The sequence below is a fragment of the Argopecten irradians genome, chromosome 4, assembly GCF_041381155.1.
Source record: "Argopecten irradians isolate NY chromosome 4, Ai_NY, whole genome shotgun sequence".
Classification (NCBI taxonomy): domain Eukaryota; kingdom Metazoa; phylum Mollusca; class Bivalvia; order Pectinida; family Pectinidae; genus Argopecten; species Argopecten irradians.
In genome coordinates, this window is record NC_091137.1 from 2,452,225 (window position 1) to 2,740,582 (window position 288,358).

At 37.1% G+C, this 288,358-nt stretch overlaps 9 protein-coding genes and 4 long non-coding RNA genes across 16 annotated transcripts in view; 6 read left to right on the top strand and 7 right to left on the bottom strand.

The window, feature by feature from the left end:
- Positions 1–3,467: 3,467 nt before the first annotated feature.
- Positions 3,468–11,769, top strand: LOC138320357 (uricase-like). 2 transcript variants are annotated; one of them, XM_069263279.1, is made up of 3 exons: positions 3,468–3,713; positions 9,293–9,541; positions 11,605–11,769. In XM_069263279.1, exons 2-3 carry the CDS (start codon positions 9,311–9,313, stop codon positions 11,752–11,754), a joined length of 381 nt encoding a protein of 126 aa, XP_069119380.1. In that variant the 5' UTR covers positions 3,468–3,713; positions 9,293–9,310; the 3' UTR covers positions 11,755–11,769. The 2 variants fall into 2 exon arrangements, with proteins under 2 accessions (XP_069119380.1, XP_069119381.1); XM_069263280.1 differs by lacking the exon at positions 3,468–3,713 and adding an exon at positions 7,022–7,132.
- A 5,682-nt stretch (positions 11,770–17,451) lies between these two features.
- On the bottom strand, positions 17,452–18,976 carry LOC138320359 (uncharacterized). The gene is made up of 3 exons (XR_011208173.1): positions 18,691–18,976; positions 17,793–17,896; positions 17,452–17,503 (listed from the first exon to the last, which is right to left on the bottom strand). It is a non-coding gene; the product is annotated as an uncharacterized lncRNA (long non-coding RNA).
- Positions 18,977–31,965: 12,989 nt separating this feature from the next.
- On the top strand, positions 31,966–37,798 carry LOC138320356 (uricase-like). The gene is made up of 4 exons (XM_069263278.1): positions 31,966–32,794; positions 33,394–33,517; positions 35,511–35,606; positions 36,036–37,798. Exons 1-4 carry the CDS (start codon positions 32,580–32,582, stop codon positions 36,108–36,110), a joined length of 510 nt encoding a protein of 169 aa, XP_069119379.1. The 5' UTR covers positions 31,966–32,579; the 3' UTR covers positions 36,111–37,798.
- Positions 37,799–54,530: 16,732 nt separating this feature from the next.
- On the bottom strand, positions 54,531–57,600 carry LOC138320360 (SNARE-associated protein Snapin-like). Its single transcript, XM_069263281.1, has 4 exons — positions 57,400–57,600; positions 56,737–56,783; positions 56,092–56,210; positions 54,531–55,150 (listed from the first exon to the last, which is right to left on the bottom strand). Exons 1-4 carry the CDS (start codon positions 57,549–57,551, stop codon positions 55,058–55,060), a joined length of 411 nt encoding a protein of 136 aa, XP_069119382.1. The 5' UTR covers positions 57,552–57,600; the 3' UTR covers positions 54,531–55,057.
- An 11,684-nt stretch (positions 57,601–69,284) lies between these two features.
- On the bottom strand, positions 69,285–85,246 carry LOC138320361 (phosphatidylinositol N-acetylglucosaminyltransferase subunit C-like). Its single transcript, XM_069263282.1, has 7 exons — positions 85,135–85,246; positions 82,603–82,672; positions 76,326–76,480; positions 75,043–75,211; positions 72,367–72,514; positions 71,765–71,931; positions 69,285–71,032 (listed from the first exon to the last, which is right to left on the bottom strand). The coding sequence occupies exons 1-7, from the start codon at positions 85,232–85,234 to the stop codon at positions 70,987–70,989; spliced, it is 855 nt and encodes a 284-aa protein (XP_069119383.1). The 5' UTR covers positions 85,235–85,246; the 3' UTR covers positions 69,285–70,986.
- Positions 85,247–85,420: 174 nt separating this feature from the next.
- On the top strand, positions 85,421–104,424 carry LOC138320362 (cilia- and flagella-associated protein 157-like). Its single transcript, XM_069263284.1, has 10 exons — positions 85,421–85,751; positions 87,124–87,245; positions 87,810–87,959; positions 88,514–88,667; positions 89,067–89,334; positions 89,615–89,745; positions 99,482–99,632; positions 100,871–101,082; positions 101,303–101,510; positions 102,646–104,424. Exons 1-10 carry the CDS (start codon positions 85,594–85,596, stop codon positions 102,799–102,801), a joined length of 1,710 nt encoding a protein of 569 aa, XP_069119385.1. The 5' UTR covers positions 85,421–85,593; the 3' UTR covers positions 102,802–104,424.
- LOC138322372 (uncharacterized) lies at positions 91,555–95,340 on the top strand. Its single transcript, XR_011208375.1, has 4 exons — positions 91,555–92,018; positions 94,529–94,589; positions 94,645–94,866; positions 95,184–95,340. It is a non-coding gene; the product is annotated as an uncharacterized lncRNA (long non-coding RNA).
- A 2,891-nt stretch (positions 104,425–107,315) lies between the features above and the next one.
- LOC138320363 (uncharacterized) lies at positions 107,316–125,311 on the bottom strand. Of its 2 annotated transcripts, none has more exons than XM_069263286.1 (10): positions 125,153–125,311; positions 124,112–124,384; positions 123,355–123,522; positions 122,567–123,009; positions 122,236–122,412; positions 121,610–121,716; positions 120,883–120,940; positions 110,741–110,977; positions 110,216–110,348; positions 107,316–109,795 (listed from the first exon to the last, which is right to left on the bottom strand). In XM_069263286.1, the coding sequence occupies exons 2-10, from the start codon at positions 124,381–124,383 to the stop codon at positions 109,702–109,704; spliced, it is 1,689 nt and encodes a 562-aa protein (XP_069119387.1). In that variant the 5' UTR covers position 124,384; positions 125,153–125,311; the 3' UTR covers positions 107,316–109,701. The 2 variants fall into 2 exon arrangements, with proteins under 2 accessions (XP_069119387.1, XP_069119386.1); XM_069263285.1 differs by having other exon boundaries at positions 125,110–125,199.
- A 639-nt stretch (positions 125,312–125,950) lies between these two features.
- Positions 125,951–189,583, top strand: LOC138320364 (F-box/WD repeat-containing protein 5-like). Its single transcript, XM_069263287.1, has 7 exons — positions 125,951–126,444; positions 146,423–146,603; positions 153,148–153,397; positions 157,910–158,084; positions 166,291–167,662; positions 185,503–185,715; positions 188,972–189,583. The coding sequence occupies exons 2-7, from the start codon at positions 146,467–146,469 to the stop codon at positions 189,192–189,194; spliced, it is 2,370 nt and encodes a 789-aa protein (XP_069119388.1). The 5' UTR covers positions 125,951–126,444; positions 146,423–146,466; the 3' UTR covers positions 189,195–189,583.
- An 11,673-nt stretch (positions 189,584–201,256) lies between these two features.
- Positions 201,257–223,503, bottom strand: LOC138320365 (E3 ubiquitin-protein ligase PPP1R11-like). The gene is made up of 4 exons (XM_069263288.1): positions 223,321–223,503; positions 222,733–222,850; positions 220,823–220,942; positions 201,257–202,462 (listed from the first exon to the last, which is right to left on the bottom strand). The coding sequence occupies exons 1-4, from the start codon at positions 223,378–223,380 to the stop codon at positions 202,419–202,421; spliced, it is 342 nt and encodes a 113-aa protein (XP_069119389.1). The 5' UTR covers positions 223,381–223,503; the 3' UTR covers positions 201,257–202,418.
- Positions 223,504–224,242: 739 nt separating this feature from the next.
- LOC138320367 (uncharacterized) lies at positions 224,243–225,938 on the top strand. Its single transcript, XR_011208176.1, has 3 exons — positions 224,243–224,284; positions 224,612–224,679; positions 225,153–225,938. It is a non-coding gene; the product is annotated as an uncharacterized lncRNA (long non-coding RNA).
- Positions 225,939–228,078: 2,140 nt separating this feature from the next.
- Positions 228,079–239,969, bottom strand: LOC138320366 (uncharacterized). 2 transcript variants are annotated; one of them, XR_011208175.1, is made up of 3 exons: positions 229,874–239,902; positions 229,550–229,807; positions 228,079–229,073 (listed from the first exon to the last, which is right to left on the bottom strand). It is a non-coding gene; the product is annotated as an uncharacterized lncRNA (long non-coding RNA). The 2 variants fall into 2 exon arrangements; XR_011208174.1 differs by having other exon boundaries at positions 229,550–239,969.
- Positions 239,970–259,741: 19,772 nt separating this feature from the next.
- The window catches only part of LOC138322034 (influenza virus NS1A-binding protein homolog), a 46,497-nt gene continuing 17,880 nt past the window's right edge, over positions 259,742–288,358 (bottom strand). The window contains exons 2-8 of the mRNA XM_069266090.1: positions 272,337–272,761; positions 265,686–265,810; positions 263,932–264,060; positions 262,886–263,004; positions 262,605–262,721; positions 260,392–260,548; positions 259,742–259,818 (exon numbers count right to left, since the gene is read on the bottom strand). Of these exons, the coding sequence (XP_069122191.1) occupies positions 259,742–259,818; positions 260,392–260,548; positions 262,605–262,721; positions 262,886–263,004; positions 263,932–264,060; positions 265,686–265,810; positions 272,337–272,671 (1,059 nt within the window). The 5' untranslated portion in view covers positions 272,672–272,761. The remainder of the gene's footprint in view (positions 259,819–260,391; positions 260,549–262,604; positions 262,722–262,885; positions 263,005–263,931; positions 264,061–265,685; positions 265,811–272,336; positions 272,762–288,358) is intronic.

Consider the following 288,358-nt stretch of genomic DNA (forward strand, 5'->3'; position numbering starts at 1 on the left):
TTAATTATATGAACTTTATAGGATGTATTGATAATATAGTTATAGGAGTTATCTCCCTTATCTAATAACTACAATTGTATGTATTTAGTGTCATACATAACAATACTTAGTCAAAGTTGTATTTTTTATTTACCAATTAGAGGCCACTGCACATGGCGGCTATTCTGTTAAACACATAGTACCGGAGGCATGTCAAATATATCATTTTTAAAATAAAGATCATAAATTACTTTTAGATTCATCAAAAATGTGAAAACGGAGACAACTGTACGTATAATCTCCATCAGAATGAAATGCAATATACAAGGCAGGCATAAGCATATCATTTTGTCTGCTATAAGTATTAATGCCGTTACTTTTAAGTTACGACGGTAGATAATCAATCATAGAATACAACTTAAAACATTAGCTTTCTAGGGATGTTCCCTACAGTATATATAAAATACAATTGTATACCATATATACCAATCTGAACCATGTCCAGAAACTCCAATTCAACAGCGACCAGAAAGTCATAGAATGTGATGATTGGACTCATTGAGATGTATTTTGTTTTAAATGTTCTAATATACTTCATATACCTGCGATCATTTTCTAGTTATCTGTGATAGGTTAAATTTCCTTAGATTAAACAATGCATACGCGTACATTTATGTGATTATATGAAATTATGTTGATCTGCATGGTACATGTTTGTAAAAAAAAGAATTTTTTTTCGAAGATAGGACCAAATATTTATTTTATTTTTGATATGTTCAATTAACATGAAAACAAGAAAATAACTGAAGTCACAAAAAAAAAAAAAAAAAAAAAAAAAAAATTTATGCGGTATAATTTTCATATAAGTACAGTGTTATTTATGTTAAGTTCTCTGAGATAAACTATAATCCTTGTCACATCATAGTCTGCAAATTATCCGATTATAAAAAGTGGGCAAATGGAGATATAGGCATTCGGATATATAACGAGTGAAGCCTAAGAGCTTAGAATTGATATTCATATGAAAAATACTAGTAGCTAGTGATGCTAATACGGAATACGAATTTCATAAAAAACATAAACAAACATAAATCGTTATAATTTCTTTTCAATTGTTCATGCATCCAACGATACCCGTACGTGCAGATTGCCAAAAGATTTCAATTGATGAAGAAATCGGTACTATCAACACTAATTGAATATGTTCTTCTCCGACGATCATTTAAGCGAAGAAAGCGTCTTAAAGTGCTTTTCAGATAAGATAACACAAAGAAAACAATATCCCTTTGTGATAATCCTAGCTCAAAGAAATCACGAATAAGACCGTCCATGTCCATCTTTCTTGAGACCTCCATAACATATATACATATATAGCTAATATGGATTTTCGCGTAAAGCGATTTTTCTGATGCTTAATTAATATGTTTTCTAACATAGGTAACAAAAATTAGAGATACCAAAGTTTCAAATGTCGCTATTCGAATTCTAATAGAGATGAGTGTGTGTGAAAATTCAGAGTTTTTTCTTGACATGTTACAGATCTTCTTCGCAAAAATCTATAGCATTGATGTTTTGAACGACTTTATTTTGTCATCGTTTTTTATATTAAAGTGGGACCATTTTTTGGAATGGCTGTCCCAACAGTTAGCAGCTCTTAAAGGGATTGGACATTTTCTCCCAAAAGCAACTAAAATATCTAATTTAGATTATTGTCCCCTTGTACCTCTTTTTACTTTTTGCTGTTCATTAGCATACATTACACACAAGTGTGTTTTGTATCTATTAAGTAGCTTTTGTATCTATACTAATGCAAGAACTCATTTCTTAAATCTTGATTTATAAAAACGAAATATTAAGTGTTTGCAATGCGCAATAATTAATATGATCGGATGTAATTATACAACACAGTGCTAATCGTATTTACGATACACAATGTACATGTGTACATGTATTTGCTGTGATACCTTTGTTGGCATTTTTTTGCTGTTTTGTGTTTATCATGACCACTTTACTTATGTTATGTCCACAGGGACCTGGCACGAAATTTTTTAACCAATAGTATACATATACATATTATAGTATCAAGGGTATGAACTCGGCGGTCGAGAAAAACGGACCTATTTTTTTAAAACCGTAATTGTTTTAATAAATGGGTTCTATACAACATTTACGGATATCTTACCTTAAAGAGAAATAATTTATCTTTCCAATGAGTGCTTGATGAACAAAATTGGCCAAGTATTGACGAAGTTATGGCTTGATGAATCGGGAAATTTGCTAAAAATATGCTAGGTAGACATTTCCCTGTCCGGTCGAAATGTCGTCTCGGCTCTAATGGGCACCTCAAAAACCAAGCCAAAATCACAAAATCTACGCTTGTGGTGGTAAACAGTACCCATAACTGTGTTCATCCACAATCTCCTTTGGAGGTGTCATGACTCGTACTTTGTAGAAACTCCATTTAAACATCGTGTAGCTTACTTACTTTAACCGTCACCGCCATGTTCATTTTTCTCTCGGAACGCTTCTCGAGTTTAGACACAAGCACAACATTACATAATTTGCATAATGTAGTCACGATATGTAAAGTCAAGAAGAGTTCCGAGAGAAAAAATGAACATGGCGGTGACGGTTAGAGTAAGTGAGCTACACTACATTGTATGTTTAAATGGAGTTTCTACAAAGTACGGGTCATGACACCTCCAAAGGAGATTGTGGATGAACACAGTTATGGGTACTGTTTACCACCACAAGCGTAGATTTTGTGATTTTGGCTTGGTTTTTGAGGTGCCCATTAGAGCCGAGACGACATTTCGACCGGACAGGGAAATGTCTACCTAGCATATTTTTAGCAAATTTCCCGATTCATCAAGCCATAACTTCGTCAATACTTGGCCAATTTTGTTCATCAAGCACTCAATGGAAAGATAAATTATTTCTCTTTAAGGTAAGATATACGTCAATGTTGTATAGAACCCATTTATTAAAATAATCACGGTTTAAAGAAAATAGGTCCGTATTTCTCGACCGCGGAGTTCATACCCTTGATACTATAATATATATATATGTATACTGCTAGTTTAAAAAAAATCGTGTCAGGTCCCTGTGGTTATGTCGAAACATACAAACTCATCGGGGCTTACACATCCGATGATCAATATTTAAAGTGAATAGCTGGGCAAAGAAAATCAGTCTAAAAAGCGTTCATTGGCCTTCCAAAAGTCCTCATATATCCAAACGACGGTCAAGTTCTGCTTACGTTGCCCAGTTCTGACCATTGAAATAATGGAAAAGTTCTAAAATTAAATTCGCCCAACTCTTTGAAAGCGAGGCTCCGTGGCCGGGAGGACTTTTTATGATTCCTACAATTTAGATTAACTTCTTCGCATGCAGAGAGATGTTAATGGGAGATTTTGTTTTTTTATATCATAAGAAATTATACTGGATACGTTCACACCGTGTTTACCAACTTTAGCATTCCTTTCACTTTAAAGACCCTTAACTGCAGTACCATCAGTACTTTGATTTTGCCGTATTATACGTAGTCAAAGTGAAAGTAAAACAGACTCTAGATGCGATGACGTAGATCTGAACGACGAACTGAAGATTTCTGACAGAAACAGTGGAGGCAGGGTATGATTATTAGACCTGACTAGGAGGTCTTCCAGATAGCTTCATTTGAAGGTCCAGTGGATATGAAGCAAACCTACTGAAGTGAATTTGTGTAACTAAAGGTAAACTATTAGCAGAGACATTTCTACCGTGTTCTTGCCTACTTCAACAGAATGAAGATTGTGCAAGTTGGGTTTGGCAAGGCTTGTGTGTGACAGATTAATCATATTTGTATTTTGATAGTCCAGTCTTGAAGGAGGAGAGGGTAGCACTTGTTGCTAATTCGGGAGGGAGAGAATTCCAGTTGGATATGGTACGTGGAAAAAAAATTCTTTACGTGTGGAGGTTTTACAGGAGAGGGTTTAGAAAGAGAATGGATGAGAGTGTCTGGACAGTCAATTGAGTGGTTTTAGCTCTATAATATCTAGGTCTCATTAGTACACATATATAGATGTGTACATTGTAGAACGAACACTAATATTATAATTACATGCACAGGGACTTGGCACGAAAAATTTTAATTAATAGTATACATATATATATTATAGTATCAAGGGTATGAACTTGGCGGTCGAGAAAAACGGACCTACTTTTTTTAAAACCGTGATTATTTTAATAAATGGGTTCAATATAACATTAACGGATATCTTACCTTAAAGAGAAATAATTTATCTTTCCATTGAGTGCTTGATGAGCAAAATTGGCCAAGTATTGACGAAGTTATGACTTGATGAATCGGGAAATTTACGAAAAATATGCTAGGTAGACATTTCCCTGTCCGGTCGAAATGTTCTCTCGGCTCTAACGGGTACCTCAAAAACCAAGCCAAAATCGCAAAATCTAAGCTTGTGGTGGTAAACAGTACCCATAACTGAGTAGTGATATTAATTATCTTGATGATATCAAGCTAGCAACACAAGCTGTCATAATCCCTATTGTCCGGCGAAGGGCCGTCGCGAGACAGCTAGCTATAGGTGTGACAGCATGCCGCGGGGTATCGGCGAACACCTGATCTGTACAGGTAAATTTTTATTCGAATCATCGAGTGTCAGTTACCTATGATTCTATAACAAATGGTCCATGAAAAAAGTTCGATACATCGAGAACTTCGATTCATAAAACTTCGATTCATACATGGGTTAGTTAGTAATGTTATATAGTGAAGAAATTCGGGACCAGACAAAAAGTTCGATACAGCGAGAAATTCGATTCATCGAAGTTCGAATCATCGAGGTTTGACTGTAGTTAAACGCTCGGCAAGCCTCGATCGGGATCACAAAATATAGTTAAACGCTCGGGAAGCCTCAGGTTTTACACAAAATATATGTTAAAATGCTTGGCAAGCCTGGGGTTTTACACAAAATATAGTTAAAAGCTCAGCAAGCCTCGGGTTTTACAACATTTTGTGACCCTCGGGTAGAATAATATCCCTATCCTTCATATTTACATGTGGAAGAGTCAGATACCTGCTACTTAATGTGCTACAATATGTAGCTAGTGTTGAAGCAGAAAAAATATCACCTTCTGAAAGTCAGTTAAAAGCCGTTATAGCTTTTCCTTTACAACACTAGCTAGGTGCTACATGTATATATCTAGTGTATAGAAGTTTGTGATCTTGACCTTTACTCAGAGTCAAAAAAGTTCAAATCATTCAATAACCATACTTTTTTTCAATTGTCTCCAAAGACCTGATAATCAAACTGCGACATTCTGGTTATACCTTGATTACGAAGGGTTAATCACTAAAGGTCAAAAGAATTTATTCCCAAAGGTCAAAAGAATTTATTCCCAGGTCACATACATACTGGTGATTAGCCCGAGATACTCTGGCCCTGACACCAGACTTGGACATTATGTCTTGTTTAGGGCCAGAGGGCACTACTATATGAAAAGGTGGAATTCGCCGATATCGTTTGGTATCGAGCCAGGTCATCTCCTAACTGATGATCTTATGGAACAACTCTAGTAGTTTTGTTGCTTTGTAAATTACTTTTTGAATTTCTGAAGTCCCAGGAGGCTTGAAGGGTAATTAATTGTTAGGAGATTGCTGGTCTAACATATGTAACATATATTGCTCTCATTAAAGGGGCCGCGGTGGCCAAGTTGTTAAGATGTCTTGACATAATATCACAAGCCCTCCACCTCTGGGATTCAGGTTTGAATCCCATGTGGGAAAGTTGCCAGGCACTGACCACTGGTCAGTGGTTAGCGGTCAGCGGTTTTCTCTGGGTTTTCCGGCTTTCCTTTACCAACAAACCTGGCACGTCCTCATTACACTAATGGAAATCAAACAATATGATATTCATTCAAGGTCCAATAAGCCAAACTAAGACTGAAATGTTTTAAATACATGTACATGAATGTACGTTTCCATAAAATATTTAATTCATTTTAATCAAGATTCATAGATACCTGATACTACAAATGACCTTGATCTGGATTTTCATCTCCATAATACCAATAGGTCCCAATTCAAGTGAGTCTGTATACATAGGTATTTAATTTGATTTATCTTTAGGTTTTCATACATTATAATTACATGTGTATTTCTAATAATAATATTAAACAAATATTTGATGGTCACACCAGATTGGAGTTTATGAAAATATAAAAATGGTTGTCAAACTTTTAATTTTAAGTATAAAAATACGAAAATGGTTGTCAAACTTTTAATTTTAAGTATGAAAATACAAAAATGATTGTCAAACTTTTAATTTTAAGTATAAAAATACAAAAATGATTGTCAAACTGTTAATTTGAACTATAAAAATTTACTCTCTCTATAGTAAGGCTGTAAGCTATCTCCAGTAAGAATTACAGTACTAGTACACCGTATAGTGTTATATAGCCATGCTTTCACCTGTCCTATTGAACTCTCTGTAATACACTCACTGGCCTCAGCTGTCTTTTCCTACAGGTATCCATGGTTAGGGACAGAAATATCTAAAGGTTATCTACTCAGACCAAAGCGTTTAATCAAATACCAACACATTCTCATGGTCACCAGGACAGATTCTTTCTAAAATGATATGTTGATATTAGTTTGTAAGTTATAATGATTTATACTCATGGTAGTTAGTTACTAGTAGGATAAGGGTCTCAAATGATACATGTATCTTCATCCAAAAATATAATTAATGTATCTATTGTAACTAAACAAAACTCTCATTGATAGCATCACTAACCCAAATATAACTACCCTGTAGTCAAACTATTTATGTAATGTTATTTTTATGACAAATTTTTTTTGCATAGCAGGAGGGCTTACCTAATGCATAGTCTTGCATGCTATACATTTTTCAACCGTTTAGAGACTTTGCATTGCTGTGTATGCGACCTTAATTGTGTATTCCTATTTGAAATCAAGATGGCTATCATCCTAAAGCGTACATGACCTTGAAATATGAGCCTTCAGTGTGTGTATGGTAAAATTTTACCTGTGTTTATACCTGAATCTACGTGACAGACTACAGGTGATAGCTACCATAGTGTACCTGGGTATACATCCTATACATACGGGTTGATAGTGGTCATCGTGTAGGTGAGTCTATACAAATAGTCATTCTTCATCATCTAGATACAACTAACCTATTCATGAATGCATCTATAGATTTTATAGGGGAACAATAAGCTGCAAAGCACCAACATATTGCTAAGTTGTTGATAAGATATGTGCCAGTTATATAAAACCAGATGTAACTGTTATATAAAGCCTGGTTATTTAGGTCAGTTTGAATAGCTGTAATATCTTAAGTGGCTAATGAAGGATTTTAACACCTTATGCTGCATGTTGTGCCCATTTTGTGTAAAGAATGCATTATTATACAAGCTAGTCCGTTTTTAGGAGGGATAATATTCCCTCATACAGTATTCAAGTGTCACTGAATTAAGTATATTTACCTAAATTAATTTGGTGACCCTATGGGAGGAATATATATCCCTATCCTTCAATATTATGCAAATGAATTTAGCCCCATTATGAAAGAGTATACTTTTCTCTCAATCACATTTTGCTGATGATATGTAGTATACTACATATGCTTTACACCATTTTAATGACATCACATGGCACTATTAATATATATGAACGTCCTGTAACCATTATAAATGTCACAACAATCTGACACAGGAAGTTATCATACACATGTAAACATAGCTGTTTAAACATATGTATGTATACTTCCATGTCGTGGAGAAATACATGTTGTGAAATGAGAGTTAAGTGTCATGTATTAAAGGTGTACCTGGCGCCCGGTCTGTAGCAACCCACTTTCATATGATAAATTTAGATGGTAGTATAATTTTTAGCAGGAGAGCACAAAATGTATAGCTGTCTAATACAGACTGCCAAATTTGAACATGAGAATTTAGAACAATTACAATGGCTGGATTTTCTTATTTTCCAATTCTGCTGCAACTACATATGTCCAGTCTTTCACAAGTGATACGTTTTAAATGCCATAAATGGTGATAGATTACCACTATATGTATTGAGGTGACCACTGCACACATGCATGTCCATTCAAAACTCTTATGTTAGTATGGCAACAACAAGCAGATAATCAAATCACTAAGATACATGCAAAAAATAAAAAGCCAGACCAACATGTATATCTGAGATTTTGGTCAAAAATACCTTTAAAAAATAAAAAATAACTAATAACGAAGATTTGTTTTAGTTCTCGACAAATTTTATATTCAAATTATTTTAAGCAGAGGTCATGTGAAAATTGATGCAAATACAGAGTTGAAATACAGAGATAGGGAAGGGAAAAACTGAAGCATGAAGAGATATAGAAGGGAAAAACTGAAGCATGAAGAGATATAGAAGGGAAAAACTGAAGCATGAAGAGATAGAGAAGGGGAAAACTGAAGCATGAAGAGATAGAGAAGGGAAAAACTGAAGCATGAAGAGATATAGAAGGGAAAAACTGAAGCATGAAGAGATAGAGAAGGGGAAAACTGAAGCATGAAGAGATAGAGAAGGGGAAAACTGAAGCATGAAGAGATAGAGAAGGGGAAAACTGAAGCATGAAGACTTGATGAAAATAAGTGGATGCAAATAGCTGAAGCCCTCTGTTATTATATATTATATAAGCAAATTTACACTTAAAAAGCTGAAATTTGCATTGAAAAGCTTTGAAATAAATATTGGAAATATAATGATTTCTATTTCAAACCATTTTATTGTCAATGTCAAAAGGATAATAGACATCAGACATTGCCTTATATAGGTCATCTGCCTTGGAACTATAATAAATGCTATCACAGTTTAGAAACTGCTTGTATATGTTCACTCATTCATCTCTGCAAAGACACATTATACTCTACTAAATCAAAAACTAGACCGGTCCATTATGAAATTTCGGGAGTGAAAGAGTAAAATTTACTGCCATGAGATTCAACTCATCCAGAAAATGTTTTATTTTAACCTATGAAATTTTACGGAAAAAATGTATGTTTAAGACAAACAAATTCTTCAGTACTTGTAAATAAAAACTTCATTTGAAATTTATCTTATGGCAATTAGTGTTCTAAGAGAGAGATTCAATAATTTGTTGGTCAGAAAAATTCAATAAAAAATGTAAATCTGATCAGAGTTATAGGAATGAAAAGTTTAAAATGTAAAAAGAATAATAATCTTAGCTGGTAAATAATAGTACTATTGGTAGCACATTGACTCTCATTTATTGGTATACAGGAAGCAAAGGGAAACAGAATGAAGGACCAAGTGGTACATACTGAATTTACCGACACAGGATATGGTAAGAACTACGTGAAGCTGCTCCAACTGAGGCGAGAAGGGGACGCCCATCACATACAGGAGCTGGAAGTGAGTGTAGAGCTGGGCCTTAACAACCAGCGTGAATACCTGTATGGTGATAACACGGACATCATCGCCACCGACTCACAGAAAAACACTGTCTACATACTGGCCAGACAACATGGGGTAGGTATACTTCTGATGATGGTAGGGGCTTTGTATCTGTTTATACCATATGTCTACATACTGGCCAGACAACATGGGGTAGGTATACTTCTGATGATGGTAGGGGCTTTGTATCTGTCTAGTGTCTATACCATATGTCTACATACTGGCCAGACAACATGGGGTAGGTATTCTTCTGATGATGGTAGGGACTTTGTATCTGTCTAGTGTCTATACCATATGTCTACATACTGGCCAGACAACATGGGGTAGGTATACTTCTGAAGATGGTAGGGGCTTTGTATCTGTCTATACCATATGTCTACATACTGGCTAGACAACATGGGGTAGGTATACTTCTGAAGATGGTAGGGGCTTTGTATCTGTCTATACCATATGTCTACATACTGGCTAGACAACATGGGGTAGGTATACTTCTGAAGATGGTAGGGGCTTTGTATCTGTCTATACCATATGTCTACATACTGGCCAGACAACATTGGGTAGGTATACTTCTGATGATGGTAGGGGCTTTGTATCTGTCTATACCATATGTCTACATACTGGCCAGACAACATGGGGTAGGTATACTTCTGATGATGGTAGGGGCTTTGTATCTGTCTATACCATATGTCTACATACTGGCCAGACAACATGGGGTAGGTATACTTCTGATGATGGTAGGGGCTTTGTGTCTGTCTATACCATATGTTTACATACTGGCCAGACAATATGGGGTAGGTATACTTCTGATGATGGTAGGGACTTTGTATCTGTCTATACCATATGTCTACATACTGGCCAGACAACATGGGGTTGGTATACTTCTGAAGATGGTAGGGGCTTTGTATCTGTCTATACCATATGTCTACATACTGGCTAGACAACATGGGGTAGGTATACTTCTGATGATGGTAGGGGCTTTGTATCTGTCTAGTGTCTATACCATATGTCTACATACTGGGCAGACAACATGGGGTAGGTATTCTTCTGATGATGGTAGGGACTTTGTATTTGTCTATACCATATGTCTACATACTGGCCAGACAACATGGGGTAGGTATACTTCTGATGATGGTAGGGACTTTGTATCTGTCTATACCATATGTCTACATACTGGCCAGACAACATGGGGTAGGTATACTTCTGATGATGGTAGGGACTTTGTATCTGTCTGTACCATATGTCTACATACTGGCCAGACAACATGGGGTAGGTATACTTCTGATGATGGTAGGGGCTTTGTATCTGTCTATACCATATGTCTACATACTGGCCAGACAACATGGGGTAGGTATACTTCTGATGATGGTAGGGGCTTTGTATCTGTCTATACCATATGTCTACATACTGGCCAGAAAACATGGGGTAGGTATACTTCTGATGATGGTAGGGGCTTTGTATCTGTCTATACCATATGTCTACATACTGGCCAGACAACATGGGGTAGGTATACTTCTGATGATGGTAGGGGCTTTGTATCTGTCTAGTGTCTATACCATATGTCTACATACTGGCCAGACAACATGGGGTAGGTATACTTCTGATGATGGTAAGGACTTTGTATCTGCATACCATAATGTTACATACTGGCCAGACAACATTGGGTAGGTATACTTCTGATGATGGTAGAGACTTTGTATCTGTCTATACCATATGTCTACATACTGGCCAGACAACATGGGGTAGGTATACTTCTGATGATGGTAGGGTTAAGACAAGCTACACAAGATCGTTGCACATGCTCACCTAGGGTAAGAGAAAAATTATGATGTACGTTCTCCTTCTTTGGGGTGAGACAGGAGATCTCAGGATAAGATTATTGAGCTGTCAATCTCTGGGCAGTGCTTCCCCTTACCCTTGGACTGAGATTCTCCTGTATGTCTCATCCCAAATGGGTGAAAGATTCTATTAGTCTTATTCCAAAGGGGATGTCTACACTCATTAGCCAGCCTTTCAGTTACTACAGTATGTAAATGATGCAATATTGGGTCACAATTTTGTTAGGCACATAAAAAACCTGTTAGGATTATACATGCCAAATTAACATGTCGTATTGTTACTATTAGTCTTCTTTAACACAGGTGAAGACACCAGAGGAATTCGCATTACTGCTGTGTAACCACTTCCTCACCAAATATAGTCATGTGGACAAGGCAACCGTATACATCCAGCAGGCACCATGGAAACGAATGAAAATTGTAAGAATTATCAAATATAGTATAGTGCTTTAAATGCACAGGGTCAATATTTTGCAGTTTCCTACAAGGGATGTAATCATTTTGGTCTTTGGTAAGTTCATGATTTTCTGAATATTTCACTGGCGTTTAGATTTGGAAAATTTCCATGAAAACATGATAATATAGTGAAATTGAAACACCCACAAAATTTAACTGTTATAAATAACATCTCACATTTGTGCAGTAAATGTGTATTAAGTTATTTTATCATAAGTACTCATATATTAATTGTATTTAATATATCACCAGTCTTTTGATGAAGAAAGCTATTCTGTAATGTCATCAAATATCCCAACACTCTTGTTATGAATTAACAATAAGTTTCAATCTCTTCCCAGAATAGCTACATCACCTACAGCTCATTGACAATTTGTGATCTTTAGAGCACCAATAACTTACCAGGAATTTTTGTTCATAATCCTTGATCACATATTCACTTTTTAGCAGTATTTATAACATACATGTATTATAGAGAAGAGGATATTGTTGTATACTGCATCACAATGACAAGGTTTGATATGGTATGATTAGCTTACAATGACTTTAACTTAAACATCATAAGTTAGGCTATTTCTTAATATCCAAAGATGTACAGTTTACCCAAAAATCCAAAGAGTACGTAACCCAATATGTATCAAAGATGTAAGTATCCAAAATAGTACCAAAGGTATCCAAAGATGTACAGTTTACCCAAATAGATATCCAAAGATGTACAGTATACCCAAATAGGTATCCAAAGATGTACAGTTTACCCAAATAGATATCCAAAGATGTACAGTTTACCCAAATAGATATCCAAAGATGTACAGTTTACCCAAATAGATATCCAAAGATGTACAGTTTACCCAAATAGATATCCAAAGATGTACAGTTTACCCAAATAGATATCCAAAGATGTACAGTTTACCCAAATAGATATCCAAAGATGTACAGTTTACCCAAAAGATATACCCAAATAGATATCCAAAGATGTACAGTTTACCCAAATAGATATCCAAAGATGTACAGTTTACCCAAATAGATATCCAAAGATGTACAGTTTACCCAAATAGATATCCAAAAATGTACAGTATACCCAAATAGATATCCAAAGATGTACAGTTTACCCAAATAGATATCCAAAGATGTACAGTATACCCAAATAGATATCCAAAGATGTACAGTATACCCAAATAGATATCCAAAGATGTACAGTTTACCCAAATAGATATCCAAAGATGTACAGTTTACCCAAATAGATATCCAAAGATGTACAGTTTACCCAAATAGATATCCAAAGATGTACAGTTTACCCAAATAGATATCCAAAGATGTACAGTTTACCCAAATAGATATCCAAAGATGTACATTTTACCCAAATAGATATCCAAAGATGTACAGTTTACCCCAAATAGATATCCAAAGATGTACAGTTTACCCAAATAGATATCCAAAGATGTACAGTTATACCCAAATAGATATCCAAAGATGTACAGTTTACCCAAATAGATATCCAAAGATGTACAGTATACCCAAATAGATATCCAAAGATGTACAGTATACCCAAATAGATATCCAAAGATGTACAGTTTACCCAAATAGATATCCAAAGATGTACAGTTTACCCAAATAGATATCCAAAGATGTACAGTTTACCCAAATAGATATCCAAAGATGTACAGTATACCCAAATAGATATCCAAAGATGTACAGTTTACCCAAATAGATATCCAAAGATGTACAGTATACCCAAATAGATATCCAAAGATGTACAGTATACCCAAATAGATATCCAAAGATGTACAGTTTACCCAAATAGATATCCAAAGATGTACAGTTACCCAAATAGATATCCAAAGATGTACAGTTTACCCAAATAGATATCCAAAGATGTACAGTTTACCCAAATAGATATCCAAAGATGTACAGTTTACCCAAATAGATATCCAAAGATGTACAGTTTACCCAAATAAATAGATATCCAAAGATGTACAGTAAACTCAAATAGGTATCCAAAGATGTACAGTAAACTCAAATAGCTAACATTTACAGTAAACTCAAATAGCTAACATTTGTCTTATAAAAGAGAAATGGAAGACATTAAATTCAATCTTGATTAGAATCAGCTGTTACCTGACTGGGTACATGGCTTTGTGTTGTTATGATGTAACAGTTTGAAGAGGTATTGTACATAGTACATGAAGTCATTACAATTGTAACAGCTGGTACGATCGGAGTAATTTGCATCATCATGTGCATTGTTGGTCAAGACATCTTTTTGCATCTGTGTATATCAATAAGTAGTGACAGTTAAAAGGATAATTCAGTGAAGGGGAAAGGAGGTATTGTTCTACATTTATAGTCAAAAATATTGTTCATTTTGAGTATATTTAATTGAAACTGTTGAAATCCAAATTGGAGGAGGGTCAGTATAATATATAGTCAATGTCATGTAAGTTAAACAAATGTTAAATAACCACCAAGAGAAGATGAAATTGTTTTTTTAGACAGGAACATGAATAATACGGAAACACACCTGAATTATCCCTTAAAAAGAGTTGGTTTTTTGTCAGGGGAGATAAACATGGAGTAATGATTTACTCGTTCTGTAGCTGTGTTCAGTGAAGGGGAAAAGGTAGTGATATTATAGTCTGGTTCGGAAGGGAAAGGACAGGGTAGTATATTATAGTCTGGTTCAGTGAAGGGGAAAGGAGGTAGTATATTATAGTCTGGTTCAGTGAAGGGGAAAGGAGGTAGTATATTATAGTCTGGTTCAGTGAAGGGGAAAGGAGGTAGTATATATATAGTGAAGGGGTTCAGTGAAGGGGAAAGGAGGTAGTATATTATAGTCTGGTTCAGTGAAGGGGAAAGGAGGTAGTATATTATAGTCTGGTTCAGTGAAGGGGAAAGGAGGTAGTATATTATAGTCTGGTTCAGTGAAGGGGAAAAGGAGGTAGTATATTATAGTCTGGTTCAGTGAAGGGGAAAGGAGGTAGTATATTATAGTTGGTTCAGTGAAGGGGAAAGGAGGTATAATTATAGTCTGGTTCAGTGAAGGGGAAGAGGTAGGTATATTATCATAGTCTGGTTCTGTGAAGGGAAAGGAGGTAGTATATTATAGTCTGGTTCAGTGAAGGGGAAAGGAGGTAATATATCATAGTCTGGTTCAGTGAAGGGGGAAAGGAGGATAGATGATTATAGTCTGTGTTCATGTGAAGGGGAAAGGAGGTAGTATATCATAGTCTGGTTCAGTGAAGGGGAAAGGAGGTAGTATATTATAGTCTGGTTCAGTGAAGGGGAAAGGAGGTAGTATATTATAGTCTGGTTCAGTGAAGGGAAAGGAGGTAGTATATTATAGTCTGGTTCAGTGAAGGGGAAAAGGAGGTAGTATATTATAGTCTGGTTCAGTGAAGGGGAAAGGTAGGTAGTATATTATAGTCTGGTTCAGTGAAGAGGGATAGGAGGTAGTATATATATAGTCTGGTTCAGTGAAGGGGAAAGGAGGTAGTATATTATAGTCTGGGTTCAGTGAAGGGAAAGGAGGTAGTATATTATAGTCTGGTTCAGTGAAGGGGAAAGGAGGTAGTATATTATAGTCTGGTTCAGTGAAGGGGAAAAGGAGGTAGTATATTATAGTCTGGTTCAGTGAAGGGGAAAGGAAGGTATATATCTAGTCTGTTAGTGAAGGGAAAGGAGGTAGTATATTATAGTCTGGTTCAGTGAAGGGGAAAGGAGGTAGTATATTATAGTCTGGTTCAGTGAAGGGGAAAGGAGGTAGTATATTATAGTCTGGTTCAGTGAAGGGGAAAGGAGGTAGTATATTATAGTCTGGTTCAGTGAAGGGGAAAGGAGGTAAGTAGTATATTATAGTCTGGTTCAGTGAAGGGGAAAGGAGGTAGTATATTATAGTCTGGTTCAGAGTGAAGGGGAAAGGAGGTATATATTATAGTCTGGTTCAGTGAAGGGGAAAGGAGGTAGTATATTATAGTCTGGTTCAGTGAAGGGGAAAGGAGGTATATATATCATAGTCTGGTTCAGTGAAGGGGAAAGGAGGTAGTATATTATAGTCTGGTTCTGTGAAGGGGAAAGGAGGTAGTATATTATAGTCTGGTTCAGTGAAGGGGAAAGGAGGTAGTATATTATAGTCTGGTTCAGTGAAGAGTATTTTAAGTCTGGTTCTGGTAATGGTAGTATATATTATAAGTCTGTTCAAGTCCAAGGGGAAAGGAGGAAATAAGTGCATTTTAAGTGGGTCTGTCTTTTAAAACACAATTATGAAATGTAGCTGTAAGCGTATTTCTGGTAGTCAAAGTGGATTGTAAAGTGGATCACATAAGGGGATTTTAAGCGTCTAAAATATGTAGTAATGAGCTATCCAGTGGATTTGAAGTGGTCCCACTAAGGGATTTGAAGTGGTTCCCACTAAGGGGATTTGAAGTGGTCCCACTAAGGGGATTTGAAGTAAGGTCCCACTAAGGGGATTAGAAGTGGTCCCGCTAAGGGGATTTGAAGTGGTCCTAATAAGGGGGATTTGAAGTGTTATGCTAAGGGGATTTGAATTTTAGTGGTCCCACTAAGGGGATTTTAAGCGTCTAAAATATGTAAATGAGCTTACCAGTGGGATTTGAAGTGGTCCGCCAAGGGGATTTGAAGTGGTCCCGCTAAGGGGATTTGAAGTGGTTATGCTAATGGGGATTTGAAGTGGTCTCACTAAGGGGATTAAAAGTGGTCTGGTAAGGGGATTTTAAGCGTCTAGTAAATATGTTAAATTGAGGAAACCAGTGCATTTGAAAGTAGTCCCTCTAAGGGGATTTGAAAGTGTCGTCTAAAACATCAAGAAGTAATATTCCATCAAAAGTATCTTAAGTAACTTCTGGATTCAGTTTCTTAAATCAAAATTAAATTAAATTGCTGTAACAACTATTGTTTGAGAATCTCTAAGCAAAAACTGGAGTCCAGAGGTTTGTGAAAGATCTTTTACTGGAATGCTCTTACTTCTGAAAAATAACAAACTTGACAAATTAAATTTCAATGTATTTGTATTTCATATAAACTAATTTCTTTTTTTAAAATACATTCTTAAATAAAGTAAATATGGAATGGTACACATAATAATTAGAAATAAATAAAATCATCTACTTACATCATTATCTTAAATAACGGTATTATTGAAACAGGATGTATCTGATCAAAACTACACATGACAGTAGTAGAAATACCAGTATATTGTAGACATCCCAATTATTTGTATGAATACATATGTGTTGAAATATTCTATTATCAGAAATAACATTACCTTCCCAAGCTCATTTCTTTGGCATAAATGAAATAGTAAAAGTCTAAATTAAAAGAAAAATCAGCATATTTTGTGATATCAATGAACAACTTAAAGTTGTATGGTCTATGTCTAACCCATAAAATTTTTCTCCGCCTAGTCTCCAAGTTTTGAAACTTTCGATATTTAACGACTAGTTATTGTTTAAGTTCGTAATCACAAAGTTACTAAACTAAAATATTGATTTTTAAAACCTGTACACGTTTAAAATAGCTCGAAGGTGTCCGAACTGTTCCAATCTATTCCGATCTGTACTGGTATTGCTGATTTTGACTAAGTGATACGGCTCTGGAGGTTCCAATCTATATATGGGTATCGCGGATTATGTACACCACATCTAATGATAATCTCATCTTTTGTGTACTGTATATGTCTGCCATGGGGAAGTGTCTTCTCCATTTTTAACTCCAATCTGCACATGTATAGAACCTGGTTAAAGTAAAAAAAAAATTGAATGAAAGATAGTGCAACCAATATAATAATTCATTTATTATGAATTTGTTTAAAAATCAAAACCAGGAAGGGTTAACATATTAGAATGATGTAATAGGGTTGTGGATTTCAATTAGAATTATTGTGATCACCATTTCAATTTACGCTATGGGTATTATTTAATTCATTTAGATTTATGAATTACACTGTATATTGATTAGTTGCTGTTTGCACACAAACATTTATTCACAATGCATTTTCCATATTGATGAGTATATTTAATTACCAATGATAAAGATGAAAGTGTCGGGACTGGTGCAAATTAATCTCCAAAAATCAGTCAAACATACTTGTGGTTGTTTTTCTTCTTTCCTCGCCATTCTGTTATTCCTGGAAAAAAATTATATGAATGATAATCATTCACAAGCTAATTGCATGGAAGCCAACAATAGGAAATTTCATTAAGAAAAATACTAGATCTTTAGAACCATAAATAATAATTATATACTGTATTTAAAATTCCAAAATGTAAACAAATAAATTAAAATTTCAATATTTAAGTTTAAATGGTAGGTAATTTATAAATATATATATATCTTATATTTTCTAAAAACTTTTCATCAATATAAGGGACTATCCAATTTGAAAATAAATTTTCACATATTCATATTTGAATTATAATTTTTAATACAAGTATATCATAAATATCCAGACAATTACATGCAAATATAGACCAATAAAATGCTTTGTATTTCAAAATATTCAATGTATTTTGTTACAGCAATCAATGATCAATTGTTAGCAGCTTTGTTTAACAGAATTATACCGTAGAATTACCAGGGTAATTTTCTCGAGCTCTTATTCATAATATTTCCCAACCTGAACTTTTTGATAAAAAAGAACAAAATAGACCCTCAGTAGTATTTTCTTCTGAAAACAGTGAATTAAAATGTCAAAAAAATAAGATCGTTCATTGTAGTATCCAAATTATGTCCTAAATTCATAGAAATACTTGGTATACATTAGTTATTTAAACCATGTTTTCAGTAATGATGTGATTTAGTTATTGACCAAAGCTAGTAAATTTTGGTGTCTGTGGTGGTATATTTTAAAATTTACGACCTGCTTCGTGTAATTGTAGTAAGTTTAGGCTAATTCTATATGGTGAAAAATTGAAAACGTACCTTAATTCTGAAATGTAAAACTGGCAGTGATTGATGAATCAGCTAACAGACATGAAATAAACCCCCATCAAGTTGATTTAACATCGTCTGTACGCTTGGCAAGGCAGAGTCCGAGTTGTTTACATTTTCAAATTCTTCCGTAAACACCTTCCTCTTTTCCCGCGAAAAGTCACGTGATCAACAAAGGGGATTCCCCGGTCGGGATTCCCCAGCAAAGTGCATGCTGTGCATCTTAATTAAACAAATCTTTGCCTCAGTGAGGCCTTCGGCAAATATTTCAACTAGTGTAGTTATTGTGAAATGATTTAGTGTATTAATAAGTGATAGTGTTATTCTTGTAGAAAGATAATTTATTCATCGACAGTGTATTTACGACAACAGTGTTTACTCTTGGTTTCCGACATGCAGACTTGCCTCAGTGAAGCTTTCAATCCAAATATTTCGACCAGTTTTAATGTTGATAACTAGTGAAAGTGAAGTAAAATCAAGTATTCCTGGTGTTATATATGATGATGAAAGATCTAGTTTTACTCACAAGTGTCAGTCTGACTGCCTATTTACGACAAAATTGTTTACTGTACTATACATATCGGTTTACGGCATGCAGTTTGGAGAACATGTAGTCACTACACGTGTGTTTATCACTAATTTTTAACGATAATTTTCATACCTATAACCTAGCGTGTTTGTTTAATCCAAGTCTGGATAATAATTTAAGCCCTAAACCCCATTTAGTATGGAATGTATGGATAGTGTGTGTGCACCTATACACAAACATATTGATAGCCACCTGTGAGTGACTGGTTAGCCGAGGTGTGAATTAATGGCTAGTTAGCTTAACCGATCTATATACATCATCAATAATGCGTCTGTATATCTACTTAAAAACAAAGATTTTATTCTTCAAATTGCATCAACTACACTCACTTGAGTAAATTACTATTATGTCTTTATTTAGATGTTTTAATGAATCTTCATATATTTTCTAGTAAAATTGCGCATGAAAATCCTAAAGCATATCTAGCAATGCTCCTTACGTAGGGAACCGTCCCGGCTGTGGGCCGTGTGCAAAAAGTCAAGTGTGCAAAAAGTCAAAACACACGTGGGATTTATAAGATGTCGAAAATGACCTATATTTAAGATTTTCGATGAGTGGTTTGCAATTTTATTACTGCAGAACTAACAAGCTACAAGGTTAGTGACATTTTTAGCCGTACTGTTATATATAATTAGCCATCAGCTTGGATCTGGTACCGTAGTGAGTTCACTTACAATGTGATTATCGCAAGCCAATGCAACGTTATTCGATTGCTCTTTAAAGTTTGTTAATTATCTTCAACACACTAATATTACTTATTGTCACAATTTTAAGTAAGTAACTAGATTTATAATCTTTTAAATATTTCTGATAACTATTCATGGAGTGCACGGTGTACGGTACGGTGTGGACCGCCGTATATGATAGGACATCTGCAAGATATATTTCACAGACAGTTTCAGGTTACGGTGGCCAATAAAAGAAAAAAACACAATGCAATTTTAGTATTATTTCTTCTAAATAAACACTTGATTGTACAAGTTGTCAAGCATTGATTGGGAATGTTTGCATTGAAATTGCCACTTTTATACATATCGATTTTGTGGCTCCATGGAAGTGTCTTGTATTTTTTCCCAAAAAATTTTGATGCACAAAATATTATAGTAGAGTATATTTTTTTTTCAGCATTTTCAGCCCAAAAAAGTACCTGCGCTAAGTACATTGGTGCTAGTTACACAAATTTTTACGGTACAGGTCTTTTGACATAAAGCTGTTCTGAAAATCATCAAAATTATTTCACAATGTTCTAAACATAATTTTATTTTTACAGTGTCCTGATGTAAAACAATTTAAAAATTGGCCATGTTTGGGGATGATTTATGATCATGCCAAATAATTTTTTTTCCAAATAATGATTAAGTATTATAAGTGGAAAATAAGTTGTCTAACAGTCTGCAAAATATGACTTAACTTTTCCAAGTGGAAATTAAGTTGGCAAAATTAGATTGCAAATAATGATTAAGTATTATAAGTGGAAAATAAGTTGTCTAACAATCTGCAAAATATGACTTAACTTTTCCAAGTGGAAATTAAGTAGGCAAAATTAGTTTGCAAATAATGATGAAGTATTATAAGTGGAAAATAAGTATTATTTAAACAGAACAAATAGTCGACATAGTGATGGATTGTAAAGTTGTTTCTAAGCCCTACTTTAAAACCACTTGCTTTTACAAAGGCAAATTGTAGTAAGTGTCTATATATTGAAGTAAGTGTCTAGTATATAGTTGTAAGTGTCCTAGTATATTGTATAGTAAGTGTCTAGTATATTGTAGTAAGTGTCTAGTATATTTTTTATGTCTAGTATAAGTGTCTAGTATATTGGTAAGTAAGTGTCTAGTATATTATAGTAAGTGTCCTAGTATATTGTAGTAAGTGTCTAGTATATTGTAGTAAGTGTCTAGTATATTGTAGTAAGTGTCTAGTATATTGTAGTAAGTGTCTAGTATATTGTAGTAAGTGTCTAGTATATTGTAGTAAGTGTCTAGTTATATTGTAGTAAGTGTCTAGTATATAGTAAAGTGTCTAGTATATAGTAGTAGTGTCTAGTATATTGTAGTAAGTGTCTAGTATATGTATAGTAAGTGTCTAGTATATTATAGTAAGTGTCTAGTATATTGTAGTAAGTGTCTAGTATATTATAGTAAGTGTCTAGTATATTATAGTAAGTGTCTAGTATATTGTAGTAAGTGTCTAGTATATTGTAGTAAGTGTCTAGTATATTGAAGTAAGTGTCCTAGTATATTATAGTAAAGTGTCTAGGTATATTGTAGTAAAGTGTCTAGTATATTGTAGTAATGTCTAGTATATTGTAGTAGTGTCTAGTATATTTGTAGTAAGTGTCTAGTATATTATAGTAAGTGTCTAGTATATTGTAGTAAGTGTCTAGTATATTGGTAGTAAGTGTCTAGTATATTGTAGTAAGTGTCCTAGTAATATTTTAGTAAGTGTCTAGTAATAATTATAGTAAGTGTCTAGTATATTATAGTAAGTGTCCTAGTATATTGAAGTAAGTGTCTAGTATATTTTAGTAAGTAGGTCTAGTATGTTGGTAGAAAGTGTCTAGTATAATAATAGTAAGTGTAGTATATATTGTAGTAAGTGTCTAGTATATTTATTGTCTATTAACTTAATTTCTTTGTATATAGTAAGTGTCTAGTATATTGTAAGTAAGTGTCTAGTATATTATAGTAAGTGTCTAGTAATATTGAAGTAAGTGTCTCCTATATAATATAGTAAGTGTCTTAGTATATTGTAGTAAGTGTCCCTAGTATATTATAGTAAGATGTCTAAAAATATTGTAGTAAAGTGTCTAGTATATTATAGTAAGTGTCTAGTATATAATATAGATAAGTGTCTAGTATATTATAGTAAGTGTCTAGTAATATTGTATATAGGTATAGTAAAGTGTAGTCCTAGTATATTGTAGTAAGTGTCTAGTATATTGTAGTAAGTGTCTAGTATATTATAGTAAGATGTCTATATATTATAGTAAGTGTCTAGTATATTATAGTAAGTGATCTAGTATATTGTAGTAAGTGTCTATGGTATATTGTAGTAAGTGTCTAGTATACTTGATAGTAAGTGTCCAGTATAGTAAAATGTCTATATTGTAGTCTAATATATAGTGTAGTAAGTGTCTAGTATATTATAGTAAGTCCTAGTATATTGTAGTAAATAGACTAGTATATAATAGTAAGTGTCTAGTATATTAAGTAGGTCCCTAAGTATAATTGAAGTAAGTGTCTAGTATATTATAGTAAGTGTCTAGTATATTATAGTAAGTGTCTAGTATATTGTAGTAAGTGTCAGGTTGTAGTAAGTGTCTATTATATTGTAAGTAAGTGTCTATTGTATAAGTATATTATAGTAAGTGTCTAGTAATATTAGTAGTAAGTGTCTAGTATATTGTAGTAAGTGTCTAGGTAGTAAGTAAATGTCTAGTATAGTATAGTAATTGTCTAGTATATTGTAGTAAAATGTGTGGTATTATAGTAAGGTAGTAAGTGGTCTAGTAGATTGTAGTAAGTGTCTAGTATAGTAGTGGTGTTAAGTGGTCTAGTATATTGTAGTAAGTGTCTAGTATATTGTATATGTCTAGTAGTATTAGTAGTAAGTGTCTAGTATAGTAAGTGAGTGTCTAGTATATTATAGTAAGTGTCTAGTATATTGTAGTAAGTGTCTAGTATATTGTAGTAAGTGTCTAGTATTTATAGTTGTCTAGTAAGTAAGTGTCTAGTATATTGATAGTAAAGTGTCTAGTATATTGTAGTAAGTGACTTGTATATAGTAGTAGTATGTCTAGTATAGTGCTAGTAAGTGTCTGAGTATATTGTATGTAAGTGTCTAGGTATATTGTAGTAAGTGTCAGAGATATAAGTAAGTAATTTCTGTATATTGTAGTAAGTGTCTAGTATATTATAGTAAGTGTCTAGTATTACATGTAGTAAGTGTCTAGGAATATTTATAGTAAGTTGTCTAGATATATTGTAGTAAAGTGTCTAGTATATTATAGTAAGTGTCAAGTTTATAGTATAGTAAGTGTCCTATATATTATTAGTAGTGTCATAGTATATTGTAGTAAGTGTCTAGTATAATTATAGTAAGTATTAGTATATTGTGTAAGTGTGACTATTATATAGTGGTAGTAAGGGGTCTGAGTATACTATATAGTATAAGTGTCTAGTATATTTTGATAAGTGTCTAGAATATTAAAGTAATGTGTCTGGTATATTGTAGTAAGTGTCTAGTATATTGTTAGTAAGTGGTCTAGTATATTATAGTAATTGTCTAGTATATTTGTAGTAAGTGTTTCGTAGTATAATTGTAGTAAAGTGGTCTAGTATATTGTAGTAAGTGTCTAGTATATTGTAGTGGGAAAGTGTCTAGTATATTTGTAGTAAGTGTCTAGTATATTTATAGTAAGATGGACTAGTATTTTATAGTAAGTGGGGTCTGGGGGGTATATTTGTAGTAAGGGGGTAGTATATTGTAGTAAGTGTCTAGTGGGGGTGGGATAGTGTAGAAAGGGTCCTAAATTGTAGTAAGTGGGGTCTGGTATATTGTAGTAAAGTGTCTAGTATATTATAGTAAGTGTCTAGTATATTGTAGTAAGTGTCTAGTAAATTGTAGTGGGGGTGTCCTAGTATATTGTATAGTAAGTGTCCTAGTATATGGGGGGGGTAATAGTTGTCTAGTGTCTAGTAGATATGTCCTAGTGGGGGGGGGGGTATTGTGGGGGGGGGTAAAGTGTCTAGTTTATTATAGTAAGTGTCTAGTGGGGGGGTGGGTGAAGTAAGTGTGGGGAAGTAAATGTGTAGTAAGTGTCTAGTATATTATAGTAAGTGTCTAGTAAAATGGTAGTAAGTGTGTAGTGTATAGTTGTCTAGTTGATAGTAGTAAGTGTCTAGTATATTATAGTAAGTGTCTAGTATATTGTAGTAATGTATCTGTATATTTGTAGTAAGTGTCTAGTATATTATAGTAAGTGTCTAGTATATTGTAGTAAGTGTCCTAGTAATATTGTAGTAAGTGTCTAGTATATATTGTTAGTAAGTGTCTAGTTATATTGAAGTAAGTGTCCTAGTAATATCTAGTATTATAGTGTCTAGTATATTGTAGTAAGTGTCTAGTATATTGAGTAGTAAGAGTCTAGTATATTATAGTAAGTGTCTAGTATATTGTAGTAAGTGTCTAGTTAGTATATAAGTGTCTAGTATATTGAAAGTAAGTGTCTAGTATAGTTATAGTAAGTGTCTAGTATACTTGTAGTAAGTGTCTAGTATATTGAAATTAAGTTGGTCTAGTATATTATAGTAAGTGTCTAGTATATTGTAGTAAGTGTCTAGTATATTGTAGTAAGTCTAGTCTATTATATTGTAGTAAGTGTCTAGTATATTTGTAGTAAGTTCTAGTAAGTAAGTGTCTAGTATATTATAGTAAGTGTCTAGTTGTAGTAATGTAGTAAGTGTCTAGTAATATTGTTAGTAAGTGTCTAGTATATTATAGTAAGTGTCTAGTATATTGTAGTAAGTGTCAAGTATATTGTAGTAAGTGTCTAGTATGTTATAGTAATTGTCTAGTATAGTAGAAATTGTCTAGTGTAAGGTCTAGTATATTATAGTAAGTGTCTAGTATATTGTTAGTAAGTGTCTATTATATTGTAGTCAAGTGTCTAGTATATTAGTAGTAAGTGTGTCTAGTATATTGTAGTAAGTGTCTAAGTATATTGTAGTAAGTGTCTAGTATATTGTAGTAAGTGTCTAGTATGTTTAGTAAATGTAGTAAGTAGTCTAGTATATTGTAGTAAAGGGTCTAGTATATTGTAGTAAGTGATCTAGTATATTGTAGTAAATGTCTAGTATATTGTAAGTAAGTGTCTAGTAAATTGTAGTAAGTGTCTATTATATTGTAGTAAGTGTCTAGTATATTATAGTAATGTCTAGTCATAGTGTAATAAGTGTTCTGGTATATTGTAGTAAGTGTCTAGTAAATTATAGTAAGTGTCTAGTATATTATAGTAAGTGTCTAGTATAATTGTATAAATATGGTCTTAGTATATTATAGTAAATGTGCTCTAGTATATTGTAGTAAGTGTCTAGTATATTGTAAGTAAGTGTCTATATATTGTAGTAAAGTTGTCCTAGTATATTATAGTAAGTGTCTAGTATATTGAAGTAAGTGTCTAGTATATTGTAGTAAGTGTCTAGTATATTATAGTAAGTGTCCCTAGTATATTTGTAGTAAGTGTCTAGTATATTGTAGTAAGTGTCTAGCTAGTAGTAAGTGTATAGTATAGTAGTAAGATGTCTAGTATATTGTAGTAAGTGTCTAGTATATTGGTAGTAAGTGTCTAGTATATTTAGTAAGTGTCTATTAGTAGTAAAGGTCTAGTATAGTAGTAAAGTGTCTAGTATATTGTAGTAAGTGTCTAGTATATTGTAGTAAGTGTCTAGTATATTGTAGTAAGTGTCTAGTATATTGTAGTAAGTGTCTAGTATATTGTAGTAAGTGTCTAGTATATTGTAGTAAGTGTCTAGTATATTATAGTAAGAGTCTAGTATATTGTAGTAAGTGTCTAGTATATTGTAGTAAGTGTCTAGTATATTGTAGTAAGTGTCTAGTATATTGTAGTAAGTGTCTAGTATATTGTAGTAAGTGTCTAGTATATTGTAGTAAGTGTCTAGTATATTGTAGTAAGTGTCTAGTATATTGTAGTAAGTGTCTAGTATATTGTAGTAAGTGTCTAGTATATTGTAGTAAGTGTCTAGTATATTGTAGTAAGTGTCTAGTATATTGTAGTAAGTGTCTAGTATATTATAGTAAGTGTCTAGTATATTGTAGTAAGTGTCTAGTATATTGAAGTAAGTGTCTAGTATATTGTAGTAAGTGTCTAGTATATTGTAGTAGTGTCCTAGGTATATTGTAGTATAGTTTCTATATATATAAGTAGTGTCTAGATATATTTGTAAGTAAGGTGTCTAGTATAATATAGTAAGTGTCTAGTATATATTATAGTAAGTGTGTCTAGTATATTGTAGTAAGTGTCATAGTCTAGTAGTATGTGTCTAGTATAAGTATTCAGTGTCTAGTATATTTATAGTAAAGTGGTCTAGTATATTGTAGTAAGTGTCTAGTATATTGATAGTAAGTGTCTAGTAGTATATATTGTAGTAAGTGTCTAGTATCATTATAGTAAATGGTCTAGTATATATTGTAGTAAGTGTCTAGTATATTGTAGTAGTAAGTGTATAGTATCAATTGTAGTAAGTGTCTAGTATATTGTAGTAAGTGTCTAGTATATTGATAGTAAGTGTTCTAGTATATTGTTAGTGTGTTAGTATATTATAGTAAGTGTCTAGTATATTGTAGTAAGTGTCTAGTATAGTGTAGTACGTGTATAGTACTTAGTAGTCCTATGTCTAGTATATTGTAGTAAAGTGTCTAGTATAATTATAGTAAGTAAGTGTCTAGTATATTGTAGTAAATGTCTAGTATATTGTAGTAAGATGTCTAGTTTATTATATTAATAGTGTAGTAAGTGTCTAGTATATTGTAGTAAGTGTCTAGTATATTATAGTAAGTGTCTAGTATATTGAAGTAAGAGTAAAGTATATGTATAACTTGTAGTAAAGTAGTATTAGTATAAGTGTCTGAGTATATTGTAGTAAAGTGTCTAGTATATTGTAGTAAGTGTCTAGTATTCTAGTAAGTGTCTAGTATATATGAAGTAAGTGTCTAGTATATTGTAGTAAGTGTCTAGTATATTTAGTAGTAGTGTGTCTAGTATATTGATAGTAAGTGTCTAGTATATTGTAGTAAAGTGTCTAGTATAGTTGTAGTAAGTGTCTAGTACATTATAGTAATCTATAGTAAGTGTCCTAGTATATTGAAGTAAGAGTCTAGTATATTATAGTAAGTGTCTAGTATATTGTAGTAAGTGTCTAGTATATTGTAGTAAGTGTCTAGTATATTGTAGTAAGTGTCTAGTATATTGTAGTAAGTGTCTAGTATATTGTAGTAAGTGTCTAGTATATTGTAGTAAGTGTCTAGTATATTGTAGTAAGTGTCTAGTATATTGTAGTAAGTAAGTGTCTAGTATATTATAGTAAGTGGTCTAGTATATGTAGTAAGTGTCTAGTATAAGTGTCTAATATAATTGTAGTAAGTGTCTAGTATATTATAGTAAGTTGTCTAGTATATTGTAGTATTCTATAGTAAGTAGAAGTGTCTAGTAATATTATAGTAAGTGTCTAGTATATTGTAGTAAGTGTCTAGTATATTGTAGTAAGTGTCTAGTATATTGTAGTAAGTGTCTAGTATATTGTAGTAAGTGTCTAGTATATTGTAGTAAGTGTCTAGTATATTGTAGTAAGTGTCTAGTATATTGTAGTAAGTGTCTAGTATATATAGTAAGTAGTAGTGTAATGTCTAGTATATTGTAGTAAAGTGTCTAGTATATTGTAGTAAGTGTCTAGTATATTATAGTAAGTGTCTAGTAGTATAATGTCTAGTATAGTGTAGTTGGTCCTAGTATATTGTAGTAAGTGTCTAGTATATTATATTAAGTAAGTGTCTAGTATATTGTAGTAAGTGTCTAGTATATTGTAGTAAGTGTCTAGTATATTGTAGTAAGTGTCTAGTATATTGTAGTAAATGTCTAGTATATTGTAGTAAGTGTCTAGTATATTGTAGTAAGTGTCTAGTATATTGTAGTAAGTGTCTAGTATATTGTAGTAAGTGTCTAGTATATTGTAGTAAGTGTCTAGTATATTGTAGTAAGTGTCTAGTATATTGTAGTAAGTGTCTAGTATATTGTAGTAAGTGTCTAGTATATTGTAGTAAGTGTCTAGTATATTGTAGTAAGTGTCTAGTATATTTTAGTAAGTGTCTAGTATATTGTAGTAAGTGTCTAGTATATTGTAGTAAGTGTCTAGTATATTGTAGTAAGTGTCTAGTATATTGTAGTAAGTGTCTAGTATATTGTAGTAAGTGTCTAGTATATTGTAGTAAGTGTCTAGTATATAGTAGTAAGTGTCTAGTATGAATTATAGTAAGTGTCTAGTATATTGTAGTAAAGTGTCTAGTAGTATTGTATAGTAATGTGTCTAGTATATTGTAGTAAGTGTCTAGTATATTGTAGTAAGTGTCTAGTATATTGAAGTAGTAAGTGTCTAGTATATTATTCAGTAAGTGTCTAGTATATTGTAGTAAATGTCCCCTAGTATATTGTAGTAAGTGTCTAGTATATTGTAGTAAGTGTCCTAGTATAATCTTTATTTGTAGTAAAGTATGTCTAGTATATTGTAGTAAGTGTCTAGTTATATTATAGTAAGTGTCCTAGTATATTGTAGTTAAGTGTCTAGTATATTGTAGTAAGTGTCTAGTATAAATGTAGTAAGTGTCTAGTATATTGTAGTAAGTGTCCCTAGTATATTGTAGTAAGTGTCTAGTATATTGTAGTAATGTGTCCCTAGTATATTGTAGTGAAAGTGTCCTAGTATATTGATAGTAAGGTGTCTAGTATATTGTAGTAAGGTAGGTAGTATATTATAGTCTGGTTCAGTGAAGGGGAAAGGAGGTAGTATATATTATAGTCTGGTTCAGTGAAGGGGAAAGGAGGTAGTATATATTATAGTCTGGTTCAGTGAAGGGGAAAGGAGGTAGTATATTATTAGTCTGGTTCAGTGAAGGGGAAAGGAGGTAGTATATTATAGTCTGGTTCAGTGAAGGGGAAAGGAGGTAGTATATTATAGTCTGGTTCAGTGAAGGGGAAAGGAGGTAGTATATTATAGTCTGGTTCAGTGAAGGGGAAAGGAGGTAGTATATTATAGTCTGGTTCAGTGAAGGAGGAAAGGAAAGGAGGTAGTATATTATAGTCTGGTTCAGTGAAGGGGAAAGGAGGTAGTATATTATAGTCTGGTTCAGTGAAGGGGAAAGGAGGTAGTATATTATAGTCTGGTTCAGTGAAGGGGAAAGGAGGTAGTATATTATAGTCTGGTTCAGTGAAGGGGAAAGGAGGTAGTATATTATAGTCTGGTTCAGTGAAGGGGAAAGGAGGTAGTATATTATAGTCTGGTTCAGTGAAGGGGAAAGGAGGTAGTATATTATAGTCTGGTTCAGTGAAGGGGAAAGGAGGTAGTATATTATAGTCTGGTTCAGTGAAGGGGAAAGGAGGTAGTATATTATAGTCTGGTTCAGTGAAGGGAAAGGAGGTAGTATATTATAGTCTGGTTCAGTGAAGGGGAAAGGAGGTAGTATATTATAGTTGGTTCAGTGAAGGGGAAAGGAGGTAGTATATTATAGTCTGGTTCAGTGAAGGGAAAGGGTAGTATATTATAGTCTGGTTCAGTGAAGGGGAAAGGAGGTAGTATATTATAGTCTGGTTCAGTGAAGGGGAAAGGAGGTAGTATATTATAGTCTGGTTCAGTGAAGGGGAAAGGAGGTAGTATATTATAGTCTGGTTCAGTGAAGGGGAAAGGAGGAGTATATATTATTATAGTCTGGTTCAGTGAAGGGGAAAGGAGGTAGTATATTATAGTCTGGTTCAGTGAAGAGGAAAGGAGGTAGTATATTATAGTCTGGTTCAGTGAAGGGGAAAGGAGGTAGTAGTATATTATAGTCTAGGTCTGTCAGTGAAGGGAAAGGAGGTAGTATATTATAGTCTGGTTCAGTGAAGGGAAAGGAGGTAGTATATTATAGCTGGTTCGTGAAGGAAAGGAGTCATAGTCTGGTTCAGTGAAGGGGAAAGGAGGTAGTATATTATAGTCTGGTTCAGTGAAGGGAAAGGGGTAAAGTGAGGGAAAGGTATATTATAGTCTGGTTCAGTGAAGGGGAAAGGAGGTAGTATATTATAGTCTGGTTCAGTGAAGGGGAAAGGAGGTAGTATATTATAGTCTGGTTCAGTGAAGGGGAAAGGAGGTAGTATATTATAGTCTGGTTCAGTGAAGGGGAAAGGAGGTAGTATATTATAGTCTGGTTCAGTGAAGGGGAAAGGAGGTAGTATATTATAGTCTGGTTCAGTGAAGGGGAAAGGAGGTATATATTATAGTCTGGTTCAGTGAAGGGAAAGGAGGTAGTATATTATAGTCTGGTTCAGTGAAGGGAAAAGGAGGTAGTATATTATAGTCTGGTTCAGTGAAGGGGAAAGGAGGTAATATATTATAGTCTGGTTCAGTGAAGGGGAAAGGAGGTAGTATATTATAGTCTGGTTCAGTGAAGGGGAAAGGAGGTAGTATATATTATAGTCTGGTTCAGTGAAGGGGAAAGGAGGTAATATATTATAGTCTGGTTCAGTGAAGGGGAAAGGAGGTAGTATATTATAGTCTGGTTCAGTGAAGGGGAAAGGAGGAGGTCTGGTTAGTGAGGGAAAGGAGTATATATTATAGTCTGGTTCAGTGAAGGGGAAAGGAGGTAGTATATTATAGTCTGGTTCAGTGAAGGGGAAAGGAGGTAGTATATTATAGTCTGGTTCAGTGAAGGGGAAAGGAGGTAGTATATTATAGTCTGGTTCAGTGAAGGGGAAAGGAGGTATATATAGTTGGTTCAGTGAAGGGGAAAGGAGGTAGTATATTATAGTCTGGTTCAGTGAAGGGGAAAGGAGGTAGTATATTATAGTCTGGTTCAGTGAAGGGGAAAGGAGGTAGTATATTATAGTCTGGTTCTGTGAAGGGGAAAGGAGGTAGTATATTATAGTCTGGTTCAGTGAAGGGGAAAGGAGGTAGTATATTATAGTCTGGTTCAGTGAAGGGGAAAGGAGGTAATATATTATAGTCTGGTTCAGTGAAGGGGAAAGGAGGTAGTATATTATAGTCTGGTTCAGTGAAGGGGAAAGGAGGTAGTATATTATAGTCTGGTTCAGTGAAGGGGAAAGGAGATTATATTGATAGCATTATAGTGTGGTTCAGTGAAGGGGAAAGGAGATTATATTGATAGCATTATAGTGTGGTTCAGTGAAGGGGAAAGGAGGTAGTATATTATAGACTGGTTCATTGAAGGGGAAAGGAGATTATATTGATAGCATTATAGTGTGGTTCAGTGAAGGTGAAAGGAGGTAATATTGATAGCATTATAGTGTGGTTCAGTGAAGGGGAAAGGAGGTTATAGTGATAGCATTATAGTGTGGTTCAGTGAAGGGAAAGGAGGTAGTGTTGATATCATTGTTGTCTGGTTCAGAGAAGGGGAAAGGAGGTAATATTGATAGCATTATAGCCTGGTTCAGTGAAGGGAAAGGAGGTAATGTTGATATCATTATTGTCTGGTTCAGAGAAGGGGAAATGTCGTAATATTTATATCATTATTGTTTGGTATAGTGAAGGGGAAAACACAATATGATAATCATCATTCATATCCTACAAATGAATTAATTCAATGATTACAATAACTGATGACATGATAAAACCTCATTAGAGTTATAAATGTTAATAAAATCAAATAAATCAGAAATACTAAATAAATTCTAAAATAAGAAATTAATTACAAAAATTTGTATAGATCTTATTTGTAAGTTGTCTTATTTGAGAATTCATATCATTACACTTTTTATATGATATTGGTATTTTTAGGTCATCTGACCCGAAGGGTCAGGATGACCTATTGTCATCATGCACTGTCTGTCGTCGTGCACCGTCCGCTGTCCGCCGTCTGCCTTCCGCAATTTTTTCATTCAAACGACTTCTTCTCAATAACCGGAAGGCCCAGGGTACTCATATTTGGCCGGTAGGTTGCTGGGATGGAGGGCTACCAAGTTTGTTCAAATGAATGACCTTGACCTTCATTCAAGGTCACAGGGGTCAAAAAGGCTAAAATCTTTAAACGACTTCTTTTCAAGAACCAGAAGGCCCATGGTACTGATATTGGGCCTTTAGCATGCTGGGATGAAGGGCTACCAAGTTTGTTCAAATGAATGACCTTGACCTTCATTCAAGGTCACGGGGGTCAAATAGGTGAAAATCTTTTAATGATTTCTTTTCAAGAACCAGAAGACCAAGGGTACTGATATTGGGCATGTAGCATGCTTGGATGAAGGGCTATCAAGTTTATTCAAATGAATGACCTTGATCTTCATTTAAGGTCATGGTCGGCAAATAGGCTAAAATCTTTAAATGACTTCTTCTCAAGAACTAGAAGGCCCAGGGTACTGATATTGGGCATGTAGCTTGCTGGGATGAAGGGCTACCAAGTTTGTTCAAATGAATTACCTTGACCTTCAATCAAGGTCATAGGGGTCAAATAGGCTAAAATCTTTAAACGACTATGTTGTATTGTACTAATAGTCAGATGACCGTTAAGGCCCATGGGCCTCTTGTTGTGTTTAACATCAGGTAAACCTTTAGTATCAGCTGGGCTGAAAAAAATGAAGATTTTGAAAACAACACAGTCAGCATTTACTGGTTTTGTGAAAGATGAGTATCGAACTCTGCCTGACGCTAATGACCGACTGTTTTGTACCATTGTGGACTGCCACTGGTGGTACAACACACACGACCATGTCAATTTTGATAAAATATGGTAAGTTGCTAGATGATGTATTAAACAATGCAACTGCATCATTCTATTCTGTATGTGCATATTACAGAGTTTATCTGCCCTTGGGTTTAGGTATTGATTGTGATGTCATGTTTTTGTTGAGAAACGACATGATTTGTGCCTTCAAAATAATGACCTAACAACCGATACTATACCAACAAGGGAGCTAACCCTGTAAAATGCAAAGACAGAATAATTAAACTGGGCACCAGGTATCTTTTTCAACTTCTCAACAGAATTTTTTGTCTAGATTATCTCCCCTTAGTTGAAACTTCAGTTACTTATACGATATGTCATAGGCAGCTAAATTACAACTGCATATAAAAACCCAATAATGTCAGTAATAGTCTAAGAGATTTGTGACCACCAGTCTATAAACTTAGGATTTTTGTGTCAGTCTACAAATTTGTAATGGATATGTCCAATATAATTGCACACAAATTTTAATGTAATATTTATAAAATAACATTTGAAGCTATTTTTGTGTAGGTGTCACGATATGTGGGTGTCATTGTGCGGTTTGAATTTTGTTATCTGTTGATACTGTGTTGTACTCTAAAACACTGTATATGTGTTGTTAGGGACACAGTAAAGAAGGTGATACTGGAGACGTTTGCTGGGCCTGCACACGAGGGCGTGTTTTCAGCGTCGGTACAGAATACACTCTACCTTAGTGAGAAGCATGTCTTAGCTAAAATTCCACAGGTATGTAAACATTCATAAGATGGAACAGACATTATGACTATGATTTATTTGATATTTTCCTGTAACCACTAAGAGTAATATCATAATAATTTGGCCTTTAAATCGAAATAGACTTCACTTTGGCTTGGTGAGTTAATATAAAAGAGGTCACAAGTGAATACACAATCTCACGTAAGTTTAATATCCTATCATGCCATAAGCAAGAATCTTGTATTTCAATTGGTTAAAATAATATCATGTGTATCCTAACACAATTTCTCACCCTACATTACCCTAATACAATATCTCACCCTACATTACCCTAATACAATATCTCACCCTACATTACCCTAATATAATGTCTCATCCAACATTACCCTAATACAATATCTCACCCTACATTACCCTAATACAATATCTCACCCTACATTATCCTAATACAATATCTCACCCTACATTACCCTAATACAATGTCTCACCCCTACATTACCCTAATACAATGTCTCACCCTACATAACCCTAACACAATATCTCACCCTACATTACCCTAATACAATATCTCACCCTACATAACCCTAATACAATATCTCACCCTACATTACCCTAATACAATATCTCACCCTACATTACCCTAATACAATATCTCACCCTACATAACCCTAATACAATGTCTCACCCTACATTACCCTAACACAATATCTCACCCTACATTACCCTGATACAATATCTCACCCTACATTACCCTAATACAATGTCTCACCCCTACATTACCCTAATACAATATCTCACCCTACATTACCCTTATACAATATCTCACCCTACATTACCCTAATACAATGTCTCACCCTACATAACCCTAACACAATATCTCACCCTACATTACCCTAATACAATATCTCACCCTACATAACCCTAATACAATATCTCATCCAACATTACCCTAATACAATGTCTCACCCTACATAACCCTAACACAATATCTCACCCTACATTACCCTAATACAATGTCTCACCCTACATAACCCTAACACAATATCTCACCCTACATTACCCTAATACAATATCTCACCCTACATAACCCTAATACAATATCTCATCCTACATTACCCTAATACAATATCTCACCCTACATTACCCTAATACAATATCTCACCCTACATAACCCTAATACAATATCTCATCCTACATTACCCTAATACAATATCTCACCCTACATTACCCTAATACAATATCTCACCCTACATAACCCTAATACAATATCTCGCCCTACATTACCCAAACACAATTTCTCATCCTACATTACCCTAATACAATATCTCACCCTACATTACCCTAATACAATATCTCACCCTACATTACCCTAATACAATGTCTCACCCTACATTACCCTAATACAATATCTCACCCTACATAACCCTAATACAATATCTCACCCTACATTACCCAAACACAATTTCTCATCCTACATTACCCTAATATAATATCTCACCCTACATAACCCTAATACAATATCTCACCCTACATTACCCAAACACAATTTCTCATCCTACATTACCCTAATACAATATCTCACCCTACATTACCCTAATACAATATCACATCCTACATTACCCTAATACAATATCTCACCCTACATTACCCTAATACAATATCACACCCTACATTACCCTAATACAATATCACATCCTACATTACCCTAATACAATATCTCACCCTACATTACCCTAATACAATATCTCACCCTACATTACCCTAATACAATATCTCACCCTACATTACCCTAATACAATATCTCACCCTACATTACCCTAATACAATATAACATCCTACATTACCCTAATACAATATCCCACCCTACATTACCCTAATACCATGTCTCACCCTACATTACCCTGATATAATATCTTATCCTACATTGCCCCAATACAATGCCCCATTCTACATTACCTTATTACAATGTCTTACAATGTATCTCTATTTTAATTGAGATAAATTCTATTTTTTACATCCACAGATAGAGAAGATAGAGATGCAGTTACCAAATGTGCATTATTTTGGTGTTGACTTCACTCGCTTCCCTAAGATTAACTTTGACCACCAAACAAATGAAGTAAGATTCATTAATTCTTAGACTTTTAAATGTAAAATTGTTTGTTATGCATGCACATGTCTAACTAGACTGGTCTCCAGACCCTAAGTTGTTTATAAATATTTTTGAGCTGAATTCTTATGCTAGATTATCTCCCCCTTTCTTTTCTAGAATTAGACACATGCATGTCATAGCGACAAAAGTTATCAAGCCAAATTTTAGTGATTATTTAATATTCAAAAGACAAATGTCCAGTCTAGTGTCTGACAATTTAAAGCCTGAATTAGTATAAATATCAGTACATTTCCATTTTACAAATGTTCAAAGAATTTTACAACATTATGACAATCAAAAACATCACATTGACTTATGTATTGTTTAGTTAAGACTTAATTAAAGGGTGTTATGGTATATGGCAGGCAGTGATTATTGAATCCATTTATATTTCAGATCTACATGCCAACAGACAAACCATCAGGGAATATCCGGGCTGCTATTCAGAGAAAACCGACATCAAAGCTATAGAGTCCGTAAATGGCCAGTAGACTATGACAATCACAATTATATAGCATTTTCTTCTAACAAAATTAACATAATGTTATAAGTGTAAAAAAATGACTCTGTAAGGCAACATATCTTAACTATTTTTAGAGAGTTATTTATAAAGAGATTGTGAAAGTTTATTATTGATAAACCAGTTCTGTTCGTTTCTCTAGAGTACCCCAAATATTAGCTGGTTATTCTCATTTTATAAGCAGTAAATTGAACTTTTCTTGCTTTGGTTGAATGTAACCTTGCTGATATCTACAACTATAATATTATTAAATACAATTGCCTTTCTATTGAAAATTTTATGTTTAAAAGATATCAAAAACATTAGTGGACACCATACATACTTGGAGTGTTCAATTGTATTCATCAAGTGGTATGTGATATTCTGCCTTTGCATATTACAGAGTTATCTGCCCTTGTGGGTAGGTATCGATTGTGATGTCATGTGTTTGCGTGCGTAACGTCATAATTTTTTGAGGAAACAACGTAAATTGCGCTCACAAAATAATGACGTAGCAAACGATACCTACCCACAAGGGAGCTAACTCTGTAATATGCAGATCATCGTAATCATGGGCAAGCTTTAGTCATCAAAAACATATCAACTAATAACTATAAACAATGTATTGAAGAATTATAGCTATTAGTTGATATGTTTATGATTTGTTTGATATAAACCTATGTACCTTTTAGACTGGTACACATGTATTAGATGACAATTCTTTTGGGATATGAATGCAAATTTTAATGTATTAATGATTAACAAAGACGTATTGTAAGACAAATTTATTGTTAAATTAATCAAACTATATTCAATATAGCTATGGTGTCTATTAATAATTTAAAGGATGTATTTTTTTGAACAATCATTATTTATAACTGATATATTGAGGAGAAAAAAACTCACCTTTTTGAGGTGTAGATCAAAACAACTTAATGGACTAATTGATTACAGGGGGACTTGATGGACTAATTGATTACAGGGGACTTAATGGACTAATTGATTACAGGGGGACTTAATGGACTAATTGATTACAGGGGGACTTGATGGACTAATTGATTACAGGGGGACTTAATGGACTAATTGATTACAGGGGGACTTGATGGACTAATTGATTACAAGGGGACTTAATGTCCTAATTGATTACAGGGGGACTTGATGGACTAATTGATTACAGGGGGACTTAATGTCCTAATTGATTACAGGGGGACTTGATGGACTAATTGATTACAGGGGGACTTAATGGACTAATTGATTACAGGGGGACTTAATGGACTAATTGATTACAGGGGGACTTAATGGACTAATTGATTACAGGGGGACTTAATGGACTAATTGATTACAGGGGGACTTAATGGACTAATTGATTACAGGGGGACTTAATGTCCTAATTGATTACAGGGGGACTTGATGGACTAATTGATTACAGGGGGACTTAATGGACTAATTGATTACAGGGGGACTTAATGGACTAATTGATTACAGGGGGACTTAATGGACTAATTGATTACAGGGGGACTTAATGGACTAATTGATTACAGGGGGACTTAATGGACTAATTGATTACAGGGGGACTTAATGTCCTAATTGATTACAGGGGGACTTAATGGACTAATTGATTACAGGGGGACTTAATGGACTAATTGATTACAGGGGGACTTAATGGCTAATTGATTACAGGGGGACTAATGGACTAATTGATTACAGGGGGACTTAATGGACTAATTGATTACAGGGGGACTTAATGGACTAATTGATTACAGGGGGACTTAATGGACTAATTGATTACAGGGGGACTTAATGGACTAATTGATTACAGGGGGACTTAATGGACTAATTGATTACAGGGGGACTTAATGGACTAATTGATTACAGGGGGACTTGATGGACTAATTGATTACAGGGGGACTTAATGGACTAATTGATTACAGGGGGGATGGACTAATTGATTACAGGGGACTTAATGTCCTAATTGATTACAGGGGGACTTGATGGACTAATTGATTACAGGGGGACTTAATGGACTAATTGATTACAGGGGGACTTAATGGACTAATTGATTACAGGGGGACTTAATGGACTAATTGATTACAGGGGGACTTGATGGACTAATTGATTACAGGGGGACTTAATGGACTAATTGATTACAGGGGGACTTGATGGACTAATTGATTACAGGGGGACTTAATGGACTAATTGATTACAGGGGGACTTGATGGACTAATTGATTACAGGGGGACTTAATGGACTAATTGATTACAGGGGGACTTAATGGACTAATTGATTACAGGGGGACTTAATGGACTAATTGATTACAGGGGGACTTATGGACTAATTGATTACAGGGGGACTTAATGGACTAATTGATTACAGGGGGACTTGATGGACTAATTGATTACAGGGGGACTTAATGGACTAATTGATTACAGGGGGACTTAATGGACTAATTGATTACAGGGGGACTTAATGGACTAATTGATTACAGGGGGACTTAATGGACTAATTGATTACAGGGGGACTTAATGGACTAATTGATTACAGGGGGACTTAATGGACTAATTGATTACAGGGGGACTTATGGACTAATTGATTACAGGGGGACTTAATGGACTAATTGATTACAGGGGGACTTAATGGACTAATTGATTACAGGGGGACTTAATGGACTAATTGATTACAGGGGGACTTAATGGACTAATTGATTACAGGGGGACTTAATGGACTAATTGATTACAGGGGGACTTAATGGACTAATTGATTACAGGGGGACTTAATGGACTAATTGATTACAGGGGGACTTGATGGACTTAATTGATTACAGGGGGACTTACTGGACTAATTGATTACAGGGGGACTTAATGGACTAATTGATTACAGGGGGACTTAATGGACTAATTGATTACAGGGGGACTTAATGGACTAATTGATTACAGGGGGACTTAATGGACTAATTGATTACAGGGGGACTTAATGGACTAATTGATTACAGGGGGACTTACTGGATTAATTGATTACAGGGGGACTTAATGGACTAATTGATTACAGGGGGACTTAATGGACTAATTGATTACAGGGGACTTAATGGACTAATTGATTACAGGGGGACTTAATGGACTAATTGATTACAGGGGGACTTGATGGACTAATTGATTACAGGGGACTTAATGGACTAATTGATTACAGGGGGACTTAATGGACTAATTGATTACAGGGGGACTTAATGGACTAATTGATTACAGGGGGACTTAATGGACTAATTGATTACAGGGGGACTTGATGGACTAATTGATTACAGGGGGACTTAATGGACTAATTGATTACAGGGGGACTATTGATTACGGGATGGACTAATTGATTACAGGGGACTTAATGGACTAATTGATTACAGGGGGACTTAATGGACTAATTGATTACAGGGGGACTTAATGGACTAATTGATTACAGGGGGACTTGATGGACTAATTGATTACAGGTGGACTTAATGGACGAATTGATTACAGGGGGACTTAATGGACTAATTGATTACAGGGGGACTTAATGGACTAATTGATTACAGGGGGACTTAATGGACTAATTGATTACAGGGGGACTTGATGGACTAATTGATTACAGGGGGACTTAATGGACTAATTGATTACAGGGGACTTGATGGACTAATTGATTACAGGGGGACTTAATGGACTAATTGATTACAGGGGGACTTAATGGACTAATTGATTACAGGGGGACTTAATGGACTAATTGATTACAGGGGGACTTGATGGACTAATTGATTACAGGGGACTTACTGGACTAATTGATTACAGGGGGACTTGATGGACTAATTGATTACAGGGGGACTTAATGGACTAATTGATTACAGGGGGACTTGATGGACTAATTGATTACAGGGGGGGACTTAATGGACTAATTGATTACAGGGGGACTTAATGGACTAATTGATTACAGGGGGACTTAATGGACTAATTGATTACAGGGGGACTTATGGACTAATTGATTACAGGGGGACTTACTGGACTAATTGATTACAGGGGGACTTAATGGACTAATTGATTACAGGGGGACTTAATGGACTAATTGATTACAGGGGGACTTAATGGACTAATTGATTACAGGGGGACTTGATGGACTAATTGATTACAGGGGGACTTGATGGACTAATTGATTACAGGGGGACTTAATGGACTAATTGATTACAGGGGGACTTATGGACTAACTACAGGGGGACTTAATGACTAATTGATTACAGGGGGACTTGATGGACTAATTGATTACAGGGGGACTTAATGGACTAATTGATTACAGGGGGACTTAATGGACTAATTGATTACATGGGGACTTAATGGACTAATTGATTACAGGGGGACTTACTGGACTAATTGATTACAGGGGGACTTAATGGACTAATTGATTACAGGGGGACTTAATGGACTAATTGATTACAGGGGGACTTAATGGACTAATTGATTACAGGGGGACTAATTGATTACATGGACTTATAATTGATTACAGGGGGACTTAATGGACTAATTGATTACAGGGGGACTTAATGGACTAATTGATTACAGGGGGACTTAATGGACTAATTGATTACAGGGGGACTTAATGGACTAATTTGATTACAGGGGACTTAATGGACTAATTGATTACAGGGGGACTTAATGGACTAATTGATTACAGGGGGACTTAATGGACTAATTGATTACAGGGGGACTTAATGGACTAATTGATTACAGGGGGACTTAATGGACTAATTGATTACAGGGGGACTTAATGGACTAATTGATTACAGGGGGACTTAATGGACTAATTGATTACAGGGGGACTTAATGGACTAATTGATTACAGGGGGACTTAATGGACTAATTGAATTACAGGGGGGGACTTAATGGACTAATTGATTACAGGGGGACTTAATGGACTAATTGATTACTTTTTTTGTGATTTATTGATTATCAGGGGCGTTATGTTGTGTGATGTTGTGTTGCTTGTGGATTGTTGTGTACCTGTTGTTGTTAGGTTGCTGGTGTGTTATTTTTGTTGTGTGTTGTGGTTTGTTGTGTTGTTGTGTGATGTTGTGTTGTGTAGTGGTTTGTTGTCGTTGTTGTTGTTGGATGTTGTTGCGTTGGTTGTGTGTTGTGGTTGTAGTTATGTTGTGTGAGGTTTTGTTGGGAGTGCTGACTAATTGATTACAGTGTTGTTGAATGGTATTAATTGTCTTGTGTTGTGGGTTGTGTGACTGTTTAGTGTGATGTTGTTACAGGTGTGATGTTATGATATGCTGCATGTTGTGTTACAGTGTTGTTGTTATGTTGTGTTGACTGATGTGTTTTTACATGGGGGACCTTGATGGACTATATTGATGTACCAGTTGTTGGGGTGTTGCTGTGCTGTGATTTTTGTGTGGTGTTAATTCGTTGTGTATTGTTGTACTGGGGACTGTGTTGCTGTGCTGTGTGATGCTAATATGTGATTTACGTGGGTGAGTGGGTGTTGTGTTGTTGGGAGTGTGTAAAAACGAGTTCTTATGGACTCACATTGATTTCTGGGGGTCTTATGGACTTTATTTCATTACAGGGGTCGTGTAAAAAGTGCACTTAAAGATTACAGTTTTTCAACAGTTAATTCGGGGTCTTTTGATAATTGATTACGTGGGAACTATGATGGAGGTCAGTTTTGTTCAGGGGGGACTTAATGGATTTTCAACGTTATTACGGCCGGGGAGGACTTAATGGATTCACCATATTACATGGGGTTTAATGGCACTAATTGATGGTTACAGCGATTTTGACGGAACGTTTTTATTTTTTCTAATTGATTACAGGGGGACTTACCGGATTATTGATTTACATTATTTACGATTTGGACAGTGCACTTGTAATTACAGGGGACTTTTAATGGACTAATTGATTACAGGGGGACTTAATGGACTAATTGATTACAGGGGGGGACTTGATGGACTAATTGATTACATGGGGGGGACTTATGGACTAATTGATTGATTACAGGGGGACTTAATGGACTAATTGATTACAGGGGGACTTTGGACTAATTGATTACAGGGGGACTTAATGGACTAATTGATTACAGGGGGACATTAATGGACTAATTGATTACAGGGGGACTTGATGGACTAATTGATTACAGGGGGACTTAATGGACTAATTGATTACAGGGGGACTTAATGGACTAATTGATTACAGGGGGACTTGAATGGACTAATTGATTACAGGGGGACTTAATGGACTAATTGATTACAGGGGGACGGGACTTGAATGGACTAATTGATTACAGGGGGACTTAATGGACTAATTGATTACAGGGGGACTTAATGGACGAATTGATTACAGGGGGACTTAATGGACTAATTGATTACAGGGGGACTTAATGGACTAATTGATTACAGGGGGACTTAATGGACAATAATTGATTACAGGGGGACTTAATGGACTAATTGATTACAGGGGGACTTAATGGACTAATTGATTACAGGGGGACTTGATGGACTAATTGATTACAGGGGGACTTACTGGACTAATTGATTACAGGGGGACTTAATGGACTAATTGATTACAGGGGGGGGACTTGATGGACTAATTGATTACAGGGGGACTTAATGGACTAATTGATTACAGGGGGACTTAATGGACTAATTGATTACAGGGGGACTTAATGGACTAATTGATTACAGGGGGGACTTACATGGGACTAATGGACTAATTGATTACAGGGGGACTTACTGGACTAATTGATTACAGGGGGACTTAATGGACTAATTGATTACAGGGGGACTTACTGGACTAATTGATTACAGGGGGACTTGATGGACTAATTGATTACAGGGGGACTTAATGGACTAATTGATTACAGGGGGACTTAATGGACTAATTGATTACAAGGGGACTTAATGGACTAATTGATTACAGGGGGACTTACTGGACTAATTGATTACAGGGGGACTTAATGGACTAATTGATTACAGGGGGACTTACTGGACTAATTGATTACAGGGGGACTTAATGGACTAATTGATTACAGGGGGACTTAATGGACTAATTGATTACAGGGGGACTTACTGGACTAATTGATTACAGGGGGACTTACTGGACTAATTGATTACAGGGGGACTTACTGGACTAATTGATTACAGGGGGACTTAATGGACTAATTGATTACAGGGGGACTTGATGGACTAATTGATTACAGGGGGACTTATGGACTAATTGATTACAGGGGGACTTAATGGACTAATTGATTACAGGGGGACTTAATGGACTAATTGATTACAGGGGGACTTATGGGACTACAATGGACTAATTGATTACAGGGGGACTTAATGGACTAATTGATTACAGGGGGACTTACTGGACTAATTGATTACAGGGGGACTTACTGGACTAATTGATTACAGGGGGACTTAATGGACTAATTGATTACAGGGGGACTTAATGGACTAATTGATTACAGGGGGACTTAATGGACTAATTGATTACAGGGGGACTTGATGGACTAATTGATTACAGGGGGACTTAATGGACTAATTGATTACAGGGGGACTTAATGGACTAATTGATTACAGGGGGACTTGATGGACTAATTGATTACAGGGGGACTTAATGGACTAATTGATTACAGGGGGACTTAATGGACTAATTGATTACAGGGGGACTTAATGGACTAATTGATTACAGGGGGACTTAATGGACTAATTGATTACAGGGGGACTTAATGGACTAATTGATTACAGGGGGACTTAATGGACTAATTGATTACAGGGGGACTTACTGGACTAATTGATTACAGGGGGACTTAATGGACTAATTGATTACAGGGGGACTTAATGGACTAATTGATTACAGGGGGACTTAATGGACTAATTGATTACAGGGGGACTTAATGGACTAATTGATTACAGGGGGACTTACTGGACTAATTGATTACAGGGGGACTTACTGGACTAATTGATTACAGGGGGACTTACTGGACTAATTGATTACAGGGGGACTTGATGGACTAATTGATTACAGGGGGACTTAATGGACTAATTGATTACAGGGGGACTTAATGGACTAATTGATTACAGGGGGACTTAATGGACAATAATTGATTACAGGGGGACTTGATGGACTAATTGATTACAGGGGGACTTGATGGACTAATTGATTACAGGGGGACTTAATGGACTAATTGATTACAGGGGGACTTAATGGACTAATTGATTACAGGGGGACTTAATGGACTAATTGATTACAGGGGGACTTGATGGACTAATTGATTACAGGGGGACTTACTGGACTAATTGATTACAGGGGGACTTAATGGACTAATTGATTACAGGGGGACTTAATGGACTAATTGATTACAGGGGGACTTATGGACTAATTGATTACAGGGGGACTTACTGGACTAATTGATTACAGGGGGACTTAATGGACTAATTGATTACAGGGGGACTTAATGGACTAATTGATTACAGGGGGACTTAATGGACTAATTGATTACAGGGGGACTTAATGGACTAATTGATTACAGGGGGACTTTGGTAATTGATTACAGGGGGACTTATGGACTAATTGATTACAGGGGGACTTGATGGACTAATTGATTACAGGGGGACTTACTGGACTAATTGATTACAGGGGGACTTAATGGACTAATTGATTACAGGGGGACTTAATGGACTAATTGATTACAGGGGGACTTAATGGACTAATTGATTACAGGGGGACTTGATGGACTAATTGATTACAGGGGGACTTACTGGACTAATTGATTACAGGGGGACTTAATGGACTAATTGATTACAGGGGGACTTAATGGACTAATTGATTACAGGGGGACTTATGGACTAATTGATTACAGGGGGACTTATGGACTAATTGATTACAGGGGGACTTACTGGACTAATTGATTACAGGGGGACTTACTGGATTAATTGATTACAGGGGGACTTATGGACTAATTGATTACAGGGGGACTTGATGGACTAATTGATTACAGGGGGACTTATGGACTAATTGATTACAGGGGGACTTAATGGACTAATTGATTACAGGGGGACTTGATGGACTAATTGATTACAGGGGGACTTACTGGACTAATTGATTACAGGGGGACTTACTGGACTAATTGATTACAGGGGGACTTGATGGACTAATTGATTACAGGGGGACTTAATGGACTAATTGATTACAGGGGGACTTAATGGATAATTGATTACAGGGGGACTTATGGATTGATTACAGGGGGACTTAATGGACTAATTGATTACAGGGGGACTTACTGGACTAATTGATTACAGGGGGACTTAATGGACTAATTGATTACAGGGGGACTTAATGGACTAATTGATTACAGGGGGACTTAATGGACTAATTGATTACAGGGGGACTTACTGGACTAATTGATTACAGGGGGACTTACTGGATTAATTGATTACAGGGGGACTTGATGGACTAATTGATTACAGGGGGACTTAATGGACTAATTGATTACAGGGGGACTTAATGGACTAATTGATTACAGGGGGACTTAATGGACTAATTGATTACAGGGGGACTTAATGGACTAATTGATTACAGGGGGACTTGATGGACTAATTGATTACAGGGGGACTTAATGGACTAATTGATTACAGGGGGACTTAATGGACTAATTGATTACAGGGGGACTTGATGGACTAATTGATTACAGGGGGACTTAATGGACTAATTGATTACAGGGGGACTTAATGGACTAATTGATTACAGGGGGACTTAATGGACTAATTGATTACAGGGGGACTTAATGGACTAATTGATTACAGGGGGACTTAATGGACTAATTGATTACAGGGGGACTTAATGGACTAATTGATTACAGGGGGACTTAATGGACTAATTGATTACAGGGGGACTTAATGGACTAATTGATTACAGGGGGACTTGATGGACTAATTGATTACAGGGGGACTTGATGGACTAATTGATTACAGGGGGACTTGATGGACTAATTGATTACAGGGGGACTTACTGGACTAATTGATTACAGGGGGACTTAATGGACTAATTGATTACAGGGGGACTTAATGGACTAATTGATTACAGGGGGACTTAATGGACTAATTGATTACAGGGGGACTTAATGGACTAATTGATTACAGGGGGACTTAATGGACTAATTGATTACAGGGGGACTTAATGGACTAATTGATTACAGGGGGACTTAATGGACTAATTGATTACAGGGGGACTTAATGGACTAATTGATTACAGGGGGACTTAATGGACTAATTGATTACAGGGGGACTTACTGGACTAATTGATTACAGGGGGACTTAATGGACTAATTGATTACAGGGGGACTTGATGGACTAATTGATTACAGGGGGACTTAATGGACTAATTGATTACAGGGGGACTTAATGGACTAATTGATTACAGGGGGACTTAATGGACTAATTGATTACAGGGGGACTTGATGGACTAATTGATTACAGGGGGACTTAATGGACTAATTGATTACAGGGGGACTTAATGGACAATAATTGATTACAGGGGGACTTAATGGACTAATTGATTACAGGGGGACTTAATGGACTAATTGATTACAGGGGGACTTAATGGACTAATTGATTACAGGGGGACTTGATGGACTAATTGATTACAGGGGGACTTAATGGACTAATTGATTACAGGGGGACTTAATGGACTAATTGATTACAGGGGGACTTATGGACTAATTGATTACAGGGGGACTTAATGGACTAATTGATTACAGGGGGACTTGATGGACTAATTGATTACAGGGGGACTTAATGGACTAATTGATTACAGGGGGACTTAATGGACTAATTGATTACAGGGGGACTTAATGGACTAATTGATTACAGGGGGACTTAATGGACTAATTGATTACAGGGGGACTTAATGGACTAATTGATTACAGGGGGACTTAATGGACTAATTGATTACATGGGGACTTAATGGACTAATTGATTACAGGGGGACTTACTGGACTAATTGATTACAGGGGGACTTAATGGACTAATTGATTACAGGGGGACTTAATGGACTAATTGATTACAGGGGGACTTAATGGACTAATTGATTACAGGGGGACTTAATGGACTAATTGATTACAGGGGGACTTAATGGACTAATTGATTACAGGGGGACTTAATGGACTAATTGATTACAGGGGGACTTAATGGACTAATTGATTACAGGGGGTCTTAATGGACTAATTGATTACAGGGGGACTTGATGGACTAATTGATTACAGGGGGACTTGATGGACTAATTGATTACAGGGGGACTTAATGGACTAATTGATTACAGGGGGACTTAATGGACTAATTGATTACAGGGGGACTTAATGGACTAATTGATTACAGGGGGACTTAATGGACTAATTGATTACAGGGGGACTTGATGGACTAATTGATTACAGGGGGACTTAATGGACTAATTGATTACAGGGGGACTTAATGGACTAATTGATTACAGGGGGACTTAATGGACTAATTGATTACAGGGGGACTTAATGGATTAATTGATTACAGGGGGACTTAATGGACTAATTGATTACAGGGGGACTTAATGGACTAATTGATTACAGGGGGACTTAATGGACTAATTGATTACAGGGGGACTTAATGGACTAATTGATTACAGGGGGGGACTTATGGATTAATTGATTACAGGGGGACTTATGGACTAATTGATTACAGGGGGACTTAATGGATTAATTGATTGATTACAGGGGGACTTTATGGACTAATTGATTACAGGGGGACTTAATGGACTAATTGATTACAGGGGGACTTAATGGACTAATTGATTACAGGGGGACTTAATGGACTAATTGATTATACAGGGGGACTTGATGGACTAATTGATTACAGGGGGACTTGATGGACTAATTGATTACAGGGGGACTTGATGGACTAATTGATTACAGGGGGACTTAATGGACTAATTGATTACAGGGGGACTTGATGGACTAATTGATTACAGGGGGACTTGATGGACTTAATTGATTACAGGGGACTTATGGACTAATTGATTACAGGGGGACTTATGGACTAATTGATTACAGGGCTGAGGAAATTAAGGGACTTATGATTACAGGGGGACTTGATGGACTAATTGATTACAGGGGACTTAATGGACTAATTGATTACAGGGGACTTAATGAACTAATTGATTACAGGGGGTATATTGTTTTCCTTGGTTAATGTTTGTCTATTTTAGTGCTATGTAGTCCATGATAGTGTTATTTGTTATGATGTTTTAGCATGACAGTTGTTCAACAAATATAAACCAGTTTGGGCTGAAAGACACTTTCCATAAGTAATATGGGCTTTGTTAGTTGACATATGAAATAGCTGGCATCTTTTCAATGTTGTTTTCATATTTGACATTTCAAGTCTTATGTTAATTGTAAATATATTTCGAAGTGAAGCAAGCTATTTAATATACAGTTCTATAGAATTGTACTAGTATGCCGTTTTTGCACATCAAGAGTTATCTGCCTTTACACCTAAGTATCCTTTGTGACGTCATTAGTATGTTTAGTCAAATATACATCATTTTACTTGAAATATATGGCTTTAAGCTCACAAGAAAATAATGATATTGTAATAATAGTCAATACTTATACCCACAGGAGCAAATAACTGCATAAGGACATTTGAGATATTCATACATGACCTTGAAATTGAAACTGATGATAGCAGCCATTACTCAGAGCACTGTTTAATATTCTTGTATATGATATACTGTATCATGCTATGAATTCTAACACAATCACGATTTTCTAAAACAAAAATTGATATAATTGGATTTTCAATTTTTCATTACTTCCAACTTATTCAACACCAATAGCCATTTTATGTCTAGATACAGTGCAATTGTCTGTAGACTGGATGTCACCGTACTAGACAAGGACCGTTTTCAACAAGTTATGAATACTAGGATGCAAAATGCATTGATAATTTAGCTACATTTACTTAATATATGTACTCATTGTCAAGTATTTGATTAACAGTTCACAATATATATTTATATAGCCAGATGGGAAAGGATATATGCCCTTAATTTAATATTTTCATGCATTGATACAAGGTGCTATGTATAGAAAATCTATATAACTTACATACATGTATTCTATTTTATATCACATATCGTTTTCTACAGACAAGAGTTTTGTTAATGTTTAATCAAGTAAAATATTACATTGTTAATTTTGAAGGAAATTATGCAATAAAAGTTAACTAATATGCAATTGTTGTATTATATATATTTAAATTAGTTTAGATATAAGATATTTCACGCCTCTCTGATCCCCTTAAGTGTGGTGACCATCCTGTATACGGTTATGCTTCAATTCTTAATTTAACCACAACAAAAACACAAAATGCCATCAATGAATTTGGTGAATTAACTTCAGAGAAGAAGTCAAAAATATGAATTGTTTACTGATGGAGGCAGACAGACAAGTTAATAGCAATGGCCAGTTGAAATATTTCAGACAAAATATCTGAAACAGGAATCAATGGTGTCTATCCCAGACTCAGATCATCGATAACGTGATGATTGAACAGTCCTAGCTACCTAAAAAGTTCGCTATAGAGAAGAAAGTGACCATTGCATTACTGATTATATGTTCTACACTGGTCAATTGAAATTACAGCATGCTGGCCACCTGTGCCGCACTACAGGCTCAGCATCAGGTCTCAACGCATCTTAGTTAATTTTATTCAAAATTAGTTGTTTAAAGATCTAGCACATTTGACTCATATTGTCAAACTTGGTAGTCTTTTATCCAGGCATGCTACTGGGCTTTAGGCCTCTTAGTTATTGACAATTATTTGTGTTAAAGATTTTAGACATTATGATCATGTGACCTTGAATGATAGTCAAGGTCAATCATTTGAACAAACTTGAATTGGTAGTCCTTCAACCCAGCATAAAGTACAATATCTAAGCCTATTATTATTGACAAAAATTGGTTTTAAAGATTTTTGCCTATTTGGCATCTGAGACCTTCAATAATAGTCAAGGTCATTCATTTGAACAAACTTGGTAGCCCTTCATCCCAGCATGTTACAGGCCCAATATGATGTCACTAGGCCTTTTAGACAAAGTGAACACCTATAGTTGTGGTTACAGCATGTCCCCATCAGGCCCCACCATTGTGTATGCAACGCTTCACTGACAGACAGGCAAACTTGTAATTGAGCATCACAAGATACCACAAATAGAAAACCGTGACAGTCAATATAATGTTTATTTTGTTTAAATCCAAGTATTTGTATACATATACAGGTAATTTTTCCTATAATAACTTAAGTCAATAATTATATATACCGAGATCAAAATATGGAATGTACATTAGACATGATAGTATCAACAGACCACAAGGATCCATTGATCTAAACTGCTCACCTGTTACACATGTGATTACAGACCACAAGGATCCATTGATCTAAACTGCTCACCTGTTACACATGTGATTACAGACCACAAGGATCCATTGATCTAAACTGCTCACCTGTTACACATGTGATTACAGACCACAAGGATCCATTGATCTAAAAACTGCTCACCTGTTACACATGTGATTACAGACCACAAGGATCCATTGATCTAAACTGCTCACCTGTTACACATGTGATTACAGACCACAAGGATCCATTGATCTAAACTGCTCACCTGTTACACATGTGATTACAGACCACAAGGATCCATTGATCTAAACTGCTCACCTGTTACACATGTGATTACAGACCACAAGGATTCATTGATCTAAACTACTCACCTGTTACACATGTGATTACAGACCACAAGGATCCATTGATCTAAACTGCTCATCTGTTACAAATGTGATTACAGACCACAAGGATCCATTGATCTAAACTGCTCATCTGTTACACATGTGATTACAGACCACAAGGATCCATTGATCTAAACTGCTCACCTGTTACACATGTGATTACAGACCACAAGGATCCATTGATCTAAACTGCTCACCTGTTACACATGTGATTACAGACCACAAGGATCCATTGATCTAAACTGCTCACCTGTTACACATGTGATTACAGACCACAAGGATCCATTGATCTAAACTGCTCACCTGTTACACATGTGATTACAGACCACAAGGATTCATTGATCTAAACTACTCACCTGTTACACATGTGATTACAGACCACAAGGATCCATTGATCTAAACTGCTCATCTGTTACAAATGTGGTTACATTTATACATGTACAGTTAACTGGTACATAATTTACAAAAAAGAACATACTACTGATAGCAGGGATAAAGAAGTCTCTTAGTTACTAATACCAACAGATTAAGTTGTTTTAATACTTTACATTTAATTACCTTGTTAGAATTATAAGAAACACATTATATATTGGATAACCTTGCTGACCCTACATCCCAGTAACACCAATTAGAGCTGTTGCCAGAGTGGACTAATACCGCCTGCTGCACAATTTAGTAATACCTCCATTATGAAAAATCCCTAAACTTGCCTTTGCACCAAAAGGCAACTTGGAACCATAGAAATACTTGAAATCCCCATTAAAGGTCCATTTGAGACCTGTAACCATTTGGCTGTGTTTACTGATAGCTACAGATCTTTAGACAGGCTTAAGGTCAACTTTGGCCATAAAACAACCTGGGCTCATCATTTCAACTGCACTGTCTATGGACTGAAATTTTGTTTGTCCAGCTGTGTACAGTAGTCATTAATTGCCTGGCCTGGTGGCCGGCTACAGTCATGGATAAGTCTGACTCCCCCCAGATGTTTTAGGGATGACCCTGTATGAAGTAAAGGTTAATGTCGATGAGGTGTAGACGTTGTAGAGTAAAGTTGAGTATAAGTCAAATGCTGAGTTGTGGTTTCAGTACTTTATTCCGCATGGCAAAGTATGGCCCAGCACCCATGGTCGAATACTGGGGGAAGTTGACACTCTATGCATGGTTTGCTTGCCTTTAAATAGCCCTACATGTTTGTGTTGAGTAATATCTATAAATCAATGTTAATCACAGAGTCATTCTAAGTTACATCATTAGCAGACATGATAAATCATAGTCATGTGTAACTGTTTGGTTAAATAGCTTTCATCAATGTCTCGACAACATGTTATGCGACACGACGACAGGTCCCTAAGGCTAGGCCACATTTACAGACATGGACTGTGACTACATACATGTACTGTTAAAACATATATGTATTTCAATGGTACAACTAATATATTTAAATTTAACTTTTCCATTATTATATCCCCATAGGTCTAATGATAAGGTTTTTGTAGAAATAGGGATGTAATTACCATTGTCTATTTCTGTCTGAACTTGCTTTGAGGCTAATGTGTAAAAGGGGCTGTGTATAGAGGCAGAGGGATAATTGGGAGCCTCACATGCATGGGGGATGAGTCTGGAGCAATTATATGAACACCTTGTTTAATACCATTTAGAATAAAGCCTCTATCAAAATCATTAGGAGGGAGGTGTTCATCCCAGGCCTCATATAACAGGCCATAAGCGGCACCCTTACCTCATGTTGCTGCGGCTCGTAAATATATTTGTGGGTCCCTCCAGGATGCTGATTCCTGCACATTGAAGGATCGAGGAGGATCCTGGTGGCTACTCATTTGGTCCCACAAACTGGCCACACTGTCCAAATATGTCTCCGATGTCTTGTCCCCAGAAGTTGATTGTTGCCTATCTAGGTGATCTGGACCCGATTACTGCCTTGACTGCATGGCTGCATCTGCAGGTGTGCTTGATGGTGTCACATGTACTGGTCTCGTTTTGCTCTCATAGACTGCAGCTCCTGGTGACTTCATAAAAGTCTGTGCCACGGTTCTCAACAGCAGCTTTGTTTGGCCGATCGGCATATCACTGTCTACCAGATCTTCTGGTCCCAAAAAAGCTATAGCATCCATACATTCAAACCCTAGATCTAACAGGCATTGAATAGATCTCTTGTTTAGGTGTTTGAACTCGGCCCATTTTCTTACTTTGTCTGCTGGTGAGTCCAGTCAGTTCACAGTCTCCTCATCTGAGCTTGACAAACTGGTTGATCAAGATGATGCTTATCAGTCGTAGTTAATAAAAAAAGTGACTGTTTGCTTTCACTATTTATCTGTAACTCATTCCATTTTGTTCCATGAGGAAACATCAACTGTAGAAGTTGAACAGGTGTTGGAACCTGGCGATGACTGGACACCATCACAATGCTCAGGAGACTGTACTGTACAAGTCCGAGCACAGTAACCTATAGCTCGATCTTCAACCTATGTCATTGGCTAGAATGTGCCAGACCTAAAATGTGATTGGCTCATCACCAAACCTCCCCAGCATAGGGGTCCCTTAAGGGTCTCAGACCCTAACCCCACACGCTGTACTAAGTCATGTAGCCAGCAGCTGTCAGAGGATGCAAGGTGACACTTTGGCTAGCAAAGGGGGCCCAAAGGACCCATCGCCCCTAGTCTGGCATACCAAGCATGAGTGCACAAAGCCAATAGCTGACAGAGGATGAAAGTGACCCCTGGTCAATCGTAACATGTAAGATAGTGGGACCGCCAGAACTAATAAGGTTTCCACATCTCATCTTATTAATAATGTATTAATGATTTAATACCTACAATAGAGGACATTGCAGAACCCTATTAAGTTTACTCAACTCCTCTATATGTCAGGGTTCTGTGTAACAAATTTTATAAAAATCTGTCAAGTAGTTTAGGAGGAGTTCACCAGAAAAAGTTGTGTCTACAGACAGAGAGACGGAAAACCCAATTCTAGTATACACCTCCGCCCCCCCTCCTTTCATTTTGATGTGGGGGTGTAAATATAAGGTACTGTACATATACTTTCTTAGGCGCAATCAAGTTTAAAGCAAAAGTGATCATGAAGAGGTTATTTGTGCATTTAAGTATGCATGCACTGAACACAATATCAGCTCAATCAAATATTAACATAGCACTTCCAGTACAAAGTGATATAATTAGAATATTAGAATACTGCTATAATATGCACATTAATTGTATTTGGTCCTCAGTTATTATCGAGTTGTCCAAAAACTTAAGCTATTGTAACCAAAAAGCCTTGAATGAAAAGCCAAGTAATTGGTGTCAACAGCATCTCAACCACCATGCTACAAGCCCAAAAATTATAATTATATCTCTATTGACTTTTCTAAAGAAGAGATTTAAAAGGAAATTATTGTTTGAGATGAGAAATGGAAGACTGAAGGACACACTGTGTCATTAACTCAAAAGTCATTTGAGCAGTAAAAATCACATTCTCTCACACATTCATGCATAGCACATTTTTTGTGGTGAAATATCAACTTCACCCAAGACTCCAAAATAAATCCCTTCTATCTGCTGTTGGATTTCTGCGCTGACAATTTAATCAAAGATTTCAAATCACATAAGGATACTGACACTGATGATCTACATGACAAATGCCCAATAACACTTGAGTCCATGGAAGAATCCTGATCTGACCATTTTTACACAGGAATCTCACACCACTAACTTAGAAGTAGATACAGGCTGTAAATATATATATAGACAATACTTATAATCAAATTAAAAAGCCAAGCGTTATAAATCTCATTTATGTTTTCTTTCAGGATCTCCTTGAAGACTTACTTCAACAAGATACAATCTATATTGTCAAATGTAGACATGTCCTGCAGATTAAAGCAAATCTTTTGATAGTTGTTGTTTAATTATTCTGATACTTATATACCTGTAGCTTTAAAAGTTTACAATGTCAAAGAGCTTAGTTGCCCACACAAAGTCATATTGCACATCAACATGTACCATAATGTACACAAATAGAAATCCCTCTGTATTATTGTCCTAACACAGCTTAGTCCTGTCTATGTTAAACTCCTTCCTACGTCCGACTAGTGGGGTGGACCGGGAGATGGAGAGTCCAGTAAGGTTTTCCTCCGGGCCGTTTCCTTGGAGACATTGTTGTATAATTTGGTCAGTCTTTCCTGAAATAAGACATAAAATGTTCATCTGACTTATCACGGTAATCAGACATAAAATGTTCATCTGACTTATCACGGTAATCAGACATAAAATGTTCATCTGACTTATTACAGTAATCAGACATAAAATGTTCATCGGACTTATTACAGTAATCAGACATAAAATGTTCATCTGACTTATCACAGTAATCAGACATAAAATGTTCATCTGACTTATTACAGTAATCAGACATAAAATGTTCATCGGACTTATAACAGTAATCAGACATAAAATGTTCATCTGGCTTATTACAGTAATCAGACATAAAATGTTCATCTGACTTATTACAGTAATCAGACATAAAATGTTCATCTGGCTTATAAAAGTAATCGGACATAAAATGTTCATCTGACTTATAACAGTTATCAGACATAAAATGTTCATCTGACTTATTACAGTAATCAGACATAAAATGTTCATCTGACTTATAACGGTAATCAGACATAAAATGTCCATCTGACTTGTTACAGTAATCAGACATAAAATGTTCATCTTATTACGGTAATCAGACATAAAATGTTCATCTTATTACGGTAATCAGACATAAAATGTTCATCAGACTTATAACAGTAATCAGACATAAAATGTTCATCAGACTTTCATCTGGCTTATTACAGTAATCAGACATAAAATGTTTATCTGACTTATTACAGTAATCAGACATAAAATGTTCATCTGACTTTTAACAGTTATCAGACATAAAGTGTTCATCTAACTTATTACGGTAATCAGACATAAAATGTTCATCAGATTTATAACAGTTATCAGACATAAAATGTTCATATGGCTTATTACAGTAATCAGACATATAATCTGGGCAATCGAAAGTGATTTGCATATTAAAGTTGTATAACTTGTTTTGCAATCGTTGTAAAATACATAAAGTTTATGCCTGTTTTTATACCTGTACATTTTGTAGAATGTTGTTGACAAGCATTACACGTCGACGGGAGTTGTTTAATTTTTTGACATAGGGTTCTAGATCTACTGGCACTGCCTGTTGTTCTGCTATCTTCTTCAAGTCTAAAATTAAATAAAGAGTATGATAAAAATCCATCCTTACAGCTGAAATCACAGTATATTCATAAAACTGTAAAAGTCATACACTTTTAATGAAATTATTTAAATAAGCCTGTCAAAAAAATTAAATATATGCTGTAATCATATAATCTTAAAGTTAGGCCTTATGTCTTCAACTGAAAATATGACGTTACAAAATTGCAACTGCCAGAAGGTAGAAGCTCGATGCTTTTGCTCTTTATTTGCAAGCGTTCAAGTGATACACTACCTTCCAATATAATCAGCTGGCCAAAAACGGAATATCTGTTACGGAAATAAAAAAATTTCCTTCTCTAATGGGGGTTTCATTCTCAAATGAGGGTTTGGAGACAAGGATAGTTTGAATATATGAATAAAAAATAAACTGAAAATTCGGCCCCGTTATTTCTATAAATTGCATTTTTAACATTGAATAATAAATGATTACTGAAACATCTTGCTGCCCCCTTTAAGGCCTTGCCTTCAGTCATATTAATTGTAAAAATCTCACCATCTGCTAGACAATCGATCTGTTGACGCAATTCCACTTGGCTGTCCCTGAAGAAAGCCAAAAAATATAATTAAACTATAGCTATATGATCATTTGATAAATGGCTGCCTTCCAGTGATTTGTTTTTATTTCATTTCAAATAATTAGACAACAATTTAATGAACATTACAAGGAAGTAAAATTAAAATATATCATTGACAATATCAGTGACACTTCAAAAGATTCATACAAAATTAATGTTGCACAAATATCAACATACAGTAAAATTACCTTAGATGAAATTTTCCACATAACATTTAATAAGATATTTTCTTATATAAATGTTATGTGGACAATTTCATCTTAAGTAATTTTACTGTATGTTGATATAACATACAGTGTACAATTATAATGTACATACCCCGGTAAAGTGTATAACAATCATCAGAAAAGGGATTTTAAAAACTACACAGGAAAACATTTTTTTTTAATTCTCAAATGGAAAAAAGGGAATGCGACTTTCAACGTTGTCTTTGTTTTGATCAAGAAACAATAGTTCATTGATCGCTAGACACTGGACATAATCGGTTTCCTCTCACTAGAGTGATGATACACAGCGACATGAGTTTGTTAAAACATCCTGACCCGCCCACCTTAGTATTACCGAGTCATATCGTACAATACCTGACTGTTTTGACCCTGTCGTCTATTTCCTCCACAGCTGGCTTCAACAGATCCACCAGTCCATCAGTGACAGCGTCACGTGTTCGACTGTCCAAAGAGTCCGTACTTTCTTCTACACTGGAGGGAGACTGAGAAGGATTGGTGTCAGCCATTTTTCAACCTTCTGTGTCATTTAAACGCTTTGGCAAGTCGCAAGTACATTCCAAACATTCTGTTGACACAGAGCTGTAAGGCACACATTACCAGATTTCACCTAATAAACAACTTTGCTTAAAGTCCATCAACCTTATTATTTTTTACAGTTATAAATAACGATGTCATTAATATTCACCAATATTCGCCAGGAGAGAATAACCCACGATACTAATACTGCAAACAGAATTCTCAACAAATGTGGCATTGAGGATAAGGATAATGTCAAATGTATTAGACTAGGGAAATTCACCAAGGAGAATGACGAAATAAAAGCAAGGCCCTTGTTGGTATCACTTTCCTCACCAGAAGTGAAGAAATCAGTGTTCAGTAAAATCAGAACACTTGGAGATCACAAGGAATTAAAAAAATACAGAATCGCCAATGATCTTACAAGAACAGAAAGGGAAGAAGAAAAAAGGCTTTGGTCAGAGGCCAAAGCTAATCCCTATTGAGATTCCTCCTCTAGAGTCTAGAGGAGGAATCTCAATAGGGATTAAGGCCAAAGCCAAACAGAATAGTAACCCATCGGGGGAACATATATACAAAGTAATTAAGAGGCCCACCATGGGCAAGAAAAATAATCAAAGTAAAAAGAAACCAAATTTAAATCAGAAGTTTCAACAACAAGATCGCCTCAAATTTATCTATACAAATGCAGACCAACTCAAAAATAAATTAACAGAACTAAATCAAAGAATCATGGACACAAATCCAGACATTATTGGTATAACAGAGGTAAAAGCCAAAAACAGACTCCAGGACATGTCAGCAGCTGAGTTCAATGTTGAGAGCACCAGCGATTACCAGATGTTAACAGAAACGTGGGCAACAACCTAGGGAGAGGCATGATACTACTAGACAAGAATCTGGTACCTGCTACAGAAATTGTCATGGAAACCAACTTCCAGGAAAACCTCTTTGTAGAAATTATGCTGAATAACAGCAGGAAATTACTAATTGGTCTTGTTTATAGATCAGACTCCAGCACAATAGAGAATAACAACAATCTACAATTACTCTTAGATGAAGTTTCAAGTAAAGGATACACGGACATATTGATAATGGGAGACTTTAATTACCCTAATATCATCTGGAACCTGTGGAACACAAGAGGCAATATAGCACAGAATCTCAGGAATACAAATTTCTACAAAAACTTCAAGATAACTTCTTCTCACAGCACGTGGATCAGCCAACAAGATGGCGGGGTAATGATAATCCCCATATATTAGATCTTGTATTAACTAAAGAAGATAATAGCATCTCAAGCATCGAATATCTCAGTCCGCTAGGGAAAAGTGATCACTGCGTTCTTTCTTTCTTTGTAGAGTGTAAAGTTAACACAGTCACCCAGACAAAAATTAAGAAATGCTACAATAAAGCAAACTATCCGGAAATAAACAGAGAAATAAGAGAGCTACAATGGGAAGATATTTTGAATGAAGGAAACAGTGTTAATGAGAACTGGATAATATTTAAAAGCATCTTAAAGGAAATTGAGGACAAATTTGTTCCAACAAAATCCTTCAGTATAGGTTGCAGTAATATCAACAGCTTTCCAGCAGACAAGCATACTTTAGAACTAATCAGGAAAAAAAACTCACTCTCTAGGAAGGCTTTCACAAGTAAAGACCCTGAAATAAGGAAGGACTACAACAAGATAAGAAACAAAGTAAGAAATGCCACCCGGAAACTTAGGAAAGAATTTGAGTACAACCTGGCAAATAAAGCAAAATCAAATCCCAAGGCCATATGGAGATACATTAATTCTAAATCAAAAGTGAAAGCTGGTGTGGGAGATTTATACAGCATACCAGATGACAAGAGCTCTCTTAAGGTTTCACAGGATAAACAAAAGGCGGATGTGCTAGCAACATTTTTCAGTGAAGTATATACGTATTTGTAACTGAGCAAAGCGAAGATATACCTAGAATTAGAAACATAACAGTAACTGAGGACATGATACCTCTCCAAGTCAACAGACAGCAAGTACACAACTATCTTTCAAAACTTAAAACAGAGAAATCACCCGGACTGGATGAACTTTACCCTCACTACTTAAGAAACACAGCAAATTCTATAAGAATACCGCTAACAATCCTGTTCAATCAGTCACTGACCACCGGAGATCTACCACTTGTTTGGAAAAATGCTAGAGTCTGCGCCATATACAAAAAAGGTGACAGATGTGAAGCTGGAAATTACCGCCCAGTCAGTCTAACCTCAGTTGTATGTAAAATACTGGAAACCATAATAAGGGAGCACATAACGAAACACATGAGGACCAACAAGTATTTTTCTACAAAACAGTACGGCTTCATATCAGGAAAGTCTACTTCTCTACAACTACTTGAAGTTTTAGATAAATGGACACATGCACTGGACAATGGTCACACTATTGATTGCATATACATGGATTACAAGAAGGCCTTCGACACGGTCCCTCACCAACGTCTCCTCAATAAACTAGGCGCATATAACTTCTCAAGTCAACTTATCACTTGGATTTCAAACTTTCTTATAGGAAGGCATCAAAAAGTCACAGTTAACGGGGAAGATTCAGAGTGGACAAAAGTCACTTCTGGAATACCACAAGGTTCAGTGCTCGGACCACTTCTCTTTGTCATCTTCATTAATGAGCTCCCTAATCTAGTAAACCCCGAGATATATCTTTTTGCAGACGACACAAAAATTTTCAAAGTAATTTCCAACGAAGAAGATAGGAAAATCCTGCAAAACGATTTGGATACCATGAGCAAATGGAGTGAAGATTGGTTATTAAAAATGCACCCGGACAAATGTAAACATATGCATATTGGAAAGTCCACAAATACAAACCACCATTACAACTTAATGAATAAACAACTGCTGACTACAACAAGTGAGAAAGATATTGGAGTAACTATAGCATCAGATTTAAGCTTTGAAAACCATATCAGCAACAAAGTAAAGAAAGCCAATTCAATGTTTGGTATGCTACGTAGAACATTTCATTTTATGGACACAAAGTTATTTATACCATTATACAAAACACTTGTCAGGTCCCAGCTAGATTACGCAAGTTCAATCTGGTATCCATACAAAAACAAGGAAATCGACCTGATAGAAAGTGTTCAACGATGGGCCACCTGATGCCTGCCCGGACTACAAAAATTGCCATACGAGGAAAGGCTGAAAAAACTGAAATTGCCCAGCCTATCATACCGGCGTATGCGTGGGGACATGATTGAGGTGTTCAAAATGATTTCTGGATTATATGATAAAGACTGCTGTAACTGTATAAGGTTATGGTCAGATGTGGCCCCCAAACATAGTGCTAGAGGAAATTAAAAAAAACTCTACCCCCTACATTCAACATCAACATTGAGGAAAAACTATTTTACTGTGCGAACTGTCAGAATTTGGAACTCTCTTCCAGAATCTGTTATATCATCACCTAATATAAACTGTTTTAAAAATAATTTAGACAAATTCTGGGAAAACCAAGACCTACTCTATAATTATAGAGCAGAGTTGTCATTATGAACTGTGTTAACAATATAAACATGAACACCTTGAAATTATCAACATGGAAATCGAACATTTCTTAAAAACTTAACTAACGAAACTTTATAGATTATTACCTGCAATGCTTCATGTACATTATATATCATGTATGTATTTATTGTATGATTATGAGTCCAGTGTAGAGGACCTCAATCCTTTACTGGAAAATAAACTTAACTTAAACTTAACTTATTAAAACAGATACATATCTAATATGGTATTCTAAAACTGTCATATAAAGATGCTCCACCGCTGACAAATGGTAAAAAAGGAGCAGACGTTTGGTATTTTTCTTCAGTTACAAAAATTACTTACTGAACACTAGTACCACTGTTGAAAAGCTTTTAATTTTGCTTCAAGTTTAAAATATCAAAAATAATTAATTCTTCTCGAAAAACTTCTGTGGCACTATATCCTTTATATGGAATGATGCTCATGCACCAAAAGCAAAATAAATCATTTTATATTATTTTTTTTGTGTTAATTAGACATACATGTATATATGTATAATTAAAGACCAATTATAATATTTAAATGATAAATATCATTTTGCTCTGTTGGCGGTGGAGCATCTTTAATATAGAGGAAGATATACTAATGTGGATGTACATTGTATTTTAAAATTATTCTGACAGTGATGAATGCACCAATGGCTCCAGGAAATTAACATTTGCCTTAGTTAGTAATGCTAATCAAATCACTAATCAAACTTTGGACTCAGGCAGGACATTAAATCTTTCACATGTATAACTTTATCCTCGATACTCCAGGGGTAACTGGTATTGACATAGTGTATGTGAGAAGGGAGATTACTTGGAGAAATACAGAAGCGAGAGTTGAGGCATGTATGGGGAGAGTAGTTGTAACAGTTGATACCGAATAAAGCAGACCTGCAAATCCACACCTAGGTCATTGACCGAAATATAACATTTACTACACTATCACTTACATTATATCCACCTCTGGGCCATCCTCAATACTCCAGGGGTTCTGATCACTACAGATCTCTATATATACATCCCTGGACTATCTCATAGTAAAACTGAAGGCAGCTCAGACAAACAAGAGGCCCAGAGGGCCTGTATCGCTCACCTGGTTTGTAATGCCAAGTAATGTTCTGAATATAGGTTCATTGTTTCTTTTCTGAAGGAATTTTAATATTAACCTCTAAATCCCCTATTGGGCCCCACCCCTCCCGCCCCCAGGGGGCCAGAGTCAAAATTTATACAAGTTCTGTTCCCCTTCCCCCAAGGATGTTTGTGGCCAAATTTGGTTACAATCCATGCAGAACTCTATGACTAGTAGCGATTTAAAGGATTTACCTCTATTTCCCCTATTGGGCCCCGCCCCTCCTGTCCCCGGGGGACCAGAGCCAAAATTTATACAAGTTCTGTTCCCCTTCCCCTAAGGATGTTTGTGGCCAAATTTGGTTACATTCCATTCAGAACTCTATGACTAGTAGCAATTTAAAGGATTTACCTCTATTACCCCTATTGGCCCCCCCCTCCTGCCCCCGGGAGACCAGAGCCAAAATTTATACAAGTTCTGTTCCCCTTCCCCAAAGGATGTTTGTGGCCAAATTTGGTTACATTCCATTCAGAACTCTATGACAAGTAGTGATTTAAATGATTTACCTCTATTTCCCCTATTGGGCCCCGCCCCTCCTGCCCCTGGGGGATCAGAGCCAAAATTTATACAAGTTCTGTTCCCCTTCCCCTAAGGATGTTTGTGGCCAAATTTGGTTACAATTCATGTAGAGCTCTTGGACAAGTAGAGATTTAAAGGATTTACCTCTATTTCCCCTATTGGGCCCCGCCCCTCCTGCCCCCGGGGGGTCAGAGCCAAAATTTATACAAGGTCTGTTCCCCCTCCCCCAAGGATGTTTGTGGCCATATTTGGTTACATTCCATTCAGAACTCTATGACTAGTAGCGATTTAAAGGATTTACCTCTATTACCCCTATTGGGCTCCGCCCCTCCTGCCCCCGGGGGACCAGAGCCAAAATTTATACAAGTTCTGTTCCCCTTCCCCCAAGGATGTTTGTGGCCAAATTTGGTTACAATTCATGTAGAACTCTATGACAAGTAGCGATTTAAAGGATTTACCTCTATTTCCCCTATTGGGCCCCGCCCCTCCTGCCCCCAGGGGACCAGAGCCAAAATTTATACAAGTTCTGTTCCCCTTCCCCAAAGGATGTTTGTGGCCAAATTTGGTTACATTCCATTCAGAGCTCTATGACAAGTAGCGATTTAAAGGATTTACCTCTATTACCCCTATTGGGCCCCGCCCCTCCTGCCCCCGGGGGGTCAGAGCCAAAATTTATGCAAGTTCTGTTCCCCTTCCCCCAAGGATGTTTGTGGCCAAATTTAGTTACATTCCATTCAGAACTCTATGACTAGTAGCGATTTAAAGGATTTACCTCTATTTCCCCTATTGGGCCCCGCCCCTCCTGCCCCCGGGGGACCAGAGCCAAAATTTATACAAGTTCTGTTCCCCTTCCCCAAAGGATGTTTGTGGCCAAATTTTGTTACATTCCATTCAGAGCTCTATGACAAGTAGCGATTTAAAGGATTTACCTCTATTACCCCTATTGGGCCCCGCCCCTCCTGCCCCCGGGGGGTCAGAGCCAAAATTTATACAAGTTCTGTTTCCCCTCCCCCAAGGATGTTTGTGGCCAAATTTGGTTACAATCCATGCAGAACTCTATGACTAGTAGCGATTTAAAGGAAATGTTGACGGACGGACGGACGGACGGACGGACGGACGGACGGACGGACGGACGGACGGACGGACGGACGACGGACGCCGCGCCATGACATAAGCTCACCGGCCCTTCGGGCCAGGTGAGCTAAAAAAATCTAAACCAATCACAGGCCAGCAAAAAATGCTTTTGAAGACTACAGAGAGAGTGACGCCCACAGAGTCAACCAGTGTATGTTATACGGCCCTTTTGATATGCATCAAAGAACTAAATTACTTGTTCTGTTCTGTTGCCTCCAGTTTTATTATGAGATAGTCCAGGGGTGTAGCGATCGTAAGTGATCAAAACCCCTGGAGTATCGAGGATGCCATGGACTATCTCATGGTAAAACTGAAGGCAGTTCAGGAGAAAACAACTGACCTATCATAGGCCTGCAGAGAATTTTTGTGATGTACATCAAATAATTGAATAACAGTACACTGTGGTTGACTTTGTTGCTTTGAAGTTTGGTATCACTCTCCCTATAATTTGATTGGTCAGTTGTTTTCTCCTGAACTGCCTTCATTTTACTATGACAAAATCCAGAGTGATGTATCGAGGATGATATAACTTTAAATGACTTTTATCTTATAAATATACCGTATTTGACCTATAATGTAAAGATCGAAGGACACCATTCTACCATAGATTAAAATGTATCAGATAAAATTATCTAAATCTCCAATTCTACAGTTTTCGATATCAAATTAAAAATTTGAGAAACAGTGACATCATATTTGATCAAATAAGCTCCCAGGACACTAAAACTAGAATGGCCATCCTGGGGGCCAATTTATATCCCGGGCCCCCAGTGTTTGGTATTAAAGGGGCATAACTCTGTGGAGGGATCTTGTTATGACATAGATTGCCGATATCTATACTGTATAAAGATTATTGCCACCAAGTTTCAATGAAATCCCTGTGGTAGTTTAGGAGGAGTATAACTGTTTTATCTTTGGTAACAAAGAAACATAATCTTAAAAATATATAGATATTAATTACGTCAGTTGTAGGGAATTTCAATATCAATGAATTCAACATTACACGGTGCATCTTTTACTCTGTAATAAAGATTAACATATTACAGTTGCTTCTTTGCCTAGCAATGTGTAGTGTAAAATAAATTCATAAAATTTGCAGAATCATCAGTTTAAATCTCACAAACATGTATTTTATAACTTCATTACAACTACAGTTGTAATTGTGATTATCCTAATGTGAGATACATACATGTATTATTAGTTAAAATACATGACTTACAAAAATATTTAATTTGCATTATGAATGATTCAAACTTTTTGTTAAATATCCCACTGGTACACTCCTATAGCTAGTGTACAGACCCCAAGACTTTTCGTGACTACATTGAAGACTACAGTCTTGCTAGTGTACAGAACCATAGACTTTTCTTGACTACATTGAAGACTACAGTCTTGCTAGTGTACAGAACCATAGACTTTTCTTGACTACATTGAAGACTACCGTCTTGCTAGTGTACAGAACCATAGACTTTTCGTGACTACATTGAAGACTACCGTCTTGCTAGTGTACAGAACCATAGAATTTTCATGACTAGATTGAAGACTAAAGTCTTGCTTGTGTACAGAACCATAGACTTTTCGTGACTACATTGAAGACTACCGTCTTGCTAGTGTACAGAACCATAGAATTTTCATGACTAGATTGAAGACTACCGTCTTGCTAGTGTACAGAAACATAGAATTTTCATGACTACATTGAAGACTACCGTCTTGCTAGTGTACAGAACCATAGAATTTTCTTGACTACATTGAAGACTACCGTCTTGCTAGTGTACAGAACCATAGAATTTTCATGACTAGATTGAAGACTACAGTCTTGCTAGTGTACAGAACCATAGACTTTTCTTGACTACATTGAAGACTAAAGTCTTGCTTGTGTACAGAACCATAGACTTTTCTTGACTACATTGAAGACTAAAGTCTTGCTTGTGTACAGAACCATAGAATTTTTGTGACTACATTGAAGACTAAAGTCTTGCTTGTGTACAGAACCATAGACTTTTCGTGACTTCATTGAAGAATACAGTCTTGTTAGTGTATAGAACCATAGACTTTTCTTGACTACAGTGAAGACTACAGCTACAACAAGTGAAACCTCCAGACCTAACAGTGTGCATTGTTCTGAAGATATAAAATATGTTATAAATGTACATATATATACTATTCAACAGAAATGCCATCCATCCTTTGCCTTTCAGAAATAATAATATGATTGATTCTCAAACTGCATTGATTAAAATAACATGTATGCAACATCTAAAGCCAAAATTACATTGCATGCAAATGCATCAAACTTTGGTTGTTGTTTATATTCATTGTTCCATAGTAACCATAGAAATAAAGAAGGTTTCTATACAATGAACTATTTTATGTTATAATCCAATGATGCAATGCAAAACAGATGTGCAACCAACACACACAATTTTCAAAACTTTTAATCAATTTTAACAAAAAACATTTGATTATTCAAAGAGTTCCACATAAAATGCAAACAATTATATATATGTCAATTAAGGAATCGTGCTGTTCAAATTACACAATTTGGAAAGATATTCATGTATTTATAGTAAAATGATCTTGAAGAGTCAATACAGTACATATATCAACAAATATAGAGACATCTGTATTTCAGGTGTTCACTGTCCAACAGATGTATACAATGGCATCTTATATAATAAATTAAGTGTTCACTGTCCAACAGATGTAGAGAAATCTTAGGCATTCACTGTCCAATAGATGTATACAGGGGTGTTCTGTCCAACAGATGTAGAGACATCACTGTCACTGTTCAACAGATGTAGAGAAATCTTAGGTATTCACTGTCCAATAGATGTATACAGGGGCATCTTATATAATAAATTAGGTGTTCACTGTCCAACAGATGTAGAGACATCTTAGGCGTTCACTGTCCAACAGATGTAGAGACATCTTAGGCGTTCACTGTCCAACAGATGTAGAGACATCTTAGGTGTTCACTGTCCAACAGATGTAGAGACATCTTAGGCGTTCACTGTCCAACAGATGTATACAGAGGCATCTTATATAATAAATTAGATGTTCACTGTCCAAAAGATGTAGAGACATCTTAGGTGTTCACTGTCCAAAAGATGTAGAGACATCTTAGGTGTTCACTGTCCAACAGATGTAGAGACATCTTAGATGTTCACTGTCCAACAGATGTAGAGACATCTTAGGTGTTCACTGTCCAAAAGATGTAGAGACATCTTAGGTGTTCACTGTCCAACAGATGTAGAGACATCTTAGGCGTTCACTGTCCAACAGATGTAGAGACATCTTAGGCGTTCACTGTCCAACAGATGTATACAGAGGCATCTTATATAATAAATTAGGCGTTCACTGTCCAACAGATGTAGAGACATCTTAGGCGTTCACTGTCCAACAGATGTAGAGACATCTTAGGCGTTCACTGTCCAACAGATGTAGAGACATCTTAGGCATTCACTGTCCAACAGATGTATACAGGGGCATCTTATATAATAAATTAGGCGTTCACTGTCCAACAGATGTAGAGACATCTTAGGCGCTCACTGTCCAACAGATGTAGAGAAATCTTAGGCATTCACTGTCCAACAGATGTAGAGAAATCTTAGGCATTCACTGTCCAATAGATGTAATAAATTAGGCGTTCACTGTCCAACAGATGTAGATAAATTAGGCGTTCACTGTCCAACAGATGTAGAGACATCTTAGGCGTTCACTGTCCAACAGATGTAGAGACATCTTAGGTGTTCACTGTCCAACAGATGTAGAGACATCTTAGGCATTCACTGTCCAACAGATGTAGAGACATCTTAGGCATTCACTGTCCAACAGATGTAGAGAAATCTTAGGCATTCACTGTCCAACAGATGTAGAGACATCTTAGGCGTTCACTGTCCAACAGATGTATACAATGGCATCTTATATAATAAATTAAGTGTTCACTGTCCAACAGATGTAGAGAAATCTTAGGCATTCACTGTCCAATAGATGTATACAGGGGCATCTTATATAATAAATTAGGTGTTCACTGTCCAACAGATGTAGAGACATCTTAGGCGTTCACTGTCCAACAGATGTAGAGAAATCTTAGGCATTCACTGTCCAATAGATGTATACAGGGGCATCTTATATAATAAATTAAGTGTTCACTGTCCAACAGATGTATACAAAGGCATCTGATATAATAAATTCAACGGATGTAGAGACATCTTAGGCGTTCACTGTCCAACAGATGTAGAGACATTTTAGGCGTTCACTGTTCAACAGATGTAGAGACATCTTAGGCGCTCACTGTCCTACAGATGTAGAGACATCTTAGGCGTTCACTGTCCAACAGATGTAGAGACATCTAATTAGGTGTTAAGGTGTTCACTGTTCAACAGATGTAGAGACATCTTAGGTGTTCACTGTTCAACTGATGTAGAGACATCTTAAATGTTTACTGTCCAACAGATGTAGAGACATCTTAGATGTTTACTGTCCAACAGATGTAGAGACATCTTAGGCGTTCACTGTCCAACAGATGTAGAGACATCTAAGGTGTTCACTGTTCAACTGATGTAGAGACATCTTAGGTGTTCACTGTCCAACAGATGTAGAGACATCTTAGGTGTTCACTGTCCAACAGATGTAGAGACATCTTAGGTGTTCACTGTCCAACAGATGTAGAGACATCTTAGATGTTCACTGTCCAACAGGTGTAGAGACATCTTAGATGTTCACTGTCCAACAGATGTAGAGACATCTTAGGCGTTCACTGTCCAACGGATGTAGAGACATCTTAGGCGTTCAGTGTCCAACAGATGTAGAGACATCTTAGGTGTTCACTGTCCAACAGGTGTAGAGACATCTTAGATGTTCACTGTCCAACAGATGTAAACAGAGGCATCTTATATAATAAATTAGGCGTTCACTCTCCAACAGATGTAGAGACATCTTAGGCGTTCACTGTCCAACAGATGTATACAGAGGCATCTCATATAATAAATTAGGTGTTCACTGTCCAAAAGATGTAGAGACATCTTAGGTGTTCACTGTCCAACAGACGTAGAGACATCTTAGGCGTTCACTGTCCAACAGATGTAGAGACATCTTAGGTGTTCACTGTCCAACAGATGTAGAGACATCTTAGGCGTTCACTGTCCAACAGATGTAGAGACATCTTAGGTGTTCACTGTCCAACAGATGTATACAGTGGCATCTTATATAATAAATTAGGCGTTCACTGTCCAACAGATGTAGAGACATCTTAGGTGTTCACTGTCCAACAGATGTAGAGACATCTTAGGTGTTCACTGTCCAACAGATGTAGAGACATCTTAGGCGTTCACTGTCCAACAGATAATAAATTAGGCGTTCACTGTCCAACAGATGTAGAGACATCTTAGGCGTTCACTGTCCAACAGATGTAGAGACATCTTAGGCGTTCACTGTCCAACAGATGTAGAGACATCTTAGATGTTCACTGTCCAACAGATGTATACAGAGGCATCTTATATAATAAATTAGGCGTTCACTGTCCAACAGATGTAGAGACATCTTAGGTGTTCACTGTCCAACAGATGTAGAGACATCTTAGGCGTTCACTGTCCAACAGATGTAGAGACATCTTAGATGTTCACTGTCCAACAGATGTATACAGAGGCATCTTATATAATAAATTAGATGTTCACTGTCCAAAAGATGTAGAGACATCTTAGGTGTTCACTGTCCAAAAGACATAGAGACATCTTAGGTGTTCACTGTCCAAAAGATGTAGAGACATCTTAGGTGTTCACTGTCCAACAGATGTATAACAGAGGCATCTTATATAATAAATTAGGCGTTCACTGTCCAAAAGATGTAGAGACATCTTAGGTGTTCACTGTCCAACAGATGTAGAGACATCTTAGATGTTCACTGTCCAACAGATGTAGAGACATCTTAGGCGTTCACTGTCCAACAGATGTAGAGACATCTTAGGTGTTCACTGTCCAACAGATGTAGAGACATCTTAGGTGTTCACTGTCCAACAGATGTAGAGACATCTTAGGCGTTCACTGTCCAACAGATGTAGAGACATCTTAGGCGTTCACTGTCCAACAGATGTAGAGACATCTTAGGTGTTCACTGTCCAACAGATGTAGAGACATCTTAGGTGTTCACTGTCCAACAGATGTAGAGACATCTTAGGTGTTCACTGTCCAACAGATGTATACAATGGCATCTCATATAATAAATTAGATGTTCACTGTCCAAAAGATGTAGAGACATCTTAGGTGTTCACTGTCAAACAGACGTAGAGACATCTTAGGCGTTCACTGTCCAACAGATGTAGCGACATCTTGGGCTTTCACTGTCCAACAGATGCAGAGACATCTTAGGCGTTCACTGTTCAACAGATGTAGAGACACCTTAGGCATTCACTATTCAATAGATGTAGAGACATTTTAGGCGTTCACTGTTCAACAGATGTAGAGACATCTTAGGCATTCACTGTCCAACAGATGTATACAGAGGCATCTTATATAATAAATTAGGCGTTCACTGTCCAACAGATGTAGAGACATCTTAGGCGTTCACTGTCCAACAGATGTAGAGACATCTTAGGCGTTCACTGTCCAACAGATGTAGAGACATCTTAGGCATTCACTGTCCAACAGATGTAGAGACATCTTAGGCGTTCACTGTCCAACAGATGTAGAGACATCTTAGAAGTTCACTGTCCAACAGATGTAGAGACATCTTAGGCGTTCACTGTCCAAAAGATGTAGAGACATCTTAGGCGTTCACTGTCCAACAGATGTAGAGACATCTTAGGCGTTCACTGTCCAACAGATGTAGAGACACCTTAGGCATTCACTATTCAATAGATGTAGAGACATCTTAGGCGTTCACTGTCCAACAGATGTAGAGACATCTTAGGCGTTCACTGTCCAACAGATGTAGAGAAATCTTAGGCATTCACTGTCCAATAGATGTAGAGACATTTTAGGTGTTCACTGTCCAACAGATGTAGAGACATCTTAGGCGTTCACTATTCAACAGATGTAGAGACATCTTGGAGCGATATCAAATGGCTTTTCACTTGGTTTGAATAACCGCTTCATCCCAGGGACCATATATATTGCTGAAATATAAGAATAAAACATTTTTAAACTGGGATGAAACCAGATATCAGAAATCTAGATAATGAAAAAGGTTGATACATAGTTATCTCAAAAACCTTAAAATATGTAATGCCAAAGGTTTAATGGTTTTAAGTTGATGTGCCCTTGCAATACGTCAGTTTCAAGATTCCAAAATGATACATGTGGGTAAAGTACAATTTACCATCAGTAAGTCCCACCATGCAGTGATTATGATATCACAAAAATCACACCAAATGATGACGTCATAATCACCGACTAATAAACTAATATTTAAAAAATTTTTATACTTGGTCCTATTCTCGTGATAATCTTGGTTATTATGAAGACACTTAATAGTGTTAGTCACTTTGACCCAAAGTTAAGGTCAAGATATATATAGGCCAAAATAATTTGTGAATTTGGAACCCTTTTACCCAAGATGCTAAATTCCAAGTATCAGTTTTCTGTGCTTTTTATTACAGAAATTTACTGATTTGAAATTTAAAATATTTGTATAAAACGTTAAAACCCTGAATGTGGATGAAAGACCTGTCAGGATAATTTTTTGATGTGAAAAACATACTTCATTGTATTTATCATTTCTAATCATTGGAAAATTCCTTGAAAATACCAACTTTCTATACCTCTATCTTTCAGACTACCTATATATAGCTAGTACATGCAACAATATATTGCTGGACATGATCTCTAACCATAGCAAGGAAACTTACTCTTTGTATGGTTGAAGACTTATAAGCCAAGCTGGGCAGACAAAAGTGATGAACAACAGGAGCAAGGTCCCCAGGACAGCTGCTACAGCTGACACTGTTACCAAGGCAACGGCAGACACACTACATAAGGTCAAGGTCATTCCAATCTGACTTCCTGGGATAGCCTTCTGTAGAAAGATAAAACATTTAAATTTCTTTCAAAAACTTCCAGCAATGATTAGATTATATTATCATGTATTATGTAAGCAAGCTTAAAAGTTGCACAGATCAAAGCATGAGAAAGATAGTTTCTTAGAGACTTAAGAAGTATATTGCTGAAATATATCAAAACTTTGAGCTAGTTAGGGTCCCACATCAAAGATGCATGAGCCTTATAATAATAACTAAAACAGCTAAGTATTTTACATTTCTCCGCAGATTTCAATATAACTGAGTTTGATTGTGTTTCATCTCACCTCTTTGAAACAAAAGATCTAGCAATTTTTTACATGAGTGGAAAGATGAGTGCAAATCTAGTCTAATTTGACCAACACCACGAGAACTAATTAAACAGCTTTAATAAGAAGATTTTATTAAGAAACATTATTTTATTGACAACTCACCTTCATTTGTTTCCTTAACATCGGCCAGAGCCCAAACACAAGCAGTGAAAGTGTAACTGTAGCGAAGGCGTGCCATGTTGTGTGGAGTCGTGATGCCAGGCACACCGAGGCAAATATCCCAGCATTGAGTGATAAAGCCTCTGATACCCTGTAGACATACAGAGACACTTACTCACTGACCACAAATATACAATAAGGAAAGTGTTATATATGGCTGGACATCCATTACACATTATAATCAAAGTGCCAAGGCCACTCACAGATGCTGTGAATGAAGGACTCAAACAAAGGAATAAAGAAATTGGTTTCTCTTTTAAATAATGAATTGATTTAGTATACTAAGTGTGCAGTGTTGAATTTTGGAGTTAAATATATATATATATATATATATATATATTACCGTATCTATTTTATGAAGTTTATGAAGTATTTTAAAGTTGTTTCAAGAACAATAAGTTGAATAACTTATTTTTCTAAAATAACTGAAATAAATTTTATATTTGAATAATTTCTGAAATAACGATTTCAACACCAAAAAATCCGGTCAGAATCTGAGAGTCATTTTTTTATTATTGTTTATTCATTACTAAAATTACCATTTTCGTCAATGTCTCTTAAAAGACAAAAATAATAAGTTAACATATCCGTATCTTAATATCCACTTAACATTTAAGAATATTTTCAGAAAAATATAACATCATAGCCAGATACTTTTGCCAAATAAAAGGTACATTATTTTGTTACGTATAACACTCAGATTTCTTTCAAATTCATAAGAACGCTAGTCGTAACTTAACATCAAGAAAACTTCATGTAATGCATCGGACTTAAGCAAGTCTTCGTAAGCCTAACAGTTAGAACATATTATCGTGATTTTTGCTTTGTCGACTTTAGACTAATTATAAATCATGGCCAGATGCTTTTACCAAATAAAAGGTACATTAGTTGGTTACTTATAACAAATTTCTTTTGAATTCATAAGAATGCTAACATCAAGAAAATTTCATACAACGCATCAGACTTTAGCAAGTCTTTGTAAGATTACACGCGATATAAGGTCATTTGTCACTTAAAGTTGCTCGTACATATATATATATAAATATCTATATAATCATTATATTTTGTAAGTTTATGTTGATAAGTTTTGCTATTTTTCCCTTTCAATATAACGCAGTTGTCGATAAACAAAAGACACAACTCGCAGTGACAGAACAAGGGAGGAAACGCGTACTCATAACTAATAGCTTTTACTGCACAATAATATCATCAGATATAGTTCGTCAATGCAACCAAAACAAAAAGCTTTATAAACGTAATAAGAACTTTCTTTTGCAATTATCTTTCTAACGTTTGATTACATTAATCGATCAGCAGCATGGATTACGTAAAATTGGAAAAAAATATAGACAATCCAAAAACCAACCAAAGTCTGCCGAGGAGGGAGGCATCGAAGAAGGCATTGTTCGTGATTTTCGGGGGTCAAGATGACGCGTAGTGAGACCAAAATCATATAGTCCTGAACACTACTGAACATACTGTCTATGGTCATATGTATGTGCAAATTCAATGTTTGTATTTTTGAATACTAAGGTTTGATTTATTCATACTATCAAGTAATATGTAAAATAAACAATACAACATTTAATTTTCATCGTGGATTGGTTTTATTGTTTAGATGTGCACAGGTTCCCCAAGCGTACCTAAGAAGGCTGTTGTACAGCATCAAAAATACAATATGAAATAAAAGCATAGTTGGTGTAAATAAAAATACAATATGAAATAAAAGCATAGTTGGTGTAAATAAAAATACAATGTGAAATGAAAGCATAGTTGGTGTGTAAATAAAAATACAATATGAAATAAAAGCATAGTTGGTGTAAAGGAATACAAACTCAGATAGCCTGTAGATAGATACCTTTATCCCGCCTCAGACAAGAATCTTGTATTCCTATTGGTTAAAATGATATCACGTGATATCCAAGATATAGTCGTATCAGGTTAGTAGAAATTGTATCAGGTGTGGACAATAGAGTTATCGTTCTTTGCCCCTAACGTCATTAGCAACAAGATGGCGGTTGCGACGACGGCACTCAAAGAGATAGAGACAAAATGTTTGAATGATGACCATTTTCAAAGCAAACCGAATCGGCAACACTTATTTAGGATTATTTAACAGAAATGGACCATGACAACGCATTCGAGTCTTCAATGAGGTGAAAATTGTTTTAAGTCGTTTTTGTTTCCATCCTCAGAACACAGTTTGTTAGTGACCTAATACGGAAAAATGTTGGGTCTAAAATAAACATGTATCAGGCTCGGTGAACAAGTTTATTTTAGACCCAATATTTTTCCGTATTAGGTCACTAACAAACTATGTAACTAATAATATGTAGATAGAGAATATATAGGCTGTGTAGTTGAGTGGTTATATACAGTTGATGTAATCAATGATAGGGGAGTATCTGACACTCACAAACAATGTATTTTATAGTTACAGTCAAACCTGTCATAGTGACCACCCCTCTATAGAGACAAACTGCTTAATTAAGACAACTTTTTCAGGGTCCCGAATGGTCAATTTAATCTGACCTGTGTATAAAGACCACTTGGCTTTATCCTTGATGAATGGTTTTTATAGACAGGTTTGACTGTATATGTAGATACAGTGTTCCTTACATTGCAGCACTAGCCCCGTAGTCGTGGAAGACAAGGTTAGCCATCAGCATCACAGTGGTCATGGCATAGATGGTATCAGTGGAGATTGTCTCTGTCAAAGAAACCAGGACAGGAGACAAGCCGAAACTGAATCCTGTAAATATTACAGCCGTCTTCAGATCATCAAGTACTGTAACACAAAGAAAGAGTTCAGATGTCAACAAAACAAGGGAACAGTCTACCTAACTATTTATATGCAGCAAAAAATATGGTACAAATTTTTTAATGCATTAAAAGGACACTTCAATAAAGTCACAATAATTTCCTTATTTGTTTAATGCTCATCAAAATTTATCCATTCAAGATAAAGATAACATCTATCTAGAGATTTTTGGGTTTCAGTAAGTATATAAACCAGGTCCTGTATATTGTCCTGATCTGTAATATCAATTAACCTGATGATATAGAGCAAGCAACACAAACTGTCATAATCCCTATTATCTGACAAAGAGCCATCACAAGACAGGTGTGACAGCATCACGTGGGGCATTTGATTAACACCTGTTAGTGGTCTGGACAGGTAAGTTTTTTATGCTACAACAATTGCAAATAGTCCATGAAAAACGTTTGATACCTTGAAAACTTTGATTCATAAAACTTGGTCTCATGTATGGCTTTGTTAGTAATGTTATATATAATGGTGAAATTCAGGATCAGGCAACAAGTTTGATACAGTGAGAAATTTGATTCATCAGAGTTCAAATCATCTAGAGATTTTACATAGTTATTGAACATAAATGTATTACACAATATTTTAAAAAGCTTGAAGAAACACAAGTCTAGAGTTATCTCCCATGCATGTCATGATCAGCTAGCATGGAAATTACTGCCATGGATAGGCAGTCATGTGATACTGCAGCTGGAACCTTTAGTAACTGTCTAATTAATACAAATAGTATTCAGATCACATATGGTCGGACCTATAGTTATTAAATATGGATCTGGTGTTTTAATATTGTTTTGAGACGAGCCTTGACAAAGCTCTTATAAGTCTGTATATGCAGGTCAATCAGGATTTATACTTGAAGTAATGACTTTAACAAATGGTCGAATTGGTTGTTCAAATAAACGAAAATGGCTGAAGTCTTTTCCAAGGGAGATAATCTACCTCTAAAATCAATGGAAGTTTGGAACCAATCAACACACCAATCACTCATTACCCTTCCTATGTATAAAGCTGACATCATTCTATATTTTTGTATTTGAAAATCATATTCAACATTTATGAGGTTTTCAGTACTGACCTGTTCTCTGTGGATGTTTAATTCCAATCAAACGGTCTGTGTAAAGTTTGATGAGGTAGCCAGCCATGGTAACTGCTACCATGACTACCACCAGCAACTGTGGTGACAGCTTCTGGTTGTTCATGTAAATATAGATTACCACAAAGAGACACAAGCTGCAACAAAAATTAACTGAATGAAATGATTACCGTACAAATAAAATCTTGATCTATATACCATATCATAATTATGTTCAATTCATGTCTATTTCTATTCAAAGTCTGACTTCCATCTGGATCAAAAATGCAACAATAGATACACATATATATATATATATATATAAATCAACCATAAGATAAAAGGGATGTGTGAAGGCTGTTCGGGACATATATATATATATATGTAAAATCAAAAATGATGTGTGAAGGCTGTTCGGGACATGTAAAATCAACCATAAGATAAAAGGGATGTGTGAAGGCTGTTCGGGACATGTAAAATCAACCATAAGATAAAAGGGATGTGTGAAGGCTGTTCGGGACATATATATATATATATGTAAAATCAACCATAAGATAAAAGGGATGTGTGAAGGCTGTTCGGGACATGTAAAATCAACCATAAGATCAAAGGGATGTGTGAAGGCTGTTCGGGACATGTAAAATCAACCATAAGATAAAAGGGATGTGTGAAGGCTGTTCGGGACATGTAAAATCAACCATAAGATAAAAGGGATGTGTGAAGGCTGTTCGGGACATGTAAAATCAACCATAAGATAAAAGGGATGTGTGAAGGCTGTTCGGGACATATATATATATGTAAAATCAACCATAAGATAAAAGGGATGTGTGAAGGCTGTTCGGGACATATATATATATGTAAAATCAACCATAAGATAAAAGGGATGTGTGAAGGCTGTTCGGGACATGTAAAATCAACCATAAGATAAAAGGGATGTGTGAAGGCTGTTCGGGACATGTAAAATCAACCATAAGATAAAAGGGATGTGTGAAGGCTGTTCGGGACATGTAAAATCAACCATAAGATAAAAGGAATGTGTGAAGGCTGTTCGGGACATGTAAAATCAACCATAAGATAAAAGGAATGTGTGAAGGCTGTTCGGGACATGTAAAATCAACCATAAGATAAAAGGGATGTGTGAAGGCTGTTCGGGACATATATATATATGTAAAATCAACCATAAGATAAAAGGGATGTGTGAAGGCTGTTCGGGACATGTAAAATCAACCATAAGATAAAAGGGATGTGTGAAGGCTGTTCGGGACATGTAAAATCAACCATAAGATAAAAGGGATGTGTGAAGGCTGTTCGGGACATGTAAAATCAACCATAAGATAAAAGGGATGTGTGAAGGCTGTTCGGGACATGTAAAATCAACCATAAGATAAAAGGGATGTGTGAAGGCTGTTCGGGACATGTAAAATCAACCATAAGATAAAAGGGATGTGTGAAGGCTGTTCGGGACATATATATATATGTAAAATCAACCATAAGATAAAAGGGATGTGTGAAGGCTGTTCGGGACATGTAAAATCAACCATAAGATAAAAGGGATGTGTGAAGGCTGTTCGGGACATGTAAAATCAACCATAAGATAAAAGGGATGTGTGAAGGCTGTTCGGGACATATATATATATGTAAAATCAACCATAAGATAAAAGGGATGTGTGAAGGCTGTTCGGGACATGTAAAATCAACCATAAGATAAAAGGGATGTGTGAAGGCTGTTCGGACATGTAAAATCAACCTAAGATAAAAGGGATGTGTGAAGGCTGTTCGGGACATGTAAAATCAACCATAAGATAAAAGGGATGTGTGAAGGCTGTTCGGGACATATATATATATGTAAAATCAACCATAAGATAAAAGGGATGTGTGAAGGCTGTTCGGGACTTATAATGTAAAATCAACCATAAGATAAAAGGGATGTGTGAAGGCTGTTCGGGACATATATATATATATGTAAAATCAACCATAAGATAAAAGGGATGTGTGAAGGCTGTTCGGGACATGTAAAATCAACCATAAGATAAAAGGGATGTGTGAAGGCTGTTCGGGACATATATATATATGTATGTAAAATCAACCATAAGATAAAAGGGATGTGTGAAGGCTGTTCGGGACATATATATATATGTAAAATCAACCATAAGATAAAAGGGATGTGTGAAGGCTGTTCGGGACATATATATATATGTAAAATCAACCATAAGATAAAAGGGATGTGTGAAGGCTGTTCGGGACATATATATATATATGTAAAATCAACCATAAGATAAAAGGGATGTGTGAAGGCTGTTCGGGACATGTAAAATCAACCATAAGATAAAAGGAATGTGTGAAGGCTGTTCGGGACATGTAAAATCAACCATAAGATAAAAGGGATGTGTGAAGGCTGTTCGGGACATGTAAAATCAACCATAAGATAAAAGGGATGTGTGAAGGCTGTTCGGGACATATATATATATGTAAAATCAACCATAAGATAAAAGGGATGTGTGAAGGCTGTTCGGGACATATATATATGTAAAATCAACCATAAGATAAAAGGGATGTGTGAAGGCTGTTCGGGACATGTAAAATCAACCATAAGATAAAAGGGATGTGTGAAGGCTGTTCGGGACATGTAAAATCAACCATAAGATAAAAGGGATGTGTGAAGGCTGTTCGGGACATGTAAAATCAACCATAAGATAAAAGGGATGTGTGAAGGCTGTTCGGGACATGTAAAATCAACCATAAGATAAAAGGAATGTGTGAAGGCTGTTCGGGACATATATATATATGTAAAATCAACCATAAGATAAAAGGGATGTGTGAAGGCTGTTCGGGACATGTAAAATCAACCATAAGATAAAAGGGATGTGTGAAGGCTGTTCGGGACATGTAAAATCAACCATAAGATAAAGGATGTGTGAAGGCTGTTCGGACATGTAAAATCAACCATAAGATAAAAGGAATGTGTGAAGGCTGTTCGGGACATGTAAAATCAACCATAAGATAAAAGGGATGTGTGAAGGCTGTTCGGGACATGTAAAATCAACCATAAGATAAAAGGGATGTGTGAAGGCTGTTCGGGACATATAAATAATATGTAAAATCAACCATAAGATAAAAGGGATGTGTGAAGGCTGTTCGGGACATGTAAAATCAACCATAAGATAAAAGGGATGTGTGAAGGCTGTTCGGGACATGTAAAATCAACCTTAAGATAAAAGGGATGTGTGAAGGCTGTTCGGGACATATATATATGTAAAATCAACCATAAGATAAAAGGGATGTGTGAAGGCTGTTCGGGACATGTAAAATCAACCATAAGATAAAAGGGATGTGTGAAGGCTGTTCGGGACATGTAAAATCAACCATAAGATAAAAGGGATGTGTGAAGGCTGTTCGGGACATGTAAAATCAACCATAAGATAAAAGGGATGTGTGAAGGCTGTTCGGGACATGTAAAATCAACCATAAGATAAAAGGAATGTGTGAAGGCTGTTCGGGACATGTAAAATCAACCATAAGATAAAAGGAATGTGTGAAGGCTGTTCGGGACATGTAAAATCAACCATAAGATAAAAGGGATGTGTGAAGGCTGTTCGGGACATGTAAAATCAACCATAAGATAAAAGGGATGTGTGAAGGCTGTTCGGGACATGTAAAATCAACCATAAGATAAAAGGGATGTGTGAAGGCTGTTCGGGACATGTAAAATCAACCATAAGATAAAAGGGATGTGTGAAGGCTGTTCGGGACATGTAAAATCAACCATAAGATAAAAGGGATGTGTGAAGGCTGTTCGGGACATGTAAAATCAACCATAAGATAAAAGGGATGTGTGAAGGCTGTTCGGGACATGTAAAATCAACCATAAGATAAAAGGGATGTGTGAAGGCTGTTCGGGACATGTAAAATCAACCATAAGATAAAAGGAATGTGTGAAGGCTGTTCGGGACATGTAAAATCAACCATAAGATAAAAGGGATGTGTGAAGGCTGTTCGGGACATATATATATATATGTAAAATCAACCATAAGATAAAAGGGATGTGTGAAGGCTGTTCGGGACATGTAAAATCAACCATAAGATAAAAGGGATGTGTGAAGGCTGTTCGGGACATGTAAAATCAACCATAAGATAAAAGGGATGTGTGAAGGCTGTTCGGGACATGTAAAATCAACCATAAGATAAAAGGGATGTGTGAAGGCTGTTCGGGACATGTAAAATCAACCATAAGATAAAAGGGATGTGTGAAGGCTGTTCGGGACATGTAAAATCAACCATAAGATAAAAGGGATGTGTGAAGGCTGTTCGGGACATGTAAAATCAACCATAAGATAAAAGGGATGTGTGAAGGCTGTTCGGGACATGTAAAATCAACCATAAGATAAAAGGGATGTGTGAAGGCTGTTCGGGACATGTAAAATCAACCATAAGATCAAAAAGGAATGTGTGAAGGCTGTTCGGGACATGTAAAATCAACCATAAGATAAAAGGGATGTGTGAAGGCTGTTCGGACATGTAAAATCAACCATAAGATAAAAGGGATGTGTGAAGGCTGTTCGGGACATGTAAAATCAACCATAAGATAAAAGGGATGTGTGAAGGCTGTTCGGGACATATAAAATCAACCATAAGATAAAAGGGATGTGTGAAGGCTGTTCGGGACATGTAAAATCAACCATAAGATAAAAGGGATGTGTGAAGGCTGTTCGGGACATGTAAAATCAACCATAAGATAAAAGGGATGTGTGAAGGCTGTTCGGGACATGTAAAATCAACCATAAGATAAAAGGGATGTGTGAAGGCTGTTCGGGACATGTAAAATCAACCATAAGATAAAAGGGATGTGTGAAGGCTGTTCGGGACATGTAAAATCAACCATAAGATAAAAGGGATGTGTGAAGGCTGTTCGGGACATGTAAAATCAACCATAAGATAAAAGGGATGTGTGAAGGCTGTTCGGGACATATATAAATAATGTAAATCAACCATAAGATAAAAGGGATGTGTGAAGGCTGTTCGGGACATGTAAAATCAACCATAAGATAAAAGGGATGTGTGTGAAGGCTGTTCGGGACATGTAAAATCAACCATAAGATAAAAGGGATGTGTGAAGGCTGTTCGGGACATATATAATGTAAAATCAACCATAAGATAAAAGGGATGTTTGAAGGCTGTTCGGGTATAATGTAAAATCAACCATAAGATAAAAGGGATGTGTGAAGGCTGTTCGGGACATGTAAAATCAACCATAAGATAAAAGGGATGTGTGAAGGCTGTTCGGGACATATATATATATGTAAAATCAACCATAAGATAAAAGGGATGTGTGAAGGCTGTTCGGGACATATATATATATATGTAAAATCAACCATAAGATAAAAGGAATGTGTGAAGGCTGTTCGGGACATGTAAAATCAACCATAAGATAAAAGGGATGTGTGAAGGCTGTTCGGGACATGTAAAATCAACCATAAGATAAAAGGGATGTGTGAAGGCTGTTCGGGACATATATATATATGTAAAATCAACCATAAGATAAAAGGGATGTGTGAAGGCTGTTCGGGACATGTAAAATCAACCATAAGATAAAAGGGATGTGTGAAGGCTGTTCGGGACATATAAAATCAACCATAAGATAAAAGGGATGTGTGAAGGCTGTTCGGGACATGTAAAATCAACCATAAGATAAAAGGGATGTGTGAAGGCTGTTCGGGATAAGATAAAAGGGATGTGTGAAGGCTGTTCGGGACAATATATATATGTAAAATCAACCATAAGATAAAAGGGATGTGTGAAGGCTGTTCGGGACATGTAAAATCAACCATAAGATAAAAGGGATGTGTGAAGGCTGTTCGGGACATGTAAAATCAACCATAAGATAAAAGGAATGTGTGATGGCTGTTCGGGACATGTAAAATCAACCATAAGATAAAAGGAAATGTGTGTGTGCTGATGGCTGTTCGGGACATGTAAAATCAACCATAAGATAAAAGGGATGTGTGAAGGCTGTTCGGGACATGTAGTTAATTTATCAGATTTGACAAAATATAATAAGCTCAATTACTATATATAAAGCTATGTGTGAACACACATGCATTTGAACTACATTTATTTCACTTTTAAAAAGAGATTTAATAACAAAGATATTTTTATCATACTACCATGTACAAGAAACATGATTTCTATACATGAGATGACATTAGTGATGTGATACATTTTTTCTATTACATGTATACTGTATTATTTCATTATACATCTTCATTATAATTATGACCGTTACCTGCTAATTTGCTGTGTCACTTCACCAGAGTTCTTCACAACTGACCAATATGAATATGTCCTAGTATACACTGCAATGACAAATTAGTAACATTATTATATTACATTGTATTTACTGAGAGTAATTTAAATGTTTTCAGGATACTATATTTTTGCAATTTTGAATCTAGCAATAGATTCTTCAAATTTTCAGGATACTATGTTTTTGCAATTTTGAATCTAGCGATAAATTTTTCAAATTCATAATGAAAACATCAGTCAAAGTTAAACTTTCAAAATGAATTGTTAAATATGCTCCACAGCTGACAAACAGTAATTTTCACTATCAAAAACATGAGCAGACGATTAAGTTTTTGTCTTTATCAGTTATATACATGTAGATGCAGGACTATTTAGTAACTGTCTTTGGAACAATAAGAAAAATGTAGGCCTATTTTTTCCTAGGTCTTTTCTTAATTTTCACTGCGAATATAGGTTTCTCAAAAAAATAATAATTTCAGGTTTATGTTAAGATCGTCAGTTATCTCTGATATCATACAATAATTTAGTTTACGGCAAATTTGGTATAGGCCTACTTGTAGAAAATTACCTACACTTTCAGCTCATAATATGCCGATATTTCGTTTTCAAAATATCATTATTTTCTTTTTCAAAAAAAGTATAAAAGGAAAATTATGTGTATATTATGGGCTGAAAGTGTAGACAATTTTCTATAAGTACATCAAGGACGTCTTAAAAATTCTTGAAGTACACCAAACCTGGTTGAAATGTGATAGATGAGATCAGGAAAAATCAAAGAAAAAGTACATATACATAGAATATACCAAGGATACATCCTTGCCAATACTTTTGGTGCCTAGCTGTTTTAATGGTAAAAGATGCATGGAATGTATTATGTTGTCAGCAGACTTTAAACATGTATTTCTTTTCCTTTTCAAACTTTATTAGTAGTCCCTTTACAAAATACATTGTGTAGAGAAACATATTAACATTCAATAAATCCAACATAGATAGGGGATAAATGATATAACTTTTTAAACAAAACTTATAATTTACATAAATCTCTTAAAGAGTCGAGTTCATAAGCTGTGAAAATTTTAATTATATTTGATCTGTTGTAGTAGTACTATTTAACATATAATTTTCTAAGGTCATTAACGGACACTTTCATAAATACATATGCAGTACGTGACATTGGTATCGCAATAAGTACAAATAATGCCTATTAATCCATCTAATTGTTTCCAAAATGAAGTATTAGTACTATTTTCCTACATTTTCTATAGTATTATTCTGTAGTACTTGTCTATACATCTATTTTTCTATAGTGCATCTATCTGTTGACAGCTGGTAATTAGATGGGGACATGCTGGGCCCTTAATCCGTGAAGTAATGAATTATCTACGGCCATGGCACTTATCCTCTGCGTGGCTCTCTCAATTTCATTACCCCCTATTTGAGAGGTATTACTCGCCTCCCATCCCCATTATTTATAACAAATGGCTACATCGGTCTGGAAAATCTGCCAGTGTCCACATCTATATTACACACGGTCAACATTTACTTGTGACTAATCATTTTTCTTAGTGTTATGTTTTAGTGTTATTGTCAATTTTGGTAACCAGAGCCTACCGCTCCTGCAAAGTAGCGGGGTGCTCCTGCAGGGCTCCTGCATGTTTGGTATAAAAGGGGCACAAAACTGGAGCTCGAGGAGTTCAGGTGTTTGCTGGTTTGAATGACGGAGTTCAGGTGTTAGCTGGGTTGAATGATGGAGTTCAATTGTTTGCTGGTTTGAATGATGAAGTTCAGAAGTTAGCTGGTTTGGACTATTGTTTAAGTGCATGTTTCCATGCTAGAGAGAGCGGAGTGGTTATCCTGTGAACTGTAACTGTATTCTGTAAATGCTATTGTTGCCGAATACACATGGAACTTTATTACGGCGTTGAATTGTGTTTTACTCAACGGCCCACTCTACTTCAATCAAAACTTGGGTATTGTGGCGGGTGCCTGACGCTACCCTAGAAGGCAACTACCGAGGACTGCGGGCTTGGAATACGTAATTATATAACTCCCGCAGTTTTTCGCTACAATTGGTGGCAGCGGTGGGATCATCTCGCAGTTTTTCGCTACATATTAATTGTTACTAGTGCTTAATTTACACATCAAAGTTCTTTCGCTGCAAAGTTTTGACACGTTGCCGTGGACGTCCAGTGTCATAAGATGATGCGTTGTAAAATTATCTAGATTGTTTTTTAGCCCAAATAGTGTGTCACGAATATGCAATAACATAAATAAGACATGTTCAGTAAAACAACTAAAAAGTTCTATCGATTTTTTTTATATCTTAATCTATGTACCGAAAAATCTCGCGTATGTACCGAAACGACCGCAAGACATTTCGGTACTCCCGAAACGACTTGTTACCGAAACGTCAAGAATTCGTGTCCCCAACCTGTTTTAGTGGATTTTGAGAATCTTGAAAGCTCTTTTAAAAATGATTCTTATCAAGATGAAAAGTAGGCTAATAAATTACAATTTTTCTTCATTTCATCCAAAAAAGAGGAGTCCACATAGTTATCTGGAACTCCTTGGTCTTCGTATAAAATTTTCTTCCATTTCTTCTTAACCGCCATTTTAAGGTCATGTGACACGATCAAAATAATGTGAGAGGGGTAAATATTTCGATATAGCTCTTGTTTTTCACATATCTTAATCCCATTTACATAATTTTTAATTTAAATGATTTTTCCTATAACGTGGTAAAGTAAATACTAATTTCTATCTTATGAAATATTCATGTATCCAAGTGATGACGTCATTGTCTTTGTTGACAACAATATGGCGGCCATCATCATCGGTATTTAATAATGTAGTTGTTTTCAAGATTTTCGGGCCCGAGTGACTTGTTATGTAGGTCCATGAAATCGCAATTATATTTACGCGTGGTGATTTATTTTTGAGGCAACTGTAGAACAGGAATTAATAGACAAAAATGCCACCCAAAAAGAAAAAGAGTGGGAAGAAGGGAAAGAAAAGTGCCAAGAAATCTGGAAGAGGATCTCCATCAAAAACATCTAGTGAACAACTAAATGAATTGTCCAAGGAATATTACCTTATCCAGATTAGGGATCTGGAAAACAGGCTTGCAAGGTATTTTATGTTATCATATAACCTTTAAAAGAATACGTGGACTAATGTCCGCTACATGTTTGCCCTAGCTAAGTAATCAACATAAGGTGGTTTAAGAATCTCGGATTGACATTTAGGAATTATCACGAAAAAACATGGGATGAACACTGTAGGGTAAAAGCCTAGGAGCGGGTCGATGTGGCTGAACAATGTAGGGTAAAAGCCTAGGAGTGGGTCGATGTGGCTTGACAATTATTTATAATTGTTAAATATACTGTCCGGTCTCTCTTTGGTTTACATGTACTCCAACAATGTTAGAGGTATAGCACGACGAGACACTTTTGGAACATTACGTCGTGTCTAACCTCTAACTTCCGATAGGCCATTTACCCGATGCTGAGGGTAACATTTTCAAAGTTTGGATTGTGACAATATAAAACGTTTAAATCATATATAAATCGTCATCAATGTCAAATACCTACCTCTTTTTCATAAATCAACAAGTATTTTGACAAAATCAGCAGTAAAATCCATCTAAAACAAATATTTACATCTCCTAACGTAAACTTTCATGACCCAGACAAAACTTCATGATGAAAGCAATCCGGCCGGTAAATAGAAAAAACGAATTGCAAAGTCCCCAAAACGCTTGATCTGCCTTTACTTTTACTTGCATGCTGCCCGCTTGAATTCACGTTCCGTTTTTTGTACTCTGAATTTGTAGTAACCAGCCGCCATATTTAAAACTAGGTCAAAATGTTACGGAAGGGATTCATCATATCTAATCTGTTAAAATACTATCTTATGAGGCCCCAAGTTATGGTTTTCCTAGATAAATGGGATAATTAATACATAAACTGTAAGTACACGTCAATGTTATCACTGTTAGAGCAAGAAATAATGATATTATTGCATTTTTCATTCCGCCTTCATCTGACATCGGAAGCTGCATCAAAGAAATAGGCCTTCGGAAATGAGAGTCGACAGTCAGCAAAGTAACGTCCGATAAAAAAACCGACTGACCAGTCGACTCTCATGTTATGGGAGTAGTTTACATGATGCTTTTATTTCTGGTAATTGGGGCACTTGGCAGAAATAATTGAAAAAAACCCAATCGGCTAGGTTTGGAGATATCGGGTTAGAATCCTGGTTAGGCTACTTTATTTTCTCCTATCCTGTTAAAATGTATATTAACACATATGGCAAGTATTCATGTTATTATATGTCCAAACATTTGGCAGAGTTAAATGCTCTTTAATTAGCTTAACAGGTCAAGGGTTCAAAATTCTAGGTATCCAATGTATATCTGTATGTATAGGTCTTCATTAAATTTGTGATATAACTTCCTTAGTCTAACTACCTGCGTACAAAAGTATTGTTTCTCACTTTTCAGGTACCAGAAAAAATGTGATGAGCTGGAAGTTAGCCAAGGGGCATTCAAAGATCAGTTTGATCAGATGGCCAGAGACAAAAATGACATTGTCTCATTTTGGAAAAGACAGGTTGATCTGAAAAGTAAGATAATGAGGACTCACATTCCTAAATCAATTTGAAATTTCATATCAGACATCATTCAATTTTTGCAATTAATTTATATATTCTTTTCATTGTGACAGTTAGATACCATGTTGTCGTGAAGTTTAACTTTAGGCTGTCTAGCTACCACTACTTTACATACTAGAATATTACCATAGTAGACAATAAATTAAGTTTCATGTTCTCAGTTAATAATAACTTCTTGCAGCCTTTTGGTAACATGATGTATAAAGAAACCTATTTTTATAACAGTATTAACTGTAAAATAAATTTTGTCATCCTTTAAGTACCAGTACATTCCTCGATACTGATCCAGAGGTTACTATAACTATCGTTATATTCACCCCTGGATTATGTCATGACAAAATATTAACTGAAGAATCTCTGTGAGGCAATAGATAAGACAGGTAGTTAGGTCCTTTGATGTATATCAAAAGAATCAAGTAATGGTAAACTGTATGGCTTTGAAGTTGAGCGTCACTCTCCGTTAACTGTCAAATGAAGTTTCTATATCTGACAACTATGTATTATTGGTGATTTTAGCTGATGAGAATGCTGACCTCCAGGAACAACTGATTGGTCTCCAACAGACCAGAGAACAGGAGAAGGAACAGGCCAATGCTACAATCCAGCAGCTCCGTCAGGAGTTCCAGGAAACCAAGGACCAACTCACCTCTGACAACATGATCCTAGGTAGGTCTACCTGTCAATTAATATTCCAGCTTCATTTACTATAGCAGCCAAATAAAAACTTGTATTTATTTGTAATTTGCATAAATGCATTTAGGAGTTAGTTTATGGTGGTTTTTTTTTTTAAATCCAAACATATTTATGATTACTTGCCTCTCCTATATCTCTTACACAAGAATGATATGTTAGGCTATATTGATATAATACATAGTTGTGCTAGAGAGCATTTTATACCAAGGAGAACATGACGGTGATACCTTTACTGCATACCAGCCATGTCGATCATTTTAATAATAACATCCCTAGCACAAATCAAACAAAATGTAATGATAAAAAAATAAGAATACTGAAATTTAAGCCAGGACATTTCTTCATTATATAGTCCAAAAAATTACTAAAATCAATAATGAAAATAAATATATCTGTAATATATACATGTATAATGTGTATATCTTATTCTTATTTGTGAGAGAATAATGATACATTATATATATAACAAATGTTCTGAACCATGCCTGTATTCTGTCTGTGATTAACTGTGATATGTTGTACTGTAGGTGGTAAACTGGCCTCTCTGGAGGAGTTTAAGGTACAGAAGGAGGACCTGATGGCCAAGTTTGCTGCTATGGAGGAGGACCTGAAGCAGAAGGATGAGGACCACAAAAAGATGATCTATGACCTAGAAAAGAAGGCAGTCATAGATAAGGACAGGTAGGTGACACAGATGATGACACCTCAAGTTAGTTATTGTGAACAATATAACAGGTACCCATTATCAGTTAAAAAGGAAATTTTTATCGAATATTGTAAGGTTCTATTCAAAATATTAGAGTATTATATATAAATAAAAAGGATTTTGTAAAAAAATATTGAACACATAAAGCTTTATCTTAAATTTCTAAAAAAAAATCTATTTCTTGCAAACCCCGTTTAAAGTCCCAACCAAGATGTTCACTATGTATTTTCAAATAACCAAATTTCAAATATTTAGACATGTATCTCATAGTCTTACCATGGTCCTGTTGACTTCAAGTGAATGAGATTTCACTGCATTAAGTTAAAGCCTGTCTGGTCATTCCACATGTATTGTGTACTTTCTTTACATTTAAGGCTAAAGAAAGAAATGGTGTCACGCGTGAACACAGTGGCAGCTGAATTTCGGAAAGTTTCCAACAAACAGATGGCAGAGACCACCAAACGTACAATCAGGGAAAATGTGTCTATCATGGCACAACTTGTTCAGAAATCTGACAAAACTATGGAGCTGATCCAGGAAAATGATGATCTGCGGGCGAAGGAGAAAAAACAGAAACAACACATAGAGATGCTGGAAACAACAGAAAAAGAACTGGCAAAGAAAAACCACAGCAATCAAAAGGTAAGTGGGCATCTTTAATGGATGTAGGTATAAAGTATGAAATAAGAATGGAAAAACATTCTAGGTTTCAAATATATATCTCACTTTAATTGCTGAAATTATTCCCCAAAACTTGTAAATCTATTGCAATGCATTATTTCGATAGTAATAATTCTTTGGTTAACTTATCACATTTATTTGATAATTTGCAGAAGTATGTTCACAAAATATGAAATAAAATATGTGACATACATTGGGTGAATGCATCATATATATCATTGATGAATGTGTGTGTCTGTAGGTGATACGGATGCTGACAGAGAAATGTCGTGCCCAGGAGGCGATGGTAGGAGAGTTAGAGATGAGGGAACAGGAGTATCAGGAAGTGGAGGCTGAACATGAACTGTTACAGCAACAGCTCGAGTCACAGAGGTAAGGTCTAACAGTCACAGAGGTAAGGTCTAACAGTAACAGCTCCAGTCACAGAGGTAAGGTCTAACAGTAACAGAGGTAAGGTCTGACAGTAACAGCTTCAGTCACAGAGGTAAGGTCTAACAGTAACAGAGGTAAGGTCTAACAGTCACAGAGGTAAGGTCTAACAGTAACAGAGGTAAGGTCTAACAGTAACAGCTCCAGTCACAGAGGTAAGGTCTAACAGTAACAGAGGTAAGGTCTAACAGTAACAGAAGTAAGGTCTAACAGTAACAGCTCCAGTCACAGAGGTAAGGTCTAACAGTAACAGAGGTAAGGTCTAACAGTAACAGCTCCAGTCACAGAGGTAAGGTCTAACAGTAACAGAAGTAAGGTCTAACAGTAACAGCTCCAGTCACAGAGGTAAGGTCTAACAGTAACAGAGGTAAGGTCTAACAGTAACAGCTCCAGTCACAGAGGTAAGGTCTAACAGTAACAGCTCCAGTCACAGAGGTAAGGTCTAACAGTAACAGAGGTAAGGTCTAACAGTAACAGAGGTAAGGTCTAACAGTAACAGAGGTAAGGTCTAACAGTAACAGCTCCAGTCACAGAGGTAAGGTCTAACAGTAACAGCTCCAGTCACAGAGGTAAGGTCTAACAGTAACAGAGGTAAGGTCTAACAGTAACAGAGGTAAGGTCTAACAGTAACAGCTCCAGTCACAGAGGTAAGGTCTAACAGTAACAGAGGTAAGGTCTAACAGTAACAGAGGTAAGGTCTAACAGTAACAGAGGTAAGGTCTAACAGTAACAGCTCCAGTCACAGAGGTAAGGTCTAACAGTAACAGAGGTAAGGTCTAACAGTAACAGAGAGTAAGGTCTAACAGTAACAGCTACAGTCACAGAGGTAAGGTCTAAACAGTAACAGGCTACACAGTCACAGAGGTAAGGTCTAACAGTAACAGAGGTAAGGTCTAACAGTAACAGAGGTAAGGTCTAACAGTAACAGCTCCAGTCACAGAGGTAAGGTCTAACAGTCACAGAGGTAAGGTCTAACAGTAACAGAGGTAAGGTCTAACAGTAACAGCTCCAGTCACAGAGGTAAGGTCTAACAGTAACAGAGGTAAGGTCTAACAGTAACAGCTCCAGTCACAGAGGTAAGGTCTAACAGTAACAGAGGTAAGGTCTAACAGTAACAGCTCCAGTCACAGAGGTAAGGTCTAACAGTAACAGAGGTAAGGTCTAACAGTAACAGCTCCAGTCACAGAGGTAAGGTCTAACAGTAACAGCTCCAGTCACAGAGGTAAGGTCTAACAGTAACAGAGGTAAGGTCTGACAGTAACAGCTCCAGTCACAGAGGTAAGGTCTAACAGTAACAGAGGTAAGGTCTAACTAACAGTCACAGAGGTAAGGTCTAACAGTAACAGCTCCAGTCACAGAGGTAAGGTCTAACAGTAACAGAGGTAAGGTCTAACAGTAACAGCTCCAGTCACAGAGGTAAGGTCTAACAGTAACAGCTCCAGTCACAGAGGTAAGGTCTAACAGTAACAGCTCCAGTCACAGAGGTAAGGTCTAACAGTAACAGAGGTAAGGTCTAACAGTAACAGAGGTAAGGTCTAACAGTAACAGAGGTAAGGTCTAACAGTAACAGCTCCAGTCACAGAGGTAAGGTCTAACAGTAACAGAGGTAAGGTCTAACAGTAACAGAGTAAGGTCTAACAGTAACAGAGGTAAGGTCTAACAGTAACAGAGGTAAGGTCTAACAGTAACACTCCAGTAACAGAGGTAAGGTCTAACAGTAACAGAGGTAAGGTCTAACAGAACAGAGTAAGGTCTGACAGTAACAGCTCCAGTCACAGAGATAAGGTCTAACAGTCACAGAGGTAAGGTCTAACAGTAACAGAGGTAAGGTCTAACAGTAACAGAGGTAAGGTCCTGACATTAACAGCTCCAGTCACAGAGGTAAGGTCTAACAGTAACAGCTCCAGTCACAGAGGTAAAGTCTAACAGTAACAGAAGTAAGGTCTGACAGTAACAGCTCCAGTCACAGAGATAAGGTCTAACAGTAACGGAGGTAAGGTCTAACAGTAACAGCTCCAGTCACAGAGGTAAGGTCTAACAGTAACAGAGGTAAGGTCTGACAGTAACAGCTCCAGTCACAGAGGTAAGGTCTAACAGTAACAGAGGTAAGGTCTAACAGTAACAGCTCCAGTCACAGAGGTAAGGTCTAACAATAACAGAGTAATGTCTAACAGTAACAGAGGTAAGGTCTGACATTAACAGCTCCAGTCATTGAGGTAAGGTAACAGTAACAGTAACAGCTCCAATCACAGAGGTAAGGTCTAACAGTAACAGAGGTAAGGTCTAACAGTAACAGAGTAAGGTCAACAGTAACAGAAGTCAACAGTAACAGAAGTAAGGTCTAACAGTAACAGCTCCAGTAACAGAGGTAAGGTCTAACAGTAACAGTAGTAAGGTCTAACAGTAACACAGAGTAAGGTCTAACAGTAACAGCTCCAGTCACAGAGGTAAGGTCTAACAGTAACAGAGGTAAGGTCTAACAGTAACAGAGGTAAGGTCTAACAGTAACAGAGGTAAGGTCTAACAGTAACAGAGGTAAGGTCTAACAGTAACAGCTCCAGTCACAGAGGTAAGGTCTAACAGTAACAGCTCCAGTCACAGAGGTAAGGTCTAACAGTAACAGAGGTAAGGTCTAACAGTAACAGAGGTAAGGTCTAACAGTAACAGTAACAGAGGTAAGGTCTAACAGTAACAGAGGTAAGGTCTAACAGTAACAGCTCCAGTCACAGAGGTAAGGTCTAACAGTAACAGCTCCAGTCACAGAGGTAAGGTCTAACAGTAACAGCTCCAGTAACAGAGGTAAGGTCTAACAGTAACAGAGGTAAGGTCTAACAGTAACAGCTCCAGCAGAGGTAAGGTCTAACAGTAACAGAGGTAAGGTCTAACAGTAACAAGGTAAGTCTAACAGTCACAGAGGTAAGGTCTAACAGTAAACAGGTAAGGTCTAACAGTAACAGAGGTAAGGTCTAACAGTAACAGAGGTAAGGTCTAACAGTAACAGAGGTAAGGTCTAACAGTAACAGAGGTAAGGTCTAACAGTAACAGCTCCAGTCACAGAGGTAAGGTCTAACAGTAACAGAGGTAAGGTCTAACAGTAACAGCTCCAGTCACAGAGGTAAGGTCTAACAGTAACAGCTCCAGTCACAGAGGTAAGGTCTAACAAGTAACTAGAGTAAGGTCTAACAGTCACAGAGTAAGGTCTAACAGTAACAGTCTAACAGTAACAGAGGTAAGGTCTAACAGGTCTAGCTCAGTAACAGAGGTAAGGTCTGACAGTAACAGCTCCAGTCACAGAGGTAAGGTCTAACAGTAACAGCTCCAGTCACAGAGGTAAGGTCTAACAGTAACAGAGGTAAGGTCTAACAGTAACAGAGGTAAGGTCTAACAGTAACAGAGGTAAGGTCTAACAGTAACAGAGGTAAGGTCTAACAGTAACAGCTCCAGTCACAGAGGTAAGGTCTAACAGTAACAGTCACAGGTAAGGTCTAACAGTAACAGCTCCAGTCACAGAGGTAAGGTCTAACATAACAGAGGTAATGTCTAACAGTAACAGAGGTAAGGTCTAACAGTAACAGAGGTAAGGTCTAACAGTAACAGCTCCAGTCACAGAGGTAAGGTCTAACAGTAACAGAGGTAAGGTCTAACAGTAACAGCTCCAGTCACAGAGGTAAGGTCTAACAGTAACAGAGGTAAGGTCTAACAGTAACAGAGGTAAGGTCTAACAGTAACAGCTCCAGTCACAGAGGTAAGGTCTAACAGTAACAGAGGTAAGGTCTAACAGTAACAGAGGTAAGGTCTAACAGTAACAGAGGTAAGGTCTAACAGTAACAGAGGTAAGGTCTAACAGTAACAGCTCCAGTCACAGAGGTAAGGTCTAACAGTAACAGAAGTAAGGTCTAACAGTAACAGAAGTAAGGTCTAACAGTAACAGAGGTAAGGTCTAACAGTAACAGAGGTAAGGTCTAACAGTAACAGAGGTAAGGTCTAACAGTAACAGGTCTAACAGTCACAGAGGTAAGGTCTAACAGTAACAGAGGTAAGGTCTAACAGTAACAGAGGTAAGGTCTAACAGTAACAGCTCCAGTCACAGAGGTAAGGTCTAACAGTAACAGAGGTAAGGTCTAACAGTAACAGATACAGAGGTAAGGTCTAACAGTAACAGAGGTAAGGTCTAACAGTAACAGAGGTAAGGTCTAACAGTAACAGAGGTAAGGTCTAACAGTAACAGCTCCAGTCACAGAGGTAAGGTCTAACAGTAACAGAGGTAAGGTCTAACAGTAACAGAGGTAAGGTCTAACAGTAACAGCTCCAGTCACAGAGGTAAGGTCTAACAGTAACAGAGGTAAGGTCTAACAGTAACAGAGGTAAAGGTCTAACAGTAACAGAGGTAAGGTCTAACAGTAACAGAGGTAAGGTCTAACAGTAACAGCTCCAGTCACAGAGGTAAGGTCTAACAGTAACAGAGGTAAGGTCTAACAGTAACAGCTCCAGTCACAGAGGTAAGGTCTAACAGTAACAGCTCCAGTCACAGAGGTAAGGTCTAACAGTAACAGAGGTAAGGTCTAACAGTAACAGCTCCAGTCACAGAGGTAAGGTCTAACAGTAACAGAGGTAAGGTCTAACAGTAACAGCTCCAGTCACAGAGGTAAGGTCTAACAGTAACAGAGGTAAGGTCTAACTAACAGTAACAGAGGTAAGGTCTACATTAACAGCTCCAGTCATTGAGGTAAGGTCTAACAGTAACAGCTCCAATCACAGAGGTAAGGTCTAACAGTAACAGAAGTAAGGTCTAACAGTAACAGCTCCAGTCACAGAGGTAAGGTCTAACAGTAACAGAGTAAGGTCTAACAGTAACAGAGGTAAGGTCTAACAGTAACAGAGGTAAGGTCTAACAGTAACAGAGGTAAGGTCTTACAGTAACGGAGGTAAGGTCTAACAGTAACAGCTCCAGTCACAGAGGTAAGGTCTAACAGTAACAGAGGTAAGGTCTAACAGTAACAGCTCCAGTCACAGAGGTAAGGTCTAACAGTCACAGAGGTAAGGTCTAACAGTAACAGAGGTAAGGTCTAACAGTAACAGCTCCAGTCACAGAGGTAAGGTCTAACAGTAACAGAGGTAAGGTCTAACAGTAACAGCTCCAGTCACAGAGGTAAGGTCTAACAGTAACAGAGGTAAGGTCTAACAGTAACAGAGGTAAGGTCTAACAGTAACAGAGGTAAGGTCTAACAGTAACAGCTCCAGTCACAGAGGTAAGGTCTAACAGTAACAGAGGTAAGGTCTAACAGTAACAGAGTAAGGTCTAACAGTAACAGCTCACAGAGGTAAGGTCTAACAGTAACAGAGGTAAGGTCTAACAGTAACAGCTCCAGTCACAGAGTAAGGTCTAACAGTAACAGAGGTAAGGTCTAACAGTAACAGCTCCAGTCACAGAGGTAAGGTCTAACAGTAACAGAGGTAAGGTCTAACAGTAACAGCTCCAGTCACAGAGGTAAGGTCTAACAGTAACAGAGGTAAGGTCTAACAGTAACAGAGGTAAGGTCTAACAGTAACAGTAACAGAGGTAAGGTCTAACAGTAACAGCTCCAGTCACAGAGGTAAGGTCTAACAGTAACAGAGGTAAGGTCTAACAGTAACAGCTCCAGTCACAGAGGTAAGGTCTAACAGTAACAGAGGTAAGGTCTAACAGTAACAGAGGTAAGGTCTAACAGTAACAGAGGTAAGGTCTAACAGTAACAGCTCCAGTCACAGAGGTAAGGTCTAACAGTAACAGAGGTAAGGTCTAACAGTAACAGAGGTAAGGTCTAACAGTAACAGAGGTAAGGTCTAACAGTAACAGCTCCAGTCACAGAGGTAAGGTCTAACAGTAACAGAGGTAAGGTCTAACAGTAACAGCTCCAGTCACAGAGGTAAGGTCTAACAGTAACAGCTCCAGTCACAGAGGTAAGGTCTAACAGTAACAGAGGTAAGGTCTAACAGTAACAGAGGTAAGGTCTAACAGTAACAGAGGTAAGGTCTAACAGTAACAGCTCCAGTCACAGAGGTAAGGTCTAACAGTAACAGAGGTAAGGTCTAACAGTAACAGAGGTAAGGTCTAACAGTAACAGAGGTAAGGTCTAACAGTAACAGAGGTAAGGTCTAACAGTAACAGCTCCAGTCACAGAGGTAAGGTCTAACAGTAACAGAGGTAAGGTCTAACAGTAACAGAGGTAAGGTCTAACAGTAACAGAGGTAAGGTCTAACAGTAACAGCTCCAGTCACAGAGGTAAGGTCTAACAGTAACAGCTCCAGTCACAGAGGTAAGGTCTAACAGTAACAGAGGTAAGGTCTAACAGTAACAGAGGTAAGGTCTAACAGTAACAGAGGTAAGGTCTAACAGTAACAGCTCCAGTCACAGAGGTAAGGTCTAACAGTAACAGAGGTAAGGTCTAACAGTAACAGAGGTAAGGTCTAACAGTAACAGAGGTAAGGTCTAACAGTAACAGAGGTAAGGTCTAACAGTAACAGCTCCAGTCACAGAGGTAAGGTCTAACAGTAACAGAGGTAAGGTCTAACAGTAACAGAGGTAAGGTCTAACAGTAACAGCTCCAGTCACAGAGGTAAGGTCTAACAGTAACAGAGGTAAGGTCTAACAGTAACAGAGGTAAGGTCTAACAGTAACAGAGGTAAGGTCTAACAGTAACAGAGGTAAGGTCTAACAGTAACAGAGGTAAGGTCTAACAGTAACAGCTCCAGTCACAGAGGTAAGGTCTAACAGTAACAGAGGTAAGGTCTAACAGTAACAGAGAGCTAAGGTCTAACAGTAACAGAGGTAAGGTCTAACAGTAACAGAGGTAAGGTCTAACAGTAACAGAGGTAAGGTCTAACAGTAACAGCTCCAGTCACAGAGGTAAGGTCTAACAGTAACAGAAGTAAGGTCTAACAGTAACAGCTCCAGTCACAGAGGTAAGGTCTAACAGTAACAGAGGTAAGGTCTAACAGTAACAGAGGTAAGGTCTAACAGTAACATAGGTAAGGTCTAACAGTAACAGAGGTAAGGTCTAACAGTAACAGAGGTAAGGTCTAACAGTAACAGCTCCAGTCACAGAGGTAAGGTCTAACAGTAACAGAGGTAAGGTCTAACAGTAACAGAGGTAAGGTCTAACAGAGCTCAGTAAGAGGTCTAACAGTACAGAGGTAAGGTCTAGCCATACAGAGGTAAGGTCTAACAGTAACAGAGGTAAGGTCTAACAGTAACAGCTCCAGTCACAGAGGTAAGGTCTAACAGTAACAGAGGTAAGGTCTAACAGTAACAGCTCCAGTCACAGAGGTAAGGTCTAACAGTAACAGCTCCAGTCACAGAGGTAAGGTCTAACAGTAACAGAGGTAAGGTCTAACAGTAACAGCTCCAGTCACAGAGGTAAGGTCTAACAGTAACAGAGGTAAGGTCTAACAGTAACAGCTCCAGTCACAGAGGTAAGGTCTAACAGTAACAGAGGTAAGGTCTAACAGTAACAGCTCCAGTCACAGAGGTAAGGTCTAACAGTAACAGAGGTAAGGTCTAACAGTAACAGCTCCAGTCACAGAGGTAAGGTCTAACAGTAACAGAGTAAGGTCTAACAGTAACAGAGGTAAGGTCTAACAGTAACAGCTCCAGTCCAGAGGTAAGGTCTAACAGAACAAGGTAAGGTCTAACAGTAACAGCTCCAGTCACAGAGGTAAGGTCTAACAGTAACAGTAACAGAGGTAAGGTCTAACAGTAGCTCCACAGAGGTAAGGTCTAACAGTAACAGAGGTAAGGTCTAACAGTAACAGAGGTAAGGTCTAACAGTAACAGTCTAACAGTAACAGAGGTAAGGTCTAACAGTAACAAGTAAGGTCTAACAGTAACAGAGGTAAGGTCTAACAGTAACAGCTCTCACAGGTAAGGTCTACTAACAGTAACAGCTACAGTCACAGAGGTAAGGTCTAACAGTAACAGAGGTAAGGTCTGACATTAACAGCTCCAGTCACAGAGGTAAGGTCTAACAGTAACAGCTAATCACAGAGGTAAGGTCTAACAGTAACAGAGGTAAGGTCTAACAGTAACAGAGGTAAGGTCTAACAGTAACAGAGGTAAGGTCTGACAGTAACAGCTCCAGTCACAGAGGTAAGGTCTAACAGTAACAACTCCAGTCACAGAGGTAAGGTCTAACAGTAACAGAGGTAAGGTCTAACAGTAACAGCTCCAGTCACAGAGGTAAGGTCTAACAGTAACACCATCCAGTCACAGAGGTAAGGTCTAACAGTAACAGCTCCAGTCACAGAGGTAAGGTCTAACAGTAACAGAGGTAAGGTCTAACAGTAACAGCTCCAGTCACAGAGGTAAGGTCTAACAGTAACAGCTCCAGTCACAGAGGTAAGGTCTAACAGTAACAGAGGTAAGGTCTAACAGTAACAGAGGTAAGGTCTAACAGTAACAGAGGTAAGGTCTAACAGTAACAGAGGTAAGGTCTGACAGTAACAGCTCCAGTCACAGAGGTAAGGTCTAACAGTAACAGCTCCAGTCACAGAGGTAAGGTCTAACAGTAACAGAGGTAAGGTCTAACAGTAACAGCTCCAGTCACAGAGGTAAGGTCTAACAGTAACAGCTAAGGTCTAACAGTAACAGAGGTAAGGTCTAACAGTAACAGAGGTAAGGTCTAACAGTAACAGCTCCAGTCACAGAGGTAAGGTCTAACAGTAACAGAGGTAAGGTCTAACAGTAACAGAGGTAAGGTCTAACAGTAACAGCTCCAGTCACAGAGGTAAGGTCTAACAGTAACAGCTCCAGTCACAGAGGTAAGGTCTAACAGTAACAGAGGTAAGGTCTAACAGTAACAGCTCCAGTCACAGAGGTAAGGTCTAACAGTAACAGAGGTAAGGTCTAACAGTAACAGAAGTAAGGTCTAACAGTAACAGCTCCAGTCACAGAGGTAAGGTCTAACAGTAACAGAAGTAAGGTCTAACATCTTCATCACAGAGATAAGGTCTAACAGTAACAGAAGTAAGGTCTAACAGTAACAGCTTCAGTCACAGAGGTAAGGTCTAACAGTAACAGAGGTAAGGTCTAACAGTAACAGCTCCAGTCACAGAGGTAAGGTCTAACAGTAACAGAAGTAAGGTCTAACAGTAACAGCTTCAGTCACAGAGGTAAGGTCTAACAGTAACAGAGGTAAGGTCTAACAGTAACAGCTCCAGTCACAGAGGTAAGGTCTAACAGTAACAGAAGTAAGGTCTAACAGTAACAGCTCCAGTCACAGAGGTAAGGTCTAACAGTAACAGAGGTAAGGTCTAACAGTCACAGAGGTAAGGTCTAACAGTAATAGCTCCAGTTACAAGGTATGTAAAATTTATGTTTAAGGTTAATATATGACTGTCAGAAAATAATAGGATGGTTTGGTAAGGATTTTTCTTGTATAAACCTTCAATAACAACTGGTTTGAATACTTTTATTTTTATTTACTTTAACAGGTATTAATTTATTTATCTATCTATTTGCAAAAGTGTGATAGGGCCAAAGGTAAAAAGTAGGGTAGTTAGGGTTACCTAAGATATACATGATTAAATGAAAAAATTAATTACCTGATACATAATTAACTAGAAATACAGTAAATGAATATAAAGTAGAAATTATCAACCTTATATACCACAATAGTTGAGCAATGATGACCATTTTTTGTAGAGAAGACATACAGAAGTTGGCAAGGGAAAATGAGACCTATGAAGAGAGCCTGAAGGATGTGAAGGACAAACATAGGATAGAGAAACGAAACAGAGAAAAACTAGACAAAGTGTTGTGTGACGCCGCCAGTGCTCTGCGACTAGCTCTCGGGGTGTGTACCTTGTAAACATAGACTGTTTTATGTGGAATTTGTGACTGTCCCTAATGTGTTATTTTGTTTGTTGTTTTCATGTCCTGATAAAGAGGCAGATCCTCAAAAATTTGACAACATTTTTTATCTACACTGTTTGAAATTACATCTTTGCCTCATATATATCTTAGCTGTAATTACTTCTCTTGGAGACTGATACTAAAATAATATACATTTATTATTATAATCAATGTTATATGGTATACGCCTTAGAATCTATTTTTGCTTAACTACATGCAGATATATCTACATTTACTTGTCATTGTCACTATACAAACTAACCAGGGTTAGGCAAAGAGAAAAATGTCAGCTAGGCTACAAAGAACATTTGGTTGAACCTCATAGTACTGCCTTAAAGACGTCCAATAGGAGTAAAGTCAATCTATAAATATAACTTAAAGTGTTAAAATATCTCTATGTGATAGATAAGATCAATATATAGATACATTCTAGCTGTGATATCTTAAACATCAAACATAGATGTCACAAAATATATTCTAATGCCGAAATACTCATTAAAATGATAAGGAAAGGAGTCATCTTTATGTAAGTCCTTAATAAGTTGTCAAAGAAGCCATTTAAAGGGACAATTCACTCAGGCTAATTCTTTTACATAACCAAGAAGAAAAATATGGCATAAATGTATTGTTCTATATTTCTTATGAAACATTTAACTCAATATATTGACCAATTCCACGTTATTTTTAAGTATTTTAATTGATACCATTGTAACTACAAATCGTTGATCAATACGATTAAGCAGGTACAGTATGTACTCTGTACCCATTCCCGAGCCAAAGTCACGCACGTTAAACAAATGAACTACATAACCACTGAGGAGGTAATAAAATGATTCTTAGGCAAGACAATTCATCTAATAAGGTAAACCACTACTGTCAGAGCGATTTGAGCAGTTCTAGACAAAAGTTGCATTACTCTACGAGCAAGGGACAGGGTTCGGCATACAAGATGTTCGACCACAATGTGTAATGGCGGACAGCGAGCGAGTTTGAAAGTTTCACACACATTTCACTTCCATGGGCTTTTCAAGCATATCACAGTAAAACCGACTGATCTAATTTCCATTAGAACCAGGGTTTTTCCTGATATAAGTACAAATTTTAATGTTGTCTTAGATTGTATTGTCCCTTTAATTACAATATCTAGTAGTGTATAACAATTGCTTCCTTGTGATGCAGAAATATGATGATGAAGAGGAACTTCCTGAGTATGGAGCAGGACTAAACGACATAGAGCGACGAGACAACATGTTGGAGAATCTCCTCGTCCTGCTCAACAGTGCTGCAGCAGTAGGTGTCGGCCCTGAGCCAAGCTCCCTGGGAAAACACCAGAAAGTACGACAACGCAGCGCTAGTGAGATGCCTGGCAGCAAACAAGGCATCAAACGCGGGTAAGAATTAACCCGTTTTTCTAGAGATTATATACTTAAAGTATTGTAAACTGAGTTTTAGGAAAAGCTACACTGATATGATATCTGCTTTATGGCCGTACTATATGTATGTTGTGATATTATATTTTACAGGTTTATTAATATGCTGTATTATTTACAAACCATTTTAAAATATTCATAGCAAAGAAGTTATAGATATGCTTTATGTCGTCTTTTTCAGGACGTTGCCAATGTCCCCTATCGCTAAGAACTCCCAGGGCACACTTCCCCACTACCAGCTGGGTGATTTAGGACTGATACCCAGACCTAAGAATGCCATCCCCACCAGCCTCGATAAGATGCGAGTCCTTTCTGCGACGACACGCTTAGGTGGGCTCCGGAAGGTGCTTACCCGATCAGTGGGCATACAAACAGTTAGTGCTCCTAAGGTAAGTTAGTTTATATCTCTGAATACTTAACCAATCAGTGGGCATACAAACAGTTAGTGCTCCTAAGGTAAGTTAGTTTATATCTCTGTATACTTAACCGATCAGTGGGCATACAAACAGTTAGTGCTCCTAAGGTAAGTTAGTTTATATCTCTGTATACTTAACCGATCAGTGGGCATACAAACAGTTAGTGCTCCTAAGGTAAGTTAGTTTATATCTCTGTATACTTAACCGATCAGTGGGGATACAAACAGTTAGTGCTCCTAAGGTAAGTTAGTTTATATCTCTGTATACTTAACCGATCAGTGGGAATACAAACAGTCATAGGCCGGGATCTAGGGGTGGTCCTCATGCACCCCCTCCCCCCCCCCCCCTCAACTTAACGAACTAATGTTTTTACGAAAATCGTTAAAATTCATTAGTACATACTTGAGATATTGGCGAGAGCAATACCTCCATTTTGATACATCATATATACATGTACATGCATATCGGACCCCCCCCCCCCCCCCCCTAGATCCCGCCCTATCAGTGCTCCTAAGGTAAGTTAGTTTATATCTCTGTATACTTCCTAGCTAGCTGTTTGTTTGTCAGAATAATCACTTGAAAGGATGAAAAAAAAATTGTTTTACAATACAGGTGTTCCAAGATAGTGAAATGACATCGTTTGAGTACATGTACTACCCAGTGAAATGACATAGTTTGAGTACATGTACTCCCCAGTGAAATGACATAGTTTGAGTACATGTACTCCCCAGTGAAATGACATAGTTTGAGTACATGTACTCCCCAGTGAAATGACATAGTTTGAATACATGTACTCCCCACCTTCCACAGTTTAGGACATCATATTTTTTACGGTACTGTACGAGGTCATATACACCAAAAGGCTATATTTCATTAGAAGTTGTACTCGAACAATCTCATTTGACTATCAGGAAACTGTTCAGATTTCATAACTGTCGTTTGCAACATCATGCTTCATGAGACAGAAATGTTTGTGGAAAAAACAAGATAAATTGCCCCAAAAAAGATCTGCTTAATGTTTAAATTTCTGTCCTCCTTTATATTATAATATTTCATTTTGTTTCAAGCTCTTTTCTATGCTGATTTATAATATTCCGTGTTTTTGCAGGCTCTATTCTATGCTGATCAACTCCTTAGCAAAGCTCCTGTCCATACCCAGAATGCAGTACTACATAAAGAGTCGCGACCAGACATCAGATCGCCCGGGATTCCTCTCGCCCCCATTAGTCCTGCTAAAAACATGATGGTGGGCAAGGCTTACTGAGCACACTCACAACTTCCTCCTGTCACAAGCATGCATGGTCAAAGCTTGGCTTTATACCTATTCAAATCTTATAAAACAGGCGGAAAGAACTTAGTTTGAAACATCAGGCTATCAGAATTAGAAAGCGCCTACTTTCCCATTTCTGTATCTAGCTTCATGGTTCTGAAACAGAATAAGCGGGTATTAAGATTCCATTTTTATAATTGCATATGCCCAGGTTCAATAAAACTTAAAAACCTGTAAAAAGAAAATATTTAGTAGTTGTTGGATGTCTTTATTATTTGCAACAACCAAAACTATTTTTGGTATGTCATTCTAGTCTTAATGTGGACATAATAGATTGACAGGACCGTCAAACAGGTATAACCCAGCAAACGTATTTATATACATATGAACATGTTGTTATATCTGTCTCTGTAAGAATCTATGATAACTAAAAGTAAATGGTTTATTGAGACCTTAATCCAAGTGAAGAGGAGTGAATCATAGCATTCTCATACTATAAGTAGTGGTGGTATCCGATTCACCTGTAACTTGAGGGAAGGAAATGTGGCACATGGGTTTAATGTATTCTAACAGTCTAGTGACAACTTGGTAGGCCATAGGACCAATGCTACCAGACTTTGACCTCTCACAAATTTTTACTGTTATGCTGAAATTGCCACATGGCTATTTCTATTTTTTATATTTTATTATTTTCTATGTAGTTGCCACTTAAACTTAATAAAGCTGTCACTATATTACTGTGATATATTTTACCCAAAGATAGTGGTGTTCAACTATCTGTGTCTGGACTTCTACAAGTAGGTGGTCTACGTAGAATGTGGCATAGGTTGATTTAATTAGATTGCTGGAAATAATGACATTCCTTTAGATGTAACTTTGCATATCTATATAACATTGTCTTTCAATTATTTTAGATATCAAACCATTTCAGCTACAAATTCAAATTCTAGGACAAGATTTCAAGTGTTTAAAAAATACATTATGTACATGTATACATGTAGCATCTTTTTATAATTAGTTTTTTTATGAAAATGGTTTTTAAAAGAGACTGTTTGCACAGTGATGTAATGTGCACAATTCTAATTTGGTCTAATTTATTATTAGAAATTTTTAACTTTAGTACATGTATTAGGATAAATACTGGTAAGCATTGTTGAGTCTGTGTTCACATCAGATCAAATATGTTTGATTTCTTTCTGTACTGTTTCATCTGTTCAGTTTGCTGTTGTGATATACAGTGTATGTACCCAGATAATATTATTATTTCCGTCCTAGTTACCATAGTGACAAACATTGTATCATCATAGCAACAGAACTCCTAATATGTCCTTGATATAATGCGGTAGTGACATGCCACTTTGGTAACACGTACCACAGTTTTTCTGTCCATGTTTCCATGGTACCATGTCACCATGGTAACAGTGATTGTCTGTAAACATATAAAGGAATGACTTAATTATAAATCAACTGCCTGCTATTGTCCCTGTTTGTTACCAAGTATTACACCTATTTTAAGTCATTGTTTCTGTACATCAAATTTACATAATATACACCATTGTTTACTTTACATGTACTTCTTGTTTTCAACGAATAAAGCATCACTCATTATTTTGCAAATTTACATTTTTTGTTTTATTTTCATATCACTGATTTTAATTGCTGCTGTATTAGTGCAAGAAGATCAACTGATTTGCATGTGATGATTTCGACACTCTTAAAACTATTTAAACACCCACTACGTTTTCAAAAACAGCTTTTAATATTTAAAATTTTGTAGAGTTGCATAAATTGTTAACTGTTAATACACTAAACGTCACCTTCTGGACCATTTAACATACATGTATTTATATAAATCAAATGTTAATTTTCATTACGCAGGTTGTCTTATGTTTTCTGCTGCTGTCCTAATTATGGCAAGTTAGTTGGATTAATATACCAGACAGCAAAACAGGAAACTGTTAACATAGATTACCAGGAAATCTTACATTTGTTTGGTGTTGTAACTACATCTTAGGCCAACAATATATTTTTTCTTGTTTTTTATTGTTTTTAAGAAAACTCTCTTTTTTTTTTTTTTTTTGGAAAGGTAGTTGGCCTTTATAATCTCAATATCTTTTGAGTTTATGAATTAAGTTATAGACAAAAAATGGAAGGACAGTCTTCATAGACATGATATTTAGCTAGATATGTTGGAACTATGGTAAGTGATGAGCGGTTATTATCATCTTTGTTCACAAAAAGAAACTGGATGTCAAACAGTTTAAGATCTTTAAGGATGTACCGAGCAGTGATCCAATATTTAAAGCCAGAAACTGGATCATATATTTTACAATTCTATGTAAACTGTTTAAACTGTATTACAAGTTCTCCAATGACTGAAGGACATATAGAGACATAATGCTGTGATGAAGGACCATTGCTCAAATGAATGACCTTGAAAATCGGTCAATGCGCGGTCACTCACTTTCGAAAATAATATGGATGCAATCAAACAAAGAACCATTCAAGTTAAAAATGATATAACTGTGCATAGCATGCTTGATAGATTCACATTCAGACCCATTAATAGGCCTTCAGATTCTCTAAACACTTAGCAGTGATGTTTGTCATCAAGTTTATAACTTTAAGAACATAAATGTCAACCTTGACTTTCATTCCAGTGTCATGTGGATCAAATGTGTTTTAAAAGCATAATGAATAATTATGTAAATGATATCAGTATATAATATAGAGGTTGAAAAAGGTCTACACTGTATAATCATTTAAATAGCTTTTACGTTTGTTTCCTTCATAAAATGTAAAACACTTCACATGCATGTAATGAAAGATAATTGTAACACTCCCATACAAACGTTTGTATAAATGTGCTTTTATTTCAAAATGCCTTGGTTGATAGCAACAGAACACGTATGAACAATCATTTCAGCAACTGATGATTTTATAGGATACTGGTACTTTCTAAACTGGAAGAGACATGAAGCCCGGCCATGGCAGTGATCACATACTGCAAGCTTACCAAAATTGTTTGATGGAAATAAAGCACAGGATTTGTCAAAAATTAACAGATGACAAAGTAGTGCACGCTTCTCTGTTTACATGCACTATGTTTTGACTTATCTCATTTTCAATATGGTACAGTAATGGACAGTTCCCTTTCTTCTCATCAATACATTGGTACTAAACTCTAAACTATACATGGAAGGGAGCAACACACATATAGGCACTCTTATTCAAAAGTTTGAGATAATAAACATGTCGTATGATTTTCTACTGTATAATTAAACCTCTAGCTTCCTCAGTATGATATAATTCTGCTGCTATTTTCCAGGAACAGGCTGTTTACCAGAGGATGCTGCTCTACGCCTGAGATGAAGATTCCTGGTAAATCACCTCGACAACCATAACATATAACTATAGCTTAGGTCATACTCTTTTGGTCATCATGGACCCTAGTCTTAGTTAATTAACATGCAGTTCTATCTATAGCAATAATGATGACTGCACAGACCAAAACTACACAACCATACAACAAGATGTTGAATGTTCTAGATGAATTTTTATATGCTTTATCTATAATCACTTGCTTGATGTTGGTCCCTTCATCTTGAGAAAAGAAATACAATAAAAAAAAAATTTTTTATTTGGTTTTGGAATTTATTGAAAGTATTACACAATTCATTATAGACATACGACCATTAATTCACAGGGATGTGAGAATATAGATACAGGTTATATCAATATTGACCCACCAGAGTGCCTTTTGACCATTTTTTGACGTTTTAGGGGTCTAGATCAAAATCAATAAAAACTATATATACATGTATTCTACATTGTACTATACTTTATGTGTATAATACAATGTAGAATATGATTTTTATCAATTTTTTTTTATCCAGACTCCTAAAGTCTTAAAATGGTCAATAGGCACTGGTGGATCTGTGTATCAATTGGGCCATTATTATAGTTATAAGTCATTAATGACATATGTTTGGTCTTAGCTTTCATCTAATTTTTGTTAACTTTCCAAGGGTTTTACAACATTTTGTGATCTCAAGGTTAGAGAATTTTTCAATCATACCTCAACATTTTTTTACATTTTCACAACTACAAAAAATGTTTTATGATATTCCGCCATTTTTAATAAAATTTGGAGAAAACTGCGACTGCAAGACTCTATGTATGAAAAATTGCATGACATTTTAAACACAAATCCTGTTGTTTGTATTCTTTAAAGTAAATCCAGCCTAGTTTTTAAAAACAACATTTAAATTTTACTGTGAAAATACTGGAACAAATTAACCAGGTAACTCAGAGGTAGAGCATTCAGCTAGTGTTTGGAGGTTCCAGGTTTGAATCCTGGTCTAGCCGCTACATTTACTCCTGTTGCATATTAATCAGATAAGCACTCCCAAAAATATTACAGTAATCATTGTAGGTATATTTGTGTTCACCAAACATATTTTGCACAAGCGTCTGATGTCACACAAATAAAAACTAGAAAATATCACTGATGTACTGTAGTTTTTATTGTGTTTTATTATGCAATTTTTACATTAATATCATTGGTGGTGGTGAGAATTGAACAATAACACATTCTTATCCACAGTGTACTTATGGACGGAAGAGATCAGGCCCCGATTCTATGAAACAAAAGTGCAGACTTAAGTCAAAACTTAAGTTTTTTCCTTATATAACTTTTATGAAAATTTATGACTTAAGTTTGTTTTGAGAAATCGGGGCCTGTATTCATCTAAGATAACTTGGGTGGCAATGGACGGCATTGAAGGAATCAATCTCCTGGTTCATAATGTTAGTACACATAAATACATTTACAGCAAGCTGGTATGGACAAATCTTGTCTGGATGTTATTTTCACAAGATGTACCTGGTATATCATACAGCAGATTAACGTAGGACTTTATGACTTACATAAGAAATATAAGAAATAGTCCAATTCATTATCATCAGCAGTTCAAATCAATTGCTAATCAATCAAAAACTGAACAAGAACTTTTTACTTAGATGTTGGAACATTTGTTTGTCAAGTAAGATAGTGTGTATTGCTACATGCATATGAATTTCAATGTGGATAACCCTCGATGAAAAAAATAATCGTGAATTTAAAGGATGTAAATTATAAATGCACAAGCACGATGATGAAAAATATTGCAATTTACAAATAACAAGAACTCTTAACCCATACACCCATAATAGGGACATTGCACTTAATCTTGAAGTACATTAATAATGGATTCATGCATTCAGATATACCCATGGGTTTCTCCATAATTAACAATGCTTAAATCAGCAAAAAAATTCTGACAGTTGATGAATAGTTTAAGTTGAGAAAAAAAGCGGGATATAACTCTGTCAAAATTCCAAAGAAAAATTTCTACTTGAATGAAACATCATTCAGTCCAGTGTTCCGCATGATGTCACATTCAACGGGATGATGTCATTTTTACAATTTCGAAAATCTTGTATGGCAGTGTCGTCTTTTTCTTCGCTCCTGGGAAAGGTATGTATTGTAAAGTAATTTTTTGATGAATAATTATATTTTTTGAGTATTTTCATATCGTTTCAGTGATACATTTGTATTACACACTGAATAGATTTACTGGTACTGTTCGCGAATGCACTTATATATTTCCAACGACAGTGAAAAGGAGTACATTCTGATTCTGTTTAGTGAATGAATCTTCCTTCGCATCAAAGAATTGCGTCTCGCTTCTGGCGAAATCAAGTAAATAATTGGCAATTTGCTTTGCTTTGAATGTCATAATAATTGCAGGATAAACAGAATACACTGTTAGTATCTTACAACACAAGTTTTATTTTGGTGTTAGTCTTCTTGGCTTTCCTAAGTCTTGCACCAAAATAAACCTTCTTATTGCAAGATACTAACAATGTATTCTCTATATATATTTATAAATAAAAAAAAACAGCAACATGAATTTCAATATTTGAGCAAAATACACATGATCAATGCAATACAAGCTTACATTTCAAGTACTCAAATTCCCTTTCTCAACATTCAAACATCCGATATGTGATATCAACATGAAATAAATATACAACAATATTATATATCACAAAACAACAAAATGTGCATTATAAAGATAACTATCAAAAACAGAGATCTCAAGCAGATAAATAGAACACAAATTGACAGTACCCTGGTAAATAAATATGAATATTTTAATATATATAAATATCATCATGAAGGCATTATATTAGGTAGAAAATGATGCAGCAAACTATAGTGAATAATTGAATATCTATGGTCAGAACACACAAAAGATCATTAAAGAGTGCATAGAGAGAATAATATGTATACAACGATATAACACTGATAATTGGGACATAAATATCATGTATAATGGTTTGATAGGGTCACAGAGTTATTATTCAGTCAAATCTATTCTTCTATTATATGCAGATTTAACATTTAATTTTTCATCTGATTTAAGGGTAAAACATTCTAAAAGGAACCTCCCTTTACAGTCCTTCAATTCACCTCTTTTAAATCTCCATATATTCATAATGCTTCTATAAATATAGAATTTTTCTAAAGTTAAGAAACATATAACTGATGATACATGTTTGCATGTTATAAAGTATAGAATATACATATAAGAAAATTGAAAGATATATATATACATGTATATGTATGGATAAAGTCATGGAAGGAATTCAGTTCACATGAAAAATATGTAAATAGAAGAATAACAAGTAACAAAAACAACTATTTGATGTGTACACAATGGAGAGTATAAATATATCCCCTGAACTTTGTCTTGTGCAATATCATTAACACGAAGTTTATAAGGTTATAAAGACTGTATTGACAGCAACTTGTTTGATTGGTGGTTACGATGACGTCTGCAGACTTGATCACGAGATAACACAGCCCCAGCCTTGGTCTACAGTGGCTACGTCTGGAGCTATTTCTGGTGGTGGCTCAATAAATTCTGATGGCATGTACAATCTGAAAGGCAGCAATCAGGTACATGTATCATGTTTTGAAGTTGTACTACAAAACGTTTTGGTGTAAAAAACTGATATGTTGATCAAAATCTTATTAAAATGAGCAATGAAAACAAGATTTATATGTTAAATTGGAGAAAGTTATACATTTTTGTGCATAATACATTTTTGTGCATATTGAATTAAATAAAACACAATTACCCCCTCATTAATTTCTGCATTCATGTGTAAGGTAAGAGTTATCTGCCCATGTGGTTAGGTATTTTAACATAATATTTTTCAGAGAAAATAATACAAGTATCTTTCACATATTTTGAGATCAGAATTGATGGTGATCAATAAGGGCAGACAACTCTGTAATATGAAATGACTGGATACATGTAATATTACACTTGTTTGTCGAGTATGTGTTGTTACCTACCTGATGGTGTTGAGTATGTGGCGGCCGGAGTTCCTGTTAACGCTGCTGTCCACTCTGTCAGGTAGGACAGCTTGACCTATACCCTGGGTAAAAATCTGGTAGGCAACCGTCTCCACAAAGAATGGTGGCATTCCTACAAACACATCCAAACAAAATAATCATAACTTTGTCATAAAAACATGGAATTCATCATTGATACTTAAAAATAAGTCAACTTGACACTGGTATTCATCTTCATGAGCCAAGCTGGCTTAATGTAGGCTTGTTGCAGGGGGCCATATAAAGAACTGAAGCAATTGTGATTATTACTGAACAAGTATAGAATGGATTGCAAGGTGATCGAAGGAGGTGGAGGAAAGTTCTCGCAGAAAAAACTCCTACCCAGTGATTAGGTGACTTTCCCAGAGGTGAAGGTCTATAACTCTTAGTACCTGTGGTAATTGTTGGGACATTGTAACGGCTGGTCAGATTTCTAATATCTTTACACAACAAATACTTGTCTTCATGACAAATGAAAATACTTACGTAGATAGTCCAACCACTTGATGACACGCTCCATAGTCTTTGGAAAGGACTCAAATGACTTTTCTGCTCGCCTCACGGGGACGAACAGTCGTGTCTTCAGTTGGATAGTGTTATAAGGCGGAAGGGCTGTCTTGGTTGATGTGGTCACGTAAAACAGACGCAGTATCTTGGCATACCTAGTACTAAGGTGAGCGGTCTCCATAAAGCCAGATACATCTGTTTTTACCTGGTATACGTCTGTAATTGATCAATAATCTCATTTTAATAAAGGCTTCATTTCTAATGGTAATCATATTATTTTTATGATTGTTTCTCTTTAATGTCAAAACTACAGCAAAAATTACGTGTGAGATCATATTTCAGTTCAACATCAATATTGATACCCTCAGAAATTACAATTCATGGTGTCAAGATCTGAAACATTTTCAAAGCAAATCCTCATTACCCTGATAAAATTCATTTTGAAATGGATTTTGATCAAACAAGATGCATATTATTCATATAGGGATACCATGAGAATGAAAGAATTACAGTAAAATCTGTACATACAAGATTTCATGGAGGTGGATGTGTCACCTGCACAGCAGTTTAAAACATCACATAAAAACATTTATTTACCATTGAAAATATCATTAATAACTAAGTGAAGTTATCAAGTCCAGTAACTCTTGCAAATATTGGCCGATTTTGACCAGTATCAAACCAATTTTAGATCTCATTGATATAAAGCAATATACATAATTTGGTCGAAATTGGACAATAAATACAAAAGTTATTGAGCAGAAACCCAAGAAATTATCTGTTTTGATGATTTTAAAGTCCTGTAACCCTTGCAAATATTGACAGATTTTTATCAATATCAAACCCATCCTAGATCTCATTAATATGAAGCAATATTCCAAAATTAGTTGAAATCAGAAAATAAATACTAAAGTAATCGAGCGGAAACCATGAATTTATCTGTTTTAACAATTTCAAAGTACTGTAATCTTTGCAAATATTGACAGATTTTGACCAGTATCAAACCACTCCGAGATCTCATTGATATAAAGCAATATACCAAGCTTGGTTGAAATCAGACAATAAATACTAAAGTTATCACACAAAATTGTTTTTGGACGTTGACCCAGAAAACAAGATAGTGATACCTATGTGTCGCCCTTGTGTTGCAGTCAACACAATAAAGGAGACGAGAGGAACATATCATTAATATTCTTTATACAGAGGTTAATTATTGAGTAAATTACACCAAATAGGGCTATTAAGTTTTTTTGTGTCTAATATATAGACTACATATGCAAAAAAAAAAGCCTAATGATAAAGGCAGGTTTAGTGGAATTGGGCTGATGGCGATGTCCTCTATAGACAAGTAGGTTTAGTGGACTAGAGCTGATGGAGATGTCCTTTATAGACAAGTAGGTTTAGTGGACTAGGGCTGATGGCGATGTCCTCTATAGACAAGTAGGTTTAGTGGACTAGGGCTGATGGAGATGTCCTCTATAGACAAGTAGGTTTAGTGGACTAGAGCTGATGGAGATGTCCTTTATAGAGAAGTAGGTTTAGTGGACTAGGGCTGATGGGGATGTCCTCTATAGACAAGTAGGTTTAGTGGACTAGGGCTGATGGAGATGTCCTCTATAGACAAGTAGGTTTAGTGGACTAGGGCTGATGGCGATGTCCTTTATAGACAAGTAGGTTTAGTGGACTAGGGCTGATGGGGATGTCCTCTATAGACAAGTAGGTTTAGTGGACTAGGGCTGATGGAGATGTCCTCTATAGACAAGTAGGTTTAGTGGACTAGGGCTGATGGCGATGTCCTCTATAGACAAGTAGGTTTAGTGGACTAGGGCTGATGGAGATGTCCTCTATAGACAAGTAGGTTTAGTGGACTAGGGCTGATGGGGATGTCCTCTATAGACAAGTAGGTTTAGTGGACTAGGGCTGATGGAGATGTCCTCTATAGACAAGTAGGTTTAGTGGACTAGGGCTGATGGAGATGTCCTCTATAGACAAGTAGGTTTAGACTAGGGCTGATGGGGATGTCCTCTATAGACAAGTAGGTTTAGTGGACTAGGGCTGATGGAGATGTCCTTTATAGACAAGTAGGTTTAGTGGACTAGGGCTGATGGCGATGTCCTCTATAGACAAGTAGGTTTAGTGGACTAGGGCTGATGGCGATGTCCTCTATAGACAAGTAGGTTTAGTGGACTAGGGCTGATGGAGATGTCCTCTATAGACAAGTAGGTTTAGTGGACTAGGGCTGATGGCGATGTCCTCTATAGACAAGTAGGTTTAGTGGACTAGGGCTGATGGCGATGTCCTCTATAGACAAGTAGGTTTAGTGGACTAGGGCTGATGGAGATGTCCTTTATAGACAAGTAGGTTTAGTGGACTAGGGCTGATGGAGATGTCCTCTATAGACAAGTAGGTTTAGTGGACTAGGGCTGATGGAGATGTCCTTTATAGACAAGTAGGTTTAGTGGACTAGGGCTGATGGAGATGTCCTTTATAGACAAGTAGGTTTAGTGGACTAGGGCTGATGGAGATGTCCTCTATAGACAAGTAGGTTTAGTAGGGCTGATGGAGATGTCCTTTATAGACAAGTAGGTTTAGTGGACTAGGGCTGATGGAGATGTCCTCTATAGACAAGTAGGTTTAGTGGACTAGAGCTGATGGAGATGTCCTTTATAGACAAGTAGGTTTAGTGGACTAGGGCTGATGGCGATGTCCTCTATAGACAAGTAGGTTTAGTGGACTAGGGCTGATGGAGATGTCCTTTATAGACAAGTAGGTTTAGTGGACTAGGGCTGATGGAGATGTCCTCTATAGACAAGTAGGTTTAGTGGACTAGGGCTGATGGAGATGTCCTTTATAGACAAGTAGGTTTAGTGGACTAGGGCTGATGGAGAGATGTCCTTTATAGACAAGTAGGTTTAGTGGACTAGGGCTGATGGAGATGTCCTTTATAGACAAGTAGGTTTAGTGGACTAGGGCTGATGGAGATGTCCTCTATAGACAAGTAGGTTTAGTGGACTAGGGCTGATGGGGATGTCCTCTATAGACAAGTAGGTTTAGTGGACTAGGGCTGATGGGGATGTCCTTATAGACAAGTAGGTTTAGTGGACTAGGGCTGATGGGATGTCCTCTATAGACAAGTAAGTTTAGTGGACTAGGGCTGATGGGGATGTCCTCTATAGACAAGTAGGTTTAGTGGACTAGGGCTGATGGGGATGTCCTCTATAGACAAGTAGGTTTAGTGGACTAGGGCTGATGGCGATGTCCTCTATAGACAAGTAGGTTTAGTGGACTAGGGCTGATGGAGATGTCCTTTATAGACAAGTAGGTTTAGTGGACTAGGGCTGATGGAGATGTCCTCTATAGACAAGTAGGTTTAGTGGACTAGGGCTGATGGAGATGTCCTTTATAGACAAGTAGGTTTAGTGGACTAGGGCTGATGGAGATGTCCTTTATAGACAAGTAGGTTTAGTGGACTAGGGCTGATGGCGATGTCCTCTATAGACAAGTAGGTTTAGTGGACTAGGGCTGATGGCGATGTCCTCTATAGACAAGTAGGTTTAGTGGACTAGGGCTGATGGAGATGTCCTCTATAGACAAGTAGGTTTAGTGGACTAGGGCTGATGGAGATGGATGTCCTCTATAGACAAGTAGGTTTAGTGGACTAGGGCTGATGGGGATGTCCTCTATAGACAAGTAGGTTTAGTGGACTAGGGCTGATGGAGATGTCCTCTATAGACAAGTAGGTTTAGTGGACTAGGGCTGATGGAGATGTCCTCTATAGACAAGTAGGTTTAGTGGACTAGGGCTGATGGGGATGTCCTCTATAGACAAGTAGGTTTAGTGGACTAGGGCTGATGGCGATGTCCTTTATAGACAAGTAGGTTTAGTGGACTAGGGCTGATGGCGATGTCCTCTATAGACAAGTAGGTTTAGTGGACTAGGGCTGATGGCGATGTCCTCTATAGACAAGTAGGTTTAGTGGACTAGGGCTGATGGAGATGTCCTCTATAGACAAGTAGGTTTAGTGGACTAGGGCTGATGGAGATGTCCTTTATAGACAAGTAGGTTTAGTGGACTAGGGCTGATGGCGATGTCCTCTATAGACAAGTAGGTTTAGTGGACTAGGGCTGATGGAGATGTCCTCTATAGACAAGTAGGTTTAGTGGACTAGGGCTGATGGAGATGTCCTTTATAGACAAGTAGGTTTAGTGGACTAGGGCTGATGGAGATGTCCTTTATAGACAAGTAGGTTTAGTGGACTAGGGCTGATGGAGATGTCCTTATAGACAAGTAGGTTTAGTGGACTAGGGCTGATGGAGATGTCCTCTATAGACAAGTAGGTTTAGTGGACTAGGGCTGATGGAGATGTCCTCTATAGACAAGTAGGTTTAGTGGACTAGGGCTGATGGAGATGTCCTTATAGACAAGTATAGTAGTAGAGTTTTAGTGGACTAGGGCTGATGGGGATGTCCTCTATAGACAAGTAGGTTTAGTGGACTAGAGCTGATGGAGATGTCCTTTATAGACAAGTAGGTTTAGTGGACTAGGGCTGATGGCGATGTCCTCTATAGACAAGTAGGTTTAGTGGACTAGAGCTGATGGAGATGTCCTTTATAGACAAGTAGGTTTAGTGGACTAGGGCTGATGGAGATGTCCTTTATAGACAAGTAGGTTTAGTGGACTAGGGCGATGGAGATGTCCTCTATAGACAAGTAGGTTTATTTATGGACTAGGGCTGATGGAGATGTCCTTTATAGACAAGTAGGTTTAGTGGACTAGGGCTGATGGAGATGTCCTCTATAGACAAGTAGGTTTAGTGGACTAGAGCTGATGGAGATGTCCTTTATAGACAAGTAGGTTTAGTGGACTAGGGCTGATGGCGATGTCCTCTATAGACAAGTAGGTTTAGTGGACTAGGGCTGATGGAGATGTCCTTTATAGACAAGTAGGTTTAGTGGACTAGGGCTGATGGAGATGTCCTTTATAGACAAGTAGGTTTAGTGGACTAGGGCTGATGGCGATGTCCTTTATAGACAAGTAGGTTTAGTGGACTAGGGCTGATGGAGATGTCCTCTATAGACAAGTAGGTTTAGTGGACTAGGGCTGATGGAGATGTCCTCTATAGACAAGTAGGTTTAGTGGACTAGGGCTGATGGAGATGTCCTTTATAGACAAGTAGGTTTAGTGAAATAGGGCTGATGGCGATGTCCTCTATAGACAAGTAGGTTTAGTGGACTAGGGCTGATGGGGATGTCCTCTATAGACAAGTAGGTTTAGTGGACTAGAGCTGATGGCGATGTCCTTTATAGACAAGTAGGTTTAGTGGACTAGGGCTGATGGCGATGTCCTCTATAGACAAGTAGGTTTAGTGGACTAGAGCTGATGGCGATGTCCTCTATAGACAAGTAGGTTTAGTGGACTAGGGCTGATGGCGATGTCCTCTATAGACAAGTAGGTTTAGTGGACTAGGGCTGATGGAGATATCCTTTATAGACAAGTAGGTATAGTGGACTAGGGCTGATGGAGATGTCCTTTATAGACAAGTAGGTTTAGTGGACTAGGGCTGATGGAGATGTCCTTTATAGACAAGTAGGTTTAGTGGACTAGGGCTGATGGGATGTCCTTATAGACAAGTAGGTTTAGTGGACTAGGGCTGATGGCGATGTCCTCTATAGACAAGTAGGTTTAGTGGACTAGGGCTGATGGCGATGTCCTCTATAGACAAGTAGGTTTAGTGGACTAGGGCTGATGGCGATGTCCTCTATAGACAAGTAGGTTTAGTGGACTAGGGCTGATGGCGATGTCCTCTATAGACAAGTAGGTTTAGTGGACTAGGGCTGATGGCGATGTCCTCTATAGACAAGTAGGTTTAGTGGACTAGGGCTGATGGCGATGTCCTCTATAGACAAGTAGGTTTAGTGGACTAGGGCTGATGGCGATGTCCTCTATAGACAAGTAGGTTTAGTGGACTAGGGCTGATGGCGATGTCCTCTATAGACAAGTAGGTTTAGTGGACTAGGGCTGATGGCGATGTCCTTTATAGACAAGTAGGTTTAGTGGACTAGGGCTGATGGAGATGTCCTTTATAGACAAGTAGGTTTAGTGGACTAGGGCTGATGGAGATGTCCTCTATAGACAAGTAGGTTTAGTGGACTAGGGCTGATGGAGATGTCCTCTATAGACAAGTAGGTTTAGTGGACTAGGGCTGATGGCGATGTCCTCTATAGACAAGTAGGTTTAGTGGACTAGGGCTGATGGCGATGTCCTCTATAGACAAGTAGGTTTAGTGGACTAGGGCTGATGGAGATATCCTTTATAGACAAGTAGGTATAGTGGACTAGGGCTGATGGAGATGTCCTTTATAGACAAGTAGGTTTAGTGGACTAGGGCTGATGGAGATGTCCTTTATAGACAAGTAGGTTTAGTGGACTAGGGCTGATGGGGATGTTCTCTATAGACAAGTAGGTTTAGTGGACTAGGGCTGATGGAGATGTCCTTTATAGACAAGTAGGTTTAGTGGACTAGGGCTGATGGAGATGTCCTTTATAGACAAGTAGGTTTAGTGGACTAGGGCTGATGGAAGTCTTAGACATAGGATGATGTCCTTTATAGACAAGTAGGTTTAGTGGACTAGGGCTGATGGAGATGTCCTTTATAGACAAGTAGGTTTAGTGGACTAGGGCTGATGGAGATGTTCTTTATAGACAAGTAGGTTTAGTGGACTAGGGCTGATGGAGATGTCCTTTATAGACAAGTAGGTTTAGTGGACTAGGGCTGATGGAGATGTCCTTTATAGACAAGTAGGTTTAGTGGACTAGGGCTGATGGAGATGTCCTTTATAGACAAGTAGGTTTAGTGGACTAGGGCTGATGGAGATGTCCTTTATAGACAAGTAGGTTTAGTGGACTAGGGCTGATGGGGATGTTCTCTATAGACAAGTAGGTTTAGTGGACTAGGGCTGATGGAGATGTCCTCTATAGACAAGTAGGTTTAGTGGACTAGGGCTGATGGAGATGTCCTCTATAGACAAGTAGGTTTAGTGGACTAGGGCTGATGGCGATGTCCTTTATAGACAAGTAGGTTTAGTGGACTAGGGCTGATGGAGATGTCCTTTATAGACAAGTAGGTTTAGTGGACTAGGGCTGATGGCGATGTCCTTTATAGACAAGTAGGTTTAGTGGACTAGGGCTGATGGCGATGTCCTTATAGACAAGTAGGTTTAGTGGACTAGGGCTGATGGCGATGTCCTCTATAGACAAGTAGGTTTAGTGGACTAGGGCTGATGGCGATGTCCTCTATAGACAAGTAGGTTTAGTGGACTAGGGCTGATGGCGATGTCCTTTATAGACAAGTAGGTTTAGTGGACTAGGGCTGATGGAGATGTCCTCTATAGACAAGTAGGTTTAGTGGACTAGGGCTGATGGCGATGTCCTCTATAGACAAGTAGGTTTAGTGGACTAGGGCTGATGGAGATGTCCTTTATAGACAAGTAGGTTTAGTGGACTAGGGCTGATGGCGATGTCCTCTATAGACAAGTAGGTTTAGTGGACTAGGGCTGATGGAGATGTCCTCTATAGACAAGTAGGTTTAGTGGACTAGGGCTGATGGGATGTCCTTTATAGACAAGTAGGTTTAGTGGACTAGGGCTGATGGAGATGTCCTTTATAGACAAGTAGGTTTAGTGGACTAGGGCTGATGGAGATGTCCTTATAGACAAGTAGGTTTAGTGGACTAGGGCTGATGGGATGTCCTTATAGACAAGTAGGTTTAGTGGACTAGGGCTGATGGAGATGTCCTCTATAGACAAGTAGGTTTAGTGGACTAGGGCTGATGGAGATGTCCTTTATAGACAAGTAGGTTTAGTGGACTAGGGCTGATGGAGATGTCCTTTATAGACAAGTAGGTTTAGTGGACTAGGGCTGATGGAGATGTCCTTTATAGACAAGTAGGTTTAGTGGACTAGGGCTGATGGAGATGTCCTTTATAGACAAGTAGGTTTAGTGGACTAGGGCTGATGGAGATGTCCTCTATAGACAAGTAGGTTTAGTGGACTAGGGCTGATGGAGATGTCCTTTATAGACAAGTAGGTTTAGTGGACTAGGGCTGATGGAGATGTCCTTTATAGACAAGTAGGTTTAGTGGACTAGGGCTGATGGAGATGTCCTTTATAGACAAGTAGGTTTAGTGGACTAGGGCTGATGGAGATGTCCTTTATAGACAAGTAGGTTTAGTGGACTAGGGCTGATGGAGATGTCCTTCTATAGACAAGTAGGTTTAGTGGACTAGGGCTGATGGCGATGTCCTCTATAGACAAGTAGGTTTAGTGGACTAGGGCTGATGGAGATGTCCTTTATAGACAAGTAGGTTTAGTGGACTAGGGCTGATGGAGATGTCCTTTATAGACAAGTAGGTTTAGTGGACTAGGGCTGATGGAGATGTCCTTTATAGACAAGTAGGTTTAGTGGACTAGGGCTGATGGAGATGTCCTTTATAGACAAGTAGGTTTAGTGGACTAGGGCTGATGGAGATGTCCTTTATAGACAAGTAGGTTTAGTGGACTAGTGGGCTGATGGAGATGTCCTTTATAGACAAGTAGGTTTAGTGGACTAGGGCTGATGGAGATGTCCTTTATAGACAAGTAGGTTTAGTGGACTAGGGCTGATGGAGATGTCCTTTATAGACAAGTAGGTTTAGTGGACTAGGGCTGATGGAGATGTCCTTTATAGACAAGTAGGTTTAGTGGACTAGGGCTGATGGAGATGTCCTTTATAGACAAGTAGGTTTAGTGGACTAGGCTGATGGAGATGTCCTTTATAGACAAGTAGGTTTAGTGGACTAGGGCTGATGGAGATGTCCTTTATAGACAAGTAGGTTTAGTGGACTAGGGCTGATGGAGATGTCCTTTATAGACAAGTAGGTTTAGTGGACTAGGGCTGATGGAGATGTCCTTTATAGACAAGTAGGTTTAGTGGACTAGGGCTGATGGAGATGTCCTTTATAGACAAGTAGGTTTAGTGGACTAGGGCTGATGGAGATGTCCTTTATAGACAAGTAGGTTTAGTGGACTAGGGCTGATGGAGATGTCCTTTATAGACAAGTAGGTTTAGTGGACTAGGGCTGATGGAGATGTCCTTTATAGACAAGTAGGTTTAGTGGACTAGGGCTGATGGAGATGTCCTTTATAGACAAGTAGGTTTAGTGGACTAGTGCTGATGGAGATGTCCTTTATAGACAAGTAGGTTTAGTGGACTAGGGCTGATGGAGATGTCCTTTATAGACAAGTAGGTTTAGTGGACTAGGGCTGATGGAGATGTCCTTTATAGACAAGTAGGTTTAGTGGACTAGGGCTGATGGAGATGTCCTTTATAGACAAGTAGGTTTAGTGGACTAGGGCTGATGGAGATGTCCTTTATAGACAAGTAGGTTTAGTGGACTAGGGCTGATGGAGATGTCCTTTATAGACAAGTAGGTTTAGTGGACTAGGGCTGATGGAGATGTCCTTTATAGACAAGTAGGTTTAGTGGACTAGGGCTGATGGAGATGTCCTTTATAGACAAGTAGGTTTAGTGGACTAGGGCTGATGGAGATGTCCTTTATAGACAAGTAGGTTTAGTGGACTAGGGCTGATGGAGATGTCTTATAGACAAGTAGGTTTAGTGGACTAGGGCTGATGGAGATGTCCTTTATAGACAAGTAAGTAGGTTTAGTGGACTAGGGCTGATGTAGATGTCCTTTATAGACAAGTAGGTTTAGTGGACTAGGGCTGATGGAGATGTCCTTTATAGACAAGTAGGTTTAGTGGACTAGGGCTGATGGAGATGTCCTTTATAGACAAGTAGGTTTAGTGGACTAGGGCTGATGGAGATGTCCTTTATAGACAAGTAGGTTTAGTGGACTAGGGCTGATGGAGATGTCCTTTATAGACAAGTAGGTTTAGTGGACTAGAGCTGATGGAGATGTCCTTTATAGACAAGTAGGTTTAGTGGGTGATGGAGATGTCCTCTATAGACAAGTGTCTTTATTTAGAAGTTTATAGCAGGTTTGACTACAGTGCTATTTACAGAACAGCTCGACAATACAGTAATAATAGATTCACTATTGTATATGTACAACTGTATACATACTTGATTGGTCAAGGTTACATTGCATGTCAACACTCTGCATGTTCACCACACGGATATTCTGAAATACACAAACATATTCTGACTAAGTATAGGAAAGAAAGTGATACCGTCTAACCCACTTATATTGAACTCCGATATATTGAAATCCCTCTTAGTGTGAACAAATGTACAATCCCCTTCCACAACCCTATATAATCTATGTATTTTTGAATCGGCAACTATTAAAACCTGTTTTGTATGAAGTCTTTTTTTTGTCCTTGTCGTCACTTTTTCAACTAATCTTACCCGGATATTATGTAAACATATGACTGTTACATCTGTATACATCAATGTTTAGTAGAGACATAGTGTGCATTGTACACGAAGGCCAGAATGGGTCGTGCCCTGTATGAATGGAAAGTTACTTGACCGTGAAGTTAGTGTTCACAGGTGAGTTTTGTTATCGTGAGTAAATTTCACAACAAAAATATAAACCTTTCTTTGTTGTTTATTTGTTTCGCCGTTTTGGAAAAGAAAAACATTTACTGTACTGCACAGTAGACAAGAAATTTGAAATCATCAAAGCCGTTGAACAAGGAATTAAACTAAAACACAAATAGCGATGGAATTTCACATTGAACCCAGCACATTACTGTGTATGTTAATTTGAGACCATGACAATATACACGTAATTTAAAACACTATAAAACATACATCTATGAACAAATAAACACTGAAATGTAAATACCTTCTGATGTTTGAGCCAATTTCCCATTTTGAATACAACATTGCTGAATGGACCAAACTTAACTGAAGCCCCTGCCCTTCTCATGTCGGGAAGTTCATCATGAAAACCTGGAAAAACAACAATATTTTATAAACAGTTAAAGACGCATGGAAGAATCAGAAAACAATAAAGCCTGGTAAATACAAATCTGTTCAATTTAGTGTATGATAATTAATAGCAAAAAAGATCTGCACTGTCCATAGATTATGAAGCCTATCTTGATCTGCCCTCTTCTAATTCAAGAATATAACTTCTGAACAGATGACTTGCAGCTCTTCTGTCTCTGGAAGCTTAATTCTTTTCTTCTTGAATTTTCTTTTAAGAAAAGCTCAATTGGGTTGGTCTTTGGAAAGGCTCTGTAAACCTAAGGACTACATGATTCCAGTATTTATTGGTGCTTTAAATGTTAATTGTACACCCAGGCCATCAGTCTCCAGAAATCTAAAAGCATTCTGAGACAATTAAAGTTTTATAAATTAGGTCTGTAAGATATGTCAATCTGACTCTGGTTTCAAGTTAAGGGGAGATAATCCAACATCGGAATATAATTCAATTAATGTGATCAAGCAGTAACTAACTATCCTTACCAATTGTACAGAACTCTTCTCTTCCCTTCAGATAGAAGATCCTGATAGCGAACACAAACACAGTGTTCCTGCGCCCCACCTCAGCCCAGCTTGTGCACTCGGGATCCATCACAATCTGTGGTCTCGACTGCTCAGAGGAAGCCCTCAAGGTCAGGTTCTCAACATTAAGTATCACACCTGGGAATTGAGACAACTTATATATATGAATCTGTCACATTTCTCATTTGCATATATTCAAATGTATCGCTGAACTACACTAATTAAACTAAATTTAAATATTTGTTGTCTTTAAAATTCCTGTATTGAACATGACAATGTAGATGGCTCTCACCTGGTAGGGGTTTGCGTGCCAGCTGTTTGTTCAGTCCTTTGATGGTGTTTGTCATTGTACTATGGTAGGAAGCTGATACTCTGTGAGTTGGTTCTGAGAGATGTGCGGCTATATCTTTCCTCTCTGGCTCAGGCGGACTAGCTTGTGTAGTTGGTTCTGCAGTTTGCTCCTGTTTTGTGAGGTCGGTCACAGGTGTTTTTTCCTGGTCCGCAGTCCCTCCTTCCTTTTCCTTGCTGGTGGTGCCAGCGGGTATTAGAGAGTTAACTACTGACGATATCATGTCATGTGCTAAGTTACCTCCCCCTGGGCTGATAGCCTGAGTCTTTTCCCATTTTATATGTGTACCCTGGTCTTCATCTGTATATGGCTCCCCTGGAATGGCGGTTGTGTACCCAATCTGGGCTACTGGCAAGGAATTGGACATTCTTGGAACCAACCATAATCTACAACATCATATGTCACACTTACACCACAGGAAATCAGAAACCCTAGTGACATCAATCTATAGCATCATATATGGCAATCACTCTTAAAGACTTTTTCTACACTCACCATGATTTACAACAACACATTGTGGCTAACACATTTTTGCTTCAAGACATCTAATTCCATTGGTATATTCAATAAAAGAAATTGATAAGGAGATAGTCTAGAACAATTTATTATAATATTCCTCAGATTGGTGACCTAAAATTTATTAAACATCATATCTTTATACTGTATATCTGAATATATAGATACAAATATTAGAAACTCATTAACTGGCTTTTGCGTACAGCTGTTCTCACCTCAGTCCCATTACAAATCGGTTTATTCCGTAGGAGGACTCAGCATGTAGCACTCCCTTTGTATCATACTGATCTTCCTCTATCAGTTTGAAGCTGATGGTTTCACATTTCCACACCGTAAAATCTGGATTCATTTTCAACCAGTCATTAGCCTGGTCTACAACAAAGCTGAAACAGGACAAACACAAATTTATACTTTTTCTTAATAACAATTTAAAAGTGCAACATGAAAACCATCAAATGGTACTTATTATATGACTTGATCAAGTTTTTTGGACTATTTAACAAGCTTTTAATTACTAAATTATGTGCAATCAGTGATTTTTTTATTAATTTTTTTTTTTTTTTTTTTTTTGAGGGGCGCACGGAGTAGGGTCATATTTCGGCCAAATAATAACCCAATCTCCTGGGAAAATTTTGCTGTATTTTCCATTATCCCAATCAAATTTACATTTTTACAGAAAGAAAAAATGCTCTTTTTTCCAGTATGAAAATGACATTGAATTAACCAAGTATATACTTATAGTATTGCAAGGAAACCATCCCATCAACTAATGTAATTGTAAAATTGATGATTAACTTGTGTCAAGCAGCTTTTACCACAATTGGCACATCAATTCAATAATATTAGATGAATGACAATGAGAAAATTCTGTATGGCAATGTAGGCCATGACAAAATGATTCAAAAGTGTCTGGCTGTGCTCTAATTCCTCTCATGTCGTTGGACTACATGTATTACCCATCAATATACTTACCTAAACCTTGCATAGACAGGTGCATCATCAGGATTGACAGGTGATGAGATAAAATTGGGCATGAAGTCCATGTAGGTGAGCATTGGTCGAGTTTCCTCAGCTGGAACTGGAGTTGCCTCCTCCTGAAAGGCCTGATTATCTGCCCCTGAAGGCTCTACATCTTTAGGTGCACTCTGTTCCACTGTTATCAGTGCTGGCTCCAACTCTTTCTTCGGAGCTGGTGGTGCCACTTGTCCAGGGATATCTGACATCTCCACTGTTCCAGACGACATTCTGTAAGGTGTATATATATGGTAAATTGGTTACATATATGTCCTTAAAAACCGTAAACTAGCAGATTTAGAGAAAACTATTAATCTTTTATCCTTAGTATATTAAAAATCAACTTACACAAAACAAAAGAATGCATATATAGTGATTCCATTTTATCAGTTGACAATTACTGAAAACAATTATGATAAAGATCAATCCAAGCAAAAGTCAGACTTTAGGTCTGCTTAAAAAGATCATTGGTTGAAAGGTTTAATTAATTGGTTCCACTTATGCTAATTCAACCATAGGTATTTAGCACGCTGGTAAGTCAAAGCCCCACTATAGACTATTAATCTCTATATATTAGTCTATAGTGGGTCTTTGACTTACCGCGTGCTAAATACCTATGATTCAATTTAATTTTGTATTGCTTATAAGGATCAGAAATTTAGTTTCGAAGAGCTCTGTATTACACATACAATTTCTACATAGATATCTCATACCAAGTTGAATTAAAATGATTTCATGAAAATAGCCTACACGATAGTACACTTCGTAATATAAACTGAATATAACTTTGTAAAACTTTTATAAGCTTATTTTAAACATGGCAACGTAAATTTAGACACGTGGTTAGTCGACAAATATTAATTTATGTTGTAAAACAATTATGGTTTCAACTGTTTATGTAGATATCTAAATTGGCATTTCACGATATAGATGAATATTATATATTATAAGCTTACGCCATTCCAAGGTGGTCCAACGTAAAATAATAGCTCTACTTACTTCTCACTGATTTCTGTTGTGTCCTGTTGGACAATGACTAACTACAATGACGCCGAACGAAATCGAAAACCTGCATGTAATAGCACGTAGTCACAGGTAAATTATAAACAGGTGAGATTGTTTACGTTAACATCACGGTCGAGCTCACTGAAACGCTTGAATTTTAAATAACCTAAGGCAGATTATCTCCCCTGTGACGAGCACGTGGGCCGATTATACGGTTTGACTGGGCCGTTTTCGTTTATTCGGAACAACCGGTTCGACCGTTTGTAAAAGTATTTTTTTCAGGTATAAGTCCTGACGGACCTGCAGTTTCTGATACAGGCCTGTGAGGGTTTTGTCAAAGCTCGTCTGAAAACGATATGATATCACCAGGTCCGTCTTTAATTCATAAACGAACAACTAGGTCCGACCAGCAAACCGCATAATCGAAAACGGCCCTAGTTGGACCTAGTAGTTCGTTTACAGACGGACTTGGTGATTTTATATTATTTTCAGACGAGCCTTGGCAAAGCCCTCACAGGCCTGTATCAAAAACTGCAGGTCCGTCAGTAATTAGTAGGCTTAATGTAAAGAGACAGTCAAGAATCCTTCTCACTTATAAATCCTTGGTGTAGTGTATGAAGTATGTGGGGCGTGTTTTGGTAAACTGCGGTATGTACGTTTTGTGTCTTCTTGTATAGTTAAAGAGACAGACACGAATCCTTCTCACTAGTAAATTCTTGTTCGGAACAACCGGTTCGACCGTTGACTAAAGTCATTATTTCAAGTATAAATCCTGACGGACCTGCAGTTTTTGATATAGGCGGCTTTGTCAAGGCTCGTCTGAAAACAATATAAAATCACCAGGTCCGTCTTTAATTAATAATAAACGAACAACTAGGTCCAACCAGTCTAACCGTAAAATCGAAAACGGCCTTGGTCATTGGTCACCTCAGGCCAAGCACAGGGACACGCAAGTTCGTCAGTCCACATAATCGAAAAATGAATATAACGTTATATTACGTAAATATCGGTTGGCTTGTAATAATAATAATCAGAAAAATAAAAATAAACAAAATAATAATAATAAAAAAAAAAAAAACAGAACAAAAACAATAGGTCATTTCACCGATAGTTGAAACGCCCTAATAAAAACGAAAAAGTTGCTTTTCCTGAATCCGGTATTTTCCTGTTTGCCCACTCCTGATAGTAGTGAGTCCCACTGATAAAACCAAAACAAACATGGCGGACACACTGTCAATGACTGGAAATGTCGAAAAAACCGTTTCCTTTTGATTCGCACACACATGGTGAGTATACTATTGGCAATTCGTCAAAGCTGTTATATTTTTCAGTGAATTATGTTGGGTTTTTATGTCTTATCCTCAACTTGCGACATCATGCGCAATAATCGTGACGTTTTGTGGGCCTACCTAGATCAGTGACCAAAGACATGATAATATATATGCTTGATCTGGATCACCTCACTGTTATACATCAGAGGAAAATTGTTAGGTAGTAGGTTTATAATTTTAATAAACCTTGTTATTGATACTGTACCCAAATTGATACCCTAATTGAAAAAATACCTAAAACATTTGTGTTGTTAAAGTTTACCTCATTTCTCAGTGGTGATACCAAAGATGCATCATTTATTGATAATTACGCTTTGTTTTATGTAACTATTTCTGTTATTTTCTCTGAAAGATAACTTTGAAATTGAAAACTCTGTCTGAAACGTGTTAATCCCTAGAAATGTGGCCGTGCGACAATTACTATTTGTACTATAATCGTGTTTTTTTTTCAAAAGCGTAAGGCCTCCTCAAAGAAAATATTCTTAAATTATGAAATTTAAGATATAAACACTAAACAGAAATAGAAAAAATATAGTTGCCACACATTATTTTTTTATTTAGTCACGTTCAAATTGCTCTTTATATAGCGTTTATTTCTCCTTCTTAATTTTTACTAAAACTGTTACTAGATTCAATTATTTTGTAACTTGATTGATTCAGAATTATGTTTGTAGTTTTTTTACATTGAATTTTTTTACAATCATTAAAAATAATTGATAGTGGTCCTTTGACATATACACCACATTGGAACTATATAAGCTTAGGTGAATGCCACAGAAAACTGATTTTAAATCATTGAAATATCACACAAGTCATTATGTGGTGTTACGGGGAACCAAATTAGCACAGGTACCGTTGTGAAAACACTTGTACAATTTTTAAAGTAAAATGTATAACTGTATTCAGTATAACTTGTTATAATAAACGCAAATACGTCCCCTTTATAAAGTAAAATAACAAAAATCTATATAAATTGATTTTTCTTAATTGTATACATTTTTTCTTGCTGGGTATCAATTTGGGTACACATCATTTGACAAAACTAGAAATTTCGAGACATGATATAAATCATTCTAACAATAAAAATAAGCACTGTAATAAGAAAAAACGAAGCATCAAAATAAAGTTAGTATGCTCTTTTTGAAAACAAAACAAAAAAAAAGTGAAGCATACCAAACAACAAATGTCATATAAGAGAAATATACGTGTATTGGTATCAATTTGGGTACAGTTAGGTAGTAGGTTTATAATTTTAATAAACCTTGTTATTTGTGGTTTATTCCAATGTTTGATAGAATCTACCTATTAAACAATTGATAAAACCATTAAAACGGTTAACCAAAAGGACAAACGCGTCGTGATATATACCGCTAAATTTTGTGCGGCGAGTAAAAAGCGCAATAAATCCAGTTTGGAGGCTTTGTTCGTGTCATCGTATACGTCATTGGAAAGATGACGTCATGCGTAATGTTGTGACGGTAAAAATAAATTACGTTGTCTGCTGACGGAATCGAAGGAATTCACGTAAATAACTTGGGTTGTCGTGGTAAAGAAGTGACATAAGGCTTAAGAAAAGCGGTCGTAGCAATGATAAATTGGTGGATAAAACAAACAATTGTTGCAGATAGGTTAGGCATGCCAAAATCTACAGTTTCTGATATTTGGAAGCGATATGTGAGACGTACAAGGAAACATTGAAAATACACATCAATGTGGAAGGACGCCATATTTGACAGATGGTGACCAGAGAAGGCTCTTAAAAGTTGTGTGTGGAAGTAGGAGAAAAACGTTGGATGAAGTAACTGCCGAATTAAATGACTACAGGAACACTGTAAATGATGTACAGGTTAGTAGTAAAATGATTGACCGGAATTTAAAAAATCAGGGATACCATAGAAGGGTAGTAAAGAAAACCATAGTTGTTCGTGAAGTCAATTTGAGGAAGACATTTTGCTTTGATGAAAGAAATCTGACTGTAAACTATTGGAAAGATGTTATTTTTTCTGATGAAAGTGAAATCGTGATCGGTAATGACTAGTGCTAGAACGGGTAACCGGATAACCGGTTCACGGTTCTGTTTCAGCTTGTATCCTGTTAGCATTTTAGCTATTCGATAACCGCCATATACATTTCGTACAGCAAAAATACTCCTCAAAGTAACGAAATACCTGTACTAATGACCATCTTCACCTATAGTATAAAGTATATATGCTTTCAGAAGCGCAATTTTGTAATGAAATTAAGTGTTACAACAGTGTTTTTATCGGAAACTGGGTTGTCACTAAAACGCTTATAGGTGTCACTTGGCTTCTATACAAACGTTCCCGGAGTGTACATGATGTACGTAAGTGCCGTGTGCAAAAGAAACCATGTGCAAGAAGTAGGCCTACTTTGACATTGTAAGTGTTTACACCAAATTCAATTCACTGTCATGGTTTTATTAAAATCAAACAAAATAAATCTAATTCAAAGCAATAATTCTTTGTGTTAAATAAGCGTTTCCTGAAAGATATGAACAATTGTTATGGAATCCAGACGAAGTATGACAAATTCAATAAATCTAATTCAAAGCAATAATTCTTTGTGTTAAATAAGCGTTTCCTGAAAGATATGAACAATTGTTATGGAATCCAGACGAAGTATGACAAATTCAATAAATCTAATTCAAAGCAATAATTCTTTGTGTTAAATGAGCGTTTCCTGAAAGATATGAACAATTGTTATGGAATCCAGACGAAGTATGACAAATTCATGGCATCGATGTACGACTGTAACATTACTTAAACAACTACAAAAGTGTACGGTTATCCAGTTACGGTTTGGTTAATCCGATCCCGTTAAACGGTTGGCATTTTTACTAACCGTTCCAGCACTAGTAATGACAACAAAATTTTTATACGGAGACGAAAAGATGAGGCATACCACCCAGCCTGCATCTGTCCGCGGTCACACCGGAAACTTTCCATGATGATTTGGGGGTGTATTAGTGTGCAGTCAAAAACGACAATGTTCTTCTTGACAAAGTGTTTTTATTGCCTCCTCCAGCGAGGGTAAGAAACTGTAATGTAATAATACAAAATCAATACATATTGAGTACAATGATCGCCTAGTCATTGTTTTACATAATGCCAATACAAAAATATCAACAAAACAGGATTTCACGATTACAACCAACTGCAGTCAACTACAACTAAGTCTAAGTTTGCACCATTACGAAGTCTAGCAATAGTTATTCTCCATACAGAAACAAGTATTACATATAGTAAATTCGGTAAATGTCATACAAAAAATATCATTCCGGTAGAATGTAAACATAAACACGAGCCAGACCGGATTGTACACTACGCCTCGTAAAATTCGGTAGCTAAAAACCAAAATACAGCTCGAAATGAAACTGACAGTGAATTTATCGGCTAAACATCGATTAAATAAATGTTTATGTATAAAACATTCATAATAAAAATAACGACTTACTCTGTGGTTATCCTAATCGAAAGAATACGACTGTGAATATGACTCTCGACCTCATGGTCTGATATCTTGGGCGGAAGTGACGTAAAACTAAAAAAAGGACCGGATTCCGGTAAAGAATTCCGGATACATAACACTCCCCTTCCGATTTTTACCTAAAATCGCCACTGACAAACAAAAACTGACACCAAAGGTTAGTTACAAATATAAGAATATCAGTTAAACTAAATGACATATTGCTTATGTTACGCTACAAATTACAAATGTAAAGTTCAACTATGATGGGTCTCCTTAAGACAATTCACAGTTTGATTTATGAGTACTGAGAAGTTCTGTCACATATCTCACTCACAATGAAGTAAATGTACCAACTCCGATATTGGACGCACATATAATACACGAGTATTGTCGCGATTTATGGCAACCTTCACTTTGCGCACTATGCCGTCCTTGCTAGGGTAGGTTTCTTCCACAATTCCAACTGGCCAATATGTGCGAGGAGCACAATCGTCTTTAACAAGCACCAGATCCCCTTCGTTGAACGTTACTCCTGGAACCATCCATTTCCTGCGAGTTTGCAAGTGCGAACTGACGTACTCCTGTCTCCAGACGCGCCAAAACTCATCAGCAAGATGCTGCACGAGTTTCCACTGACTACGCATGCCGTCCTTCGGACCGAATCCACTGATGTCCAGGTTTGCGTCAAAGTTGGCTGGTTTCTGTGTAAGAATCATCGACGGCGATAGTATAGATGCAGCCTCTGGATCGCTAGAGACAGGTAGGAGAGGACGGGAGTTCATGATGGCGCAATATTTCAGCCATAAAATGTAAACAGAACCTCACGCGTCAGATCCTTAGGTCTATTTTCTAGTAGAAGAGCATCCAGAATTCGCCGACAGGAACCGATGAGTCTTTCCCAAGCTCCTCCGAAATGATGTGCGTAGGGTGGATTGAAAATCCATGTTGTACCGTTCTTGGCCAAATGGGAGTGCACTGGTCCACTTTCGTCGAATGCCGTATCTATACCAAGTTCCTTCATTGCTCCGATAAAGTTGGTCCCTCTATCTGAACGGAAACTGAGCCGTACTGGTCCACGAATTGCAGTAAAGCGTCTTAAGGCGTTGATGAAACATTCGCTACTCATGTTTTCGACCAACTCGATGTGTACTGCTATGGAGACGAGGCACGTAAAAGAGGATGGCCCAATATTTGGATGTAGTCTTGACGCCTCTGACCGTTTTTCTATACGACAACTGGTCCACGGACCGAAGGTGTCTACCCCGACAAAATGTGAACGGTGGTCCGGGCCTCGATGCGATCTGGTGGTAGGTCAGCCATCTGCGACCAGTCCAAAACTTCCACGCAGGCTTCTTGCATGTGAGGCAAGATCGGATAGCTGTATTAACGAGACGGGCGAAACGCCAACAGATCCAGAAGCCAGCGTCTCTGATAGCTCCTTCGGTTCATATGTCTCCCCTGATGGTGAACTTTGGCATGGAAAATGTGCGCACTAACAGGGTGGCGATGTGGTGAGTCTTTGGGATAATAATCGGGTGTGAAGGTCAGCGATCGGAGCTTTCATGTGTCCAGCTCGTCCACCACTACACAACTAGAATACACATCTAGATCCCAAGATAGTGCGTTGGAGGGGGATGCAAGCTGCTGGCTGGATGGTGGGTGATTTCCCTGCCTGTAATTGCTAGTGATTTCTGCAGAAATGTCTGGTCGCGTTGTGCTTCCATGATGATGAAGCGCTAAACGTACTCTGTCAAAGAATACAAGAACATTTTGGGGGTTCTATGCACACGAACCTTACTCAGACATACTAGATAGCTATGACTAGATTTGTCCATGTGTGAGGAACCTCTCGAAAACGTTCACACCAGGTCAGAATTGTCTGCTTGATGTTTTTGATGGTATTAGGACCCAATTTCCACGGGTGACAGAATGCTAGTCCTTTGATACAAATTACTTGTTTTACGTGCAACCTCTGACATCTGGTTTTCTGGCTCTTACCAAATCATAAGATCGATGTTCATGCGCTGACAGGTTCTTTGCACTATCTCGCAAGAAGGGAGGGGTCCGTGAAGCGACAACTGCACAGTGGAAAGCTCTCGTGCACTGCATCCACGTGTAGCAACATCGATCTGGGTTTTCTTCGGATCTGACGTATCTCCAAGAAAGCTGATCACAAAAACGAACGAATCCTGCTGACTCGGTTTGCAACATACACATGGAATCTCTTCGAGTCATTTGTAAATGTATCCCAAGAACGACTTGGCTGTCCGTATAGAAATGTGAATTTTTCCTTCGGAAGATGCAGCTGTTCTCTGATGATCTCCGCAATATCTATGGCCAAAACTGAGGCAAAAAGCTCAAGTCTCGGAATAGTGTGCCCGTGTGATGGGGTCGACCTTGGCCTTGCCGATCAAGAATCCAACTTCCTCTTGTTCGTTATGGAAACCTTTGATGAATGCCACAGCAGCGACTGCCTCTTTAGACGCATCGGAGAATATGTGAACTTCAGTGCTAGATGCTTTCTCGACGGGAAAAGTGGGGCAGTTACATACGAAGGTATTTGAAGTCTTTCCAAAGCTAAGAATCCGACTCCATCTCCATTGTCTTATCCACTCAGCCATATGTGTCCGCTCAAGTTTTCTGGAAGTGGTTTCAGTGCCCAGTCACAATGCGATAGACATAAGCCTCTCCTCTCAGAATTACCATTGCCCTCGATATGTTATCTGGTGCTGTGAAAACCAATGGGGTCTTAACAGGCTGTTGAATAACCGAACATAGACCCCTCTACGCTGTAAAGGGTATTAGGTTCGAATGATTGATCCTTGAATGAAAGTTAAACGTGTCTGTCTCTTTGCTCCAAAGATAGGCACAAATGCTGCGTTGGTCGGGTAAGGCCTCATTCGCCTATTGTCAAGGTTTTAAGCAAGTCCCTTTGCTAGATTCTTCCTTAGGGAACTGGTGATGTATTTCAACTAGACACTTGGATGGCGATCTGTGTATGAGAAAATTAATAGTCAAGGCGTCCTACTTCAATCATGTGCTTGTTGAGTTCGACTTTAATCAAATCCTACTCCTTGAGAGGATTTCACTAAAACTAGTGAGGCCGTCATCCACAAACTAGAGAGTTCTGGGACCACGAATTCACTTACGTCTTGTGTCCTGCGAGACGACGACTGCTTTCCGTAAGCCGTAGGGGAGCAACAGAAGGAATTTTTTTTTTCCGACTGTTCCCGATCAACTTGTACAGTCAATCTGTTATTCTTCAAGTGGGTGTATGAGGTCGTTGGTCTGGAGCCACTACAAGGAAACGAAGAGGTAGACTTCGAGTGGTCTTCTCTCACACGAAGACTTGTGAAACAACTGTTCTAGATAACGTGCCTCATCAACAGCAATACTGTTTCCTTTCGGAACCCGATCATGTGGACTCACATTGTTAGGCTGGTTGGACGAAATTCTGGGCCTTTCAACAACGAGTCTCATTAAGAGAAATCCCTTCATGTCGGGCAGATGAAGTCAAATACCACTCTGATGGTTTCCGGTTTCTATCGATTTGATTGCAGACGCCGAACATGTCGGCAAGTACCACCTCTCTTGAGAGACACATCAAGTTCCCGAAGCTTTCTCTCCGCTTGTCCTCTGTCGAACATAGCTTACCAGCATGAACATCATTTACAGGCTCAAGTTTGGTGAAGATTATACCGTAAAGAAGCTAAAGACTTTGCACGTCGCAATGCTGAGACTTGGTGTTGGCGAAGTGGTAACCGTTTAGGCTTTGAATGGCAGGGTGCGACCCAGTACGCCTCCTGGTCTCTCTTGAAGGACGATGTCCTATGTCCAGAAATTCCCGATCCTCGATAGTTAGGCAAACCTTTAGTCGTGTTCGGTTTTATGGAAGAGATCAGCACGGATTGCGATTTACATTGGGACAAAGTTCAGCACTGACGATGGTCGACGTTGCTGCCAAGCACAAATGTCTTAAATGTCCTGGACTTCTGGGACCATGGGCTTCCCACCAAACGGCTCAAACTTGGCCCTACGATCGACCCATCCTAGGGGTACACCTCTGAGTCGAGAGGGTTGGTTCCTAGCTTCGCCGACGATCTGCTCGTGCACCACATGAAGCGCTGCATATAGATCTCTGCCAATCAGTAGGTTTTATGTCAGCAAACTGTATTAAGGGTGACAATTTCCTGTGGCAATGGATTGCTAGATTGTGGAGATCGCGTTTGCTATGTTACTCGAGAAGGGATTACGTCCCTGTCTATTGGGCAGTTTCATTACCATTCAATCAGTGTCCGGGCAAAGGCTGAGGCCAGACACTGTACCTGTCTAGCGACATCCACAGGATAAAACCCAGTGGCTGTCCTTCCAGTGGCAGTCAGTTATCAACACCAAGACCAATAAAGTGGAAGGAACGACTCCACTGTTCAAGCCGAACGTTGATTAGAAGTGACTGAACGATGTTAGCTTAGGGAGCGAATGAGCCGTGGTCATCGATGGTCGCGGAAAAACCCCGAATGTTTATGCTTTGTTAACGCTAGGGGGTAATACTATGGACAGTTATCCTGAACAGTCTATTGCTCCATGAAAACAAACACGTATCGACAAACCATATCTCACATTTTGTAAAAGCTGTAATGACACTTCAGTCAAACCTGGTTCTCTCCCCTATCATAAGTTTTCCACGACCAGTATGTAATGTAATGCATTCGAGACTCGTGCCCTGACACTGACTATGAGACCTTCATGAAGGGCCGTACCTATGTGTCATATCATGAAGGGCAGTAGGATGGATACTGTATCATGACGACACCACTGCAACTAAGTGACATCTGCAATTACAGTTCTTCAGGCCCTGTGCTTGGCACCCACTCCAACAAATGAAAAAAAAAGGCAGATACCGTTGCTTCAAAAACAGAGACTTTTTTGTTCGTTCACCTGTATTGAAAAACTTCTGGCGGAAAACTATGCAGTCTATATCAAGCAGATGTAGCACTGTTCCTTATGACTAAGGTCAAGTAGACTCATGGCGAGAGGTTATGGCCTACCGGCATTCCAAGCGGTTAACCCGTAGTTGAAAGTGGAATGGACCTTGGCGCAGACATTGATTTTGGTGATTTCCGCATGCGATTGGTGACCTATGCTGTCTCTGGTCGCGTCGTTCTTAATGTCGAATTTGAAAAGGCGGGGTCGTTCTTCATAGTTCTTCCATAGTCCACCAGGATCCCAACAAAGATTACGGGAATGAGGGGGGATACACTACACTTCGAAGTTCCGTTGTTACCTCTATGTAGCCTCTGTTGTCCATTTGTCCTTCAGATTCCAGGGTAATTTTTCGACGAGTTCATTAACTCCCTTCTTTGAATCAAAATAACTGAATAGGACTTCGAACTGAGGCTGTGATTTCAAGGATGAAATCTCTGAAGCAAGGTCGACCAATATCATAGAAAAGAGCAGATGATACTTGTCGGTTGATATCACTGGAAGTTCCTTAAATCTTTTTATTGTTATAACTTCTCCACTTGTTCTGCTGCTCCAAAATCTGCGCTCTAATCTATCCCAGATCTTTTCGATTGCCGTGGCAGGAGATCTGGCATTACATGCTCTGATCGTTCTTGCTTGCCTGCTAGAGTCGGGCCCTAGCTTCTCACATAGAAGTTCTAACATTTCCGTGTCTGATGCTTCTAGTTCGTCCATGTTACCTAAGAGCCAAGTTTCCATGGAAACATACACATCTTATGGGTCGTCGATCGTATTTGGTCAGGTTGAGACATAACCATGACTCTCCTCTTACCAGATGTTTGGTATTTTAGGTCAACTTTCTGTACGTCATGGTTGGAGTGTTGCTCTGTGTGATAGCGGTCCCTACGGTATTGTGAGGAACGCTACACTCGCCTTGGCTAACCCTATCTGGGTATATCGTCTCTGAGGGCCTATAGCCAGGGAGTGTACGAACATACTCTAGAGTTCTGTACCTACTAGATTCGCTGGGCGCAATTTCTTTTCGGCACGTCTCCTCTCTGAGGTCGGTAAGCTCTCTCTCAGCCATTTTCATGTCTTGACAAGCTCTCGAACACTCCTCTTCCAGGTGTTCCATCATGATACGTTTTGCTTCAATTTTTGCCTCCTTTTGTTGAAGAATAGATTCTAGAGAGCTTGACGTATGCTGACTGAGGGATTTGTATGACCCTTTGATTTCGGACTTGGCGAACGGAGTTCGATATGTTCCGTCGCTGTTCGCACCTGAATCCCGAGTGCCTCTCTGGCCAATAGCTGCGACTCTATCTCATTCATGCTGTCAATTGTACGGATCAGTCTTAGGTATTCTAAGAATTTATCTGATTCTCTTTCGTATGCATACATACTTTTCGTGATGAAATCTCTAAGGCCTGGCAGCAATCTAACGTCAGCGTGCTCTATCTCACCAATGCATTGGCGCATGTCGGCTTTGATCTCGGTCAATATTCTACAGAATCTTTCAACTTTGGTGTCGTACTCTGCTTTCGCCTGAGGTGTGAGCGTTCTTAGTCGTTCTGACCTCCTCATGTTCACAGACTCTGCATATAAACTCATGATGAGGATGGGGACGGAGATTTCTTACTGTGCAGTCAAAAACGACAATGTTCTTCTTGACAAAGTGTTTTTATTGCCTCCTCCAGCGAGGGTAAGAAACTGTAATACAAAATCAATACATATTGAGTACAATGATCGCCTAGTCATTGTTTTACATAATGCCAATACAAAAATATCAACAAAACAGGATTTCACGATTACAACCAACTGCAGTCAACTACAACTAAGTCTAAGTTTGCACCATTACGAAGTCTAGCAATAGTTATTCTCCATACAGAAACAAGTATTACATATAGTAAATTCGGTAAATGTCATACAAAAAATATCATTCCGGTAGAATGTAAACATAAACACGAGAATTTGTGGCCAGTTTTAGCGAGACACTTCGCAAACCAAAACTACATTTTTCAACACGACAATGCTCCAGTTCACAAGGCTCGTGTTGTGTCTTAATGTTTTACAAACCATGGTATTCCCGTTTTAGAATTGCCCCCACAAAGTCCTGATTTAAATGTCATCGAAAATGTGTGGTTAAAACTTATAATACGACTTAAAACAGTGGTCAACAACATCACTAATCAAACAGAGCTTTTTGACGCAATACAAAGCATCTGGCAAGACATTGATGTAGAATACATTCAAGGCATATACCAATTGATTCCCGATCATCTGAAGGAAGTACGAAAGTCCAAGGGTCAGATCACCAAATATTAGGTCAGTATCACAACACATATATTTTTAGGTCATATGACCCGAAGGGTCAGGATGACCTATAGTCATCATGCACCGTCCGTCGGCGTCCGGCGTCCGCCGTCTGCCGTGCGTAAACTTTTCATAAAAATGACTTCTTCTCAATAACCATAAGGCCCAGAGTACTCATATTTGGCCTGTAGCATGCTGGGATAAAGAGCTACCAAAGTTGTGAAAATTAATGACCTTGACCTACTTTCAAGGTCACAGGGGTCAAAAAGGCTGAAATCTTTGAAGACTTCTTCTCAATAACCATAAGGCCCAGAGTAGTCATATTTGGCCTGTAGCATGCTGGGATAAAGGGCTACCAAAATTGTGAAAATGAATGACCTTGACCTACTTTCAAGGTCACATGGGTCAAATAGGCTGAAATCTTTGAACAACTTCTTCTCAATAACCATGAAGCCCAGAGTACTCATATTTAGCCTGTAGCATGCTGGGATGAAGAGTTACCAAAGTTGTGAAAATTATTGACCTTGACTTACTTTCAAGGTCACAGGGGTCAAATAGACTGAAAGCTTTGAACATCTTCCTCTCAATAACCGTAAGGCCCAGAGTACTCATATTTGGCCTGTAGCATGCGGGGATGGAGGGTTATCAAAGTTGTGAAAATAAACGACCTTGACCTACTTTCAATGTCACAGGGGACAAATATGCTAAAATCTTTCAATGACTTCTCCTCAATAACCATAAGGCCCAGAGTACTGATATTAGGCCTGTACCATGCGGTGAAAAAGGGCTACCAAAGTTGTGAAAATGAATGACCTTGACCTACTTTCAAGGTCACAGGGGTCAAATAGGCTGAAATTTTTGAACAATTTCTTGTCAATAACCATAAGGCCCAGAGTACTTATATTTGGCCTGTAGCATGCGCGGATAAGGAGCTACCAAAGTTATGAAAATTAATGACCTTGACCTGCTGTCAAGGTCACAAGGGTCAAATAGGCTAAAATCTTTGAACGACTTCTTCTCAATAACCATATGGCCCAGAGTACTCATATTTGGCCTGTAGTATGCGCAGACAAATGGCTACAAAAGGTGTGAAAATTAATTACCTTGACTTACTTTCAAGGTCCTTTCAAGGTCACAGGGGTCAAATAGGCTAAAATCTTTGAATAACTTCTTCTAACTAACCAAAAGGTCCAGGGTACTCATATTTGGCATGTGGCATGCTGGGATGATGGGTTACTAAAGGTGTGAAAATTAATGACCTTTACCTACTTTCAAGGTCACAGGGGTCAAATAGGCTGAAATCTTTGAACGACTTCTTCTCAATAACCAAAAGGTCCAGGGTATTCACATTTGGCCTGTGGCATGCTGGGATGATGGGTTACCAATTGCAAAGTTATTGAAATGAATGACCTTGGACAACTATCAAGGTCAGGGGGGTCAAATATTTTAAAATCTTGAATTTTGAACTTCTTCTCAAATTCTGCCATTGTGATTTAGCTGATACTTGCATGAAATGATCCTTGTCATGGTCGTGACCAAGTGTTTTTATATTTTATGTTGATTTGAAATCCAAGATGAACACCACTCCCGCCATCTTAAAAATATAGTTTGAACTTATTCTCAAGTTCCACCAGTGCGATTTTGCTCTGAATAATTTTAAGGATACTGACATTGTCCCAACAAAGTGTTGTTATTTGTCGGGTTGACCCGAAAACCAAGATGGCCACCAAAGCCGCCATCTTGAAAACACATTTTTAACTTCTTGAAGTTCTTCCCATGCAATTTGACTGAAACTTGCATTAAATGATCCTTACATGGTCATGACCAAGTGTTTTTATTTTTTAACCATTACACCATATCTAATTAATTTCTTATACAGCTATTGCCAAGGTAGTCAGATGACCGTTAAGGCCCTTGGGCCTCTTGTTTATAAAGAGTTTTATTTTCCTAGCGAAATGTTCACATGACGCCATTTTGTCCAAATACTTCTGTCCAGTCTCTGTAGCTGCAATATTGTAGCTCAAAAGACTTTCAGACAGATAATGGTGTCGTCTTTAGAGCTACAATTGGCGCCTACTACTGCTAATGGAGCAAAGTAATGGTTATGCAAACCATTATTAAAACGTTTGCATGTATTTTTCTTGATTTATAGACTACCTATTAGGCTACTATGCAATAAAACTGTACCGTATAAAGTATCAAATTCTCAGCAGGACATTATTTTTTTCAAATAAGCTTACATATGAAGGCCCTTCTGAAGAGAATTTATACGACAAGGCTGAAAATTATGAATTTGACATGTTGTGAGTTGTACAGTAGATATTTAGAATGGTAGTTATGTTTGTTTTGGACAAAAATATTATGTAAATGGTTGTATACACATAAAATAATTGAAAACTAAAAATAAGTGTAGGAAATTGTGCCCAAGTGATTTTAGAAACCAATGCTCTAATAGGATACATAGGGACCAATTCGTACCCGTTCGATAGATATAGCGGGTGTATGTATATTTGTTCTAGGTGAGACCATCATGTTAATGTCTTTGTCCCATTACTGTACTGGAACAGTGGAACAAGAGTGCTCATTCGTGCTACTGTATTGCAATATTAAATTAACATTACATTTATAATGATGTAATAATATGTTGTTGGAAGTCATGCTCATATGACAACTAATTAGCCAGGTTAGGATGACCATATACATGTAGCTATTATATAGTTGTGCTTTGTTCATCATTGTCCACTATACATACAATGCATGTCTCCTTAATCTCTTCACATTTTAAACTCTGCAAGTTCTACTTGTGGGGTTGAGCTGAAATTTGTCTGAAATAATCCAGACATGGTCCTGACCAAGTGTTGTTATATTTTGGATTGTCGAAGATGTTATGTACAAGAGGAATTTGAACAAACAACAAACTCTTTTGGATGCCATTGATTCAACTGTATTGTAATGTGTCGAGACTGGGGCCCAAACCAATGGAGCGGTCACCCATCCATGAGTGGGCATGCAGTGGTCACCGATAGTGATACGATTGCCTTCTAGCTGTGCATTAGAGGAAATTTTCCTTTAGCTCAGTCCATAGAGCGGCGGACCAGTAAGTCTAGGGTCATGGTTTCGAGCCCGGCTACATTTGGTGCAGTAGACCATTCCAAGTAGAAGTATTGGAAGCTTCCTCATGTTGGCCAGTAATGCAGAAGTAAGAACAGGGAAAATATACATTATTATGATTCCTGTTGAGTGCCCCAAACAGGAATCGAACCCGGGTCTCCAGCTTGAAAAACTAAACTCTACCAACTGAGCCAAAGAAGCATGCTCCGCCAGCTGTGTGACAGAGACCATATTTAACATTATTTACAAGCCACAAGGACCCACTCCTTTTACACTATGATATATAGTACCAGCACTCATCCACACAGCCACAAAAGCTAGCTGATAAACTATGTGTCTGAAATGCCCATATTCATGTATCATCACAGTATTCCTAAAGGTGACTTCAAGATAAATATGACATTATGATGCTAATGTTTGGCTCCATTTACATAATACAGAAGACAATATGGCTCAATCCGAAATTCAAGATGGCTGCAAAGGTTTCACGGCTATCTTGAAAACACATTTTGAATTTTTTTCAAGTCAATTCTACCAGTGCATGTGATTTAATTAGCTTAAATTGCCTGAAAATGGGAAATGATCCTTGGTTAATTGAAATTTAAGATGGCTACCATGACCACCATCTTGAAAATACTTTTGAGTTTCTTCTCTATTGGTCTAACAATGACTGCAGACAGTAATAAATGGACAATCACAGTCAAACATGCCTATCTGCGTCACATCCAAAGTCCTCCCGCAATATTTCCTATTTGTTTCAAATATTTAATGCCTCAACCTAACACATCTGCGTCACACATTTTTTGCACATTTTCTTACAAATGACCTGTACATGTATAATACATGACTTACAGGATTTGTGCAGCCAAAATTTTTTTTTTTTAAATACGTCAGGATATTGCTTTGGATGAATGAAAAATTAAGTCCCACCCAACGAATCGCCTAGCTTTTAGCGCTATCGGTTGGTTTTGGTCGTGATTTACGGGTAGTGTCGACTACGGTTCAGAGATAATGAGCTAGGCGGTCACGTGGTCTTGTGATGTCACAGTAGTCTGCGGCTACATAAGGTAAGCCTAGTACTATACATCTATACAGCACATACACGTATACGTTTAGATCTACAATTTGAGTTTTTCGAATAATGGTTATTCTAGCTTTATGATGAAGATATTTTCAGTTTCAAAACATTCCATTTACACCATTTCAAACAAGAATATATCTAACTTTTGATTAGATAATCAGTCCAATTCGATAGCGATATCAATATGATGTTCGGATCAGTCTGGACTGAGATTTAGATAGCATATTATGTAAATTTCTGTGTAATAAAAAACAGTATAATGTAACGCTATGTTTTTACGAGCAAAATCCCAAAATTTAGCATGAATATAGCTAGAATCCATGTTTTTATTTCAAACTTCTGCCACAACGATGCAAACACGGCACAGTTTTTGAGTAAAAATAAAATTTGGACGGTTAGCAGTTATGTGATATTGGAGTAACAGTACCGAACTTATACCGAAAATAATATGTATATTGTTGCCTTTGAAACTTAAACGTTTACTAAAAAGCAGTAATACATCATAGATATTTCTGATATATGTTTCTTAATTACAGTATAAGTGTAGATTTAAATTCATTTTTTCAAAATCATACTAAATTGTTAAAATAGTATATTCATTGTCGATCCTTTTGTATATCATACCGAAATTTAATAGTATGATATATGAGCATTTATCGTATAATCCAAAAAGTAACCACATATAGTGTTCAAATGAAAAATGAAATTACTTGTATACAGACATTATAAATAGATATAATATCTTGTACCTTTTCAAAAATATACTAAGTGATATTAAAATAAGTATATTTATATATAATTAGTGTGGTAATGCTGTAACCCTTCTTGTATGACTATACATGTAGATTCGAAACGGTGAAAATACATGCTTAGAAGTTTTACTAATACCTTAGAAATTATATACGGTAGATTGCTATATAGATATGCCACGATTCCGTAATTACAGTATTAGACTGGAATAATGTTTAAAGTTTAATCTTTAGTTGAAATAGTTCTTAGAACCATTTTTGTTTCTGAATAAGTCAACTTCCATTATTGTTTTACCTGTGTACGACATATATATCCTAGGTATGATCAGGGATATTTTATTTCCATTTGCTTTCACATCTTCATTTTAAAAATGGAGGTGACAATAAAAAACCTAGAGCATAGATGTACGGGGTTTCCATAATTCAAATCACAATCCAATTAACGGATGTCCTAACCTGATTGACAGTAAGACAATAGCAAATACCCGATATAGTCCACCGAATAGCAAATTGCCCGCGGCCAGGTAATTACAGGTGAGTTCGATGAATGGCGTTGTGTACAGGTAAACAACATCCTGGTCCAGGTATTACATAACCATCAAACTAAAGGCATGGCTAATTATATATCTATATCTGAGTATCTACTCGTATATCGATTAAAAATTGAAAGCGACCGCACGTTCTGAAAAAATAGTTGTTTTGATTAATATCTCAATATTTAGATCTTTTATAATTATAATATCAAAAATAAACTCTTTTTACCATATGTTGAAACGTTTTACGGTATTGTAATAAATGTATCTCAATTTCTTCGGTTAACAACACACAACACAATGTTTGTAATGATCAATCATCGGTGTGTACGTACGTCAATACTTTAATCAATGATTTCTTAAATTGCTACATGTACGTAAAATTTCATTTTACAGTCACAATCTTTGTAATTCACAATGTATCAAAGATACAGACTATAGGAAAATATTATCTATTAGTAATTAAAGCTTATTCGTTGCTGAACTCCTCGACAAAAAATCCGAAACTTTTATTTCTGTGTGGATTTTCTTTCATAATTACATGAAGATACCTGCTATTAGAGCATAAATTAGAGTATTTGAAACATCGAATTTCACTCTTTTAGTTATTTACATAGTTATTGTACGATTAACTTCACTCAAAAGTAATCATAAAAAAATCGTTGATCGGCTTTTCCTGTGACCGTCGATGTAAGTGATAGCACACCAGTTATAGTACAGCTATAAACCACGGACTATTGTGACGTCACACGGTTTAGAGCTAGAAAATATGCATAATCGGGCGGCCAGAATTTGGGCCTCAATACTGACTTCTTACGGGTTATTCCGGTCGCGCGCGGCACAGAGAGGTTTCTACACGTGCCAATAAAGCCATTTCCAGCATAAACTGAAATTATCATTTTTGACTGCACAAATCCTTTAAATTGCTGATCCTAGACATATCGACAAACCAGGCAGTGAGACACTGACTTGATTATTAAACAAACAAAAGAGGTGTCAACATGTACTCCTTGACCAACACCCCACTGGTCGTAATTAATTAATTAGCAGCCCTTGGCTGTATTTTCTAACTAGGGTTGGCAGTGTGAATTTCACATGTGTAGACCTATGCGTATCACGGCTGATTAGGAAACAATATTCTGGCGTTTCAATAAATGTAACAGTTGTGATTACGGGTAAAGCTAATGAGCATTACACCAAAGACAAATACTGCTTACAAGTGTTAAAGATTTACTCACGTTTTTTAATGTTTAATAGGCCTAACACATAGGTGTAGGTCACAAGCTTTGCAATCGTAATGGCTGCCATTTTGGATAATTGTAATACTGGTTGGGCTATTGTCCGTTGTCACTGGGTAGCTGTAGCTCTTCCAGTCTTGACACTATCGTGCCAACATATGACTCACGGGACGTGATCATGTATGCCTTCGATTCACTGTCAGGTCATTGATTCTGTTTTATTTGATCCTGAACCTTCCTTCTCCACATGTATTATAAAAGGTAGGGAATACAACTGGATGCACCGGTTGCATACACCAGATCGTGTTGGGATCAATGCTTTCGGATAAAACTGGGATTCCCATTCATTTTACATATTCTATACCTACTTTTATCCCAGGTTTGTCCGAGACATTGTAGATCCTATGCAAAAGCTGCAACATCGAGTTACTGGTCCATATGGATTATTCCCTTCAAATAACTGGGAATACTTAACAAAATACAATTATCAGCCCTTTATGAGGTCAACACTATCATGACGTCTCACTGAAGTTAGTCTCTCGTGCCTAACTACCATCCCTTGAACGGACATCGTGGACACACAATGTATCCATGACAATTCCTGGATCTCACTGATAGTCATATTAAAAAAAATGGAAGGGGATTACTTTTCCAAAGTTTGGTGTAAATTTAAAATAAAAAAAGTAAATAAAAAATTCTAGTAATTAATGATTAGACTGTGGATAACTTTTTTATATTTTTTTTTAACAATAAGATAATTTCAAATGAAATCAATCATGGATGGTTAAAATCTTAATTTCTTTGTTAAGGATGTACACCTCTGAGAAGTCAAAATTTCCTTGTATTAAACTATTTTTCTCATATAGATTTTTGGAAATAGTTCATACCATACAAGAAAATGGAAGAAAAAAACATATTTCGGTGTGCTTGTTTTTGAGCTATTGTCACTCAAAGATACCAAGTTGACAAAATATTGGATTTTTTTGGATTTTTGCTGTTTTGACCATATACAATGTACACAAGAGTTTAAAGCCATAATTTCCTAATGAGATGTTTAATACGGTATGTATGTAAGTTTGAAGAATTTATTTTCCTGTAGTCTTCTTTAAAAATATACAATGTACAAGTTTTGATTAATAAGACTCATATTTTTTCTCAGAATAACAACATCAGCTACCCCTAGCCCTTAATTTTGAGCTACAAAATACACCATTTTCAGCCATTTTTGCCAAATCTAACCCTTTATAGAAACAGTTGTGGTATTAAACTTTTGTTCAATATTTTGCATATCAATATGGAATGGGTTGTTCTTTCTAAATTAGGCAGAAAAATGGGGGGTCAGTGTGCTTACTTTTTTGCCCCATTTGAATATGCGTTATTTTTCAGTATTTTAAAGTAAAAAATAAAAGTGCTCAAATTACTATTAAATGTAAAGATAAAGTGACAAAAGCGCAATAATGCTCAATATTTTAATAGCCACGAACCTAGTAAAGATTAACAGCAAAAAAGAGCTCGATACAGCTAAAAATGCTGGTGCGGTGATGATTTAAGTAAAAACAATTTCAGTGAAAAGTGGTTAAACTATGGCTCTACTCAAAGAGGAAAACACACAATTTCAAAATGGCCACCAAATGGGCCATTTCTTAAAATCCCCGTATAAAAAAAATCTACTGAAAATAGAAATGTAATTTTTTGACAAAATTTTCATCTAGCAACTTGCTACAGATATTGATAAAATGTATTTGAAAATCTCATAACTTCTTTGATCTTTGTCAAAACGAGACTTCAACCAGACTGAAACCTCAGAAGAATACATCCTTAAGTAATTAAACCATTGTTTCCTTTGTCTTGTCTTGTATCATATGTCAAACTTGCGAAATTGAATTGTTTAGCATGAAAATGCAAAATTGATTTAAAGAAGTCACTGTGAAAATAATTTGGTTTATAGTGCTTGGGATGGCTAAAAAGCTTTACCAGTGCTTCATCAAGAATTAAAGTAAACTACCGTATTTGCCGTAAATAGCACCCAGGGCGCTTGAATATTTGTAACAAAGAGGGTACTTATGAATGAACAAAAATGTAAGTTGTGGACGAAAAGAGTCTAACATATTTTTAATCTTTGTGTACTCATGTTAGGTTGAGCACCTGCATAATACTTCAGAGACGCATTTTCTACCAACTTTAGGTACTCAATAATTGCCGGACGGTTGGTCCAGACTGGATTTCAAAATAGGCGGTCTGAGTAAAATTTTGTCGGACATGTCCGTCGGACCGGCAAATTTCGCAATGCCTGAGTTAGAGACATCACATGTTGTAAAACATTGTTAAATCCATGGGATGTGGGCATTTATGCAACATCAACTCTTCTCCTGAAAAGGAGAGGGGTGCTAATTATGGCAAATACTGTATATAGTTTTTTCAAATGATCATGTTGACAATTTACTTGTTTGTTACTAGCGTGACCCCTACAAGCAGAAGATGGAAATCTTACAGTGATAGCCATGGATACTATAGTCCCATCACACAGCGACTATTCCTCAGAGTTGTCTGATTGGCAATGTTTACCTGACAACATCTTGCTTCACATCTTTTCATACCTACCAGCATCTTCAGTACTCAAGGCTTCTGTTACATGCAGGTATGTATGGAGTTGTCACCAATTCTGTAATGCAGGTTTGAATGGAGTTGTCACCAATTATGTAATACAGGTATGTATGGAGTTGTCACCAATTATGTAATACAGGTATGTATGGAGTTGTCACCAATTAAATAATACTGGTATTATGGAGTTGTCACCAATTATGTAATACAGGTATGTATGGAGTTGTCACCAATTATGTAATACAGGTATGTATGGAGTTGTCACCAATTATATAATACTGGTATTATGGAGTTGTCACCAAGTATGTAATACTGGTATTATGGAGTTGTCACCAATTATATAATACAGGTATGTATGGAGTTGTCACCAATTATGTAATACAGGTATGTATGGAGTTGTCACCAATTAAATAATACTGGTATTATGGAGTTGTCACCAATTATGTAATACAGGTATGTATGGAGTTGTCACCAATTATGTAATTGTTCCTGTTTCATTACAGATTTCTGTTTGCAAAACACATTTTCTACTGGATTAAAATTTAGGTGACATTGTATATGTAGACAGAAAGAAGTAAGAAACAAATCAGCAAACCATTTTTTCCCCCTGTTGTGTAATTATCTGTATCTTTGGTAAAAACTGTAAAATTAAACAAAAAAGCAACATACAGTGGCCCCGCCTACTTCCCAATCTACAAGTCCATCAAAGTGTTACATTCACACTGATACTGGTCCCTGATTGGTCAGCCAATCAGAAACGTTTTGCAAACTGAACGTCGTTGAGCTGTGCAGGAGATCAAAGGGATCCAAACTATTTACTGTTACTAGTTTTGCTAAATAATAAGCGGTATCGCTCAGTACTCTCCCTGAAGCACTTTATTGAAGTTTAAATTTGCAGAGTAAATAGTTTTCTGTTTCCTATATGGGGTATATTGTCTGTGTTAATAGTTTGCTGTTTCCTATATGGGGTATATTGTCTGTGTTAATAGTTTGTTGTTTCCTATATGGGGTATATAGTCTGACTTAGTAGTTTGCTGTTTCCTATATGGGGTATATTGTCTGTGTTAATAGTTTGTTGTTTCCTATATGGGGTATATTGTCTGTGTTAATAGTTTGTTGTTTCCTATATGGGGTATATTGTCTGTGTTAATAGTTTGTTGTTTCCTATATGGGGTATATTGTCTGTGTTAATAGTTTGTTGTTTCCTTTATGGGGTATATTAGCTAAGTTAATAGTTTGCTGTTTCCTATATGGGGTATATTGTCGGTGTTAATAGTTTGCTGTTTCCTATATATGGGGTATATTGTCTGTGTTAATAGTTTGTTGTTTCCTATATGGGGTATATTGTCTGTGTTAATAGTTTTCTGTTTCCTATATGGGGTATATTGTCTGAGTTAATAGTTTGCTGTTTCCTATATGGGTATATTTGTCTGTGTTAATAGTTTTGTTGTTTCCTATATGGGGTATATTGTCTGTGTTAATGTTTGTGTTCTATATGGGTATATTTGTTGTGTTTAGTTTGTTGTTCCTATATGGGGTATATTGTCTGTGTTAATAGTTTGTTGTTTCCTATATGGGGTATATTGTCTGTGTTAATAGTTTGTTGTTTCCTATATGGGGTATATTGTCTGTGTTAATAGTTTGTTGTTTCCTATATGGGGTATATTGTCTGTGTTAATGTTTGTGTTCCTAATGGGTATATTGTCTGTTTAGTTTGTTTCCTATATGGGGTATATTGTCTGTGTTAATAGTTTGTTGTTTCCTATATGGGGTATATTGTCTGTGTTAATAGTTTGTTGTTTCCTATATGGGGTATATTGTCTGTGTTAATAGTTTGTTGTTTCCTATATGGGGTATATTGTCTGTGTTAATAGTTTGTTGTTTCCTATATGGGGTATATTGTCTGTGTTAATTGTTTGTTGTTTCCTATATGGGGTATATTTGTCTGTGTTAATAGTTTGTTGTTTCCTATATGGGGTATATTGTCTGTGTTAATAGTTTGTTGTTCCTATATGGGGTATATTGTCTGTGTTAATGTTTGTTGTTACCTATATGGGGTATATTGTCTGTGTTAATAGTTTGTTGTTTCCTATATGGGGTATATTGTCTGTGTTAATAGTTTGTTGTTTCCTATATGGGGTATATTGTCTGTGTTAATAGTTTGTTGTTTCCTATATGGGGTATATTGTCTGTGTTAATAGTTTTTGTTTCCTATATGGGGTATATTGTCTGTGTTAATAGTTTGTTGTTTCCTATATGGGGTATATTGTCTGTTGTTAATAGTTTGTTGTTTCCTATATGGGGTATATTGTCTGTGTTAATAGTTTGTTGTTTCCTATATGGGGTATATTGTCTGTGTTAATAGTTTGTTGTTACCTATATGGGGTATATTGTCTGTGTTAATAGTTTGCTGTTTCCTATATGGGGTATATTGTCTGTGTTAATAGTTTGTTGTTTCCTATATGGGGTATATTGTCTGTGTTAATAGTTTGTTGTTACCTATATGGGGTATATTGTCTGTGTTAATGTTTGTTGTTCTATATGGGTATATTGTCTGTGTTAATAGTTTGTTGTTCCTATATGGGGTATATTGTCTGTGTTAATAGTTTGTTGTTTCCTATATGGGGTATATTGTCTGTGTTAATAGTTTGTTGTTTCCTATATGGGTATATTGTCTGTGTTAATAGTTTGTTGTGTTTCCTATATGGGGTATATTGTCTGTGTTAATAGTTTGTTGTTTCCTATATGGGGTATATTGTCTGTGTTAATAGTTTGTTGTTTCCTATATGGGGTATATTGTCTGTGTTAATAGTTTGTTGTTTCCTATATGGGGTATATTGTCTGTGTTAATAGTTTGTTGTTTCCTATATGGGGTATATTGTCTGTGTTAATAGTTTGTTGTTACCTATATGGGGTATATTGTCTGTGTTAATAGTTTGCTGTTTCCTATATGGGGTATATTGTCTGTGTTAATAGTTTTCTGTTACCTATATGGGGTATATTGTCTGTGTTAATAGTTTGTTGTTACCTATATGGGGTATATTGTCTGTGTTAATAGTTTGTTGTTACCTATATGGGGTATATTGTCTGTGTTAATAGTTTGTTGTTACCTATATGGGGTATATTGTCTGTGTTAATAGTTTGTTGTTACCTATATGGGGTATATTGTCTGTGTTAATAGTTTGTTGTTACCTATATGGGGTATATTGTCTGTGTTAATAGTTTTCTGTTTCCTATATGGGGTATATTGTCTGTGTTAATAGTTTGCTGTTTCCTATATGGGTATATTGTCTGTGTTAATAGTTTGTTGTTACCTATATGGGGTATATTGTCTGTGTTAATAGTTTGTTGTTACCTATATGGGGTATATTGTCTGTGTTAATAGTTTGTTGTTCCTATATGGGGTATATTGTCTGTGTTAATAGTTTGTTGTTTCCTATATGGGGTATATTGTCTGTGTTAATAGTTTGTTGTTTCCTATATGGGTATATTGTCTGTGTTAATAGTTTGTTGTTTCCTATATGGGGTATATTGTCTGTGTTAATAGTTTGCTGTTACCTATATGGGGTATATTGTCTGTGTTAATAGTTTGCTGTTTTCTATAAGGGTATATTTGTAGAGTTACTAGTTTTGCTGTTTCCTATATGGGTATATTTGTAGAGTTACTAGTTTTCTGTTTCCTATATGGGATATATTTGTAGAGTTACTAGTTTTCTGTTTCCTATATGGGGTATATTGTCTGTGTTAATAGTTTGCTGTTTCCTATATGGGGTACATTTGCTGAGTTACTACTTTTCTGTTTCCTATATGGGATATATTTGTAGAGTTACTAGTTTTCTGTTTCCTATATGGGGTATATTGTCTGTGTTAATAGTTTGCTGTTTCCTATATGGGGTACATTTGCTGAGTTACTACTTTTCTGTTTCCTATATGGGATATATTTGTAGAGTTACTAGTTTTCTGTTTCCTATATGGGGTATATTTGTAGAGTTACTAGTTTTCTGTTTCCTATATGGGGTATATGGGCTGAGGTTAAAATTCCAAGTTCATTGCACCATCTAGGTCAACTGTACCTTATAATACCAGTACTCCCTGACTGTTGCATGCTGGTGACTCCTCAGTTCAACTTACATAATCCCTGTTAATAATAATTCAAATTGGACTAACTATCTAAAGCTTATAGACCTGAGAGTCCCTGAGAGTTATAAAGTAAACTAATCAGATGTTCTTTCTGTGTACCTTAAAATAATGTTTTAAAATGATTTTTAGCCCACCATCATCAGATGGTGGGCTATTCAAATCGCTTTTTGTCCGTGGTCCGTCCGTCCGTTAACAATTCTTGTTATCGCTATTTCTCAGAAATTATTGAAGGGATCTGTCTCACATTTCATATATAGATTCCCCTAGGGCCCTAGTTGTGCATATTGCATTTTGGGACCAATCGGTCAACAAGATGGCCGCCAGGCAGCCATCTTGGATTTTGTTACTTAAAGTTTGTTATGGCTATTTCTCAGAAAGTACTGAAGGGATCTGTCTCAAATTTCATATGTAGGTTCTCCTAGGGCCCTAGTTGTGCATATTGCATTTTGGGAACGTTCGGTCAACAAAATGGCGGTCAGGCAGCCATCTTGGATTTTGATAGTTAAGGATTGTTGTCGCTATTTCTCACAAAGCACTGAAGGGATCTTTCTCAAATTTCATATGTAGGTTCTCCTAGGGCCCTAGTTGTGCATATTGCATTTTGGGACCAATCGGTCAACAAGATGGCCGCCAGTCAGCCATCTTGGATTTTGATAGTTAAAGTTTGTTATCGCTATTTCTCAGAAAGTACTGAAGGGATCTTTCTCAAATTTATATGTAGGTTCCCCTAGGGCTCTAGTTGTGCATATTGCGTTTTGGGACCGTTCGGTCAACAAGATGGCCGCCAGGCAGCCATCTTGGATTTTAATAGTTAAAGATTGTTATCGCTATATCTCACAAAGTACTGAAGGGATCTGTCTCAAATTTCATATGTAGGTTCCCCTAGGGCTCTAGTTGTGCATATTGTGTTTTGGGACCGACCGATCAACAAGATGGCCGCCAGGCAGCCATCTTGGATTTTGATAATTAAAGATTGTTACCGCTATTTCTCACAAAGTACTGAAGGGATCTTTCTCAAATTTCATATGCAGGTTCCCCTAGGGATCTAGTTGTGCATTATGCGTTTTTGGATCGATCGGTCAACAAAATGGCAGTCAGGCAGCCATCTTGGATTTTAATAGTTAAAGATTGTTATCGCTATATCTCACAAAGTACTGAAGGGATCTGTCTCAAATTTCATATGTAGGTTCCCCTAGGGCTCTAGTTGTGCATATTGTGTTTTGGGACCGACCGATCAACAAGATGGCCGCCAGGCAGCCATCTTGGATTTTGATAATTAAAGATTGTTATCGCTATTTCTCACAAAGTACTGAAGGGATCTTTCTCAAATTTCATATGCAGGTTCCCCTAGGGATCTAGTTGTGCATTATGCGTTTTTGGATCGATCGGTCAACAAAATGGCAGTCAGGCAGCCATCTTGGATTTTGATAGTTAAGGATTGTTATCGCTATTTCTCACAAAGTACGGAAGGGATCTTTCTCAAATTTCATATGTAGGTTCCCCTTAGGGCTCTAGTTGTGCATAATACGTTTTTGGATCGATCGGTCAACAAAATGGCCACCAGGCTGCCATCTTTGATTTTGACAATTAAAGATTGTTATCGCTATTTCTCAGAAAGTATTGAATGAATCTGTCTCAATTTTCATATATAGGTTCCCCTAGGGCCCCAGTTGTGCATATTTCGATTTGGGACCGATCGATCAACAAGATGGCCGCCAAGGAGCCATCTTGGATTTTGTTAGTTGAAGTTTGTTTCTGCTATTTCTCAGAAAGTACTGAAGCGATCTTTCTCAAATTTTATATATAGTATGTTCGCAAAAGTTTGAAAAGCAGAGAAAAGATCCCTCTTTCCATTGTCAGACATAGATCATTCTTTGGTGGGCGCCAAGATCCCTCTGGGATATCTTGTTAAAAACAGATCTTTAAGATAAAGGCAATATAACTTATAAGGCTGCCCTCATGTGTGCATGGTTTTACCAAAATAAGTGTATGTGCAACATAAAAAACAAGATTATAGGATAAAAATTCATTTTTGTTTGCTTTTGTAATTTTAAAATCTTTTATTTCATATGGGAATTTTACTTCAGAAAAATGGCAGACAAAACATATGTATTTTCTGTGCTAAGTTGAATGTTCATGAAATAATTAATATCAAAGTCTTTATGATATGGTTTATATATTTTGATTTTGGAAATTCATTTGATTACATTCTATTTTTATGTTTCTGCTGCGTTGTATTTGCAGTACTTTGAGTACTTTGATTAATTTTTATTTTTATTACTGTTTTTCAACATCAGTGTATTTCTGAATAAGTCGCATTGTGTTTAAAATTAGCGGATTTCAATAACTTGTATACAGTGAAAAATAAACAGCCCTCAAAGTTTTGCCACTATACAATATCTATAGTATATGTTATACATGTGTGGTGAATATTTTTTCAGGTGTTGGTTAAGAGTAAGCTATGATGAGTACTTGTGGAGATCACTATTTTACCGACACTGGAAAATAGACAGATCTGTATATATAGCACCTGGTAGAACTTCCTGGCTGCAGGAGTACAAGCGATTATACTACCACACTCCGGTTATTGAGAGCGAGGTCATCAGACAGCACAGCGACCAGGTGCTCCATGTAAGCTTCTCTCACAATGGCAAGATGTTTGCTACATGTTCAAAGGACGGCTTCATACGGGTAGGTAACACCAGATATACAAGTTCCTTTCTAATTAAATGATACTGCTGCTGTATATGAGATCCATGTTCCAGTGTATATTGATTTATTAGTGGGGCCGAGTGGTTAAGATGTCTTGACATACTATACCACAAGCTCTCCAACTCAGGGTTATGAGGTCGAATCCCATGTAAGGCAGTTGCCAGGTACTGACCACTGGTCAGTGAATGGTTTTTCTCCCGGTGCTCCAGCTTTCCTCCACCAACAAACCTGGCACTTTCTTACATGACACTGACCGTTAATAGGACATTAAAGTAATAAAACCCATGATTTGTCAGGATAATTTTTACATTTTAAACAATTTAAGTGTTTCACTCTTTGACACATATATCTCCATTGAAAATGTGTGTATCCTAAACTACACAACCTTCATGGGTAATGGATCATTTATAATTTGAATAATTTACCAATATTCAATGTAGTATCATAAAACTCTTTCATATGTGGATATGAAGGATAGGGATATTCTACTCGGGGTCAAAAATTATTGTAAAACTTGAGGCTGGCTTGCCGATGGTTTTACAATATTTTGTGATCGCAAGGGTAAAATATCCCTATTACATTTTATTGCACCTTTACAACGATGATATCCTGCCATTTTGAAATAAGTTAAGTTATTTTCAACACAAATCCTGTTGTTTGCTTCTTTTTAGGAAAAGTCCTAAAAATTGTCCCTTGTCATCCGCCATGAGCCGCCCTCCTTGTGCTGTGCGCCGTGCGCTGTGTTTTAACTTTTCACATTTTGAACATCTTGAAGTTCTACCAGTGCGATCTAGCCGAAACTTGCATGAAATGATCCTTACATGGGCCCGACCAAGTGTTGTTTTTTTTGGGTTGATCCAAAAGCCGTCAAAGCCACTATCTTGAAAACACATTTTGAACTTCTTCCTAAGTTCTACAAGTGCGATTTAGCTTAAACTTGCATGAAGTGATCCTGATATGGTCCAGACCAAGTGTTATTATTTTTCGGGTTGATCTGAAATCCAAGATGTCCGCCGCAGCCGTGATCTTGAAAACACATTTTGAACTTCTTCTTAAGTTCTACCAGTGCTATTTAGCTGAAAACTTGCATGAAATGATCCTGACATGGTCCCGACTAAGTGTTATTATTTTTTGGTTTATCAGAAATCTTAGATGGCTGCAACAGCCACCTTCTTTAAAACATAATTAGAACTCTTAAGTTCTACCAGTGCGATTTAGCTGAAAGTTTCATGAAATTATCTTGACATAGTCTTGGCCAAATGTTGTTATTTTTCAGGTTGTTCCAAAATCCAAGATGGCGCCATCTTGATAACATATTTTGAATTTCTTCTAAAGTTCTACCAGTGCGATTTTGTTGCTGCCGTGATGTCACACAGATGTATTGCATGGGTAGTCATGTAATAAAGACTCAGGCAAGATGAGTGTATTGCATGGGTAGTCATGTAATACAGAGTCAGGCAAGATGAGTGTATTGTATGGGTAGTCATGTAATACAGAGTCAGGCAAGATGAGTGTTTTGAATGTGTAGTCATGTAATACAGAGTCAGGGGAGATGAGTGTATTGTATGGGTAGTCATGTAATACAGAGTCAGGCGAGATGAGTGTATTGTATGGGTAGTCATGTACTACAGAGTCAGGCGAGATGAGTGTATTGTATGGGTAGTCATGTAATACAGAGTCAGGCGAGATGAGTGTATTGTATGGGTAGTCATGTAATACAGAGTCAGGCGAGATGAGTGTATTGTATGGGTAGTCATGTACTACAGAGTCAGGCAAGATGAGTGTATTGCATGGGTAGTCATGTACTACAGAGTCAGGCGAGATGAGTGTATTGTATGGGTAGTCATGTACTACAGAGTCAGGCGAGATGAGTGTATTGTATGGGTAGTCATGTAATACAGAGTCAGGCGAGATGAGTGTATTGTATGGGTAGTCATGTAATACAGAGTCAGACGAGATGAGTGTATTGTATGGGTGGTCATGTAATACAGAGTCAGGCAAGATGAGTGTTTTGAATGTGTAGTCATGTAATACAGAGTCAGGGGAGATGAGTGTATTGTATGGGTAGTCATGTAATACAGAGTCAGGCGAGATGAGTGTTTTGTATGGGTAGTCATGTAATACAGAGTCAGGGGACATGAGTGTATTGTATGGGTAGTCATGTAATATAGAATTAGGGGACATGAGTGTATTGTATGGGTAGTCATGTAATACAGAGTCAGGCAAGATGAGTGTATTGTATGGGTAGTCATGTAATACAGAGTCAGACGAGATGAGTGTATTGTATGGGTAGTCATGTAATATAGAGTCAGACAAGATGAGTGTATTGTATGGGTAGTCATGTAATATAGAGTTAGGGGAGATGAGTGTATTGTATGGGTAGTCATGTAATACAGAGTCAGGCGAGATGAGTGTATTGTATGGGTAGTCATGTAATACAGAGTCAGGCGAGATGAGTGTATTGTATGGGTAGTCATGTAATACAGAGTCAGGCGAGATGAGTGTATTGTATGGGTAGTCATGTAATACAGAGTCAGGGGAGATGAGTGTATTGTATGGGTAGTCATGTAATACAGAGTCAGGGGAGATGAGTGTATTGTATGGGTAGTCATGTAATACAGAGTCAGGCAAGATGAGTGTTTTGAATGTGTAGTCATGTATTACAGAGTCAGGTGAGATGAGTGTATTGTATGGGTAGTCATGTAATACAGAGTCAGGCGAGATGAGTGTATTGTATGGGTAGTCATGTAATACAGAGTCAGGGGACATGAGTGTATTGTATGGGTAGTCATGTAATATAGAGTTAGGGGAGATGAGTGTATTGTATGGGTAGTCATGTAATACAGAGTCAGGCGAGATGAGTGTATTGTATGGGTAGTCATGTAATACAGAGTCAGGCAAGATGAGTGTATTGTATGGGTAGTCATGTAATACAGAGTCAGGCAAGATGAGTGTTTTGAATGTGTAGTCATGTAATACAGAGTCAGGGGAGATGAGTGTATTGTATGGGTAGTCATGTAATACAGAGTCAGGCAAGATGAGTGTTTTGAATGTGTAGTCATGTATTACAGAGTCAGGTGAGATGAGTGTATTGTATGGGTAGTCATGTAATACAGAGTCAGGCGAGATGAGTGTATTGTATGGGTAGTCATGTAATACAGAGTCAGGCGAGATGAGTGTATTGTATGGGTAGTCATGTAATACAGAGTCAGGCGAGATGAGTGTATTGTATGGGTAGTCATGTACTACAGAGTCAGGCAAGATGAGTGTATTGCATAGGTAGTCATGTACTACAGAGTCAGGCGAGATGAGTGTATTGTATGGGTAGTCATGTACTACAGAGTCAGGCGAGATGAGTGTATTGTATGGGTAGTCATGTAATACAGAGTCAGGCGAGATGAGTGTATTGTATGGGTAGTCATGTAATACAGAGTCAGGCGAGATGAGTGTATTGTATGGGTAGTCATGTAATACAGAGTCAGGGGACATGAGTGTATTGTATGGGTAGTCATGTAATACAGAGTCAGGCAAGATGAGTGTTTTGAATGTGTAGTCATGTAATACAGAGTCAGGGGAGATGAGTGTATTGTATGGGTAGTCATGTAATACAGAGTCAGGGGACATGAGTGTATTGTATGGGTAGTCATGTAATACAGAGTCAGGGGACATGAGTGTATTGTATGGGTAGTCATGTAATATAGAATTAGGGGAGATGAGTGTATTGTATGGGTAGTCATGTAATACAGAGTCAGGCAAGATGAGTGTATTGTATGGGTAGTCATGTAATACAGAGTCAGGCGAGATGAGTGTATTGTATGGGTAGTCATGTAATATAGAGTCAGGCAAGATGAGTGTTTTGAATGTGTAGTCATGTATTACAGAGTCAGGTGAGATGAGTGTATTGTATGGGTAGTCATGTAATACAGAGTCAGGCGAGATGAGTGTATTGTATGGGTAGTCATGTAATACAGAGTCAGGCGAGATGAGTGTATTGTATGGGTAGTCATGTAATACAGAGTCAGGCAAGATGAGTGTATTGTATGGTAGTCATGTAATACAGAGTCAGACGAGATGAGGTATTGTATGGGTAGTCATGTAATACAGAGTCAGGGGACATGAGTGTATTGTATGGGTAGTCATGTAATATAGAGTCAGGGGACATGAGTGTTTTGAATGTGTAGTCATGCAATACAGAGTCAGGGGAGATGAGTGTATTGTATGGGTAGTCATGTAATACAGAGTCTGACAAGATGAGTGTATTGTATGGGTTGTCATGTAATACAGAGTCAGGGGACATGAGTGTATTGAATGGGTAGTCATGTAATACAGAGTCAGGGGACATGAGTGTATTGCATTAGACCAGCCAGTATTATTCCTGTAGATAATAATTCTTTCTTGGCAGTATATCTTAATAATATTTATTTAGTATTTAAAGTAAGCATGGTATAACATCAAATGTGCCATAATGTAAATTCTACCTGATATTCACAGGTATGGAATGCCCTCTACCCCGTTACAATGAAGTATAAAGAAGACATGAAGATGCTTACCTGGAAATATACCCAATTTTCACAGTTTAATGAGAGTGACACTCTCCTTCTGGTATCAGGAGTCCATTTTGGAGCTAACAGCACATCTGGGGAGATTGCTGTATTCAGCTTGAAAGGTAACATATCACACACAAGTCTCTAGATGTCATGTTCATACCTTGAACCAACATATCACACACAAGTCTCTAGATGTCATGTTCATACCCGTGAACCAATATATCACACACAAGTCTCTAGATGTCATGTTCATACCCATAAACCAATATATCACACACAAGTCTCTAGATGTCATGTTCATACCGTGAACCAACATATCAGACACAAGTCTCTAGATGTCATGTTCATACCCGTGAACCAACATGTCACACACAAGTCTCTAGATGTCATGTTCATACCCGTGAACCAACATGTCACACACAAGTCTCTAGATGTCATGTTCATACCGTGAACCAACATATCACACACAAGTCTCTAGATGTCATGTTCATACCATGAACCAACATATCAGACACAAGTCTCTAGATGTCATGTTCATACCGTAAACCAACATATCACACACAAGTCTCCAGATGTTATGTACATACCCGTAAACCAATATATATCACACACAAGTCTCTAGATGTCATGTTCATACCCGTGAACCAACTTATCAGACACAAGTCTCTAGATGTCATGTTCATACCGTGAACCAACATATCAGACACAAGTCTCTAGATGTCATGTTCATACCGTGAGCCAACATATCACACACAAGTCTCTAGATGTCATGTTCATACCGTGAACCAATATATCACACACAAGTCTCTAGATGTCATGTCCATACCCATGAACCAACATATCAGACACAAGTCTCTAGATGTCATGTACATACCCGTAAACCAACATATCAGACAAGAGTCTCTAGATGTCATGTACATACCGGTAAACCAACATATCAGACACAAGTCTCTAGATGTCATGTACATACCCGTAAACCGACATATCACACACAAGTCTCTATATGTCATGTACATACCCGTAAACCAATATATCACACACAAGTCTCTAGATGTCATGTACATACCCGTAAACCAACATATCACACACAAGTCTCTAGATGTCATGTACATACCCATAAACCAACATATCACACACAAGTCTCTAGATGACATGTACATACCCATGAACCTATATGTCACACACAAGTCTTTAGATGTCATGTACATACCCGTTAACCAATATATCAGACACAAGTCTCTAGATGTCATGTACATACCCGTGAACCAATATGTCACACACAAGTCTCTAGATGTCATGTACATACCCATGAACCAACATATCACACACAAGTCTCTAGATGTCATGTTCATACCCGTAAACCAACATGTCACACACAAGTCTCTAGATGTCATGTTCATACCCGTAAACCAATATATATCACACACAAGTCTCTAGATGTCATGTTCAACCATGAACCAACATATTACACACAAGTCTCTAGATGTCATGTTCATACCCGTGAACCAATATATCAGACACAAGTCTCTAGATGTCATGTTCATACCCATTAACCAACATATTACACACAAGTCTCTAGATGTCATGTTCATACCTGTGAACCAATATATCACACACAAGTCTCTAGATGTCATGTTCATACCCATAAACAAATATATCACACACAAGTCTCTAGATGTCATGTTCATACCCGTAAACCAATATATCACACACAAGTCTCTAGATGTCATGTTCATACCCATGAACCAACATATCACACACAAGTCTCTAGATGTCATGTTCATACCTGTGAACCAATATATCACACACAAGTCTCTAGATGTCATGTTCATACCCATAAACAAATATATCACACACAAGTCTCTAGATGTCATGTACATACCCGTAAACCAACATATCACACACAAGTCTCTAGATGTCATGTACATACCCGTAAACCAACATATCACACACAAGTCTCTAGATGTCATGTTCATACCCGTAAACCAACATATCACACACAAGTCTCTAGATGTCATGTTCACACCCGTAAACCAATATATATCACACACAAGTCTCTAGATGACATGTTCATACCGTGAACCAACATATCACACACAAGTCTCTAGATGTCATGTACATACCCGTAAACCAACATATCACACACAAGTCTCTAGATGTCATGTACATACCTGTAAACCAACATATCACACACAAGTCTCTAGATGTCATGTACATACCTGTAAACCAACATATCACACACAAGTCTCTAGATGTCATGTTCATACCCGTAAACAAACATATCAGACACAAGTCTCTAGATGTCATGTTCATACCCGTAAACCAATATATATCACACACAAGTCTCTAGATGTCATGTTCATACCGTGAACCAACATATCACACACAAGTCTCTAGATGTCATGTTCATACCCGTAAACCAACATATCACACACAAGTCTCTAGATGTCATGTACATACCCATGAACCAATATGTCACACACAAGTCTCTAGATGTCATGTACATACCCGTAAACCAATGTATCAGACACAAGTCTCTAGATGTCATGTACATACCGGTGAACCAATATATCACACACAAGTCTCTAGATGTCATGTACATACCCATGAACCAACATATCAGACACAAGTCTCTAGATGTTATGTACATACCCGTAAACCAATATATCACACACAAGTCTCTAGATGTCATGTTCATACTGTGAACCAACATATCAGACACAAGTCTCTAGATGTTATGTACATACCCGTAAACCAATATATATCACACACAAGTCTCTAGATGTCATGTTCATACCCGTGAACCAATATATCACACACAAGTCTCTAGATGTCATGTTCATACCCGTGAACCAATATATCACACACAAGTCTTTAGATGTCATGTTCATACCCGTGAACCAACATATCACACACAAGTCTCTAGATGTCATGTTCATACCCGTGAACCAATATATCACACACAAGTCTTTAGATGTCATGTTCATACCCATGAACCAACATATCACACACAAGTCTCTAGATGTCATGTTCATACCCGTGAACCAATATATCACACACAAGTCTCTAAATGTCATGTTCATACCCATAAACAAATATATCACACACAAGTCTCTAGATGTCATGTACATACCCGTAAACCAACATATCACACACAAGTCTCTAGATGTCATGTACATACCCGTAAACCAACATATCACACACAAGTCTCTAGATGTCATGTTCATACCCGTAAACCAACATATCACACACAAGTCTCTAGATGTCATGTTCACACCCGTAAACCAATATATATCACACACAAGTCTCTAGATGACATGTTCATACCGTGAACCAACATATCACACACAAGTCTCTAGATGTCATGTTCATACCCGTAAACCAACATATCACACACAAGTCTCTAGATGTCATGTACATACCTGTAAACCAACATATCACACACAAGTCTCTAGATGTCATGTACATACCTGTAAACCAACATATCACACACAAGTCTCTAGATGTCATGTTCATACCCGTAAACAAACATATCAGACACAAGTCTCTAGATGTCATGTTCATACCCGTAAACCAATATATATCACACACAAGTCTCTAGATGTCATGTTCATACCGTGAACCAACATATCACACACAAGTCTCTAGATGTCATGTTCATACCCGTAAACCAACATATCACACACAAGTCTCTAGATGTCATGTACATACCCATGAACCAATATGTCACACACAAGTCTCTAGATGTCATGTACATACCCGTAAACCAATGTATCAGACACAAGTCTCTAGATGTCATGTACATACCGGTGAACCAATATATCACACACAAGTCTCTAGATGTCATGTACATACCCATGAACCAACATATCAGACACAAGTCTCTAGATGTTATGTACATACCCGTAAACCAATATATCACACACAAGTCTCTAGATGTCATGTTCATACCCATGAACCAACATATCAGACACAAGTCTCTAGATGTTATGTACATACCCGTAAACCAATATATATCACACACAAGTCTCTAGATGTCATGTTCATACCCGTAAACCAATATATTACACACAAGTCTCTAGATGTCATGTTCATACCCGTGAACCAACATATCACACACAAGTCTCTAGATGTCATGTTCATACCCGTGAACCAACATATCACACACAAGTCTCTAGATGTCATGTTCATGCCCGTGAACCAACATGTCACACACATGTCTCTAGATGTCATGTACATACCCATGATTCAACATATCACACACAAGTCTCTAGATGTCATGTTCATACCCGTGAACCAATATATTACACACAAGTCTCTAGATGTCATGTTCATACCCATAAACCAACATATCACACACAAGTCTCTAGATGTCATGTTCATACCCATAAACCAATATATCACACACAAGTCTCTAGATGTCATGTACAAACCCATTGAAGAATATATCACACACAAGTTACAAAAAGCTTTTGAACTTGTTGATCACAAAATACTTCTTCATAAACTTAAACTTTTAAATGTATCAATGTCAAGTCTGCAGTGGTTTACGTCTTATCTATCTGGCAGATTTCAATCTATACAATCAAATGGTATGTCATCCTCTCCTAAATTGATAAAAACAGGTGTACCTCAGGGTTCAATTCTTGGTCCACTAATGTTTCTTATATATATTTATGATTTACCAATGTATGTAAAACAATGTAATGTTGACATGTATGCTGATGATACGACTATACATAAAAAAGGCAGTACATTACTTGAAATTGAGCAAAGCCTTCAAGAAGATATTAAAAACATTTTTAGGTGGTGCCAATTTATAATATGAACATAAATTTACAAAAAACAAATAGTATGCTTATTGGGAGTAAGAGGAAAATAGCAGGAATGGATCCATCTAGCAGTAAATGATACACATATCAATCATTCAAATTGTGAGAAAGTCTTAGGTATTTACATAGATAAATGTTTTAACTGGTCAGAACAAGTAAAAAAGGTAGCATCTAAGCTCTCAATAGCAATTGCTTTACTTCCAAAAATGAAAAGCTATCTACCAAGAGAAGCTAGGAAAATTTGCTACAATTCCTACGGACCCCTACGGCCACTCAGTGATAAGCAAAATATTTTGCATAAAGATACATTAGGGCCAGCTGCATATTGTATGCTATTCAGAATATCTATTTTTTTCTGTGCTCATGGAAATTTCAGAGGTCAAAGGTCAAAGGGTGAAAATTCACATTTTCATTGTTTAAGTCCTAATTAATTAAATATTAGAATAGAGATAACATATTTTACAGTTTTTAGGTCATCTGACCTGAAGGGTCAGGATGACCTATTGTCATCATGCACCGTCCATCATCATGCACCATCCGCCGTGCGTAAACTTTTCATTCAAACGACTTCTTCTCAATAACCGAAAGGCCCAGGCTACTTATATTTGGCCTGTAGCATGCTGGGATGAAGGGCTACCAAGTTTGTTCAAATGAATGACCTTGACCTTCATTCAAGGTCACAGGGGTCAAAAAAGCTAAAAAAAATTTAAACGACTTCTTCTCAATACCCAGAAGGCTCAGGGTACTGATATTTTGCCTGTAGCATGCTGGGATGAAGGGCTTCCAAGTTTGTTCAAATGAATGACATTGACCTTCATTCAAGGTCACAGGGGTCAAAAAAGCTAAAATCTTTAAACGACTTCTTCTCAATACCCAGAAGGCTCAGGGTACTGATATTTTGCCTGTAGCATGCTGGGATGAAGGGCTTCCAAGTTTGTTCAAATGAATGACCTTGACCTTCATTCAAGGTCACAGGGGTCAAAAAAGCTAAAAAAAATTTAAACGACTTCTTCTCAATACCCAGAAGGCTCAGGGTACTGATATTTTGCCTGTAGCATGCTGGGATGAAGGGCTTCCAAGTTTGTTCAAATGAATGACATTGACCTTCATTCAAGGTCACAGGGGTCAAAAAAGCTTAAATCTTTTAACGACTTCTTCCCAAGACTCAGATGGCCCAGGGTACTGATATTGGGCCTGTAGCATGCTGGGATAAAGGGCTACCAAGTTTGTTCCAATGAGTAACCTTGACCTTCATTCAAGGTCACAGGGGTTGAATAGGCTAAAATCTTAAAATGACTTCTTCTCAAGAACCAAAAGCCCCATGATACTCATATTGGGCCTGCAGCATGCTGGGATGAGGGACTACCAAGTTTGTTCAAATAAATGACCTTGACCTTCATTCAAGGTCACAGGGGTCAAAAAGGCTAAAATATTTCAATGACTTCTTCTCAAGAACCAGAAGGCTCAGGGTACTGATATTCAGCCTGTAGCATGCTGGGATGAAGGGCTACCAATTTGTTTCAAATGAATGACCTTGACCTTCATTTAAGGTCACAGTTGTCAAATAGACTCAAATCATTTAAACAGCTTCTTGTGAATAACTAAGAGGCCTAGAGACCTGATATTAGGCCCCTGACATGTTGGGATGAAGGGCTATGAAGTTTGTTCAAATGAATGACCTTGATCTTCATTCAAGGTCACAGGGGTAAAAAAAAATCTTATCAATATTGGTCCTAGCCGACCTTTAGGGGCCAGAGGGGCAGACGAAAAGGGGTCAAAATGGCTAAAATTTTAAAAATCTTCTGAATTCACAGATTTGATGGAACCAAATAAGTTTCATAGATTTAAAAGTCGTGTTTGCACTGGCTGACTTCAAGGGCCTGATGAGCCAATATATAGTGTTTATATGTCTTTGTTTTCTCTTACAACAAACTTAAAGAGCTTAAACACTTGCTTTAAACATAGACAATCCAGAAGATACTTAAATGACAGACAATAACATTCATTGAATGTGACCTAATTTATACATGTGACCCAGTAAATGTGACCTTAGGATTTAATAATCTAAAGCAGATCATGACAAAATACAAATCAAGTGCTAAACATTACTCTACAGCTTCAAAATGGTTGAAAATTTAAAAAAAAATCATCTCAATAATCGCGAAATTAAAATACCAAATTTAGTCACCTTTCACAATCATGCAATGGGGCAGCAGGCATAATTCTAACATCCTACCTCTGTGAAGGCGTTGCTTGAAATTAAGCTCATAAAACAAAATCTAAATAATTTAAAATCAAGCTTAAAACATGGGAAAACAGCATATGCTTAGTTGACAGATGATACCATTCATTGAATATGACCTAATTTATGCACGTGACCTAGCCAATTTGACCCTAGGATGTAATCCTCTTAAGCAGATCATGTCAAGATTCTTATGCAGTACTAAACATCAATTTCAAGCCATCAAATCTTTGAAAAGTCCTAGTTTTTAGCAAATATATTAAAGTTTTTAATGCTAAAATAGAATAATTGCTTAAGTAGGTCACTGCGACATACTTTTTGAATATTTCATCATTTTTCTGAACTGAAGCTCCCAATATTTACAGGCAAAAACTGCAAAATATGTTATCTCTTTCTAATATTTAATTAATTAGGACTTAAACAATGAAAATGTGAATTTTCACCCTTTGACCTCTGAAATTGAGTGCAGAAAAAATCTGATATTCTGAATAGCATACAATATGCAGCTGACCCTAAGTTATCTTCATGCAAAATATTTTGCTTATTATTGAGTGGCCGTAAAACGGGCCAAAGTGATATCCCTTCTTTGGCCAGAAATATCCTTGGTGTAAGGGGAATATAGTTTGTATAAGTTTTGGCTCTGACCCCACGGGGGCAAGGAGGGGTGGGGTCCAATGAGGGAAATAGAGGTAAGTCTTTTAAATCACTACTAGTCATAGAGTTCTGAATGGATTCTAACCATATTTGGCCAGAAACATCTTTGGGGGAAGGGTAACAGAGTGTGCATAATTTTTGGCTAGGACCCCCAGGGGAAGGAGGGGCAGGGCCCAATAGGGAAATAGAGGTAAATCCTTTAAATCACTACTATAGTCATAAATTTCTACATGGATTCTAACCAAATTTAGCCAGAAATATCCTTGAGGGAAGAGGAAAAGAGTTTGTATAAATTTTGGCTCTGACCCCCCGGGGACAGGAGGGGCAGGGCCTGATAGGGGATAAAGGTAAATATTAAAATTCCTTTAGAAAAGAAACAATGAACCTGTATTCAGAACATAACTTGGCATTACAAACGAGGTGAGCGATACAGGCCCTCTTAGCCTCATGCTTCTGTTTGTCTCTCTACCTCCCTCTCTCTCTCTCTTCAGCTGTGGTTGCTAAGAACTTAGCACTATAACCTGACAAAATTAAAGGCTAATTACAATCATGTTCTCTTACCGTAGCTACTTCTGATTGAGGTTTTTACCATTACAGGTGAGTTTGAGCTTCAAGCCCGTGTCATAAACAAGCCATATGATGTATTTGGGACATGGTATAATGACCATTACCTGCTGTCAGGCAACCTACACTGGACTGGTCAGTTACAGTCGTGTTCCACACTCTGGCTAAATAAGGCGTCACAGGAAACGGAATCCGAGCATGAGTCGGTGGTAATGAGGCTCTACCGTTTTTACAATGTCAACGCCAGCTCCATTCGTACCATAATGGTTGCAGATTATGCTGAGGAAACAGAATATTGTGGGGTTGATGATGTGGTCGATGGTCATATGCCCAAATGTACCCAGGGAGCTAACATGATTGTTGAGGATAATCTGCGCAGTGGTGACATTGTGGTAGAGAACCAAGAATCTGTGGATGATCTGCTCCCTAGGGAGCAACAAAATGCACAGGGTGCCACAGGTGGTGCTGTTCGACATGTCCAGAGTGTACAGGTGTATGAAAATGGTGCTTTCCAACACAGATTTATTCAGTTAGATGAGGACGAAAATAATGATCGTCGCAATGGAACAATTGAGTATGGTCAGGACTATCGTCAAGCCCAAGACAAAATTCAGTTTGTGTTGGATTCTGAACAAGCAGAAACAAGTTCTGTACAACAGAAGTCGTTAATGAAAGGGGTACTCAGCAATTCTGGGGCTGTAGGTAATGATGACAATAAACTTTCTAAAACCAGTGGAACAAGTAAGCCAAGTTCCACATCTAGTAACTCTAACGTCATAAGAAACCAACTGGAGGATCTAGATAGGGTAAGTGTGTCTGAAACTATGTTGACAGCTAGTGTCAGTGACAGCCTTAACTCTTTACACAGTGATGATAGTCACTGCTGTGTCAAGTGTGCCAGGGTGGAGATAGAGGACAGGGAGACTGTGGCAGATATGTTCCCCGATGAGGATGATTACTGTCAGGACTTCTGCCACTCTGGTATGTATGTGGACGGCTCTGTGTACGGGTCTCCCTTACAGGCTAACTACTTGTCTACCAGGGAAACCTCAAATGTCAGGAACTCCCCTAAGTATTGTGTTGTAGCCAACAAGGATATGGGAAGGATGGATCTGAACAAAGACTTCAGCAAACTGGATTCCAAGAAAAAGTCAAACACCGTTAAAGACAAGTACCTGGTGTTTACCATGGGTTCAGAGACATATACACCACATCAGATCGGTATTAAACGGATCAAGTCCCTGGCCCGAGTCGAGGGCTCTAACTCAACGTTGTGTCTTGTTCCTGATACCAATGAACAACAGCCTTTTGACTTGCCTTTGGATAACCAGCCGTATGACAATGTGGACAAGATCATTGACATGCATGGTCATATCATTGGCATGTGCTTTTCACCAGACAATAGGTAGGTATTCTGTTAGATTTTGTTTTGGATAACTGTAATTGTATCTTCTAAAGAATGAACATGTAGGTAAAGAATGGATCAAATACTTCAGGATTTTGTAAAAATAATTTCAAGTAAGCATTACAACAAATTATTTAAATTGATTTCAAAATTGTTGTTAACTATGATTATTTTCTTAATTATCACCTCTTGAACAACTAGGCTCAGATGTTTGATAAAACATCAGACGTCCCAGTGTTAGGTGACTTTACTGTATGTATGTAACTAACTGTGATACAACATCTCTACACATAGCAAAGGTCAATTTCTTTTCGCAAGTCAGCATCCAAGTGTACAGGCAGGAGTTGTATTTCTACCTCCTCAGATTTCATCTTTTGTTGAAATAGAAATATTAGCAAATGATATAAAATTTCATATTTGTGATATCAAAGCCGCATAATCCGTATCTTTCAGGGTTCGTAAATCAACAAAAGAAAATTAGCGTACATATATTATAAAAAGTTATCAACTTTCCCCATATTACACACCAAAAAAGTCCCGAGTTCAAAAGAAATTAATGATTAAAAGTTCGATATCCAGAGTGTTTGAAGATGCATACCGCGCCATTTTCAATGCTTAAACGATCATGTGACTTTTCCAGACCAAACGAAATGGCGTGCCCAGTCAAAAGTGTGTCATTCATGTTAGCAGGAACTTGTTACTTATCATGAACATGTGAATGTTTTGTTATGTGATGAAGTTAAAGAGTCCCCCAGAACAATATATATATACATTATCGTCGTGTAGCCAATACTTCCATTCAGTTATTTTGAGTGTTTACAATACGGCGATCGGTTGACTATGCTTTGCCTAATTTCTGGGGGCCACAAAAGGGATTTTTGTTGGAACGATATTTAAACTTGGTATAAAATATGTGTTGCGATACAATATACATTGTACTAGACTAAATAATAAGTTGTACCAGATATATAAATAATAGTATTGATCAATAATGAAATAGACAAGATACATCGTACTAGATAGAGACCAAAATGGTTATCTGCATGTAAATCTCTAGTGATACTTTTTTAAATAAATATCTCAGACGATATTTGACTTGCCTTGCATAACCATTTGTTTTATAAAGGTCCAAATGAAATACAATAATAAATCAAGTAAATTAAGCACGGAGAGCAAACTTGACATAATATGCATTTTTGTTCAAAGTCATATGTGTATACATGTATACATATCTATTAGTGTAAAAAAAATCACCATGTATCGCCATAAACGAGTATAAAACTTTATACATGTAGATTCTATGTATTTTTCTGATATTTATGTTGGAAAAGCTCCATGTCCATTAAAACATATGATGATAAATTTCTGGTGAAACTATAAACATTTGGTTATATGATTTTAAGGATTACAGAAAATGAAAAAAAAAAAAAATATAAAAAAAAAAGAAAGAAAGGGGTTGAGGTTGAAATAAGGCGGTTTAATGTGTGTTAAAAGTTCTGAATGTCTAACATGCAATTATGTATATATTTTCTGTGTAGATAATGAAGACAGCTCTCTTGGTTCAATTTGTGATGTACATGTATGTATGTATACACATATAGCTTGCCAATGAACCATATAGCTACCATATTATATGTTGTCCAGAATTTGTCTCTGAATCAAATGAATCAGAAACATGTATATATATATATAATGAAAGACCTAGGTGTTTCTTATACAATCATAGTCATACACAAATAGCATATACATTGCATAGTGTATATGTACACGTACACATATTATGCATCAAATTTTAAGTCAATAAAAAAATGAATGGAGTTCAAAATAGCATCCAGTAGTAAATAAGCTGACAATAGCATGTGATTCTCATCTCATCAGAGTAATTGCAGTAAAAATTCATTTTTAACACTGCGCTAGCATAGCGCTTGTGTTTATGCCGTCTGGATTGATCTCATTTGTAAGATGAGTTGTAGGACTTGCCCTACAACGACACCTAGTGGTGATTTTGTGAACCATTTCATTCATAAACTCCCATTCATAAATTTCCATTCATTTCCTTTCAACCAATCAAAATGCTGTCTTCCAATTACTGCTTTACTAATCATTTTATTGAATGAGTAAAATAAGTAAATAAAATTAATAAAACAACAATAAATGTTTGCTGTATTTTATTGCACGCAGATTCGCATCGTAATGTGAAAAATGAGTATTTAATATATTTCAACGGAAACCTTACACTAGCTCGACCGTCTTACAGTCATATCGTTACCTGAAATATAGTTCTGTGTTCTGCACATGCAATTGTGCACGGAGAAGAATTATGGAGCAACCAAATTACATAATAAATTAAAGAGTAAAATTGTTAATCGGGTAGTCAAATGTGTATAATAATGATTCGTACACGTTAGTAACTAATTTGCCATCGGGTATTGATTTTAATCGATCTTCGCTGCCATCCTGAACTCATCGGGTGTTATCTTGAGAATCTAGGCCTATTCCCTGAGGAGTTCCGGATGTCTTCGCTGCAAGATTCCTCCACATTCGACCCGGAAGAGATATTCATTAACATCACATGTATTTGCATCATCGACTGCTAAAAATGTAAGTAATGTATAAGAAAATATTTTGTGTGCCATATTTTACATGCCTGGATATTGTATTTCAATAGGAGATTTCAGAAAAGATGGCGTGACGTCACAGAAAGTTTACATCCGGGTCCTCAAAGGTACAAACACAGTATGGCGACTAATAAAAACAATAACAGATACGTACATCCCTGCTTCATAATCGATACTTTGACAAAAGTTTACACTTTCTTACTTGCAAATTCTGATTTTGAAATGTTTTCTTATTGTTTCACAAGTTACGGATGTAAACATTTTTATATTTTCATTTGTTTATTGCTAAATTTACTTGTGTAGATTTAGTGTCGAAGCCACCTATCGAAGCGCTGTTGGGCCATCACGTGCACACGTACCCGATCATGTTCATATAATTCAGGTTGTGAAAAAAAAATGTTATGAATAGATGAAATGTTATGAATAGATGATTTATTTCAATGTATCATGTTTCTGTTATACATGAAAGGCTGTTCACATCACAATATGATATAAACAAAACGTGAGCCACATGACCAGATCATGGCCGCTCGTGAATGGCTTCGTCGCTGGTAGATCACCACAGGCCACAGCAATGTTGGGGAAATAAATAATTACCAACACTTTTATCAAAAAGTACTTGCTTAAGATATGTATTTCTTTATTTAATATGTACATGTTGTTTTAATGGAATGCTCTTGAATCGTAACAAAATTACGAATAGTAATTAAACTACTGTGTTACACGTACACGTATGGCTGCCGATCTCGAAAAATAAAATGCTGAAATCGTTCAGTTTTCATGCTGCAGATTTTATCTTTATTATTTCATATTCAGCCTCTTTTATGCCATAGACTGCTGTGTTAAGTCTCAAATCGAAGTGATATTACTTTTAGAGAATTTGAATACATATTCGGTAGATTTCATTTAAATTGATATAAATTACAGATCGTAGTACTGTAAATGCCGACCAGGATACATATTGCGCACGGCTTCGAGAATCCTAAATACTCAAAGTTTTGTTTTAAAATTTTTTAAAAAGAACCCACAAACTGACTCATTTGTATGTTATAAACTAAATCCTTAAAATTGAAAACAAAAAAATAACCAGAATATGTAATTTTATGACATTGAAAATGGACGAAATTCGGGGTCCCGGCTGTACTGTAATGGCTGCCGTGGGCTTGGGGTAACCTATGAAAGCAAATGTTTAATTTTGCACTAATCACACATCGTAAGGTGTTTTATCAAGTAACACTTCGAAAAGAGTAATTGCTTATAATTATATTTTGGGAGACTTTGAATTTAATTTGTAGTTTCAAGTTGATATTTTCAATATATATGTCAATGTTTATACGTAATGGCTACCGTGTTTTCTCGTAGCGGTCGGAAATGGAGTATAAACAGAGTAGAATATATGGATACCATATGTTTAAATTTGTATATTGTTGTAAAATATTTTTATTTACATCTATTTAAATTAAAATAACACAACAGTCCTCGGATTGCCGTACTATTTATTACAATAAAATGTAAACAAACAACGCAAGCGGTTGTGTTCCCTCAATGTTTATGTGTACAGATATAAGAGTTGTACCTTTGAGCGCCCGGATGTACCTTTGTGTGACGTCATCGCCATCTTTTCTGAAATCTCCTATGATAATACTTTTGCGAGATCCATTTTTATCACACATTTTCACCATCCAAAGTTATCGCCATGACAGTTGACTGATGCTGTTTATCAACATTCAGCAGTTCTGCTCATAGCTATATGCTTCTATCACACTATGACAGTATCTATGTAAATTAATGACGATAATTTTTTGACATTTGCCCAGCTCTGATAGGATTCGACTGAAAAGCGATTGATAAATCCAGGTGCTCGCTTTGAAGACATTTGTTATCTAACCGCTGATTAGACATTGAGAACTCTTGACTAATCAACGTGCCTACGCAGACTACTTACTTGGACCCAACTAGTGTGTCTAGTCGTTACGGAACAGTAGTCATGATTGTGTACATATTCTGCTGTGAATCCAGAATTCCGAATGGCTGGAACTGCTGGCAAATGCTTCATGATAGTGTTATTTTGTTTATGTGGAAGTAATCAGGTTGGGCACAACCCTGCATATGGGTAACAGTTACCCATTTGAGTAACAGTTACCTGTTTGAGTTACCAAAATGAGGAATATTGTGTAAGAAAAATGCATGAAGTTGTCTTAAACTTTTTTTTATAAAAAAAGGGTGTAATAATTTTGACATGGCACCATTACATATAACATAGTACATTATTAATCAAAATGGGACAAACTTCATTGTCTCAATTTTGGTAAAAGTCACAAAATAAACCACCTCCATTGCTAACTATGGTGCTAAAAATAGAACGCAGGTAAAACTTATTCAACCATGACATTTGCACTTTTTCACTGAAGTCAATGGAGAGCACCTAAATTGTCATCTTACAACAAAGTTAGACAACAGATTTTGATATTTCACCGACAGAAACATAGAGTCTTTGATCAGTTGTAAGGCATTCTAAAAATTATGACGCCCTTTTTTGATAATAATTTTTAAAACAACATTATAAATGTGTTTTCTTTTCACATAATTACTCAATTGGGTAACTTATTGATTACTGCAAACAGGAAACTGTTGCTCAAATGGATAACTGTTACCCATATGCAGGGTTGTGCCCAACCTGATAATGTGTTTCATGAGTTGCTAAGAATTAAATTTTACCCAAATCATGACTACTGTATGTTTGTTGACGACTACAGCGTCCCAGTAGCCTATTCTATCTTTAGCTAGAATTTAAATAGTGTTTAGGTTGTTAGGATGTTTAGCATTGTTCCCAATACTGATGTATTCAACAATGTAAATATGCGACCAGATGTTCCATTTCGACATGTTTTTAGTGCCAGTTTACCCCATCTTGTTTCTAGACACGAATTTATTTTGATTGTAACCTTCTCACTGGCATCTTATTGTTTTATTCATGGGTTATTTTTAGTCCTGTACTAGAATTTACAAATGTTAAATCATGTTTATTTTTGGAGAAATGTAAACTGCATCTATTTGATAAATATGAATGCATCATTCATTCATTGTGAATTATTGTGCATCAGATTTTTTTGTCAGAATAATAATTGGCTAATTGTAGCAGAACTCAAAATAATAGTTTATATAATAATAGACCATCAAATTTTCAAATGACATTTAATTTGTGGTGTACTTTCATATTTAAAACATCTTCAGGCTACTACATCACATCTTTATGTTTTTCAGAGATGAAATTTATATTCTTAAACAGATATTGAGATTGTATTAAATCCTGATGTGAATATAAAATTAGTCCATATAATGTTTGATTTACCATTATACCTGAGCAAGGAGGCGTGTCATTTGGCTAACAAAATACAAAACAGGTTAAAAACACACAAAAAATGTCCAATCTTATTCAATTTATCCTTATGATTATCATTATCTTATCAAATTTCAAATATAATTCAAATAACCGATCAGTGATAATTATTGGCACTAATATGATAGTTGAAAGATGTTTATTCTAAAGATGGATCTAATTTACCGTACATCTAGATAAACTGATATGTCGTGAACAATATTGACCAACAGAAAGCTGACATACAGTGTTGGGAATCAATTGAAATTTATGGTCCAATCACAGGGGCCCGTAACTACTGTTTATATTATAAGATGTATTTTCAGTCACTGGGTACGTTATATCCCAGTATTGGGACCGGATATAACGTATTGGGATATAACATACCCAATGACTGAAAATATATATTATGATATAAACAGTAGTTACGGGCCCCTGTGGTCCTCATCAGTTTTATATAAACCAATCAATGATCGATTAAAATTGATTATTTTATTCCTTGATGTGTAAACATATAAAAAATAGCCTTCAAAGGCTAACTGGCTTACGATCGCGAGGCCTCTCTGTGCTTTTATGTTTTCATGTCGATTATTTTCTTCACAAATCATGCTCATCTGAACATTTACGAGCTTACGAGTGCTTACGAGCTCTTCAATTCGCCTAAACATGTAAAATTTGAAATGATATGAGTGACAACCACATACAAGGGAATGATTTTAACGAGCTGTCTATGATTATTTTTGGATGTTTTAATGATCAGCTATCTTTATACTATGGTTTATCATGGTGTTGTAAAAATCCCACGAAACTGGATTACAGATTTCTTGATCAATTAATTGATCAAACACCTCAAACCTTACGTTACTCGACGAACTCCATTAATCTGAATACCACTATCATCATATAATAATATATTTTTTATGTGATTATATGCATAAAGTGTGAACCTTGTTTTATGATGTTCAAATAGTGCATATGTTTGTTAAAAGTTTTTGCTCAGATCAAAGTGAACATTTGTTTCTCTTGCATTCTATCAACCGGCAACCTTCTGTCTTAGTGTTTCAGTATAACTAAAGTGCTAGCTACCTTTGGAAATATTTATTATCCTATCAGTGCAGTGTTTTTCATCTTTTAACAGATGCAGAAACCGGAGAGCATGATGCATGAACTGTTCGGCAGATCAATATACGAAAGTGACAAACAACCACCTTCACATGATCAGATAAGCTACCTTTGGAAATATTTATTATCCTATCAGTGCAGTGTTTTTCATCTTTTAACAGATCCAGAAACCTGAGAGCATGATGCATGAACTGTTCGGCAGATCAATATACGAAAGTGACAAACAACCACCTTCACATGATCAGATAACCTGGTCCATAATTCAACTACAGTACTTAATGCGTGTAACATTCCCTCAAACGTGTTTGGGTTTCGTTTGCGTTCCTTTCGTTTAGTTTCGTTTGCGTTTCCTTTCGTTTATCGTTTTGCGTTTGCGCTTCCGGATTCGTTTTCGTTCGCTCACGTTCGTTTGCGTTCGTTTGCATTCGTTTGCGTTTGAGCTTTTATTTGAATTCGTTTTCGTTCGTTTGCGTTTGCGTGCGTTTGCGTTTCGTCAACCGGATGTACTTCTTTTCGTTTTGATTGGGAATTGTTAGTTGCGCATGCGCAAGCAAAAACTAAAAATGGAGTCAACTGCCGGTGTAGCACTAGACCTATTTCACTGTATGTTCCAAAACATTTGAAACTTTAATTATATAGAATATGTAACAGGGTGCAGGATTTCTAATAATTTACTGAAGTTACTGTACATTTAATTTGTACATGTACATGTACTGTAGCTGTAGTCTGAAGCTTAACCGATCGAGCTGTAGGTATATGTCATCTTTTCCTAAAAATACGTGTTTATCAAATATCACATTTACACTAGTACAAATGTAAAACAAATACGATATCTCTGTATTTAATGAACTATTTTCGGTAACATTAATTTACGGACATCTTTTACTTGGATTATATATCAAGGACGTATATATCTACTTATAAATCCTTAGATACTCCATTGCATTAAAATCAGATCCGGTCAATTGAAACTAACTAATATATCACGATCTAAATTTAATTTCTACACGTATAAATACCAAATACCCGTTACAGTACAGTTCGTCAGGTAACATCTCTCCAGTCTAGCCGTTGCCGCTGGGTGTGATCAGGTGACACTAATTCATTCACATATGTAATCGCCCAGTCTCGGTCATGGTTCGACGGGCTTCTGAAAGGGGAGTTATTTCAATTCATTTTATACCGTTCACGGTCCATAAGTGCAAGTTACAACATGTCAAATATACAATTTATATTACAAAAGAGACGGAAAGTGATACATATACCATAGATATTAAATTTTCAGCAAATGTCTCATATCTTTTTCACTTTTCTCACCTTTTCTTAAAAGCAAAATAGATAAATCAATGATTTGTAAGTGTGGTCATCTAAGTCCTTGGTGTTGTCACTTGTAAATCCATGGATAAATTTACCAGAATTTTGTTATTCTTTAACGTTGTTAACACTTAACAATTCAACTTGGTCTTCTGATTACTATTTCTTAGTATTCTTTTGGCGTAAAACATCATAAAATGGACATTGTAATAGAAAGTGATATTCATCATCAAGTAAGTTCATTTAAATCACAACATATACAATAGGTTAATTTGTAAAATAAAATTATAACAAAAATTATCAATTGAATGTTTGTACAGTATACCATGTGTTGTATTACAGTAAATACATTGTTAATAACCTCTTGTCTATATGCCTCATTAATTCTATTCTGAATAATTTGAAATGTGTACTGTAACAGTCAGCGTTATTTGGATACCATATTCCTTCACAAATCGTGTTTGAATATGTACGATAACATACATGTATCACGTACATGTAATTACCCAAATAACGACAGAAACATATTTGCAGAATAATAGTAATATGACATTAAGAATAAAGAAAAAATAATAATGAATTATAAATTAATCGCCCAAGACTGTTTTTCAATAATTTTACACATTTTGTGGTCAAACATTTATTTGACTTAAATTTCATAAATGTTCACGTTTTTTACATCGAATGTCTCATATAATTTGTTCAAATATTTGAAGACCTCTTCCTAAAATTACCGTCAATGCATGTAAACCGTATGGTGAACTTTATATCCATTATCTGGATACAGGAATTAAGAAAGACTTTTACGAAAGACTAGTGATCTTCCGAAGGACCAAGGTGAGCTTATGGGATATACCGCAGCGTCCAGCGTCCGTCGTCCGTCAACAATCGACTTCTTCTCCATAACCGCTGGTCTGATTTCAACAAAATTTGACTGGTAGCATCCTTAGGGGCTACTAACTGAAAATTGTACAAATGATGGGGCTGACCCCCCGGGGGCCTGAGGGGCGGGGTCAAATGGGGTCAATTTGGCTATTTCCATATAAACGACTTCTTCTCTGAAACCAAGCAAGAGATAGCACTCATAATGCAATGGTAGTATCATTATAGGGTGGGGATTCAAAATTGTACAAATGATGGGGCTGACCCCCGGGGGGCCTGAGGGGTGGGGTCAAAAGGGGTCAATTTGGCTATTTCCATATAAACGACTTCTTCTCTGAAACCATGCATTGGATAGCACCCATAATGCAATGGTAGCATCCTTATAGGGTGGGGATTCAAAATTGTACAAATGATGGGGCTGACCTCCCGGGGGCCTGAGGGGCGGGGTCAAAAGGGGCCAATTTGGCTATTTCCATATAAACGTTATCTTCTCTGAAACTAAGCATGGTATAGCACCCATAATGCAATGGTAGCATTCTTATAGGGTGGGGATTCCAAATTGTGCAAATGATAGGGCTGACCCCCCGGGGCCTGAGGGGCGGGGTCAAAAATGGTCAATTTCCATATAAATGACTTTTTCTCTGCAACTTAACATGGGATTACACTCATAATGCAATGGTTACATCCTTATAGGGTTTGGATTCAAAAGTTTGCAAATGATGAGGCTGACCCCCACGGGGGCCTGAAGGGTGGGGTCAAAAGGGGTCAATTTAGCTATTTTTATATAAACGACTTCTTCTCTGCAACTAAGCATGGAAGAGCACTCATAATGCAATGGTAGCATCCTTATAGGGTTGGGATTTGAAATTGTACAAATGATAGGGCTGACCCCCCGGGCCTTAGACGGCAATAGATGCGGGGTCAAAAAGGCCAATTAGGCTAATATTTTCATATAAATTACTTTGTCTCTGAACCAATGTATTGGATAGCATATTTGTATGGTATCAATAGCATCATTGTATGGTTGTGATTCAAAATTAAACTTTGGGAGTCAATTTTGCTTATTTTTCTTATTGTCAGAGTCTTGGGATAATTACAAAAAAAACAACAGGTGAGCGATACAGGCCCTCTGGTATTGTTCTTGTAGTCACTATTACAAAACATACACTATTATATAGATATGGTTATACAAGTGTATGCATATATGAATGTATAAATACAGAACATGTAATCAAACAATTTCAATATATGGCAAAATAATTTAAAAGAAATAAGCAAAAATTAAAATATAAATATATATATATCATTAATTCAAAAGAAATTTCAAGCGTTGTCTCTTCATTAAATAATACATTTACTTATCTATGATGATTCACTATTCAGGAAAATAGGAAGATAATAAATGATAATGGCTCATGTATTCTAATTATAAAAAAGACATTTGATTTCATATAAATTTTTCTGTTTCTATTGCGCAGTGTTTTCAGTACTTTGATTTAGTATTATATAGTCTAACCTGGCGAAAAATCTAACTTTATTAAATGTATTTTGTTAGTTTATTTATTCAAGCAATCCTAATTCCTTTAGTGTGATCTTGCTTCAAGCACTAAGTGGAGTTGCTCAGAGCTTTTACATGTAGACCTTGATTGACCTGGACTAATTAAAGTTATTGTCAGTCTATTCCTTTCTAATTCAATTAAAACATTGCAAATTAAAAATAGCCAATAATGAATAATGCAATTTAACAACAGGCAATATGTGTATTACACAACAATTTTTTTTATTACACATATGGATATCTGTATATCTATAGAGCCAAAATCTTGAGATTTGACACTGACTTTTGACCCAAGTAACTTTTGATCTAGTCCCAGTCTTGTTTGCTATTTATTTTCTGTATTTGAACATTTCTAAAATTTACACTTCATAATTAACACCTTCCTGTTCGGGTGTTTTTGATGTACTAAATAAGTGAGATTAACACTTTTTTGTATATCTTATTTTCCAAACGTTGGCTGCATAGAACCATAAAGTGTTATACATCAATGATTAGTATATCACCTGAATTTCATTTTTCTAAATATAGTTTTCACCTTTGACCTTTATGGTAGTAGTAAAGGTCAAAGGTCAAAGATCACCAAAATCACCATTTTATTGAAAACAACTTCACCATTTTGCTTTCCTGGATTATTTAACGGGCAGAACAACAACACAAACTGTAAATTTGAAGATTCAATATAAACTACATATAATTCTGAAGATAATCCTATGAGATAGCCCATTAATTACGATCAACAAAATTTTGGCAAAGAGATTATCTGTGTGAACTTTGAAGAAAATAGCAGCTAAAATAGCAATATTGGCAGCAAAATCATGTATTGATTAAGTTAGTAGTTACACGTAACATAGAAAAACATTGAATTGATTAAGATATGAGTTACCTACGGTAATTGAAAAATCAAAGTAGTGTACAAATGAAAATACATGTATATAATAATATTAATATTATTATATATATGTACATCGGCGAGACACAAGGGAGGTAATTCATATTCTTGCACACTACTCATTGTTTTGGAGGAAACGCTTGCATTTACTCCCAATTCGTCATGAACTTGCAACATGATAGATGGTGTAAAATCTTTGTTTTCATTCATATTACAAAGATGACATGTTTATTTTTACAAATCGATATAAAATTTATACAGTATGTACATGTATATATTAAAACGGGAGATTACTTTTGGTATTAATTGAGAAGCAGAAACAGTAAAAGTTTTGTTGTAAGAACATTTTAATCCCGTGGGAATGTTGGAGATCTATGGGTACGATCAATTGTTATGTATATATTTGCATGAGTATACACTTCAACATATATCACAAATCATCATTGTCATAGCATTGCTTAATAGTTTGTAAAGCTTAACTCATACATGCTACTAGAGTGGATCCAGGAATGACGGTATTTACTTGTTTTTTTTAGCCCACCATCTGATAATATTGATATCGCCTTTCGTCCGTGGTCCGCCCGTCCTTCCTTCCTTCCGTCCGTCCGTCCGTCAGTTAACAATTCTTGTTACCGCTATTTCTCAGAAAGATCTAAGGATCTTCTTTTCAAATTTCATATGTAGGTTCCCCTAGGGCCCTAGCTGTGCATATTGCATTTTGGGACCGAACAGTCAACAAGATGGCCGACCAGCTGCCATCTTGGATTTTGATAGTTACAGTTCGAAAAGCAGCGCAAAGATTCCTCTGCCATATGTCAGACATAGACTATTCTTTTGTAGGCGGCAAGAACCCTCTAGGATCTCTTGTTTCTTTGTGGGAAAGGAAGACATGTGATTAAACAGTATCGACATTCTGATAACCAGTACCTACATATGTATATCGTTAGTTGACATCTTTGTGACCGACAGGTTTCTTATTATTGTGGTAAGAGCGACATAATGCACAACCAAAACGATTTCAAACCCGGGACAATCCGAACTCTTGCCAGATGCTCTACCAATTGTGAGCTGCTTGGTTATCGGCTATAAATCGATCCAGAACCGGTACATAAGTATTATCCCCTTCCTTTTCACTCATTGCCCCCAAAGATTCAACACACAAACTGTTTTTTTTAGCACGATGGCTCCATCATAGCTTATAGCATACCCCCTAGTTTTGAAAATCACCTTGTGAACAGGATATCTCAAGTTATACACCATTAACAGCAATGAAATTTGGCACAGACATGTAGTTATAGATAAGGACGGAACTGATAAAACTTGGCGACAAACAGACATAAACTGTATTTTTGAGGAATTAAAATATATTTCATTCCTTCTTTGTCTATAGTAATATTAAAATGAGAAACACAATGCATTATGGGAAATGATATGGCCGACGGTACCACTTTATACAAAAGAAATATAGTTTAAGAAAAGATTAAGGCAATTAAGAAATATTCATTATTTTTCTATTCTTAAATATGTTACTCAAAGTGTCATGACATCATAATTACCTGTGTTGGATAATCTATATTCCCTGGACAGTGTCACAAGTCAGGTGCCCTAGTTTCATCTAGATGCTGTTTATAGGCCTATATGTGTGTGTAAATGTGTTACATATACACTTTACTGTTAAAGGGAAAAACAATGGTTGAGAGTTAATTAATGTATTTTGTTATGAAGGCCCTGGGAAAGGCTCGACTGTAGCTGCCAATGTCAATTTGTTGACCCGTAGTACACATTCCATTGTGCCGAGACCCAGCCAATACAACTTGTGCATTGTTATCTTAATTGTGAAATTTATATTGTGTTGAAGAAAATGAGATAAAAGATAAATTTCAACGTATTGAAGCAAATTCAGTTTACCTCTTATAACCAGGACAGCCAAACATCTTTGATTTTTTTTGTCACCTATAATGAATTAAGCCCTCCTCCAACAGGTATCTTTTAAAAGTCTAGTCAACTTAACACTTTGATTATACATAGTTGTACATGTGTGATACCGATAAGCAATCATACAGGAAAAATTTTCCCCAATTATTTTTTATCATATAACAATATTCTGATAAATTTGAATAAAAAGCATTGTTAAATTTTGAATTTTATTAAATTTTCTAATATTAAAGTTAAGTTGATGCTATTTGAATTGGTCCCAGCAATATTCTTACTAAGAAGATGCTGCTTCTGCATACGCTCACACTAAAATCCTGCTCAGAAAAAAACCTGTTCTGCACAAATCAATTTTTTTTATAAAACTGTTGATCTATATACTGTATAATTTAACATTTGATGAATGACATCTGTATTGAAAGAATTCTATGATTGTTTTAATACCAACATTGGTAACAATTAAATATCAGTGGTCATTTGAATTGTCCTAATTAATTATTAGTTTAAACAGTGCATATGAGTGATAATCAAGAATATTAGTCAAAACCAATCATTGAACATTAATTAACTGGACCATCATGCTATGAGGCCATTTGTTTTATAATCGCCTTATTAGATTCCGCGATACTCCAAACACTATCCTGATGCTCTACCAATTCAATTGAGCTAAATATATATATATTTATTTCAAATAGATGAGCCGAAGCTCAAGATAATAGAAAGCGGGGGGAAAAAAAATTACTGTTAAAGTTGTATTGCTGCTAATTTCACTGTAACGATATGTAACTTAAACATTTGATATTTAAACATTGACATGTAACTTAATGATTTAGCTCCCCAAAAGCATATGTCGGCCTATAAGAGAGCCGAAATCTAGGAATCATATATACCTGGTTTTGAATAAAGCGCCTTCAATCACCGCCATGTTAAGTGACTTCGGGATTTGTCGGATTCCTAATCGTATCACGTGACTGACGTTCGACACGACCTGCACGTGGTGAGCCAGGTAACTAGCGTAAGCACATATGTGTTTGTTTACGTTTTCCTTCTGGCCTATATGAGCAAATCATGCTAGTATATGTCCACAGATTGAGTATTTGAAACATCCAGTTTACACATTACCGTAAAATGTTGTATGTATCAAATATTGTAATGTGCGAGCATTATTTTCTTTGTAGATAGAGTCTGATGAGGTCGACCACATATTTTGTTTATGAAAAATTGTTGATATTTTCTCTTGGTTTCACAACTCTCGTTTCACTTCGAGATTGTCGCGACGATGTTCGGAAGAGTTCGGAATGATTCGGCATCTTTCGAGCCTTTTTTTCACATGTACACGTTAAAAAGATTTTTTACTTTTATAATTAAAGATACTTCCAGTGCTGCAACTTTATAAAAAGTGGTAAAATTAGAAAGTTTAAACCTCAGACAGACGGAGAAAAATATGTATAACACTTAAACAGTTTTCACTATGACAAAAAGAGCGAAAGTTATAGACCATACAACTTTAAGTAGAAAATAGCCACTGCCCTATGGCCAGTTCCTTAGAGCTGTGTAACATTTTAATGCAAACAAATTAAGAGAGCATTATAAGGTATATGCATATGTACAATGTATATACACATAATTATAACGCACCGGTCGTCACTCACAAAAAAGGCTATTTGAATTTACCGACCAAAACGTGTATTACAAATAGTTTGTATGTCAATATATTACGAATAGCTCTATATTCATCCTATCCTAAGTCTATTTTAAAATGGATCCAGAGCACCTGTTAATTTGTGCATGAGATCTACATGTACATGTACACGTACGTACAATAGAACTATGCCTATCACGACATACGTACACTGTACATGTATTACCTACGTGTGCTGTACCTGCTAGTAGTCCCGCTATTTCAAACATTTTGAAGTAAACAAGTTGAAATCTATCTGTTTTATAAAATGTTTGATGATTGAACTGGTTTCAATGACGTCTAAACCTAACATTAGGTGCTAATGCTTCAAAAATTGAGGAGAGTATATTATGCATCGTTTCTTTGGACGCTCAAGGGACAATACTCTAGATTGATTTTCTATACATGTACATTTGAAGTACTTTCACAGATGCTTTAGCTTAAGGATTTTTTTCAGTGGTAATAATTATTTATGATTCCATCAAAAGGGAGTTTCCGAGGCCGCAGCGTCCGAGGTCAGAATCACCGTAATCTCGCATTTAGCATTCCATAATATGAAGGCGATGCTATTTTCAGATCTCGCACTAGCAAATTACATAGAGTATTTTGAGTAGTTTCGTTAAATATTATATCTGTAATCTTCTGCAGCGTTAAATATATTTCGATTTAATTTAGATAAACAACCACCCAATGTGCTTCTGGATCATGGTGTTATGATAAACGTAAATGAAAGGTAACGTCATAATGTTACACATTTGTAAATAACTTCGCGATTTTTCGTTTGAGTAGGGTAAAGTAAAATCGCGATAATTTCGTTTCAAGAAAACCAATTTTTAAATCTAAAGCTGATTTGTAAAGGATTTTATCTGTAGCATTAACACACTGTATTTTCATGAAGTTATAATATAAACTGATATATATTTTCCAGCTCTGAATACACTAAAACACTAATTTTTAACGAAAAACGTCGCATGTGTTTTTTATTTGAGAAAATTTTCAATAAAATAACAAAATAAAGATATATGAATAACAAATTGTTCTTGCTTGCTATCTAAGCTTTTCAGTGATATATGTCATAACAACACTGCAATATTTTATATTCACTTTCTGAACGGTTTATTCACGAATAATGTTGGCAAATTTAACGGCATTTTCAGCACTTTTTAACGGACGTTTTTTCGATGGAAACCTACAGGGAAATAATCCATTCTAGCAAACCAACTTGTGAAATTTATATGAGCATAAAATAGAGAAATCACTGATTCCGTTGATATAAATATTTTGTTTCTACGAGGAATATAAAGGTCAATCTGACGCCTTCGAACTTGGTCGATGACTTTATTAAAGTCATATCGGTACAAATGTATTGATGCGAACAGGATGGTGTTAAACAACTCAGACAAATGACATATATTATTTTAATTGGTTTATTGTTCATAAATTATTCAAAAGTTAAACATACTAGGTATGTAAACATGCAATAATCATTATTATTCCTTTTTTCATTTGTGTGAAGAAGAAATAAATTATTTAAAAATATAAATCATCGTGTATACATAAATACACAAATAGATATCGGAAAAGATATCAAACTCCTGACGCTGTAACAGTAGCTACATGTATATCGTACATAACACTGAAGAATGCGATCATCTTTTAGGGAAACGCGTATTATACGACTCTACATATGCTTCTGTTGTAATTCATGATTAAATCTGTTATATGTTCCCCAATTTATCAACACTTTTCCTGATTTCTAATCTCTATTTTTATTTGATATGGTACCAATTCCAAAAAGCAACCAAACACTTATATAATATAACTGTTACCCCTTCGGGGCCCCACTCACCTTATAGAGACGAATAAAAGTCAGTTTATGTGGTTTTGGTAGATCATTCACAAATCATAGTTGTTGTCATAGCTCGAATTCGTTTTCATATAATATTCTCAGCAATTCACAACATCTTTTAGTTTAAATAATCTCCTTATTCACTTCGAATCAGCAGTTGATTCTAAGCCGGCGAGCTTTCACTGCAAAGCTCACTCCATTGCGGTAAACAACTTTTATTTCCGGACATGCGCAAAGTAGCATTTCTAAGCTTTGTAGGCAGTAACTTTTGACTTTCTGTCGGACCTCTCATAAGTCTGAAATAAAAATTTGTATATTTATACCTTTGGACCTCTTAACTTTCTAGACTTGTAATTTGGGGAAAGTATATAACTTTTAAGGGCTATTACACCATATATTGTCATTGATTGTTTTACGGACCCTAAAAGATACAGATTATGCGGCTTTAAGTATGTGCATGTACTTAGGCATATTATTCCTATGAAATAACAGTACTGATATATATAGCATGCATTACAATAGAATTTGCTATTCAATTTATGTGAAGTATTACTTTAATCTATTTTGAAACTGTTCATACCCTGTACATATTAATAAAGTGATGTTCTATTGTCAGATACCTATATGTAAACAATCGACCCTGGCCAAAAAACTACTGTATAGAGAATGCCCTGTATCCACCCCCCATAGCACAGGAGATTGACATCCATGTGATCGACCTGCTCAATATGAAGGAAGTGGGCACAATGCACAGATCTCACAAGGCCTACACACCCAACGATGAGTGCTTCTTTATCTTCCTAGATGTCTGCAAAGACTACGTGGCCAGGTAATATTCAGCTGGTCTTTGTCATGACTTTTACAGCTCGGCCTTTCACTGTTTTTTAATTCCTTTCACTATGACTGTGAGATTTTCAAGATAAAATGTATACATACCATATTCGCCATAATTAGAACCCAGGAAGCTTAAAATTTTAACAAAATGAGTGCTTATTAGGCTTCCAACCAAAATGTAAATTGTGGACAATGTCAGCCATATTTCAACTCTTTCTGTACTTATTACACATTAATCTGTAAACATTTGAGATGTATTATTATGTCATGATTAACATATAAAAAAGATACCCCCACATTCAGTCCTACAATAGTGCTACATAGCCGAAACACACCTATAAAGCTAAAGTAACCCCCACCAAGATACACCCACCAAGATACCCCCACCAAGTTACCCCCACCAAGATACTCCCAACAAGTTACCCCAACCAAGTTACCCCTACCAAGATACCCCCACCAGGATACCCCCACCAAGTTACCCCCACCAAGATACCCCCACCAAGTTACCCCAACCAGGTTAGCCCCACCACGTTACCCCAACCAGGTTAGCCCCACCAGGATACCCCCACCAAGTTACCCCCACCAGGTTACCCCCACTAAGTTACCCCCACCAAGTTACCCCCACCAAGGCACCCCGACAAAGATACCCCCACCAGGATACCCCAACCAAGTTACCCCTACCAATATACCACATATACCCCCACCAAGTTACCCCCACCAAGATACCCCAACCAAGTTACCCCCACCAAGATACCCCCACCAAGTTACCCCCACCAAGTTACCCCCACCAAGTTACCCCCACCAGGATACCCCCACCAAGTTACCCCACCAAGATACCCCCACTAAGTTACCTCCACCAAGATACCCCCACCAGGATACCCCCACCAAGTTACCCCCACCAAGATACCCCCACTAAGTTACCTCCACCAAGATACCCCCACCAAGATACCCAACCAAGTTACCCCCACCAAGTTACCCCCACCAAGATACCCCACCAGAATACCTCCACCAAGTTACCCCCATCAAGATACCCGCACCAGGATACCCCCACCAAGTTACCCCATCCAAGATACCCCCACCAAGTTACCCCAACCAGGTTAGCCCCACCAGGATACCCCCACCAAGTTACCCCCACCAGGTTACCCCCACCAAGTTACCCTCACCAAAGCACCCTGACAAAGATACCCCCACCAGGATACCCCAACCAAGTTACCCCCACCAAGTTACCCCCACCAAGTTACTCCCACCAAGTTACCCCTACCAATATACCCCCACCAAGTTACCCCCACCAGGTTACCCCCACCAAGATACCCCAACCAAGTTACCCCCACCAAGATACCCCCACCAAGTTACCCCCACCAGGATACCCCCACCAAGTTACCCCACCAAGATACCCCCACTAAGTTACCTCCACCAAGATACCCCCACCAAGATACCCCCACCAGGATACCCCCACCAAGTTACCCCCACCAAGATACCTCCACTAAGTTACCTCCACCAAGATACCCCCACCAAGATACCCAACCAAGTTACCCCCACCAGGATACCCCCACCAAGTTACCCCCACCAAGATACCCCACCAGAATACCTCCACCAAGTTACCCCCATCAAGATACCCGCACCAGGATACCCCCACCAAGTTACCCCATCCAAGATACCCCCACCAAGTTACCCCGATCAAGATACCCCCACCAGGATACCCCCACCAAGTTACCCCCACCAAGATACCCCCACCAAGTTACCCCCACCAAGTTCACCCCACAAAGATACCCCACCAAGATACAGGATACCCCCACCAAGTTACCCCCACCAAGATACCCCCACCAATTTACCCCCATTTGATCTCATTATAGTGCAACCTTACTGAATCATACTGACACTCAGCACTTTCTTTGGAGTTTTGAGTTTGAGTAAATAAGGTTAACTTTGAAGTTTGTTAGTTAGAGTTTTCAAGTCCCCTAAATGTGGGTGAGCAGGTGCCACTTATCTTTCACCTATAGCTAGCCGCGTTTTGATTTCCACTATGAACATGAATTAAGGTCAGATGTCACATGTTCGATCATATCAGTTTTCTACAGTCACACAGTTTCCTTCCACCCTCAAATATCTGGGTCATCACATCTGGGCCATCAAAAGTAATTTGTACAAGTATACAACTTGTTTCGTAATCAATGTAACATAATAGGTACACTAAGTGGTTAAAAAAAGTAAACAAAATATAATTTTTTACTAATAATAATCCATATCTTTTTCAAAAGTCTACAATGTAACCCAAGCTTGTTAACTTCTCATTTTAAAAGTTCATTCTACTCTACATAAAACATTTACTTGAATTATCTCTTACTGATGCTCTGACAAAAATTTCTGATAAGGCCTTCGACCTTGACTTTAATCTTTAATATGGCTATGGCTATGCTGATATATCCCTATTATATATACCGTATTTGTCGTAATTGGCGCCCAGAGCACCTAAATAATTGTAACAAAGTGGGGAGGAGGGGGGGGGGGACCAAAATTACAAAAATGTAAGTTGTGGATAAAAAAAAAAGAAACCATATTTTTTGGTCAGGATGACCTATAGTCATGCATGCTTTGTCTGCTTTCAGTAAACTGTTCGAATTTTTTAACTACTGGTGGGATTTGGCTGAAACTTGCATGAATTGATCCTGACATGGTTTCAACATAGTGCTGTTATTTTTCGGGTCAATACTAAATCCAAGATGGCCGCCACAGCAACCATCTTGAAAATACATTTTAAACTTAAATGATCCTGATATGGTCCTGACCCTGTGACGTTTTTTTTTGAGTCAATCCAAATTACAAGATGGCTGCCACAACCGCCATCTTGAAAACACATTTTGAACTTCTTCTCAAGTTCTATCAGTGGGGTTTGGCTGGAACTTGTCTGAAATGATTATTACATTATCTTGACAATGTTGTTACGTCTCTGGCACTGATCCCAATTTAAAGATGACTACTATAACACCATATCTAATTAATTTCCTATAAGGCTATTGCCTAGGTAGTCAGATGACCGTTAAGGCCCTTGGGCCCCTTATAAATATTTTGGTACCTATGACACATTAATCTGTTACAGTAAACAGGCCTATGCCTTCTATCCTTCGAGACGCATGATTCATATGTAAAAGACTCGTAAGTTCATGTAATATGGGATACAATGCTGATGTTGTTAAACATTGTTAAATCCATGGGATCGTATTACAATTACAATGAATGACTTTTTTTTTCAGTGGTGCAGAGGATCGACATGGTTACATTTGGGATCGTCACTATGGCGTGTGTCTTGCTCGTTTTCCACATACGGATGTTGTGAACTCTGTAGCATTTAACCCACGTGATACCGAAACTCTCATCACAGTCAGTGACGACTGTTCAATCAAGGTGTGGAGGTCGCGGTCAAGAGAACACGAGGTCAAAGTGGACAATTTACCCAGTCTGTGTACTCAGTCCTAGCTCTTGTTCCAAACTTCTCCAAGTACCCAAATAATTATGTTCTTTGCAGTGGTATCGCGAGATATCAAATCAATTTGTTAAAAAAAATTGATTGATTATGATTTGTCTGAATTGAAAAACTTTAAATTAATGAAATACTTTTACATGTACGTGTATTGTACATGTATGTTTTTATTGAAGTTCTGTTTTCGGGATGTTTTGCATATGCCCGAGATATTTTTTTTTATTATCTTTGACAATTATCAGTTTCATTTTTTACAGATTACAAACTTTAAGTTATTTATGTTATGATGCAAGCAGAAAAGTGTTCATTCAATGTCCGATATAATGTGTATCTTAATTAAGCCTGTTAGATGTTTTGACTGAATGTATTAAAGCTTGTTGGGTGTAGAGTTCATCAAACATAATAGAAAACTATATTACTCATTTTGAATATAGTTTCTTGGTCAAAAGTCTTTCCTCACTCCAAATATTTGCATCATTTTACGATGTTCATCATTTCAAGAAAACATTATTTTTGTTCCTTGATTAAAACTTTGTGAAGCTATTTCCTTTTTTTGTTATAATAAAATATGTCGATTAAAAAATGTTTGTTTATAAAACACATTGTTTTTTTTTTTCAAAAAATATGTTAATGAAAATTTATGCAAATATTATGAGCTGTTAGACTAGAAAATTTTGTATAACTAGCCAAATTTGGTTAAATTCTATCTGTAAATAAGATAAGTTAAAATTAAAAAAGGGAAATGATGATGGTAGGCTATTTAATTACCTTTCGTCCATGGTCCCTGGTCCATGGTCCGTCCGTCCATTAACAATTCTCTCAGAAAGTGGTGATGGGATCTTTCTTAAATTGTATATGTAGGTTCCTCTTAGGACCCTAGTTGTGCATATTGCATTTTAAGACTGATCGGTCAACAAGATGGCACCGACTGGCCACACAATTTGTTACCCCTATTTCTCAGAAAGTACTGAAGGGATTTTTCTCAAATTTCATTTGTAGGTTCCTCTAGGGCCCTAGTTGTGCATATCACATTTATAGATGTCCCAACAAGATGACTCAACCAGCTGCCTTCTTGGATTTTGATTGTTATAAGTTTGAAAAGCAGAGTAAAAGATACCCTCTGTACATATGTCAGGACATAGAATCATTCTTTAGTGGGAGCCAAGATCCCTCTTGGATCTCTTGTTTGAAGATTAACTTGAATAGATCTATTATTTTATGAAGATAATTAAAAAAAACTACACATACTCTAAATAAATGTGTGAACTGTTTATGATGAGAGTACACTCAGATTTTTGTGATACTGGTATATCTGCATAACATAAAAACTCTGTTCAAATTAATCCTAACTCTGTTCAAATTAATCCTAACTCTGTTCAAATTAATCCTATATATAATTCAATTTACTTCATATATTATATATTCTTTTCAATATTTAAAATTCATTTTGGGACTCTTTTTATCTATGAAATCGTTAGGCCGTTATCTCAGCCAATCCGAAGCGATGTTACAAACAGCGACATCATTTTTCCTTTATGGGCTGATAAAGTAAATTTTTAAGCCAATAAAAATGTTTGTAACAAGTAAAATTTAATTAGTAATAAATGGGGGTGGAGCCATTAAATCTATGTGACTCTCCACATTTATCATATATTACGCAGGATATCTTGCACATGTTTGGTGTTGTAAGCTCATTTTAGGCCATCGGTATATATTTTCTGATGTAATTATCTTTTAAAGAAACCTCAATGTTTTCCTCCGGATAGGTATGTGGCTTTTTAATTTGTTTTTTGTGAATAATCGGCTATAAAAAAAGAATCCTTTACACATATTGGTTAATTACCCTGAGGATCTATAAGGATTTTCTTGACCTTCGTTACCTTGAACCATACATTTGCAAACAGAATAATGTGCTAACCTTTTTGTATAGTATGAAGTACTACTTTTTAAGCAGTGAAACTGATCATGAGATAAATCTATTCTAAATAAGGTGTGTTGATTTCAGAAATGCTAATTTATTTTGTCCTTTGCAAATGAAAAATAAAATCATGTTTGAAAATTGTATTTTTTTCCAGTTTTGATTTGAATTGTTCCTCAGGGTGATGTTTACTGTGTTTCAGCCTGCTGATATGCACTGCTACAATATACCCAAATATTCCGTGTCAAACCTCTTGATATACACTGTACAATATACCCAAATATTCCGGTGTTGTCTAACAACCTCTGATATACACTGTACAATATACTCATATATTCCAGTGTATAGTACCTATGAATTATCTTAAATATACCAAATTTCGGTGTTAGACCTTGATATACTGTACAATATACCCAAATATTCCGGTTGTGTCTAAAAACCTTGATAACCACTGTACAATTACCCTAATATTCGTCCTAAAACTCTTGATATTACATGTACTAATACCCCCCCCAAATATTCCAGTGTATAAACTCTGATATACACTGTTAATATACCCAAATATTCCAGTGTCTAGAATATACCACTGTACATATACAAATATTCCAGTGTATAAAACCTTCTGATATACATGTACAATATACCCAAATATTCCAGTGTCTAGACATCTGATATACCACTGTACAATATACCCCAAATATTTCAGGTGTCTAAACCTCTGATATACATACAATATACCCCAAATATTACATTGTATAAACCTTGATTTAATGTACATATATACCCAAATAGTGTCTAACTATGATATACATGCTCCAATATACAGTGTATACATAAACCTAGACCTTGATACAATATACATAGACCTCTGATATTACAATCATATACCAATTTTCAGTGTCTAAACCTCTGATATACACTGTACATATATACCAAATATTTCAGTGTCTAGACCTCTGATATACACTGTAACAATTTACCCAATTCTTCCAGTGTAACCTCTGATATACACTGTACAAACAAATATTACCTGTGTCATAACTCTATAGACACTGTAGAATATACCCAAATATTCAGTGTCTAGACCTCTGATATACACTGTACAAATATACCAAATCTTCCAGTGTCGACTTGTACAATGTAAACCCTTGTCTAAATATATACACTGTACAATTACCCAAATATTCCAGTGTCTTAAACCTCTGATATACATGTACAATATACCAAATATTCAGTGTCTAAACCTCTGATATACTTGTACAAGTATACCCAAATATTCCAGTGTTCTAAATGATATACACAAATATACCGCAAATATACCAGTGTCGTAGACCTCTGATTCTACACTTTACAATTATTACACATATTTTCCACTGTATAAATATGATATCATGTAGATATACCTAAAGATTATGTCACTCTGTTATACCTGTACATATACCCACATAGTCAGTGTCTATAACTTGACCTTATGATATAACATGTACTGATATACCATCCACAATATACCCAATATTCAGTGTCTAAACTACACTGTAACAATATACACATTGTACCAATATACCCAATATATTTCGGTGTCTAAACCTTGATATACATGTACAATATACCCAAATATTCCAGTGTCTAAATAACTCTGATAAAACCTCTGATATTACTGTACAATATACCCAATTATTCCGGTGTTAGACCTCCACAATTACCCAAATATTCTGTGTCTAAACCTCTGCGTATACATGTACAATATACCCAAATATTACAGTGTCCTAAACCTTTGATATACACTTTAAAAATATACACTGTACAATTTACAATATACCCACATATTCCAGTGTCTAGTGTATAATACCAAATATTTCCGGTGTCTTGATATATCAACTGTACATTATACCCAAATACAATATGTACAATATACCAAATATTCCGGTGTCTAAACCTTGATATACATGTACAAATATAATCAAATATATTACAGTGTACAATATAACCAAAATTCCATTGTCTAGGACTCTATACAGTGTACAATATAACAAATATTCCAGTGTCTAGCTTTGATATACATGTACAATACCCAATATTTGTTATAATCCTCTGATATAACATGTAAATATACCCAAATATTCCAGTGATAGTACCTCTGATATCAATCGTAAATAAACCCTCTGATCGTCTAAAATCTGTACACTGTCCAATATACCCAAATATTCCAGTGTATAAACCTCTGATATACACTGTACAATATACCCAAATATTCCCAGTGTATAAAACTCTGATATACATGTACAATATAATGTCTATACCCTGATTACAAATATTCAGTGTCTACTTGCTATAACTGTAAATATGATATATACAGTGTACTTGCAATAGAATATGCCCAAATATTCGGTTGTCTAGACTCAATGATACCAATATTCGGTGTCATGTACAATGTACAATGATACCCAAATATTCCGTGTCACTCTGTCTAACTGTTCATTACCCAAATATACAGTGATATATTACCTGTACAATATACCCAAATCTTCCGATGTCTAGACCTTCTGATATACACTGTAACAATATAACCCAAAATACTGTCCATTGATCTAACCTTCTGTTATACACTGTACAAAAATACCCAACTATTCCAGGTGTTAACACACTTCTGATATACACTGTACGTATACCAAATATAAAGTGTCCTAATCTCTGATTTATCAATGTACAATATACCCAAATATTCAGAGTCTAGACCTCTGATATACACTGTACATGTTCCAATATTCAGTGTCTAACTTTGATTTACACTGTACAAATATTACCCAAATAGTCCGGTGCTAGCACTCTGAATAACACTGTACATTTATACCAATATTCAGTGTCTAAACCTCTGAGATACATGTAAACAATATACCATATATATTCAGTGTCTCTAACCTCTGATATACACTGTACAATATCACCCCAATATTAGTTGTATAAACCTTGTGTTACAAAACTCAGATATTCCGAACTGTACTGATATACATGTCAAATAATTGCCAATAGTCTTACCTCTGATATACCCTGTACAATATACCCAAATATTACAGTGTCTAAACCTCTGATTATACACTGTACAATATACCAAAAATATTCCAGTGTCTAGGACCTCTGATATACACTGTACATATACGCCAAATATGTCAGTGAAATTAACCTCTGATCTACACTGTACAATATACCCGCAAATATTCCAGTGTCTTAAAACCTCTGATCATACACTGTACAATATACCACAAATATTCCGGTGTCTAAACCTCTGATATACACCTGTACAATATACCCAAATATTCCAGTGTCTAAACCTCTGATATACACTGTACAATATACCCAAATATTCCAGTGTCTAAACCTCTGATATACACTGTACAATATACCCAAATATACCAGTGTCTAAACCTCTGATATACACTGTACAATATACCCAAATATTCCAGTGTCTAAACCTCTGATATACTACTGTACAATATACCCAATATATTTCCAGTGTTCTAAACCTTTGATATACACTTGTAACAATATACACCAAATATTCGGTGTGAAGCCATCTAAACCTCTGATAAATACATTGGCGTACACATAGGGCGCTCATGAATATATAATCTTTCTGTGTTATAAACCTGTGATATACATGTCAACAATATACCCAATCATTCTCAGTGTCTACAACTCTGTCTATACACTCATATAATAAACCCAACATATTCCAGTGTATAACCTTTGATATTCACGCTTACAATATGTTTAAAGATTCCAAGTGTCTAAAACTTCTGATATACAATGTACAATATACCAAAAAAATAGTTCAGTGTACAAAACCTTTGATATTTACACTGTACAATATACCAAATATTCCAGTGTTTTATACATGCCTTTATCACTGTACAATATACCCAAAATATTCCAGTGTATAACCTTGATATACAACTGTAAAACCACTATACCAAAATATTCCGAGTGGTGTATGGCTTGATATACAGTGTACAATATACCAATATATTACCAGATGTTCTTAAACCTCTGATATACACTTGTACAATTACTACCAAATATTCGAGTGCTATTAAAGCTCTGATATACTCACTTGTACAACATACTAAAATATTTCCAGGTCTAAACCTGAGAATATTACATGTACAATATCAGTGTCTACTTGAATATACACCAAATATTCCAGTGTTAGACCTCTGATATACACTGTACAATATACCCAAATATTCTCAGTGTTAGACCTCTGATATACATGTACAATATACCCAAGATATTCGCAGTGTCTAAACCTCTGATCTAACTGTACCATATACCAAATACTGTGTATAACTCTGATTTTGATGTACAATATACCCAAATATTCCAGTGTCTAAACTTTGATATACACTGTACAATATACCCAAATATTCCAGTGTATATAACCTTGATATACACTGTACAATATAACCACATATATCCATTGTCTAGGACCCTGATATACACTGTACAATATACCCAAATAGATTCACTAGTGTACAATATAATCTACCAGTGGTTGATATACACTGTACAATATACCCAAATATTCCCAGTGTATAAACCTCTGATATACACTGTACAATATACCCAAATATTCCAGTGCTCTAGAACCTTTCTGATATACTCTGATTCCAAATATACACTGTACAATATACCCAAATATTCCAGTGTCTAAACCTCTGATATACACTGTACAATGATAACCAAATAATTCCAGTGTATAAACTCTCTGATATACACTGTACAATATTACCCAAATATTCCAGAGTATAAACTGTACTATACAAAATATAGTGTCTAAACTGTACAATATACCCAAATATACCAGTGTCCTAAACCTATACTGATATACCACAGTGTAACAACTCTATACCCAAATATTCAGTGTATAAACCGATATCTGTACAATATACATTCCGGTGTCTAAACTTGTACAATATACCCAAATATACCAGTGTCTAAACTTGATTCTGATATACACTGTGTGTAAACAATATGTACATATACCAAAATATTTCAGTGTCTTAAACCTCATGATATACACTGTACAATATACCAAATTATAGTGTCTAAACCTTCAAACATAACAAATGTACAACCCCACATAAACCACACCTCTGTCACCCTCCCCCCCAATCGATTCACTGTACAATATACCAAATATTCCTGTGTGAAACCCTCTATTAACCTCTGATATACCCAAAATATTCCAGTGTCTACACCCTGTATACAATATACCCAAATACCAATTCCAGTGTATAGACCTCTGATTTATCCACTGTACAATTATACCCAAAATATTCGGTGTCTATAACCTCTGATAATACACTGGTACAAATATACCCAATATATTCCAGTGTCTAAACCTCTGTTATACACTGTACTGATATACCCAAATATTGACAGTGTATTAACCTCTGATATATATGTACTTCTATACCCCAAATATTCCAGTGTCTTAAACCTTGATATTACCACTGTTACCAATATACCCAAATATTCAGTGTCTAGACCTCGGATATACACTGTACAATTATTACCCAAATATTCCCGGAGTCTAGACTCTCTGATATACACTGTACAATATACACAAATATTCCTCATTCAGTGTGATGAACCCCTCTGATAATACACCTGTTCAATATACCCAAATATTCCAGTGTTCCTAAGACCTCTGATATACACATAAGTACAATATACCCCAAATTTCTGTGTCTACTAACTCTGATATACACTGTACTATATACCCAATTATTCCGGTGTCTAAACTCTGATATACACTGTACAATATACCCAAATATTCCAGTGTATAAACCTCTGATATACACTGTACAATATACCCTAAACTATGATATCAGTGTAAATAAACCAAACTTCTGTCTATACACTGTATTACACTGTCATATACCCAAATATACCAGTGTCTTAAACCTCTGATATACACTGTACAATATACCCAAAATATTCCAGTGTCATTAAACCTCTGATTGTTACACTGTACAATATACCCAAATATATTCCGGTGTCTTAAACCTCTGATATTACACTGTACAATATACCGCAAATATTCCAGTGTCTAAACCTCTGATATACACTGTACAATATATACCCAAATATTTACACTGTCAAAACCACAGGATATACACATGTACAAATAAACCCAAAAATTCCAGTTTCTAGACCTCTGATATACACTGTACAATATACCCAATTATTCCGGTGTCTAAAACCTCTTGATAAACACTGTAACAATATACCCAAAATTCCAGTGACTAAACCTCTTGATATACACTGTACGAATATCCAAATATAACAGTGTCTAAAACCTTGGTATACACTGCTAATTATACAAATATTCAGTGTTAAAACCTCTGATATACACTGTACATGTACCCAATATTCAGTGGTCTAAATTGATATACACTGTAAAATATTACATATATTCCGGTGTTAAATCTGATATACATGTACAATATACCCAATTATTCCAGTGTCTAAACCTCAGATATTCATGTACAATATACCCCAATATTATTCAGTATTTCTAGATCTGATATTCTGTACAATATACAAATATTCAGTGTATAAACTCTCCTGATATACACTGTACAATATACCAAATATTCCAGTGTCTAGTCTCTGCTATACACTGCTTAAATATACCAAATATTCCAGAGTCTAACCTTGATATTTACACTATACAATATACCCAAATATACCGTGTCTACCCCCCCCCCCTCCCCCCCCCCACTATGATTAAACCCACACAAATTTTTTTTTTTTTTATTTTTTGGGGGGGGTGGGGGGGCGAGGCGTGGGTGTAGTGTGTGTGAGGAGTAGATATATGTACAATAATCCAAATATTCCAGTGTCTAGACTCTGATATACTGTGTACAATATACCCAAATATTCCATTGTCTAAACCTCTGTTATACCTGTACAATTACCAAATTTTCAGGTCTAAACCTCTGATTACACTGTACGATATACCAAATTATACAGTGTCTAAACTCTGATATACATGTCCAAAATACCCAAATGATCCAGTGTCTACACTCTGATATACATGTACTTTATACCCAAATATTCCTGTGTGTAAAACTCTGATATACACTGTACAAGATACCCAATATTCCGGTGTCTAAACCTCTGATATTACACTGTACAATATACCCAAATATTCCGGGTGTTCTAAAACTCTGATATACACAGTACAAAACACCCACATAATCCCGTGGTATGAGACGCACTCGATATACACTGAACAATATACCCAAATATGCCAGTGTATAAACTCGATATACACTGACAATATACCCAATATTACGAGTGTTAGACCTCTGATATACACTGTTTACAAATATACCAATATTCGGCGTCTAGACCTCTGCTATTAACTATAAGCATACCCAACTGTTACGGTGTTTAAGACTCTGACATACAGTGTAGATATGAAGCCAAATCATGAAGCTGAAGATAAATATGATTAGGCTGCCCGTTATGGCGCCATGAATATTTTAGTCTCTTAACGGACGGATATGGGCTGTACAATTATACCAACTATTCCAGTGTATAAACCTCTGATATATAGTGTACAATATACCCAAATCTTCCAGTGTCTAGACTCTGATTTAACTCTGTACGAAATATTCAAATATTCCAGGTTGTACTAGAACCTCTGATATAATCTTTTGAATATTCCCAAATATTCGCAAGTGTATAAACGTTGATTTACCAAGTTCAATATACCTGAACATACCATATCACAGATTACTGATATATACTGTTCAATATACACAAATATACCCGTTTCTAAACCTGCTGATATACACTGTATATATACCCAAATATACCAAAATCTAAACCTCAGATATACACTGTTTTTATACGAAGTATTCGGTGTCATAACCTCTGATATACACTGTACAATATACCCATTATATTCGGTGTCTAGACTCTGATTCATCTATCAATATAACCAAATATTCCAGTATAGACCTTGATAAAATGTATAATAACCAATTTCAGTGTCTAGACCTTGATATACATGTACAATATACCCAATATTCAGTGTCTAAACTTGAAATAGGCTGTAAGTATACAAATAGTCAGTGTATAAACTTGATATCTGTACAATATAAAATATTCCGTGTCTTAACTTGATATACACTGTAAACGTACCCAAATTTACCAGTGTCTAGCTCTGATATATATTGGATGTTCATTAGCCAGATATTGCTCGTGTATAAAATTTAACGTACACTGTACAAATACCAATATTCCGGTGTCTAGGACCTAGAATAGTACATACAATATACCCAATATTCGGTGTCTAGACCTCTGGTTACACTGTACAATATACCAAATTTCAGTGTATAAACCACTGATTGGACACTTGTACTAATATACCCAAATATTCCAGTGTACTAGACCTCTGATATTCACTGTACAATATACCCAAATATTCCAGTGTCCCCTACACCTCTGAAATACACGTGTACAATATACCCAAATATTCCAGTGTATAAACGCTCTGTTATGACACTGTTACAATATACCCAACTATTCCAGTGTGTCTAGACCTCTGGATCTACACTGTTACAATATACCCAAATATTCCATGTGTAATAGACCTCAGATATACACTGTACAAGTATACCAATATTTTCAGGGGTCTTAATAACCTATGATATACTTGTACAATATACCAATATTCCAGTGTCTGAAACCTCTGATATAAACTGGTACAAGATACCCAAAATATTCCAGTGTATAAACCTCTGATATACACTGTACAATATACCCAAATTATTTCGGTGTCTAAAAGACTTGACTATACAGTACAATTACCCGAATATTTCCAGTGTCTAAACCTTGATATCACTGTAAATACCCAAAAATTCCAGTGTCTAAACCTATGATATACACTGTACGATATAACCAAATATTCCAGTGTATAAACTCTGATATTACACTGTACATATACCCAAATATTACAGTGTTTAAAACTCTGATATACACTGTACAATATACCCAAAATATTCCAGTGTAATCAACCTCTGATATTACACTGAACCAATATACCCAAATATTTTCCAGTGTCTAAACCTCTGATATACACTGTACAATATACCCAAATATTCCAGTGTCTAAACCTCTGATATACACTGTACAATATACCCAAATATTCCAGTGTATAAACCTCTGATATACACTGTACAATATACCCAAATATTCCAGTGTCTAGACCTCTGATATACACTGTACAATATACCCAAATATTCCAGTGTCTAGACCTCTGATATACACTGTACAATATACCCAAATATTCCAGTGTCTAAACCTCTGATATACACTGTACAATATACCCAAATATTCCAGTGTCTAAACCTCTGATATACACTGTACAATATACCCAAATATTCCAGTGTCTAAACCTCTGATATACACTGTACAATATACCCAAATATTCCAGTGTCTAAACCTCTGATATACACTGTACAATATACCCAAATATTCCAGTGTCTAAACCTCTGATATACACTGTACAATATACCCAAATATTCCAGTGTATAAACCTCTGATATACACTGTACAATATACCCAAATATTCCAGTGTCTAAACCTCTGATATACACTGTACAATATACCCAAATATTCCAGTGTCTAAACCTCTGATATACACTGTACAATATACCCAAATATTCCAGTGTATAAACCTCTGATATACACTGTACTGTACAATATACCCAAATATTCCAGTGTATAAACCTCTGATATACACTGTACAATATACCCAAATATTCCGGTGTCTATAACCCAATACCTCTGATATACACTGTACAATATTGTACAATATACCCAAATATTCCAGTGTCTAAACCTCTGATATACACTGTACAATATACCCAAATATTCCAGTGTCTAGACCTCTGATATGCACTACAATATACCCAAATATTCCGGTGTCTAGACCTCTGATATACACTACATTATTTTCTTAAAACTTATTTTTTTTGCCATTTACAATATTAAGTAAAAGTTTAATGTACATGCAAACAGTATTAATAGAAGAATATGTTCTATTTATTCACAAAAATGCAAAATAAACAGGACAAAAAACATCAAATTCATAAAAACAAAGATCAAGTATCATGTTAAAATAGATTTAAAATTATACAAAGTGTGAAGCTGCAGCAGTTATACATTTTTTTTCCAGCACTATACATGGGTGTCACTTTCTAGCAATATGACTTGTACCTTTGTATAATGATAACATATTCATCACTTTATTTTTTCTTGCCACTATTGAGTTGTAATTCACACGTAAATTGTGCAGTATTTACTTCATTGACAACTAATACATGTACATCAAACAGTCCAGCAAAGACACCAATGACTGTCAAAGTAGCTGTCGAATAATTTTCTATCAGGCATAGTTAATGATTTACCCAGAAGTAAAGCAATTTTGAATGACTTTTTGAGAAAACAAATATGCTGGTTTGAACGCTGTCTTCTGGATCTGACAAAATTTCAAGAGTTTTACCAGATAAGTTATTTCATAACCCAGAACAAGAAAACTTTAAATAGAAGTTAGTTTTTTTTCTTTCTTTATATTTACAAAGAACACCAAGAACAGATCGCTTGCTTTTGTTATCCTAATTGTCAACTTTTGGCATGTGATGAAGGTTGTACAAAAACATGATAATTGAAAAGTTGAAATTACACCTGCCTTTTCACATGTTTATTGTGTCACTTTTAAAACGGTTTTTTAGGGAAACAATGAGTACAGTATGGTATTTGCTCTATCTCTGTATGTAGTCTCATCGTCATTTTAAAGAAGAACTCAAGGTTTCAGCAAACACATTGATGGATGGAATGTAACAGTGCTGGAAACAAACACACACAATATGTGTCCATTACTGCTCAATCAAGGGCATTTGAACACATGACTTGGAGAGTAACACAACATATCACTGCCAAATGTTCCATTGTTTGTATCACAGAATGTGCCATTAATCCAATACTGAGAGCATAACATAGTCTTGAAGATCAGCACAATTAGGCCAATGATGACATAGTCATTAAATGGGGTCAGGTAACACTACATTATAAGCGGGAGATTTCCAGCTCTGTTTGCCCATTGATATGTCCACTATGTAAATAGTTCCTGATCACTCATGTTCAAACACCATGCCAATCATTTCCCGTCATAATCTTCACATACAGGTATATTTGTTTTAAATTCATTCACTTGAATTAAAACTGGTCAATGTTCTGAGCTTCCTCCTTCTATTGGTCCATTTCCATGACCTGTAATTTTCAAGAATTATATTTCACTTTTCTTTTCACACAAAATTAATGATATAAAAAGTATAAGATCACAATGGTAATAAAATATATTTATAATCGTCATTTCAGATCAAAACAAGAGGGAGCCGCAAAACGTGACACTATCCCCCTTGCCCAGCAGTTGGTATAAAAACCAAAATTCATCAAGGTCAAAGAAACAATTATTCAAGTACAACTTTAAATGTATGTGGGTATTAAAAACTGAAAATATAACAGCAGGAAACAAAAAGAAACAGTAATCTGCTATATACAGAAAGTTTCATGGAGCTGCATTTAAGGGATTTGGAGTCTGGAAACAAAAACAAACAGGAATTCGATATTTTTGCACTTTTGCTCATTATCCTTGGGGCTATTGCAAGGAGATGGTTTACGCCCTTTGTGCATTGTAATAAATACTTTCCTTTACTTCATCAGAACTTTAAATGTGAAATTACTTTGAAATTTGTCAATTGTGTCCTTTGTTATACAGAAGTGTGTTTATTATCATATTGATATCAATATGATCGACTTGTTTCGCTGTTCAAAATAGTTGTCCCCTAGAACACTGTCCAGTCTCTGTGGTGACTTACCTGTGTCATGCTTGAACCCCACGCTGGGGTACATCAGATCTAGAGCTCAGGCACCCAGACTGATATTTCATAACATTTTTTATTCTGTTTCTCATACATAAGGCTGGGTAATTTTATAAATATTTATTATTATAACTGCAGAAAATGCAGTTTGTGGTCACAGGGTTTTGTAAGTAATAGTGCAACATACATCTAGGACCTAGGATGATGTGAAATAAATTAAATATAATCTGCTGAATAACGCTGTAAATGTCTTTGGCTGGTACTAAAAGTTATCCGTTTTGTCACTTTCTTTTATTGACTATATAAACCTGATTTGCATAGTATTGTTCCGGAAGTTTCCAAAGTTGATTAGATGCTTAGAATATCGTGACCGATGCAAAAGTTTGTATGATACGCCGCTTGATGTTGACACAAAACAAATATTTTTAGCACTGTGTAATGTCACTGTTGTTAATTTGTAATAGAACATCACTGACAGGTATATCTTAGTCTACGTTTTTGAAAGGTTGGTGTCACTAAATCGCGACGAAAACTATTAAACGGTATAAGACACTGACTTCCAGTAACACATGCGCAGTTGGAATCTGCGCATAGCGGATGTATACAGACTCCACACTCGACAAGAAAAATATTAGTGAGAGAGTACACTTGCACTAAAAATGGAAGGTCCGCAATAACAAAAGGCACAACTAAGGCACTTGTCTGTTGTATACAGAAAGTTTCAAGGAGCTGTGTTGAACAGTTTTAGAGTTATAGCCTGGTAACAAAAAGAAACAGTAATTTGGTATTTTTTGACTAAGTTTCCATGGTAACGAAAAAAAGTCCAAAATTTGAAGGTCCACAATAGCAAAAGGCACAATAAGGGTACTTGTCTGATGTATACTGAAAGTTTCAAGGAGCTGCGTTAAACGAATTTTGAGATTTAGCCAGGAAAAGAATCTCGGACAGACGGACAGAGCCCGAAACAATATCTCACGCCAACGTGTTTCGCAGGGGATAATAAAATTTGGTCAAGGTGAACTTCATTATAGATAGCAAACAAATGTTAATATTAATATTAAGATCTTGAAAACGTTGATGACATTTTCACAAAGATCGTATAATTTTTCAAGAACTTTTCAAAATTGGAAAAAATTACTAAAGTTATACTTTTTATATTTTTCCAAGTTTGAAAAACACCGATGATAATTTCCCAATATTTGCTAAGGGTGCTTTTCCGAAAAAAGCTGACGAAAACCCTGGGAGAGGACAATGGTTATAGGGCGAGGAGAACCAGACGACTGGTCATTTCCAGTTCAGAAGGTGATTATATATATATAGGGTGAGGGGTGTACCACGTACAATGATTATAGGGTGAGGGGTGTACCATGTACAATGGTTATAGGGTGAGGGGTGTGTCATGTACAATGGTTATAGGGTGAAGGGTGTACCATGTACAATGATTATAGGGTGAGGGGTGTACCATGTACAATGGTTATAGGGTGAGGGGTGTACCATGTACAATGGTTATAGGGTGAGGGGTGTACCATGTACAATGGTTATAGGGTGAGGGGTGTACCATGTACAATGGTTATAGGGTGAGGGGTGCACCATGTACAATGGTTATAGGGTGAGGGGTGTGTCATGTACAATGGTTATAGGGTGAGGGTTTGTACCATGTACAATGGTTATAGTGTGAGGGGTGTACCATGTACAATGGTTATAGGGTGAGGGGTGTACCATGTACAATGGTTATAGGGTGAGGGGTGTACCATGTACAATGGTTATAGGGTGAGGGGTGTACCATGTACAATGGTTATAGGGTGAGGGGTGTACCATGTACAATGGTTATAGGGTGAGGGGTGTACCATGTACAATGGTTATAGGGTGAGGGGTGTGTCATGTACAATGGTTATAGGGTGAGGGGTGTACCATGTACAATGGTTATAGGGTGAGGGGTGTACCATGTACAATGGTTATAGGGTGAGGGGTGTACCATGTACAATGGTTATAGGGTGAGGGGTGTACCATGTACAATGGTTATAGGGTGAGGGGTGTATCATGTACAATGGTTATAGGGTGAGGGGTGTATCATGTACAATGGTTATAGGGTGAGGGGTGTATCATGTACAATGGTTATAGGGTGAGGGGTGTATCATGTACAATGGTTATAGGGTGAGGGGTGTATCATGTACAATGGTTATAGGGTGAGGGGTGTGTATCATGTACAATGGTTATAGGGTGAGGGGTGTACCATGTACAATGGTTATAGGGTGAGGGGTGTACCATGTACAATGGTTATAGGGTGAGGGGTGTACCATGTACAATGGTTATAGGGTGAGGGGTGTACCATGTACAATGGTTATAGGGTGAGGGGTGTACCATGTACAATGGTTATAGGGTGAGGGGTGTACCATGTACAATGGTTATAGGGTGAGGGGTGTATCATGTACAATGGTTATAGGGTGAGGGGTGTATCATGTACAATGGTTATAGGGTGAGGGGTGTACCATGTACAATGGTTATAGGGTGAGGGGTGTATCATGTACAATGGTTATAGGGTGAGGGGTGTACCATGTACAATGGTTATAGGGTGAGGGGTGTATCATGTACAATGGTTAATGGTTATAGGGTGAGGGGTGTACCATGTACAATGGTTATAGGGTGAGGGGTGTACCATGTACAATGGTTATAGGGTGAGGGGTGTACCATGTACAATGGTTATAGGGTGAGGGGTGTACCATGTACAATGGTTATAGGGTGAGGGGTGTACCATGTACAATGGTTATAGGGTGAGGGGTGTACCATGTACAATGGTTATAGGGTGAGGGGTGTACCATGTACAATGGTTATAGGGTGAGGGGTGTACCATGTACGATGGTTTAAAGGGTGAGGGGGTGTACCATGTACAATGGTTATAGGGTGAGGGGGTGTACCATGTACAATGGTTATAGGGTGAGAAGTGTACCATGTACAATGGTTATAGGTGAGGGGTGTATACCATGTACAATGGTTATAGGGTGAGGGGTGTACCATGTACAATGGTAATAGGGTGAGGGGTGTACCATGTACAATGGTTATAGGGTGAGGGGTGTACCATGTACAATGGTTATAGGGTGAGGGGTGTACCATGTACAATGGTTATAGGGTGAGGGGTGTACCATGTACAATGGTTATAGGGTGAGGGGTGTACCATGTACAATGGTTATAGGGTGAGGGGTGTACCATGTACAATGGTTATAGGGTGAGGGGTGTACCATTGTACAATGGTTATAGGGTGAGGGGTGTGTACCATGTACAATGGTTATAGGGTGAGGGGTTGTGTACCATGTACAATGGTTATAGGGTGAGGGGTGTATCATGTACAATGGTTATAGGTGTGTGAGGGTGTACCATGTACAATGGTTATAGGGTGAGGGGTGTATCATGTACAATGGTTATAGGGTGAGGGGTGTACATACAATGTACCATGTGTACCAATGGTGGTTATAGGGTGAGGGGTGTACCATGTACAATGGTTATAGGGTGAGGGGTGTACCATGTACAATGGTTATAGGGTGAGGGGTGTACCATGTACAATGGTTATAGGGTGAGGGGTGTACCATGTACAATGGTTATAGGGTGAGGGGGTGTACCATGTACAATGGTTATATGGTGAGGGGTGTACCATGTACAATGGTTAAGGGGTGAGGGGTGAGGGGTGTACCATGTACAATGGTTATAGGGTGAGGGGTGTACCATGTACAATGGTTATAGGGTGAGGGGGGTGTACCATGTACAATGGTTATAGGGTGTGAGGGGTGTACCATGTACAATGGTGATAGGGTGAGGTGTGTACCATGTACAATGGTTTTATGGTGAGGGGTGTACTATGTACAATGGTTATAGGGTGAGGGGTGTACCATGTACAATGGTTATAGGGTGAGGGGTGTACCATGTACAATGGTTATAGGGTGAGGGGTGTACCATGTACAATGGTTATAGGGTGAGGGGTGTACCATGTACAATGGTTATAGGGTGAGGGGTGTACCATGTACAATGGTTATAGGGTGAGGGGTGTACCATGTACAATGGTTATAGGGTGAGGGGTGTACCATGTACAATGGTTATAGGGTGAGGGGTGTAACCATGTACAATGGTTATAGTGTGAGGGGTGTACCATGTACAATGGTGATAGGGTGAGGGGTGTACCATGTACAATGGTTTTATGGTGAGGGGTGTACTATGTACAATGGTTATAGGGTGAGGGGTGTACCATGTACAATGGTTATAGGGTGAGGGTTGTACTATGTACAATGGTTATAGGGTTAGGGATTGTACTATGTTACAATGGTTATAGGGTGAGGGGATTGTGTACCATGTACAATGGTTATAGGGTGAGGGGTGTACCATGTACAATGGTTATAGGGTGAGTGGTTTGTACCATGTACGATGGTTATAGGGTGAGGGGTTGTACCACATACAATGGATTATAGGGTGAGGGGGTGTACTATGTACAATGGTTATAGGGTGAGGGGTGTACCATGTACAATGGTTATAGGGTGAGGGTGTACCCATGTACCATGTATGATGGCTATAGGGTGAGGGTTGTACCATGTACGATGGTTATAGGGTTGAGGGGTGGTGTACCACGTACAATGATATTATAGGGTGAGGGGTGTATCATGTACAATGGTTATAGGGTGAGGGGTGTACCATGTACAATGGTTATAGGGTGAGGGGGTGTACCATGTACAATGGTGATAGGGTGAGGGGTGTACCATGTACAATGGTTGTAGGGTGAGGGGTGTACCATAAACAATGGTTATAGGGTGAGGGTGTTGTACCATGTGTACGATGTACAATGGTTATAGGGTGAGGGGTGTACCATGTACAATGGTTATAGGTTGAGTGGGGTGTACCACGTACAATGATTATAGGGTGAGGGGGTGTACCATGTACAATGGTTATAGGGTGAGGGGTGTAATCATGTACAATGGTTATAGGGTGAGGGGTGTACCATGTACAATGGTTATAGGGTGAGGGGTGTACCATGTACAATGGTTATAGGGTGAGGGGTGTACCATGTACAATGGTTATAGGGTGAGGGGTGTACCATGTACAATGGTGATAGGGTGAGGGGTGTACCATGTACAATGGTTATAGGGTGAGGGGTGTACCATGTACAATGGTTATAGGGTGAGGGGTGTACCATGTACAATGGTTATAGGGTGAGGGTTGTACCATGTACAATGGTTATAGGGTGAGGGGTGTGTACCATGTACAATGGTTATAGGGTGAGGGTTGTACTATGTACAATGGTTATAGGGTGAGGGGTGTACCATGTACAATGGTTATAGGGTGAGGGGTGTACCATGTAATGATGGTTATAGGGTGAGGGGTTGTACCATGTACAATGGTTATAGGGGAGGGGTGTACCACATGTACAATGGTTAATAGGGTTGAGGGGTGTACCATGTACAATGGTTATAGGGTGAGGGGTGTACCATGTACAATGGTTATAGGGTGAGGGGTGTACCATGTACAATGGTTATAGGGTGAGGGTTGTACCATGTACGATGGTTATAGGGTGAGGGTGTGTACCGCATGTACAAATGATTATAGGGTGAGGGGTTTGTACCATGTACAATGGTGGTGATAGGGTGAGGGGTGTATCATGTACAATGGTTATAGGTGTGAGGGGTGTACCATGTTCAATGGTGATAGGGTGAGGGGTTGTATCATGTACAATGGTTATAGGTGTGATGGGTGTACCATGTACAATGGTTATAGGGGTGGGGTATGTACCATGTACAATGGTTATAGGGTGAAGGGTGTACCATGTACAATGGTTATGTAGTGTGAGGTGTACCATGTACAATGGTTATAGGGTGAGGGTTGTACCATGTACAATGGTTATAGGGTGAGGGTTGTACCATGTACAATGGTTATAGGGTGAGGGTTCTGTACCATGTACAATGGTTATAGGGTGAGGGGTGTACCATGTACAATGGTTATAGGGTGAGGGTTGTACCATGTACAATGGTTATAGGGTGAGGGGTGTACCATGTACAATGGTTATATAGGGTGAGGGTTGTACCATGTACAATGGTTATAGGGTGAGGGGTGTACCATGTACAATGGTTATAGGGTGAGGGGTGTACCATGTACAATGGTTATAGGGTGAGGGTTGTACCATGTACAATGGTTATAGGGTGAGGGGTGTACCATGTACAATGGTTATAGTGTGAGGGGTGTACCATGTACAATGGTTATAGGGTGAGGGGTGTACCATGTACAATGGTTATAGGGTGAGGGGTGTACCATGTACAATGGTTATAGGGTGAGGGGTGTACCATGTACAATGGTTATAGGGGTGAGGGGTGTACAACATGTACAATGGTTTATAGGGTGAGGGGTGTACCATGTACAATGGTGATAGGGTGAGGGGTGTACCACATACAATGGTATAGGGTAGGGTGTACCATGTACAATGGTTATAGGGTGAGGGTGTGTACCATGTACAATGGTTATAGGGGTGAGGGGTGTACCATGTATACAATGGTTATAGGGTGAAGGTGTACCATGTACAATGTTATAGGGTGCAATGGTTGATTAGGGTGAGGGGTGTACCATGTACAATGGTTATAGGGTGAGGGGTGTACCATGTACAATGGTTATAGGTAGGTGAGGGGTTGTACCATGTACAATGGTTATAGTGTGAGGGTTGTACCATTGTACAATGGTTATAGGGTGAGGGGTGTACCATGTACAATGGTTATAGGGTGAGGGGGTTGTACCATGTACAATGGTTATAGTGTGAGGGGTGTACCATGTACAATGGTTTATAGTGTGAGGGGTGTACCATGTACAATGGTTATAGTTTGTGAGGGGTGTACCATGTACAATGGTTATAGGGTGAGGGGTTGTACCATGTACAATGATGGTTATAAGGTGAGGGGGCTGTACCATGTACAATGGTTATAGGGTGGTGAGGGGTGTACCAATGTACAATGGTTATAGGGTGAGGGGGGTGTACCATGTACAATGGTTATAGGGTGAGGGGTGTACCATGTACATGGTTATAGGTGACTGGGGTGTACCATGTACAAATGGTTAACTAGGTGAGGGGGTGTACCATGTACAATGGTGTATAGTGTGAGGGGTGTACATGTACAATGGTTGATAGGGTGTGAAGGGGGTACCATGGTACAATGGTTATAGGGTGAGGGCGCTTTGTACCATGTACAATGGTTATAGGGTGAGGGGTTGTACCATGTACAATGGTTATAGGGTGACGGGGTGTACCATGTACAATGGTTATAGGGTGCGTGAGGGGGTTGTACCATGTACAATGGTTATAGGGTGTGAGGGGTGTACCATGTACAATGGTTTATAGGGTGAGGGGTTGTACCATGTACAATGGTTATAGGGTGAGGGGTGTACCATGTACAATGGTTATAGGGTGAGGGGTTGTACCATGTACAATGGTTATAGGGTGAGGGGGTTGTACCATGTACAATGGTTATAGGGTGAGGGGTGTGTACCATGTACAATGGTTATAGGGTGAGGGGTGTGATTGGTACCATGTACAATGGTTATAGGGTGAGGGGTGTACCATGTACAATGGTTATAGGGTGAGGGGTGTACCATGTACAATGGTTATAGGGTGAGGGGTGTACCATGTACAATGGTTATAGGGTGAGGGGTGTACCATGTACAATGGTTATAGGGTGAGGGGTGTACCATGTACAATGGTTAATAGGGGTGAGGTGTGTGTACCATGTACAATGGTTATAGGGTGAGGGGGTGTACCATGTACAATGGTTATAGGGTGAGGGGTGTACCATGTACAATGGTTATAGGGTGAGGGGTGTACCATGTACAATGGTTATATGGGTGAGGGGGTGTACCATGTGTACAATGGTTAATAGGGTGAGGAGTGTACCATGTACAATGGTTATAGGGTGAGGGGGTGTACCATGTACAATGGTTATAGGGTGAGGGGTGTACCATGTACAATGGTTATAGGGTGAGGGGTTGTACCATGTACAATGGTTATAGGGTGAGGGGGTGTACCATGTACAATGGTTATTGGGTGAGAGGGGTGTACCATGTACAATGGTTATAGGGTGAGGGGTGTACCATGTACAATGGTTATTAGGGTGAGGGGTGTACTCATGTACAATGGTTATAGGGGTGAGGGGTGTACCATGTACAATGGTTATAGGGTGAGGGGGTGTACCATGTACAATGGTTATAGGGTGAGGGGTGTACCATGTACAATGGTGTAGGGTGAGGGGGTGTACCACATACAATGTGAATAGGGTACCAAACAATGGGTGAGTGGTGTACCAGTACAATGGTGATACGTAAGGTGAGGGGTGTACCATGTACAATGGTTATAGGTGAGGGTGTGTACCATGTACAATGGTTATAGGTTGAGGGGTGTACCATGTACAATGGTTATAGGGTGAGGGGTGTACCACATACAATGGTTATAGGGTGAGGGGTGTACCATGTACAATGGTTATAGGGTGAGGGGTGTACCATGTACAATGGTTATAGGGTGAGGGGTGTACCATGTACAATGGTTATAGGGTGAGGGGTGTACCATGTACAATGGTTATAGGGTGAGGGGTGTACCATGTACAATGGTTATAGGGTAGGGGTGTACCATGTACAATGGTTATAGGGTGAGGGGGGTACCATGTACAATGGTTACAGTGGGGGTGTACAATGGTGTACGTACAATGGTTATAGGGTGAGGGTACAATGGTTTAGGGTGAGGGGTGTACCATGTACAATGGTTATAGGGTGAGGGGTGTACATGTACAATGGTTTAGGGTGTGAGGGGTGTACCATGTACAATGGTTATAGGGTGAGGGGTGTACCATGTACAATGGTTATAGGGTGAGGGGTGTACCATGTACAATGGTTTTATTGGTGAGGGGTGTACCATGTACAATGGTTAATAGGGTGAGGGGGTGTACCAAGTACAATGGTTATAGGGTGAGGGGTGTACCATGTACAATGGTTATAGGGTGAGGGGTGTACCATGTACAATGGTTATAGGGTGAGGAGTGTACCAATGTACAATGGTTATAGGGTGAGGGGCAGGTATGTACCATGTACAATGGTTATAGGGTGAGTGAGGGGTGTACCATGTACAATGGTTATAGTGGTGAGAGGGGTGTACCATGTACAATGGTTATAGGGTGAGGGTGTACCATGTACATTGTACAATGGTTATAGGGTGAGGGCGTGGGTGTACCATGTACAATGGTTATAGGGTGAGGGGTGTACCATGTACAATGGTTATAGGGTGAGGGGTGTACCATGTACAATGGTTATAGGGTGAGGGGTGTACCATGTACAATGGTTATATAGGTGAGGGGTGTACCATGTACAATGGTTATAGTGTGAGGGTGTACCATGTACAATGGTTATAGGGTGAGGGGTGTACCATGTACAATGGTTATAGGGTGAGGGGTGTACCATGTACAATGGTTATAGGTGAGGTGAGGTCGTGTAACCATGTACAATTGTTATAGGGTGATGGGGGTGTACCATGTACAATGGTTATAGGGTGAGGGGTGTACCATGTACAATGGTTATAAGGGTGAGGGGTGTACCAGGGTACAATGGTACATAGGTGAGGGGGTTGTACCATGTACAATGGTTATAGGGTGAGGGTGTACCATGTACAATGGTTTAGGGTTAGGGTGTACATTCCCATGGGTAAGGGGTTGTGTACCATGTACAATGGTTATAGGGTGAGGGGTGTACCATGTACAATGGTTATATTACCAGTGATAGGGTGTACCATGTACAATGGTTATAGGGTGAGGGGTGTACCATGTACAATGGATTTATAGGGTGGAGGGGTGTACCATGTACAATGGTTATAGGGTGAGGGTGTGTACCATGTACAATGGTTATATAGGGTGAGGGGTTGTACCATGTACAATGGTTAATAGGGTGAGGGGTGTACCATGTACAATGGTGTTATAGGGTGAGGGTGTACCATGTACAATGGTTTATAGGGTGAGGGGTGTACCATGTACAATGGTTTATAGGGTGAGGGGTGTACCATGTACAATGGTTATAGTGTGAAGGGTGTACCATGTACAATGGTTAATAGGGTGAGGGGTGTACCATGTACAATGGTTATAGGGTGAGGGGTGTACCATGTACAATGGTTATAGGGTGAGGGTGTACCCATGTACAATGGTTATAGGTGAGGGGGTGTACCATGTACAATGGTTATAGGGTGAGGGGGTGTACCATGTACAATGGTTATAGGGTGAGGGGTGTACCATGTACAATGGATTATAGGGTGAGGGGTGTACATGTACAATGGTTATAGTGTGAGGGGTGTACCATGTACAATGGTTATAGGGTGAGGGTGTACCAGTACAATGGGTTATAGGGTGTAGGGTGTACCATGTACAATGGTTATAGGGTGAGGGTGTACCATGTACAATGGTTTAGGGTGAGGGGTGTACCATGTACAATGGTTATAGGGTGAGGGGTGTACCATGTACAATGGTTATAGGGTGAGGGGTGTACCATGTACAATGGTTTTATAGGGTGAGGGGTGTGTACCATGTACAATGGTTATAGGGTGAGGGGTGTACCATGTACAATGGTTATAGGGTGAGGGGTGTACCATGGTAAAGGGATGGGGTACCATGTACAATGGTTATAGGGTGAGGGGTGTACCATGTACAATGGTTATAGGGTGAGGGGATACCATGTACCATGTACAATGGTTACATTACGTGGGGGTGAGGGGTGTACCATGTACAATGGTTATAGGGTGAGGGGTGTACCATGTACAATGGTTATAGGGTGAGGGTGTACCATGTACAATGGTTATAGGGTGAGGGGTGTACCATGTACAATGGTTATAGGTGAGGGTGTACCATGTACAATGGTTTATAGGGTGAGGGGTGTACCATGGTACAATGTTATAGGGTGAGGGGTGTACACATGTACAATGGTTATAGTGTGAGGGGGTGTACCATGTACAATGGTGATAGGGTGAAGGGTGTGTACCATGTACAATGGTTATAGGGTGTGGGGGTGTTACCATGTACAATGGTTATAGGGTGAGGGGTGTACCATGTACAATGGTGATAGGGGTGAGGGTGTACCATGTACAATGGTTATAGGGTGAGGGGTGTACCATGTACAATGGTTATAGGGTGAGGGAGTTGAGGGTGTACCATGTACAATGGTTTTTAGGGTGAGGGTGTACCATGTACAATGGTTATAGGGTGAGGGGTGTACCATGTACAATGGTTATAGGGTGAGGGGTGTACCATGTACAATGGTTATAGGGTGAGGGGTGTACCATGTACAATGGTTATAGGGTGAGGGGGTGTACCATGTACAATGGTTATAGGGTGATGGGTGTACCATGTACAATGGTTATAGGGTGAGGGGTGTACCATGTACAATGGTTATAGGGTGAAGGGGTGTACCATGTACAATGGTTATAGGGTGAGGGGTTGTACCATATGTACAATGGTTATAGGGTGAGGGGTGTACCATGTACAATGGTTATAGGGTGAGGGGTGTACCATGTACAATGGTTATAGGGTGAGGGGGTGTACCATGTACAATGGTTATAGGGTGAGGGGTGTACCATGTACAATGGTTATAGGGTGAGGGGGGTGTACCATGTACAATGGTTATAGGGTGAGGGGTGTACCATGTACAATGGTTATAGGGTGAGGGGTGTACATGTACAATGGTTATAGGGTGAGGGGTGTACCATGTACAATGGTTATAGGGTGAGGGGTGTACCATGTACAATGGTTATAGGGTGAGGGGTGTACCATGTACAATGGTTATAGGGTGAGGGGTGTACCATGTACAATGGTTTATAGGGTGAGGGGTGTACCATGTACAATGGTTATAGGGGTGAGGGGTGTACCATGTACAATGGTTATAGGGTGAGGGGTGTACTATGTACAATGGTTATAGGGTGAGGGGTGTACCATGTACAATGGTTATAGGGTGAGGGGTGTACCATGTACAATGGTTATAGGGTGAGGGGTGTACCATGTACAATGGTTATAGGGTGTAGGGGTGTACCATGTACAATGGTTATAGGGTGAGGGGTTGGGGGTGTACCATGTACAATGGTTATAGGGTGTCGGGTCATGTACCATGTACAATGGTTATAGGGTGAGGTGTGTACCATGTACAATGGTTATAGGGTGAGGGGTGTACCATGTACAATGGTTATAGGGTGAGGGGTGTACCATGTACAATGGTTATAGGGTGAGGGGTGTACCATGTACAATGGTTATAGGGTGTGAGGGGTGTACCATGTACAATGGTATAGGTAGGGGTGTATATGTACAATGGTTATAGGGTGGGGTGTACCATGTACAATGGTTATAGGGTGAGGGGTGTACCATGTACAATGGTTATAGGGTGAGGGGTGTACCATGTACAATGGTTATAGGGTGAGGGGTGTACCATGTACAATGGTTATAGGGTGAGGGGTGTACCATGTACAATGGTGATAGGGTGAGGGGTGTACCATGTACAATGGTTATAGGGTGAGGGGTGTACCATGTACAATGTTATAGGGTGAGGGGTGTACCATGTACAATGGTTATAGTGTGAGGGGTGTACCATGTACAATGGTTATAGGTGAGGGGGTGTACCATGTACAATGGTTATAGGTGAGGGGTGTACCATGTACAATGGTTATAGGGTGAGGGGTGTACCATGTACAATGGTTATAGGGTGAGGGGTGTACCATGTACAATGGTTATAGGGTGAGGGTTTGTACCATGTACAATGGTTATAGGGTGAGGGGTGTACCATGTACAATGGTTATAGGGTGAGGGGTGTACCATGTACAATGGTTATAGGGTGAGGGGTGTACACATGTACAATGGTTATAGGGTGAGGGGTGTACATGTACAATGGTTATAGGGTGAGGGGTGTACCATGTACAATGGTTATAGGGTGAGGGGTGTACCATGTACAATGGTTATAGGGTGAGGGGTGTACCATGTACAATGGTTATAGGGTGAGGGGTGTACCATGTACAATGGTTATAGGGTGAGGGGTGTACCATGTACAATGGTTATAGGGTGAGGGGTGTATCCATGTACAATGGTTATAGGGTGAGGGGTGTACCATGTACAATGGTTATAGGGTGAGGGGTGTACCATGTACAATGGTTATGGGTGAGGGGTGTACCATGTACAATGGTTATAGGGTGAGGGGTGTACCATGTACAATGGTTATTAGGGTGAGGGGTGTACCATGTACAATGTTATATAGGTGTGAGGGGTGTACCATGTACAATGGTTATAGGGTGAGGGTGTGTACCATGTACAATGGTTATAGGGTGAGGGGTGTACCATGTACAATGGTTATAGGGTGAGGGGGTGTACCATGTACAATGGTTATAGGGTGAGGGGTGTACCATGTACAATGGTTATAGGGTGAGGGGTGTACCATGTACAATGGTTATAGGGTGAGGGGGTGTACCATGTACAATGGTTATAGGGTGAGGGGTGTACCATGTACAATGGTTATAGGGTGAGGGGTGTACCATGTACAATGGTTATAGGGTGAGGGGTGTACCATGTACAATGGTTATAGGGTGAGGGGGTGTACCATGTACAATGGTTATAGGGTGAGGGGTGTACCATGTACAATGGTTATAGGGTGAGGGGTGTACCATGTACAATGGTTATAGTGTGAAGGGTGTACCATGTACAATGGTTATAGGGTGAGGGGTGTACCATGTACAATGGTTATAGGGTGAGGGGTGTACCATGTACAATGGTAATAGGGTGAGGGGTGTACCATGTACAATGGTTATAGGGTGAGGGGTGTACTATGTACAATGGTTATAGGGTGAGGGGTGTACCATGTACAATGGTTATAGGGTGAGGGGTGTACCATGTACAATGGTTATAGGGTGAGGGGTGTACCATGTACAATGATTATAGGGTGAAGGGTGTACCATGTACAATGGTTATAGTGTGAGGGGTGTACCATGTACAATGGTTATAGGGTGAGGGGTGTACCATGTATGATGGTTATAGGGTGAGGGTTGTACCATGTACGATGGTTATAGGGTGAGGGGTGTACCACATACAATGGTTAGGGTGTGAGGGGTGTACCATGTATAATGGTTATAGGGTGAGGGGTTGTAACATGTACAATGGTTATAGGGTGAGGGGTGTACCATGTACAATGATTATAGGGTGAAGGGTGTACCATGTACAATGGTTATAGTGTGAGGGGTGTACCACATACAATGGTTATAGTGTGAGGGGTGTACCATGTATAATGGTGATAGGGTGAGGGTGTACCATGTACAATGGTTATATAGTGTGGGGGTGTACCATGTACAATGGTGGTGATAGGGTGAGGTGTGTACCATGTACAATGGTTATAGGGTGAGGGTATCTACCATGTACGATGGTTATAGGGTGAGGGGTGTACCACGTACAATGGTTATGGGGTGAGGGGTGAACCATGTACAATGGTTTTAGGGTGAGAGGTGTACTATGTACAATGGTTATAGGGTGAGGGGTGTACCATGTACAACGGTGATAGGGTGTACCATGTACAATGGTTATAGGGTGAGGGGTGTACCATGTGCAATGGTTATAGGGTAAGGGGTGTACCATGTACAATGGTTATAGGTTGAGGGGTATACTATGTACAATGGTGATAGGGTGAGGGGTGTACCATGTACAATGGTTATAGGGTGAGGGGTGTACCACGTACAATGGTTATAGGGTGAGGGGTGTACCATGTACAATGGTTATAGGGTGAAGGGTGTACCATGTACAATGGTTTCAGGATGACGGATGTATCATGTACAATGGTTATAGGGTGAGGGGTGTACCACGTACAATGGTTATAGGGTGAGGGGTGTATCATGTACAATGGTTATAGGGTGAGGGGTGTACCACATACAATGGTTATAGGGTGAGGGGTGTACCATGTACAATGGTTATAGGGTGAGGGGTGTACCATGTACAATGGTAATAGGGTGAGGGGTGTACCATGTACAATGCTTATAGGGTGAGGGGCGTATTGTGTACTATGGTTATAGGGTGAGGGGTGTACCACGTACAATGGTTATAGGGTGAGGGGGTGTACCATGTACAATGTTTATAGGGTGAGGGGTGTTGTACCATGTACAATGGTTATGGGGTGAGGGGTGTACCATGTACAATGGTAATAGGGTGAGGGGTGTACCATGTACAATGGTTATAGGATGAGGGGTGTACTATGTACAATGGTTATAGGGTGAGGGGGTGTGTACCATGTACAATGGTTATAGGGTGAGGGGTGTACCATGTACAATGGTTATAGGGTGAGGGGTGTACCATGTACAATGGTTATAGGGTGAGGGGTGTACCATGTACAATGGTTATAGGGTGAGGGGTGTACCATGTACAATGGTTATAGGGTGAGGGGTGTACCATGTATGATGGTTATAGGGTGAGGGTTGTACCATGTACAATGGTTATAGGGTGAGGGGTGTACCATGTACAATGGTTATAGTGTGAGGGGTGTACCATGTATAATGGTTATAGGGTGAGGGATGTACCATGTACAATGGTTATAGGGTGAGGGGTGTACCATGTACAATGATTATAGGGTGAAGGGGTGTACCATGTACAATGGTTATAGTGTGAGGGGTGTACCACATACAATGGTTATAGTGTGTGGGGTGTACCATGTATAATGGTGATAGGGTGAGGGGTGTACCATGTACAATGGTTATAGTGTGAGGGGTGTACCATGTACAATGGTGATAGGGTGAGGGGTGTACCATGTACAATGGTTATAGTGTGAGGGGTGTACCATGTACAATGGTGATAGGGTGAGGGGTGTACCATGTACAATGGTTATAGGGTGAGGGGTGTACCATGTATGATGGTTATAGGGTGAGGGGTGTACCATGTACAATGGTTATAGGGTGAGGGGTGTACCATGTACAATGGTTATAGGGTGAGGGGTGTACCACATACAATGGTTATAGGTAGAGGGGTGTACCACGTACAATGGTTATGGGGTGAGGGGTGTTCCATGTACAATGGTTTTAGGGTGAGGGGTGTACCATGTACAATGGTTATAGGGTGAGGGGTGTACCATGTACAATGGTTATAGGGTGAGGGGTGTACCATGTACAATGGTTATAGGGTGAGGGGTGTACCACATACAATGGTTATAGGGTGAGGGGTGTACCATGTACAATGGTTATAGGGTGAGGGGTGTATCATGTACAATGGTTATAGGGTGAGGGGTGTACCATGTACAATGCTTATAGGGTGAGGGGCGTATTGTGTACTATGGTTATAGGGTGAGGGGTGTACCATGTACAATGGTTATAGGGTGAGGGGTGTACCATGTACAATGGTTATAGGGTGAGGGGTGTACCATGTACAATGGTTATGGGGTGAGGGGGTGTACCATGTACAATGGTAATAGGGTGAGGGGTGTACCATGTACAATGGTTATAGGATGAGGGGGTGTACTATGTACAATGGTTATAGGGTGAGGGGTGTACCATGTACAATGGTTATAGGGTGAGGGGTGTACCATGTACAATGGTTATAGGGTGAGGGGTGTGTACCATGTACAATGGTTATAGGGTGAGGGGTGTACCATGTACAATGGTTATAGTGTGAGGGGTGTACCATGTACAATGGTTATAGGGTGAGGGGTGTACCATGTATGATGGTTATAGGGCTAGGGTTGTACCATGTACGATGGTTATAGGGTGAGGGGTGTACCACATACAATGGTTACAGTGTGAGGGGTGTACCATGTATAATGGTTATAGGGTGAGGGGTGTACCATGTACAATGGTTATAGGGTGAGGGGTGTACCATGTACAATGATTATAGGGTGAAGGGTGTACCATGTACAATGGTTATAGTGTGAGGGGTGTACCACATACAATGGTTATAGTGTGAGGGGTGTACCATGTATAATGGTGATAGGGTGAGGGGTGTACCATGTACAATGGTTATAGTGTGAGGGGTGTACCATGTACAATGGTGATAGGGTGAGGTGTGTACCATGTACAATGGTTATAGTGTGAGGGGTGTACCATGTACAATGGTGATAGGGTGAGGTGTGTACCATGTACAATGGTTATAGGGTGAGGGTATGTACCATGTATGATGGTTATAGGGTGAGGGGTGTACCATGTACAATGGTTATAGGGTGAGGGGTGTACCATGTGCAATTGGTATAGGGTGAGGGGTGTACCACATACAATGGTTATAGGTAGAGGGGTGTACCACGTACAATGGTTATGGGGTGAGGGGTGTTCCATGTACAATGGTTATAGGGTGAGGGGTGTACCATGTACAATGGTTATAGGGTGAGGGGTGTACCATGTACAATGGTTATAGGGTGAGGGGTGTACCATGTACAATGGTTATAGGGTGAGGGGTGTACCACATACAATGGTTATAGGGTGAGGGGTGTACCATGTACAATGGTTATAGGGTGAGGGGTGTACCATGTACAATGGTTATAGGGTGAGGGGTGTACCATGTACAATGCTTATAGGGTGAGGGGCGTATTGTGTACTATGGTTATAGGGTGAGGGGTGTACCACGTACAATGGTGATAGGGTGAGGTGTGTACCATGTACAATGGTTATAGGGTGAGGGGTGTACCATGTGCAATGGTTATAGGGTGAGGGGTGTATCATGTACAATGGTTATGGGGGTGCAATTTGAGGGCAGTGCCATGTTATGTATATCACTATTACCAGATTCATCATCTCCAGTTCGGAAACATTTGTCCTTGTGGCCACTACAGCTCTTACAATCATCTTCGTCCTCTGATGAGGATTCACCGAACATTTTAGGTTTTTGGTACTGACAGCAACCTTAAAAGTAAAACATTCATCATTTAATTAGTTATATGATCAGCTTATATATGACAATATGAAACCAATAATGTATTTTTGTAGTATGTGTGTATAGGGACACTTATTTAAAAACAAGAGGCCCAGAGGGCCTGTATCGTTCACCTGGTTATTGTAATGCCAAGTAATGTTCTGATTAAAGGATCATTCCCCAAAGGATATTGATGTTTCTGGCCAAATTTGGTTAAATTCCATGCAGAACGCTATGACTAGTAGCGATTTAAAGGCTCGACCTCTATTTCCCCTATTGCGCCCTGCCCCTCCTGCCCCCCTGGGGAGAGGGGGGTGGTGGTCAGAGCCATAATTAAAACAAACTCTGTTCCCGTAGCGATTTAAAGAGAAGTTTTTATATGAAAATAGCTAATTTAACCCCTTTTGGCACACTCCTCAGGCCCCCAGGGGTCATCCCAATCGTTTGTACAATTTTGAAAACCTACAATATAAGGATGCTACAAAAAGAGTGCTATCTCATACTTAGTTTCAGGGAAGTAGTCGTTTATATGAAAACAGCCAATTTGACCCCTTTTGGCCCGGCCCCTCAAGCCCCCAGGGCTCAGCCCATCCATTTGTACAATTTTAAATCCCCACCCTTTAAGGATGCTACCATTTCATGATGAGTGCTGTCACATGCTTAGTTTCAGAAAAGAAGACATTTATACGAAAATAGCCAAATTGACCCCTTTCAGCCCGACCATTTATACAATTTTCCGTCAGTAGCCCATAAGGATACTATCAGTCAATTTTTTTATATTCCTTTTAGCAGTTAAGGAGAAGAAGTTGATTTTTGACAGACGGACGACAGTCACTGCAGTATCGCATAAGCTCATGCTGGTCACAGGGCCTCGTTACTAATGATGATATATAAAAGATAGGTCACGTCTATTTATGTAAATAGACGTCACCTATCTTATATATATCATCATTAGTAACGGGCCCTGTGCCTTGGTCCTTCTGTTCAGGTGAGCTAACAATCAACAGTACAATATCATCATGGGGCAAGAAACTTTTTTTGAAAACCACTTCCTCGAATTTAAGATTTCAATCTAATTTTACCCAAAACAGGGTACAGTGGAACTTGGTTGATACGAACTCGGATAATTCGACAACCCGGCTTAATACGAAGTACTTTGCCGGTCCCGGCCGAATTCCCTCTTTATCTTTGTTTAAATAAATCGGATAATTCGATTTCGGAAAATTCGAAGAACTCGGATAATACGAAGTAAATTCTGGGTCCGAATGACAAAAATCATACAAAAAATGTTCTTACCACTCGAAATGAGATTTTTTGGACAATGTGTTCGCCGAAAATGCCGAATTTTTTCTCCATAAATCTGCTTCAGAACAGCATTTCAAAATATATATCTCGTTTTATTGTTATAATTATGCAACTACAATCGGTGATTTTGACATCTCTCTTGTTCACATCATTTTACGACATGGAACTGGTCTATATATACCAAGTAAAGAGATCGTCAGTAGACATGATAACTCGCTTAATTCGAACACTCGGATAACTCGAAGTTTTATCTCGGTCCCTTCGAGTTCGTATTAACCGAGTTCCACTGTAATTAACATTAAAACCGGGCAAGTGAAATTGGTGCATAATATTAACTGGTCTCCGCCCATCGGACCTGGGATATTTCTTGCCCTGCCATCATCATAATCAAATAATATATTGGTTGGTTTTCATGAGTAGTTTTGTGGCCATTTAATACAGTATCATCATTCATTTTCATAATCAGCGGACTCACATTTTGACTTTTTCTTATTCATGTGTTCATTGTCTACAGTCTCTGTGGTCCATTTCACTTTCTTGTCATGCTTCGGTTTCCGCAACTTCAGTCTCAATGTCGGGCTTTGATTCCGTGGCTGTAATGTGGCATGTACATAATGTTCAAAATGTACATCAAGAATTATATGTATAACATAATACTTTATTAACAAAACCATATACATTGTAAAGAGTGTAATTTATGGTTGGGGTGATTATTACTTTTCCGATATTGGTTTTTACAACTTATAAATATAATCACGTGTTGGTGTCGTTGTGTGACTGTTTTAAATTTAACAGAAAACTTGTCGTCCATATAAAAAATGTGTATAACAATTAAAGATATATGATTGTAGCGGCCTGATCTACATCAGGATTCGAACCAGGGACCCCCGCTCTCTAGCCGGGTGCACTATATGAACATGTACGTAGCCAGTTATCAATGAGCGACTCGGTTCAATCCCGCAAGCCTACGTGCGTAAAGTTGGTTTTCCCCGACCTGATGACCATTCTAACGTACAATCCTATGACATGGTTGAGGATATTCGATGGTAATTAATTTACGTACCTGTTCTTGTTCCAAAATAGTACTACTGGAAGACGCACTTGCTTGTTGTGCGGTAGCCATCCTTCATACGATAACCAGTTTTCAATTATTACATGTCTTTGGTAAATAACTGTCAATACGCTGAGTACTATCAGGACGAGCTATGGTAAGTAAACGCAACTATTACCGGAAGTAAATGAAAGCTGACGTCATAAGTCAGGTGCATTCGAATTAAAAAAAAAAAACAATAGCGCATTCGTTATGCAGGTTTTCTCGGTCGTTTTCGTTTTTGTTTAAGTCATTATTTCAAGTATGAATTCTGACGGACCTGTAGTTTTTGATAAAGACCTGTTCGGGCTTTGTCAAGGCCCGTCTTCAAATAACATCAGTGGGTGTGACAGAATTCGATGTTGGCTGTGGATCAATCTTGTTATCAACTTCCATCTCTGTCTCCGATGTTTTCTGTCCGTTACTTTTATTTTTATGTGGCAGGGTAATTAATTATGTAATTAATTAAGTAACTAATTAGTTAATTTAATGAGTATTAGTGTATTGATGTATAGTAATAAGTTAAGCTGCACCCCTGCACTACATGTATGTGTTGTCCCAGTACTGTCTATATGTCACTGTCTTGTTTACCTGTATACCTGTATATTACATGGAATGAGAGAGAGCATGGATGGATGAGCACATTCTTTGGTGTGGGTATAGGTACCAGTCAGGTGACTTACCTGGCTGGTCAGCTGATTGTTTTTATTGATTTTATTGGTTTATAGATATAATAATGTGTGTTTTTATTGGTCAAACTTTCCCTCCAAAATTCTATCTTTGGAGAACTTTCCTTTGTCTGTGGGCAGTTTCACAGAGAGAGTTTCATGAGAACAGTTGTGTTCTGGTCTCCCAGATATTTAGTTGAAATTTGGATTTGTCTAGGAGGAATTTCGTTGAAATTTGGATTTGTCTAGGAGGAATTTCTTCTACTTCTGTAAGTCTCCTTTTTCTATTTCTTACTAATATTGTATATCCTGTGCAATGTTCATAAAGTAAACTATTTATATTTATTTGCCTTATTTTGGTAAAATTATCAGAATGTGTTAAACTATATTTTTGAATAAGTTGAATTGACTTGAAAGTGTAAAAGCATAAGTATGTATTTGAATTTAAGAGTAATTGTCTATTTATATAGACAATTTGATATAAAGTGATATGTATATATTGATCTCTATTATAACTGTTATAGAGATGGAAGATCGTATTTTATATGGAGATATTTTATTAGTTTTGTGATATTATATATTTTATTCATGTATAGGACCCTGGGTCGAAAGATTTAAACAATGTAACAAAGATCGAAGCCTAATTGAGTCGGCCCATAGCCAGGTGTGTATTTATATAATGTGTATATCTTTGTATTTGTATTAGAATATGATGTAAGTAATGCATTGATAGTGTTATATGTTGTAATGTCTAAGTGGGTAGATTATCTCCCCTTAGACTAGAGTAATTTACTGTATAGTAGAAAAGGGGCGAATTGTCTCCCCCTGATATCATATGGTATAGAGGAGACAGATTGTCTCCCCTGATTTTAGATCATAGAGGGAACAGATTGTCTCCCCTTGTATTTATTATAGATAGTAGAAGCTATATCTATTAGTATAAAGTCTAATTTATAATAGTTGTTCTGGAGTTTATAAATAGATTAACTCTGATATTTAAATATATATTGTGAATCTGATGTTGATATACTGTAGGCTACACAGGGATCTTGTATGTATGTATGATTAATATGAATGTTATGTTACTATGTATTATTGAAATTTGTACTTACTGAGTCTTGTTTTATCTTGTTACAGACTCTACGCTTCTACGTTTATACGTTTATACGCTTCTTCGATTACGCATGTATAGAGACAATAAAACATCATGACGTAGAAGATGGTTGTGTCATCATTTTCTAACAACATATCATCTATATCATCTGGGCCTAACCCAACCCAGCAACATTTATACGCTATAAACTTTTTGATGTGGTCTTGTCTTTGTTCGATGGTGCACGCAAATTGTAGTCCGAGCGCCGAAGGCGCAAGAATTTTTGGTATTTGGGGGGAGAGGGAGGGCTGAAAAAAAAATACGATTTAGAATGACTGAGATGAATTTTACGGTGTATTTTTTATGATTTTAAAGCATTCTTTACCAGGCAATTTTTCGAAAAAATAACATTGAAAAAGGATTAATTCATATTGCAGATTGAAAGTTACCTAGAGCAATTTTGATAACTTTAACGGGTTTTAACGGAAGTCAATTTCTTTATGCATGTAAGTACTGATACTCTCATTGGATCATTTGTACACCTGAACACGCATAGTTAAAGGGACAATTCAGTCTAAGAGAACATTATATATGGAAAAAAAACAGTTCTAATGGAAATTAGATCAGTTGGTTTTACTGTGATATGCCTGAAAAGCCCATGGTTGTGACATGTATGTAGATGTTCAAACTCGCTCGCTGTCCGCCATTACACATTGTGGTCAAACTTCTTGTATGCCGAACCCTGACCCTTGCTCGTCGAGTAATGCAATTTTATCTAGAACTGCTCAAATCGGTTTGACAGTAGTGTCTTTACCTTATCAGGTGAATTGTCTTGCTTACAAATCATTTAATCACCTCCTCAGTGGTTATGTAGTTCATTTGTTTAACGTGCATGACTTTGGCTCGGGTATGGGTACAGCGTCCATATTGTACCTGCTTAATCGCATTCATCAACGATTTGTTATTTCAACGATATTAATTAAAATACTTAACAATGTCGTGGAATTTGTCAATGTTTTACGTTATATGTTTCATAAGAAATGTAGAACAATACATTTATGCCATATTTTGCTTCTTGGTTATGTAAAGGAATTAGCCTGAGTGAATTGTCCCTTTAAAAGTTCAATTGAATGCACAAAGGGGACTAAATGGCAATTGAATACAAATGTACTCTTTATGTGTTCACCTCCTGTTTATTTGCTCATCGGAAATGTCAATATGTAACAGAGGCAGAACCCATGCTCGCAGGTTTTAGGGCCCTAAGGCCAAACACCTTGAAGGCAGCTTATTAATATTCACGGTGGCCGATCCGGATAAAATATGCATGAGCTAGGCCTATGCTGCAATCTTCTCTTTTTCGATGTGTCTCTGCTGCGTAGCTGACGCCACAGATAAACTACGATGCGTCCCGAGAAGAGAGCTTTTATATAGCCAGCCAATGAAATTGAAGCATAGGCCTAGCTCATGCATATTGTATCCGGATCGGCCACCGTGAATATTACTTAGCTGCCGTTCAAGATGTTTGTAATAATGGGGCTGATATCGTCTTAGTGACGTTACTTTGAATAGATGTGTAGGCTGATTTCGAAAGGAAAATTATCGCTTTTTCCAACGGTGCTAACCGTTTTTATGACGATATACTAGAAATGTGTTTTTATAACCGTTAAAGGTAGGCGGGTTAGAAATTTGGAGCTTAAGTCTTGCTTAAAAACGTCAATTTTCTGACACGACCTCTCACCAACCAAGGATTTATAAGTCTCATATTACGTCCTTGCACCAACTTTTAGCGAGTAAGTTATACTTGTAAACCCTGGAAACGGAACGGAAACATAATTTTCCGGAAAAAGTAGATTCCGATAACAAATTAAAATGTAAAATGTTAGTGTCGGTTACGTGCAGTTATGACTTCGATTTTTTTTTTTGAAAATTGATTGATGTCAACGCAGTTGCGTTTTTGCGTCAATGGTAGCTACGCCACTGACTTGTTACTCATTACTGTAATGTTTGGGGCAGATTTCTTTTTTTCTAGAGTAGTTGTGCACAATAACATTAAAACATTTCGTTATTAGTTTTGCTTTTTATAGGAAGTTAATGAAATCATCTATATTTATTATTGATGTCAATGCATTATTGATATTGCATCTAGTTCACAAAGTGTCACAACCATATAGTGGAAGTTACTGCTGAATAATTCTAACATGGTAGCTACATGTACCAGTATATCTTAGGAATTAAGGTTTAACGAAACAATGGCACTATATCATACTGGGATCAAACACTATGGGCATCTATCCTGAACATTTTCCTGCTAAATGATAATAGTGGGTAAGGAGAAGTTAGATGTGTTTTACTTTTGTATCAGCTATCTATAATTTCAGGACTATCCCTAAAATGACCAATACCTAGTAGTGTCCATCTCATTATCATTCAAAGCAAGTTGTAAATTATCCAATGAGTAAAACCCATGTTCTATCTATCTGATGAATGGCAGGCAGTGTAGCATGTTGACGGACAAAACACAATAGCTATACAGGTCAATCTGATTATTGGGTGTCGAATGACACGAGGACGTATATGAGAAGGATAAGTCACACTGGGTTTTGGGGGAGTACAACGTAGGAGCTTTTGTGTTTGTGCACTTGACCGTGACGTTGGGCGACGACCGTTTTCCTTTGATATCTGCGGGCGCAGCCTTTGATGTAGCTTGCGGGTGCGAGGGTTACCGTCTTACTTTCTGAAGTGGGCCGTCATTTCATGAGCTGTCGTACTTTTAAACGAAAATTTAAGACATATTTTCTAAATTTTCTGTCCCTTAAGCAAGTAATAAACGTAAAATTTAATAAACTTTACATTGGTGTTTCGTTTGACTTTATAAGACACAGGCGTCTTGTGTGGTGTTTAGTAGTGTAAAGAGACAGTCACAAATCCTTCTCGCTTATAAATCCTTGATTGACATAATAAAAACACAAGTTGAGTATCCATGAAGGATTATTTAATATTTGGACAACGCATGTTACATGAGCGGGTGCTATAAGGTTAACACATTAGAGTATACCACCAAACAAACACTAAGTGTAACATACTCTAACAGATATTCTTAGGGATAGGTAGGAAGATCAACCCCTACAGTAGGTGTAACATACTCTAACAGATCTTCTTAGGGATAGGTAGGAAGATCAACCCCTACAGTAGGTGTAACATACTCTAACAGATTTCCTTAGGGATAGGTAGGAAGATCAACCCCTACAGTCGCAGTTTTAACCTGCTGACAGCAAACACATTATACCATATGGTCACTCGTAATGACAAAGCTGCCAAAAACAAATTTTCTTACATTCATGATTTACGTATAAGACTTCTTTCATATATTTCCCCCTTATTTTACCTATGACACTACTCTGTATGTTACAGTGAACTGCATGACCTTGAAGGTAGGTATTGATTGTGACCTCACAAGTTTTCAAGAGCACCTACTGTCACAATAGATTCCTACTGTCACAATAGATACCAACTGTCACAATAGATACCAACTGTCCTACTGTCACACTAGATACCTACTGTCACTATAGATACCTACTGTCACAATGATATCTACTGTCACAATAGATACCTACTGTCACAATAGATACCTACTGATACAATCTGTCACAATAGATACCTACTGATACAATAGATACCTACTGATACAATCTGTCACAATAGATACCTACTGATACAATAGATACCTACTGATACAATCTGTCACAATAGATACCTACTGATACAAACTGTCACAATAGATACCTACTGATACAATCTGTCACAATAGATACCTACTGTCACAATAGATACCTACTGTCACAATAGATACCTACTGTCACAATAGATACCTACTGTCACAATAGATACCTACTGATACAATCTGTCACAATAGATACCTACTGATACAATAGATACCTACTAATACAAACTGTCACAATAGATACCTACTGATACAATCTGTCACAATAGATACCTACTGTCACCATAGATACCTACTGTCACAATAGATACCTACAGTCACACTAGATACCTACTGTCACTATAGATACCTACTGTCACAATAGATACCTACTGTCACAATAGATACCTACTGTCACTATAGATACCTACTGTCACAATAGATACCTACTGTCACAATAGATACCTACTGTCACTATAGATACCTACTGTCACAATAGATACCTACTGTCACAATAGATACCTACTGTCACAATAGATGCCTACTGTCACTATAGATACCTACTGTCACAATAGATACCTACTGTCACTATAGATACCTACTGTCACAATAGATACCTACTGTCACAATAAATACCTACTGTCACAATAGATACCTACTGATACAATCTGTCACAATAGATACCTACTGTCACAATAGATACCTACTGTCACTATAGATACCTACTGTCACAATAGATACCTACTGTCACAATAGATACCAACTGTCACAATAGATACCTACTGTCACAATAGATACCTACTGATACAATCTGTCACAATAGATACCTACTGATACAATCTGTCACAATAGATACCTACTGTCACAATAGATACCAACTGTCACAATAGATACCTACTGTCACTATAGATACCTACTGTCACAATAGATACCAACTGTCACAATAGATACCTACTGTCACAATAGATACATACTGATACAATCTGTCACAATAGATACCTACTGATACTACTGTCACAATAGATACCTACTGTCACAATAGATACCTACTGTCACAATAGATACCTACTGATACAATCTGTCACAATAGATACCTACTGTCACAATAGATACCTACTAATACAACTGTCACAATAGATACCTACTGTCACAATAGATACCAACTGTCACTATAGATACCTACTGTCACAATATATACCTACTGATACAATCTGTCACAATAGATACCAATTGTCCTACTGTCACAATAGATACCTACTGTCACAATAGATAACTACTGTCACAATAGATACCAACTGTCACACTAGATACCTACCGTCACAATAGATACCTACTGATACAATCTGTCACAATAGATACCAACTGTCACAATAGATACCAACTGTCCTACTGTCACAATAGATACCTACTGTCACTATAGATACCTACTGTCACAATGATATCTACTGTCACAATAGATACCTACTGATACAAACTGTCACAATAGATACCTACTGTCACAATAGATACCTACTGATACAATCTGTCACAATAGATACCTACTGTCACACTAGATACCTACTGATACAATCTGTCACAATAGATACCTACTGTCACAGTTGATACAAACTGTCACACTAGATACCTACTGTCACTATAGATACCTACTGTCACAATTGATACATACTGTCACAATAGATACCTACTCGCAAGGGCAGCTAGCTCTGTAATATGATGAAATAACTGTTTATTGAATAGCTCTATAAACTGACTAATAGCTTACTTTAATTGAATATAATCATTTTGTGTATGGTTTCTGAATGACAAACTAGAGAGATATCAATTAGAAATTCAATCTGTACATTGTGCTCTATTCCATGTACTACAGTACAGATATGTACAATAAATGGTGATAAAAATACTTAATCAAATTGAGACAAATACATGCAGATTTCTCTTATATGACATTTGTTGCTTGATGTGTTACATTTTTTTCTGTCTTGTTTTGAAGAAGAGCATACAAACTTTATTTGATGCTTTGTTTTTGTTATTACAGTACTTATTTTACTGTTAGACTGATTAATAGCATGTGTTGAAATTTCTAGTTTTGTTACATGATATGTACCCAAATTGATACTCAGCAAGAAAAAATGTATATAAGTAAGAAAAATCAATATATATGGATTTTTGTGATTTTATTATTATTACAAGAGGCCCATGGGCCTTAACGGTCACCTGAGTTAGAATATATAATGAAACAAATAAGAAAACAAATTAAAGACATAAAAACACTATATGCTCTATTGCTGGGCCTTGAAGTTGGTCAGTGATTTATAAATTTGACCTTTTTAGATTATGAAGAGTATTTGCTTCCATCAAACCTGTGAACTTAGAGGTATTTTTTGAAATTTTTAATCAATTTGACCCTGTTTGGTCCTGCCCCTCTGGTCCCCCAGGGGGTCATCGAGGACTAGGGCTGTAACGAGTATCCGAGTACTCAAGTATTCACGAATTATTGAGAAAGATCGGATACGAATATTCGTTACTCCTGATATTTGTGGATCGCGATCTTTCAAAAGCGAAAAACAATACCTTCTTTAATGCTGTCATAGCTCAAAAATGTGAAGGAATGTACAATAAAATCTGAATATCATCGATGTTTTCACTTTGAAGTAGACCGGAAGTACACAAGAGCTGCGTGAAGTAAAGCTAGCAACATGTTATTTTCGTATCCACGCTTCGATGCAATTTTGTTGATTTCTAGAGATGTAAAAGATTATAATCCTTAATAATAATAATGATAAAACATAATTATTGAATTCTAGAGATGTAAAAGATTATAATTGATTTTGTTTTCATTACGGGTCGGAAATATGTAAAAATACGAATATATTATATTAGGCTACTGAGTACTGTAGATGTGAACCCCATGTCAAAAACGAAAGTAACTAGGCTAATTATGAGTCAAAATCATAAATAACCTGATTGAAAATAAAAACTATAGGCCTAAAACCAAATTATATTGTAACTACTCTTACAGATTTAAACATTTTTTTTTCTTCATCTCAATGTTTTTTCTGTATTCGACCAAAAAAAAGTAACAGTGAAAATGTTTTGATATGGTGATTTATGCCTTACCATGATAATTTATATACAGTGACCAGTTCACAGATGGTTTGACTATTGATTCATGCCATAATTGATGTGCAGTAGTATTTTTGAGATGACGTCATTTCAAAATTCAAATGATTTGATTTTTTTTACTGTTGCAGTGACTGAATCCTGCTGTACTTCCCCTGTAACTCTATATATTGCTTAATGATAAGGAATGTAAAACTGCTAAAAATGGTTTTGTTATCAATCAAACATTTATCAATATAAGAGCAGTATTGATTTATCAATAAAAACAGTTTTACTTCAATTGAATCTTTTGCTTCTATCTAACTGGTGATTCGTGGTCCGATCTGTGAATCGTCAACCCTGAATCGTGGATCGGATCGGATCGCCACATGTTAGACAATCCACAGCCCTATCGAGGACGGATATGGATGTTAAAATGCTATATCTTAGGCTAATAATTCTAATCAAGTTTGACTAATTTCCTACGAAAATTGGGCAAATAATGTTCACAAATATGTTTTTCCTATATAAAATAAAGTAAACTTGACCCCTCCCCAGGGGGTAACGTGAGACCCCAAGGTCATATAATTCACAGTTTTTATAAAACACCTGAAGACCTTTCCATCTATAATTATTTGATTCTACTATATCCAGAATTTTAGAAGATTTTTGAAGTTTTAGCATATTTGACCCTTTTTTAGCCCCGCCCCTCTGCCCCCAGGGGGTCGGCCAGGACCAATGTGGATATGATATTAAAATGCTATCTCAGGCTAATAATTCTAACCAAGTTTGACTCATTTCCTATGAAAATTGAGCAAAAAATGCACCTTAATATGTGTTTTTCCTATATAAACTATAGTAAACTTGACCCCCTCCCCAAGGGAAAACAGGAGATCCCAGGGTCATATAATTTACAATTTTTATAAACAAACTTTAAGACCTTTTCATCTATAAAGTGTATTTGATTATACCATTTCCAGAATTTTAAAAGAATATTTTTGAAGTTTTAGCCTATTTGACCTTTTTTGGCCCCGCCCCTCTGCCCCCAGGGGGTCGGCCTGGACCAATATGGATATGATATTAAAATGCTATCTCAGGCTAATAATTCTAACCAAGTTTGACTTGTTTCCAATGAAAATTGAGCAAAAAATGCTCATAAATGTGTTTTCCCTATATAAACTATACCGTAGTAAACTTGACCCCCTCCCCAGGGGGAAATGTGAGACCCCAGGGTCATATAATTCACAATTTTTGTAAAGGACCTTAAGATCTTTCTATTTATGAAAAGTATTTGTTTCTACCATTTCCAGAATTTCAGGAGAAGATTTTTGAAGTTTTAGCCTATTTGACCCTTTTTTAGCCCCGCCCCTCTGCCCCCAGGGGGTCGGCCAGAACCAATGTGGATATGATATTAAAATGCTATCTCAGGCTAATAATTCTAACCAAGTTTGACTCGTTTCCAATGAAAATTGAGCAAAAAATGCTCATAAATGTGTTTTCCCAATATAAACTATAGTAAACTTGACTCCCTCCCCAGGGGGAAACGTGAGACCCCAGGGTCATATAATTCACAATTTTTGTAAAGGACCTTAAGACCTTTCTATTTATGAAAAGTATTTGATTCTACCATTTCCAGAATTTCAGAAGAAGATTTTTGAAGTTTTAGCCTATTTGACCCCTTTTGACCCCGCCCCTAAGGCCCCTGGGGGTCAGTCATAGAAAATTTGTTAATAGGATTAAATGGCCATCTCATACTGATAATTCTGACATTTGACTCATTTCCTATTACAAATGACCAAATAATGTGCAAAAATGTGTTTTCTCAATATAAAGTATAGTAAACTTAACCCCCTCCCCAGGGGGAAACTAGAGACCCCAGGGTCATATAATTCACAATTTTTGTAAAGGACCTTAAGACCTTTCTATCTATGAAGAGTATTTGATTCTACCACATCTGTGAGTAGAGAAGAAGATTTTTGAAATTTTACTCAATTTTACCCCTTTTAGCCCCTCCCACAGCCCCCTGGGGGGTGGGGACCATATTATTCACAATTTTGATTGGCCTTATGCCTTAGAAGGTTTGTGCAAAATTTCATTGAAATTGCTTCAGCAGTTTTGGAGAAGAAGTCGAAAATGTAAATTGTTTACGGACATACGACGGACGACGCACGACGCACGACGACGGACAAAAGGCGATTAGAATAGGTCACTTGAGACTTCGTCTCAGGTGACCTAAAAAGAGGTGTATAGTTGCGCTTATTATACTAAGTTAAACTGAATACAGCTTACATTTTACTTTTAAAAATTGTACATGTGTTTTCACAACTGTACCTGCGCTAATTCAGTACCTCCCTGAGACCACGTAATGTGATATTTCAATAAGTTAAATTTAGTTTTCTGTGGCATTCACCTAAACCTATATTGTTCCAATATGGTGTACATGTCATAAGAACACTATCAATTATTTTTAATGAAAATCTTAACAAATTTGATGTAAAAATACTTCAAACATAATTATGGATCAATAAAATTACAGGATACTAGAATGTACAATGTAGTAACAGCTTTAGTAAAAATCAAGATGGAGAAATTACACGATACAAAGAGCAATTTGCACTTAGTTAAATTAAAAATAATGTAAGGCAACTGTATTTTTTTCTATTTCTGTTGAGTATTTTAATCTTAAATTTCATTATTCAATAAAATTTCCTTTAAGGAGGTTTTACGCTTTGAAAGAACACGATTATAGTACAAATAGCAATTGTCGCACAGCCACACTTCTAGGGATTAACACGTTTCAGACTAAGTCATCAATTTCAAAGTTATGTTTCAGAGAAAATAACAGAATAAGTTTCATAAATGAAGCGTAATTATCAATAAATGATGCATCATTGGTAGCACCACTGAGAAATGAGTAAACACATACAAAACAAATGTTTCAGTTATTTTCTCAATTAGGGTATCAATTTGGGTACAGTATCAATTTGGGTACAGTATCAATTTGGGTACAACGACATTACAGTTCAGATATGTACAGCAAATGGTGATAAAAATACTTAATCAAATTGAATAGGTTTAAATCCAAATTTCAATTTAGATGCAGAAATGAACTGTGTAGACCTTTTTCAATACAATAATTTTGGTTTAAACATTTTTTGTTGCTTTACAAAAGAAGATTATTTGAAGCAATTGTACTATAACAAATATAGAGGAGTATTTTCATCTACAATAAAGATATACAAGTCTAGTGAAAAGCACCATATATCTGTTAATCAAGTTTCTGTGATGGAAATTTGTAAATACCAAAATATTACTATGACTACTTTGAAACTATACACAATCATAGAAGACTTTTCTTCAGCACTTTTTGGTGTAGAGAAATAAGTATGTTTTAAATAAATAATTGATCTCATCTGACAAAACAACATTTTCTCCTGTGCTTTTACCACATGTTTATTGCTGTTTAGGTAAAGGTTCTAACTAGGATGTCCTTTAACACAATAGTGTAGTGTCATCAGTAAATGTATTGTAACTAAGATTGTCAATAGTACTCAACACACTTCTGATGGAACAAACAGTGGAATTCTTCTAAATAACAAATATTCCTTTCTTATCTTATTAGTATGGGAGAAAAATCAATAAAATCAAATTTTGAATCTGGCGAAGTACATAGAGACATATCAACCGAGATGGAACATTTTGGCTGATCAGCTTTCAGCGAGCTTTATGCTGACAGCTGACAAGCTTTACTTATCTCAGAGATGTAATTCATTTCACCTGACACAAACTATAGATGTCTACAGACTGAAGACTTGTATAAACATCTTTACTGGTAAATATCTCTCATAAACTAGCTGTCTACAGACTGAAGATTTGTGTAAACATCTTTACTGGTAAACATCTCTCATATACTATAGATGTCTAGAGACTGAAGATTTGTGTAAACATCTTTACTGGTAAACATCTCTCATAAACTATAGATGTCTAGAGACTGAAGATTTGTGTAAACATCTTAACTGGTAAACATCTCTTATAAACTAGAACCCATATAGTGGGTTTCCATAATGTCACTCAAATAAAGAATATCGAAGATTGTTAACCTCAGTAAATATATCCGAATCCTAGAAATATATAGGTTACATATGGAAAATGAATTGACAAATAACTGGATAGATTCAAAACCAACAAAAAAACACAACTGTATTTCATTTCACCTTGTATAAATATAAATCACTTCATAAAATATTTTATACTGGTTATTGTTTACCAATTCAATCACATTTGATAGAAATTATGATGGTCAGACTTTTAAAGTAGTCTTCATCAGCATCAACATTTGCATGATTCTATTGCTAATTTTACATGAAAATAATACAAAATTAAATTCTTTATCATTTGAACACAGAAACACATTTGTTACAATTTTGAAGCATGTGTTGACCTTCACAGAAAAAATGATTTTCAACACAAACAACATGATTTAATTAACAAATCTAACACTACCGGTGGAACCATACCTCAACCTTAAAATCACTTTTTAAAATTGTACTCCTCATTTTCAAATACCCTGTAATTTTTGGTTATTTGTTTTTTTTTAGGATTTATTTTTTAATTGATTCCATGTTCCCATTTTCTGAAGTATTACATGCATTACCATGAATATCAAGTGGGACAATTTCTTTGTGTACACAATAAACACAAATGTAGCTAACAGTATATTGTCTTAATGTGCAGTTGCTAGGTGATTCTTGTAATAAAAGCAAAAAAAAACTTATAATAAACTATCCTCTTAATAATATAAACTAATACAGGTAGAAGTCTAATCATACACATCTAATTGGGTCAACATTCCAAAAAAGGCTACAAAAGAAAAACAATGCTTTTATTTAAAAGTTGTGGTAATAAATGGAAAATCAAAATAGAAATGATCGACACATGCATGCAGTGGCTTAATTTACCATGGACATTACCGATAAGTTATCATCCCTGTAATTTACCATGGACATTACCAGTAAGTTATCATCCCTGTAATTACCATGGACATTACCAGTAAGTTATCATCCCTGTAATTTACCATGGACATTACCAGTAAGTTATCATCCCTGTAATTTACCATGGACATTACCAGTAAGTTATCATCCCTGTAATTTACCATGGACATTACCAGTAAGTTATCATCCCTGTAATTTACCATGGACATTACCAGTAAGTTATCATCCCTGTAATTTACCATGGACATTACCGGTAAGTTATCATCCCTGTAATTTACCATGGACATTACCAGTAAGTTATCATCCCTGTAATTTACCATGGACATTACCGGTAAGTTATCATCCCTGTAATTTACCATGGACATTACCAGTAAGTTATCATCCCTGTAATTTACCATGGACATTACCAGTAAGTTATCATCCCTGTAATTTACCATGGACATTACCAGTAAGTTATCATCCCTGTAATTTACCATGGACATTACCGGTAAGTTATCATCCCTGTAATTTACCATGGATATAACCTGTACGTTATCCTCCCTGTAATTTACCATGGACATTACCGGTAAGTTATCATCCCTGTAATTTACCATGGACATTACCAGTAAGTTATCATCCCTGTAATTTACCATGGACATTACCAGTAAGTTATCATCCCTGTAATTCACCATGGACATTACCAGTAAGTTATCATCCCTGTAATTTACCATGGACATTACCAGTAAGTTATCATCCCTGTTATTTACCATGGACATTACCGGTAAGTTATCATCCCTGTTATTTACCATGGACATTACCGGTAAGTTATCATCCCTGTTATTTACCATAGATATTACCAGTAAGTTATCATCCCTGTTATTTACCATGGACATTACCAATAAGTTATCATCCCTGTTATTTACCATAGACATTACCAGTAAGTTATCATCCCTGTAATTTACCATGGACATTACCAGTAAGTTATCATCCCTGTTATTTACCATGGACATTACCAGTAAGTTATCATCCCTGTTATTTACCATGGACATTACCGGTAAGTTATCATCCCTGTTATTTACCATGGACATTACCGGTAAGTTATCATCCCTGTAATTTACCATGGACATTACCAGTAAGTTATCATCCCTGTTATTTACCATGGACATTACCGGTAAGTCATCCTCCCTGTAATTTACCATGGACAGTACCGGTAAGGGTGGTGGGACATCAATCACATGTAATGAATTATCTGGGAAAAGATTTAGGTTGGGTTAGTTTTATACTTTTAAGAGGTAGATCATGAAAATGTTACAAAGGAGAATATTACAATTTATTTGGTTGGAATTTGTTAATTTTTTTCCCTTTAAATTAGGATAAAAAAATCCTTAAAAACTACCCCGTAAATTGATTGAATTATATTTGATATGTTTTAGCAAAAAGTAAAGATAAAAAAAATTAATATACCGTATTCGACCCAATAAGCGCCCATGTCCCTATAAGCGCCCCTCCCCCTTTTTGAGTCCTCAATTTCAATTGCCCAGGCATAAATAAGTACCAAAACTACATAAAACAGTATAAATTTGCAATAATTTTGACTTATTAGCACCTTTTCATTTTTATCAAATATTAAGCGCCCTGGGCGCTTATTGGGTCGAATACGGTAACAAAATTCTCAGTCTCTGATATTTCAAACTTTATCTAGGTGATCTATCAGTTTCTTGACAAATCAAATGTACAATTCTAAAAAAGATTGATCAGCTTTTGCTATTAATGTCTTAATAATACATTTTAAAACCATTCCCACCACCAAACTGAGAACCTTAATATGTAACGGACACACAAATCTTGACATGACCACACAACTCTATACCAGGAATATAGCATATTACCATTACGCCAGTGCATTACAGAGTAATGCCTGTGTACCACGGTCACAAGTCTACAATAGATCTTTGGCAACAAAAATTACATAACACATCATGATAAATAGCCACAGGACACGGGGATATATCAAATATCACAAAACCATAATGAAACTTGAGAAACACACAGTGTTTAAATACATATCACATTCATGGGGGTAAATGTAAAAATAAACAAATAACAATTCCACAAATCTGCATATTACCGAATAACGGTGCAAAAATACTGATAATATAATCCTATCCTGTTCATTACCCTGTTTGTGGCTACTCCTCACCACAATGTTACAACAATGTAAAGGACCCACAGAGGTACTGTCTACCACATCAAACAATCTTGTATAAGCTAATGTGATGTGTGGCTGGGTACATCAAACTTTTATTTACAAATCACCATATTGTAAAGTGATTGTTTTGACATGGAAATTTCTGCATGTAAAAAACATCTTTCAGCACAGAACAAATCTCTGACAGTAACTGAAAATAATGACGATAGAAAAAATTGATTGGGGGGGTCACAATATAATGCTGACTCATCAAAAGATGACTGAATGAATGTTCTCACTAATGTCTGGTATTCAATGTTCTAAATAGTATGAAATAACTTCTGCATCCATATACATACAATCTGGAATGTATATAGATTTGGTCTCTGAATTATTGGCCGTTGGAATTGTCATTAGATTGCCCGCTGTCTTGACTGCACTTGATTTTGACGCTGGACTTGGAACACAAGCGTTCAGAGAATTTCTGTGACAAACCAGAGTCCTGGACAGACAGATAGCTGCACCATTCATTATTTTCTGGGTCCAGATACTCCATGGTATCTAGGAAAGTCCGTCCCGAGAATCCTCCGACAGCGAACACACGATTGGTGTAAATCACCACGGCAACATTAGCTCTAGGCACACTCAGTCCAGGACCCATTGTCCACATCTCCTTATCCGAACTAAACACTTCGGTGGATTTTAGGGACTGCGTCCCATCACTTCCTCCCACAATGTAAATTTTACCTACAGATAAAACACAGTAGTATCATAATATTTCTGCCAGCGAAAAACATCTTATAAAATTAGTGTATAGCCTGAATTGTAGTGTTGAGCTCTCAACATTTATTGTGTAAAAACATTTGTGGTTGACCAATGGAAAACTGATTCCAATATTTCATATAACAGGAATTATTATTTTTATATGCATGTGTACAGTGTATGTAGTTTAATATACATGTGTACAGTGTATATAGTTCTATATATATGTGTACAGTGTTTGTAGTTCTATATACATGTGTACAGTGTTTGTAGTTTAATATACATGTGTACAGTGTATGTAGTTCCATATACATGTGTACAGTGTATGTAGTTTAATATACATGTGTACAGTGTATGTAGTTCTATATACATGTGTACAGTGTATGTAGTTCTATATACATGTGTACAGTGTATGTAGTTTAATATACATGTGTACAGTGTATGTTCCATATACATGTGTACAGTGTATGTAGTTCTATATACATGTGTACAGTGTATGTAGTTCTATATACATGTGTACAGTGTATGTAGTTCTATATACATGTGTACAGTGTATGTAGTTCTATATACATGTGTACAGTGTATGTAGTTCTATATACATGTGTACAGTGTATATAGTTCTATATATATGTGTACAGTGTATGTAGTTCTATATATACATGTGTACAGTGTATATAGTTCCATATACATGTGTACAGTGTATGTAGTTTAATATACATGTGTACAGTGTATGTAGTTCCATATACATGTGTACAGTGTATGTAGTTCTATATACATGTGTACAGTGTATGTAGTTCCATATACATGTGTACAGTGTATGTAGTTCTATATACATGTGTACAGTGTATGTAGTTCTATATACATGTGTACAGTGTATGTAGTTCCATATACATGTGTACAGTGTATGTAGTTCCATATACATGTGTACAGTGTATGTAGTTCTATATACATGTGTACAGTGTATGTAGTTCTATATACATGTGTACAGTGTATGTAGTTCTATATACATGTGTACAGTGTATGTAGTTCCATATACATGTGTACAGTGTATGTAGTTCTATATACATGTGTACAGTGTATGTAGTTCCATATACATGTGTACAGTGTCTGCAGTTCTATATACATGTGTACAGTGTATGTAGTTCCATATACATGTGTACTTGTGTATGTTGTTTAATATACACGTGTACAGTGTATGTAGTTCCATATACACATGTACAGTGTATGTTGTTTAATATACACGTGTACAGTGTATGTAGTTCCATATACACATGTACAGTGTATGTAGTTCCATATACATGTGTACAGTGTATGTATGTAGTTCTATATATATGTGTACAGTGTATGTAGTTCTATATACATGTGTACAGTGTATGTAGTTCTATATACATGTGTACAGTATATGTAGTTCTATATATATATATGTACAGTGTATATAGTTCCATATACATGTGTACAGTGTATGTAGTTCCATATACATGTGTACAGTGTCTGCAGTTCTATATACATGTGTACAGTGTATGTAGTTCCATATATACATGTGTACAGTGTATGTAGTTCCATATACATGTTGTACAGTGTATGTAGTTCCATATTCATGAGCACAGTGTATGCAGTTCCATATACATGTGTACAGTGTATATAGTTCCATATACATGTGTACAGTGTATGTAGTTCCATATTCATGAGTACAGTGTCTGTACTTCCATATACATGTGTACAGTGCATGTAGTTCTATATACATGTGTACAGTGTATATAGTTCCATATACATGTGTACAGTGTATGTAGTTCCATATTCATGAGCACAGTGTATGCAGTTCCATATACATGTGTACAGTGTATATAGTTCCATATACATGTGTACAGTGTATGTAGTTCCATATTCATGAGTACAGTGTCTGTACTTCCATATACATGTGTACAGTGCATGTAGTTCTATATACATGTGTACAGTGTATATAGTTCCATATACATGTGTACAGTGTATGTAGTTCCATATTCATGAGTACAGTGTATGTAGTTCCATATACATGTGTACAGTGTCTGTAGTTCTATATACATGTGTACAGTGTATGTAGTTCTATATACATGTGTACAGTGTATTGTAGTTCCATATTCATGAGTATAGTGTATGTAGTTCCATATACATGTGTACAGTGTATGTAGTTCCATATACATGTGTACAGTGTATGTATGTAGTATCCGAATTCATGTGTACAGTGACCTGTACCTTCCCATTTACATGTGTACAGATGCATGTAGTTCTATATACATGTACATGGTATATAGTATCCATATTTACATGTGTACAGTGTATGTAGTTCCATATACATGAGTTACAGTGTAATATAGTTCATATACAGTGTACAGGTGTATATAGTTCCATATAACATGTGTACAGTGTATGTACTTATTTCCATAGTTACTACTTCATAGTACATGAGTACATAGTGTCTATTATTTCCATATACATGTGTACAGTGTATCTGTAGTTCTATATACATGTGTACAGTGTACTATAGTTCCCCCATATACATGTGTACAGTGTATGTAGTTCATATATACATTGTACAGTGTGAATGTAGTTCCATATTTACATGTAGTACAATATAATGTGTTCAGCCCATATTACATGATAACGCTTCTGTTGCCCTGTATATTTACTACTTCTTACAGATGTATTCGCCCATATTGTACTACTTTGTTCGCTACTAATTTACTACTTCTTCGTTTCCTATATTTAATGCTTTTACTACTTCTTAGTAACCTATATTTACTACTTCTAGCCCTATATTTACTACTTCTTCGTCCTATATTTATACAATGTTACATATTTACTATTATATTATATTTAAACTATTTTAAATTCCTATATTTACTACTTCTTGGTCTATATTTACTTTCTTCGTCCTATATTACTACTTCTTCGGCTAAAATTAACTTCTTCGCCCTATACTTACTTAGCCCTTACTACTTCATGTCCTACTAGCCCTATATTACTAAGATTATTCTTAACTACTTCTTATTTACTACTTCTTGCCCTATATTTGACTACTTCTTCGCCCTATAATACTTATTTGCCCCATATTTACTACTTCTTCGCCCTATATTTACTTTACTTTAAATACCCTATATTTACTGTTCTACTATATTTACTACTTCTTCGCCCTATATTTACATACTTCTTGCCCTATATTTACAACTTCTTCGCCCTAGTTTTGTCGCCCCTATATTTTACTTCATTCTTCGCCATATATTTACTACTTCTTTGTCCTATATTTACTACTTTCTTCGCCCTATAGTATTTTATTTACTACTTCTTCGCCTTATTTACCTATATTTACTACTACTACTTTTTGCCCTATATTTACTACTTCTTCGTCCTATATTTACTTCTGCCCTATATTTACTACTTTTATATATTTACTACTTCTTCGCCCTATATTTACTACTTCTTTAACCCTAATATTTACTATCATGTTCTTTGCCCTAGATTTATACTTCTTTGTATATATTTACTACTTCTTCGCACCTTCGCCCTATATTTACTACTTCTTCGTCCTATATTTACTACTTCTTGCCCTATATTTACTACTTCTTTGCCTATATTTACTACTTCTTCGGTCTAATTGTACTATATTTACTAGTTCTTCGCCCTATAACTACTTCTTATATTTACTCTTCGCCCTATATTATCATGTATTTACTACTTCTTTGTCCTATATTTACTAATTCGCCCTATATATTTACTACTTCTTCGCCCTATATTTCTACTTCTTCGCCCTATATATTACTACTTCTTCGCCCTATATTTACTACTTCTTCGCCCTATATTTACTACTTCTTCGCCCTATATTTACTACTTCTTTGTCCTATATTTACTACTTCTTCGCCCTATATTTACTACTTCTTTGCCTATATTTACTACTTCTTTGTCCTACTAATTTACTTCTTCTTCGCCCTATATTTTGGACTTACTTCTTTTGTCCTATATTTATACTTCTTTGTCCTATATTTACTATTCTTTGACTATACTTACTACTTTCTTCGCACTATATTTACTACTTCTTCGCCCTATATTTACTACTTCTTCGCCCTATATTTACTACTTCTTCGCCCTATATTTACTACTTCTTCGTCCTATATTTACTACTTCTTCGCCCTATATTTACTACTTCTTTGTCTATATTTACTACTTCTTCGCCCTATATTTACTACTTCTTCGCCCTATATTTACTACTTCTTCGCCCTATATTTACTACTTCTTCGTCCTATATTTACTACTTCTTCGCCCTATATTTACTACTTCTTTGCCCTATATTTCCTATTCTTCGTCCTATATTTACTACTTTTTTGCCTATATTTTACTACTTCATATCGCCCTAGTATTTACTTACTCTTCACCCTATATTTACTACTTATTTGCTATATTTACTAATTCTTGCCCTATTTTTACTACTTCTACGCCGTATATTTACTACTTTTTCGCCCTATATCTTACTTCTTCTTTGTCCTATATTTACTACTTTCTTGCCCTATATTTACTATTCTTTGCCTATAATTTACTACTTCTTCGGCCTATATTCTACTACTTATTTGTCCTAGTATTTACTACTTCTTCGCCTAATTTACTACTTACTTCGCCCTATATTTACTACTTCTTTGCCCTATATTTACTACTTCTTCGTCCTATATTTACTACTTCTTTGCCCTATATTTACTACTTCTTTGCCCTATATTTACTACTTCTTTGCCCTATATTTACTACTTCTTCGCCCTATATTTACTACTTCTTCGTCCTATATTTACTACTTCTTCGCCCTATATTTACTACTTCTTTGCCCTATATTTACTACTTCTTTGTCCTATATTTACTACTTCTTCGCCCTATATTTACTACTTCTTCGCCCTATATTTACTACTTCTTCGCCCTATATTTACTACTTCTTCGTCCTATATTTACTACTTCTTTGCCCTATATTTACTACTTCTTCGCCCTATATTTACTACTTCTTCGCCCTATATTTACTACTTCTTTGTCCTATATTTACTACTTCTTCGCCCATATTTACTACTTATGTGTCTAAATTTTACTACTTCTTTTGCCCTATATTTACTTCTTCTTTGTCCTATATTACTACTTCTTCGTTCCTATATTTACTACTTTTTCTGCCATATAATTTACTACTTCTTAGACCCTAAATTTACTAACTTCTTTGCCCTATATTTACTACTTCTTCGCCCCATATTTACTACTTCTTTGTCCTATATTTACTTTCTTTCTTTGTTATATTTACTTCTTCTCGCCCCTATATTTACTACTTCTTTGTCTTTTTTACTACTTATTCGCCCAATATTTACTTCTACTCACCTCCTTTATTTACTACTCTTTCGCCTATATATGTATACTTCATTTGCCCTATATTTTCTACTTCTTGTCCTATATTTACTACTTTTTGCCCTATTTTTACTTCTTTTTGCCCTATATTTACTACTTCTTTTTTTTTTTCTTTTTGTTTATTAGCCCCTATATTCTACTACTTTTTCTCCCTATATTTACTATTCTTCGCCTATATTTCTACTTCTTCGCCCTATATTTACTTTTCTCGCCCTATATTTTCTACTTCTTTTGTCGTAAATTTACTACTTTTCTTTGTCCCCTATATTTATCTTTGCCCTATATTTAACTACTTTCTTTGTCTATATTTTCGACTTACTTTGCCCTAATTTACTACTTCTTTGCCCTTACATATTTACTAATTCTCTCGGCCCCTATAATTTACTTAATTTTTCGTTCCTATATTTACTACTTTTTTGCCTATATTTTTACTACTCTTCGCCATATATTTACTTTCTGTCTTCGCCCTATATTTACTACTTTGCTCTTGACCTATATTTGACTACTTCTTTCACACTATATTTTCTACTTCTGTTGCCCTATCATTTACTTACTTCTTTCGCCTTATTATTTTACTACTTCTTATGCCCTATAATTTACTACTTCATTTGTCCTATATTTACTACTTCTTCGTACTATATTTACTACTTCTTTTGTATATATTTTACTACTTCTTTGATATTATCTTACTACTTCTTCGCCCTATATTTACAACTTCTTCCCTTTTACTATTTACTACTTCTTTGCCTATATTTACTTTCTTTGCCCGTATATTTACTACATTCTTTGTCTATATTTTACTACTTCTTCGCCCTATAGTTACTACTTCTTTGCCCAATATTTTATCCTTCTTAGTCCTATATTTACACTCTTTGCCCTATATTTAACTACATCTTGTCCTATATTTACTACTTTTTTGCCCTATATTTACTTACTTCTTCACCTTTATTTACTTATTCTTCGCCCTATATTTAGACTTCTACGTCCTATATTTTCTACGTTCTTCGTCCTATATTTAATATTCTTTGTCCTATAATGTGACTACTTCTCTCGCCCTATATTTACTACTTCTTTGTCCTATATTTACTACTTTTTGTCCTATATCTACTTCTTTGTCCTATATTTATACTTCTTTGCCATATATTTATACTTCTTCGCCTATATTTTACTACTTATATTTACTAGTATCTTACTTACTTTTTTGCCGTATATTTACTACTTCTTTCGTCCTATATATTACTACTTCTTCGTCCTATATTTACTACTCTTTCGTCCTATATTTACTATTCTTCGCCCTTATATATTACAACTTCTTACGTCTATATTTATACTACTTCTTCTCCTATATTTATACTACTTCTTTCGGCCGTATATGTCTTCGCTCTATACTACTTCTCGGCCCTTCTTCGTCCTATATTTTACTTCTTCGCCCTATTCTTCTTCGTATATTCACTATTCTTCTCCTATATTTACTACTTCTTTGTCCTATATTCCTACTTCTTCGCCCTATATCTTACTACTTCTTTCTTTGTCCTATATTTACTACTATTCTTCTTTGTCCTCATATTTACTACTTCTTCACCCTATAGTTTATACTTCTTATGTCATTATATTTACTTCTTTCTTCCTATATTTACTTACTTCTTCGCCCTATATTTATACTTTTCTTCGCCCCATACTTTACTTCTTCGCCTTATTTATACTTCTTTGTCCTATATTTATACTTCTTCGCGCCAATTTACTTATAATTACTATTCTTTGTCCTATATTTACTACTTTCTCTATGTCCTATATTTTACTACTTCTTCGTCCTATATTTACTTACTTTTTTGCCATTATATTTACTACTATTTACTTCTTCTTCGCCCTTCTTCTATATTAACTTTCTTCGCCCTATATTTTACCTACTACTTCTTCGCACCCTATATATTTACTATATTTACTTCTTCGCCCTATATTTACTACTTCTTTCGCCCTATATTTACTACTTCTTTACTACCCTATATATACTTTACTACTTCTTTGTCCTATATTTTACTTCTTTGCCCTACAATTTACTACTTCTTCGCCCTATATTTAACTAATTCTTCGTCCTATATTTACTTCTATCTTCGTCCTATATTTATACTACTTCTACTTGCCCTATATTTACTACTTCTCTTGTACCTATATTTACTACTTCTTCGCCCTATATTTACTCTACTTCTCACCCTATATTTACTACTTCTTTGTCTCCTATATTTCACTACTTTCTTATGCCCTATATTTACTACTTCTCACACCCAATATTTACTACTTCTTCGCCCTATATTTTAATACTTCTTCGTCCTATATATACTTACTTCTTGGCCTATATTTACTACTTCTTTGCACCTATATTTACTACTTCTCGCCCTATATTTACATATTATTTACTACTTCTTTGCCCTCTATATTTGACTACTTCTTTGTCCTATATTTACTACTTCTTCGCCCCTATATTTACTACTATTTCTTATTTACTGCTTTTATGCCTCTCATATATACTACTTCTTTGTCGCTATATTCACTACTTCTTCACCCTATTACTTCTTACGTCTACTTCTTTACTACCTTCGGTCCTAATTTACTACTTTCTTCGTCACCCCCTATATTTACTACTTCTCTGCCCTATATTTATTATACTACTTCTTAGCCCTATATTTACTACTCTTTGACCCTATATTTACTACTTCTTTGCCCTACTTATTTGTAACTATATTTATCCTACTTCGTACGCCCTATATTTTACTACTTTCTTCGCCCTATATTTATCAACTACTCTTCGCCCTATATTTACTATCTTCTATTGCCCTTCATATTTACTACTTTTTCGCCCCGATATTAATTCTACTACTTCTTTGTCCATATTTACTAACTTCTTTGCCCAATCTTTACTCTTCTTCGACCTATATTTACTACTTCTTTGCCCTATATTTACTACTTCTTCGCCCTATATTTACTACTTCTTCGCCCTATATTTACTACTTCTTCGCCCTATATTTACTACTTCTTCGCCCTATATTTACTACTTCTTCGCCCTATATTTACTACTTCTTTGCCCTATATTTACTACTTCTTCGCCCTATATTTACTACTTCTTCGCCCTATATTTACTACTTCTTCGCCCTATATTTACTACTTCTTCGTCCTATATTTACTACTTCTTCGCCCTATATTTCACTACTCTTCGCCCTATATTCTACTACTTCTGTCGCCTATATTTACTACTTATTCGCCCTATATTTACTACTTATTTCGCCTATATTTACTACTTCTTCGCCCTATATTTCTTCTTCGCCCGTATATTTACTACTTCTTAGCTATATTTACTCTTCATTTGTCCTATATTACTACTCTTCGCCCTATATGCTTCTTCGCTCTATATTCACTACTTCTTTCGCCCTATATTTACTACTTCTTTGCACATATAGTTACTACTTTCTTCGTCCTATATTCATACTTCTTCGCCCTATATTTACTAACTTCTTCGCCTATATTTACTACTTCTTCGCCCCATATATTAAACTTACATCTGTCGCCTTATTTACTAATTCTTACGTCCTTTTATTCTACTACTTTCTTCGCCCTATAATTTACTACTTCTTCGCCCTTTATTTACTACTATCTTCGCCTATATTTACTACTTCTTTGCCCCTATATTTACTACTTCTTCGACCCTATATTTACTACTTCTTTGTCCTATATTTACTAACTTCTTTGTCCTGATATTTACTACTTCTTTGTCACCTCATATTTTACATACTTCTTTGTCCTATATTTACTACTTCTTTCGTCCTATATTTAACTACTACTTTCTTCGCCCTATATTTACTACTTTCTTTCGCCCTATATTTACTACTTCTTTGTCCTATACTTTACTACTTCTTCTTTGTCCTATATTTACTACTTCTTTGTTCCTATATTTACTACTTCTTCGCCCTACTATGTATATACTACTTTTCGCCCTATATTTACTACTTCTTCGCCCTAGCTAAGTATTTACTACTTCTTTGCCACTATATTTACTACTTCTTTGTACTTCCTAAATTTACTACTTCTTCGTCTATTATTCACTATAACATAAATTTACTAACTTCTTCGCCCTAAAATTACTACTTTTTCGCACTTCTTCTTCGCTCTATATTCCTATATTTACTACTTCTTCTGCCTCTATATTCACTATTCACCCTATATTTACTTTCTTCGTCTATATTTCTCTTCGCCCTATATTTACTACTTCTTCGCCCTGATATTTACTACTTCTTTGCCCTAACTCTTCTTTTTATATTTACTACTTCTTCGCCCTATATTTACCGTCTTCGCCTATATTTACTATATTTACTACCTTCTTTGTCCTTATATTTACTTTGTACACCTATACTATTCTTTGTCCTATATTTACTACTTCTTAGTCCGATATTTACTACTTCTTGCCCTATATTTACTACTTTACTACTACTCTTTGTTCCTAACTACCTTTTGTGCCCCTTATTTACTACTTCTTTGTCCTACTATTTATACTACTCTTCGCCCTATATTTACGACTTCGCACCTATATTTACTACTTCTTCTATTCACTACTTCTTCGCCCAATATTTACTACTTCTTCGCTAGATTCACTACTTTCTATATATTTACTACTCTTCGCCTATATTTACTACTACTTCTTTCGCCCTATATTTACTGTCCTTCTTTCGCCTATATTTACTTCTTTGTTCCTTTATTTACTACTTCTTCGTCCTTATATTCATACTCTTTATCTTCGCTCACTACTCGCACCTTATATTTACTACTCTCTCTAGTGATTTACTTCGCTCTATATTTACTTCCTTCTTCGCCCTATATTTACTACTTCTATATTCATGTTCGCTCTATATTATATTTACTACTACTCGCCCTTATTTAAATTCTTTCCGATATTCTTCTTCCTCTATATTTTACTTACTATGATTTACTCAGAATTCTTCACCCTATTTATATTCTTCGTCCTATACTAATCTTGCCTTTTTTTTTCTTTTTCGCCCTATATTATTTTTACTAACTATATTTACTACTTCTTCGCCCTATATTTACTACTTTTCGTATATTTACTACTTACTATTGTCCTATATTCCTATATTTCTACTTCTTCTGTCCTATATTTCTACGCGCAACTATATTTCGCCCTATATTTACTACTTACGTCTTTGTTCCTTTATTTACCACTTCTTCTGTCCTATATTTTCTACTTTCTTTGTCCTATATTTACTACTTTTGTCCTTCTTTACTATTCTTTGCCCTATATTTACTACTTCTTCGCACTATATTTACTTACTTCTTTGTCTTTGACTTCTTTGTCTATATTTTACTACTTTGTCTTCTACTTCTTTGTCCTATATTTACTACTTTTCGCTCTATATTCACTACTCTTTACCCTTCTGGTTGCCTATATTTTATACTTCTTCGCCCTATTTTACTACTTCTTCGTCCTATATTTACCTACTTCTTCGCCCTATATATTTACTAAATTCTTCGTCCTATATATACTTCTTTTCCTTTTTACTACTTCTTTGTTCCTATAATTTACTACTTCTTCGCCCTATATTTACTTACTTCTTTGCCCATATTTACTCATTCCTTCGCACCTATATTCTTTCTTCGCCCTATATTACTACATCTTCGCCCTATATTCTTCTCGCTCTATATTTCAATACTTCTTCGCCCGATATTACTCATTCTTCGATCCTTACTACTTTCTTCGCCCTATTATTACTACTTCTTCGCCCTATATTTACTACGTTCTTCGCCCTATATTTTACTACTTCTTCTCCGACCTATATTTACTACATCTTCGCCCTATATTTACTACATCTTTGCCCTATAATTAATACTTCATCCGCCCTATACTCTTCTTGCCTATATTTACTACTTCTTCGCCCTATATTTACTACTCTTTGCCCGATATTTATACTTCGTCCTATATTTACTACTTCTTTGATCCTAAAATTTCAGCTACTTCTCTTGCCCTATATTTATTACTTCTTCGCCCTATATTTACTTCTTCTTCGCCCTATATTTACTACTTCTTCGTCCTATATTTACTACTTCTTTGCCCTATATTTACTACTTCTTTGTCCTATATTTACTACTTCTTCGCCCTATATTTACTACTTCTTCGCCCTATATTTACTACTTCTTCGCCCTATATTTACTACTTCTTCACCCTATATTTACTACTTCTTCGCCCTATATTTACTACTTCTTCGCCCTATATTTACTACTTCTTCGCCCTATATTTACTACTTCATTACCTACTTCTTCACCCTATATTTACTACTTCTATTTTTCGCCCTATAGCTTTACTAACTTCTTCGTCCTATATTTTACTACTACTCTTCTTTGTCCTATTTACTACTCTCTTCGCCTGATATTTACTACTTCTTCGCCCCTATATTTACTACTTCTTCGTCCTATATTTTACTACTTCTTCGTGCCTATATTTACTACTTCTTCGTATTCTTCTTCACCCTATATTTACTACTTTCTTCGCCCTATTATTTACTTCTTCGCCTACTTCTTCGGGGCCCCCTATATTTAACTACTACTACTTCTTTCGCCTATATTTCACTACTTTCTTGTCCTATACTTTACTGACTTCTTCGCTCCCTATTATTTACTACCATCTTCGACCTATATTTAAACTACATTTTTATCGCCTAGATTTACTACTTTCTTTGTCCTATTTTTACTTACTTCTTTGTCCTAATGATTTAAAACGTCTTTGTCCTATAAATTCTCATACTTCTTTGTCCGATATTCTACTACCTTCTTCGCCCTATATTTATACTTCTTAGCCCCTATTATTTTCTATCTTCTTCGCCCTATATTGACTACGTCACTTTGGCCTACTCTTTACTACTTCTTTGTCCCCTATGTTTCACTACTTCTTTGCCCTAATTTACTCACTTCTTCGTTCCTATATTTACTACTTCTTCCCCTATATTTACATACTTATACTACTTCGCCCTATATTTTACTACTTCTTTGACGTCCTATATTATAATACTTTCTTTCAAGGCCCTATATTTTACTACTTCTTTGGCCCTATACTTTACTACTTCTTGCACTATACTTCTACTTCTTCGCCCTATATTTACTACTTCTTTCGCCCTATATTACTACGTACTTTGTCCTTTATTTACTACTCTTTGTCTATTTTTACTACTTGCTTCGTTCCTATATTTACTACATTCTTCGCCCTATATTTACTACTTCTTCGCCCTATATTTACTACTTCTTTGTCCTATATTTACATACTACTTCTCTATATTCTTCTTCGTCTATATTTACTACTTACTTCACCCTGATATTTACTACTTTTTTGGCCCTATTTACTACTTCTTTGTCCTATATTTTTACTTTTTTGCCTATCTATTCTTCGTACCTATATTTACTACTTCTGTCGCCCTATATTTACTACTTACTTTTGCCTATATTTACTACTTCTTCGCCCTATATTTACTACTCTGTCTATATTTTACTACTTCCCTATTTTTACTACTTCTTCTTCGCCCTATATTTACTACTTCTTCGCCCTATATTTACTAACTTCTTCGTCCTATATTTACTACTTCTTTGCCTATATTTACTAACTTTGCCCTTCGACTACTTCTGTTGTCCTATATTTACTACTTCTTTTCCAAATATTTACTACTCTTCGCCCTAATTTACTTCTTCTTCGCCTAATTTACTACTTCTCTTCGCCCTATACTTCTTCGTACTATATTTCTACTTCTTTGCCCTATATTTACTACTTCTTCGCCCTATATTTACTTCTTCTTCGCCCTATATTTACTACTTCTTCGCCCTATATTTACTACTTCTACTTCGCCCTATATATTTACGACTACTCGTCCTTATTTACTACCTTGCTATATTTTCTACCTTCTTTGTCCTCTATTTATACTTCTTTGCCCTATATTTACTACTTCTTCGCCCTATATTACTACGTCCTATATTTCTTCGCCCTATATTTACTACTTCTTCGCCCTAAATTTACTTACTCTTTGTCCTTATTTATACTTCTTCGCCTCTTATTTGATACTTTTTTGCCCTATATTTACTACTTCTTCGGTCTAAATTTACTACTTCTTCGCCCTATATTTTACTACTTCTATCGCCCTATAATTTACTACTTCTATGCCCTATATCTCTTAACTACTTCTTTGTCCCTATATTTACTACTTCTTCTTCCCCAATATTTCGCCCTATATTTACTACTTCTTCTGTTCCTATATTTACTTACTCTTTGTCCTATATTTACTACTTCTTTGTCCTATATTTACTACTATCGTTGCCCATATATTAAGACTTCTTTTGCCATATATTTACTACTTCTATTGCCTACTATTTACATACACTTTCTTCCCCCTAATAGCTTTACTACTTCTTCGCCCTATATCTAGGCCTTACTATTTACGTATTCTTCGCCTATATTTACTACTTCTTCGTCCTATATTTACTACTTCTTCGCCCTATATTTACTACTTCTTCGCCCTATATTTACTACTTCTTCGTCCTATATTTACTACTTCTTCGCCCTATATTTACTACTTCTTTGTCCTATTTTTACTACTTCTTTGCCTAATATTTTACGTATTCGTCCTATACTTTACGTACTACGTTGTTTACTACTTCTTCGTCCTATATTTACTACTTCTTCGCCCTATATTTACTACTTCTTCGTCCTATATTTACTACTTCTTTGTCCTATATTTACTACTTCTTTGTCTATATTTACTACTTCTTCGCCCTATATTTTTACTACTTCTTACTGCTTTGTCCTATATTTACTTCTTACTTTGTCCTATATTTACTATTCTGTGCCCTTTATTTACTACTTCTTTGCACTCATATTTACTAACTTCTTCGCCCTATTATTTACTACTCTTAGCCCTTTATTTACTTCTTTTTTGCCCTATAGTTTACTACTTCTTGGCCATATATTTATCTACTTCTTTGTCTATATTTACTACTGCTTTGCCCTTTACTACTTCTTCGTTGCCCTATATTTACTCATACTTCTTCGCCCTATATTTACTACTTCTATTGTCCTATTTACTACTCTTAGCCCTATACTTTATCTACTTCTCGCCTTATATTTTACTTTCGCTCTATATTTTCTTAGCTTCTTCGCCCTATATTCTCTTCGCCACTAATATTTTACTACTTCTTCTACTACTCTTCGCCCTATACTAATTCGCCTATATACTACAACTTCTTTGTACTATTATTTGTCCTATATTTACTACTTCTTCGCCTTATATTTTATCCTTCGCCCTAATATTTACTAAACTTTTTCTTTCACCCTTATATTTACTACTTCTTATTATAATTCTTCGCCCTATATGTACTACTTCTTCGCCCTATATTTACTACTTCTTTAGCCTATATCTTACTATACTATCTTCGCCCTTTATTATTCTTCTTCGCCCTTTATTTACTTCTTCTTCGTACTTTATTCTTCTTCGCTCAATATTCAACTACTTTCGCCTATTTTCACTACTTCACTATATTTATTCTTCGCCCTATATTCACTACTTCTTCGCCCTATATTTACTACTTCTTCGCCCTATATTTACTACTTCTTTGTCCTATATTTACTACTTCTTCGCCCTATATTTACTACTTCTTCGCCCTATATTTACTACTTCTTTGCCCTATATTTACTACTTCTTTGTCCTATATTTACTACTTCTTTGCCCTATATTTACTACTTCTTTGTCCTTATTTACTACTTCTTTGCCCTATATTTACTACTTCTTCGCCCTATATTTACTATTCACTACTGTTGTCCTATATTTTACTCTTCGCCCTATATTTACTACTACATTTCTACTTCTGTGTTATATTTACTACTTCTTTGTCTATATTTAACTACTCTTCGCCCTATATTTACTAATTCTTCGCCCTATATTTACTACTTCTAATTCTTCGTCCTACTATATTTACTACTTCTTCTATATTTCTATTCCCTATATTATACTATTCTTTTTGTCCTATTATTACTACTTCTTTGTCCTACTTCTCTTGTCCTATATATTACTACTTCTTTGCCCTATTTTTCACTACTTTCTTCGCCTATATTTATACTATTCGCAATTTATTTACTAATCTTCGCCCTATATTTACTACTTCTTTGTCCTATATTTACTACTTTATTTGTTTTCCTAATATTTACTACTTCTACTTCTTTGGTCCATATATTTTCTACTTCTTCGCCCTATATTTACTACTTCTTCGCCCTATATTTACTACTTCTTCGCCCTATATTCTTCTTCGCTCTATATTCACTACTCTTCGTCCTATATTTTACTTCTTCGCCTACTATCTTCTTTGTCCCTTTATTTTACTACTTCTTGTCCTATATATACTACTTCTTGCCCTTACTACTTTTCTCGTTTTTTTTACTTCTTCGCCTAATATTTACTACTTCTTCGCCCTATATTTTACTTCTTTCGCCCTATATACTACTTCTTTTGCCCTACAAACTTCTTTGCCTACTATTTCACTACTTCTGTTGCCCTTTTATTACTAGTCATATCGCCCTCATATTTACTACTTCTATAGCCCAATATTTACTTTGCCTATATTTTACATCTTTGCCCTATATTTACTACTTTCTTTGCCCTAAATTTCACTACTTCTTTGCCCTATATTTATATTTTACTATCTTCTTTGACCAATATATTTTACTTCTTTCGCTATATTTACTACTTTCTTCGGCCCTATATTTACTATTATTTACTACTTCTTTGCCTATGTCCTACTACATTTACTACTTCTCGCCCGTATATTTACTACTTCTATATTTACTACTTCTTCGTCCTATATTACTATTCTTTGCCCTATTTTTCTAATTCGCCACTACTTCTTTGCCCTATATTAAATACTTCTTCGCCCTATTTTTATATCTTCTCGCCCTTTATTTTACTACTTCTCTCGCCCATATTTACTACTTATTCGTCCTATATTTACTACTTCTTTTGCCCTATATTTTCTACACTACTTTCTTCGCCCTTTATCTTCTTTCGTCCTATATACTTCTCGTTGCCCCTATATTTACTACACTATTTTACTACTTCTTTGTCCTTATTTATATTCTTCGGCCCTATATTTACTACTATCTTGGCCCTATATTTACTTACTTCTTTGTCCTATATTTACTACTTCTTCGCCCTATATTTACTACTTCTTCGCCCTATATTTACTACTTCTTCGCCCTATATTTACTACTTCTTCGCCCTATATTACTACTATATTTTACTTCTTCGCCCTATCAACTGTACTACTTCTTCGTCTATATTTTACTACTACTTCTTCGCCCTTTATTTATATTTACTACTTCTTTGCCTATATTTATACTTCTTCGCCCTACTTCTTCGGCCCTTATTTACTACTTCTTGTCCTATATTTACTTCTTTGTCATATTTTACTACTTCTTTGTCCCTATTATTTACTACTTCTTGTCCCTATATTTATACTTTCTTCGCCCTATATTTACTATTTTTTCCATATAATTACTACTTTTTTGCCCTATATTTACTACTTCTTAGCCTATATTTATTACTCCTTCATCCTATACGTTTACTACATCTTGCCCTATATTTACTACTTCTTGCCCTATATTTACTAATTCTTTGCCTTTATTTTCTACTTCTTTCGCCCTATATTTTCTTCGCCCTATATTTACATACTTCTTGCCCTATACTTTACTACTTCCTTTGTCCTATATTTAACTACTTTTTTGCCCAAATATTGTACTACTTCTTTGTCCTATATTTACTACTTCTTTGCCTAATATTTATACACTTCTTTGCCCCTAATATTTACTACGTCTTTGCCCTATAATTTACTACTTCTTCGCCCTATATTTTCTTCGCCCTATATTTGCTACTTCTTCGCCCTATATTTACTACTTCTTTGTCCTATATTTACTACTTCTTTGCCCTATATTTACTACTTCTTCGCCCTATATTTACTACTTCTTCGCCCTATATTTACTACTTCTTTGTCCTATATTTACTACTTCTTCGCCCTATATTTACTACTTCTTCGCCCTATATTTACTACTTCTTCGCCCTATATTTACTACTTCTTTGCCCTATATTTACTACTTCTTTGCCCTATATTTACTACTTCTTTGCCCTATATTTACTACTTCTTCGTCCTATATTTACTACTTCTTTGCCCTATATTTACTACTTTTTTGCCCTATATTTACTACTTCTTCGCCCTATATTTACTACTTCTTCGCCCTATATTTACTACTTCTTCGCCCTATATTTACTACTTCTTTGCCCTATATTTACTACTTCTTTGCCCTATATTTACTACTTCTTTGTCCTATATTTACTACTTCATCGCCCTATATTTACTACTTCTTTGTCCAAATTTACTACTCTTTGTCCATCTATACTATAATTCTTTCGTCCTATATGTACTACATCTCAACCCTATATTTACTACTTCTTCCGCCCTATATCACTTCGCCCTATAATTACTACTCTTCGCCCTACATATCATACTACTTCTATTAGCCCTAGAACTTTAACTACTTTCTTCGTCCTATATTTACTACTTCTTCACCCTATATTTACTACTACTATCTTTTCTGCGCCCTATATTCTTCTTCGCCCTAAATTTTACTACTTCTTCGCCCGTATATTTACTACTTTCTATCACCCTATATCTACTACTACTCCTCTTCGCCCTATATTTTACTACACTTCATTGCCTATATTTACACTACGTCTTCGTCCTACTACACCTCTTCCCTCTGAGCCATCATTACTCTCTACTACTATATTCACTACTGTCTTCCGCCACTATAATTTACTACACTGTTAGTAACTTGAATCCTACTGACATATGTTACAAGGACTATAATAGTGTTTTGAGGAACACTGTTGATATAACTTTCCTTGATATATTATCAACACACCAAACATGTACATACAGTGTATGGATGAGGTGGCAGTAGAGGATCCACTCCTGTGTATCTGGATTAAACACCAAACAGTTGCCTACTGCTCTGCTTGCCTCCATACCAGCCCCCCACCAGGTAAACTGTATACCATTCACTGATATTATACATGTAATCAATACAAACATTTAAAACATATCCACAAAATATCCAGCAGGCTTTTTTATAAACTTATATTTGATTGCCTCCCCCCCAAACAAACAATACTGTATTTCTGGGAAAAGTTCTATAGTATGTGAAACTTATCTTATCCTTGTGAAAAACTTTCAAGATTTCAAGATTAACATCATTAAAAACTTTAATGTGTCTTAAGAGTAATCTATATAGCTTGAGGTACTTACATTCACACACTCACTAGCATATCACAGAAACTAAGAATCACTTGACTTGAAAGATATAACATCGAAAGCATTTCTTCACTCACATCTCATTTTAAACCACGTTTTCTAGGCTTATCTAACCTTGTGAAACAGGACTTGCAGTATAACACAGAGAATATTTCTTGTCTTCCATGATTAACCTTGCGGACACCCTTGCATTGTTGGTTGAGCAACAATTTTTTTCCACTTTTCGGAACGCACCATTGACGCAAAATTTTTTGGCGATTTAGTTTGTGATTCCTGGCCCATCAGATCCACCAAAATCGCATATACACCGTTATTGAATCTGGGCCTTGGAGAAGCGACCTCCAGGATCCACGGCATGTTAAAGACACGGGGTCCATTTGATTTTGTCTTTTATGTCGTAGTTTTCAAATGACTGCGAGACATTCACCTCTGTCATACCCAAATAAATCACAAATAAAATCACAAAAAGTCAGTCATAGCCACAAAGTAAACTAGTACAGATCAACAATCAAAACTTGCTTGGCTCTCGTCATGATCTCACAAAGAAATTATAATTTTGTTTATAGAGATCACAATTATTATTCATTAATGGACAGCAAAACTAGGTAAAATCAATCATTGTACTACAGTGATGTATGAAATATTTTTCCCCACTTTGGTGGGGGGTGGGATACCATTGAGCTTTATATTTACAGCGATTTTGACAACAAATGTGAGATTCAGGCAGATGTGAGGGAGGGGTCTTAATGTGGGAGAAACAAGGACACTCACTCATACCCATTACAACCATAAGTCTAACTGCACTCCAAAACCCAACAATCCTTGTAAAAAGACACACGGTTGCAACCAAATAATTCATAATATAAGAATAATCTTTATGGAACGAGTACAAAATGTAAGATTAGTTAAGTGGAAGGTGGATAAGTGTACATGACCACAAGTAAAGATGCGATCGTTGGCCACACAGATACCGAAGGCCACACCTAGCACTGCCCCATGTTTGCCAGTGGGGTAAGTGAGTCGTGGTCTATCAAAATAGGCTGTTCGCCCATGACCAGGAAGGTTTGGTGGCGGTACTGTCGGGGGAGTCGGGCTCGTCTGATCCTCTTCTGATGTCGACCTTCACTGTTTCTGTACTGGATGGAGATGAGTAGCCAAAAGGTCCACTTCAAGCATAGCGATGGCCAGGTATGTCTTGTCTATGAAGACAAAAAAACACTCATTTTATTATGGTCAAAGAAACAATACCAATGGCTAGAAATTGAACAAAAAATAATTGTCCTGTCTATATTTTTTATTTACTCTCAGTGAACATTAAGATAAACACATCATTTTTTTTAATCGTTTTTTTATTTTCTAGAGGTTTGTTTGTGAACTGATGTATTTTGTTGTGGCCATGTTTTATTGAGTTTTCCTATTGCTTCTATCTAATAGTTTATAGCTAGTGTAAACATATCTATGTTGCTATGTTAGATGAGATCTGAGGACGTGATTGGTACCTTTATTTTACTTTTTTCCTGTGTTTTGTGTTACATTAATTGAGAAATTTATTTGTTTTGTTGCATGGTAATAGATTCTACGATTGAGCCTTTCCTATATTTGTGTCTCTGTCTAACTAGAGTCTTATCTGTCCTTGCAGTAAAAAATACTTAATTAAAATATTTTTTATAAAAAAAAAATACTCATATTTTACAATATTTATTTTATATTAAAAAGGTATGATTGTCATTCTAAAAACAAATAAAGCACATAAATTGGCAAATGTCCATCACCTTTGAGTTGATACAGTTGCGCTATAAAACAGCCTCCACTCCCTTTCTCCATGCAACATGTCCTATCAGGATTGATACTAGAAACTTTGCGAACCACGGTGCAATACCCTGGGTGAACCTGGAGTTTATTCCCAAGATCCGTACTTGGTGTAAGGTTTCTAAGGAATAAGAAAGCAGTATACATTCTTTAAAGGGCGCCCATGCCATTTCCAAAGCAGCTTTTAATTTTTACAAGAGGCCCAAAGGGCCTTAACGGTCATCTGACTACCTTGGCAATAGTAAAATTAATTTCATATGGTGTCACTTTGTCAGGACCATGTCAGGATCATTTTCCATTTCCTTCAACAAATCTTATTTCAAACAAGAGGCCCCAAGGGCCTTAACATATAGGAAATTAATCAGATATAGTGTCATGGTAACCTTCTTCGATTTGGGATCAACCAGAGATGTAACAATACTTTGTCGAACCATGTCAGGATCATCTCATGCAGATGAAGTTGCAGCCAAAATCACAAAGGTAGAACTTGAGAAGAAGTTCAAAATGTGTTTTCAAGATGGCGGCTGTGGCGGCCAATCTTGGATTTCGGATCGACCCGAAAAATAACAACACTTTGTCAGGACCATGTCAGGATCATTTCATGCAAGTTTCAGCCAAATCGCACCGGTAGAACTTGAGAAAGAATTTCAAAATGTGTTTTCAAGATGGCGGCTGTGACGCCATCTTGGATTTTGGATCGACCCGAAAAAATAACAACACTTTGTCGGGACCATGTCAGGATCATTTCATGCAAGTTTTCAGCCAAATCGCACCGGGTAGAACTTGAGAAGAAGTTCAAAATGTGTTTTCAAGATGGCGGCTGTGACGCCATCTTGGATTTCAGATCGACCCGAAAAATAACAACACTTTGTCGGGAACATGTCAGGATCATTTCATGCAAGTTTCAGCGAAATCGCACTGGTCAAACTTGAGAAGAAGTTCAAAATGTGTTTTCAAGATGGCGGCTGTGGTGGCCATTTTGGATTTCAGATCAACCCGAAAAATAACAACACTTTGTCGGGACCATGTCAGGATCATTTCATACAAGTTTCAGCCAAATCGCACCGATAGAAAAGAAGTTCAAAATGTGTTTTCAAAATGGCGGCTGTGGCGGCCATCTTGGATTTCGTATCAACCCGAAAAATAAACAACACTTTGTTGGGACCATTTCAGGATCATTTCATGCAAGTTTCAGCCAAATCGCACCGGTAGAACTTGAGAAGAAGTTCAAAATGTGTTTTCAAGATGTATGGCGGCTGTGGCAGCCATCTTGGATTTCGGATCAACCCGAAAAATAACAACACTTTGTCGGGACCATGTCAGGATCATTTCATGCAAGTTTCAGCCAAATTGCACCGGTAGAACTTGAGAAGAAGTTCAAAATATGTTTTCAAGATGGCGGCTGTGGCGGCCATCTTGGATTTCGGATCGACCCGAAAAATAACAACACTTTGTCGGGGACCATGTCAGGTTCATTTCATGCAAGTTTCAGCCTAATCGCACCGGTAGAACTTGAGAAGAAGTTCAAAATGTGTTTTCAATATGGCGGCTGTGGCGGCCATCTTGGATTTCGGATCGACCCGAAAAAATAACAACACTTTGTCGGGACCATGTCAGGATCATTTCATGCAAGTTTTCAGCCAAATCACACCGGTAGAACTTGAGAAGAAGTTCAAAATGTGTTTTCAAGATGGCGGCTGTGGCGGCCATCTTGGATTTCGGATCGACTCGAAAAATAACAACACTTTGTCGGGACCATGTCAGGATCATTTCATGCAAGTTTCAGCCAAATTTTACTGGTAGAACTTGAGAAGAAGTTCAAAATGTGAAAAGTTAACGGGGCACGGCGCACGGCGGACGGCGCACGGCGCACGGCGGACGACGACGGACAAAACATGACGACTATGACAGACGGCAAAACGGCGAAATGAATCTCCACAGTTTATCATTATTACGCAGGAAATCTGGCATATGTTTGTTGTTGTTACCTCATCTTAGGCCATGGATAGGCATTTTCTTTTGTTATTAATGTTGTTAAGAAACCTTTAAATTTTGCTTTGGAAAGGTAGTGGGCCTTTAATATTGACGAGCTACATTCATCAATCTACACAAAATTAATTTGACGTCAATTTACAATGCTTTGAAAGTCTTTATACAAATAATTGATAACACTCACCTTCCTATTTTTGGTCTTTTGTGCATAATCTCGGACGAGATCGTCTTTCCTACGGTCATCTGAGATATTTTTTGTGTCTGTCAGTGTATTGTCTGAGTTCAGGTAGAGTATATTGGTCTGAAAAATATATATATATATATATATATATATTAAAAATACTTGCAAAAATACACCATTACGCCTGCCAAATAAAAAAATGTGTTAAACAAGCAAATTAGCTCAGCCACTCATCAGAGTGTTTGTCTGAGGGATATAAATGTATATCGTGTACAGATGTCTACCTGTTCTGTGAGGTACTCCAAACGAGGTTTCTCCTGGTCAACATTTTCCTTTGCCCAACTAAGCACCAAGTTAAACATGTGTCTATCGTCACTCGATTCCACCAGCTCAGGGTCCGCACCTAACAAAAACATGTTGATATTCTCTCCTGACAAATGTATGGATGTAGCAACCACCGTTAGCGTTCCATTAAATGAGTAATACATTTGGTTGTGTATATTGATCTTAAATTTAAAACCTAAATCTACACTGCATTCCCCATATGACCTACTGATATGCACAAAGACTTTTCAAATTCCCATATTCCCAAGATGAAGTTATGCATTGTGTAGATAATTTGAGTTTTTAATTAGTAAAAGATTACAGGATATTACATCAATTTTGCTAATGATTCCAAATTTATTAGCATAGAACGTTTTGCACTCTTCCCGTTTTCATAAGCTGGCTTTAATTCACAGTAAATAACACAAATTATGACCTAGTATCCATAGTGATGACACTAACACAACTAACAACTCCCGGCAGTCATTTAAGTCTCGTAATGCCTACATTAGCATGTGTTTTACCCATGACAAGCTTTCCCTATTAATATTTTACACATGATGAAATTGACCCCCATGATAACCTTCATTTTAGCACAGATAACCTTCCTTTCATCACTACCGAAGTGACAACTTTAGATGCACACCTTCATTAGCCTTTTAAATTGTTGGTTTATAATAGACCTGATAACTTGACAGTCATAATTTTTACTTTTAATTACGTTTGAAACAACTTTGAAATTAGTATTGTCTAATCTTTCAATGAGCTTCTAGATCTAAGTCAATACTTTCTGTTTTGATAATTTGCAAGGTACCCCAGCATATCACGCTTCATAATGTGTGTTAAATTGGCTTACTTATATTAACCTTGACCCCAGCAATGATTTACCTTTAATGACCTTCACCTTACCTGCCCTTTGATAACAGCTAGTACCCTTGGAAGGCTGTGTTTACTGACAGCGACCTTGACCCCAGTAATAATTTAGATATGATGACCTTGACCTTACCTATGATAACAACTGCAACTCGAGGCAGGCCATAGAAGTGCTTGCTGACAGTGACCTCATTGATGTTGTTCCTTATAAAGTCATCCGCCGTCTGCTTGAGCTCTGCCTCTCTAGCAAATTGTCGTACACCTGCATAAAGATGGGTCGACACTTATAGTTATCTTATAAACCAAAGCCATCAGTCATGTGCAAAAATATAACTGGTTATCAACTGATCTTTTCTCATTTTTCAGACAGACATGTTATTTTTAAGTATTTTGTTTGCTGATATCAGCAATGAGCTTACATTTAAAGTGTTTAAATTCAAACAATATATCACCAACAACAGAATGTATATACTTCATATTTATGTCATTTTCATTTATATACGCATTCATAAATACATTAAAACACAGTCAATGTAATAATGACATGAGCAATAGAATGATCGATATAGAAAACTTCACACATTTGTCTACATGACAACATATAGGAGGGAAGGCACTGAACCTAGTAGAGATCTACTAGAGCCTGTACATCCCTCACCGGCCAATATCACTGGCCTTTTATAGACATCTTTCTTTGTTACTTTTCCATACAACATCTTAACTAAGCCATAGTGATCAGGGCATTTACTCTTTCCCCATATGTAGCCTTTTCAAGCACAAAAATGAAACAAGCTCCACTTTTTCTTGACTGTTCTTTCTGATTATTTAGAGGGACCTCATTTTATCCGAGGACACCATTTATAAGATATCTAGTGCAAACCCAGGCGCAAATCAAGACTTGAGACAAGCCATTTTTTAACTAACCAATCACTCGACATTATAATGATATGCTCAGTTAAGGTATTGTTGGAGGTTCAACATGAGAAAAAGGCCTTTTATCAAAAAAGCTTTAGCTGTTTCATTTCACACAAGAATGTGTGTTAACTGAGTGTCATACCAGCACACAAGACGTCTCTTTATTGTCTATCTGAAAGTAAATCGTTGTCATATAACATGGTCACAGTAGGGCATAATACAGTTGGGCCTGTAGTAAAGGGAGATAATTGGGCAATTGACAAAACGCTCCCTAATCTAGGGTTAAACCAATATCACTGGCTTACAGATAGACAGGTTTTATTTAACTTTCAAAAAGGATTACAATTTCATAGTATATAATATTGCATAACACTTTCAAACGATAAATGAATATATATTTGTTTTTCATTCAGGGGATTATGATTTTTTAAGATTATATAAATAATATGATAATGAACAGTTTAGTACGTATTAAGATGAAATCATTACCAGATTTATAAGATAAACTTACCTATTGAAACAATGGTTAATTACCATCTTTTATCACTAATGATAATTGTTTAAAAGAAATAATAATAAATTAAAATCACAAATAATTTGAGATACATTGAATCCCGAGAATTTCTTGTGTAATAGACTATTTTTGTGTTAATATAGATCTGAATGGTGCTGAGGACTGTTATCCTTACCATTTATTTATAGGCAGCTTAATGGGAGGAGAGAATCCAACTTCATATCCTTTTGTCAAGGTTGGCAAAGCAACACAACTCTGTTCAACTTGCTGTCATAAGAAAGCAAGGGAGACCACTCAGCCGTAGAACCTGGATTATGAGGTGTCCCCCATCACTCCCCGGCCCTGACCACACAGACTGGCTGTGAGGGAGAGGGAGGGAGGGGTGGGGGATGGGGAGGTTAAAGGGAAGTTAGGATGAAGGAAATAAGACGTCAGTTGTGCCACTGACGACAGAATACCTATACAATTTGAAGACGACATATTAGCAGCCAAGAATTGCGAGCAGGCTCGGGCCGCTTCTGGCATTTTCAGTTGGATGGCTGCCCGATACACGGATCGCACATGATCTCCAGGCACTTCAAGTCTGAAACAATAGCAGATATCCATCAATATCACAGGAATTAATCTTAAATCAATTCAATCCTAGATCTCTGTCAAGTCATCTTCGTTTCAAAATAGGTCTAACTGTATTTATTTAGATTGGCCAATATCATTTACCACGTGTTCTCACTAAAAGTATTGACAGATCAGCATTTCTCAAATGGCCAATTATTATTGGCTGGTCATAAACAGAATTGAAGATATCTCAAATTTAACAAATCAAAAAAAAATGTTCAAAATGTGTTTTGATTCAATTAAAGGAATATAACAAATCTAAACAATAGATTAGTTCTAACCTACGGGAACTTGCTAAAATATAGCAATATAACTAAAATTGTTAACACATTTGTTGACAAACTTGAAGATGAGCAATGATAGACTATATTATGTAGCTGTGGATCAATTACTCATGAGTATTGATCTACATCTACATCCAATACGACCTAAGTGGCTTTACCCCAAAATAAATAGGGCAGTAATCCTTGGGAAGTTAACATAACCGTGTAAGTCAATGAGGCTCTAGGTTGCCGAGTCTGATGTAGATAAGGATGGTCGTTAGATAAGGATGGTCGTGTTGGATGTAGATGAGGATGGTCGTGTTGGATGTAGATAAGGATGGTCGTGTTGGATGTAGATAAGGATGGTCGTGTTGGATGTAGATAAGGATGATCGTGCTGGATGAAGATAAGGATGGTCGTGTTAGATGAAGATAAGGATGGTCGTGTTGGATGTAGATAAGGATGGTCGTGATGGATGTAGATAAGGATGGTCGTGTTGGATATAGATAAGGATGAGTGGTTGGATGTAGATAAGGATGGTCGTGTTGGATGTAGATAAGGATGGTCATGTTGGATGTAGATAAGGATGGTCGTGTTGGATGTAGATAAGAATGGTCGTGTTGGATGTAGATAAGGATGATCGTGTTGGACGTAGATAAGGATGGTCGTGTTGGATGTAGATAAGGATGGTCGTGTTGGATGTAGATAAGGATGGTCGTGTTGGATGTAGATAAGGATGGTCGTGTTGGATGTAGATAAGGATGGTCGTGTTGGACGTAGATAAGGATGGTCGTGTTGGACGTAGATAAGGATGGTCGTGTTGGATGTAGATAAGGATGGTCGTGTTGGATGTAGACAAGGATGGTAGTGTTGGATGTAGACAAGGATGGTCATGTTGGTTGTAGATAAGGATGGTCGTGTTAGATGTAGATAAGGATGGTCGTGTTGGATGTAGATAAGGATGGTCGTGTTGGTTGTAGATAAGGATGGTCGTGTTGGTTGTAGATAAGGATGGTCGTGTTGGATGTAGATAAGGATGGTCGTGTTGGATGTAGATAAGGATGGTCGTGTTGGATGTAGATAAGGATGGTCGTGTTGGATGTAGATAAGGATGGTCGTGTTGGATGTAGATAAGGATGGTCAGTTGGATGTAGATAAGGATGGTCGTGTTGGATGTAGATAAGGATGGTCGTGTTGGATGTAGATAAGGATGGTCGTATTAGATGTAGATAAGGATGGTCATGTTGGATGTAGATAAGGATGGTCGTGTTGGATGTAGATAAGGATGGTCGTGTTGGATGTAGATAAGGATGGTCGTGTTGGATGTAGATAAGGATGGTCTTGTTAGATGTAGACAAGGATGGTCGTGTTGGATGTAGATAAGGATGGTCGTGTTGGATGTAGATAAGGATGGTCGTGTTGGATGTAGATAAGGATGGTCGTGTTGGATGTAGATAAGGATGATCGTGTTAGATGTAGATAAGGATGGTCGTGTTGGATGTAGATAAGGATGGTCGTGTTGGATGTAGATAAGGATGGTCGTGTTAGATGTAGATAAGGATGGTCGTGTTGGATGTAGATAAGGATGGTCGTGTTGGATGTAGATAAGGATGGTCGTGTTGGATGTAGATAAGGATGGTCATGTTGGATGTAGAGATAAGGATGGTCGTGTTGGATGTAGATAAGGATGGTCATGTTGGATGTAGACAAGGATGGTCGTGTTGGATGTAGATAAGGATGGTCGTGTTAGATGTAGATAAGAATGGTAGTGTTGGATGTAGATAAGGATGGTCGTGTTGGATGTAGATAAGAATGGTAGTGTTGGATGTAGATAAGGATGGTCGTGTTGGATGTAGATAAGAATGGTAGTGTTGGATGTAGATAAGGATGGTCGTGTTGGATGTAGATAAGGATGGTCGTGTTGGATGTAGATAAGGATGGTCGTGTTGGATGTAGATAAGGATGGTCGTGTTGGATGTAGATAAGGATGGTCGTGTTGGATGTAGATAAGGATGGTCGTGTTGGATGTAGATAAGGATGGTCGTGTTGGATGTAGATAAGGATGGTCGTGTTGGATGTAGATAAGGATGGTCGTGTTGGATGTAGATAAGGATGGTCGTGTTCACGGTGTTGGATGTAGATAAGGATGGTCGTGTTGGATGTAGATAAGGATGGTCGTGTTGGATGTAGATAAGGATGGTCGTGTTGGATGTAGATAAGGATGGTCGTGTTGGATGTAGATAAGGATGGTCGTGTTGGATGTAGATAAGGATGGTCGTGTTGGATGTAGATAAGGATGGTCGTGTTGGATGTAGATAAGGATGGTCGTGTTGGATGTAGATAAGGATGGTCGTGTTAGATGTAGATAAGGATGGTCGTGTTGGATGTAGATAAGGATGGTCGTGTTGGATGTAGATAAGGATGGTCGTGTTGGATGTAGATAAGGATGGTCGTGTTGGATGTAGATAAGGATGGTCGTGTTAGATGTAGATAAGGATGGTCGTGTTGGATGTAGATAAGGAATGGTCGTGTTGGATGTAGATAAGGATGGTCGTGTTGGATGTAGATAAAATGGTCGTGTTGGATGTAGATAAGGATGGTCGTGTTGGATGTAGATAAGGATGGTCGTGTTGGATGTAGATAAGGATGGTCGTGTTGGATGTAGATAAGGATGGTCGTGTTGGATGTAGATAAGGATGGTCGTGTTAGATGTAGATAAGGATGGTCGTGTTGGATGTAGATAAGGATGGTCGTGTTGGATATAGATAAGGATGGTCGTGTTGGATGTAGATAAGGATGGTCGTGTTAGATGTAGATAAGGATGGATGTGTCACGGTGTTGGATGTAGATAAGGATGGTCGTGTTAGATGTAGATAAGGATGGTCGTGTTGGATGTAGATAAGGATGGTCGTGTTGGATGTAGATAAGGATGGTCGTGTTGGATGTAGATAAGGATGGTCGTGTTGGATGTAGATAAGGATGGTCGTGTTGGATGTAGATAAGGATGGTCGTGTTGGATATAGATAAGGATGGTCGTGTTAGATGTTGATAAGGATGGTCATGTTGGATGTAGATAAGGATGATCGTGTTCACGGTGTTGGATGTAGATAAGGATGGTCGTGTTAGATGTAGATAAGGATGGTCGTGTTAGATGTTGATAAGGATGGTCATGTTGGATGTAGATAAGGATGATCGTGTTCACAGTGTTGGATGTAGATAAGGATGGTCGTGTTGGATGTAGACAAGGATTGTCGGCTTCATTAACAACCAAATCCAATATTAGCTCCTACTAAGAGCTACTGGAGGCTATAACCTAGCTACGACAGTGCTACAGAAGCCCTGTACATCTTTGGGCCAACACCAGTAGATCAGATTCCCTAATTCAGCTTAATGTCTTTCCTCACTACTCCTATTTATCTGTCGCCCGGTGTATTACAGTGGTGGTGTAAAAATACAAACCTACAGTGAAATGGGGCAGCTTAAGTACAGCGAAGGCCATGCAGACTGGCATAAGGGATAGAATGTGAAGTGTTTTACCAAAAATTGATGGACTTGTTATCTCCCATGGTTGCAAAATAATTTCTTTTTTTGTATCTCATGTGATTTGTGAAAATATCAAGGTAAATGGTTCTTAAAATAAATATTTAGACATGAAATTCATATGCATAAGATCAGAACTTTTTTTTAGTACAAAAGAAAGTACATGCCACTCAAGCTGAATACCTATTCCCTTAATTTATGTCTACAAAGATTTCAAATCTGTTGACAAACTCTCAAAAGCGGCAGTCCCAAATCTGACAATTTTAACTACACATGCTTAAACATTACCAGACTCCAAAATAACCTGTTTGTTCAGTCTTCAGAAAAGATTGAATAAAATTACCTTCTGGGAGACTTGTCGAAATCACTTATCTATTGACAAGGTTATGTTTCCTTCATAACGATTATGCATGCCCAATGATTCGAGTTAAAGATTAATTGAAATTTGGAGTTGACAGATATCTTAATATGTCAATATTTTGTGATATTGATGTAGCCTTGAAGTAAGAGTCAATTATAGTGAACATGCGAATATCTTTAACAAAAACTTGTCAAAGTGAAATGATAAATGGTTGAGGACATATAAACCATATACCTTTAGATTTCAATAATTTAACACATTATCAACTCCCCTTCCTCAATGCGTGTATAGAAATCACATTAAGTATGCACTGTAATTAGCGTCCCTCTCCATATTTAATCATAGTCCCCTCTTCTAAAGGAGTTGATGTTATATAAATGATCCCCCATCCCATAGATTTAATGATATTATACATCTAAGTGATGCTTATGACATCAGCATTGTATCCCATATTTCATGAATTTGTGAGTCCTTAACACGTGAATCACGACGTAATAATACGTATCAAAGGAAAGAAGCATATGTACCGTATTTTCCCTAATGAGGGCGCCGGGCGCGGGTAAATGGCCAAAAGGGGCGCCGTTATTTGAGACCATTTTTAGATGTTTTTTCTGAAACAGACTATAGTCATCTTGCTTTTAGTTTCGTATTTTTCTGAAACTTACTATAACCAACTTATGTTTTGAAGTCAAATAAGTGTTGAAATTACATAATTATGAGGAAATGTATGCACCAGAAGTATCAAACATTGGTTAAATATGTCTGTTTCACGGAATATTGGCATTTCATGCTAGCCTGTTGGTTCACCATGCGTACACAAAATGGCGGACGGTGCTTTCGATCGCTATTTTCGTTTTGTGGCAGATGGGAATTACCGGCAAGAGCACACAATAAAATGCTTAGAAATGATAACATTCCTGTTATTTAGGAACCTTCATCATAGATATACAGTAAGTATTCATAAAACCTATGTAGACATCGCTAAAATGTTGTTGCCAGTTAGTCTTCATCCATACACGTGTGTGGGGCATTCAGGTGACACGTTTTATTTTGAACATGGCGTTCTCGCTGTTTCTATGTGTAAACACTTGGCAAAGATGTCCTAAGTTGTCCAATGCAATAAATTTAGTGCTTATAAAAGCTGATCGGATATCTGTTAAGCATCAGATTGATGTGAAACAGTATTTTTTTAGCGTCTGCAAAGACAAATCGTCACAATCTGGCACAAAAATTGTATGAAATTAGTTGATTTTTTTCAGCAAAAAACGTGGGGGCGCCCTTATTAGAGGAGGCGCTCTTAATAGGGAAAATACGATAAGTAAATAAATGTGCCATGAGTACGGAAAGAGTTAAGAGTAGTTTTTTGTCCACAACTTCCATTTTTGTTACCGTAAGAATACCCCCGTTTGTGATATTTTGTAAGACACCTGGGTGCTAATTATGGAGAATACTGTATTTATGTATTTTTCATTTTAATGTACATCTACTACCCACGTGCCAAAGTTGTGGCCAAACAAACAAAGTCCCAAATTCTGTCTATCTTATACAGATCAAACCTAGATAAGACTGCCCTACTAAACCTTGTCAGTAAGTCTATCACAAAACGTACAAGGTGAGTCCAAGGTCAAGGTATGATGGGCCATACGTAACATCCCTTATACTATCGTCACACTAATTATGTGATCAATTGTACCGATGTGGCGGAGTTAACAACTTATTCACCAGCTGTCACAACCTCACACAATCAATGCTAATGATAGCTTGAAAACATTTGTAGTAAGATCGCTACATGTTAGGATGTCATGTTTTCTTTTTCATTATTTTGCATGTTATGTTTTTATCCTTAACTTCATCAAGTTTTTTTTTATATTGAATAGCCTATCTTCATCAGACTAAAGTGTTTCAACATCAATGAACAAGGTGGGCATTTTGTGGTATATACAGGTAGGAGATAAATATTTCTGAAGAGTTTGATGACATGAAGAAAGGAGTTCTTAAAAGTTTAGTGAAGTAAGGAGAGAAGACTATATCAAAGATTATAACAATTTTCACTGAAGTAGTTAAAATGGTCATTGATATGTCAGTTTGAGCTATTGTATTTTTTGGCTGAATATGTTCTATTTATAAACAACTGTATTATATTATTTTTGTATCTAATCTCAAGGGGACACAGTTCTACAGGAAGATGGGCAATAGAATTGTTTTTTCTGTCTAGAAATCTAAATTTTCAGTAGAATTTCTATGTAATGTCTTACACAAACGACTTATTTCACACTTTGGAGGAACATAGAAGTTATCTGACAATGACATGCTGTTACACATTTCCTTACCTGGATGTGTATGCGTAGTCTAACAGGTATATAAAGCTGTCGTAGTCAATGTCCTTTAGTTTACATGTACACATGCCATTCTGTGGCGCTGGGCCCTCTTCCTCTAGTTTCAGGAACAAGTCTAACAAGTAACCACTGGCTGTGGCCAACACTGCCCGGTGGACAGCCACCTCATGGGCACCAATGACCAGGATTTGGTCACACAATTGGCGGGCCTTACGCAGTTTATTTAGTGACGACCATCTAGCCACTTTATTTTCATCCTCAAACAGCAAGTCAACCTCTTCGTCAAGGCTCTCGCCCACACCATTTACGATATGGCCGTTGTTTTCCATTTTCAGAGGTTCATCAGAGATCGTTGTAAGGGTGATGGCACAAGATCTGATACAAAGGAGCTCCTCAAATCATCTAGACTCTTGTCACAGCTGTGGATAAAAATCAACAAATTAGAAACATTGAGATTACCATTATATCTCCTATTTCTAGTCATACATGTTTTGAGGAGGAACATCATTACTAGCTATAGAACAAGAATCACTTGGCCAGACTTAATGTGATTACCTAATTAATAGATGTCTGTAAAATTTCCAATGTTATGGTAGTAATTCAGGCTTTACCTTTACAATCTTGGTAGCTAATAGGAGGAATAAATACATTCCTAAACACATTTATATCTAAAATGTATATCAAAATTTAAATATGCGTACTCTCATATCATCTTTATAGAATCATATAAGATTTCTATCATGATGAAAACTATTATGCTATATATAAGTTTACCAATCCTTTCTCTCTCAACCATTCACAATCACATACAACAACCGACAATTAATGGTATGCCAAATGATCTCACCACAAAGTATACATCATAAAGAAAACCAGATGTCCCCATTCATTACACTAATCCCAATCATTACACAGATCCCAATCATTACCCTGATCCCAATGGTTACCCTGATCCCAATCGTTACACTGATCCCAATCGTTACACTGATCCCAATCAGAACACTGATCAAAATGGTTACACTGATCCCAATGGTTACACTGATCCCAATCGTTACACTGATCCCAATCATTACACTGATCCCAATCATTACACTGATCCCAATCATTACACTGATCCCAATCATTACACTGATCCCAATCGTTACACTGATCCCAATCATTACACTGATCCCAATGGTTACACTGATCCCAATCAGTTACACTGATCCCAATCATTACACTGATCCCAATCATTACACTGATCCCAATCATTACACTGATCCCAATCATTACACTGATCCCAATCATTACACTGATCCCAATCATTACACTGATCCCAATCATTACACTGATCCCAATCATTACACTGATCCCAATCTGTTACACTGATCCCAATGATACACTGATCCCAATCGTTACACTGATCCCAATCATTACACTGATCCCAATCGTTACACTGATCCCAATCATTACCACTGATCCCAATCATTACACTGATCCCAATCGTTACACTGATCCCAATCATTACACTGATCCAAATGTTACCTGAATCATGTTACACTGATCCCAATCATTACACTGATCCCAATCGTTACACTGATCCCAATCATTACACTGATCCCAATATGGTTACCCTGATCCCAATCGTTACACTGATCCCAATCATTACACTGATCAAAATGGTTACCCTGATCCCAATCATTACACTGATCTGATCCCAATCATTACACTGATCCCAATCATTACACTGATCCCAATCATTACACTGATCCCAATCATTACACTGATCCCAATCATTACACTGATCCCAATCATTACACTGATCCAAATGGTTACACTGATCCATCGTTACAATCCTAATCGTTACACTGATCCCAATCATTACACTGATCCCAATCGTTACACTGATCCCAATCATTACACATGATCCCAATCATTACACTGATCCCAATCATTTACAATTGTTACACTGATCCCAATCATACACTTTACACTGATCCCAATCGTGTTACACTGATCCCAATCATTACACTGATCCCAATTCATTACACTGATCCCAAATTACACTGTACACTGATCCCAATCGATTACACTGATCCCAATTGTTACACTGATCCCAATCATTACACTGATCCCAACATTACACTGATCCCAATCATTACACTGATCCCAATCATTACACTGATCCCAATCATTACACTGATCCCAATCATTACACTGATCCCAATGTTACACTGATCCCAATCGTTTACACTGATCCCAATGGTTACACTGATCCCAATCATTACACTGATCCCAATCATTACACTGATCCCAATGTTACACTGATCCCAATCATTGATCCCATGGTTACACTGATCCCAATCGTTACACTGATCCCAATCGTTACACTGATCCCAATCATTACACTGATCCCAATCATTACACTGATCCAATCATTACACTGATCCCAATCATTACACTGATCCCAATCATTACAAACTGATCCCAATCATTTACACTGATCCCAATCGTTACACTGATCCCAATCATTACACTGATCCCAATCATTACACTGATCCCAAATACACTTACATTACACTGATCCCAATTGTTACACTGATCCCAATCATTACCCTGATCCCAATCATTACAACTGATCCCCATTGTTTACTGATCCCAATCATTACACTGATCCCAATCATTTACACTGATCCCAATGGTTACACTGATCCCAATCGTTACACTGATCCCAATCATTACACTGATCCCAATCATTACACTGATCCCAATCATTACACTGATCCCAATCGTTACACTGATCCCAATCATTACACTGATCCCAATCAGAACACTGATCCCAATCGTTTTTACACTGATCCCAATTGTTACACTGATCCCAATCATTTACACTGATCCCAATCATTACACTGATCCCAATTGTTACACTGATCCCAATCATTACACTGATCCCAATCATTACACTGATCCCAATCGGTTTACACACTGATCCCAATCATTACACTGATCCCAATCATTACACTGATCCCAATCATTACACTGATCCCAATCATTACACTGATCCCAATCGTTATACACTGATCCCAATCATTACACTGATCCCAATCGTTTACACTGATCCCAATCATTACACTGATCCCAATCATTACACTGATCCCAATCATTACACTGATCCCAATCATTACACTGATCCCAATCATTACACTGATCCCAATCATTACACTGATCCCAATCATTACACTGATCCCAATCGTTACACTGATCCCAATCATTACACTGATCCCAATCATTACACTGATCCCAATCATTACACTGATCCCAATCATTACACTGATCCCAATCGTTACACTGATCCCAACACTGAACCTAATCATTACACTGATCCCAATTCATGAACCCAATCATTACACTGATCCTAATCACATGATCCTAATTTGTTATATCTTGATCCCAATCATGAACACATGGTTTACACTGATCCCATTACACGAATCCCAAAGGTTTACACTGATCCCAATCATTACTCTGATCCAATCACACGATCCTAAACACTGATCCCAATCATTACAATCCCCAATCGTACTACTGATCCCCCAATCGTTACACAGATCCCAATACTCTGATCCCAATCTAATTACACTGATACATGATCCCAATCGTTAGCACGATCCCAATCATTACAACTGAAACCCAATTGGTTACACTGATCCCAATCTGATCCCAACATTACACTGATCCCAATCATTACACTGAACCCAATATTGTCATCACTGATCCCAATCATTCTAATTGTTTGATCCCAATCCATTACAGCTGATCCCAATCGTTACCCTGATCCCAATCATTACACTGATCCAATCGATTACACTGATCCCAAACATTACACTTGATCCCAATCATTACACTGATCCCAATCCATCATTACCCTGATCCAATTACACTGATCCCCAATCATTACACTGATCCCAATTCATTACACTGATCCCAATCATTAAACTGATCCCAATCAGTTACACTGATCCCAAATTCATTACACTGATCCCAATCATTACACTGATCCCAATGGTTACACTGATTACACCCAATCATTACACTGATCCCAATCATTACACTGATCCCAATGGTTACACTGATCCCAATCATTACACTGATCCCAATCATTACACTGATCCCAATCATTACACTGATCCTGATCCCAATCATTACACTGATCCCAATCGTTACACTGATCCCCAAATGGTTACACTGATCCCAAATCATTACACTGATTCCCAATGTTTAAACGATACACTGATCCCAAATCGTTACCCACTGATCCCAATCATTACACTGATCCCAATAAATGATACACTGATCCCAATCATTACTGATCCCAATCATTACACTGATCCCAATGGTTAAACTGATCCCAATTATTACACTGATCCCAATCGTTACACTGATCCCAATGGTTACACTGATAATCCACATGGTTACACTGATCCCAATCATTACACTGATCCCAATCATTACACTGATCCCAATCTGATTACACTGAATCCCAATCATTACACTGATGAACCCAAATAACCCTGATTACACTGATAGCCCAATCAATTACACAGATCCCAATCATTACACAGATCCCCAATCAATTACACTGATCCCAATCAATGGTTACACTGATCCCAATCCCAATCATTACACTGATCCCAAATCATTACATCCCTGATCCCAATCATTACACTGATCCCAATACACCCTGTTACACTGATCCCAATCGGTTTACACTGATCCAACAATCAGAACACTGATCCCAATCGTTACACTGATCCCACGTTATTACATGATCCCAATCATTACACTGATCCCAATCGTTACACTGATCCCAATCATTACCTGATCCCAATCGTTACACTGATCCCAATCATTACACAGATCCCCAATCGTTAACACTGATCCCAATCATTATACACAGATTCCAATGGTTACACTGATCCCAATCGTTACACACTGATCCCAATCATTTACACTGATCCAATGGTTACACTGAACCCAATCGGTTACCACTGACCCCAGATCATTTACACTGCATCCCAATCCATTTACACAGTGATCCCAATGGTTCATTACACTGAACCCAATCGTTACAACTGATCCAATCGTTACACTGATTCCCAATCATTACACTGGATCCCAATCATTATACACATGATCCAAATCATTACACTGATCCCAATCATTACACTGATCCCAATCATTACACTGATCCCAATCATTAACTGATCCCAATCATTACACTGATCCCAATCATTACACTGATCCCCAATGGTTACCACTGATCCCAATCATTACACTGGATCCCTATCAATACCCTGATTCCAATGGTTACATGACTGCATCCCAATCATTACACTGATCCCAATCTTTACAACGATCCCAATTCATTACACTGATCCCAATCATTACAACTGATCCCAATCATTTACACTGATCCCAATTGTTACCCTGTCCCAATTCATTTACACTGATCCAATCATTACACTGATCCCAATTCCATTACACTGAATCCCAATCATTACACTGATCCCAATCGTATACACTGATCCCAATCGTTGATACATTGTTCCCAATCATTACTGATCCCAATGGTTACACTGATCCCAATCATTACACTGATCCCAATGGTTTACACTGATCCCCAATCATTAACACTGATCCCAATCATTACACTGATCCCAATCAATTTACACTGATCCCATGGTTACACTGATCCCAATCATTTTACACTGATCCCAATGGTGACACTGTCCCAATCATTACACTGATCCCAAATCATTACACTGATCCCAATCATACACTGATGATCCCCAATCATTACACTGATCCCAATCGTTATACACTGATCCCAATGGTTACACTGATCCCAATCATTTACACTGATCCCAATCGTTACACTGATCCCAATGGTTACACTGATCCCAATTGTTACACTGATCCCAATCATTACACTGATCCCAATCATTACACTGATCCTAATTGTTACACTGATCCCAATCATTACACTGATCCCAATCATTACACTGATCCCAATCATTACACTGATCCCAATTGTTACACTGATCCCAATCATTACACTGATCCCAATCATTACACTGATCCCAATCATTACACTGATCCCAATCATTACACTGATCCCAATCATTACACTGATCCCAATCATTACACTGATCCCAATGGTTACACTGATCCCAATGGTTACACTGATCCCAATTGTTACACTGATCCCAATTCATTTACACTGATCCCAATCATTACACTGATCCCAATGTTACACTGATCCCACAATTGTTACACTGATCCCAATCATTACACTGATCCTAATTGTTACACTGATCCCAATCATTACACTGATCCCAATCATTACACTGATCCTAATTGTTACACTGATCCCAATCATTACACTGATCCCAATCATTACACTGATCCTAATTGTTACACTGATCCCAATCATTACACTGATCCCAATCATTACACTGATCCCAATCATTACACTGATCCCAATTGTTACACTGATCCCAATTGTTACACTGATCCCAATCATTACACTGATCCCAATCATTACACTGATCCCAATTGTTACACTGATCCCAATCATTACACTGATCCCAATCATTACACTGATCCCAATTGTTACACTGATCCCAATCATTACACTGATCCCAATCATTACACTGATCCTAATTGTTACACTGATCCCAATCATTACACTGATCCCAATCATTACACTGATCCCAATCATTACACTGATCCCAATTGTTACACTGATCCCAATCGTTACACTGATCCCAATCATTACACTGATCCCAATCATTACACTGATCCCAATCGTTACACTGATCCCAATCATTACACTGATCCCAATTGTTACACTGATCCCAATCATTACACTGATCCCAATCATTACACTGATCCCAATCATTACACTGATCCCAATCATTACACTGATCCCAATTGTTACACTGATCCAATCATTACACTGATCCCAATCATTACACTGATCCCAATCATTACACTGATCCAAATCATTACACTGATCCCAATCATTACACTGATCCCAATCATTACACTGATCCCAATCATTACACTGATCCCAATCATTACACTGATCCCAATCATTACACTGATCCCAATCATTACACTGATCCCAATCATTACACTGATCCCAATCATTACACTGATCCCAATCATTACACTGATCCCAATGGTTACACTGATCCCAATGGTTACACTGATCCCAATCATTACACTGATCCCAATGGTTACACTGATCCCAATCATTACACTGATCCCAATCATTACACTGATCCCAATTGTTACACTGATCCCAATCATTACACTGATCCCAATCATTACACTGATCCCAATCATTACACTGATCCCAATGGTTACACTGATCCCAATCATTACACTGATCCCAATGGTTACACTGATCCCAATCATTACACTGATCCCAATGGTTACACTGATCCCAATCATTACACTGATCCCAATCATTACACTGATCCCAATCATTACACTGATCCCAATCATTACACTGATCCCAATGGTTACACTGATCCCAATGGTTACACTGATCCCAATCATTACACTGATCCCAATCATTACACTGATCCCAATCGTTACACTGATCCCAATGGTTACACTGATCCCAATCATTACACTGATCCAAATGGTTACACTGATCCCAATCATTACACTGATATCCCCACAAACATCTCTGCTTCCTCACCATGGTCTTTGGTACCCCTAAAAGCCCTTCCTACTTATCCATTTTCATTTTTATTTTACCTCTTCAGTTTGACCATTCAGATGAGGTCACCTTTTTGTTATCATGGCAACAGATCTATACAGAAATATTGCTATATAGTATTTTCCATCATAATCCCTTTGTTTTCTAACAGCACCTAAATTTCCACCAATCAAAGGCCTCCATTTTGTTTCCATGGAAGTCGAATTAATTAATTTGTAGAGATATTTCTTATTCAAACTTCAAAGTGTCTGTTGTGTTAACACTATACTACTGCAGTAACACGTAACACGCTTTATTAATACAACCGATGAAATGAAGCAGTAAAATCTCTGGTGAAAGCACATTATTGGTCTGAATTCTGTCTAGTGCACAGATCCCAGCCTTAATTAGTTGTACAGCATTGATTCTATAGGCAGCGTAATTATTGATGTTGTCCTTAATTCAACAACAGGTTAGGTAACACCCAGCACAAGTACGATCAATACCAGGTATATATTATTACATAGGCAGCTATTGCCATTTAGGTTACACAAAAAATACTACATCACACCATATCCCTGGCCAAAATTTCTAAATCACAAGGTAAATATACTAACAATGAAGATGTAAAACCCGGAGAAATGTTTCAGATAAATGGGCCAAGTAATGAAATGACGTTACAAGTCGAGCATACGGATATAATACTCCTTTTAAAAGAGAGGATAAGACATCTTCTATATGAAGTCAGTTAAATCTACTGTAAATATTCATTTTGGATTTAAATAAATGTTAATTACCATTTAAAAGATAATCTTCAACTTTGGTTTTTACAGCACATAATGGTTTGGGAAATCAGATTGGAGGCATTTAAAGCCTCATGTGTACATACATACAGTTACTACAGAAAGGTTCAATCTTATTTGCTCTCCAAATAATTAAATCTTTTGCAAAATCTCATCTCACCAGCTATATCAGTGAACAGTACTTAATGTTGATAGTTTTTAATGTTTTATTTTGTGTGCCAAATTTTGAAGGTGAAGAAAAGTCTTGAGTTCATAGGGAAAACCTCACCAGTTAGTATACCTATTTTATGTAGTATGCAGGCAGTACCTTTGCTGCCCCATTGTGATTCAAACTCCTAACTTCAAGGTAGAGGGCATTAATAGACACCAGACAGAGTCAGGTAGGTGGTAAACCCAACTGACCAATAAGAATGGCCTCATAGCCCCTCTATATCCCAGTGATAGTGTCAAAGGGTCCTGTAGACAGGTAGGTGGTAAACCATGACTGACCAATGAGAATGGCCCCATTGTCCCTTTATATTTCAATGGTAGTGTCAAAGGGTCCTGTAGATAGGTAGGTGGTAAACCATGACTGACCAATTAGAATGGCCCCATAGTCCCTCTATATTCCAGTGGTAATGTCAAAGGGTCCTGTAGATAGGTAGGTGGTAAACCATGACTGACCAATAAGAATGGCCCCATAGTCCCTCTATATCCCAGTGGTACTGTCAAAGGGTCCCGTAGACAGGTAGGTGGTAAACCACGACTGACCAATAAGAATGGCCCCATAGTCCCTCTATATTCCAGTGGTAGTGAAAAAGGTTCCTGTAGACAGGTAGGTGGTAAACCATTACTGACCAATAAGAATGGCCCCATAGTCCCTCTATATTCCAGTGGTAGTGAAAAAGGTTCCTGTAGACAGGTAGGTGGTAAACCATGACTGACCAATGAGAATGGCCCCATTGTCCCTTTATATTTCAATGGTAGTGTCAAAGGTTCCTGTAGACAGGTAGGTGGTAAACCACGACTGACCAATGAGAATGGCCCCATTGTCCCTTTATATTTCAATGGTAGTGTCAAAGGGTCCTGTAGACAGGTAGGTGGTAAACCACGACTGACCAATGAGAATGGCCCCATAGTCCCTCTATATCCCAGGGGTAATGTCAAAGGGTCCTGTAGACAGGTAGGTGGTAAACCATGACTGACCAATGAGAATGGCCCCATAGTCCCTCTATATCCCAGTGGTAATGTCAAAGGTTCCTGTAGACAGGTAGGTGGTAAACCACGACTGACCAATGAGAATGGCCGCATAGTCCCTCTATATCCCAGTGGTAATGTCAAAGGGTCCGGTAGACAGGTAGGTGGTAAACCATGACTGACCAATGAGAATGGCCCCATAGTCCCTCTATATCCCAGGGGTAGTGTCAAAGGGTCCCGTAGACAGGTAGGTGGTAAACCATGACTGACCAATGAGAATGGCCCTGTAGTCCCTCTATATCCCAGGGGTAGTGTCAAAGGGTCCCGTAGACAGGTAGGTGGTAAACCACCACTGACCAAGGAGAATGGCCCTATAGTCCCTCTATATCCCAGGGGTAGTGTCAAAGGGTCCCGTAGACAGGTAGGTGGTAAACCACCACTGACCAATGAGAATGGCCCTATAGTCCCTCTATATCCCAGGGGTAGTGTCAAAGGGTCCCGTAGACAGGTAGGTGGTAAACCATGACTGACCAATGAGAATGGCCCTATAGTCCCTCTATATCCCAGGGGTAGTGTCAAAGGGTCCTGTAGACAGGTAGGTGGTAAACCACCACTGACCAATGAGAATGGCCCTATAGTCCCTCTATATCCCAGGGGTAGTGTCAAAGGGTCCTGTAGACAGGTAGGTGGTAAACCATGACTGACCAATGAGAATGGCCCTATAGTCCCTCTATATCCCAGGGGTAGTGTCAAAGGGTCCTGTAGACAGGTAGGTGGTAAACCATGACTGACCAATGAGAATGGCCCTATAGTCCCTCTATATCCCAGGGGTAGTGTCAAAGGGTCCCGTAGACAGGTAGGTGGTAAACCATGACTGACCAATGAGAATGGCCCTATAGTCCCTCTATATCCCAGGGGTAGTGTCAAAGGGTCCCGTAGACAGGTAGGTGGTTAACCACCACTGACCAATGAGAATGGCCCTATAGTCCCTCTATATCCCAGGGGTAGTGTCAAAGGGTCCCGTAGACAGGTAGGTGGTAAACCATGACTGACCAATGAGAATGGCCCTATAGTCCCTCTATATCCCAGTGGTAGTGAAAAAGGGTCCTGTAGACAGGTAGGTGGTAAACCATGACTGACCAATGAGAATGGCCCTATAGTCCCTCTATATCCCAGGGGTAGTGTCAAAGGGTCCTGTAGACAGGTAGGTGGTAAACCACCACTGACCAATGAGAATGGCCCTATAGTCCCTCTATATCCCAGGGGTAGTGTCAAAGGGTCCCGTAGACAGGTAGGTGGTAAACCACCACTGACCAATGAGAATGGCCCTATAGTCCCTCTATATCCCAGGGGTAGTGTCAAAGGGTCCCGTAGACAGGTAGGTGGTAAACCATGACTGACCAATGAGAATGGCCCTATAGTCCCTCTATATCCCAGGGGTAGTGTCAAAGGGTCCCGTAGACAGGTAGGTGGTAAACCACCACTGACCAATGAGAATGGCCCTATAGTCCTTCTATATCCCAGGGGTAGTGTTAAAGGTTCCTGTAGACAGGTAGGTGGTAAACCATGACTGACCAATGAGAATGGCCCTATAGTCCCTCTATATCCCAGGGGTAGTGTCAAAGGTTCCTGTAGATAGGTAGGTGGTAAACCATGACTGACCAATGAGAATGGCCCATAGTCCCTCTATATCCCAGGGGTAGTGTCAAAGGGTCCTGTAGATAGGTAGGTGGTAAACCATGACTGACCAATGAGAATGGCCCCATAGTCCTTCTATATCCCAGGGGTAGTGTCAAAGGGTCCTGTAGATAGGTAGGTGGTAAACCACCACTGACCAATGAGAATGGCCCTATAGTCCTTCTATATCCCAGGGGTAGTGTCAAAGGGTCCTGTAGACAGGTAGGTGGTAAACCATGACTGACCAATGAGAATGGCCCTATAGTCCCTCTATATCCCAGGGGGTAGTGTCAAAGGGTCCTGTAGATAGGAAGGTGGTAAACACCATGACTGACCAATGAGAATGGCCCTATAGTCCTTCTATATCCCAGGGGTAGTGTCAAAGGGTCCTGTAGACAGGTAGGTGGTAAACCATGACTGACCAATGAGAATGGCCCTATAGTCCCTCTATATCCCAGGGGTAGTGTCAAAGGGTCCTGTAGATAGGTAGGTGGTAAACCATGACTGACCAATGAGAATGGCCCCATAGTCCCTTCTATATCCCAGTGGTAGTGTCAAAGGGTCCTGTAGACAGGTAGGTGGTAAACCACCACTGACCAATGAGAATGGCCCTATAGTCCTTCTATATCCCAGGGGTAGTGTCAAAGGGTCCTGTAGATAGGTAGGTGGTAAACCATGACTGACCAATGAGAATGGCCCTATAGTCCCTCTATATCCCAGGGGTAGTGTCAAAGGGTCCTGTAGACAGGTAGGTGGTAAACCATGACTGACCAATGAGAATGGCCCTATAGTCCTTCTATATCCCAGGGGTAGTGTCAAAGGGTCCTGTAGACAGGTAGGTAGTAAACCATGACTGACCAATGAGAATGGCCCTATAGTCCTTCTATATCCCAGGGGTAGTGTCAAAGGGTCCTGTAGACAGGTAGGTGGTAAACCATGACTGACCAATGAGAATGGCCCTATAGTCCTTCTATATCCCAGGGGTAGTGTCAAAGGGTCCTGTAGATAGGTAGGTGGTAAACCACCACTGACCAATGAGAATGGCCCCATAGTCCCTCTATATCCCAGGGGTAGTGTCAAAGGGTCCTGTAGATAGGAAGGTGGTAAACCACCACTGACCAATGAGAATTTCCCTATAGTCCTTCTATATCCCAGGGGTAGTGTTAAAGGGTCCTGTAGATAGGTAGGTGGTAAACCATGACTGACCAATGAGAATGGCCCCATAGTCCTTCTATATCCCAGGGGTAGTGTCAAAGGGTCCTGTAGACAGGTAGGTAGTAAACCATGACTGACCAATGAGAATGGCCCTATAGTCCTTCTATATCCCAGGGGTAGTGTTAAAGGGTCCTGTAGATAGGTAGGTGGTAAACCATGACTGACCAATGAGAATGGCCCTATAGTCCTTCTATATCCCAGGGGTAGTGTCAAAGGGTCCTGTAGATAGGTAGGTGGTAAACCATGACTGACCAATGAGAATGGCCCTATAGTCCCTCTATATCCCAGGGGTAGTGTCAAAGGGTCCTGTAGACAGGTAGGTGGTAAACCATGACTGACCAATGAGAATGGCCCTATAGTCCCTCTATATCCCAGGGGTAGTGTCAAAGGGTCCTGTAGATAGGTAGGTGGTAAACCATGACTGACCAATGAGAATGGCCCTATAGTCCCTCTATATCCCAGGGGTAGTGTCAAAGGGTCCTGTAGACAGGTAGGTGGTAAACCATGACTGACCAATGAGAATGGCCCTATAGTCCCTCTATATCCCAGGGGTAGTGTCAAAGGGTCCTGTAGATAGGTAGGTGGTAAACCATGACTGACCAATGAGAATGGCCCTATAGTCCTTCTATATCCCAGGGGTAGTGTCAAAGGGTCCTGTAGATAGGTAGGTGGTAAACCACCACTGACCAATGAGAATGGCCCTATAGTCCTTCTATATATCCCAGGGGTAGTGTCAAAGGGTCCTGTAGATAGGTAGGTGGTAAACCATGACTGACCAATGAGAATGGCCCTATAGTCCTTCTATATCCCAGGGGTAGTGTCAAAGGGTCCTGTAGATAGGTAGGTGGTAAACCATGACTGACCAATGAGAATGGCCCTACATGGTTCGTACAGATTTTCAAACCAAAATTCCAGCACTTTTCAAGCACTTTTCCAGCACCTTTTCTAGATTTTCAAGCACTACTTTTTTCTTCTACATTGGACTCGAAATCAGAATTTTCAGAAAACATGCCTACAATTTTGCAAGCAATTTGTTAGTACAATTTTGTCAGAGTAATTAGATTCAATTACACATTCTTATCAAACAACAAAGTCATCCCAAGTAATGTCTGATTACTGAAATTATGATAAATTGATTGACAACAGAGCTTTTGTCAGTGTTCTGGGAGCATGAAGTTTCAATTCCAGCACTTTTCAAGGATTTAAAGAAAAATTCCAGCACTTTTCCAGCACTGACCCAAAATTCAAGCACTTTTCCAGCACTGACCCCAAATTCCAGCACTTTTCATCTTCTGTACGAACCATGCCCTATAGTCCTTCTATATCCCAGGGGTAGTGTCAAGGAGCCCCCTAGCTCATAGTCATCAGGTTTTACAACTTTAAAATTCTAATATCATGAAATAAATTCAGGCTTCCTTGTTTGCTGCTCTAAATTCAATCAAATATTTTTAATAAAGTCTGATTGGGCATATTTAGTCATTGTTACAGATCACTTTGTTATCTTTGGCCAATAAAATCAGTCACCTTTCAAATAAATCAAAGCCATAACATTGAGTTATTAGTTTAACATCCTATTAAGTCAGGGTCATGCTAGGTTTGTTGGTGGAGGAAAGCCGGAGTACCCAGAGAGAAACCACCGCCAGCAGTCAGTACCTGGCAACTGCCCCACGTGGTAATCGAACTTGCAACCCAGAGGTGGAGATATTGTGGTAATATATCGAGACATCTTAACCACTGGGCCACCGCAGCTAAAGCCATAACATTAATTCCATTCTACAGACTAATCAGCAACACTAGCATCATGAAAAAGTTAATATGACAAGCAAGTACTGCCAAAAGTACTTAATTAATGACATGAACAATAACAAGGCCAAAACAACGGTTGTTTTACACAGTACACAAAAGCTGTGCTGATGAATCTAAGGCTACATTGAATTTCCTCTCTGACACACAGTAGAAAGGGCAAATAATTAGTCTATGTCTTTTCACATTCAATTACTGTGTCCCACGACACTTAGAGCTGTACAGGCTACAGTACAACAATACAGCTGATTCTACCCTCCCCAGGTACACCGACTGTCAGCCCTCCCTGACAATAGTCTGGCTTAGGAATCTGTACACCGACTGTCAGCATACCAAAACCTCCCGGACTAGTCTGGGTTAGGAATCTGTACATGGTGTCCTACTGTGACAGGAGGTGTAGGTGGAAGCTGTTGACCCATCATACCATAACATACCAGCTACTGACACCAGTAATTAGTACACTCTATTAGATTACTGTGCTGGAATTATAAGCATATGGTAAATAGCTGTGTTCAATGCATAGATCAAGCCTGAAAGCCTTGTACATCCTTCTCCCTGCCCTGTAGACTGTCCCTTTCATGCTCTATAAAATCCATGCCATTTTTCCAAGACATACAAAATAAGGAGTAGATAGAGCACATTCTCTGTGGATGAGCACTCATTACCCAATTATCATATTTTGACATAATGTATGAAATCGACGTAATTAGCGTCCAAGGCACTTATCAGGTAATGGAAATTTATGTTGTGGATGAAAAACCTATAAATAGTCAACCATGTTTTAACTATTTCTGTAATCATTGCACATTAATCTTTCGTGGTTCACACGTGAAAGACTTGCAAGTTCATGTAACGCATATTGGATACAATGCTAAGGTTATAAGCAACACACAATTGCAGTTGTAAAACATTGTGGAATCAATGGAATAAGAGGAACGCGTTTATATAACTTTAACTCCTCCAGTTGAGGAGAGGGCGTTTATGGGGTAGGGAAGCTAATTAGGGCGAATATGGTACTAAGACTGTCAAACTGCCAACTTTGTGATAGATCCTGAGTTGCTTGTGTGACTTTTTTGATTACATGGTTGTTATAGGGCCATGGGCTGTAGAATTGTTTGTATCATTGAATCAATATTGACAGATATGAATGAAAGCAGCAGGCACAGAAAAATCTGTGATAAAACTTGTCATATGTCTTCTTGCTTTGAACACATTTAGTTTAACTGTCATTTTCATGGCACATTGTATGTATGACACTGACGACCAATCATAGGTAAATTCCTAATATCTGTTATCTCCCACGTGACACCAGCTGAAAGTTTTCACTCGTAGGGTAAGGTGTTTATAACCCTGTGAGAAAGGTGTGAGGCTCTTTGACACACATACTGGTGATAATTCTGGTGCCCCTATAACTATCAGTATTCTGATAAGTGTCTGGCAGTATGTTTCAGTAAGATGACACTATAAAGTAGACTAAAGTCTCCACTATCACATGGAGACACAATGTCTCCACTATCACATGGAGACACAATACAAAACAAACGACAGTCTCCAAAAACTGGAGATTCCTACTTAAAACATCTGTGGAACAA

Bases quoted from the DNA above. Each gene is read 5' to 3' on its own strand.
- LOC138320362 (XM_069263284.1), top strand. From the start codon at position 85,594: ATGCCACCCAAAAAGAAAAAGAGTGGGAAGAAGGGAAAGAAAAGTGCC. The intron at 87,246-87,809 runs GTAAGATAATGA...TGGTGATTTTAG, and splicing joins AAGACAGGTTGATCTGAAAA to CTGATGAGAATGCTGACCTC. The intron at 89,335-89,614 runs GTAAGTGGGCAT...GTGTGTCTGTAG, and splicing joins AAAACCACAGCAATCAAAAG to GTGATACGGATGCTGACAGA.
- LOC138320361 (XM_069263282.1), bottom strand. From the start codon at position 85,234: ATGGCGGTTAAGAAGAAATGGAAGAAAATTTTATACGAAGACCAAGGA. The intron at 75,212-76,325 runs GTCAGTACTGAA...TTTGTGTTACAG, and splicing joins TAAACATCCACAGAGAACAG to TACTTGATGATCTGAAGACG. The intron at 71,932-72,366 runs GTGAGTTGTCAA...ATCTTTCTACAG, and splicing joins TGTTAAGGAAACAAATGAAG to AAGGCTATCCCAGGAAGTCA.
- LOC138320363 (XM_069263285.1), bottom strand. The intron at 122,413-122,566 runs GTGAGAGCCATC...CTCAATTCCCAG, and splicing joins GGCACGCAAACCCCTACCAG to GTGTGATACTTAATGTTGAG. The intron at 110,978-120,882 runs GTATGTATACAG...GATCAATTACAG, and splicing joins ATGTAACCTTGACCAATCAA to ACGTATACCAGGTAAAAACA.
- LOC138320356 (XM_069263278.1), top strand. From the start codon at position 32,580: ATGGGCCTCTTGTTGTGTTTAACATCAGGTAAACCTTTAGTATCAGCT. The intron at 33,518-35,510 runs GTATGTAAACAT...TTACATCCACAG, and splicing joins TCTTAGCTAAAATTCCACAG to ATAGAGAAGATAGAGATGCA. The intron at 35,607-36,035 runs GTAAGATTCATT...TTTATATTTCAG, and splicing joins TTGACCACCAAACAAATGAA to ATCTACATGCCAACAGACAA.
- LOC138320357 (XM_069263279.1), top strand. From the start codon at position 9,311: ATGAAGGACCAAGTGGTACATACTGAATTTACCGACACAGGATATGGT. The intron at 9,542-11,604 runs GTAGGTATACTT...TCTTTAACACAG, and splicing joins TACTGGCCAGACAACATGGG to GTGAAGACACCAGAGGAATT.
- LOC138320360 (XM_069263281.1), bottom strand. From the start codon at position 57,551: ATGGCTGACACCAATCCTTCTCAGTCTCCCTCCAGTGTAGAAGAAAGT. The intron at 56,784-57,399 runs GTATTGTACGAT...GGCTTTCTTCAG, and splicing joins GACAGGGTCAAAACAGTCAG to GGACAGCCAAGTGGAATTGC. The intron at 56,211-56,736 runs GTGAGATTTTTA...ATTTAATTTTAG, and splicing joins GATCGATTGTCTAGCAGATG to ACTTGAAGAAGATAGCAGAA.
- LOC138320364 (XM_069263287.1), top strand. From the start codon at position 146,467: ATGGATACTATAGTCCCATCACACAGCGACTATTCCTCAGAGTTGTCT. The intron at 146,604-153,147 runs GTATGTATGGAG...ATATTTTTTCAG, and splicing joins AAGGCTTCTGTTACATGCAG to GTGTTGGTTAAGAGTAAGCT. The intron at 167,663-185,502 runs GTAGGTATTCTG...TTCTATTGTCAG, and splicing joins TGCTTTTCACCAGACAATAG to ATACCTATATGTAAACAATC.
- LOC138320365 (XM_069263288.1), bottom strand. From the start codon at position 223,380: ATGGCTACCGCACAACAAGCAAGTGCGTCTTCCAGTAGTACTATTTTG. The intron at 222,851-223,320 runs GTACGTAAATTA...GCCACATTACAG, and splicing joins CTATTTTGGAACAAGAACAG to CCACGGAATCAAAGCCCGAC. The intron at 202,463-220,822 runs GTAATAGTGATA...TGAAAATTACAG, and splicing joins AACTGGAGATGATGAATCTG to GTCATGGAAATGGACCAATA.